The following is a 230000-nucleotide window of genomic DNA, read 5'->3' on the forward strand; positions in this document are numbered from 1 at the left end:
CTTAGGCTAATGTTCTTATTAGGGGAGGTATGGCACCTCAGACATTTCGACTCAAATATGGGTATCAAATTCGTGCTGCACTTCCAAATCCCTTTAACTTGAGCCCCATTTTGCCATGGCCGGTAAATATGAACTCTTTGGAGGGTGTTCTGCGGCTGGGGTGGCTCACGGCACTTTGCACTGAAAATACATATGAATTTCGTTCTTTATTCCCAACGGAAATTAAGTTGAATTTATGGGGTGCTTTAGGACATTCCCCAAAACACTTGGCTCCAAAATTGGATATCAAATTCGTGTTCTACTCTCAAATACCTTTCATTTGAGTCCCATATTGTCATAATGGGTCAAATAACCCATTTGACGTATCTTTAGGAGGAAAATAACGTCAAATGGAACGCAAATTTTAATGTCATATTCGTAATCTACTACCTAATACCCTTCATTTAGGTCTCATATAGTCATGGTCGGAAAATATGCCCATTTGGAGGTATTTGGGGGTGGGCGACTTCTATTACTTGGACCTAATGTTTTATGCCATATATGTCATCTACTGCATTGTCATTTGAGCCCCATATTGACATGTACTTCGAATCGGTTCTGCCGTTTTTCAGTCTATACATAACAAACAAACCGAGTCCCATATATCCGTGATTGGCTAATGTGCCCATTTGGGGGTGGGCGACCTCCTATACTTCGACATCAATTTGTATGCCTGATTCGTTATCTACTCCCACATACTTTTCATTTGATAGCCATATTGTCCCTAACGGTCCACTTTTATGTGGCCTGGTCTAGAATGTCGCTGGATAGAACGGACGTCTCAGTGACATGCTGACATACTGAAGTTTGTCAGTAACTACTTTTGCAGAAGCTGTGAGGACATCGAAAAAGAAGAGACCATAGAACACCTATTGTTTGGAAGGAGTTCTACTTTAGGTTCTCTTTTCCTTGAGAACCTGACTGATTTAGCGGATGTGAACTTTCGCAAGTTGTTGGGCTTTTTTAAGCAATCTGAATGGTTCAACGATAGGAACTACAAGGTATCTTCCTTCTTCTGTTCCTGTGGTATCACAATGGACGAAAATGTCTGAGTCTGATGGCAGAGTGCCACTTAATTCTAACCTAGCCTTACCTAACCTAATGTCAAATGCAACAATACGTTTTGTAATAAGCATAATTGCCCTTTTTATATTAAGGAGGCCACCGTAGCGCAGAGGTTAGCATGCCCACCTATGACGCTGAACGCCTGGGTTCGAATCCTGGCGAGACCATCAGAAAACATTTTCAGCGGTGGTTTTCCCCTCCTAATGCTGGCAACATTTGTGAGGTACTATGCCATGTAAAACTTCTGGCTATGAGGCTTAACACTTGGGTTCGAATCCTGGTGAGAACATCAGAAAAAAATGTCCAGCAAAGGTTATCCCCTCCAGATGATGGCGTCATTTTTCAGGTACTTTGCCTTGTAAAAACTTCTCTCCAAAGAGGTTTCGCACTGCGGCATGCCGTTCGGACTCGGCTATAAAAAGGAGGCCCCTTATCAATGAGCTCAAACTTGTATCGGAAAGCACTCATTGGTATGTGAGAAGATTGCCCCTGTTCCTTAAGAAATGTTCGTGGGCAAATTTGCATTTTTTTTTATTTTTTTTCTACGATTTCATATTAATAGAATAGTTTAGGAAAATTTGATATGTACATATGTAAATATTGTGACACATTGTGTGATAATTTTTTTGACATAGAAAATCTCACCGAAATTAGATTGTCCTCGAACAAAGTGCTTGACTTGATTTTAATAGTTAATCACCTGATTAAACTAATTTGAATTGTAAATGAGGCGAAATGGATTCAACATGCTATCCAAACAACGTTAGCACACTTCCTTCAAACGACATGACGGAATTCAACATTTAGATTCGATCATCTTCATTATAAGGAGAATAATCGATTTGAAATAAATGTCTTGTACAATGATGATCTCATAGCCGCTACTTTCGATTAGTGAATGATACATGATACTATAAAAGAAGTGTTTTAACTAAAACAAGTAAAAGCGTGCTAAGTTCGGCAGGGCCGAATCTTTGGCCCTTCTCCTAAAATTTTATAGAAAAACCAGTAGGAGCGTGCTAAGTTCGGCTGGGCCGAATCTTATATACCCTCCACCATGGATTGCATTTGTGGAGTTCTTTGCGGGGTATCTCTTTTTAGGCAAACAAAGAATAATGGAAAAAAATTGTTATGGAGGCCACCGTAGCGCAGAGGTTAGCATGTCCGCGGTGGTTTTCCCCTCCTAAGGAGGCCCCTTATAATTGCGCCCTCTAGTGGCTCAAGAAGTCAAGACCCAAGATCGGTTATTTGGCAGCTATATCCGGTTATGAACCGATTTAAACCATACAGTTGTTGGAAGTGATACCAAAACACCACGTGCAAAATCTCAGCCAAATCGGTTAAGAATGGCGTCTTCTAGATGCTCAAGAAATCAAGACCCAAGATCGGTTTATATGGTAGCTATATCAAAACATGGACCGATTACAACCATACTTAGCACAGTTGTTGGAAGTCATAACAAAACACATCATGCATAATTTCAGCCAAATCAGGTAAGACGGGCTCCCTCTAGATGCTCAAGAACTCAAGATCCAAGATCGGTTTATATGGCAGCTATATCAAAACGTGGACCGTGGACCACTTACAATCCCAACCGACCTACACTAATAAGAAGTATTTGTGCAAAATTTCAAGCGGCTAGCTTTACTGCTTCGAAAGTTAGCGTGCTTTCGACAGACGGACGGACGGACAGACGGAAGGACATGGCTAGATCGACATAAAATGTCATGACGACCAAGAATATATATAATTTATGAGGACTTCGATGCATATTTCGAGGTGTTACAAACGGAATGACGAAATTGGTATACCCCCATCCAATGGTGGAGGGTATAGTGAGATAAACAATAAGAATAAATTGCAATTTACTTTTCTTTGCAGCACATACAAAATAAGGAAAATTTTGGTTCTAGTTAAGCTAGAAGCTGGAGTTTAATATCTGAGGGTGACTTTACATCAGCGACATTTATTTGTGGCAAAAAATCTTTACAATCATAAAAAACCAAATTCCCTTTTACTTTCTTTAATAATGCTCAGTTAAGCTTACTACAAAAACGCACCTATTATACCCATAAGTTTGTCCATATTTCGTTTGTCTTGCCAGGTGTAGAGTCTAGATGATTCGATATATTGAAAATGCTCTGGTAATCTTATAAAATTTATCATCCCTATATGAATTTATTGTACAAACATTTCACACAAGTACTGTGCAAGTAGATTTTTTAAATAAATATTTGAACGATTTCGTTAATAACACTCCGCAGGTTACTGTGGCCAGACTGCAATCACTTACTTTCTCAGACATTTTTAGTTCCTTTTGTACATACCACTGAGTTACAATTCGTCAGACCAAATTCTCTGGTGGGAATCGCATGCACCACCGGACAGATGGTTGAGTCAGCCAGCAACTTTGTTGCTGAAACGCTTAATGTGAAAGATAAGTTCCTATGATTAATTGGAAAGCAAATTGCAAATTTTGCCCATGAACATTCCACTAAGGAATAGGGGCTAACTTCTCACATATCAATGAGTGTGGTCCGATTAAGGTTTAAGTTCAATGATGAGGGATCTTCTTTTTATAGCCGGGTCCGAACGGCGTGACGCAGTGCGACACCTCTTTGGAGAGAAATTTTACATGACATAGTACCTCATGTTACCAGCATTAGGAGGGGAAAACCACCGCTGAAAATGTTTTTTTCTGATGGACACTTGGGTGAGGACACAATACCACACATAAACCAATTAAGGGGCGTGGTATGGTGATTTTAGGTATAAGTATTAGGGATTTTGTAAGTAGCACGGAATTCCTGACTTAAATTTTCTTTTTCGAGGTTACTTTTTAGTATTTAGAACGCACAACAAGCCAATAACTGTCTTAGGTGTATGTCCATAGTGGTGACCTAGTCACCCATCATATTTTTCCTAGTAGTACCTATATTCCAAACTTCAGACCTGTAGCTCCAACTATAAACCAAATATACTTTGCCTACTTGTGCCTACATGTCAATTTTTAGACCTCTAGCTCAATCTGTATAGAAAGCACTAAGTGGTACCAAAATTTTCTAGTTGTGAATACATCATTTAGTCACCCATCATATATTTCCTAGTTGTACCTACATGCCAAATTTTAGACCTCTAACTCCATCTGTAAAGAAAGTACCAAGTGGTACCAATTGCGGTACTAAACGTACGTTTTCTCCCATAACCAGTACTATTTTTCCCATTGCTTTTTTCATCCTCATAATTTTGTAGCAGAGGTTAAGACAAATTCCTAAATTCTAATTTGTTGGTACTTTTTTTAGTACCTAAATGTAAAAATGTCCAAAAACTCTTCTAATCATCCAATTAAGTTTGCCATGGTGTACTTAAGTTTCAAAATTTAGAGATCTATCTCAATTTACAAAAAAAGTACCAAATATTGGGTTGCCCAAAAAGTAATTGCGGATTTTTTAAAAGAAAGTAAATGCATTTTTAATAAAACTTAGAATGAACTTTAATCAAATATACTTTTTTTTACACTTTTTTTCTAAAGCAAGCTAAAAGTAACAGCTGATAACTGACAGAAAATGAATGCAATTACAGAGTCACAAGCTGTGAAAAAAATTGTCAACGCCGACTATATGAAAAATCCGCAATTACTTTTTGGGCAACCCAATAGTACCCATTGCAGCAATAAAAGTACTATTTCTCCCTCTTCCGGTGCTATTTTGGAACGTAGAGCTTTTTAATTTGAGCCCAAAATCATTCTTCTACCACTTTCCGTTCACAATGCACAAATATGCACCATTTCGTAATATATTGGTACTTAATGAACGAAATCACCAAATCCAATCTTATTTCGCGTCTACGACCTAAGACCAACATTCGTGCAAAATTTCATAATTCTAGCTTAAACCTTTAGCGTAGAAGAGAATATTAAAATTAGTATGCATTGGATCATTTTGAGCTGAAATTGAGGCATGTTTACTGCCAAATTTTAAGAAAGGAAGAAGCAGTGAGTATCACATCTTTTGGAGCCGATAAGCAGGCATATTAAAACAATGCATATTTTGAGAAGTTATGACTGATGGTGGATTGACTCCTGAAAGAGGTTTATATAGATATGCCTACATGTTGGGAGCGATATGTGATTCCGCCACTTTGTACGCTTGACAACCTTGTCTATTAGCTGTACTTTTCCCAATGCATGTGTTTTCGTGTAATGACAGTTTTTTTGTCTGCAACAATTACACTACTTCCATGGTATGCACATTATTCTGTGCATCTATTGGAAGTTGTATTGATGGCTACGAACGATAGAAAACGGCAACGGCTCTCGCCACTGCTCCGTGCGCCCAGGTTCGAATCCCGGCCGGGCTCTGCCGAATTTTTCAATTTTCAAGTTTTTTTGCCTGTTATGACGAAGATAATTAAATTTCACATTTTTGTTTGTTTGTTTCTCTTTCGAGACGAGGTAAATGATCGGTGATTTTCTTTGGAAATTTGCGTTCCCTCTTTGGTTAGAAGACTTTTTAACCACATGGGGTGTGACGGCTTCAAAGGCTACACGCTGGAATGTTGCATTTGTATCGTATTGATTGCGAAAACGCCTCTATGATACAAATACCACATTAACCACGTTCGACAAGCCTGTCCATTACCTGTAATTTTCCGTGTAGTGACAGACTTTTTGTCTGCAACAACTACACTACTTCCATGGTATGCACATGATTATGTGCATCGTTGGAAGTTGTATTGATGGCTTTAAACGCTAGACAACGGCAAGGGTTCTCGCTGCGGCTCCGTGTGCCCAGGTTCGAATACCGATCGGGCTCTGCCGAATTTTTTCTTTTTCAAGTTTTTTGCCTGTTAGGGCAAATGAAATTTAATGATCAATTTCACATTTTTTTGAATGATCGAAGAATTTCTTTGCAAACGGAAAAGGAATGCCAGAAATCACTACACACACCAACCACTATGGGACGCGTTTCGTCTTTTTTTAGAAGACTTTTCAACCATAGTAGGTGTGACGGCTTCAAGAGCCGTACGTTGGTGTTAAATAACTTTCTTAGAAAAATAAAGTTAGCTTTAACTAGCAGAGACACAAACCCATTCATCTAGCAACGCTCTGTAACTAGCTTAGCAGAGCTATACTAACAATTTAACAGAAAAGACCTAAAAATAAAATCTAGAATAATAATGAAAAAAATCAGAAAAAATAACAAAAAGAGCGCTATCAGAACCATAAATATTTCGAAAAAAATCAAGTTACAACGTAAAAAAAGCATAACCGACAGACCTAAAACACTTATAAGTTCTAATCAAAAAGTGCAAAAATTAAATCTTATTTAAAATTTAAATGCGGGAAATTTTCCGACGAAGCTTAAATTATTTAGGAAAAGCTGGATTTGGCAGGATTAAAGATAAAGGCGTGATGGACGTCGAAAAAGCGGGACGTCACTTTAAGTATACTAGCTTCGTATTCCCGTTTGCGAACTATCGAAATGACGACATGACCTTATAAAACATTTACATACGTATATTCGTGATTGTGTTGACATCACATATCGATTAAACTATGCTCCTTCGGTCGTAGCAAGTGCATTTCTTTATTCCTTACAACGTCACTGGTGGAGGGGTATATAAGAATTACCCAACTCAAACTTAACGTGGTTGTTTAAACTTACAAGTGTTTTGTTATACCCTCCACCATAGGATGGGGGTATACTAATTTCGTCATTCTGTTTGTCCTCCTCGAAATATTCGTCTCAGACCCCATAAAGTATATATATTCTTGATCGTCATGACATTTTATGCCGATCTAGCCATGTCCGTCCGTCCGTCTGTCTGTCAAAAGCACGCTAACTTTCGAAGGAGTAAAGATAGCCGCTTGAAATTTTGCAAAAATACTTCTAATAGATGTAGGTCGGTTGGGATTGTAAATGGACCATATCGGTCCAAATTGTGATATAGCTGCCATATAAACCGATCTTGGATTTTGACTTCTTGAGCCACTACAGGGTCCGATTTGACTGAAATTTAGCATTGGGTGTTTTTTTTTTATGATTTTCAATAACTGCGCTAAGTATTGTTGATATCGGTCCATAACCTGATATGCAAATAGCAAATTTTGCCCACAATGAGTGCAGTCCGATTCAAGTTTAAGCTTAATGATAAGGGGCTTCCCTTTTATAGCCGAGTCCGAACGGCGTGCCGCAGTGCTACACCTATTCGGAGAGAAGTTTTACATGGCATAGTACCTCACAAATGTTGCCAGCATTAGGAGGGGAAAAGCCTAATGACCTGATATAGCTGTCATATAAACCGATCTGAGGTCTTGACTTCTTAAGCCTCTAGAGGGCGCAATTCCTATCCGATTTGGCTGAAATTTTGAACGAAGTGTTTCGTTATGACTTCCAACAACTGTGCCAGGTATGGTTAAAATCGGTCCATAACCTGATATAGCTGCCATATAAACCGATCTTGAATCTTGAATTCTTGAGCCACTAGAGGACGCAATTCTTATCCGATTTAGCTGAAATTTTGCATGAGGTGTTCCAACATTTGTGCCAAGTATGGGTGAAATCGATGCATAACCTGATATAGCTGTCATATAAACCGATCTGGGGTCTTGACTTCTTGAGCCTTTAGAGGGCGCAAATTCTATCCGATTTTGCTAAAATTTTTAACGATGTGTTTCGTTATGACTTTCAACAACTGTGCAAAGTATGGTTCAAATCGGTCCATAATCTGATATAGCTACCAAATAAACCGATCTGGGATCTTGACTTCTTGAGACTCTATGGGACGCAATTATCTGATTTGGGTGACATTTTGTACAACGGCTTCTCCCATGACCGTTAACATACGTATCAAATACGATCTAAATCGGGTTATAACATAATACAGCTCACCTATAAAACGATTTCCCTATTTTACTTTTTGAGCCCCTAAAGAGCGAAATCCTTATTCGATTTGGCAGAAAATTTTCACAATGACTTTTACTGCGGTCTCCAACATTCATTCCATTATGGTCCGAATAGGACCATAACTTGATATAGCTCCAATAGCATAGCAATTCTTTTCTTTTATCCTTTCCTTTCCTTTGCTTTGTTTGCCTTAAAAGGGACTCCGGGAAAAGAACTCGACAAAGGCGCTCCATGGTGGAGGGTGTATAAGATTCGGCCGAACGTAGCACGCTTTTACTTGTTTGAACCTCTATTCACTCAGAACCAGGTCGCCTATATGCATTTGCCTGTCATCAAGTTATCCATTCAAATGACATGAACACACAAAACGAGACTTACGTTTTTCCATTGGCGTAACAGCAAGGATATAGATGATGGACTTGTTATTTTATTTGGCTAAAACCTCTTTCTAGATAAATATCTTTTCCACGCTAATGCCCTTCACACTAGGAGGGAATCCGTTAGCCGAACAGGGTTTGGTTAGTCTTTTGAATTGAATAGGGAATAAATTCTTGTTGCTGCTTATGACGACAATAGATCTATTGTTGCTGTAGTTGCTGTCATTGTTGTAACTAAAACATCCTCGACATCCATTCTCAATTCTTTTTCTTCTTCTTCTTTTATCATTCTCTTAAGCGTCAATGACATTGCATTGCATTTCTTTACTTATTTTCTTATTTTCGACTGCCATTGTCTTTTATGTTTGTCGAAAAGATTGTTTTTTGCAGTTTCTTATGTGTGCATGTGTCTGTCATGAGACGAGGGAGGCTAAAAAGTGGCGGGTTGGGAAATAGAAAGAAATGAGGAAAAAACAAATAGGCAAAAGCGAAGGCGGCTATCGTCAAATGTAAGCCAATTAATGATTTGTAAACAAAAACAAAATTGAGAAGCAGAAAAATGTGTGTTGCCACATTTGTTGGAGAATGGGAAGAAGTGCCCCACCCACTGGCATTTTGACGCTACTCTTGTAAAGTGTACAACTTTAAGGTCACAACAGCTTAGCCTAGGTCTTGTCAGTGTGTCAGTCACATCATTGAAAATATGCTGGTTGTCGGGGTAAGGTTGAAAATGTGTCTGCTTAAATAGTCCAAGTTTGAATGACGTAGTTAATGCATTTGACGTAGTTAATATGTGTGTTTACATTTGACTCGTATATCGCAAGTCAGTTGAAATGCCAAAGAATATAACAAGAAGAATTTTGCTTTACTTTCAGTCAAATGTAACAACAAGGAGTTTCGTAATATATTCAATAAATGTTCAAAGGCAAAAATTGAGAGTAGTCGAAACTATGAGTTATCAAATAAGTGATGAGATGAACCTTGAGGTCGAATGAGAGGCACTGCTACCAGCGGCACAGTCTTGGATTGACGGGACCCTAGTATTGTTATCTGGGAGATTATGTTACACGGATGGATCAAAACTGGAGGACAGAGTGGGCCTGGGATCTACATGGAGAACCCAGGGACTGAGATCTGTTTAAGACTGCCTGACCATAATACGGTCCTGCAGGCGGAGATCCTGGGGATCACGGAATGCGTGAGGTGGTGCGGTGCTAGCGCGAGGACGTCGAGTATGAACATCTTTACGAACAGTAAAATTGTCATAAAGGCAATCACAAACAGGACGGTAAGATCCCGAACAGTCTTGCAGTGTAACGCCTTCTCTGAGAATGGCAAAATCCGCATCGTTTGGATGCCGGACCATAATGGAGTTAGGGGGAATGAAAGGGCAGACGATTTGGCGGTGAAGACCAGAGGACTGCCGTCAATAAACTCGGTGAACCCGAAGCCGAGTTAAGGGGTTGGGCGACATGCAACCCAGTGGAGCAGCAAAACGGTCGGTAGGACGGCAAAAATCCCTTGGGGGGGATCCAGATCGTGAGAAGACGAGACTATTACAGAAACGAATTAAGAAAGAGGTCAGTATAGTATCAGTATAGGATTACGAGCTCCCTTATGTAAAATCGGTGTGGCAAGTGATAGGGCTGACAGCAGAGTGCGGGCGAGATGCAATGCGATGCTATAATAGTTCATGCTATTTCAATGCTAATGCGGCAGAGTGCGTGCTATAGAGAGCAAAGCTTGTTGTTTGTTTACATCACCGGTTTAAGTTTTAGAGTGGTGTTTATTTACTTAAGATGGATTCAGATCAAGAATTTTTCTAGTCGCAAAATACTGTCAATGCATTTTTTAAAAGTAAGAAAAGAGTTCATGAAATAGGTAAAAGTCGAGGAAATAATGGGGAATTCCATAATTTGTGCTCTGTACTTGGAAATCACCAGGAGACATTTTTTAATAATACCAGGATTCCAGTAAATACCTTTAATTCGCTTTTCGATCGTCTCTGCAGTCAGCCTAGGGCATGCGGGAAAGATGCTTTCGCGTCTAACAGATACCGGCACTTAGGTGGGGACACTATACCAGACATTAACCAACTTAGGGGAGTGGCATGGAAAACTATTAAGGATTTGTAAGTAGCAAGGAATTCCTAACTTAGATTTTCTTTTTCGAGGTTACCTTTTTTAATACCCTCCACCATAGGATGAGGGTATACTAATTTCGTCATTCTGTTTTGTAACACTTCGAAATATGCGTCTAAGACCCCATGAAGAATATATATTTCTGATCGTCATGTCATTTTAAGTCGATCTAGCAATGTCCGTCCGTCTGTCTGTCGAAAGCACGCTAACTTCCGAAGGAGTAAAGCTAGGTGCTGGAAATTTTGCACAAATACTTTTTATTAGTGTAGGTCGGTTGGGATTGGAAATGGGCCAAATCTGTCTATGTTTTGATATATTGAGTTGCCCAAAAAGTCATTGCGGATTTTTCATATAGTCGGCGTTGACAAATTTTTTCACAGCTTGTGACTCTGTAATTGCATTCTTTCTTCCGTCAGTTATCAGCTGTTACTTTTATCTTGCTTTAGAAAAAAAGTGTAAAAAGTTATATTTGATTAAAGTTCATTCTAAGTTTTATTAAAAATGCATTTACTTTCTTTTAAAAAATCCGCAATAACTTTTTGGGCAACCCAATAGCTGGAATATAAACCGATCTTGTGTCTTGACTTCTTGAGCCGCTGGAGGGTGCACTTCTCATTCGATTTTGCAAGAAGTGTTTTGTTATGACTTCCAATAACTGTGCATCTGTACATAACCTGATATAGCTGCTATATAAACCAATCTGGGATCTTGACTTCTTAAACCTCTAAGGGACACAATTCTCATCTGATTTGGCAGAAATTTTGTACAAGGGCTTCTCCCGTGACCTTCAACATAGGTGTCCAATATGGTCTGAATCGGTCTAGAGCTTGATACAGCTCCCATGTAAACCCATATCCCGATTGTGCTTTTTGAGCTCCTACAAGGCGCAATTCTTATCCGAATGGACTGAAATATTACACAATGACTTCTACAATGTTCAGCATTCAATTCATTTATGTACGAATCGGACTTTAACTTGGTATAGCTCCAATAGCAAAGCAATTCTTACTCATTATTCTTTGTTTGCCTAAAAAGAGATACAGCGAAAAGAACTCGACAAATGCGATCCATAGAGGAGGGTATATAAGATTCGGCCCGGCCTAGTCCATATTACGCCAATACAAATTTCACAATGGTACTTCTTTTCTAACTGGAGCTGGAATCTTACTAAGACTGCTCTATTTTTGGACATTTTTCTACCCATTCAGCGTTAATGGGTTAAACAAAATTTTCTCTTTGGTAAAAAATTGACCAATGAAATTCTCAAAATTTTGATAAAAAAATTTGAAAATTTCCCAAATTAGGAAATGTTTTCAATCAGCATTTTTTGGTTCTAACATCTTCTTTGTTTTTTCTCCAAAAATTAGCAAAATGTAGGAGCAAAAGGCATATTGGTCAATAGTTGCATGCAGTTTTTACCATATCTATGCATCAGATTTTCGATTTTAATGAAACTCAAAAGAGAACTTAAGCACGTCGTGCTCACATGACGTTTTCCTCATAAAATTGGTCATATGTTGTTTTTGAAATATCCAACAATTTTATATGCTTAATGCTTTTCAGTTTATTTAGCTAGTATTTTATGGAAATAAAGCATTTAAAACCGATTGTTGAGGTCGAGACAACACCCTGTTGGAATCATATAACCAATTTGAGACAAATTAAAACTAGCGCAAAATATAAATTTTTGCAATATATAACAAAAGTAAAAAAAACGTCATCAAAATACTAGCCAGTTTGAAGAAATGTTTGACAGAATACTGAATTCCCCAATCTCACTAATAAACTATGATATGCGCACTTATATATCTAATCGGCCAGCAATGTAAAGTTTTAGCAAGCAATGCAAAGTTTAGCTCTTGTTTTAGACTAAATGTCATCGCCGATGAGTCCCATCCTGGACCATAAGCGACTATAATTTTCCATAAAAAAAACCGGAATATTTTTATCCATTTCATAGTTGCAGAAGGATTTAAAGAATTTTTCGATATCGAACCAAAGTGAGGTGGCATGTTTGCAACGTTTTGACTTTACGTTAATAGGACTCTTATATACACCGATACCCCAATTTAATACTTCGGCTTCTATAACTATTCCGTCTACAAACTTAGGTAATTTTTGTTATAAAACCATAAACTGAACTTATTGCATTTTTGTCGTGTTTTTTCAATTCAATTTAAGTTAAAGTTTTATCATTAATATTATAAAAAATTTCATATATTATTTGGAGATTTATTCGTTTTTTTTTTAAATGTTACTAATGCTCATAAAATAAAAATATTTTTTTTAATTTGTATTGTCAATTAATATTTCAATATTCTATAAAATCATAAAATTTAAATTTTTATAATATATTACAATGACTGGACCCACTGTGTAACGAATAATAATTATAATCGGGTCTATTTTCAGTTTATTTTTGGCCAAATGCAAATCAAATTTTATACGATATTCGTTTTGGTTCAACTTCACTTCCAGTATAATTTCCTTATTGGTGCACTAATTGTACCAGCGTGAATGTATGGATGTATGGATGAGTCTCATTGCATTTTTTTACCATCACCAAAGGGAACATCAATCATCAAACTTGAACATCAATTAAAATTCTTGAAGACATCAGTGCAGTTTCTAATACTTGGCAGAAATCCACTATTGTCGGAAAGACTGCAAAGGTAAATAGTGACGTGGGATACCAGGGAAAGGCGCATTACAAGCTATTACACTACGCACAAAAAGTAAGCAGCAAGGAGGAAAATAAGTTTGGTAACGCACCTTTGGATACATTGAAAAGTGAAGGTAAACACGGACCCTCCAATATTGGTAATCAACGCTAATGACTATTGCATCATGGTTTCCGATTCTGCACTTACTCTCTACAAAGAGAATATTATTCCCACTTATAGTACATCCACAAGGGCGAATTTTATTCTCTTTGTAGAGAATAAGTGCAGAATCGAAAATCATGATGCAATAGTCGTTAGCGTGGATTACCAATATTGGAGGGTCCGTGTTTACCTTCTTTGTATCCAAAGTTGCGTTAGAAAACTATAAAAGCTGACAACAACACCGAAAAATGACTCATTGTATAATAGCAGTCATGAGGCAAGACAAGAATTTGGTTGTTAATTTGTGGTAAGTCGTAGACTACACCACATCTTCTCCAGATTTCGTCCAGTGAATTAAGAAAGTAGCCAAGGCCAGAGACGAAAACGAACAGACAATGGATATATTTTACATCTAAGGGAAACCATATTGTCGACTTGGTCGTAGCATATTCATAATGCGAAAAAGTAAGAAAGTATAGATTTGTCCTACAAGGAAACGTCCTACTTGTGGTATTACAATAGACTAAAAAGGTGCAAGTGAGTCTTTTTAGAAAATAGACCAGTCCAGAATTCAATATCTTGACATTCAGATCGGTTGTCAACCAATCTAGCAATAAGAAATCAAATTGATTAGGTTGTGATCTTTGAAAAAACTTCGATTAGAGTTATTATCTTATAGCGCTTACAGATGGCGATTGCCTGAAATGAAATGGCAAGTATTGCGCATTCATGTAAAATACAACAAGTAAGGACTTGGGTATCAACGCAACGGTCGACGCAACGCTACAGGAAACAATAGAGTATAACTGCAAAATATCGTGAAAAAGGAGACGAAAAAAATTTCCCTACAGGAAATGGGGCAGGTCCCAAACCTGACACGGGATAGGTCCTCCGGTGATAGGGACCGGGACACAGTTCTCGTCCCCTTACATGGAAAAAACCTATCACTTTTATAAGGATTTGTAACTAATTCTCCAATTTAGGACTGGTTTATTTTCTGTAGGGTTATTCCGCAAGAAGTACAGAGAAATGGAGAGACGTGAGTTTAAGCGAATCAAGATTTTAAGGAATCAAAGTCAAGTTCGATAAATTCTACTAAACATTAAAACGTTGGCTTTGGTACAGGCCATGGCGATACAATTAAAGTTGGTCTCTTTTGTACAACAACCACAAATCATATGGTGCAAAACGCCATCTTGTCATCAAGCTGATCGGCGTTTTGCCAAGACACGCAAACAAATTTGTGTGCGAGTGTGTATATGTGTGTGCATGAGCAGAGAATATGCAAGAAAGAAGATAACAACAAAGAGAATGCAAACAAAAATCTGACATTTCAATACCGTCAAACCCGGCCGACTGTTAACAGCTGTTCGCGTGAGACCACCTTTTTGAATCCGCCTTGGGTACAGGCATATCCTTCAGCGAAGCCAAATAGAAAATGGGAAAAAATTTGACAGATCCCATACCTGTACAGTGTCTAGTCAGACTGAAGTCAATGTAGCAGTAGCCTAGCTAAGAACAAGGCCACAGGGGCTGATGGGTTGCCAGTTGAATTATTGGAAAACGGAGGGGACACGGTGCGCTCGTCTGCGCAATCTGGATACAAAAAAACCCATACTCGTTGATTGGAACCTCTGCATACTATGTTCCGCACACAAGAATGTCAATAAGGCAGTATGTTCAAACGTAAGAGAAATTACTATTCTTCCCATTGACTATAAGATAGTTTTAAGCGTATTGTATAAGAGATTAAAGACTAAAGTCAATGAGTTAATGGAAATTTAACAATTCGGCTTCCACATATACCTAGTAAATCCACCATATTCCAGATATTCACATAAAGCCAAATCCTGAACCCAAGATAGAAAGAGAGATCTGCACTTACCACATGTTCCTCGATTACAAAGCCCTAGTTTTTATGTCACATTTGTATTCTACCCGAAAATACACCGCATTAAGTCCCATATAGTACTGATCGACTTATATTGATATTTTGATTAAATTGAATTTTTGGGGTTAGGCGGGTAATACACAGAGGGATAGAATCGAAAAAAACAAGTACAAAATATGCCATTTGAGTAAGAATAGAGATAACTCTTTTGAAAAAATTCTAAGAAAAAAGTCAAATATTCCCGAAACCAGTTGAAATTTTTGAGCATTATCCAGCAAAATATTTCTGAAAATCAGACCACAAATGAAGATTTGACGGTCCGGAAACGTCCTACTTGTGGTATTACAATAGACTTAAATGATGGAAGTGAGTCTTTTTAGAAAATAGACCAGTACAGGATTCAATATCTTGACATTCAGATAGGTTGTCAACCAATCTAGCAAAAAGAAATCAAATTGATTAGGTTGTGATCTTTGAAAAAACATCGAGTAGAGTTATTATCTTATAGCGCTAACAGATGGCGATTGCCTAGGTGATCAACATTAGGGCCCTGCCAAGAGGCGGCCGGACTACCTGGGCCTTGAAATTTTGCACATGATCTCGATAACATCTCTGCTCCTAAATACGTTTCATCTATGTCTCACATTGTACCGATCGACCCGTTTGAACGGTTTTCGGGGCTGGGCGTTCTCTTGGCACCTCACCCCAAATTTAAATATCTAATTTGAGTTTAAGGTATAAACAAACATTCGTAAAAATCAGTTCATTGAAATCCGATATAGCGCAAAATATGGGTATCCTTCGTCTTTGGTTAAGGTTATATGTGTATATAGGTTCCTAAAAAGGCGTAGTGTGTGATATCGCCCAAATGAGTCACAAAGCCCAAAAAACGATTTTTTGGAATAACAGAAAGTCCAAATGAATGTCACAAAATCCAATTGTCGGATTTGGAGGTTTTAAGATTCCAATATGTCATAATACCCAAAAACAACTGTGTCACCAAATTTCAAATTTATTTATGGCATAACACCCAAATCGAGAAAATGGCATAACATCTAAAAAATATCCATTGAATTTTTTGGGCTTTATGAGATTTTTTGTTACCAAATTCAGAAGATATCATAACACCAAAAAAATATCCACTGAATTGCTTATTTAGAATACAATAGGCACTTTTATGTAGAAATTTTTGTCTTTAACTTACTGTTGGACCGGTCGAAGGCCGTTTAATATCCCCATCTTTAGAATGTACAGAGCACTTTTATTTAGAAAAATGTTGACTTTATTTTACTGTTGGACCTATGAGAGAGGAGACAACTTTAAGCATGGCCTAAGGCATTGGTTAAAATTTTTTCTAAACGAAAATGACCTTTACATTTCAAAGAGGAGGAAACTAACCGGTCTTCGGCTGGGCTCAATATTTTCTACTCTCTCATGTGTCCAACAGAAAAATAAAGTTGACATTCTTCTTAATAAAAATGGCTGTTGCATTCCAAAGAGGGGGAAATTAACCGGCCTTCGGGCGGGCTGAAGATTTCCTCCTTCCTTATAGGTCCAAAAGTAAAATAAAATAAAGAAAAGCCTTTTGCATTCTTAACAGGGAGATATTAAACGGCATTCGGCCGGACTCAAAATTTTGTTATGCTATTTTTGAGTTTTTTTTTAATACATTAAAAAAGTGTGGCATATGACCCACATTATATTGGGTTTATGACCCACATTATATTGGGTTTAATTTTTTCATTGGGGTTTTCTAGCATTGGGTCTCAGACATTAATAATTTTCTGTTTGGTTGGGTAATATTTCATATCTATTTTCATTAAACGTCCAAAATCATTTTCATAAAATGTCATTTTGCCCAAAAGACGGTCATATCGCCCAAAAGTGTGCAACAACAACTAACATTGGCATCGTTTGGGCGATATGACATTTGTCGTTTCGGGGGCGAAATGACGCTACGCCCCTAGAATTACGAGAGACTCGGTTAACAAATGAGAACTTTATAGCAATATTTCCCAAAATCGGACGTACATATATATATGGGAGCTAAATCTAAATCTGAACCGATTTCGAACAAACTTCTTAGATATTGTGGTAGTCGCCGAGGAAAGCGTTGTACAAATTTTTTGGCAAGATTGGTCAATAAATGAGCTTGCTATGGCTCTTGGATTGAAAATCGGGCGGTATATATACATAAGAGCTATATCTTAATCTGAACTGATTTCCATGAAATTCACCAGTAATATCGAGACTCAAGAGAAAATCCTTTCTGTGAAATTTCGGGAGAATCGGTTTACAAATGAGCACTTTATGGGAATATTTCTCAAAATCGGACGAACATATATATTGCTGTATTTCTGAAAATCGGACGAACATATATATGTGGGAGCAATATCTAAATCTGAACCGATTCTAGCAAGTCGTTGAGGAAAGCATTGTGCAAAATTTTGCCAAGATTGGTGAATAAATGCGGTTGCTGTGACTCTAGAATTTTAAATCGGGCGATATGTATATATAAGAGCATTACCTAAATCTGAACCGATTTCCATAAAAATCACCAGCAATTTCGAGAGAAAATCCTTTCTGTCAAATTTCGAGAGAATTTATTGCATTATTGCTCCAAATCGGACAAACATATATATGGGAGCTATATCCAAATCTGAATTGATTTTTCCCTATTTCAATAGGCTTCGTCACTAGGTCTCTGTACACAAATTAACATGGACAGGCGGACAGACAAACAGACGAATATAGCTAAATCGAATCAGAAAGTGATTCTGGGTCGATCGGTATACTTATCAATGGGTCTATCTCTCTTACTTCGGGGTGTTACTAAGAAATGCTCTTAGTTATAATACCCTCTAGCACAGTAGTGTTGTAGGGTATAAATACATTCAATCGGATATTGTCCGGCTTTTTTTTTAAATATTCAAGAAAGTTCATATTTTAAACAAAGCTTAATTTTAATTGCAAAAATAGAAGGTACAGATATAGTAGTTAGCCGTTATAGGCGATACTAAACAATAAAAGAAAAAAAAACACTTATGTTGCATCACCACATTGCTGGCTGGCACTGTAACAATTTGCTATGGTCTACTCATACTTTGTATGTTGCACGAGATATTCTTTGCACCCATCGTGATTTGTTGTTACAGAGACCCATAGCCAACAACGCCACTATCTTAGCAGCTCCCGAAAAAAGTGCACATTTGTGGCAGATGCAACTACACCTTCACTACAAAAAATAACATAAATATTTACATCCATCCACATTCAATCAGATACGGTCAAAGTTATAAACTTAGAAAAATTCTAAATAAAAATAAACAAATCCAAAAATACGACACAGCCTAATGAATATATTGACGCGTGAGATGAAATGTAAATATTGTACATTCGAGAGGTTTGATATAGTTTGGGTGGCGCTGATACAAAACATTTGTTTCTTTAACCGAATACTGACAATTTGTGAAAGCACTTTTGGTTCTAGACAACTCATTTCCAATTTTTAAACCAAATTGTAGTTGCAATTTAATACGCTCAACTATTTGACTTACTTATTTCCGCCTGGCCAGAATAAGGTTTGAGTAGCAGTAAACCATGCTAAAGAATAATAAAGCAACAGATGCCGATAGGTTTCCGGTTAAGTTATTTAAGATCAGGTATATGAATTAACTTGTTTCTACACTTTGGATGGAAGAAACCATAATCGATGATTGAAACCTCAACATACTGTGCGCAGCAAACAAGAAATACGTGTTACATGTTTAATCAATGTGTGTATAGAATTAAAAAATAGAATTAAAAGTGCCTTATTATTTGTGTCCATGTCACTGCTTTTTTCGGCTTCAATCAGGCTAGAACAGGATCGTAACAGGATTTTTGGAATAAATATCGCTAATACCTGATATCAACAGTTAGGTTGACAAGAGGCATCTAATATCAACTCGCCCCACATTCCACTATGGGCATTGTGATGGTAATTGTGATGTGCTCTTTAAAATATAATGTAGCCCAACCAGGCCCGCTCCGCTGCGCCTTGTTTAACTCTCTAATGTCTTTTTAGGGTGGGGACACTTCGCCCTGAATGTGGATATCGAATTCGTGCCACTGTAGCCCAAGTCCGCCTATGACGCTGAACGCCTATATTCGAATTCTGGCGAGAACATCGAAAAATAGATAAAGTGGTGGTTTTCCCCTTCTAAAGCTGGCAACATTTGTGAGGTACTATGCGATGTAAAACAAAAAAAAGGAGGCTCCTTATCATTTAGCTTAAACTTGAATAGGAAATCACTCATTGATATGTGAGAAGTTTGTGTTTGTTCCTTAGTGGAATATTCATGGGCAGAATTTGCATTTGCATTTGGTTATCACCTCTTAATGCTGGTGAAATTTGCGAGGTACTAAGCCATGCATGGTCATTTAAATTCTCCCCAATGAGGTGTCGCACTGCGGCACGTCGTTCGGAATTAGCTTTAAAAAAATGGTCCCTTATCATTGAGTTTAAACTTGAATGGGAAAGCACTTATCTTTAATAAACTCAATTTTAATCGGAAAGCACTCTTTGGTGTGTGAGAAGTTTGCCCTTGCCCGGTTCATGGGCAAAATTTTACTCTACTCCCAAATGCCTTTCTTTTGAGTCCAATATAACCACTTTGGTAAATATTTCATGTTTCATGGGGTATTTCGGGTGTGGGGTGGCCACCCAGACACTTGTTTCTTAAAGTAAATTAAAGCTTCGTGTTCCACTTTCATATACATTTTATATGAACTCCATATTGGCATGATCGGTAAAAAACTTCTGTTTGAGGGTGGAGTGGATCCCAGGGTCTTTGTTCCAAAAATGAGTATCAATTTCGTATTGCTTTAGGTGACTCTAAGAGTGCAAAAATTTCGAACGAATCGCATTACCAATCTCGAGAATTTTTTTTTTTTGAAAATTAGGGAGAAGTGCTTTTTAGGGGAGGGATGGTACCTCAGACATTTCGACTCAAATATCGATACTGTGCTTCACTCCCAAATCCCTTTACTTTAGCTTCATATTGCCATTGTCGGAAATAAAGTTCAGTTTAGGGGGTGCTTTTGGGCGTATCCCCAAACAGGCCAAACTACACAATCAATGTAAATTTTAAGAAATTCGTTTCTGCCGTTTTTGAGTCTACAGAACAAACAAACAAACCGAGTCCCATATAGTCATAATTGGTTAATATGCCTATATTGGGGTGTTTTCGGGGTTTGTGTGACCCCCTATACTTCAATCTGATTTTGTTTGTCAGATTCGTAATCTATTCCCGAATAACTTTCATTTGATATGAACAGTCAACTTTTCTGCTTGGAGGAGTTTTGGGATAAGAGCGACTTCCTCGGTACTTGGACCCAATTTTGAATACCATATTCGCATTCTTCTCTTCAATACCTTTCATTTGATACCCATATTGTCTTTATCGGTCCACTTTTGATTTTGGGTGGTGTTTTTGGGGCCACCGTAGCGCAGAGGTTAGCATGTCCGCCTATGACGCTGAACGCCTGGGTTAGAATCCTGGCGAGACCACCAGAAAAAATTTTTAGCGGTAGTTTTCCCCTCCTAATGCTGGCAACATTTGTGAGGTACTATGCCATGTAAAACTTCTCTCCAAAGAGGTGTCGCACTGCGTCACGCCGTTCGGACTCGGCTATAAAAAGAAGGCCCCTTATCATTGAGCTTAAACTTCAATCGGAGAAGTTTGCCCCTGTTGCTTAGTGGAATGTTCATGGGCAACATTTGCAATTTGGATTTGGTGTTTTTGGGGTAACGGGGGAGGGTCCGCCCCCTTCCGATATTACCAAACTATACAGCCAATCTTCCCATATTGTCATGATCGTCAAACAAACCTATTTTAGGGGTTTTGGGGTTGGGGCGGCCCCCAAGCAACTTGGACCCAATTTTTAATATGAAATTCGAAATCTATTCGATATTCGGGAGAATTTCTTTCATTTGAGTCCCATATTGTTCCGATCGCTACACTTTTATTTTCGGGTAGTACTTTTGGGCCCGCCCCCTTCCGATATCAAAAAATTATGTAGCCTATGATTCCTTCCAGACCAACCTACACAATCTGTGAAAATTTCAAGGTAATCGGTTCAGCCATTTTTGAGTCTATACGGAACAAACAAACACTAATTGATTTTTATATAATAAATGTATCCTCGAAAGGTCTGTTTCAGGAATTCCCGACTCCTCACTTAATTCTTAAAGGATTCTCCATTCAATGCTCAATAAATCTGTGACTTAAAAACTATTACATGGCAATTCAATTAAGGTAAGCATTTTAACTAAATTAGATAATAAATTCAAATACTTCAAAATTAGATCAGAGGAAAACTACTTCCAACAGGCACTATGACCGCCCAAAAATCGGACTGAAGCCCATTGGACTTTATGACCTCTTTCATAGCCACCACCATAGAATGGGGGTTACTAATCTAGTCATTCCGTTTGAAAACCCCGAAATATTCGTCTTGGACCCCAAAAAGTATATATTTTCTTGATCGTCTCGACGTTCCAGTCGATCTAGCCATGTGCGTCCCTCCGTCTGTCGAAATCACGATAGCGGTCGAACGCGAAAAGCTAGCACCTTAAAATTTTGCACAGATACTTACTAATGATGTAGGGGATTGGGGATTGCAAATGGGCCATATTGGTTCATGTTTAGAAAAACTTCCATATAAACCGATCTCCCGATTTGACTTTTTGAACCCTTTTCAAGCCTCAACTTTTGTCCGATTTGGTATGTGGTTTTGTGTTATGACTTCCAAAAACTGTGCCATGTACGGTCCTAAGGTATACAACCTGATATAGCTCCCATATAAACCGATCTCCTGATTTGACTTCTTGAGCCCCTGGAAGCCGCAATTTTTGTCCGATTTGGCTGAAATTTTGCATGCGTTGTTTGCTACGACTTCCAATAACTATGCCAAGTACGGTTCGAATCGGTCCATAACCTGATATAGCTCCCATATAATCTGGACTCTCGATTATCTCAAGTGTTACGGGCTTTCTGTCATCTTTGCTATTGGGGTTTATGTCAGCTTGCATGCAGGTCACAACGCCCGAAGAAAAATCTTATGTTCGGACCTGCTCTAAAGCGGACATTGGGCCCAACATTTTTTGGGTGTTATGTCCGTTGCGCATTATGACCGGTTACCCGAATAGAAAGCTCGGTTAGTAGCCGCTTTTCTCGAACATCAAATATCCGTTATGGTTTCCCTTTAAGAGGGTAGGAGAAACGTATATAGAAATACACCCTATTTAGATGCAAGAAACTAGAAACAATAGCAAAAAGGAAACCAACGCACAAGACAAATAAGTAGGGACCCAGTGGGACTTGGGACGAATTCTCACCGGTAAGAATATGATCCAGGCAGTCAATTTGGGTTCTACAGAACTTCAAAATGACAACAGAATTAGATGCCGGGGGGAAATGCCTGGTGCCTGCAAATGCAAATTTTCCCATGAATATTCCTCTAAGGAACCGGGGAAAACTTTTCACATATCAATGAGTGCAGTGCGATTCCAGTTTAAGCTCAATCATAAGGCGCCTCGTTTTTATAGCCGAATCCGAACGGCGTGCCATAGTGCGACACCTCTTTGGAGAGAAGTTTTTACATGGAATAGTACCTCACAAAGCATTAGAAGGGGAAAACCACCGCTGAAATTTTTTTTAATGGTCCAGCCAGGATTCGAACCCAGGCGTTTAGTGCCATAGGCGGACATGCTAACCTCTGTGCTACGGTGGTATGGTGCCCGCAACTGAGGAGTAGTATCATAAAAGGTGCTCGAACGTCTCCAACTCCTCCTTGTCATCGCACACTTTGCTGAAGTCCGCCTGTGCCCATTGCGACGTCTTAGACCTAAAGTCAGGACAGGATAAGCCATGTCATGTTTTTCGAAATTCTCGGCCACAAAGCTTTCGCAATCACGCAACTCGAAGCACCAGTCCACGCATCATTCGCGCGGACATCACAAAAAGCGTTCAACCTACCAAGAACTAGAAGCCGGCGTTGGGGAGGGCTCAATGTTTCCGTAGTACTTTAATGGCCCGAACACAGCAGGACCTGACAGCCTTCCCCATTTTCATCTTCTAACCAGTATTGACCTCATGTGGCAGGACGGTAGAGCCTTCTTTGCCGCCTGCCTTTCCAAGTATTTCGTGAAAGTCCGATGGGAACAGCATTCCCGCTCTGATATTCAGGATTGCAGAGATCTTCGACTGAAAAACGCTACCCCCATCCAGGAGCTTTATGATTCCCTGATGCCAAGGAACTCAATGAAGACTCCAGGCCTCATCATATTCAGACCCTTCCGTGTAAACAGAAGGTTCCCGGAAGGACGGGGTACCTCCAGCACAGAGACCACTTTCAGGAAAAACTACCTCCAACCCGTCCAAGAGGAAGGACCGCATTCAGCGACTTGGCAAACACTTTCTTGCCCTAGACCACAGCACCGCCGTGGTACCCTGTAACTTATCGATCATGCTATGGAGGCCAACGTCGTTCAGAGCCCAATGCCACACCGCCGTTAACATTCAGTTTCCCTGGCTTTAGAATCCAACTCCTGTCTATCGAGTTATAGGCATCGAGATCCAATTTTTTTTAACCCGGAGCGGAGCGGTTTTTAATCTCAAAATCGACTCCGTTCCCAAAAAGTAAAAATCTTTTAGATACACTTTTTTATATTAGTCACCATAGGATCGAAATAAATTTACGACCATATAAAGTAAATATATTCTTGATTGTTCTAAAACTCCAAAGCCATTTAACGATGGCCGTGTGTCTGTCCGGTCGTCTTTTCCTCTATAGTAATCGCGCTATGGCCTTCAAAAATTGTGATATTGAGATGAAATTTGGCACAAATTCGTTTTTCTTCCACACGTAGGTTCTTCCGTGGGTTCTTCTAAGCCTCCAGATATCTTTGTCAATACTTGACTCGGTTGATATTGTTATCGGACTATATTTAGCTATATAAAGTTAAGCCGATCTGTAGTTATAGGGTCTTAAGGCTATAACATGTATTAGACCAATACGAATAGGGTCCAGATGCATTATAGACCGATATGGCGATTTTATGTCTTAAACCTATAAAAGCCTTATTAGTGACCCGATTTCATTGAAATTCTGAACCCCTTAGACCCCCTAGAAGATTATGTGGTGAGAGACACCTTGGTGTCAAAGATTTTAGAATGAGCGCAGAAGATCGAGGCGTTTGAAACGCTATTCTACGTTTGGCTAGTGTAACAAATGTTCTGTCATAGCCAATTAAAGTAAAATAAGTATGTTAGACCCTTTGACAACCATGCGTAAGGGATAAGTTTGTATTGCTCCAATTATGCCAGTGAATTCGAGAATTTAGCCCACATTTCGAGTCCGCAGCCTTTCTACATACTAAACAGCATCTATGAGCCTTGCTACTACGCTCCAGTTCGGTTTATTATCCAAGATCACTGCCAAGTATTTGATCAGGACTTCCCTGAAGTTACCCCAAGTTGCCATGCCTTAACTGTAGATCTGTTTGTTCTTTCGTATTTAACATCCACTACGTCATCCCTTGTCACTTCACTTAATGGCATGCATTAGGAAAATGTGGGATTAAGTCTCTAGATTTGTTATCGTTTGACGACTTCTAAATTAGTATATATGTACGCAAATAATATTATACCTTTCGCTGATAGTGCGTCAAATTTTGAAAGTATAACTCTCATAGCAGATAAGAATTATCTAAATAAAACAAACATTTATCGAAATGGATTCACATTTGTCTAAAACAGACCAAAACGCAGAAATAGTATATAAAATGGTGTTAATTGGGCCATAACAGGCCAACATCAGACGCCTGTTAGTCTTTTGTGAGACCGATTTTGTCGAATGCCAGTCGGAGTCAATACAATAAAGATATCGTGTGCCAAACATATGTCATAATTTGACTTGGTGTGTGGGATCTTCATATCTGTGGGGAACAACAAACAAATGAACTTGCTTTGCCTCATCCCCAGCCCCAGCCCCAGCCCCAGCCCAACCCAGTCCACTTAACCCCGCATCATACCATTGCCAACTTGTCTTCCTAATCAGCTAGGAACAGCAGCAGGGAGACTGAGGCCATTATGCCAAAACCAATGAGCTGTTACAAATTGCTTAGTTTAGAGTTGGACTGTCTGCCTTGTTGACAGACAGACTGGAAAGTACATGATGTGCGTTGCTGGTGGTGTGTGCTTTGCCTTTTTATGATGAAAGTTTCGTCAAAGAAACAAAAAATACATCCTGCATATTGCCCATGAAACATTCACTCGCATACTATTGCAATACACTCAAAAAAAGAAAAAAAGAGAAGGAAAGAGAAAATTCGCTAGGATAGGCATGGCAATTTTGAAGTGAGTAGAATCATCCATGAACTCTGGACACACATAAATAGGAGATTGAGGTAATCGGAAGAACGACAATAATCCAATGAGGAAATCCGGTCCGGAACAGAACGAGGCTAATTCTGAAAGGCAGTAAGATAAAGATCACTATGGCTTTTGGTGCCATTGAAAAACACCTATGAGCACACATGAGCGTGGTAGTTTTGAAGTGAGTAGAATCATGTATCAATCAACTACTATTCAACTGGAATAGTAGTTGATCAATGAGTAAAATGGAAACTATGACATTGAGCGCCTCAGCGAAAACAAAGTCAAAACTTCCGAAGCTATTGGGTTGCCCAAAAAGTAATTGCGGATTTTTCATATAGTCGGCGTTGACAAATTTTTTCACAGCTTGTGACTCTGTAATTGCATTCTTTCTTCTGTCAGTTATCAGCTGTTACTTTTAGCTTGCTTTAGAAAAAAAGTGTAAAAAAGTATATTTGATTAAAGTTCATTCTAAGTTTTATTAAAATTGCATTTACTTTCTTTTAAAAAATCCGCAATTACTTTTTGGGCAGCCCAATAATACGAACTGGTGCCATAATAGATACTTTTCTTTTACCTATGAGTCCTATCTGATCAAAATTTAAGATCAAACTTCTTGTATATCCCGTGAAAATATTAAAAACAAACAAGCAATGGAATGACAGAAAGAAGAAACAACCGGTAAGGAACGGAAAAATTCGGGCGGAGCCGACTATGTGATACCCTACATCACCTAGTGTACGTAGTACTTGTAATATATAGAACTTTTCTCAAAATCTAGCCAATTTTTAATTTTGCATACCTATTAAAATATCAAGTACAGCCTTGTACGATTTTCTTACGCACAAGTACAAAAGTGTTAAGTTCGCCCGTGACGAACTTTGGATACCCACCACCATGGATAAATTAACCATCCTCTTTTATTACAACTCCACTACCATCATGATATGCAAAGCGGGTCGGTTCTAGATTCTATTTTTGATTGAGGTCCCAAGTCCGCTTGTTATGAGATTTAGACCCTAAATTGGCAGATCGGTTTTTTATGGCAGCTATACATAGTCCGGTTTGAACCACATTTGAGACGGATGTCGGGAGGCTTAAAAATCGGATAATAATTGCGGCCTTTAAGTGCTTAAAACCCTTAATAGGCAGATCGGTCTATATGGCAGCTATATCTTAATATAGTCCGATCTGAACCATATCTGGGTCGGATATCGGGAGGCTTAGAACAATTCACCATTTAAAATCAGCAAAATAGGGTAATAGTTGCGGCTTTAATGGGCTTAAGACCTTAAATTGGCAGATCGGTCTATATGACAGCTATATCCAAATATACTCCGATTTAGCCGACTCAAGAACTTAACCTGCGTATGGAAGAAATATGAGTGTAAAATGCGACCTGCACCTTGATCACAAGAATACATGGACAGAAAGGCGCACAAACGGGCATAGCAAGATCCAATCAGGAAGTGATTCTAAGCCTATCGGTAAACCTATCAATGGGTCTAGCTCGTCTCCTTCTAAGCGTTGCAAACAAATTTACATAGCATTTACATTTACGTACCATAGTGGTGGTGTAGGGTATAATTAACAATGGGGGTTTAAACAACACTAATACATGAGGCGCGCAATTAGTTCACAGGTTAAGAGTCCTTTATATCCACTCCTGCAATTGTGGGTGCTCTGGCACATAGGGTACTATCCGCCGTCAAAATAGCAAGTGAGGAGGAGACAAAAACATCAATTGGAAGCACAGAACAACCTAAAGTACAAAAACATTATCGCCACTAAATTGAGAGACAAATACAGCATAAATCGATTGCATTGAAGCAAGGCAAACTGAAAGATACCGGTTTGCGAGTAAAATGAAGATTTAATTTTGAGACGCCAAGTACTCAAAAGAACGATTTCAATATCTTACAAGGTAAAATACTTTGGAAGGGTTCTTGGATAGGAAACTGAACTAGAAGTGACCCATTCAAAATCGTACTGACAAGCCTCACTGATTTGTAGGCTCGAAATGGGACCTCAATTCGAAAATCGCGTTTGGGCGTAATCTTGAATAAGAAACTGAATTGAAAGTGCCCTACTCAGAAGCGTAGTGAAACAACTCATAAATGCTAAAAAAAAATGAAACCTTATTCCTAAGATAGTACTTGGGTGTTATATTGTATAGGAAACTGCACTCGATGTGCTACACTCAGGAGCGTACTAAGAAGCTTATAGGTGTCCTGAATTTGAAAAAAGGTGCGATTGAATGATTTTAACAGTTTCTCATGATTGAAAACATAAGAATTGCAATAATTTCTTATCGTAGACTAACTAGGATACTGGAGTAAATTCTGAATATCAGACCTACAGGATGAGTAGCCATTGTGTCTGTGAGATTTAAGGCGATGGAAAAGCCTACTCTAGAGGTCGCAGTTATATTCCTATTGGGCTTACAATTGCGCCATATCGGTCCATAACATGACTATATATTTGAAAAAGTCATTCAAATAACATGTCAAATGCGATCCATGGTGGAGAGTACATAAGATTCGGCTCCGCGGAATTAAAAGCGCTTTTACTTGTTTTATATATTAAATAAAAGATAAAACGTGCGACCTTGAATATTTTGCATGATCGCACCGAGACAATTTTCACGTTTACTCTCTACTCTGATGATTTATGGTGAGACACAAATACACATCTACATTGATGGACATTTTTCTTCGAGAGTATACTGAAAAAAAAAGACGCCAGCCAATAGCCCTACAAAATGAAACATACCGACGTAATGTAACGTATACGCAGCATTCATTGTTGGGGATACACGTATACTTAATTTAAAAATAGATATTTACTCGAACGTATACGTTGCGGTGAATATGCTAGGACATGTGTTCGATTAGAAAAAAAGCACCTATGGCTACTGCACAGTGTAATAGGATATGCCGAAACTGATAGGCTCGCAAAGGGAAATTTTTGTTATTTATAAGATTTTATTAAAAAACTATGTTAAAGATATTTGGATACCCACCGCCACGGTGGGTATATATTTTAACCATCTTTCGTCATTTATGAATCCATGGCAGCTATATCTAAACCATATCTACATCTCCACTATATTCAAGAAGACCAAGGGTCTAAACAAATTAATTGTACTTAATTCATCGATTAAAAAATTCATCTTTTAAGGGCCTAAGAACTTAAATCTGGAAATCGGTATATGTATATGACAGCTATGGCCAAATATAGACTGAACTAAACCATATTGCGCACGAATGTCGAAGAGCCTTACACAGCCTACTATATCAAATTTCAGCTAAATCGGTTAAAAATCGTACTATTATTGTCCCAAGAACATAAATCGGGAGATCGTTTTATACGCAGCTATGTCCAAATAAAGCTCGATCTTGACCATACTCGGTATGAACGTCGAAGGGCATTACAAAACTAATTTCACTAAATTCACTTATTATGAGCCTAAACCAAATATGGATCTGGGCGGGGACTAACACAACTCGCTATACTAAATTTCAGCGAAATCGGACAATAAATGCGCCTTTCATAGGCCCAAGACCTTAAATTGAGAGATCAGTCTATATTATATGTATATATATAAATCTGGACCGATCTGGGACGTGTTGAACAAGGATGTCAAGAAGCCTAACACAACTCACTGTTACTAATTACAGCGAAATGGGATAATAAATGTGGCTTTATGGGCCTAAGATCTTAAATCACCAGATCAGTCTATATGGCGGTTATATCAAGATATAGTCCGATATAGACCATCTTTGAACTTAACTTGCCTATGAACAAAAAAAGAATCTGTGCAAAGTTTAAGCTCAATATCCCTATTTTTTAAGACTGTAGCGTGGTTTCAACAGACAGACGGACGGACATGGCTAGATTGTCATAGATTTTGACGACTATTAATAATATAAAGGGTCATATTTTGAGAGCTATAGGAAAGTTTTTCAAAAAAAAAAACATAAAATTAAGAAAAATTCATGAAATCTTTATTTGAATCGATAGTACGGTCCATATATTGGGTTGCCCAAAAAGTAATTGCGGATTTTTTAAAATAAAGTAAATGCGTTTTTAATAAAACTTAGAATGAACTTTAATCAAATATACTTTTTTCTAAAGCAAGCTAAAAGTAACAGCTGATAACTGACAGAAGAGAAAATGCAATTACAGAGTCACAAGCTGTGAAAAAATTTGTCAACGCCGACTATATGAAAAATCCGCAATTGGGCAACCCAATAATTTAATGTTTGAAGATTATATGTATATAGTCCATCCGCTTAGTCCAATTTTGGCATACCCTTTCCAACATTTTGGCCAGTATCTCACCAATAAATGCTTCAATGTTGTCTTCCAATGCGTCAATTGAAGAGGGCTTGTCTGTAGACATGAGCTTTAACATAGCCCCACAAAAAATTGTCTAAATACGTTAAATTTCACTATCTAGGCGGCCAATTGGTCGGTCCCGAACGTAAAATAAAACGTTCACCGAACTCGCCTCTCAATAAGTCCATTGTTACGCGTGCTGTGTGGCATGTGGCACCGTCTTGTTGAAACCATTGTCAATTCATTCAAGTCAAGCTCTTGCATTTGGGCAAAAAAAGTTGGATAGGATCTCACGGTAGCGCTCGCCATTCACAGTTACGTTACGATTCGCATCTTCATGGAAGAAGTACGGTCCAATAATGCCACCAGCCCATTAACCCCACTAAACTGTGAATTTTTTGGATGCAATGGTAGTCCTTGCAATGCTTCTGGCTGATCTTAACTCCAAAATCGACAATTTTGCTTATATATGTTCCCATTGAGTCAAAAATGAGCTTCGTCGCTGAATGGAAAAAGCGCGCGATGGACTTTCTTAACAGAGCACGCAATTTGATAATAAAATGCAATAATTTGCAAGCATTGTTCGTTTGAAAGACGATTCATGGTTAAATTATAGACCAAACTGAAGATGTTTGACAGTGAGACAAAATACGAAACATGCCAGAGCTGTTTAAACCAGTGCTGCCAAAAAGATAATAGCTAAAAGATCACCATTTTGTTTCAGGTTTAGGTTCAATGATTTTGTGTACTTTATAGTGTTGGAATTGATATTTGGATGTGTTGCAGACGGAATGACATAATGAATATACCCCCATCCTTCGGTGGTGGTGGGTATAAAAAACAAGTAAAAGAGTGCTAAGTTCAGCAGGATGGAATCTTATATACCCTCCTAAGAAGTAAAATCAAGAAATAAATTTAGGATATCGGTTTATATTGGAGCTATATCATGTTATGGACCGATTCAGAACATATTTGCAACGCATGTTAAGGGTCGTAGGACAAAGTTTGTACAAAAGTTAAGCCAAATAGGATAAGAATTGCGCCCTCTAGAGCTTTAAGAGTCAAATCGGGAGATCGGTTTTTATGGGAGCTATATCAGCTTATGAACCTATTTATACCATACTTAGCATAGTTGTGGGAAGTCAAAACAAAACACTTCATGCAAAATGGAATAATCCATCCATCCATCCATTCCATCCATCAAATCGGGAGATTGATTTATATGGGAGTTATGTCAAGACATGAACCGATATGGCCCATTTACAATCCCAATCGACAAATCGATTTAGACCATACTTGGCAAAATTGTGGGAAGTCAAAATAAAACACTTCATGCAAAATAATAGCGCCCACTCAAAAAACCAAAATCCGAGATAGGTGTATATGACAGCTTTATTAGGTTATGAACTGATTTGGACCATACTTAGCATAAGTTATAACAAAACACCTCGGATAAGAATTCGACCCCTGTAGAGGCCCAAGAAGTCAAATCGGGAGATCGGTTTATATGGGAGCTATATCAAAACATGACCCAATATGACCCATTTTCAATCATAACAAAACACTTCGGATAAGAATTACTCCTTCTAGATGCTTAAGAAGTCAAATCGGAAGATCGGTTTAAATGCGAGCTACACATATCAAAACATGGACCGATATGGCCTATTTACAACATCAACCAATCTAATCCAACAGGAAGTACTTGTGCAAAATTGCAAGCGCCTAGCTTTATTCCTTCGAAAATGTGCATGCTTTCGACAGACGGACGGACATGGCTAAATAGACTTAGAATGTCAAGACGGTCAAAAATAAATATACGTTGTTAGGTCTCAGATCAATATTTCGGTGTGTTACAAACGGAATGATCCTCATACGGTGGAGGGTATAACAAATTTGTCAAACTTTATATTAATATCGTAGCCCATAGTTTAGAAAACCTTCATATAACGGTAACAAATTCGACAACAATCCGATTAAGACATTTTTGGATGGCACAATATTTGGATTTATGTGACGTATTTATGTATGTATGTAAAACGTATTTATTGCCCGATTTTAGGGAATTTTTAACCGAGAGTTGTTTTGGATCTGAAATCGTTGTTTGATATATGTATATATATCTGTTACGTTGGGTATCTACAGTTAAAATTAAAATTGTGTTTTTAATCTTTTCGACCTTTATATTTTAATACCCTTTACCTCAGAAAGCTCGCTTCGTTTGTAACATCCCGAAATATTGGTCTAGGCCCCTACAATCTGTATATATCCTTGATCGTCTTGACATTCTAATTCAATCTAGTCATATCTGTCTGTCGCGCGAAATTTTGCATAAATACTACTTGTTGATGTGGAGGCCACCGTAGCGCAGAGTGCGTAGCATGTACGCCTACGACACTGAACGCCTGGGTTCAAATCCTGGCGAGAACATCAGGAAATTTTTCAGCGGTGGTTATTTCTTTTTAATTCTGGCGACATTTGTGAGGTACTTTGCCATGTAAAAACTTCTCCACATAGACGTGTCGTGCTGCGGCACGCCGTTCGGACTCGGCTATAAAAAGGAGGTCCCTTATCATTGAATAGGACAGCACTCATTGATATGTGAGAAATTTTCCAAATAAGCAATTTTACTTCTTGTTGATGTACGTCGGGGGGGGGGTTGTAAAAAAAACAAATCGATAGCTCCCATATTAAAAGAACTCAAGATTTTCTTTCAACGACCTACCCTAATACACTCTAAAAATTTCTACGGATTTATGCATGTACGACTGTGAACAAAAACATCTCCATGTAGGTTAGTTACCCTCTTTTTTAAGCATAATAATAACTTTAAAAATTTAAATCCTAAACCTCCAAATGAAGAAATTCTCTACTAAATTATTGTGCTCACTAACGCCTTTAATATTCCGTACTAATAATAATGGATAAGTTATTTCTTTGTTTTAGTTTCTTCTCTTCTAACTCGTGCAGAGAAAAAACAACAAACAAGAGAAGAAAATAGTTTCTAAAGAAAAATTAGAAAATAAACAAATTTTAATGAAGAAAACTGTCGAATTGAAATAATTACCCCATTACCAACACTTTCGTCACATCCTCCTCCGTCATATGCAAATTTTTCTCCTGTTGAAGCTTTCCTTTAGTTATTTCGCTGCATCCCAAAAATAATCATTCTTCAAATGTGAACTATGCAGCAGATGGTGTCAATGATACTCTACGTGAGTTTGTAGCTCTAAGAACACACCTTCACTTACTCTACCATGGATGCACATGCAAGTGAATATGACAGCATCTCGTAGACGTTGGAAAATATTCATTTGTGTATTTAGTGAATGAAAAAAGTGGTTATGCACAGTGATAAAAAACTCCGCCAAAAGAAGATTTAAGGAATTAGGTACTAGGTTATATATAAACATATTAACTATGATCGTTATTAATACAGATTAATAATTAATTCATAGAAAAAAGTTTGCTGAAAATAGCAAACACTGTCCGCTGAATAATAGTAGTTAATTTTGCTGCTATTGTAGCAGTAGTTCTGCTATTACAGCAGTAGTACTGTATTTTCAGATCAGCAGGCATACTGCTGGAAAGTCTGTTGTTTGCTGAAAATGACTGCTGCTTAATTATGAAGGGGATGTTAGATGAAAGAAAAGAACACATATGTAACTATGTGTCTCAGTGAATGTTTGTAATCACCACTGAATGTATACTTTCCATAACATTTTTTCTTTAAATTTAGATCCAAAAGACCATACCAGTCATGTGCACATTAGTAGTGCAATAACAAAAAATGCGAGCTAGGTCAACCACATTTCGAAATGTATACCAATGGATGGATCAGGTAGCATCTTTACAGTAATATAGCACAAATTAAAATCATCTGGTCCAACAAAATTTCTAAAAAATGCCTAAATTAATAAAAACAAGTAACAGGCAACTATAAAAAGTAGCATAATTTTTTTTCAGCAGACTTGTGTACCCATAACAGCAGATTTTGTTAGTTGAAATAGCAAAAAGAAATGTTTGCTTATACAGCAGCCCTATGATTGCTGAATCAGCAGTAATGTCTGCTTTCCCATTTACAGCAGACAAAATCTGCTGTTTTAGCAAACAATTTTGCTGTTTTAAGTAACAAATTTGGTAGAGTGCGGTTTGAGAAGGAAGCGGTTAAATAAATGAGCAAAAATACACAGAAAAAAAAATTATTTTCAATTTTATCCAATTAATTTCTTAATTGAAACTGCTATAATCACGTCAAATATCAACAACAGATTTTGGAAAAGGTGAATGAAAAAATGCTCAATTAAAAAAAAATTGCAAATGACATTTTTATTGATCTAATTAAAAAAATTATTAAATTTTTTTAAATTTTTAATTAATTTTTTAATTGGTCCAGTTATTAAAATTTTGAAATTTCAAAAAAATTCCAATTTATTAAAAATTAAAAAAAAGATTGAATCAATTAATTTTTTGTCTAACATAAGTCACTGCATCAAATTTCAGCGAAATCGGATAATAAATGTGCTTTTTATAGGGCCAAGACTTCAAATCGAGTGTTCATTCTATATGGCATCTATAACCAAATCTGGACCGATGTGGGCCAAATTAAACAAGCATATAATAATCATCCTATTTTATTACAACTCCACTACTATATACGTAGTTATATCTTAATAGGGGCTGGTCTCGATCATATTTTATTCAGGTCCCGGGAACTCATATACAAGTAACATTTTCAGACAATAAATCTTCTTTTTATGGGATTAAGACCCTAAATTGGAAGTTTGGTCTATATGACAGCTATATCTATAAAGTCTGATCTGACCCATATTTAAATTTCTGCGAAATTGGATAACAAATAAAGCTTTTATGTGCTTCAGACCCTTTATCGGGGGATCGGTCTATATGGCAGCTACATCTAAATATAGTCCGATCTGAACCGTTTTAAGCTCGGATATCGAAAGGCTTAAAAAAATCACTGTTTCAAATTTCAGTGAAATCGGGAAAAAAATAAAGCTTTTATGGGCTCCAGACCCTTTATCGGCAGATCGTCTATATGGCAGCTATATCTAAATATAGTCCGATCTGAACCATAATTGGGTCAGATGCCGGGAAGCCTGAAATTAATCACTGTTTCAAATTTCAACATAATCGGATAAAAAAAAGCATTTATGGGCATTAGACCCATTATCGGCAGATCGGTATATATAGCAGCCATATCCAAACATAGTCAGATCTGAATTATATTGGGGTAGAATGTTGGGAGCCCTAAAACTTATCACTGTTTCAAATTTCAACGAAATTGGATAAAACATAAAGCTTTTAAGGGCTTCAGACCTTTTAACGGGAGATCGGTCTATATGGCAGCTATATCCAAAAATAGTCCGATCTAAACCATATTTAGGTCAGGTGTTGGTCAGGCTGTTTCAAAATCGGGTAATATATAAAGCTTTTATGGGCTTCAGACCCTTTATCGGGAGATCGGTCTATAGGGCAGCTATATCTAAATATAATCCGATCTGAACCACATTTGGGTCAGATGTCGAGAGGCTTAAAATTACCCAATGTTTCATATTTTAGTGAAGTCGGGTGATAAATAAAACTTTTATGGGCATCAGACCCTTTATCGGCAGATCGGTCTATATGGCACCTACATCTAAATATAGTCCGAACTGAACCATATTTAGGTTCAAAGTTGAGAGGCTTAAAATTACCCAATGTTTCAAATTTTAGCGAAGTCGGGTGATAAATAAAACTTTTATGGGCATCAGACCCTTTATTGGGAGATCGGTCTATAGGGCAGCTATATCTAAATATAATCTGATCTGCACCATATTTGGGTCAGATGTCGAGAGGCTAAAAACTACCCAATGTTTCATATTTTAGCGAAGTCGGGTGATAAATAAAACTTATATGGGCATCAGACCCTTTATCGGCAGATCGGTCTATATGGCACCTACATCTAAATATAGTCCGAACTGAACCATATTTAGGTTCAAAGTTGAGAGGCTTAAAATTACCCAATGTTTCAAATTTTAGCGAAGTCGGGTGATAAATAAAACTTTTATGGGCATCAGACCCTTTATCGGGAGATCGGTCTATAGGGCAGCTATATCTAAATATAATCCCATCTGAACCATATTTGGGTCAGATGTCGATAGGCTTAAAATTACCAAATGTTTCAAATTTTAGCGAAGTCGGGTGATAAATAAAACTTTTATAGGCATCAGACCCTTTATCGGCAGGTCGGTCTATATGGCAACTACATCAAAATATAGTCCGATCATATTTGTGTCAGATGTCGGAAAGCCTTAAACTACTCACTGTTTTGAATTTCAGCATAATCGGATAAAAAAATAAATCATTAATGGGCATTAAACCCCTTTTTGGCAGATCGGTCTATATAGCAGCTTTATCCAAATACGGTCCGATTTGGCCCGTTCAAGAACTTAATCAGCGTGCATCCAAAAGACGTATCTGTGCTAAATTTTGAAGGTTGTAGAGTAATTTCAACAGACGGATGGACAGACGTTAAATCGTCTTAGAATTTTATGACGATCTGAATAATATTTACTTTGTGGGGTCGGACGATTGTAATTGAAAAATCCATATTCAATTAAAAAATAATTGATTCAATTATTTTTGTATTGAAAATTACGATCGTAATTGAAAACAATTCAGATTTAATTAAAAAAATTATTGATTGAATTAATTTTTTAATTGAAAACGTTTTTACTTTTCACATACATTTTTAATATTTTCATCATCATATTTTTTCTGCGTAAGATTTTCTTTAGATATAAGTCGATTTTCTCATACTTATTTAAATGTTACTCAAAATGGTTCCCCTTTCGTTCGTTCCCAAATCTATTATATACATTTTAAACAGCATACCAATAAGTAAATGTGAGAAAATTAAAAACAAAAATTCTGAAAATATTTTTGCATACAATAATATTATAATTCACTAACACTGCAAATTAATGCGAATTCGAAAAAAAAGAAAAACTCAAACCATATAAGCGTAATTTTTAAGTCGTGTTTTGAGTGTTAATAAATATTTAGTTTTTTTTTTTTTGTTTTAACATATGTCATCTTCTCCATATTCCAATGTTTACTGTAAAACAATGAAGTTTTGCTTGTTTCGACAATGAAAACACATAGAATAACATCCATAAAGTTGCAAAGTCGTTTACCTTAAACCAGTATTCGAACATCATAGGCTCAGGTGTGATGCTACATGTTTGGAAGCACGCGTTACATAGTTCATGAAAGCTATAAAAATGTAATATTTTCATGTTTCTTATGTCGCTGCTGCATAAAGCTTTTTAATTTTTCAGAAAAGAAAAATTAAAACAAGTAAAAAGGCGTTAAGTTTGGCCAGGCCGAACTTTGGATACCCACCACCTCGGGTATATATGTAAACCGCCTTTCATAAAAATTCGGTGAAAATTTCATACCTTATGTCCCATATCAGTTATATCTAAATATGTTCCGATTTAGACCAAATACTAATAAGTACACTAGCTATATCTAAAAATAAACCGATCGGAACTATATACGACACGGATGTCGAAAAGCCTAACATAAGTCATTGTGTCAAATTTCAGTGAAATCGGATTATAAATGCGCCTTTTATGGGGCCATGACTTTAAATCGAGATATCGGTCTACATGGCAGCTATATCCAAATCTGGACCGATTTGGGCCAAGTTGCATAAAAATGTCGAAGAGCCTAACAGAAAGCAATAAATGCCTCTTTTATGGGCCCAAAACCTTAAATGGAAAGATCGGTCTATATGGCAGCTATATTCAAATCTGGGCCGATCTGAGCAAAATTTAAGAAGGACGTCGAAGAGCCTAACCAAACTCACTGTCTCAAATTTCAGTGACATCGGATAATAAATGCGTCTTTTATGGCCCCAAAACCTAAAACCTAGATATCGGTTTATATGGCGCTATATCCAATTCTGGACCGAACTGTACGATATTGCAGAAGTATGTCAAGGGGCTTAACTTAACTCACTGTCCCAAATTTCGGCGACATCGCACAATAAATGAGCGTTTTATGGGCCTAAAACCATAAATCAAGAAATCGGTATATATGGCAGCTATATCCAAATTTGAACCGATCTGGACCAAATTGCAGAAATATGTCGAAGGGCCTAACACAACTCACTGTCCCAAATTTCAACAAAATCGGATAGTAAATGTGGCTTTTATGGGCCTAAGACCCTAAATCGGAGGATCGGTCTATATGGCAGCTATATCCAAATCTGGACCGATCTGAGCCAAATTGATGAAGGATGTCGAAGGGCCGAACACAACTCACTGTCCCGAATTTCATCAAAATCGGATAATAAATGTGGCTTTTGTGGGCCTAGGACCCTAAACCGGAGGATCGGTCTATATGGCAGCTATATCCAAATCTGAACCGATCTGGGCCAAATTAACGAAGGAAGTCGACAGTCGAGTCGAGTTGGCCTAACACAACTCACTCTCCCAAATTTCAGCAAAATCGGTTAATAAATGTGGCTTTTATGGGCCTAAGACCCTAAATCGGAGGATCGGCCTATATGGGGACTATATCAAGATATAGTCCGATATAGCCCATCTTCGAACTTAACCTGCTTATGGACAAAAAAAGAATCAGCTCAATATCTCTATTTTTAAAGACTGTAGCGTGATTTCAACAGTCAGACGGACAGACGGACGGACATGTCTAGATCGTCTTAGATTTTTACGCTGATCAAGAATATATATACTTTATAGGGTCGGAAATGGATATTTCGATGTGTTGCAAACGGAATGACAAAATTAATATACCCCCATCCTTCGGTGGTGGGTATAAAAATAAAAGTTAAAGAGCGTTAAGCCGAGCCGAATCTTATATACCCTCCGCAATGGATCGCATGGAATAAGTACTCGTAATTACTTTTTCAAATATGTAGGAGCACCATCAAGTTTTAGACCGATGAGCCCCGTACTTGTCAAGGCTGTATGAAGTAAAAAAAAAACACGTTCAAAATTTTAGTCAAATCCGATAGTACTTGCACCCTCTAGAATCTCCAGAAGACAAACCAAGCGATAGGTTTTGCACGGGAGCTATACCAAGTTATGAAATGATTTATATCATACTTAGCGTATTTTGAAAGCATATATAATACAAATTGCGTCCCCTAGAGGCTCAAGATGACACATCGGGTAATAGACCGATTGCGAACATACTTGGCATTGTTGGCTCAAGAAGTTTCCTGATGGAGGTTGTTCCCATTAGAACTGAGGAGACTGCCCGTCGCGGTTCGAAGGGCGGCATTCTGACAAATCTGAATATTATTCCACTGCGTGTCGCCGAGCTGACGGGTCATTGCAGTGGCCGCAAGAGAAATTCTGGTAAGGGGCTTACCGCCCTCGAAACTCAGAATTTAAGCGGACAGTATGGCCGCGCTCAAGGCCTTGTTGTCGAGGATAGTGAGGTCGAGGTGCGTGGCGGATTGTTTGGAATTCCTGGATAGGTTTCGGGCCCACGATGTGACTCTGACATGGGTTCCTGGGCATTAGGGGATTACAGGAAATGAGAGGGCGGACAAGTGCGCCAGGAGGGGTTCGTCTGCGCCGGGCGGACCAGCCATCGGGCTTGCCTACGTGCCATTTGTCGAGCTACTGAACACAGTAGATGGGATGGCCACGGTAGGCGTCGGTGGCGAGGTGGGACTCGGTGGATGGTTGCCGAACTGTGAAGGCGCTATGGCCAGTCATCGACCAGAGGAGGACGAGGGAGTCGCTGGCGTTCGATAAGAGGTCGATGAGACCTTGACACTGTGTCATAGGCCGCATGTGTCCCGCCTCATCCTCGATGAGGATGAGGAGGAGACTATTGAGCCCTTGATGTGTTCCTGCCCGGGTCTGCAGAGACGTAGGCTCTACTTTCTGGGGAGCCGTTTCTTCTGTGATCTGGGTAAACTTGCGAACGTACCTCTGGTGTGTCTCCTGAGGTTTGTTGAGGGAACAGGATGGTTCCGACGGGGGGTGCCACAAGATCCAGCGTAGGTAGATCCATGCTTGCGTAGGGACGGACGGACGGATCTTCACCCCCGTTCGGGTTCTCCACTCCTCGTGTCTTTACTTTTATTCGTGTATAATCTCTAGTCCGAGATCTCACACTTTCTTTCTCTTCCCTTTCTCTCTCTAGGGTACCACAAAGGGCCAAACTGGCCTCTGAGTGACCTCACCTTTGGTGGGCAACCCATTCAACCTAACCTAAGCTCAATGATAAGGGAGCTTCTTTTTGTAGCCGCATCCGAAAGGCGTGCCGCAGAGCTACAGCTCTTTAATGAGAGAGGTTTTACAAGGGCTAATAGTTCACAAATGTCATCAGCTTTAGGTGGGGATAACAACCACTGCCGAAATTTTTTTTGGTGTTCTCGCTAGGATTCGAAACCAGGCGTTCAGCACCATCGGCGGACATGGTAGCTTCTGCCTCAGGCTGGTATCCAATGATTTTGTCGGTTAATTTTATTTAGTAACATTTCCAAAATATTGCTTATGAGAAAAAGTATATCGTCATTTGGGAATTTTCCGTTCGATTAAAATCCAAAATTGGTGAGGTAAGCCTGTATGCTGTTAAATATTACAATAAAAGATGTCATTTCTGACAGACTTTCCAAAAATTAATGTTAAGTACTTGATTAATATCAGAGTTCAGAAAAAAATATAAAACAATCGTATAAATAAAAAAATACACTTGAATTTTTGTTAATACGACATCCACGTACACATATCACTTAGGTACATATACTTACTATTTATTTATTTATCTCGTAAAGTCAAGCAAAAAACACTATTTATAAAGATGATCATCAATTATGAGAAGAGTGTTAAATTTTTTGTTTTTGATATGCGAATTTTTTTTTAGTATTCCAAAAAAAAAAAAATCGAAAGAAAAACTGCTGAACAATGACGGCGACGATGATCTGATGTGGTGTTGATTGATATGGTCGGTCGGTTGTGGTATTGAATTTAATGTTAGCTCAAATAATTGAAATCGCTCTCACAAAGATGGTATTGCGGTTGTTATAATTGTTTTCTTATTTGTTTAAACAATTACGTTTGCTCTTATTTTATTTGATTTTCATTATTTTTGGGCAATGATTAGTTCAATCACAATGCAAATTGTTTTTTTTTTCTCCAAATTTTCACACACACTGAGATTTTTGAAATATTTTAATTTGTTTTTATTGCAACACTAATTAAAACACAACATGGGAAATTGTTTTAATTTTCTGCACTATAATATTTTTTTTGGGTAGACTTTCTTGTAATTTTTTCAATTGCGCCGTACACAATTTTTGTTTTTTTTTTATTTTTTGTTTGCTTTCACTAATCACGAAATTGCCAATTTGATTTAATAAATTTTATTTTAAAGATACTATTAGACTGCTTCTGCTGGGGCTTGCTGGCTTGCTTTGGATCGCTCTGTGATGATGGTATTACTTAACAAAACGTCACATACACTAAATTATAGTTGCCCTCTTACATTTGGTTTTCTCTAAATTTTCCTTATCACTTTGTTTGTTGTTGTTGTTGGCATTTACACTATGCCCCACCGCCACTGTGTTTTTGTTGTAAAATAACCGCCAAAAATTTTATTTCTTATTTTTTTCTTTGTATTTTTTGTATGTCCTTCATTTTGGGCAAAAGATATAAAGAAAACACCATCAACTATTCTTCTTCCCTATGTTTACCGTTGTTGATGCCAGTGTTGTTGTTATTGTTTATTAAATCCTCTTATCATTGGTTTTTTTTTGTTGTCTTTTATTTTGGCAACTTTGCCACATTACAATTATACACACATATGTGTATCTTTCCCCAAATGCTTTATTATCTGCAACATATGTGTATTGCATTCGCAGTAGCAGAGAGCCAGCTGTACATGCAGCGGCAGCAGTAGAGAAACGCAGCACAGCACAGCACAGCACACAACTTAACCCCACCGCGCGCGTTTGTTTTGTTGTTGTTCAAAGAATGTTCTTTTATTTTTGGGCTCTTTCTTTTACACAACAATATGTTGTGGTTTGATGGGTGGAATTGTTGTTGTTATTAAAGCATCTGTGCCGATGTTGATGTTAATGATGATGGCATAGCAGCAAGGTATTTCTGCTTCTTGTTGTTGTTGTTATATTTTCTTCTATTTTATGTTGTTATTTACGATTCGCACATTCCTTTCGTCTAGTCGTCGTCGCGCACTATTCTCACTCGTAGCTTTTAAGATTTTCTGCTTCTTTTGCTAAAGGTTTTTAAATTAGTCACGATGTTGTTCGCTTCGCGTATTGATGAAAACTAAATTATAAAAATTTGAGAAAAACAACAATACGTGTTGCGTTTTGTATCTTCTTTTATGTACGAGACTAGCAGCAGACACTCATGCCCCAAACACACAAAGCCAACGAGGGGGAATCATTGCAAGGCCTAAAACAAGCAGGCCTTTGAATAAGCTAAAGTGCAGTTTACAAGATAAAAATGACATATATCTATTTTTTGCCCAATATTTATTATTATAGTATTTAAGGATTAAAAAAATTTTTTGCACTTTGCAAGTTAATGGGCTAAAGCCTGAATCGAACATCGTTCCCAATGTTTCTAAATTAAGGAAATTTTTGAATTCGCAAATCATTTTTTAGTTTATTTTTTTTTTCGTTTATTAAAAAAGTTATTAAAGTTGTTCAGAAATAAATGTTTTTTTTTAATTTATTATTAATTCTCTTTACATAATAAAAATTGTTTCAACTTTCCATAAATTAATACAGTTACTTAACATATACAAGGCCCTGCTGGACCTCTATTTTGTCACTGTTTATTTCATTGCTTCTCAGAGAACAAAGCGTAGTGGGTAAGAGACCTCGTAGAAAATATAAGGTAAGGCAGAATGAGCGAGAGAGTATGAGTGAGTTTTATCACACATGAGAAGCTATGAATAAATATATGTATTATTAGGTCGGACACACACGTACAGTGGGAATAATTTTTTAGACTACCTATCTCAAAAAAATTAATGAAAGTTTAAGTCTTAATGATTTGCAGACGATTTTAAAAAGAAACAAGCAACTAAAATTAGAGTAATACCTATAAGCTTAATCGTATTTTATTAATAAGGATCAGTAAAGGAACATAATTTGCGAATATGCATCTGGCATATTCGAACTCTCCACAGAGAAGACGCAGGTGCGGATGTACTAGAAGAGTATAAAACCGACATTAACGACTTACATGAAGTGCGACAACAATACACGAAATATGATTTGTGGTTAGTTGGTGACTAAAATGAATAAAAATTGGAAGAGTGAATAAATGTGGTCGGACTTATACACTATGGGCCCAATGACCCTTTATAGAGATAAAAAATACTAGGATGCAGCTGGGACACTAAAATTTTGAAACAGCAACTGTGGGACATCAAAACCAAATAAAACGTTGAGCCTCTATGATACGCTTCCTGTGCGGGATAGCTGTGAGCACCACACAGGCTGCTACCTGTGGAGGTCTATCAAAACTCACTGTTTCAAATTTCATAAAAATCGGATGAAAAATTCTCCTTTTATAGGCTCAATACTTTATATCGGGGAAATCGTTCTATATAGCAGCTATATCCAAATATGGCCCGATATGGACGATATTCGACGGGAAGGTGTAGAAGAGTACTAAAGCTTACTGTTTCAAATTTCATCGAAAACGAATAAAAAATGCTACTTTATAGGCTCAATACCCTTTATCGGCAGATCGGTCTATATGGCAGCGATATCCAAATATGATCCGATCTGCACCACAATTAACAAGAATTTGTAGGGGTCTACCAAAACTCACTGTGCGAAATTTCATCGAAATCGAATGAAAAATGCTACTCTTATGAATTCAATACCCTATATCAGAAGATCGGTCTATAAGGCAGCTATATACAAAAAATGGACCGATCTGGACGATATTCAACAAATAGGTGTAGGGGTCTAACAGAACTCAATATGCCAAACTTCATCGAAATCGGATGAAATTTTTTTATCGAAATCGGGTAATAAATGGATGTTTTATGGCCTTAATGCCCTATATCGGGAGGTCGGGCGGCCTGTCTATCGGGCAGCTGTATCCAACTATGTTCCGACCACACTTCACAGAAATGGGTAGCAAATTCCGATTTTGTTATATACGAAATCATCAAAAATTGTTTGGAAAATGTTTTTATATTTGGGTATATATGGGTAAATACACTGGTATTTACCCAATTTACTCAATTTACCGTTTAAATATCTTTTGGGTATTTACCCATCGCCCATCTCTACACATTCTTGATCGTCTCGGCATTCCATGTCGATTTTTCAAAGCCCGTATGTCGAAATCACGATATCCTAACGAATGAAGATGTATATCGTTGGGGTTGCAAACTGCAATATCGGTTCAGATTTGGACATAGCCTCCATATAAACTGATCCAAAAATTTGAGCTCTTAAGCCACTAGAAGTCTCAATATACATCCGATTTGGCTGAAATTTGGTACGCATTCACCGATACCCGGATTTAATTTTTTCTAGAAGCATCAATGATTACGCGATTTACTGCTAATGCAAATTTTCCCATGAAAATTACATTAAGGAACAGGGGTGAACTTCTCACATAGCAATGATTGCTGTCCGATTCAAGTTTTAGCTCAATGGTAAGGGGCCTCATTTTATTGGGTTGCCCAAAAAGTAATTGCGGATTTTTTAAAAGAAAGTAAATGCATTTTTAATAAAACTTAGAATGAATTTTAATTAAATATACTTTTTTTACACTTTTTTTCTAAAGCAAGCTAAAAGTAACAGCTGATAACTGACAGAAGAAAGAATGCAATTACAGAGTCACAAGCTGTGAAAAAATTTGTCAACGCCGACTATATGAAAAATCCGCAATTACTTTTTGGGCAACCCAATAATAGCCTAGTACGAACGGCGTGCCGCAGTGAGACACCTCTTTACGGAGAAATTTTTACAAAGCATAGTCGCTGACAAATGGTGCCAGCATTAGGAGTGGATAACCATGGCTGAAAATTTTTTCTCGCCAGGCGGACATGCTAACCTCTGCGCTAAGGTGGCCTCCACTCGATCTATTACTACAATATATTTAAAATAGAAACTGTTGCTGTTATTGATGTTGTTGTAGCCACATTTTCATGTCGAGGTGGCGATCCTCTTCAAGCTCCAGTAGGTGATCAACCTCTTTCCGGGCCAAAGCACCGATCGCCGCGGGAACAGGGTGGCCATTGGTTATTTAAAGGCGCCAATGACTCGCCTTGTCATTACTTAGCATTTGTGCAAGAGCCGGTGCCGTCCGGCCCCTCACTGAGACTCTCCGCTCGAAACCGCTGATTGTCCACGACTGCTATAGCAGCTACTCCGTATGGAGAATTCCAATATCCGCAACCTGTGTACGGTAGCTCGATGCTAAGCTTCTCGTGACTGCAATGAACTCCACACAGATTGGACCTCAATGTTCCAGCCTGTGTAATCCTCACAGCTATCCCGTGCCGGTTGTTGTTATTGTAGAAGTGTGGTGTACACTGATGCGGCAGTCCTCGCCGATGAAGGACTCCTTCGGGTCAATCCGGTACGTACAACCGGCTGCTATGGGATTGAATAGAAACAGTAATATTTTTTTACAGAATTTATGTGGGTATTCGGCCGTAGGAGCGAATATTGGGTACCCGGAAAGATGCCAAGGACATACTCAACTCGATTGTTTGAAGAAAGCAATATTGTCTAGAGGATAGAGCGAACAAATGGAAAACCATTGGCCACTTGATGTTAAATGACGCAAAATGTTTAGTAGCAGTCAGAAAGAAGTGCGAAAGAAGTTTTACCAAAGCCTTAAACATCAAACCAATGACTTTGAGAACAGGCATATCGTCTTATGGAGACAAAGCAGGAAATTTGGTAACAGATACAGATAGTGTGCTTAGTGTGCTGTCCGTCTAAATAACAACAAGGCAACAGAAGCCGATGGGTTTCCAGCTAAACTATTTAATGTCAGAAAGGACAGGCTCCCGAGGTAGGTGCACCAGTTCAACTGGGCAATCTGACTAAAGGAACGTATACTCAGCGATGGGAACCTCAGTATACTATGTCGTGTCCACAAGAAAGGAGAATGACAGAAGGGCTAACTACAGAGGAATAAGTTTCCTTTTTATTCCATACAAAATACTTTCGAGCGTACTATATGATGAATTGAAGTCTAAGTAAACGAGGTAATTGGACCTTATCAAATGCGACTCACAGATTCACCATAGAGCAGCATTCTCAGTGCACCGAATCCTGGACCCGGCACGGGATAGTTGCGAGCACCACACAGGCTGGAGCATTGGGCTCAAATTTTGTGGTGTTCATTGCTGTCTAGAGAAACTTAGCTGCGAGCTACCGGGTGCGTCCACAGGTAGCGGGGTAGCTGCAACGGCAGTCACGGACAATCAGCGGTATCGAGCGGGGAGTCTCAGTAAGATTCTCTTGCACAAATATGAGTGGCTATGATGCTCGATATGACAAGGTGAGTTTTTGGAGCCTTTAAATAGCCAATGGCCATCCTGTAACGAAGAACGAGCGTGCTCACCTACAGGAGCTTGACGAGGATCGCCAGCTCAACATGAAAATGTGGCTGCAATAACAACAACAACCGAATCCTAGAAGTCACACAAGAGAAACAAATCGTCACTTACGAATTTTTGTTGGCTACATAACCGCTTTCGTCATTCTAAAGGTTTTCAAGCTATGTCATCTGTTATAATTGGGACAAATAAATTACTGAAGCCCATTCATTACTTGGATTGAAAGAACTTCATTACAACAAAAATGAGTAAGAGCGTTATGAACTACTGCAAACGCTCTTACTCATTTTTGTTGTAATAAAGTTCTCTATTATTCGGGCAAATAACCTATAATTTCTTGAATTGACAGTGGTCAACAACTTACCAATAGCGGCACTGATCTTTTCTTCAAACTGTTCTAGACATTAATTCCGCTTACGCTCGTTGACCAAATTTTTGATTTCTAGATTGAGATTTGATTCTGAGCCATTGTGCACTAGGAATTTAGAGACTAAGAAGCTGCTACCTTCATAAAGCCTCAAAATTTCCTCTCAGCAAAATATGTGTGCTTTTGAGCGGGCGGGAATTCCTGGTTATCCGATAGGGCTGGAACAAAAGCCCTCATTCTTAGCTTCTCATTTTCTCGCAATACCTCTTATTTTCAGAATCTATCAATTTTGGTTTCATTTCAGCTATATTCCGTCTTTCGAATTCGAATTTTCCTTTGAATAATTTTTGAAAAACAGAAATTTGTTGCATTTTATTGAGTGAGAACAATTTAAAAATAAATTAATTTACCAAATCTTTCTATGACTAATTATCAGCGAATCGAATTCTTTTATGGGATGCTTGTATTTCAAATGTACATAATTCTTGACCTCATCCAAATTTTCAATACCCATGCAAAACATCACTTCAATTACAAGCAATTGTTCATATACTATGGGCCATTCCACTCCCAATGTGTCGGCACAAATCTCCAAAAGCCAAAAGAATCCCAAAGGGAGTTTATCCCGCAGTTGAGCTTGTTGCGTTGAGGTTAATGTCCACGTGTTACCCAATATCATCCAACAATCCATATTGGAATTGTAGAATTTAAGCACTTCCTGATCGGCAGAATTGGATTCGGGCAAAAATTCACTTTTTATGTGAATATCGTCTAAGCAATCATCTGAAGGTGTGCTTGCTCTTGATGAGTGATTTTGTGCTTTTTCCGCATCGTTTACGATGGAATCTTCTTTAGAATATAAATACTCTTCGTCTTCGATGCCAGCAAACATATCCACTATTCCTAAATTTCGTCGTGGTTTTTCTATGTCATATGCCGCCGGCAATGGATCCATGTTGGTTTCCCGAAATACATCAATGGAAATGTCAGGTAATGATTTAATGCTGCTACTTTGTTGATTTTCTGATGTTGTGTTTTTGGATGAGTTGGACACTTCGTGTTGAGTCGCAGGAAGCTTAAAGTAGGGAGTTTATAAGAGCTAAGTGAATAGAGAAATGGTTCACACATTTTATTTTTATAGAATTAAGATGCTAAAATAAGCAGTCCCCTAAGAATAAATCCTAAATTTGTAATTTTATTTTCATTTTCTTCTTCAAATTTTATTTCTATTCCTTATTGTCCCGAGAGAGGAGAAGTTTTGGAGGGGTAGCTTCCTGAGATTTTATGCTTTATTTAAGTATTATATTGGTATTATACTTTTAATTTGAGTTGCCTCGATCAGTCTACATATCTGCTTAGTTTGGTTTTTGGGTGGAGCCCCTGGGTCTTCACCCCAAAATTGTATATAAGTTTTGTATTCTACTTCAAAATATCTTTCACTTGAGTTCTATATTGCCCCGATCAGTTCACTTTTAAGTATAGGCGGTGTTTTTGGTGTAAGGGGTTGTACGTACTGGATTGACCCGATGGAGTCCTTCATCAGTAAGGGCTGTCGCTTCAACGAACAAGACACTGATACAACAACAACAACCATCTCGCCTTAGTATACAACACGTTGCTACAACAACAACAAGTATCTCTCTCAGATGTACGTAGTTGCAGAGTGAAATTTGTAGAGATTATTAATGCTGTTGTTGTAGCCAGGTGGTGGTGGCGATCCACGAAAAACTCCTGTAGGTGAGCTAGCTCTTTCCAGTCCAAAGAACCGATCGCCGCGGGAACATGGTGGTCATTGGTTGTTTAACGCCGCCAAAAACTCGATTTGACATATCGAGGATCATAGGCATTCAGTATTTAAGCAAAAGCCGGTGCCGGACCTCAAAGTTCCAGCCTGTGTGGTGTTCACAGCTATCCAGTGCCGGGATTGCTAATGTAGCAGCCAAACTCGCAGGCGGCGAAACTCGGAGCACGCGTCGCTCCAAGCTTAGTGATTTTTGGATCTGGAAACTGAATTTAAAAATCAATATTGTGGTCAACGAAAATGTGTGGAACTTATGGCAACAATATTTGAAATACTCTCTAACACCGGTAGGACCTCATTCACTTTTGGCAACGTAGCAGAGACGGATCATAATCATAGTAAAAAGCGTCCACCCTACTTTAAAGCTCGCACATGGGAGTATTCCGTAGCACGATCTGCACCCAATAGAGAGTCAATCCTGGCCAGGTTTTCGTTCCATGGTACCCCGTGATGCCCGGGACCCAGCAAAGCCGAATAGATTTCTCCATGGTCCTGGTAAGTGCCTTTTATTTTCTAAACAGTCTTGACCCAAGAACTTTTTGCGCCGCCAGATTGTCAACATATATTGTCAAAGTTCGATAGAGCAGCCGCTCCCGTATCGACTCCGCCTGAAAGACGGTACACCCGGCCAGAAGCCTATAGTCTGTTTCCAATTTAGACGCATCCGTGTATACGGAAGGTCCCAGGAAAGGCGAGTTTCCGATGCCCAGAGATGACTTTTAGGGAAAAATGACGTCCAACTCGTCAACAAGGAAGGACTCTCCTAATATAAAGTCTGTCGCGCTTCATATAGCATGCATCTAAGCAGCATCGCCATCGCCATCAGCAGAACAAAAGAATGTTGATTCGTTTGAAAGCCAATAAAAATATCTACAAAACCAGGCTAATTTTTCATTCCTACCACTCACAGTTTCCGAGATAAAGGATAATTATGTGATAGGTCATTCTTGAAGAGTCTTGTACGGATGGAGTAAGTAATTTTCGACAGCGACAGGTCTGACTCCCTCAATCTAAGTGCGTTCGTCGGTACGACACATTAACCATACAGATGTAAAGATGTAATATTGAGCATGGCATTCAGCGCGTCCATCGGGGCTCTCTTCCTTCCTCTAGAGATCAGTACCACCGCGATTCCAACTTCTAATCATCGACAATTGTGCAGAGCCCGATGTCATGCCAGATATACAGAGATATGAAGTAAACATTCAGTGCACCATCCCCGGCGTAAGCACCAAACTTTTTCCATCGAGTTGTGACAGGAGCAGAGCGCATTCAATCCCCTTTCCTCAACTTTTCTTTTTCAATTTAAATACAGGTCAAAAATCAACCCCAGGTACTCAGTCTCTGGAGAGAGTGGCAGCTCTGAGAGATCAGTACCGCCGTGGTATCCCCTACCTTCTTGAACATCGACAGTCGTACAGATCCCTATGCTATACCAGACATCCAGAGATAAGATCCGTATGAAATACCGCAGCAAACATTCAATGCACCACCCCGGCGTAATCATCAAACCCTTTCCACCATTTCCTCGAGGTTTCTTCTTCAGTTAAAACTCAGGTCAAAAATTAAGTCCAGGTACTTAATCTCTAGAGAAAGTGCCAGCTCTCAGTTGCACTTGAATCACGCAGCTTTCGCCTCCTAGTGAAAAGGACTGGCTAGGTCTTTCTGGGGTTTCTGCAAAGCCCCTTGGCCCTTGCCCACTCTGAGAGCTTTCTCAACGTTCCCATATATTGGGTTGCCCAAAAAGTAATTGCGGATTTTTTAAAAGAAAGTAAATGCATTTTTAATAAAACTTAGAATGAACTTTAATCGAATATACTTTTTTTACACTTTTTTTCTAAAGCAATCTAAAAGTAACAGCTGATAACTGACAGAAGAAAGAATGCAATTACAGAGTCACAAGCTGTAAAAAAATTTGTCAACGCCGACTATATGAAAAATCCGCAATTACTTTTTGGGCAACCCAATAGAATGGAATCGGCAGCAGTCATGCGCGTAGGTAACGAATAATAAAACTTCTCCCTGCGGAATAAAACCTCTCCCTGCGGATTTCATCAAGTCACAATTTTCCTTTTGTTGTTGTTGTTGTAATCACATGTTTGTATGCGGAGGCAGCGATCTGAGAACGGATGCGGAGTATCACGCGTTGTATTTATTAAATTTCAGCATTTGCAGCGAGAAAATACCAAATGCCCTGCACGGGATTGCTGTGAGCACCACACAGGATGGAACATTGAGGTCCGATCTGTGTGGTGTTCATCGCTGGGACGAGAAGCTTAGCAGCGAGCTACCGGGCGCGTCCACAGATTGCAGATAGTGGAATGTTCCGCCACTACGGAGTAGCTGCAACGGCAGCCGCGGACAATCAGCGGTATTGAGCGGATAGTCTTAGTGAGAGGCCGGGCGGCACCTGCTCTTGCACAAATACTGAGTGCCAGTGATGCTCGATATGACAAGGCGGTTATTGGTGCCTTTAAACAACCAACGGCCAACCTGCTCCTGCGGCGGTCGTTCTTTTGGACCGGAACGAGCTTGCTCACCTACAGGAGCTTGATGAGGATCGCCACCCCATGAAAATGTGGCTCCAACAACAACAACTCTGCAAAAAAAACCAACAATAGCGAATCGCAAAAGTACTGTATCAATTGGCTGCCATACTAAATGGTACAGTACCTCACAAATGTCATCAGCATTAGGTGATAATCACCGATTAAAATTTTCTCTGATGTTCTCGCCAGGATTCGAATTCAAACCCAGGCGTTCAGCATCATAGACGGACATGCTAAAATGTTTGAGTACACGAACACACTTCTGATCGATGCTACAAATTGCTAGAGGGAAAAAATCTACAGCAGAAATTTGCAAGTTTTCTCTCAGTTACCAAACTTTTAAAATTTTGGCTCGCTCTCAAACACTCTCTCGCTATCTTCTGCTGGCAAATAAAGTACACGAACGACCTCCAGTAAAAATTTGAATACATTTGCACAACTTCAAGTTATTGAAATCTCCTTTGATCCCGTGGTAGTCGGATTAAGCTGATGGATTTCTTCATCGGCAAGGGCTGCCGCCTCAGTGTATAAAACACTGCTACAACAACAGCAACAGAAGCTCCTTCTATGTCCACGAAGACCAAAAGTCAAGTCTTCCACCCTCAATGTTCTGCAATGTATGCAATCACATAATTAGGGGCACTATCAACCGACCCTTAGGGTAAGCATGCAAATAGCCGAATATCATTAAAGGGTCGAGTTTGTCTCTAGTCCTCGTCTAGTCATTTTCTGCCTGACCTAAAACATAAAGCATTAATTGATGGCAAAACCTATTTGCAAGTTTCAGCGAAAATTTCTGAATTTCCCGCATAACAAAGTTGGTGACAGATGACTCTGTATACAACAAATTGTTAATGAAGTATTCAGATGTCTTCTACTCTTCCTGAAATTAAAGAGGAAGATGGAATTATATCTCATTATATTGAAACGACTGGACCACCCGTTTTTGCAAAATCAAGACTCTTAGACCAAAATCGTTTTCAAATGGCCAAACAATATTTTGAGTACATGGGATTATTAGACCGTCAAGGAGTATTAGCCTGTTAAGGAGTAATTGGTTGAACCATTTTTATATGGTTCCCAAAAAATTGCTGAGTGGAGATGTCTTTTTGTGGAGATTACCGATTTTTTAAATAAAATTATGGTGCCAGATGATTATCCACAACCTTTTATCACTGAGTACTTGAAATGCTCTCTCCAGGGTCTGCAAGGCAAATGATGAGACACTGATTTGCCTCCTATTCTGGGCAGTAAGTAACTCGGTTTCCCCGCCTTTGTTATATAAATAATCTTTTTCTGTTATTCCATGCCTTTTTTGTTGTTTGTTGAATATTGTTTCGCAGTCTTGTCATAGAAAATCACTGATATTCCCGTTGTCGAAGGCGAAAATCGATAGCAGCCGTAGTCGAAGACGAATTTCACATTTCGTGGTATTCTATAACTTACTTCTCCTTAGACAGTTTGATAATAGAACACCAGTGAGGAAAGGCAAAAGTCGGGCGGTGCCGACTTTATATACCCTACACCTACCCTATAGGCACAAAGTGGTAGCTATGTCTAATTCAGAACCAATTTTGATGGACCTCGCCGGATGTTTTCAGATGGGTTATTAAGCAATCCGTATCACATTTCGAGCAAATATGTTCAAACTGTAATAACTACGGTTCACAAATGACAACATTATTGTAAATTACACAAAATTTGATAATGAGCTTTGGGCAAAATTTTGGCAAGATTGGTCCAAAAATGCTCTAGCTGTGGCTCTAGATGTGAAAATCGGAAAATCGATATACATATATGACAGCTATATCTAAATCTAAACCGATTTCTATGAAATTCATCTATAATGTCGAGACTCAAGAGAAAATCCTTCCTGCCGAGACTCAAGAGAAAATCCTGCCATATTTCGAGAGAATCGATTAACAAAAGACCATTTGATTGAAATATTACTGCAAATCGGACGAACACATATATGGGAACTATGTCTAAACCTGAACTGATTTTGAGCAATCTTTATAGACGTAGTGGAAGTCGTCGAGGAAAGCGTTGTACAAATTTTTGGGAAGATTGGTCAATAAATGCGCTTGCAGTGGCTCTACGAGTGAAAATTGGGCGACATATATATGAGCGCTATATATATAAATCTGAACCGATTTCCATGAAATTCACTAGTAATGTCGAGAGTCAAGAGACTTAAGAGAATCGGTTAACGGATGACCATTTTATTGCATTATAACTGGAAATCGAACGAACATATATATGGGAGCTATATCCAAATCTGAACCGATTTCAATGAAATTACCAGTAATATCGGGAGTCAAAGGAAAATCATTCCTGCCAAATTTCGGTTAACAAATGGAAATTTTATTGCAGTATTACTGCAAATCGGACGAACGTATATATGGGAGCTATATCCAAATCTGAACGGATTTTTTCCAATTTAATAGGCTTCGTCTCTAGTCCGAAAAACATGTCCATACCAAATTTGAAGACGATCGGATGAAAATTGCGACCTGTAGTTTGTACACAAATTAACAAATTAACGGACAGACGAACATAGCTAAATCGAATCAGAAAGTGATTCTGAGTCGATGGGTATGCTTATCAATGGGTCTATCTCTCTTCCTTTTGGGTTTTCAAACTAATTCAAACAACCATAATACAATTTTGCAAAAATTTCGACATTCGACTGAGCCATCGCCAACCGGAAGAAGGGGGAAGATTGTTTAGTTTTTTCAAAATTTTCTCCAAAATTTGGCTTAGTTTTCTTACCTTTGAATTGTTTTGTTTCTTACTCCTCATTATAGGTACACAGTCACTTGGAATACTTGCTTCCTCCAGCCCTTCTAAATCTTTGTTCCATTCCAGTTCGTCTTTGTAGTGAGACTTTTGATTTGATATTTTGTCAGTCCATTCTTTATCGGTTATATTGAAATCAGCTTTTTGTGTGTTCTTTAGCTTAACAGGATTGGTATTCCGAAAGATGCCCACATAATGTCTATTTTCCGTTGTTTCTAAGGAGCAGACTTTCAATTCTTTGTTGTTATTTCGAAAATATTCAATTAGGGGCTTGACTTCCAAGTACGACTGCATATCACGCTGCGAATGATCTGTGTGCATAAATTGGGGGATTTTTGGTATAGAGACATTTTGACCACTATTATTGTGATTGCGGTGTAAAAGAATTGTTTTGAAGTACGTCGAAGCCGGAGTGTAGGTGGGTTTAAAGTCAAATTTCGTCTCATTTATGTTAGGCTTTTCATGATTTTCCAAAAATTTCTCAAAAAATTTCCTCAAGTTATCGAAATTTTGTTGTCTTATCTGCTGCTTGGCCATGTTAGCTTGTTCATGTTCCTTGCGTTGTTCCGTCTCATCGGCCATACCTTGCAAAATTTGCTCGATACTTTCGCTCTGATGAAATTGCTTGCAAAATGCTAAATTGTAGTGCGACACTATGATCTTGCGCATTTCAATGTATCTCTGCCAACCATCCCACACAAATAGTAAGGGGCGATTCTCATTGTTTCTGTGATTTAGTTCTAGGATTTTGAGATTTAGTTTCTTTGCAGTCTTCGATATGCGATGCTCTTTGTATCCATCAAGACCAAACAGTAATTTCATTATAAAAATGATATAGGCCATGGCACGAGCCTCGTAAGCTGGATAGAAAAGTGCCGTACGTATTTCAAAGCGTGGTGGAAGAAAGTTGATAAGCCTTTCCACATAAATACAGATTTCCGGCGGCAGACATAACTCGGTAACATATCTCTTCACCAAGTCCATCATATTAGGTGTGGTAAACCTACGTATGCCTATATGTTTGGCAAACACACCGACATGTGTGCGAAATCCCTACAAGTTGTGCAAACAAAAGTTCTTTTTATCTATAATCAAATTGAAAGCATTTGGTAGGCGATCGGTCATACCTTTTCTAAAATTTTTTCGGGTTGTATATAGAAACCGATCTTCTGCAATATTTCTGTAGCATTGCCTGCAATATTCTCCGGAAAATATTGCAAAATATTCTTCCATCCTATATGGCCCTCATTTATAAAACGCACCATATCGGTTAGTTGCATATTGTCGCCGATTAAGTTTAAAGCTATGGCCAAAACTGTGTAGACTTGTTTCAGACCCATATTCATGAAACTGTAATCGCCAAAACTTAGCTCTCTAACCGTTGGCATCTTATGGCATTGCAATTCGCCTTCGAAGTCCATTTCGTGACGCAGCAAATGCTTGGCTGGCATTCTCTTTTTCAGAATTTTTCTGGCCTTCATATTGAATGTGAGTTTGATGGCTTTATTGGAATTCACTGTTGTTGATGTGGCTGAGGTCATCGATGAGTACAAGGACTCGTTTAATTGGCGCTACAAAATAAAAAGAAGTAGGAGGTTAGTAAACTGCTATTGTGATAGGTTAACATAAACAAGTAAAAGAACAGGGGGTAAACTTTTCACACATTACTACGTATTGTCCGATTCAAGATTAAGCTCAACGATAATTTTAAAATGACATATTTTTTGGGGAAAGTTTTCACTAACTGGGTCTCATAACTGTAGTCATCATGCAAAATGTCAAGCGAATGGGATAAGAATTATGCTGAGTTTTCTAAGTCAAATTGGGAGATGGGTTTATGTGGGAGCTATATCAGGTTATAGACCAATTTGGATTATACACCACATTAGTGTTGGATGTTATAACAGAAGTCATTTGCAAAATTTAAACGAAATCGAAAAACGTATGGAGCCCTCTAGAGGCGTCACAGAGGTCAAATGAGAGATCAGTTTATATAAGAGTTTGTAGACCGATAGACATACCATAGCTGTTGAAACCAGGGACGAGATAACTATGAGCATCACACAGGCTGGAACTTTGAGCTGCAATTTGTGTGGTGTTCTTTTTTAGGGCGTGAAACTTACCGGGCGCGTCCACAGGTTGCGGATAGTGGAATGCTTCATATGGAGTAGCTGCAACTGCAATCGCAAACAATTAGGGGTATCGAGTGGAGATTCTCAGAGAGTGGCACCGACTCTTGCTTAAATACTTAGTGCCTATGATAATCGATATGACAAGGCGAATGGGCAAAAAATTAATTTTTGTCTTTCATGTTCTCGCAGCGATCGGTCCTAGGGATCGGAACGAGCTTGCTGACCTATAGAGCTTGGCGAGGATCACTACCTCCACTACCACTAATGACTACCACTTCCACACGCAAGTATCAAGGCTCACGTGAAAATCAAAACTATAACGAAAAACTAATAAGAATATACCAACTCACGAGAAACCCAGGAATTAAGACACTCACGAAAAACAAGGCCTAGACCACTTTGCAAATTGCAAATTTTGCCCATGAACATTCCACAAAGGAACAGGGGCAAACTTCTCACATATCAATGAGAGCTGTTGAGATTCATGTTTAAGCTCAATGATAAAGGGCGTCCTTTTTATAGCCGAGAACGAACGGCGTGACGCAATGTGACACCTTTTTGGAGAGAAGTTTTTACATGGCATAGTACCTCACATATGTTGGCAGCATTAGGAGGGGAAAACCACCGCAGAAAATTTTTTTCTGATGGTCGCGCCTGGATTCGAACCCAGGCGTTCAGTATCATAGGCGGACATGCTTACCTCTGCGCTACGGTGGCCTCGAATAATTGGCACCTTTAAATAACCAATGGAGGCCACCGTGGCGCAGAGGCTAGTATGTCCGCCTATGACGCCGAACGCCTGGGTTCAAATCCCGGCGTGAACATCAGAAAAATTTTCAGTGGTGGTTTTCCCCTTACTAATGCTGGCAATATTTGAAAGATATCCTGCCATGTTAAATCTTCTCTACCAAGTGGTGTCGCTATGCTGCACGCCGTTCGGACTCGGCATAAAAAAGTAGGCCCCTTATCATTGAGATTAAACTTTAATCGGACTGTACTCATTGATATGACAAAATTATCCCCTGTTCCTTAATGGAATGTTCATGGGAAATTTAGTAGTTTAGTAAATAACGAATGGGGGAATAAATAAACAAATAAAAAGAAATATATGTCCATCATGTTCTCGCGGTGGTCGGTCTTATGGACCGAAACGAGCCTGCTGACCTACGGAGCTTGACGAGGATAACTACCTCCACATGCAAATATGTGGCTACTACACTACTACTGGAACCCCGGCACGGAATTGGAACTTTGAGATCCGAACTGTGTGGTGTTCGTTGCTATCACGAGAAGATTGCGGATAGTGGAATGCTCCACATGGAGTAGCTGCAACGGCGGACAACGCGGACAATTAGCGTTATCGAGGGGAGAGTGAGAAGCCGGGCGTCACCGGCTCTTGCACAAATACTGAGTGCCTATAATGCTCTATATAACAAGGCGGGTTATTGGCGCCTTTCAATAACCAATTGCCACCCTGTTCTCGCGGCGATTGGTCATTTGGACCAGAACGAGCTTGCTCACCTACAGGAGCTTAAAGAGGATCGCCACCTTCACATGAAAATGTGGTTACAACGACAACAACAACTACTACTACTACAACTAAAACAACAGAGAACTCCAACCTAAGGAACTTCCTGCTTAACTCTATGGGTGGTCAGTTCTATGTACTGGATCGATACGAACCCCTTCAAAGCTGTCTAATGATTACAACTTTCACATGCAAGTATCAAAATTGAGACCCTCATGGAAAAAAGTTACGACTCAAGGGATAACCAGTGCTCACGTGAAAATCTTAACTAATGAAAAACTCATGAGAAAATACCCACTCATGAGAAATCCAGGAATCAAGAGACTCACGACTACTTTATTTTAATTGGTCATTACGGAAAATGTATTCCCCTAGCCGAACGTAGAATAGATGCCCAAGCGCCTAGATCTTCCGACATCCTCTCTCTTGGGTTTCTTGCCTTCCCGATGTTCGTGCGTTTGCTCAGTCAATTAACCTCTTTTTGTTATAGAACTTTCCCTTGTAGAGACTCAATTTTGAGACAGACAGACAGATTAAAGATATTTTCTCTACCTACTTTTTTATGGAATCTAGATTTATGTTTGGTCATTGCTGGGGCCCTGGCCAAAAGGGCTAGAAATGAGATTTTTAAGTTTGATCAAACATCATATTTGGAATAATTTTGAGAAAATTATTCATTTGTGACTCCATTAGCTTAATTTATAAATTACTTCTCGTTTATTTTAAAATTTTAGGTTGTTTTTACTTCACACCTATGCTTATAAGACTGCTGGAATGAATATTACTTACATTGGATATGTAACTATCAAAACATTGTTCCTACCTTAACCTTGACAAGTGATTGATGAGTGGTAGCCTCATTACTATTACGATTTTTTGCAAAACAAAAACAAAACTGGCGTGTTTCTCCGCTTTAAGTGATAAGAAAATGTTTTAAGGTTAACTAAGATTTAGTATAAAATACCTGCTTTGAGACTATAACTTAATTACATTCAATCTACAACTTCAGTAAACAACTCTTTTTCAGATACAAAGAGCTTTAACTAGAAATGCGTTCTCTAGTTTTTGTGTTATTAGTAGCAATGTGCTATTTGGCAATTAGCATAAATGCTGCAGCTTTGCCAGAGGATTCAAATTTTCCCAGTGATGATTTTTACCCATCTGAAGATGTCTCAAACGATGGCAAGTAGGATTTTATTTGGTTCAAAACATGTTTGTACGTCACTTTTTTTTATTTTTACAGACTTGGAACAAGTTGACCCAACTACCCAGAGTGGTAAGGTTGTACCACAGGCTCGCACTACATTCTTGTTGTTGCCTCTTTTGTTCCCCGATCAGTTCTCTTTTAATTGAATTTCTAATAAAATTTCTTAAAAATATGTAATAAAATAAAGAAACAGTTGGCTGTATGCAGTATGAAAGAGTCAAGTTAATGGCTATAAGCATTGAGTAAGTACCCTACGTGGAAATGGGACAGGTCCCAAACCTGTCATGGGATAGGTCCTATGCTGATAGGGTCCGGTCCCAGTTTTCGTCCCCTTACATGGTAAAAACCTATCACCTTTATAAGGGTTTGTCGCTCGAGTTGACGAATTACCATCATTCTAACACCGTAGGATAGGTCCCGGGACAGTTCGAAAAGGATGAGTATACTTTGCAAGCATTTTTAAGGGAAATAACATTAGTAAGCAAATTTTGTAGATTTTGTACGATTAAAAAAAAACATACGTTACGTCTTTTCCTTGTAAGGTTAACTTTACGATACAGTGCCCCACATAAGCTAGTTTCTCAATTTGACTTCTTCAGCTTACGTTTATTACTTTCAATGAATTGATATATTACCCTACGAGGAGTTTAAGCTCCTCCCCTTTTTATTATTTACCTTTGTCTTGCGCCAGCTTCTTGAACTCATTTCTTCACCACCGCTTGTACCACTGGTATTTGTATTTGTACTTTTGCGTCGCTGCCGCTTCTTCTTAGTGTGGTTAAAGATGGTTTCTGCATCGCTAAAGGATTACAATTTTATTTTATTAAAAGCAATTTGTTTGTTATTATTTATGAAACTTATTTACTTTTGTGTATAACGTGCACCAAGTCTAGGCAATTCTGCGTGTTTCTTGCTAAAGAATGCCACTTCATTGCGTCGCAAATAAGCTGCCCATACTTGTAGGGCCATAAGTTTAAGTTCTTCTTTGGCACCAAATGCAAGAAGTTCCTCAACATAGCCGCGTAAAATGTAATTGTAACACTCCCATGAAGTAATTTGGGCTAAAAAGTATATAGAAAAGAGAAAATCTAAATACATTTTTGAAAGTGACGAAAGGGTGTAAAATGTGAGATAGGTTTTGTTCGGTTTGCCAGAAGCGTCTCCATCATCTAACCGTGTTGGTGAGGTTTAACCGGTACATAGAGTGGGTGCATTTCCGATCTTACTCTGGCCTTACATCACTACAGGAGTATAGTCGCACTGAATATGTTGCAAGGTGTTGTGCAAACATAGACAGCAGTGGGTTACAAGCGTCGTCGCCTTCGGTGTCCTCCTTGTGTTGTTGTTGTAGCAAAATGTTCATGTGAAGGTGGCGATCCTCGTCAAGCTCTGGTGTGAGCAAGCTCGTTCCGGAAAACGGACCCATCGCCGCGGGAACGAGATGGTCATTGGTAATTTAAAGGCGCCAATGTCATATCGAGCATCATAGACAATCAGTATTTGTGCAAGAGCCGGTGCCAACCGGCCACTCACTGAGACTTTCCACTCAATACCGCTGATTGTCCGCGACTGCCGTTGCAGCTACTCCGTATGGAGCATTCCACTACCCGCAACCTGTAGACGCACCTGGCTTCAATCAGCCCAGGCCATGTGATAGGACGGTCCTCGTGGTACTGGACCTATCGAAGGCATTCGACACGGTCAGCCATGCCAAATTATTTGAGGACATCGCCAACACGTCCCTCCAGCCAGGACTGAAACCTTGGGTCGCGAATTATCTGTGTGGTCGCCAGTCATTTGTGTAATTTATGGATAAGAAGTCGAAGCACCGTAGAGTGAAACAGGGAGTTCCCCAAGGTGGGGTGATATCTCCGGCACTGTTTAACCTCTACCTATCCTCCATCCACTCCCTCCAGACGGCATAGACAACTGTATGATCATGGCATCAGGCCCTCCACCCATTGTTAACATCTGCGATAGGTTGAACGACTACCTCAACGAACTTGCTTCATATTTCGCTGTAAAAAATCTGAAAATATCTGCCACTAAATCTTCAGCCACATTGTTCACTGCAAACACGCGTGAGGTGATGAAGAAATGAGTCCGACCATCAAGTGCAACGCCAATGTGGTCTCCTCAGCTCTTTGACACGCAGCGGAATAATATTCAGGTCTGCCGAACTGCGACAGGCTGTCTCCTCAGTTCTCATGTGGCCAACCTCCATCAGGAGACAAAGATCCTAACAGTGCGAAGACATAACTATGTGCTGTTTAAGCAATACCTTATGAGCTGTTATAGCAGGGACCATCCAAATCATCATCTTTTGAATAGGTAGCCTTAAAGTGAACCTACACGATCTAGAGCGTGAGGTTCAGCGCTACAAGAGAGAACCTCTAGATCAAGCGGGTCAAGAGAACATTCATGCAGACACGGTAGCAGATGTGTATCCCGATTGTGACCTGGGACCACACGTCACCTGTTTGACCCACTCGAGATGCTCAGCTGCGAGCTACCGGCGTTCACAGGTTGCAGATAGTCGAATGCTTTATACGGAGTAGCTGCAATGACAGTCTCGGACAATCAGCGGTGTTGAGCGGAAAGTCTTAGTGAGAGTTCAGGCGGCACTGGCTATTTCAAATCTACTGAATGCCTATGATGCTCGATATGACAAGGCGAGTTATTGGCGGCTTTAAATAACCAATAACCACCCCTTTTTACATGAAATTGTCGCTAGAACAACAACAACAACCAATAAATCGCCTTCATCGCCATCGAGCATCATAGGCAGTCAATAATTGTGCAAAAGCAGGAGCCACCAGACCGCTCACTGAGACTCTCCACTCGGTACCACCGATTATGCGCGACTGGAGTTACAGCTACTCCCGATGGAGCATTCCACTATCCGCAACCTGTGGACGGGCCCGGTAGCTCGCTTCTAGCTTCTCGTGACAGCAATCTACACCACACAGATCGGTCCTCAATTTTCCAGCTTGTGTAGTGCAGAAATCCCATGCTGGGATGAGGTGCTGGTTCTTTTGTTACAGTGCTTTAAGTGTTCCAGCTGACCACCACATTTATATTCTTATTCAGTTTTCTGATACGCAGCTTGATATAGAACAGCGATGGGCATATACACACACACTGTTGCAATTTATTGTGTACATATGGAACATTACACGACATAGATATAGGTTCCGACAAACGACACAAAAGCACCGCACCGATCTGTATCACAGGCAGTTGAAATTAGAGGATATATCTACCTAACACCCTTAATACCGTGGCGACAACCGGATATATAAAACAGTCACCCAAGCCTTATATATATATAAAGTGATATGCTTCTCCCAGTTTGAAAATATTTACGAACATTGGCAACAATCCGGTATATAGGCAGCCCTTGCCGATGAATGAATTCATCGGGTCAATCCGTCTGCTATGGGATTGCGATCGCTTTTGAAGGCTATCATTTTTATACCCTCCACCATAGGATGGGTGTATACTAATTTCGTATAAGTATGTATGTCGATCTAGCTATGTCCGTCCACCCGTCTGTCTGTCGAAAGCACGCTAACTTTCGAAGGGGTAAAGCTAGGCGCTTGAAATATTACACAAATACTTCTTATAATTGTAGGTCGGTTGGGATCGTAAATGGGCTAAATCGGTCGATGTATTTATGTAGCTCCCATATAAACCGATCTTGGGTCTTGATTTTTTGAGCCTCTAGAGGGCGCAATTCTTATCCGATGTGGCTGAAATTTTGCACTTCCAACAACTGTGCTAAGTATGGTTTAAATCGGTTTATAGTGTTGTAGCAGTTTGTTGTTTTCTATCTTTCGTCTGCTTGATTCAGTTGAGTGTGAGGAGCAATTCTTAACCGATTTGGCTGAAATTTTGCACATGTCTTCCAACAACTGTGCCAAGTATGGTCTAAATCAGTCCATAGCCTGATATGGCGGCCATATAAGCTGATCTCCCGATTAGACTTCTTAAGAGCGCAATTCAACATAAAGTTGAAGAATGATTTCCAACAATTGTGCCAAGTATGGTCCAAATCAGTCTATAACCTGATATAGCCGCCAAACAAACCGATCTCCCGACTGGACTTCTTAAGCTTCTAGAGAGCGCAAGTTTTATCCAATTTGGTTGCATATGTCGTTTTGGTATGACTTCCAACTACTGTGCCAAGTATTGTCTAAATCGGTTAATAATTTGATATAACTGCCATATAAACCGATCTCCCAATTTGACACTCGGAGCCACTGGAGGATGCAATTTTTACTCGATTTGCCCGAGATTTTGAAGGTGGTATTTTTCTATGACTTCTAACAGCCATATCGGTTAATAACTTGATGTAGCTCATATATATATTGAAAAAGTCATTCAAAGAACTTGCCCAATGCGATCCATGGTGGAGGGTATATAAGATTCAGCTCGGCCGACCTTAGCACGCTTTTACTTGTTGTTAGTGAAACTATTCTATTCTTTTCTCGGTGGTAAGAGCATGTCCTAGTTTTCCTTGTATAAATTAAGCTCTTTTCATGGCATATACATATGTACATACATACAATACTTACGTTTTTCTGCTTTAGCAACACTGATTTTCATAGTCTTTGAATGCTTAGTTCCTGTGGTCTCATTGAATGCATCATCCTCATTTTCTACCTCCACTTGGCGTACCTGTTCTTGTTTGGTGCCACATTCTAGGCAATAATAAAAGCCTTCACGTTGTTCAAAGTCAGTTTCTCCGCAAACTCCACATGTAATATTTGGTATAATCTCATCCTCCATAATTTACCAAATGCTATTAATTCAGAAAAGCCCAATTAAGCTAACAATTAAAAAATAGCGTCTGCCGGCCAAAAAAAAAATAATAAAATTGTCATCAAGCAACAAGTCAGCTGTTGGTGTTAAATTTCTAACACAGTGGCAACACTAGTTTGAATTCATGCAGCTATTTGCCGCTAGAGGCCGTATGACATCAGAACCCAGGGTTGCATTTGCTATTAGCGGCGAGTACATTTGAAATAGGATTCAAATTAAATTGCTTGGGGAGGTGGATAATAAAATAGAACAAAGATTACATTGTACTACTAGAAAAAGATAAAGAGGGAAGGAAAACAACATAAAACAATGGCCATTAAGAATTAGATAGATTTTTTATACACACCACCATAGCTTTAAGGGTATACCAATCCAGTTATTCCGTTTGTAACCCCGATTTAGTGTTTTTTTTTTATCGTTTTACCATCCAGTACTTACCTCGTTTATTAATGAATTTTTTTTTTCGTTGTTATTTTTGAAAATACTCATATCCATCTGTTTTAAGATTTTATTAAACATTTGTTTACATTTTTCTTTTCTTATGTTTTGGTTTGATTTTATTTTATTTTTTTTTTAGCTTACTCTCTTTTGCTGACGTGTACATTCGTTTTGGGGTTCGGGGGGTTTCTTACATTTTAAATCCTATTTACAATACTTTAAAATTAGACTAGTAAAAAGTAAACATTTATGGGGGAATCTTTCTTGCTTTCTAAACATGGGTGATGATAACAACATTGATTTGAAATATACGTTCATAGACATACGAGTACTTTTTTTTCGTTAGTATATGCAAATTCATTGATACTTTAAAGCAATTTCGGGTTTAGTTAGTTTTCTTTTGTTAGGGGGTGCCAGTCTCCTTATACTGTTTAGTTAGGGTTTTTTTTCTCTTTTTTGGTAACTTAATCTATATTTTTGGAGTTTAACTTACAATTTGACGTTCACACATTCATTATACACACACACATAATAAACATTTACGCTCATAATTATGAAGTTTAATCAAGAAATTAAAAAAAAAACATAATGGCTTAACAAACAGTGACTTTCATTAGAATATCTTTTAATAGATTTAGATTCATGATTGCTTAAATTATTTTTTTTTAGTTTTTTTAACCGTATGAAATATGCTTGTATGAATAGTTTTTTATTTTAATCTTTGCTTTTGTTTAAACGACAATTCCATTTAAGTTTTCTTTTTGTATCTTTTGATAATTAACAATTGCATTTTGTAAAATCACTTCTTTTCATAAGTTCATATATATTATTTAAGTTAGTTTTTCTTTTTGGTGAATAAAATTATATGGAAAAAATATACTCTACAATTATGCAAAATATAAAGATGTGTGCATGTTTGTTTAATGTCTCTGTGTAAGTTTGTATATTCACTATGGGACGGAGATGTTTTTGAATAATAGTTTAATTTTTATTTTATTTTTTATTTTTATGTAAGATTTCAAATAAATTTGACCAATTTTTTCGTTGTTATTGTTCTTTTATCGTAACTTCATACACAAAATGAAAATCAGCGTAGAAAACTGGAAAGCAGTTGGGAAAATCATAGAGGATTGTGACTCACTTTTCTACAATGGCAAGGCGAGAACCTTTATGCAGTCGTACGCACACGAATGAGGCATGAACATGCGTATGAACATTTTATTAAGGAACAGCGAGGATACTTTCCTCACATCCATGAGTGCTGTGCAATTGGCAGTTTAAGCTCACTGATTAAGGACCAATCCCATGGCAGCCGATTGTACGTACCGGATTGACCTGATGGGGTTCTTCATCGGCAAGGGCTGCCGCCTCAGTGTTTAACATACTGCTACAACAACAACAACTGATTACGGACCTAATTTTTTATCCACGAATTCGTACGCAGAGCGACACCTAGTAGAGAAGTTTTACAACTTTGAATACTCATAAATATCGCCGGCATTTGCGAGGGACTTACAACCGCTAGGATTCCAACCCAGGAATATAAGTCATAGGGGGACATGCTAACTAGCGATGTGCGAGTGAGTGATTTTCCACTCACGCTTACGAGAAAAAAATTTACTTAAGCAAAACATTTTGATGTGGACTCACGTACTCGGACGCTCACGAGACGAAAATTTTTGTCACGCACGACTCACGACTCAGATGTTCTACTATGAGCATCAAAAGTGAGGCAATATCCAACGAAATTTAGTTATTGTAAGATTGTTGAAGATATATTTGTATATATATATATTTTAAATAATTAAGGAAAGTTTGTATTCTCAATATTCTTGCAAACAATACAATATTTAAACAAGTAAAAAATCGTTAAGTACTTTGGATACCCACCACCTCGGGTATATATGCAAACCATCTTTCGTCAAAATCCGGTGAAAAATGCATACCTTATGGCCCATAGCAACAATAACGAAATATGTTCCGATTTGGACCAAAAACTTATAAGTACAACTCATTGTTCAATTGTCTATAACAAAATATTGGTCTTCTAAGAAGCTATATCTAAAAATAAACCGATCTGAATCATATACGACACGGATATCGAAAAACCTAACATAAGTCAGTGTGTCAAATTTCAGTAAAATCGGATTATAAATGCGCCTTTTATGGGGCCAAGACTTTAGATCGAGATATCGGTCTATATGGCAGCTATATAAAAATCTGGACCGATTTAGGCTAAATTTAAGAATAATGTCGAAGGGCTTAACCTAACTCAATGTCCCAAATTTCGGCGGCATCGGACAATAAATGCGCCTTTTATGGGCTCAATACCTTAAATCGAGAAATCGATCTATATGGCAGCTATATTCAAATCTGGACCGATCTGAGCCAAATTGAAGAAGGATGTCGAAGGGCTTAACCTTACTCACTGTCCCAAATTTCGGCGACATCGGACAATAAATGCGCTTTTTATGGGCCTAAATCCTTAAATCGAGAAATCGGTCTATATGGCAGCTATATCTAAATCTTGACCGATTTGGGCCAAATTGCAGAAGGACATCGAAGGGCCTAAGACAACTCACTGTCTCAAAGTTCAGCAAAATCGGATAATAAATGTGGCTTTAATGGGCCTAAGACCCTAAATAGTCGGATCGGTCTATATGGGGGCTATATCAAGATAGTGTCCGATATAGCCCGTCTTCGAACTTAACCTGCTTAAGGACCAAAAAAAGAATCTGTGCAAAATTTCAGCTCAATATCTCTATTTTTAAAGACTGTAGCGTGATTTTAATAGACAGACGGACGGACATGCCTAGATCGTCTTGGATTTTTACGCTGATCAAGAATATATATACTTTATAGGGTCGGAAATGGATATTTCGATGTGTTGCAAACGGAATGACAAAATGAATATACCCCCATCCTTCGGTGGTGGGTATAAAAATTGCTTTGTGCTATATATATGCTTGCGATAATTTTACAAAAGCCAACAATTTCACAGATGTTGACACATTTTTGACTCTCACTGTACATAAGCATGCACTGGTTATTTATTCAGAACTTCAATGTACGGCACATATGTTATTTCTATACACTTTTCGCTACACTGTATAGTACTAAAATAAAACAGGGCTATTATCATTTGAAGTGTGAAAATTTTGCATAATGCTTTTTTTTTGATATAGCATTTTTTTTTTATTTTAAAAGTGTGTGAAGTTTTATTATGATTTTTTGGTTTTTGTTATGATTTATTATTAAAGCATTTGGTTTGGTTTAAAACTATAGTATATAGTTGTAATATGTTTAGTTTATATATATATTTTTTTTAGTTTTTTCTTGGTTCATATCTGAAATTAATTGATTTCTTTTTAAATATGTTTTTCTATCATAAGAATCAACGTTTTTAAAAAATGTGAAAAAAACAAAGGCAAACATTTTGAAAAAATGAATAATGAAAGCGGATATAAATGATCTTGAGTCTTAAAGAGAGTCATGCAAATTCATGCTCATTCAAGATCGCATGATAAGTTCAATAGATTAGGAGAGTCGTCAAAACGCCACCGCGTTGTATTATAGCCGCTATGATACGAGATATGGGTTTGGGTTTTTGGGTAGTCGGAGACTTAATCAGTTTGTTTCATGATTCACTCCGGAGTATGAGAGACTAGCCTCAATCCGTATAAAAGCCAAATTCTTTTACATCAGACTTATTTCTGCCCAGACATATAAATAAATCGCAATTCTTATCCGATATGGCTGAAATTTTGCACAACGACTTCTACTATGATCTCAAACAGCCAAACCAATCGGTTCAATCCAATGACAGCAATTCTTATCCATTTTCCTTTTTTATACCCACCACCCTAGGATAGAGGGTATATTCATTTTGTCATTTCGTTTGCAATACATCGAAATATCAATTTCCGACCCTACATTTCGGATTGTCGGAAAATTCTAAGACAATTTAACGATGTCCGTGTGTGTGTGCGTCCGTCTGTTGTAATCACTCTACAGCCTTAAAAAAATGAGATATTGAGCTGAAATTTGGCACAAATACGTCTTTTTGAAGCATGCTGGTTAAGTTCTTGAACGGGCCAATCCGGACCATATTTGGATATAGCTGCTGTATAGACCGATCTGCCTATAAATGGTCTAATGGCCATAAATGCTTTATTTTTTATCCAAATTCGCTGAAATTTAAAACAGTGAATAGTTTAAGGCTTTCCGACATCTGACCCAAATATGATCGGACTATATTTAGATATAGCTGCCATATAGAACGATCTCCCGATTAAGGGTCTGACGCCCAGTGGGCTATTTTAAGCCTCCTGACATCTGACCTAAATATGGTTCAGACCGAACTGTATTTAGATTTAGCTGCCATAAAGACCGATCTCCAGATAAAGGGTCTGAAGCCCAAAAAAATTGATTTTTTAACCGACTTCGCTGAAATTTGAAACAGTGGGCTATTTTAAGCTTCCTGACATCTGACCTAAATATGGTTCAGATCGGACTATATTTAGATATAGCTGCCATATAGACCGATCTCCCGATTAAGGGTCTGAAGCCCATAAAAGCTTTATTTTTTAACCGACTTCGCTGAAATTTGAAACAGTGGGCTATTTTAAGCCTCCTGACATCTGACCTAAATATGGTTCAGATCGAACTATATTAAGATATAGCTGCCATACAGATCGATTTCCAGATAGAGGGTCTGAAGCCCAAAAAAATTGATTTTTTAAACGATTTCGCTCAAGTTTAAAACAGTGAGTCGTTTTACGCCTCCCAAAATAGGACCCAAATATGGTTCAGATCGGACTATATTTAGATATAGCTGCTATACAGACCGATCTCCAGATAAAGGGTCTGGAGCCCATAAAAGCTTTATTTTTTAACCGATTTCGCTCAAGTTTGAAACAGTGAGTCGTTTTACGCCTCCCAAAATAGGACTCAAATATGGTTCAGATCGGACTATATTTAGATATAGCTGCCATACAGACCGGTCTCCTGATAAAAGGTCTGAAGCCCATAAAAGCATTATTTTTTAACCGATTTCGCTCAAGTTTGAAACAGTGAGTCGTTTTACGCCTCCCAAAATAGGGCTCAAATATGGTTCGGATCGGACTGTATTTAGATATAGCTGTTATAAAGACCGATATGCCGGTTAAGGGTCCTTGCCGAATTTGGGTGCATAAGTTATCAAATTTTATCGGATTGTGACGAAAGGGGATTTACCGAGGTGGTGGGTATCCAAAGTTCGGCCCGGCCGAACTTAATGGCTTTTTAGTTGTTTGCCTATAAAGAGATACCGGGCAAAGAACTTGACAAACGCGATGCAGGAGGGTATTTAAAATGCGACACTTTTACTTGCTAATCGTAAATAAATATTGGTATTTAAGTTCACTTGTACTTCCTTTTACTACGAACTTAGCACTTTCTCTACAACCGCAGCAAGGTGAGCAACGCCCACATATCCATCTCTCCCCCTCTTTCTCTCTCTAACAAACATAACCCCTATACTCTGTATATTCAAAACAAAAATCTTACCATTTGTCAATTTGTCATTGGACTTATTATTCCTCTAGAGACAAGGTAGTATTCCTTGTTGCATAGCAGCATGCATATTCACGACCTAGTCGGCTGCATAGAGGGTTCTCTTGCTGTAAAGGAATATACACTGGCAGCATTTCTTGACATTGAAGGTGCTTTCAATAATGTAAAACCAACGTCAATCATGAAGGAGTTGGAATTTCTAGGCATCAACTCTACCGTAAGAAAGTTTATTTTAATAGCTTACTTACTAAAATATGCATTACGGCAGGCTTGGGATCTGTGGGTTTAAAAAGATGGGTCAGCAGAGGAACACCTCAAGGGGGTGTACTGTCTCCTCTACTTTGAAATATAGCCACCACTTTTACATCTTTTTCTCTGAAAGAAAAAGATGTAAAAGTGGACGATTTTTGCTGATTAAACGCTTGGAAGATATAAAAAAGGATTTAAATTTTCTAGCTTTAAGTTTACTTTTGCAAAACACTAATCATTCACTCTAAAATATGATTTTTTTGATACTGAGAGAATTAAAAATACTTTAAGAGAGTAATACACACATACAGTCACATTTTCTAAGGTGTTTGAGAGAAAGATTCTTCGTACAATGTAAGGACCAATCTGCGTTAATGAAGAATTCGGCGTCGTACGAATAACAAGTTTTATCAGCTAGCTTTTACATGGCAGAAGAACTTACAAAATAAATCTAGCATAGGAACGGAGAGGGAAAACACCGCTGTGAAATGGTTTGGTTTCGTCACAGGAAGCCTTACTACGAATTCGAAACTTAACTTAAAAGGAAACTTAATTGGAAGTGTCACATTCAGGAGCGTACTGAGAAGGCTCACAGATGTTGGGCACTATGTAGACGGGCCGTGGGCTCGTAATGGGGCATGGATCCGAGAATAGTCCCCTGGCTCTACAGGAGGGTAATTAGACCAATACTTACTTGCGCCTCAGTATTTTGGTGGACTGGTGTGGAGAAAAAGTGCAACATAAGGACCATACAACAGGTTCAGATAATATGTTGTCTTGGCATAGGCGATGCGTTGAGTACCGCGCCCACTAGGGCGCTGGAGACTATTCTACATATCCGACCCCTTGACATACAGATTAAGTGTTAGGCAGCCACAGCGGTTATGAGACTTAAGGCGATGGGTGAATGGATTGAGGATTGGAGCAGCTCATACCATCGCGGACTGCCGTCAATAAACTTGGTTAACCCGAAGCCTTTCGGGTCGACGCAATCCAAGTTAAGGGAGTGGGCGACGAATGCGCATGCAACATTGTGGAACAGCGAAACGGTCGGTAGGACGGCGAAAATCCTATGGGGGGATCCAGATCGTGAGAAGACGAGGCTATTACTGAAAGGAAGCAAGAAGGTATCATAGCGGGGTACATAGGACTACGAGCTCAACCTAACCTACAAGACTACCCATGTTGTAATACAGTTCCGATGCATAGCTATTTGTGAAAGCAGGCGAGATACTTCTAAAGTGTTTGAAAGAAAGATTCTTCGTACAATGTAAGGAATGCGTTGATGGAGAATATCGGCGTCTTAAGAATAACGAGCTTTAAGAGCTAACGTTTATATGGCAGAACAACTTACAAAATAAAGCTAGGAGGGAGAGGGAAAACACCGCTGGGAAATGCTTTGGTTTCGTCACCGGAAGCCTTACTACAAATTCGGAGTTAGGATAACAATCAGCAACAAGTTAAACGTCGAAAATTATTATGAATTTGAAACAAATGTCAATAAAAGTATTATTTTGTAAAAAGCTTTTTTATTTGAAACAAAAAAAAAAATATGGTGATAATACTACTAATAAAATCTATATCATTGATTGTTTATAAATAAAAAACAAAATTTGAATGACCATAATAACAACAACAAACACTAGGGTTAATGCCAACATTAAACTTAAGACAAAAATCATAATGGATGGAAGGCATTGAAGAAAAAAATGTATATGTACCTTCAAAAACATGAGTGATTAAATGACAAAATGAAATGATGATCAAACATAGTGCTTGTGTGCAAATAATCCAAGGTGAGTGTTGCAAAAAGCAACAAGAAAAAAATCTTAAAAAATAATATCATTATGAATAGAGATAATTGCCACTTAAAAAATGTTTAAAACTAAAGGTGAAATAATAGAAGAAGAACTATTATTAGAAAGCTGAATTGGATTGGATTCTCATATTTCTTAAAGAAATTGCAAAAAAAAAAGAATTTAAAAAATATTTTTTTTTTCTTATATATGATATACAATACACATCTAATCAATACATTAAAAATATATACTTTCTTTTAATTTTTAGCGATCACTTTTAAAATTAATACATAAATAGTATTTTCTTTTTTTCAATGGTTTTTTTTTTTTTTTTTCTTTTTTTACTCAAATACATGCTACGACATCTAGTGGACAAAATTTATAAAGTGCTAAAAATCATTGAAATGATTTTCCATTTTAGTTTTTTTTCTGATTTTGTTTTGTTTTTAATATTAAAGTATACATTTAGAAAAAAATGTATGTATGTTTGCTTTATATTTGCTATGCTAATTAATACATAATGTAATATTGTTGTTTAACATAAAATATAATCATCTTATTTTTCCATATAGCTAACATTCATCTGGCATATATACTTATGTATTTATAACATACATACATACATATGAATAATTTAATTCATATTAAAATGTCCTTATTATTACTTGCATGCATTTTCTTTGTTTTCTTTTTATTTTTTATTCATATAGTTTGTAATGCCTTTTTTGCTTTTATTCTTCAACTTATACTTCTTCGGTATCTCTATCTCTCCTAAAGCATAAATTCCTTTAAAACTCAGTCTAAATTATGAAATTGGTCATTGACTACTAATTCTTGGTTTTTTTTGTTTTTGCATAAAATCGAAAGATTGGTTCATAAATGTTTGCGGTTTCTTCATTTCTTTTTGTTTATATAAATTAATGGTCATTTGTTCGTTTTGCAAAATAAGTTGAACTTCTTTATAAAGCTTTTCATGGTGATTATTTCTTAATTTTTTCAATATTGAATAATGTGGAGAACTTTTAGCATAAAGTGTTTGGTTTTTTGGGGGGAAGATTAAATGATAGATAATAGATTTTCTTTAAAACAAATTTATATCTTTTGAGTTTTAAAATTCCAGAAAACCGATCAATGATTTCCATGATATATCATCATATCATTTGTTGATATTCTCATTAAAAAACAAGCAGAAGTTTATGTGATTAATTGAAATGTCCCTTAAATCATAATTATAAAGTGTTAAAGCTCATATAGTCCGGTCTAACTAAGTCAACTTAAGTGTTTAATGTTTAAAAGTCTGGTTTGGAAATGGATCGATCACATTGAAAAGATGAATCGACAAAAGTTCAAAATTCTTGCATTTTTGTTATACGTTAAGGCAAATGGTTTTGGACCATCCTGCCCAATTAAAATGTATTAATGACATAATTTTTTTCTTTGGCAATTACACTTCTTCCGTAGAACACATGATTTTGTGCATCTGTTGGAAGTTGGGAAAAGTACAGCTAATGGACAGGGTTATCGAGCGTGGTTAATGTGGTAATTGTATCATAGATGTGTTTTCGCTATTAATACGATTCCAATACAACATATCAATGCACGGCTCTTGAAGCCAAATGCAAAATTTTGCTCATGAACATCCCACTAAGGAACAGAGGCAAACTTCTCATATATCAATGAGTGCAGTCTGATTTAAGTTTTTTAAGCTCAATGATAAGGAGCCTCCTGCCGAATCCGAACGAGAAGTTTTACATGGCATAGTACCTCACAAATGTTGCCAGCATAAGGAGGGGAAAACCATCGCTGAAAATTTTTTTCTGACATCAGAAAAAGTATTTCGAACCCAGGCGTTCAGCGTCATAGGCGGACATGCTAACCTCTGCGCTACGGTGGCCTCCATTGTTTCAAGTCCTTGAAGCCATCACACCTAATATGGTTGAAAAGTCTTCTAACCAAAGACGAAACGCGTCCCATAGTGGCTGGTGTGTGTTGCTATCTTTAGCTTTCCTTTTCCATTTGCAAAATCCGACCATTGAGCTCGTCTCAAAAGAGAAACAAAAAAAATTATACATTTTAATGACCTTTGCCCTAACAGGCAAAAATCTTGAAAAATTAATAAAATGTATTAAAATGAATTGTACTAAATTGAATTGTAATAAACTGAATTAAATTGAAATGTACTTTATATACTCTTGCTTAATTGAATGAATTGTAATTTCCAACCCTGTATAATTTGTAAAAGAATTGTCTAACAAATGTGTTTTTTTACTAAGGAAATGAAATTGAATTGAGACACTCAATGCTAAGTTGCCTTTGTACAAAATTACGATAGACCACTTATTCGCCAGCACTCGATCGGTAAGGTCCTTCTTCTTTTTATTTATCTCATTTCACTTACTCTCACTCCAGCTCTAATCAACTTTAACTTCAACTCCATCATGGATCGCATTTGTCGAGTATTATGCGCAGTATCTCTTTTTAGGGAAACAGAGAATATTGAATGAGAACTCTTATGCTTTTGGAGCTATATCAAGTTATAGTCCGATTCGGACCATAAATAAATGCTGAATATAGCAGAAGTCATTGTGTAATATTTCAGTTCATTCGGATAAGAATTGCGCCTTGGAGCTCCCACAAGGGAAGAAGAAGCATAATCGGGAGATCGGTTTATATGGGAGCTATATAAACCTATTGATCGATTCAGACCATATTAGACACGTTCGTTGAAGGTCATGAGAGAAGCTGTTGTACAAAATTTCTTCCAAATCAGATGTGAATTGCGCCCTCTAGAGGCTCAAGAAGTCAAGATGAAGCATAATCGGGAGATCGGTTTATATGGGAGCTATATCAACCTATTGATCGATTCAGACCATATTGACACGTACGTTGAAGGTCATGAGAGAAGCCGTTGTACAAAATTTCTTCCAAATCGGATGAGAATTGCGCCCTCTAGAGGCTTAAGAAGATAAGATCCCAGATCGGTTTATATAGCAGCTATATCAGGTTATGTACCGATTGGCGCCATACTTAGCACAGTTATTGGAACTCATAGTAAAACACCTCATGCGAAATTTCAGCCAAATCGGATGAGAATTGCGCGCTCTATTGGCTTAAGACGTCAAGATCCAAGATCGGTGACAGCTATACCAAATTATGAACCGATTTGAATCATACTAAACACAGTTGTTGGAAGTCACACCAAAACACTACATACAATTTCAATCAAATCGGACGAGAATTGCGCCCTCTAGAGGCTCAAGAAGTCAATACTCAAGATCGGTTTATATGGCAGCTATACCAAATTGTAAACCGATTTGAATTATATTAAACACAGTTGTTGGAAGTAATACCAAAACACTACGTGCAAAATTTCAATCAAATCGGATAAGAATTGCGCCTTCTAAAAGCTCAAGAAGTCAAGACCCAATATCGGCTTATATGGCAGGTATATCAGATTATGAACATATTTCACTACAAGAAATCTGATGATATCCGCCACCAAATCTTCAGCCACATTGTTCACTACAGATACGCGTGAGGAGAACTAAGCTGACTGCGATGGTCGACGGAGAAATGATTTCGACCACCCACCAAGTGTCCCAAAATCCTTGGCGTCACATTTGACAGCTCTTACACATTCTCCCTACATGCCACAGCAATCTGCGATAGAGTCAAAAGTAGAAACAAGGTCCTCAAGTCACTTGCTGGCAGCACTTGGGTTTTCGGACACAGAAACCTTGTCGACCATGTACAAAGCAATTGGCCGGTCTGTGGTAAGTTATTTTGTGACACGCAGTGGAATAATATTCAGATCTGTCAGAATGCCGCCCTCCGATGCGCGACTGGTTGTCTCCTCAGCTCTCAGGTGGACCACCTCCTTCAGGAGACAAAGATCCTATCAGTGCGAAGACATAACTACATGCTGTTTAAGCTATACCTTATGGGCTGTTATCGCAGAGACCATCCAAATCATCATCTTGTGGATAGATATCCACCGCCCAGAAGCCTTAAGGTAGATCTACATGATCTAGAGCGTGAGGTTCAGCGGTACAAGAGAGAACCTCTGGATCAAGCGGCATACCAAGCAGGTCTAAACAACACAGACACGGTAGCAGATGCGGTAATTGGCTATCGGGTGAATGCAGTCCTTGGAGAACGACCGTCTCCCAATGCACCTGAAGAACTCGACCTCCCCCGGCAAACTAGAGTAGTTCTGGCTCAATTACGTTCCGGCAGATGCAGCCGCCTCAATTCCCACAGAGGATTGATGCCGACGGGCAAGATGTATGTCCCGATTGTAACCAGGGATCGCACAATACACGTCACCTGTTTAACTGCCCGGCCAGATCCACTCGACTCAGACCCAGATCCCTGTGGACGCACCCCAATTTAGTGGCAGAGTTCTTGGGTCTTGACACTCAACAGAATCAAGCAGACGAAAGATAGAACACAATAAACTACTATAACAACAACATGAACCGGTTGTTGTTGGAAGTGATATCAAAACACTACGTGCAAAATTTCAGTCAAATTGGACGAGAATTGCGCCCTCTAGAGGCTCAAGAAGTCAAGACCAAAGATCGGTTTATATGGCAGCCGATTTGGCTCATTTACAATCCCAACAGACCTACACTAATAAGAAGTAGTTGTGCAAAATTTCAAGCGGCTAGCTTTACTCCTTTAAAAGTTAGCGTGCTTTCGACAGACAGACGGACGTACATGGCTAGTTCGACTTAATATGTTACGACGATCAAGAAAATATATACTTTATGGGGTCATAGACGTATATTTCGAGGTGTTACAAACAGAATGACGAAATTAGTAGACCCCCATCCTATGGTGGAGGGTATAAAAATGGCTTACTCTATAAAAAAGGTTTTTACATTCAAAATTTGAAGAATTGAACTTTCCGAAAAAATGTTCTAGTCTTGCTATGAGTAGTTCAAAGGCTCAGTTCCTATATGGTCAGAGCATTAGTATCGCTGTTATAAATCTGCAGCTATATCTCAAGACTTTGAACAAGATTTCAGTTTATACAAAAAAATTATAGTTAAATGTGATCGATTCATACCTTTTCTGATTTCCAAGCTTCATGGAGTGAATTTTGAATTTTTGAAAATTTTGTCACCCTGTTTCTTGCTAGGAAGATTTCAACTCTCTCTGTAGATCTGAGGCTTTTATGTTTCTGATTCATATCTTACTGCTTGTTTCAAAATTGGACTTGACTGCAAAACACTTGTAAGTCCGAGGGGAAAAATTGCTTTAAATTAAACCTATTGAGCCCAATAACATTGCTTTAAAGCTTCACAACTAAATGCCTTTGTGAGTCCACTTGGTAATGTTGAAGTTTTTCCTTTTTTTTTTAACTATTTCGCTTTGTGTACTTGTCAGTAACTTAAATCAAATGGGATTTACGATTGGAATGTTCTATGGCTGCCAGTAGTTCATGCTTTTGTCGCACATACAGTCTACCCTTCTTCCAGGGATTTTGTAAGAGCAATGGTTTGAAATCGTCTCGCAAACATCGTTCCCTGGCTCCAATGACGGCTACCAAACAGAAATTATCCAAAACATCTGCAGAGTAGATGGGGCCATTGCTGCCCTTGAGGACGGCAGCCATGTTCAGTTGCTTCACCACCAGATTGATGACCTCGCGAGCTGAAGTTTTAGCGGTAACATGCAGCTTCAGGCTAGTGCCCGAAGCCAGACCTGTGTTATACGCGGTATAGACCTGTATAATGCCCGAGGGAGTGTTGGCAACACCTTCCGTGGCGCCCTCTGAAGCCAGACTGGGACAACTACTGGCTGTGTATTCCTCCTGGCTATTTAGCCTTTGCATATGTTTGCTGGTTGAAGCTTTGCCAGGTGCTATATTCTCATCCAGACTGGAGGAAGTCGAAGCTTTCATTTCCGTTTGCAATGCACTCAGTGAAGATTTCAGATATAAGCCATTGTCTCTTAGATTGGCGCTGGAGGCTGACTTCACCTTCTCTGCCGTTTTGATTTGTTTGCTCTCATACTCCCCATTGTAGTTGACCTTCAACGATTGACTTGAACCCAATGAGGAGGGATCGGTGACCAAATATGGAGCCGAGCTGGAGGAGTGTACAGTGATCATAGGTGTTACGGGTGTGGAGGAGGTGGGTGTTATATTCGAACTGGTTCGCTTACGTTGTAAACCCTGAATTTGTTTTTGATTTTGTTTCGCCGTCTCGCTGAGTGTATCATCGGATCTCGAGGGAGGTACACTAAACATTTGGCCAAAATCACTGGTGCTGGTAAGCACCGAATCATTGGCCGAATAAAAGCTGTGCGTTGTGCAATGGGATGTCACCGAGTCACCGGAGTTCTTTCTTAACGACGATATATCCGAAGTCATAAAATCACCTTGTACCTGCAGTAGATTGGCTGTCGAGGGCGTGGCCAAGGTGGAAGTCGTTACGGTTAAAGGTTGACTCTGCGTTTGCTTTTGATAAGTCATCGATGAGGCGGATGATGTGGTTGGAGCGGAGGAAGCGGTCGGTGTTGTAGCTGCTGATAAACCTAAATTTTGCTCTGACTTAGAATGTTCTGGTCCCAGATTGGGGCTGGTATGGCTAGAGCCTGGTCCCGGCCAGCTACCTCTACCCGATCCGGTTTTGCTGAACTTCATGTCCCCTCGTCCAGGCGGTTGTAGCAGCTGTGGATTTACCCCAGAGCCCTGCTCTGAGCTTTGAGCAAATTCCAATATATCCTTCATTGCGGCCGAGGGAGGGGCATTTTTATCGCGAGCAAAGGCTACCACATCCATTAGCCAACGCACTGACTTCCATACAGCATTCAGGCTGGCCGTCAATTCCTGCAGTTTGGCCAGTCGCTCTTTTGCGGTCTGCAGTTCGCTGGTGGAGAAGGCCTCCCTCTGCGAATGATTGGCCAAGGTGGTGTCCAGCTCCAGGATACACGAAAGACGGGCATATTTTTGTATTATACCCGGTTGATAGGTGGACAGGTGTATCATTTCGAAGGCCTGTATACTCAGACTGGCCAAGTCCTCACGCTGTAGCAGCAATTCCGATTGTCCCGGCACCGCACAACTCAGTTCCACCGAGGGGCATATTATCAGAAAACTTATATCCTTGCTATGCTCTATGACCTCAACATCAAAGAGGCGGTGGGTGAAAGCATCCTGAGGCTTGATGTTCATATAGGCAAAGAGTTTATTGGTGGCCGTGGTCAGGTCATAGAGAAACAGTCTCTGCACTTCTGTGGTAGCCTCAGTATTGGTATTGAAATCTAGGCCCAACCTCAAGGGACTGGAGCTGCGTGGAACATCTTCTCCTTTACCATCGGCAGAATTGCCGCCCTTCTTCAGCACCTGCCATTCTTCGGCAGATATGTGACTGTTATCGCGTACCTTACAATGCGGCAATACATTGGGCGTTTTCGCGGGTACAACCACCTGAATCTGATCCATTGAGCATTGCATCTTTAAATAGCCCAAATATAGGCCAGGACTCAAACGATGATGGGCCATTTGATGGTATTGCAATTGATCCGTTAGTGATGATATTAAAATTTCATTGATATTGTACTCTTCGTGTAATGCTCCTATCTTCTTTTGTAGCTTATTCACAGGCAACCAGCGGGAATTGAGTATGGAGACTTGCTTTTGACTTTTAACCGCTTGTATGCAGGTTAGCACCACCGTACCATGGTTATCCTTGAGTGGTTTGTAATACAATTGACCGAGATCATTGAAACCCAGTGCCGATTGCATTTGACATACGGCCGAGAGTAATTTGGTGCGAAAATGATTGGCGGAGGTAAGATTGCGTTCCATATCGGTGCGTAACGATTTCACATCATCCCATGTACAGGCGACCTGAAAAGAGGAGAAAAATTTGATTAGGTTAGTTAAGTGCCTTAGGTTAGAAAAGGTGAGTTCACTTGGGGTCCAGTTTCAGTTCATTATCACAAGAGACCAAAACTGATCTTAAATAGAAAAAAGTGTAAGAAATAACATAAAAATCCTTTACTCAGACGAAAGAGAAGATAAGTCTAGGGAGCAAAATGCATATTCAATACGCCCACATCTATGTTCATGGTCAGAAGATGCCCTATCCCACACCCACCTAAGTGTCCATTGTAAGTATGTGCCAACCTGTAACCATTGGACGTTCACACCAGGGCTGTGGAGTCGAAAGTTTGAAGCTTCAATAGAGGTTTCAAAGCAGAAGTCTACGTCGGTGGACGCTCAGCACCCATTGCTGATATCGAGAAAACCTGCTCAGAAGGACCAGAACTACTTTGGTCCAACTGAGAATTGTGTGAGAGACAGAATTAAGGGCGATCAAGATTGGACGATATTATCCCTAAGCCTGAGTGTTAAGGTTAATTATTCCTTTCGTGGAGCGCCAGTGGCTCAGCACCCATTGCTGATATCGATAAATACCTGCCCAGGAGGACCAGAACTACTTGGCCCAACTGAGAATTGTGTGACAGACAGAACTCAGGTTGCTCAAGATTGGACGATACCAACAATAATATCTGGCCTGAATGCAATACTGGACAATATGACCCATTAGATGCCCGGCGAAGCCATTGAATCTGACTGCAGACGAACTATGAACCGCTCCAAATGAAGTGGCTACATATTTAGAGCTGGATCTGGGGACCATTGCCGGGACAGAATGATCTCAGAGAGAGAGAGAGAGAGAGAGAGAGAGACAGAGAGAGAGACAGAGAGAGCGAAGAAAAGACTAATACGACAGAAGAAGCACGGAGTTCCTGACTTAGATTTTCTTTTTCGAGTTTTCTTTTTATACCCACCACCATAGGATGGGGGTATACTAACCTAGTCATTCCGTTTTTAAATGCAAATTTTGCCCATGAAATTCCACTTAGGAACAGGGGCAAACTTCTCACATATCAATGAGTGCAGTTCGATTCAAGTTTAAGCTAAATGGTAAGGGGTCTTCTTTTTATAGCCGAGTTCGAACGGCGTGCCGCAGTGCGACACCTCTTTGGAGAGAATTTTACATGGCATAGTACCTCACAAATTTTGCCAGCATTAGGAGGGGAAAACCACCGCTGAAAATTATTCCTGATGGTCTCGCCAGGATTCGAACCTAGGCGTTCAGCGTCATAGGCGGACATGCTAACCTCTGTGCTACGGTGGCCTCCGTTGTTAACATCTCGAAATATTGATCTAGGACCCTACAAAGTATATATAGATCGTCTCGACATTCTGAGTCGAACTAGCCCTGTCCGTCCGTCTGTCGAAATCACGATAGCGGTCGAACGCGTAAAGCTAGCCACTCGAAATTTTGCACAGATACTTAATATTGATGTGGGTTGTTGGGGATTGCAAATGGGCCATATCGGTTTAGATTTAGATATAGCTCCCATATAAACCGATCTCCCGATTTGACTTCTGGAGCCCCTGGAAGCCACAATTTTTGCACGATTTGGCTAAAATTTTGCACATGGTGTTCTGTTATGACTTTCAACAACTGTGTCAAGTTCAGTTTAAATCGGTCAAGAACCTGATATAGCTCTCATATAAACCGATCTCTCGATTTTACTTCTTGAGCCCCTGGAAGCCTCAATATTTATCCGATTTGACTGCAATTTTGCACATCGTGTTCTGTTGTGACTTGGAACAAATGTGCCAAGTTCAGATTAAATCGGGCAAAAACATGATATAGCTCCCATATAAACCGATCTCCCGATTTTTCTTCTTGAGCCCTTGGAAGCCTTAATTTTTGTTCGATTTGATTAAAATTTTGCACATGGTATTTTGTTGTGAATTCGAATAAATGTGCCTAGTTCAGTTTAAATCTGTCAAGAACCTGATAAAGCTCCCATATAAACCGATCTCCCGATTTTACTTCTTGAGCCCTAGGAAGCCTCAATTTTCATCCGATTTGGCTGAAATTTTGCACATAGTGTGCTGTTGTGACTTCTAACAACTGTGCTATGTACGGCCCAAATCGGTCCATAACCTGATATAGCTCTCATATAAACCTATCTTCCGACTTGACTTCTTGAGCCCTAGGAAGCCTCAATTTTCATCCGATTTGGCTGAAATGTTGCGCATAGTATTATGTTATGATTTTCAACAACTGTACCAAGTACGGTCCAAATCGGTCTATAAACTGATATAGCTCCCATATAAAGCGATCTCCCGATTTGACTTCTTGAGCCCTTACAAGCCTCAATTATTGTCCGATTTGGCTGAAATATTACACATTGTATTCTGTTGTGACTTCCAACAACTGTGCCAAGTACGGTCCAAATCGGTCTACAACCTGATATAGCTCCCATATATACCTATCTCCCGATTTGACTTCTTGAGCCCTAGGAAGCCTCAATTTTCATCCGATTTGGCTGAAATGTTGCGCATAGTATTATTTTATGATTTTCAACAACTGTACCAAGTACGGTCCAAATCGGTCTATAAACTGATATAGCTCCCATATAAAGCGATCTCCCAATTTGTCTTCTTGAGCCTCTGGAAGCCTCAATTTCCATCCGATTTGGCTGAAATTTCGCACATAGTGTTCTGTTGTGACTTCCAAGAACTGTGCCAAGTTCCATTTAAATTGGTCAAGAACCTGATATAGTTCCCATATAAACTGACTTCCCGATTTGGCTTCTTGAGCCCTTAGAAGCCGCGAATTATATCCGATTTGGCTGAAATTTTGCATATAGTGTTCTGTTATGGCTCTCAACAACTGTGCCAAGCGCGGACCACATCGGTCTATAACCAGATATAGCTCCCATATTATAGCAGAATCTATGGTGGTGGGTTCCCAAGATTCAGCCCGGCTGAACTTATCCCCCTTTTACTTGTTTTAAATTGAATTCAAAAATCTATCAATTAAAATTAATAATTTAAATGACCATTTTGTTTTATTAATGAAAAACTTGTTTGCTTTGCTAATTTTTAACGAATTTTAAAAATGGTTTCAAATAAAAATTTTATGGAAAATGTTTAAAATTTTAATTAAAAATTTAATTAATTGAATCGATATTGTAATCAAATCAATTAAAAAAATAATTGACAAAATCAATCGTCAAACTGATTTAATTGTGAATTAAGAGTTCCCTGCTCATCTTACCTTCATCAACCAGTGATAGTCGCTATTCAAAGTACTTGGAAATGATTCATCGATTTCAATGACCGGTAGAAAATCCTCGCTAGTCACCAATATTTTATCCTCACAATAAACAATGCTGGCCAAATAAATGCCCCTGCAAATGAGAAAAAAAATTGATTAAATTTTTTCATCTAACAAAAAAATGAATCTCAAACTTGCCTTCTCAAATGCTTTTGGAATTTGGAAGCCACCGAAAATAATTGTTTAATTGTAGTCTTCTTTTTTGGATTTCTTCGTTGTTGGCTATTGGTATCCAAAGTCAATTCGGAGACATCGGCTGGTCGGGCCAAACGAACAGCGGTAAATAAATTGTCCAACATTCGTTGTCGGCCTATGTAACGATCTTCACGGCTATTTAAATCACGCCAGCCTAGAAAGGAAACGGAAAATTAATTACAAAAGAAAGAATTTTAAATACAAAATAAACTAAAGGAAATTGAGTCGGAATATCAACTACAGTTTATAAAACTTATCTATTTTTATTTGTTATTTTTTTTTATTAAATTTCCTTCACTCTACTAAATCGACCTTTAGATAAACTATATAAAAGAATATTAGAAAACCAAATATCTTTTAATGCACACTCACTTGATGGTATAACACTGGCCGGCACCGAACACTTGTAGGGACCCCAGCCTTTGACATTGCCACTGGCGGCCCTTAGAAAATAACGTCGACCCTGTGTCAGACCCGTAATGTGACACTGAGTACCCATGGTACCGTGAAAGCTACGCCAATCCATTAATTCACGTTCACCCACCACATTGCTGAAATCTGCACGCGTTGACCATTGCACTGTAAGGAGAGAAAAGAAAAACAACAACAAGAAGAGAAAGTTTATTAATCGACACCAAGGACATGGGAATGTGGATAAGACAATAATGGTATTGTTAAAGGACACCTGTTGTGTCAACAATGATGAAGAAAAACAAAATCACCAACATTGTATAATCATATATGGGGATATATATTTAACCAGGTGGCTGGACTCTGGTCATTCTGTGAATGGACGGGCTCCATTGTTTACACATAGAGTAAAGAGTAAACAACCAGAGAGCGATGTGTAAATAAATCCAAATTATGAAATTTAATATCACCTTTGTAGCCAACTACTGGCATTCGGTTCATCCCAATCAACACCCACACCATAAGGCATTATTCGTACTAGGAGGAGGCGAAGCGGAGAGGATTTGTTGTGGTCTCACCGTTTTCACAATATGCCAAGGTAAACAATGGAATTGTATGATTGCTATAAAATCAAATTACTCGTTGTTGTCGTTGTCGTCGTCGTCCTGGCCGCCTATAGTCCTAGTGAAATTGGAAATGAATATTCATTATCTTTTCATCGTTATGTTGCGACTGCGGCTGCCGCTGCTGCTATTGCTTTACGGTCATGGTCATTTCTCACTTCAACTCTTTTGTTTCGTTTTTGTGGCAAAATGAAATTTTTTGTGGTCCTTCAGTTTTACCCGATTCAATGACAATTAACAAACTTTTATTTCAATGAGATTTGTCGTGAGTATTCAAAGACATATATTTATACAGGGTGGCTGATGAAAGCCGCTACCAAAAAAAAATGTAATAACTTTTTTTCTATTTAATAATAATAATTTAATAATTAATTTAATTAATTAATTAATTAATTTAATTAATAATAATTTAATAATTAATTTAATAATTTAATTTAACATGAATAAAAGAAAAATGTATTCCATACACCGAAAAAAAAATGTAGCAATATTCATCATTGTAGCAATATTCATCAGCCACCCTGTATATACGGCCTAGTAAGGTCACCTTATGTATCTAAATATAAACAGAAATTTTTAAATAAATTTGCCATAAAACAAAATTTTCATAAAATTTTCTATAGAAAGACAAAATTTTGTCGTAATTTTTCGAACATCTTCCGAGATCATATTCTATGTTTTATATTCAAAGAATAGCATTGCAAAGAACTTATAAAAGTTGAGCAAGTGTGTGTTATTATTCAGACACTTTACTTACAAAATCCTTAATTGTTTTCCAAGCCACGCCCTTAAGTTTGTTCATGCCTGGTATTGTGTGCCCACTTAAGCGCCGGTACCTGTTAGCCGCGAAAGCCGGGCAAAGACAAAGGACATGCTCCAACGTCTCATCTTCCCCTCATGACCTAAAAATGCTATCACTAGTCGCTCCGATTTTACATAAGTGAGCTCGTAGTCCTACACTGACCTCCTTCTTACTTCCTTTCAGTAAGTCTCGTCTTCTCACGTTCTGGATCTCCCTATAGGATTTTCGCTGTCGTACCGACCGTAGTCCACGTTCTTAACTCGGACTGCATCGACCCAAAAGGCTTTGGGTTAACCAAGTTTATTGACGGCAGTTCTCTGGCCTTCACTGCCAAATCATCTGTCCTTTCCCCGTACTCCGTTATGGCCCGGTACTCAAACGATGCGGATTGTGCCATTCTCAGAGAAGGCGTTAATCTCCTACTTACACTGCAAGACTGTTCGTGATGTTATCGTCCTGGTTTACATTGCTCTTATGGCCGTAAAGATGTTCATACTCAGAGAAGGCGTTAATCTCCTACTTACACTGCAAGACTTTTCGTGATGATACCATCCTGGTTGTTATTGCCCTAATGGCCGTTAAGATGTTCATCCTCCATGTCTTTGCATTAACACCACACCACCTCACGGATTCCGTGATCGCCCGGAACGTATAATGGTCTGCAGGACCGTATTATGGTCGGGCAGTCTAAAACATATCTCATTCGTTGGGTTCTCAATGTAGACTCTCAGGCCCACTCTGTCCTCTAGCTTTGATCCATCTGTGTAACATGATCTTCGAGCTCCGTCAGTAAAAGACTGTGCCGCTGGCAACAGTGGCTCGCACTCGATCTCATTTATGCGATCGGAAATCTCTTCCATTCCCTCCAGGTTTCCTATCGTCGCCTCGATTATACCACGATGATATGAGCTGCTCCCATCCTCAGTCCCTTCTGCCATCGACTTAAGTCTCATTGCCGCAGTGGCAGCCTCACACTTAATCTGTATGTCATTGGGTCGGATATCTAGAATAATCTCCAATGCCGCAGTGGGCGTGGTCCTCATCGCCAAGACAAAATGTTCTCTGAACCTGTTGTATTATCCTTACGTTGCACTATTTCTCCATCGCAGTCCACCAAACTACTGAGGCGTAAGTAAGTATCGGTCTAATCACGCTCCTGTAGAGTTAGTGGACTATCCTCGGATTCAGATCCCATTTTGAGTATACATCTGTGAGCCTTTGCGATACACTCCTGACTGTGACACTTCCAATTCAGTTTCCTGTTCAAGATCACAACTAAGTATTTGACCTTTTCAGATATCGAAATAGGAAACATGGTGCGTTAAATTGGCCCATCTTCGTCTTTCTCGTGAACAGGCAGATTTCATTCTTCTCTGGGTTAACATTGAGACCCCTGGGTCTAGTCCAGTTTTACGCCATCTGCAGGTCCCTTTCGGTCCTTCTCCATAGCTGTTTGGGATCCTTATCTCTTAGAAGTATTATAAAATTGTTTGCATAGCATACGGGATCAAATCCCTCCTCAGTCAGCATCCGTAATAGGTCCACACCCACAGGAGTGGCGATAAAATGCCCCCCTGTGGCGTGCCTTGTGCCACTTTCTCCCTGATACTCATGTCATGGGACACACAATTTATCCACCTGTTGCTTAGCATATGGTTTATCCAGTCTCTAAGGTCCTGGCTCACCCGATACTGGTATAAGAATTGGATCAGTGTGTCGGTCCGCACATAGTTAAAAGCCCCCTCAATGTCAATGCATACTGCCAGTGTGTATGTTTTGGCATCGAAGGATTCTTCTATTTTATGCACAACCTCATGTAGCGCAGGCTCCACCGACCTTCAATTGGCATAGGCATGCTGCTTGTACCTGAGCAGTTCGCTGGATGTCCTACTCTTCAACATGGCGTCCACAATACGTTTTATGGTTTTGAGTAGAAAGAATGTTAGACTTATAGTCCTGTAGGCCTTTGGTGTCGCATAACTTGTCTTGCCGGGCGTGGGTATTAATACCACCCTTACCTCCTGACAGGCTTTCGGAGTATATGCAAGTTTCCAGCACGTTGTGAAAATATTGGCCAGGTGGGGCGCTAGATAATCTGCCTTCTTCTGTAGTAATATTCCATCAGGTTCGTGTAACTTAAATGGTTTGAAAATCCTCAAGGATTCCTTCACCATAAGTTCTGTAATGATAAACCTTCGATCAACATCATTATTCCAAGATCCGGTGCCTCCGTGGGTCCTGTGGTATCATGTAGAAAATTTCATCAAAAGCCTCTACATAGTCTCTGCACTCACTCGCCTGTCGCCTACTAACGTTTCAGTTTCGACATGGGTTTTTCAGAAAAACTTTTACATCTTGGCGGCGTCATTAACGCTATCGACCTGTTCGCAGAAAAGCTTCCAAGAGGCTAACGTGCCGCTCTGGAATTTTATTGTAATCCTTGAGCCATGTGTAATACACATCCTAATATACTTCCGCCTTTTTACGACGTGCTATTTTAAAATGTTGTTAAAATAGGGTACTTCATTTTTTGATATCTGAAGTGTGGCGGACCCTCTCTCTCCCTATACTTATTTTCAAAATAAGTATAGGTCTCGAAGAAGTGTAGTGGGATTCAAACGAAATGTTATTTTCACCCTTATAGAGGCCAAAAAACAAAAATTTGGTATTCAAATTTAGGATGGGGTACCTGTGAGGACCGCTCCACACCTAAAACCCGCAAACGGCATATATATACCAATCATGACAATGTGAGACTCAAATGAAAGGTATTTGAAAGTAGAAAATAAATCTGATTTTCAATTTTTGGACTAAGTGTGCCCCACCCACGAAACCCTCCAAAAACGGACAATTTTACCGACCATGACAATGTGGTGTTCAAATGAAAGATATTTTGAAGTAGAGCACGAATCTTTTATCCATTTTCGCGACCAAGTGTTTCGTCCCCATAACACCCTCCATATAGGAACTGTTTTCTAAGCATAGCGCTATGGGGCTCAAATAAAAGGTATTTGTGAGTAGAACACGAATCTTATATTCATTTCAAATCGGACTAGTGTGGTTTCCAGAGGCTCAAGAAGTCAAATCGGGAGATCGATTTATATGGGAGCTACAATATATCAGGTTGAACCGTACTTGGTACAGTTGTTGAAAGTCATTATAAAAATCGGACAAAAATTGGGTTTATATGACATCTATATCCAAATCTGAACCCATATGACCCATTTGCAATCCCTAATGACCTACATCAATTCTAAGTATCTGTGTAAAATATTGGGTTGCCCAAAAAGTAATTGCGGATTTTTTAAAAGAAAGTAAATGCAGTTTAATAAAACTTAGAATGAACTTTAATCAAATATACTTTTTTTACACTTTTTTTCTAAAGCAAGCTAAAAGTTACAGCTGATAACTGACAGAAGAAAGAATGCAATTACAGAGTCACAAGCTGTGAAAAAATTTGTCAACGCCGACTATATGAAAAATCCGCAATTACTTTTTGGGCAACCCAATATCAAGCAGCTACCTTTACGCGTTCGACCGCTTTCGTGAATTCGACAGACGGACGGATATGGCTAGATCGGCCATAAAAAACTCAGAAGATTTTCTATAAAAATAAAATTTTCACAAAAATTTTTACAAATATATGTCACAAAATCTCATATAAAGGGTGATTTTTTAGCTGTTATCTTTTTGGTAACACTGGTTGAAACAGCACACGCACGCACGTTTCGTGTTTTGTTTCACTGGCAAACATCTTCAGTTTGGTCTATAATTTAACCATGAATCGTCTTACAAACGAACAGCGCTTGCAAATTATTGAATTTTATTATCAAAATGCGTGCTCTGTTAAGAAAGATAGCCGCGCGCGACGAAGCTCATTTCTGGCCCAATGGGTACGTGGGTACATGGGTAAATAAGCAGAAGTGTCAATTTTGGAGTGAAGATCAGCCAGAAACATTGCAAGAGCTACCAATGCATCCTGAAAAAATCACAGTTTGCTGCGGTTTATGGGCTGGTGGCATCATTGGACCGTACTTCTTCAAAGGTGATGCGAATCGTAACGTAACTGTGAATGGTGGGCGCTACCGTGAGATGATATCCAGTCTTGGTTTCAACAAGACTGTGCCACATGCCACATAGAACGCATAACAATGGGCTTATTGAGAGGCGAGTTCGGCGAACATTTTATTTTACGTTCGGGACACACTTTGAGACTATTTTTTGTGGGGCTATGTTAAAGCTAATGTCGAAGACAATCATGGAAGACAACATTGAAGCATTTATTCGTGAGATACCGGCTGAAATGTTGGATAGAGTATGCCAAAATTGGACTACGCGGATGGACCATTTGAGGGCCAGTCATGGTCAACATTTCCATGAAATAATCTTGAAACATTTAATTATATGGACCGTTCTATCGATTCAAGATTTCGTGCATTTTTCCGAATTTCCCTTTTTGGAAAAAATTTTCTTAGCTCTCAAAAAATTACCCTTTAAATACTTTATGGGGTCGCAGATCAATATTTCGAGGTGTTACAAACGGAATGACTAGTTCAGAATACCCCCATGCTATGGTGGTGGGTATAATAAGAATGAGCACGAATGTATTCAGACTATAGTACCTGGGTGGCCGCTCCAATCCAGACAACCCCCAACCGAGGTTTTTATAAAAATTTTTGGTTTGATTGGAAAAGCAACTAGCTTGTCTTACAGATTTTATGCTTACAACAACACAATTTTGAAATCAATTTAAAACTAACCATTATACGAACAAGGCATATTTACACAAGTCATTCATTCGTCTATTGAATATATCAAAATTCAACATAAAATCTTCAAATTTGTTGTAGTTTTTTAGATTTAATTTTATATAACACACATTTTAATATTTTTATGTATTTTTGGGGAATGGATTTGAACTAAAAACACTTGTTATTGCATTTAATTCTAGTCCTGTTACTTGAACTCTAAAATCAGACATTCTTTTGTTTAAGTTTCACAAAAACATTCCAGATGAATATGATGTTGATGCTATAGTAACCAGATAAATACTGCCCATGGTTTATAGGGACAGATGTCACAAATAGTATAAATAGCTTACGATTAACAAATAAAAATAGATATGTGGTTAAAAAACAAATTGTGAAATGTAGTATATACTCTAGACTTAAATAATGGGATAAGTTGTATCCATTATCGTTACAAGTTCTACTATAGTAACAAAATGTTGACAAATATTAAAAAATATATTTCTTAACGAAAATGAATTCTATTTTAAAACTTATGTAGGAGCGTTAAATAAATAATAATACAGACGAAATCGCATAAGTGAAACGCTAACAATACCGCAATTTGGTGTCACTTATTCGTAATTTCCAGTTTAATGTAGTCCGGAGAAGTAAAACTGCAAGAGAATTTTCACGTCAACGTGCTAATTATTTATGAAATAACTTGAGTTGAAAACAAGTAAAAAAGTTTGGAAACCCACCACCTCGGGTATATACGTAAACCACCTTTCGTCTTTTATGGGGCCAAGTTGCAGAAAAATGCCGAAAAGCCTAACACAACCCACTGTCCCAAATTTCGCGACATCGGACAAGAAATGCGCTTTTTATGGACCCAAAACCTTAAATCGAGAGTTCAGTCTATATGGCAGCTATATCCAAATCTGGACCGATCTCGGCCAAATTGAAGAAGGATATCGAAGATCCTAATACAACTCACTGTCCCAAATTTCGGCGACATCGGACAATAAATGCGCCTTTTATGGGCCCAAAACCTTAAATCGAGAGATCGGTCTATATGGCAGCTATATCCATATCTGGACCGATTCAGGCCAAATTGAAGGAGATGCCGAGTGGCATCACACAACTCACTGCCCCAAATTTCAGCCAAATCGGATAATAAATGTGGCTTTTATGGGCCTAAGACCCTAAATCGGCAGATCGGTCTATATGACAGCTATATCCAAATCTAAACCGAAGAAATTGAAGAAGGATGTCGAAGAGCCTAACACAACTCACTGTCCCAAATTTCAGCAAAATCGGATGATAAATATGGCTTTTATGGGCCTAAGACCCTAAATCGGCGGATTGGTCTAGATGGGGGCTATATCAAGATAAAGTCCGATATAGCCCATCTTCGAACTCAACCTGCTTATGGACAAAATAAGAGTCTGTGCAAAGTTTCAGCTCAATATCCCTATTTTTAAAGACTGTAGTGTGATTTCCACAGACAGATGGATGGACATCGCTAGATCGTGTTAGATTTTTACGCTGATCAAGAATATATATACTTTATAGGGTCGGAAATGGATATGTATTGCAAACGGAATGACAAAATGAATATACCCTCATCCTTCGGTGGTGGGTATAAAAAGCAATGCTGAGTAGAACTCTTTAAACGCCAAAGCAATCATAAGGGATATATCAAAATATGTTTCTGCGATGTGATTGATGACGCTATTTTTCCAAGTCCTGATACATGCCCGTAGAAACAACTTTTTCACTTGAGCGATTTAAGTTTCATATAAAACGGAATTGAGCGGTATTTTCAGTTAAGCGAGCGGTTTTATCAAATTTCACTTTACATCAAGTTTCACTTAAGCGGAATTTTTCACTAAACCGCATAACTGGTTTCGACTGTATACAAAGAGAGTCCCACACCCAGAACCACTCAAGCGTTTAGACCTAACAGGGTCAAAACCTATGAATCTCAAAATGTTTTCAAGAGCGGAGAATGAGTAGAGTAACATACCCCTGTCAAAATCCCAGTACATAATGTTCAGGAAAATAAGGAACTGAAATAAAAGGTTACTTAAGAGTGGACTACGAACATCCATAAGGGCGTATAGGATTTATGGTCGCGGAAGGACCTATGAATCCCAGGACATAATGTTCAAGAAAATAAGGAACTCAAATAAAAGGTAACTTAAGAGTAGACTACGAACATCCATAAGGGATTATAGGATTGTGGTCGCGGAAGGACCTATGAATCCTTGAGAGTGGTCATCTTCTATAATTTATTGTATGGAATTTATCAAATTTACCATAATCATAATAAGGAACTTATTTTGCATTAATTATTGGTGCGTTCCAGTGCTGCAAACACCTCCCAGAGAGTTCTATAAAAAGCCCTCATATAAACCGATACTCCGTTTAGGTTTCTTAAGCCCATAGGTGCTACATATTTTTTTTATCGACTACGATTAAAAATAGCCAACCGTCAATATATCCCACACATCAACTTAACTAAATTGTATATATTTTCGTTGGAATCCATGGCGATAGTTGGTAAAGTTTCGTCTTGACCGCACGGTGATTTCCTTGTAAAATTTAATAAAAAGAATTCCGAAGAATTTTAAAGATTTTTTTATGCCCTTTTTAGGTCGTAATTTATCCTTTCTATTCTTGTGTTCAAAAGAAACCCCATTGCAGGCCAAGAGGATAAATTGACAAAACTGCAAAGTGTCCATCATAAGCCATGAATTTAGACCATTCTGAATCACTCACTCACTTTTATTGATATAACAATTTTATTTTCTTATGGCTTGGGTGTAGGAATGTCCTTATTGAAGGGATATTAAAGTGGGTATCATAAAGTTCTATTAGAATAATAGAACCAACCAACCAACTTTCATTTGTTGATTGAGCCCTGGGCCTAAGACCTTAAATCGAGAGATAGGTCTATATGGCAGCTATATCCAACTCTGAACCGATCTGTGCCAAATTGTCGAAGGATGTCGACTGGCCTAACACAACTCTCTGTCTCATATTTCAGCAAAATCGGATAATAAATGTGGCTTTTATGGGCCTAAGACCCTAAATCCGTGGATCGGTTTATATGGGGCTATATCAAGATATTGTCCGATATGGCCTATTTTCAAACTTAACCTGTTTATGTACAAAAAAAAAAAAAAGAATCTGTGAAAAGTTTCAGTTCAATATCTCTATTTTAAAGACTGTAGCGTGATTTCAACAGACAGACGGACGGACTAGATCGTCTTGGATTTTTACGCTGATCAAGAATATATATACTTTATAGGATCGGAAATGAATATTTCGATATGTTGCAAACGAAATGACAAAATTAATATATCCCCATCCTTCGGTGGTGGGTATAAAACATAATTGAACATTTCAAAAATTTTAATCATGTTTTTAATTGAATATGCAATCTTTATACCCTCTACCATAGGATGGGGGTATACTCATTTCGTCATTCTGTTTGTAACTCCTCGAAATATTCGTCACAGACCCCATAAAGTATATATATTCCCGATCGTCATGACATTTTATGCCGATCTAGCCATGTTCGTCCGTCCGTCTGTCGAAAGCACGCTAACTTTCGAAGGAGTAAAGCTAGGCGCTTGAAATTTTGCACAAATACTTCTTATTAGTGTAGGTCGTTGGTTGGGATTGTAAATGGACCAAATCGGTCCACGTTTGGATATAGCTGCCATATAAACCGATCTTGGGTCTTGACTTATTGAGCTTCTAGAGTGTGCAATTATTTTCCGATATGGCTGAAATTTTGCATGTAGGGTTCTGGTATGACTCCCAACAAATGTGCCAAATATGGTCAAAATCAGTTCATAACCTGATATAGCCGCCATATAAACCGATCTTCCGATTAAACTTCTTTGGGTTCTAGAGGGCGCAATTCTTATCCAATATGATTGAAATTTTGCGTATGCCATTTTAGTATGACTTCCAACAACTGTTCCAAGTATGGTCTTAATCGGTGTATAACCTGATATAGCTGCCAAATAAACCGATCTCCCAGTTTGACTTTTTGAGCCTCTGAAGGGCACAATTATTACTCGATTTGCCTAAAATTTTGGAGGTGGTGTTTTTCTAGGACTGGTGTTTTTCTATTCGAAAAAGTCATTCAAAGAACTTGGCAAATGCGATCCATGGTGAAGGGTATAAAAGATTCATTTAAAAAGAATCCACAATATGTCCTGTTTATAAGAAAAAGTCATGCACAAAAGTCGTGCACAAAAATGACTTCGCAAATTGCAAAATACGAAGCTAATCTCGGCCAAAATATCAACAAACAAAAACTAAAACTCGTGTATCCCCGAAATAGTGTATACCTCGGCATTTTTGAGCACTATCTAGCAAAAAAGAACTTTGAAAATCGGAACACAAATGAACGAACAATTTTTCGAAATGCCCAGGTGACAAACTTTTGGAGCCTGCACAGAGGCGCCCGGACCACCTAGGGCCTTGAAATTTTGCATACGATCTCGATAACACCTCTCTAGGAGATATATCTACCCGTTCTCACACGGCATATTTTTTATTAGTTTTTTTCGATTTTTCCCAATGTGTGTGATCGGGAGATATTGAATAGGCTGTATCATCAACTGATTTTAAGCTGGGTAAATGGACATAATGATACTACAGAGACCGAGAATGCTGACATTGTATTGAGTATATTTGATATCGATTTTATCTGTACTCCGTCCCAGAGAACGAAGCAGGGGCTTTTCGTCGACGACTTGGCCAAAATCTTGATCGTCAGCGGCGGCTCTTCGGCTGAGTCCATTCAAAACGGCGGCTGTATAAATAAACCTTTTTTTTGATAATTTATCGTTCAATTTTGTTGGACGAAAAATATTCACAGAAAGAAAAAGAGACATGTGAGAAAAATGTCAAGATTTTAATACTATTATTTTGGCTCAGCCGATTTGTTTACCTTTTTCTCTATTACCCAAGTGACGAAAGAAAGAACTAGGATGTTATCATTTGAGTGAAAACTTTATATTGTGAGTATATTGAAAAATTTACGCTTTTCCTCTTTCCAAACACACCTACCAATTTATTGTTCTATATATTGTTTAGATTTATTGACGAAGATCTAATTCGTTTTTAACGATATCTCAAGATCATATTTTAGTACAACCCCATCTGATGTTGTCAAAGTTTTAATGTTCTTTTATGACAAGCTTTGTTGAGTACCTTTAAATGTTACAAACTCTCACACTCAACACTTGGGTCTTATTGACATTCAGAGTGTTTTCCTTCAGAGCTTCTTATTTACACAAGTTATTAGCATTATCCTATGCCGTATAGCCCATATAAAAAGAACTCCTTTCGTCTGATGTAGTCAATGTCTCTCATTCTCTCGCACTTATCCAAGGGACAACAATCCAATCGACCTGCTGACCATTTGCTTCAATCAAGTAAATCTTTGGTTTATTTTGCTGTCAAAGGCATGATGATAATAAAATACAGTCAGTCCGTTAGTCGGTCATACGGTCATTTGGCCGGTGATGACGGGTCCGAAGTAAAGACCAGAATTTAAAATACCCAATAAACCAGGCCCCATAAGCCATACAAACTTGCAGCAGCACATATAACGAGAATTCCAGGACACAATATGTTACTAGCCTTGTTTACAGGTCATGACGCACACACACACACACAGACATTCCTATCATGACCATAAGAACAATGATATCCTTGTGCTATCACAATAACATAGCACCATGAAGCATTTATTGTCTTTACACAGTAAACCGATTGCTGACCTGTTTTCAGTATTCAAGTTATTGACTAAATTGTATGTTGCCTTGGCATGATGTGGTAGGTGTGAGTGGGTGGTGAAGATATATGGGGCAGTCCACAATTAATAAGAGAATTTTAGTAAGAAATTGTTACAAATCAAAAAACAAAACAAAAATTTTAAAAAAATTAAAAAAAACTGTAAAAAGTTTAAAGAATTTAGTTTTCTTTTCTCAATTTTTATATGTCATGGAATCACCCATATAAACATTGTACATGTAAACTGTTGGTATGTTTTTGTATCTGTGTGAGAATATTTACCTTTGAATTTAGTACCGATTGCTCCTTCGAATGGCTCAAGTATTTGCACTTGTATCGAATTATCACCCGTAACATCAACTGTAACCGATGCTGGGGCATCTGGTGGCCGTGCCTGATCCCAACCAAGCAACAAACGACGTAAACCCTTGACACGTCTCTCCCAAATGCCAATTTGCTTATCGACCTCATTGCCGGTACATCCTGTAACCGAGGAACCAGTGTTGCCTGCAAATGAACAATAAATAAATAAATACACAATCAATACGAGAACGGTGTGAACTTTAATACCACAAGAGTTTAGTTAATTTCCAAAGTGTTACAGGGAAGGTCATGAATTTCAATTAGGTGTTTATGAATGGGTGTTTTTGAAACAAACTCTGATATGAGATGTTTTAAAGATAATTGGGATATAAAACAGTGATGGCGGGGACTAACTATCCCAAACAATTATTGACAAAAAATTTCAATTAAAATTTTGTTTTGAGAACAATTTCAGAATATTTCATCGAAATTTGGTCTTTCGAGAAAATTTCTTGGAAAATTATCCTTAAGAGAAAATTTCATGGAAATATTTGTAATAAGACAAAATTTCGTGGACATTTAGTCTTCAGAGAAAATTGTCTTTAGAGAAAATTTTATGGACATTTTGTCTTCAGAGAAAATTTTGTGGACATTTTGTCTTCAGAAAAATTTCATGGAAATTTTGTCTTTAGAGAAAATTTCATGGAAATTTTGTCTTTAGAGAAAATTTCATGGAAATTTTGTCTTTCGAGAAAATTTCATGGAAATTTTGTCTTTAGAGAAAATTTCATGGAAATTTTGTCTTTAGAGAAAATTTCATGGAAATTTTGTCTTTAGAGAAAATTTCATGGAAATTTTGTCTTTAGAGAAAATTTCATGGAAATTTTGTCTTTAGAGAAAATTTCATGGAAATTTTGTCTTTAGAGAAAATTTCATGGAAATTTTGTCTTTAGAGAAAATTTCATGGAAATTTTATCTTTAGAGAAAATTTCATGGAAATTTTATATTTAGAGAAAATTTCATGGAAATATTATCCTTAGAGAAAATTTCATGGAAATTTTGTCTTTAGAGAAAATTTCATGGAAATTTTGTCTTTAGAGAAAATTTCGTGGAAATTTTGTCTTTAGAGAAAATTTCATGGAAATTTTGTCTTTAGAGAAAATTTCATGAAAATTTTGTCTTTAGAGAAAATTTCATGGAAATTTTGTCTTTAGAGAAAATTTCATGGAAATTTTGTCTTTAGAGAAAATTTCATGGAAATTTTGTCTTTAGAGAAAATTTCATGGAAATTTTGTCTTTAGAGAAAATTTCATGGAAATTTAACTTTATGAAAATTTAGGTTAGGTTAGGTAGATTAGATTGAAAAGACGGTGCGGATATTTATCCGCCCCATGCCTCTGTGGACATACACTTAAGCCAGTAATAGGTTTGTTGTGCGCTCTAAAAACTAAAAAGTAACTTAGAGAAAGAAAATTTAAGTCAGGATTTCCGTGCTATTTACAAAATCCTTAATTGTTTTCCATACCACGCCTTTAGTTGGTTTATATATGGTATTGTGTCCCCACCTAAGAGCAGGTATGTGTTAGCCGCGAAAACCGGGCAATGACATAAGAAATGCTCCAATGTCTCATCATCTTCCCCGCATGCCCTACAAATGCTATCACTTGCCGTAGTTCTATGTGTCCTGTTATGATACCGAAAACTTTATTGACCTCCTGCTTGCTTCCTTTCTTCTCACAATCCAGATCTCCTCATAGGCTTTCGTCGTCTCGTCGACCTTTTCGCTGTTCCATGGGCGTTCGTAGCCCACGATCTTAAATCGGACTGCGTCGACCCTAAAGCCTTCGGGTTGACCAAGTCTGCTGACGGCAGTCCTCTGGCCTTCACTGCCAAATCGTCTACTTTTTCATCCCCCCTTACTCCGGTGTGGCCCGGCCCAAACGATGCGGATCGTACCATCCTTAGAGAAGGCGGTAATCTCCTTCTTACGCTCAGGCAGTCTAAAACAGATATCAGACCCTCGGTTCTCCATGTAGACCTCCAGGCTTTGATCCATCCGTGTAACATGATCTTCCTGATGGCAATAATAGGGTTCCGTCAGTCCAAGACTGTGACAGCAGCAGTGCCTCGCACTCGACCTCAAGTTTCATGTCAGGTATCCGATCGGGAGCCTCTTCCCTCCCTTCCTTCCTATCGCCGCCACGATTATACCGCGATAGTATGAGCTGCACTCATCCTTAATCCATTCTCCCATAGCCTTAAGTCTCGCAGAGGAAGCCTCACATTTAATCTGTATGACAATGGGTCGTATGTCTAGAATAGTCTCCAGTGCCCTGATGAGCGTGGTCCTCATCGCTACGCCTATGCAAAGACCACATGTTCTCTGAACCAGTTGTATGGTCCTTATATTGAACTTTTTCTCCATAGCAGTCCATTATTGGTCCAATTACGCTCCGGTAGAGCCTGTGGACTATCCTCGAATTCAGGCCCCATTAAGCGCCCTACATCTGCGAGCCTTCTCAGTACGCTCCTGAATGTGGCACTTCCAACTCAGTATCCTGTACAAGATCACACCTAAGTATTTTACCTTCTTTCCTCTCCATGAACAGCCATATTTCAGTCTTCTCTTTGCTAACACTGAGACCTCTGGGTCTAGCCCAGTTATATGCCTTATGCAAGACCCTTTCGGCCCTTCTGCATAGCTGGTTTAGATCCTTACCCCTAAGAAGTGTTATAACAGCGTCTGCATAGCAGACGGATTCAAGTCCCTCCTCAGTCAGCATCCGTAATAGGACATTTATAGCGTTCACCCATAGGAGTGGCGTGCCCTGTCCCACTTTCTCCCTTATATTTATACCATGGGACACACAATTTATCCACCTATTCCTTGGCATATGGTTTATCCAGTCTCCAAGGACCAAGTCCACCCGGAACTGGTCTAAGGATTGGATCAGTGTGACGGTCCGCACATTGTTAAAAGGGGGCTTTTGTCAATGCATACCGCCAGGGTGTACGTTTTGGCATCGAAGAATTCTCCCATTTTATGCATAATCTCGTGCAGGGCAGTCTCCACCGACCTTCCCTTGAAATAGGCATGCTATTTGAGCAGTTCGCTGGATGTCCTACTCTTTATCATTGTGTCCACGATACGTTCCATGGTTTTGAGTAGAAGGGACGTAAGGCTTATAGGTCTGTAGGCCTTTGGTGTCGCATAATTTGCCTTGCCGGGATTGGGTATAAATTCCACCCTTGCCTCCTGCCAGGCTTTGGGAGTATATATAAGTCCTAGCCACGCTGTGAAAATTCCGATTTTTTTTACGACGTGCTCTGTTAAAAAGACTGCGGACCTCTTTCCCAATATTCCGAATCTCCCCGGTCATCCAGGGTTTTTCTTAGGCTGATTTCCTTTATCTTTGAAGGACCCCACCAGTGCAGTCGTAATCCTGTTGCCATTTCCGTCAACGTCTTCTATGCTTAGACAATCTAAAGTGTCTTGCCCAAGACTTATTCTGAGTAGTCTTCCGAGTTTAATCCATTTGGTTTTCAACTTATTCCGGAAGCTTATCGGATTCGACGCTGGCATTGCTATTCTAAACCTTATGTAGCGATGGTCAGAGAAAGCGTGTTCCATGAAAACCCTCCAATCATGAACTTCATCGATTAGACTTTGCGAACACATTGTCACACCTAATACCTCCTCCCTAATCCTACTGACAAAGGTAGCGGTGTTACCAATATTAAGTGTTATTAGGTCGTTAGTATTTAAGAACTCTGCCGGGGCTTGGCCCCGCTTATTAGTGTTGGTACTAACCCACGAAATGTGGTGTGAGTTCGCATTGCACCCTATTAGTACCTCGTTTCTTGTCTGTTTTGCTTGCCGTTGCAGCTCCGTGGTGGGTGGCGGTGTCAGAGATTCGAAAGGCAGATAAAGTGATGTCAGGTATGCTCCATCGTCTCCCTGTCTCATCACTGTTGCATCCGTCGTTGACAACTCTGGCCCTCATTGGTCCTCCAGTAGATGGGCATCTTGGAGGTAGGTGATGATCTCATCGTCTGCTCCCTGTTCTTTAGACTGCATTGACTTTTCTGTCACTGGTTCTTTGCCTATCCTAGTCTTTCGACTCTTTATAAAGTCGGTAATGGTTCCATCATTGGGTCCCTGTTCATTTGGCTGCATTGAGTTTTCATTTCCTGCCTGATGCTTCAATACTAGGATCTTTGCCTATCTTAGTCTCATGTAATTGGGCTTCTTGGGAGTAGGTTAGGCTGCATTGAGACTCCTGTCGCTGCGCTGCCTAATGTTTCAATATTAGGAACTTTACCTATTCTAGTCTTCCGAATCTTGAAGTCGGTAATAGGTCCGTCGTCGGATCCCTGTTTGTTAGGCTGGGTTAAGTCTCACGCCACTGCACTGCCTGATATTTAAGTATTAGGATCTTTGCATATCCTAGTCTTTACAATAGTGTGAGAGGCCGTGATTGTCTCGTCGTCAGCCCCCTTTTTGTTGGGCGGTATTGAGTCAACTTCCAATGCACGGCCTGATGTCTCAATATGAGGATTTCTGCCTATCCTAGTCCTCCCAATCTTGAAAAAGACAGTCTTGCTCCCGTAGTGCGCTATGCCTTTAGTCTTAGCCATACTCGGAGATTTGATCAATGACAACTACAAGGAGAGTTCCATCCTCCTTCTCCTTCCTGTGGAAGACCTTCCACTTCTCTACGACCAAACCTTGGTTTTGCTTGCTCAAGAATCCCAACATGCGTTCCGTCGCAAACTTACTGCTCCGTCCCTTGATGAAGACCGTCACCTTTGTAGGCTGGGGATGTTCATCTTTTTCACCAGGTTGAGCTTTGCACCCTCCTAGGGAGCGTGGATACCTCTGACGAGCTGTTTGACGGTATCAATACATTCCGCCTACGCAAAACGCAGCGTAAAGATGACCCCTCTATACTGGCAGCCCGTCATTTGTATGGGTGAACCCTCTACAGAGTTCCACACATGTTCCGATAGTTAACCAGATCCTCCACTTGGCACCAATGATCTGGTGGAATTCATTGGATACACTGCCGACATTGATAACTGCATAAGTCAGACCATTATTGTTTCAAGAAATTAAATCAGCTATATCCAAATATAGCCCGATCTTGACCATACTCGGTACGAATGTCGAAGGGCTTTACAGAACTCATTGTGCCAAATTTCAGCAATCGGTTAAAAAATGCACGTTTTATGGGCCATAACCTTAAATTTGGAAGTTATATATTATTGGTTTAAATCTGGACCAATCTAAGCCAAATTCAACAAGAATGTCGAGAGGCCTAACATAACTTACTGTCCCAAATTTCAACGAAATCGGACAATAAATGCGCCTTTTATGGGCCCAAGATCTCAAATCGAGAGAACGGTCTATATGACAACTATATCCAAATATGGGCCGATCAGGTCCGTATTAAAAAAGGATGTTGGGAGGCTTAATACAACGCATTGTCCCAATTTCAGCGAAATCGGATAATAAATGAGGTTTTAATGGGCCTAATTACTGTTGACCACTTCGAATGAGTATACTAAACGTCTCCACATTCAATGCGGAATTCATTCAATTAAATGCGTTGAAGTTTTCACAAATTGTCTTCACCAACTAAGCTGCCCAATGAAGACCTTAATACTAAATTGAATGAAGATTCATTTCATTTATACAGTAATTTTTCTTCGTTTACTCCCATCTAAAGTTTGAATGTAAGTACGAGTACTACAATAAAGTAGGCCGAAGACACTCGAAAAAAATGTGGCTACGCAATTCTGAAGTAAATGTAATGAAATTGGGGTTAATGTGGGAGACTTCATGGTAAAATAGATATATAAACTTATGTTATTGTGTATGAAGTAGGTTTGACGATTTATATTCTACAATGTACTTACCTATAATAATACTCGAAATTGAAGGACGTGATGAAAATGAGGGCTGGCATGTTCCATCTAGACCACTTAAATCATGAATACGAATTTCAGCATCTTTCAGTAGACCATTCAGTTTTGTACCAATGCTATCCACGGAGACTGTATGGGGAAGGAATACAACAAAATGCAATTAGACCCTAAGGCGAATGTTTAAAATTACACAAATATTGAAGATTAAACTTTTCACAATTTTCTTTTATCCTTTAAGAAGCTAGCTAATGTTTTGCACAAGGCAATGAAACCTATATTGATAAGAATAAACACTTGGCAAGTTCTGCAGCTTTGGTTCATTAAGCCCATGAAACATGCATTTGCTTTTATTTCATTAGAAATCTTGATTTACATAAGAATTGACCTGCAACAAGACAAGACATTGTACATATGTATATGGCCAAAGTTACGGATTCTTGTAGAAGATAGGCTTAACTATTGAGGATAATTAAATATTGAAATGTATACAAATAACATACTTGTACAACTTGAGAGGATGATAGGAGAGGAGAGCAGAAATCGTATTAAAGTTTTACAAATTCCATGTACTATGTCGTATAAAACGATAATGACTTATTAGACTTCACACAAAAGCGGTGATTGTAGTGCTGGAGAAGAGGAACCTTTATAAAATATGCGAATATGGATCAAGGCGTTAGAGAAGAATATAATCGTCATGTGAACTACGAGCTGCATTATCTGTACGCCATCATTGAAAAGTTGCCTAGGTTTACAGGTGTAAAGGATTGAAAAGGAATCAGCACGGAGAAGGCGTTTGTATCGATACGCTTTATAGTTTATTCAATGAAGATGGAAACTTTCATTGAAAGATCAAGGTCAGGAAGACATCTCGAAATCTGGTGGAGAAGGAGCGCATCAGATTGAAGTTCTCGAAAAAATCAACTTTTTTCTGCAATGAAGCATAAATTGTGTCATTGGTCCTCTATGCTTGCAAGTAAGTAAAGGTAAACATATAATTTGTGATTGCAAATTGAAATTTGCCCATGACCATTTCATTAAGGAACAGGGGCAAACTTCTCCCATATAAATGAGTGCTGTTCGATTTATATTTTTAAGCTCAATGATAAGGGACCTCCAATTTATAGCCGAGTCCGAACGGCTAGCCACAGTGCGACACCATACACATACCAAATGGTACAGTACTTCCCAAATGTCGCCAGCATTAGGAGGGAATAACCATCGCTGAAAATTTTCACGATGTTCTCGTGAGGATTCGAACCCAGGCGTTTAGTGTCATAGGCGAACATGCTAATCTCTGCGCTACGGTGGCCTCCATAATTTTTGATTATACACGGGATAACTGTGAGCACAACACAGGCTGGAAATTTGAGCTCCTACTTGTGTGGTGTCCATCGTTACCACGGGAAGCATAGCTGAAAGCTACAGGTCTCGTCCACAGGTTACGGATAATGGAAAGCTCCGTTTTTAATGCGGAGTAGCGGCAAAAGAGGCCGCCGGCAGTCAGCGATTTTCGAGAGGAGACTCTCAGTGAGGGGTCAGGTGGCAGTGGCTCTTAAGTAAATACTGAGTGCCAATGATACTCGAGTTGACAAGGCGAGTTATTGGCACCTTCAAATAACCAATGACCAACATCAGCGTCTGTTCTCAAGTTAGGGGCGGCTGGAGGCGAGCGTCTAATCTTGGAGCAAGCGGCTTGCCACAACGAGGGATACATTAGCAATCCCAATAAACCCATGCGGTTGGGGCGCTGGGCCAGTAAAACGCCCCCGGAAAACTATGAAAAACAAAGGAATAGTAAAAACGGATCCCCCAACGTTGACGACCCACGCAAACGAAAAAAGAACCATAATTTGCGGATCTGCGCCTGGAATATCCGCATTCTCTACAAAGAAGGTGCAGTATACGCGCTGGCGGAGTACAATACAGATATTAATGCCTTACAGGAAGTGCGATGGACTGGGAATGGCATCATTGCAACAACAAACGGTGACCAACTATACTATAGCTGCCATAACATGAGGCATAAATATGGCTGTGTTTGAGGTTAATCGGAGACTGAATCACTTTGTCCTTAGCTTAGCACCGGTGCATGAGAAGCCAGCCACAATCCGCATAAAAGCCCAATTCTTCAACATCAGACTTATTTGTGCCCATGCCCCGACGGAAGACAAGGATGAGCAGACCGAGGATATTTTCTATGAGCGCCTAGAGAGAGAATATGACCGCTGACTCGCCCATGACATTAAAATCGTTCTGGGAGATTTTAATGTGAAGATGGGGAAGGAAGACACCTTTGGTCCAACAATCGGAAAGTTTAGCCTCCACGAGATAAGCCTCATGATACGACCAAGAGTGTTGAGATGCTACTGAAGCCAAGAATGCGGCATATAGAGCAACTTTGCAATCAGTAGCAACGCGCCAGATGAAGGAGAGGTATCGGCAGAAAAAGAGCGGAAAAACGTCTATTCCGCAGAAAGAAAATGGAAAGACGTGAGTGTGAGCGAATTGAGATGTACAGGAGTCAGAATGAAGTCTAGAAATTGTACCAAAGAATTAAACATCAAATGGTTTTGGTGCAGAGACATAGAAGGAAATCTGGTAACTTTCACAGATTGCATGCTGAGGATATGGAGAGAACATTTTACCCAACTGCTAGTGTTCGACGTTGGCGGCGTAGAGGATACCTCAGAACCAATTCCTGATGATAGTATAGAATGTTTACCTCCTAGTCAGAATGAGGTAAAAGTAGCAGTGACCCGACTGAAGAACAACAAGGCAGCAGGAGCCGATGGGCTACCCGCTGAACTATTTAAGACCGGAAGCGACACGCTGATAAGGCGTATGCATCAGCTTATCTGCGCAATCTGGCTAGAAGAACGCATACCGCATGATTGGAACCTCAGCATACTATGTCCCGTACACAAGAAAGGAGACAAGACAGAAGGTGCCAACTACAGAGGAATAAGTCTCCTCTCCATCGCATACAAGATACTCTCGAGCGTACTGTGCGAAAGATTAAAACTTTAAGTCAATGAGATCATTTGCGGCTTTAGACCTGGTAAATCCACCCTAGACCAGATATTCACACTGCGCCAAATCCTGGAAAAGACCCGAGAAGGACAAATCAACACCTACCATCTCTTTGTTGACTACCAAGCCGCCTTCGCTACTCCTTTGCGCTCAAAGGTATTTCAAGCCATATCTGAGTTTGGTTTTCCTGCAAAATTAATAAGACTCTGCAGGATGACACTTGCTGATAAGCGTTCCTCAGTAAGAATAGGAAAGAATCTCTCCGAACCATTCAATACCAAACGAAGTTTCAGACAAGGAGGCAGCCTATCGTGTGATCTCTTTAATATCCTGCTGGAGAAGATTATACGAGATGCAGATGTGAATAGATATGGCACATTAATCACAATGCTACTCGGCATCATAGGTCGGTCACCGGAAGTAGTAACTGCTGCCTTTGAAAGAATCGAAAGAGAGTCAGTGAAAATGGGTCTGGCAGTAAATGGAGATAAGACGAAATGGATGGTTTCATCTCCCAAAACGCCTTGAACAACCTAGCAGATAAAGAAAATGGAGAAAGTTGGGAACCACAACTTTGAGATAGTTAGCAACTTTATTTACCTCGGCACCACCGTAACCGAAACGAATGACACCAGTTTTGAGATATAGCGAAGAATAATTTGGACTAAGTAAGCAGATTGGAAACAAGGCCACCTCTCGACAGACGAAGATTACACTATACAAGCCACTGATACTACCCGTGTTGTTATATGGTTCTGAGGCATGGGTACTTGTGAAAGTAGATGAGACAGTGCTTATAGTATTTGAGAGAAAGATTCTTCGTAAGATTCTTCAGTTTGCGTTAATGGAGAATATAGGAGACGTATGAACTACGAGCTGTATGACGATGACAGCATGGTCATACGTATTAAAATACAACTGTTGCGTTGCCTAGGTCAGGTTGTGAGAATGGATGAAGAAGCTCCAGCAAAGAAGTCTTTTGAAGGCAAACACGGTGGTATACGCAAACCGGGAAGATCATAAGCCCGATGGCAAGATCAAGTGGTGGGAGACACCTCGAAATTTTGTGTAAGAGATTTAAGAATGAACGCAAAAGATCGAGGCGCTTGGAACGCTATTCTACGTTCGGCCCTTGGAACAAAAGTTCTGTCATAACCAATTAAATTAAAAGGATTTATTCTTATTTGTATGTATCCAACGTAAGCTCTCTGAATTAAAAAAAAAAAAAACTTTAAATACTTACATTGCGATCCCTCCAAAGCTCCATGTTGTAGTAACATTTTAGTCATCGAACGATTATTGCTCAATACCGCCACATCCAAAGGTGATAGACCATCGGTGTTAATGCTAACAAAGAAAGGAAGACAAACATAATTCACAATTAGTTCAAACATATCGAAAGCTTAAATCCTTGCATGTATGTATGTTTGTCTGTCTGTCTGTTTGGTTTGGTTATGCCCCATCATGCTTGAGTTCACTTACCTGTTGACATCAACATCTGTCGATTCCAGTATGGTACGAGCCTTATCCAAATGGCCATGTTCGACTGCCGAAAATAAAGCTGCAAAATGTTGACACAACAAACAAACAGAGAACGAAAGACAGAGGGTGGGTTAATAGATTTTAATTGAAATGACCGCAGAGTAAACAAAAATGATTGTAAATACATTAAACGAAGATTTTAATTAAAGTCCATTTGCCGCTGTGTATGTGCATTTGGAAAGTTGTCAAAGTTCTTAGTTGAAGGTTTTCCTTTAGGGGCTCTCTCAGTGCTGTTTGTTGTTCATAGAATGTGGAGGTGGCCAAGAATTACGTGGATGCCATGGGTAAACATTACACCCGTAACTAGGTTAGTGGTTGTGCAAAATAATTGATGGCAATAGTTTAAGTTTTTTTCTTTTTGAGATGTGGTATGTGGGGAAAAATATGTGAGATAAACCCAGAGGTGTGGTTTTTAGTTCAAAATGTTTGCTGACTTTAAGAAAACATCGAATAATTTGTAAAATGCTGATTTAGGTTGCCACATCAAAGGTAACCCCTACAGAAAATGTTATGAAGAATAATGAGCGGCTTGATAAAAACCAATGGTCCAATTTGTCCAAATTAAGTTAAATCAGGCGCTCTTTTTTGAAAAAGGGAAAATAATCGATAATTCGTATTCATTGAATCTAGTTTCTTCTTTTGAGATGTGGTTTGTGGAGAAAAATATTGAAGATAAAGTCAGACATGCTTTTAGTTCGAAATGTAAGGTGACTTTAATAAAAAATCGAATAATTTGTGACATGTTGATTGAGGTTACCACATCAAAAGTAACCCCTGCAGAAAATATTATGAAGATTAATGAGCGGCTTGATGAAAATCAGTAGTCTAATTTGTCCAAATAAATGGATAAAATAAGATTAAATAAGGTTTCAAATAAGGTCTTGAGCCTTAAGTATAAATTTTAACATTCCGCCAGATTGAAAGTGAGTTTTGCATGCTTTTAGTATATGAACTGTAGACTTAAGTGGGCCTTTATCGATAATAATCGTAATTAGTACTAGATAAGCCATTTAGGTTTTGCCTTGCATAACTCTCCATAAAAACCGAGAAAAAGGTAATACTCGGTTTTCTTTACGTGTTATCGAAAGTAAGAGCTATGTAAAAATTGCAAATTTTTTGCCCATGAACATTCCACTAAGGAACAGGGGCAGGGGAATGTTAAACTCACATTCCGCCAGATTGAAAGTGAGTTTAACATGTTTTTAGTATATGAACTATAGACTAAAGTGGACATTTATCGATAATAATCGAAATTGGTATTAGAGAAGCTATTTAGGTTTTGTCTTACTAAACTCTCCATAAACACCGAGAAAAGGGTAATACTTGGTTTTCTTTGCGTATTATCGAAAGTTATCGAAATTAACACAATGAAGCAAATCTATTCAAAAAATATCCAATTATTAAATTGATTATGTATAGGGATTTTTGCAGAAGTGGAAAAAGTTTCAAAGTTTTTGCCTCGATAACAGCTGTTAAAAAATAATTATCATAATCAGTTTTTATCGATACCATATGACAACAGTACATATATACAATATTCTGCAAACAAACACTATTTCAGGATTCATTAAATAGGTTAAAGCATTTCGATAAAACTTCATTTCGATAACAAACTGCATTTGGATAACATATCGAATTTCGATAACAAACTTCATTTCGTTAACAAATTACATTTCGCAAACTAAATACATTTCCATAACAAATTGAGTTTCGTTTGGATAACCAATAGCATTTCGATAACAAACAGCATTCAGATAACAAATTGCATTTCGATAACAAATAAAATAAAACGTTAAAAAACTAAACGTTATCGATATCGAAAATATTTAGAGCACGTACAAAGTATTTTACAGTTAAAATAACGAGTAAAAGTACTTGATGTTACAATAGCTAAAATGTTATAGTCAGTTAATACAAGCTATTGTATTTCAAGCTTAATGTGATTATAAAATAGATTAGGTAAGCAGCTTTCGACAACTCAAACTTATCGAAATATCTGTTTTTACGTGCAATATATTGAAAAATTTAGAGTTTTCACAAAAACTTAATTTTGATAACAAATGCACTGTCGATGACAAAGTGCATTTCGATAACAAATTACATTTCCATAACAAATTGCATATTGATAAAAAATTACATTTCGATAAAAACTTCATTTCGAAAACAAATTGCATTTTGAATACAAATTTCATTTCGATAACTTTGTGGGAACTGCCACTTTATATTGTACTCTTATGTGACGTTCGGATATATGCATGCCATTAGACAATGTATGACTAATACTTATCGTAAAATATTCTCATAATTCCCAGAATATTAACTTTCGATAAAGTGTTGTTTTTGTTGTGTTGTTTTTTATCGTATTTACGACATTGTTGTTCATAGACCAATTTTACGACACTAAAATTTCGATAACATAGACTCATCGAAGTATTGTATGGGAATACACTAGGGTGTTCTTTTATTATTACTTTTGAATTATTCGATCAATCGCCTATTTGTAAATTAAGGTGCAATGATTAATCGAGCGTACACCCTAGATAACACTGATTTTATGTGAAAGATCTGTAAAAATAAATTTTTTTGCCTTTTAATGAAGCGTTCATGCTTAAAATTCCGACAATACCTCGAAAATTCAAACGTTGAAAGGTCGCGAATATCGATTAATCGAATAACAATTAATCGAGTGTACACCCTAGATCTATAAAAATAATTTCGTCAATAAAAATTTTTTCGAAGTGAAACTGCCATTGTTTCCCTTTAAAATATTCCGACAATATATCAAAAGTTCAAACGTCGATAACAATTTCGATAAGAAAAAATCTGTAGATTGCATAACTCACACCCCACTTCTTCGCAGAAGTTTACATGCCATTTCTGGCAATCTTTATAATTAAGATTATTACCATGTAGATGTAGGTTGCATTGTGTCAATTTATCCAACTGAGCCTGGGCCAATTTCAATTGTTTTTTGGACATTTTCGAACGATGGGGGGTATTGCCACCCTTGTTGTTGTTAGTGGTGTGGGTGCTGTGCGTACGGGTGGTGGCAGGTTGTCGATAAACTGCCAAATTCTGATGATTACCGGCATTATTCTCATCAACAAAGGTGTTGGAAATAGCTCCCACATTGACTTTCTTGGCTTGCTGCTGCTGTTGATGATGGTGTGTTGACGATTTATTGTTGTGTAGGTGGAGATTATGAGTATGTTGATGTTGTTGCTGCTGCTGCTGTTGTGCAGGATAATGATGATGATTCAAGTGGTTGTGATGGGATGATGTATGTTGTTGTTGTTGTTGCTGCTGCAGTAATTTAAAATTTTTGTTATTGTGACCATTTTGTGAGTGACGTGAAATGCTTAGGCTATTGTTATTGACCATCGATGCGTTCCCACCATTAGCCAAGGACGATGATGAGGTTGAGGCCGATAATTCAGCCAACATTTTCCCACTATTCGTCGAGGATAGTGAGGATGTCGATGAAATTGACAGGGACGAGGATGAAGGCAACTTTAAATGCTGCTGCTGTGATTGAGGCAATAAATATTCCATTTCTTTGAGATCCTGTGACGTACAAGAGATGGCCGAACGAATTTTGGCTACAGACACCACGTTTTGGGTCAATTGCTCGGACCAGCGAAATGGTGAGCCAGAATTCTCACGGCCCTCTAATGTGGGTGGGTGGTGCTGTAAAGACAAATGATGATGCGGGTGCTCAAAGTATGTGCGTGCCGTTTCTTGAGAATCTCCACTGTCTGGTCGATGTTGTTGCTGTTGACCACCGTATGTGGTAAATGGAGTGGGCTCATTTAAAAGCAGCTCTTCATAATCATTATTGTAATCGTGTGTATTTAAATTATGAAAATTTTTTGTAGCATTCGATAAATGCTGGTGGTGGTGGTCAATGGTTGTTGTGGATATTGTAGTCGATGTAGAGACCGTTGTTGTTGCTGATGACGATGATGATGATGGCGGCCGTCTGCGTAATATCACTAAATGTTCGTCATCATCGGTGCTGGGACTAATATTGCTCTGATTTTTGTGTATATTATATTTATGGGAATTGTTACTAGATGATGAGCGATCTGATCGCAATGTTGCACTTTTAGTAGGACTTAAACTACAGGGTAGTATATTATCTTGAAATGAAAAGAAAAAACAAAATAATTGAAATTAAAATTTTAACGAAAAATAAAGGGTAGCAAATAAAAATCAAAGTAAAAAAGTGGTATAATAATTTGCAAAATAATAAACAATAATAAGCTAAATTTATAATTTTCTATAGAAATTTTAGAAAAAAATGCTGCGAAGAGCTACGAAGTTTTTTGTTTCTATAAGTATCTATAGTATCGATTTAATAACGAATCAGTTTTCTGCGATGATAGAAAAATGTCGTTAAAATAAGTATTTTATGTTTATAGAAAATAATACAATAATAAAACGACTTAATATAACGAAAATAAGCTTTCCAAAAATATAGATAATAAAATACAAATTAATATTGAAGAACATCGCATTTGGATATAAATATGTAATCGGAAACGTGTTGTCGATAATATGTTGATGCAAAATATGATAACTTTAATATACGTATTATCGAAAATATAATTTATATATTGTCGAGAAATATTTGTAGATATCGATAAATATCGATATTTTATTATCGTAGTATGATACCTTATATATCGGTTTTAAGATAATTTAGCTTTCAATAAATCCATTCTTTTGTTTACAGTTGCCGTGTTTTATTTTAGCTCTGTCCAGTGTAAGACAAATGTTCTGCATAAAATATTAGTGCAAAGTTGTACTGGCAAGTTATCGATAACAAATAATAACAGACAAAAGGAAACAAATAATCGAGATTTGCACTATATAGTATTAAAATAAAATACAGCAGATATAAACCAACATTTTTGCTCTCTTTCAATATAAAATAAAATTTATCGATAACACAAATTAAAAAAAAATCATGAAACATTTTATCATTGGATGTTTTTGGTCATTTCTGAATTTTATATCGATAATATTTTATCCAAAAATATCGATATTTTACAAATTTTATAAATATTTATATAATATAATATAAAAAATATCGATAAAGTGATATCGTTTAATCCATATAATTGGTAATCCGTTATCGAAAATGGGGAAAATCATAATTTTTTAAATTATATTCATTTAAAAAAAATATAGTTATAAAAAAACATTTTCGATTAGAAACTATTGGAAACTGGAAACACAGAGAACAAAATTTGAATTAATACGAAACAAGTTATTAAGAAAGGTTTTGATTTATCGAAAATCTACACAATATTAGTTTTTGAGAGCAAAATATTGTAACTAAACTATAGAAATTGATTGAAAACATGTTTTCGAATATATGTTACTATGTTACAAAAAAAAAAAAAATTGAATGAGTGGATAATAAATTTATATATGTTTTAGGAAATGTTATCGACTGCGTATTTCGTATTAACTTTACAAAACTGAGAATATGGCTTTTCGATAATAATAAAAAATTGCCATTATCGAAAATGTATATTCAATAAGTTCGCGAAATGAGACTATGGCTTATCGATATTAACAAAAAATTGCCAATATCGAAAATTTATATTCATGAAAAATTAAAGTAGGATAATATGTTATTAATATCGAAATTATGTTATCGATTAATATCGAAATTTTGTTATCGATACATATCGAAATTATGCTATCGATAAATAACGAAAATATGTCATCGTTAATACCAAAAATATGTTATCAGTATATATCAAAGAAGTGGTCGAAAAAATAATAGCGATAAATATAAAACTATTTCGATAACACAAAGAACAAACTTTGAATTAACATAAAGATAAATATTAAGAAAGGTTTGGTTTTATTGAAAATGTACATTCTACTAATTTTTGACAGCAAAATATTACAAATATGTTAAAGAAATTTATCGAAAACATGTTATCGAAAATATGTAGCTGTAAAAAATAGAATCTGTGGATAAAAATATGTGGATATTTTTTAGACAATATTATCGACTGCGTATTTCATATTTACTTTAAAATTGAAATGAGGCTTTGGCTTATCGATATTATTTAAAGGTTGTCATTATCAAAAATTTGTATTTAAGTAAAATTAAAGTAGAAAAATATGCTATCGATTACTACCGAAATTATGTTATCGATAAATAATGAGAAAATTTTATCAATACATCTCGAAAAAATGTCATCAATAAATATCGAAATTATGTCAACGGTAATATCTAAAATATTTTATCGGTAAATATCAAATAAGTCGTCGAAAATATGACAGCAATAACACAAAGAATTAACTTTGAATTAACACAAAAATAAATATTAAAAAAGGCTTGGTTTGATTGAATGTACATTAATTTTTTACAGCAATATATTATAAATATGCTACAGAAATTTATCGAAAAAAGTTATCGAAAATATGTAACAGTAAAAAATAGAATCTGTGGATAATTAAATATTATATTAGACAATATTATCGACTGCATATTTCATATTTACCTTACAATTTAAATGAGACTATGCCTTATGGATATTAATAGAAGATTTGCATTTTCAAAAATGTATTCAAGTAAAATTAAAGTAGGAAAATATGCTATCGATTAATATTGAAATTATGTTATCGATAAATAACAAAAAATTATCGATAAATATCGAAAATGTGTCATCGCTAATTATCGATATTAATAAAAGATTTGCATTATCGAAAATGTGTATTCTATTGGGTTGCCCAAAAAGTAATTGCGGATTTTTGCGACTATATGAAAAATCCGCAATTACTTTTTGGGCAACCCAATAGTAAAATAAAAACAGGACGATAGCATACTATCGATAAATAACGAAAAATTTTATCAATAAATAATGAAAATATGTCATCAATAAATATCGAAAATATGTCATCGCTAATATCAAAAATATGTTATCGATAATTATCAAAAAAGTCGTCGAAAAGTTGATAGCGAGATATATAAAACTTTTTATCTGAAGATAGCAAAAACATGTTATCGATAAAATATAATAGATATCTACAATAAAAATATGTAAATAATTTTCGATGTTGTTATGAAAATATTTTTTTATAAGAAAAATTTTACACATTTTTTGGTAATTATTTAAAAACTAGATTTTTAATAACTATTTTTATATCGATCACCACAAAAAAAAAATTAAAATGATAACATTTAAAACTTTTTACCAAATTTATTATACCACTTTTTTATTAATTCATAAAAATATATAGAACTTGTGTGTATGTAAATAATAAACAAAAAATGGTAAAATGCATATACCGCAAAACCTCAACCATAATTTTATCATAAATAAATGTAATTCTTTATTTATCTATAAATGACCATACACAATAAAATGTCAAAAATATTGCCCTTTCCCCTTTTTTTGTAAGTTGTGGTCGTTCAGCGAACGCCGATGTTTTTGTTTGTCGCTATCTATGGCCCTTTTCCAACTTTAAAAACAATAAAAAGCAGATGTTCGTTATATGAATTGGTTAAGAACCATCAGTAAAGTGGGTTAATATATACATATTTGTCAGAGAGAAAAAAAAAACAACAACAAAACTACCATAAAAAAGGTCACAATGGTTTTATGGGTTATTCGTTTAGCAATGGCGTTGGTGGTGGAGGTGATGGTGATGAAGGCGGTTTGTTTGGCTGAGACAAGCTTTTATTTTATGGCTTTGTTGTTTAAGATTAAATTCTTGTATGGTAGTATGTGTGGTTTTGGGTGATTTTGGCTTAAGGGTTGGCCCATTTTCCTAAAAGACTATTTCGTTTTATTTAAGGGAGTTAATTAAAGCTTTTGCATGAGTAGTGATGAGGAGCGTATTGATATTCAGCAACTGCAGCCTGGTAGTTTAAAGCCAGCATTTAGTTATAAGGTGGTTAAAAATTCTAAGCTCTTTAGTAGGCACTGATTTTCTTTTTATTTAAAAGGTCAGAGTGTGTGCTTTGAACTCTTATATAAGGTCCTGTTAACTCATCATCAGCTTACCATCAACTGCAGTGGCATGACGTCTTTGTTGTTGTGTATGTTGGGTATTTCTAAATTGGCAAAATTTGGTCAACTCATTTAGGGTATGAAACGATTTTTGCCTTATTAATGCACCCGGAGATCGTAAACAGCTGCCAAGAGGCAACAAATTTTTGGTAGGTGTTTTCGGGTCATTATTGCCATAGCACCTGGAAAAGTTTGTGTGGGTTGTTTTGGTTTTCGTATAATAAAAATAATGACAATAATATGAACAGCAAATATACGTTACAATGTGAGGTCATATTGTATGTGATTATGTAAAGGTGGAAACAAGGGTATATGTGTATGCTTTGTGACATGATGTTCTGTATAGATATGAGCTATTCCAAAATAAAGGAGACTAATAGCTGGTTACACATTTTCAATTCGCTAGTAAACTTGAGAAACCATATGAAATCAGATTTTTAAGTTTTTGGCACATTTATAGATATACGGCCTTATTGACAAAATTTTTGAAGCCTTGAATCGCTTTAATAAAGGCAATATGTCAAATAAAACTATTTCAAATCTAGGTAACGTTTTGTGAATAAGGCCTATAATCTCGAAATTAGAGATATAATAGATATTATTTTCGATATATACATATATCGAAATAATTATTGATAAAAACACTGCAATAACTTTCGATAAATATGCGTCAATAGTTTTGATAAAATGTTATATCGAAATATATTTCGATACAAATGTTAAGTGGATTTTTTCATAAAGCAACAATATTTTTATTAAATTTTGGCACATTTTTCGATAATTTTGCTAAGTATAGTGAAATGATTTTAGATGTGTCCATTGAATAAATATCAGAAATATGTAAAGTTTTCGATATTAATAAACTTTTGCTCACAATTTCGTTATAGTATATAAATAAACTTCGATAAAAATATCAAAAATTTCCGATAAATATATCGAAATAATATTCGGTAAATATATATCGAAATAATTTTCGATAAATGTTCGATATACATTTATCGAAAATTATTTCGATAATAATATACCGCAATTATTTACGAATATATATATTGAAATAATTTGCAGTAAGTTTACCGTCAAAAGTATCGATAAAATTTCGAAATTATTTTTGATAATTTTATCGAAATAAATGTATATAAATATTATAAAGAAATTTGTTTTTTATCGACATAACTGTAAATAAAAGGATGCATCGAAACATATTTTCGATGTAAATATTGAAGTGAAGTGAAGTGAAAAGTGTTTTTAAGGTCCAAGATCAAATTATATGGGAGCTATATGAAGTTATGAACCGATTTAGACCATACTTGGCACAGTTGTTGATGGTCAAAGCAAAACACTTACCAAATTACCTAATTTCAGCCAAATCGGATGATAATTGGGCCCTCTAGAAGTCAAGATGCGATATCGATTTATATGGGAGCTATATCAGGTTTTTAACCGATTTGGACCAGAATTGGCATAGTTCCAGATGGTCAACCCAAAACACATAATGCGAAATTTCAGCCAAATCGGAAGATAATTGCGCGGATCAAGAAGTCACGATCCAGGATCGGTTTATATGCCAGCTATGGACCGATGTAGCCTTTTTACAATACCAAACGACTCACACTAATGGAAGTATTCGTGCAAAATTTCAAGCGCCTAGCTTTATTCCTTTGAAAGTTAGCATGCTTTCGGCAGAATCGTCTTACAAACTAACAACGCTTGTAAATTATTAAAGTATTTAGCGAAGAAGCTCATTTTTGGTTCAATGGATACGTAAATGAGCAGAATTGTCGATTTTGGAGTGAAGAACAGCCAAAAGCATTGCAAGGGTTATAAATGTATCCAGAAAAAATCACAGTTTGGTGTAGCTAAAGGGCTGGTGGCATCATTGGACCGTACTTCTTCAAAGATGGGCGAATCGTAACTGTGAATGGTGACCGCTACCGTGATATTCAAGTTTTTTTTTGCCCAAAATGCAAGAGTTTGACTTGCATGAAATTTGGTTTCAACAAGACTGTGTCACAGGTCACACAGCACGCGTAACAATGGACTCATTGAGAGGCGAGTTCGGTGAACAATTTATTTCATGTTCGGGGCCGGTTAATAAGCCGGCAGTATCGTGCGATTTAACGCCTTTTGACTATATTTTGTGGGGTTATGTTAAAGCTCATGTCTATACAGACAAGCCCGCTTCAATTGACGTATTGGAAGACAACATTCGTGAAATACCGACCGAAATGTTGGAAATAGTATGCCAAAATTGGACTAAGCGGATGGACCATTTGAGGCGCAGTCACGTTCAACATTTGCATGAAATAATCTTCAAACATTAAATTATATGGACCGTACTATCGATTCAAATAAAGATTTGATGCATAATTATAAATTTTATGTGTTTTTTTTTTGAAAATCTTTCCTATAGCTCTTAAAAAATCACCCATTATATTTGAAAAAGTCATTGAAATTGATTGAGGATGGTATATTAAATCGGCCCGGCCAAATAAAATATTGCTGTTTTAAGCTATTTCAGAGAATAAACGCTACTGTAGCTAAGTTTGTAGTATGTTTTGGAGCAGCAGTGCGGATATCGTAGTTCAATTCTCACGTAATGCTTTGGTATGTCGCTTCGGAATAAAAGCTTATTATCTCAAAGAACTAAAACTGAACTCCTGGGTTCGAATCCTGGCGAGAACATCGGACAAATTTTCAGCGGTGGTTGTCCCCTCCTAATACTGGCGATATTTGTGTGTTATGCATGGAAGCCATGTGAAAATTTCTCCTCAAAGAGGAGTCGTATCATTGAGCTTAAGTTTGAAGCGAACAGCACTCATTGATATGTGAGAAGTTTGACAATGTTCCTTAATGGAATGTTCATGGGCAAAATTTGCAAAGTACACTTGTATTATATAGCATACATATCCTAGGCAGGAGAAAATCTCCGATTTGGAGGTAATCTCCGATTTGAAGGTAATCTCCGATTTGGAGGTAATCTCCGATTTGGTAATTCGGTTTCTAGAAACCTCATTTTTGCGCTAAATACTAAATTTCCCAACAACATTCCATTACGGAACAGGGGATACTTCTCTCATATCAATGAGTGTAGTTAGATTACAGTTTTTAAGCTCATTGATGAAGGACCTCCTTTTTAATGCCGAAGCATACCTCACAAATGTGGCCAGCATAAGTGGATAAACACAGCTGAAAATTATTGTGATGTTCACGCTGCGGTTTGAACCCAGGCGTTCGGCGTCAAAGGCGGACATGCCAAGTTCCACGGTGGCCTATGGCTTTCTGCGCTGATTGACTGAAATTTCCAAATAAAAGCCTTACTTCGATGCGATTTACTCTTATGACTGATAACAAATAAAAAAATAAATGGAAATTTTGCCCATGAACATTCCACTAAGGAACAGGGGCAAACTTCTCACCTATCAATGAGTGCAGTCCGATTCAAGTTTAAGCTCAATCATAAGGGCCTCCTTTTTATAGCTTACTTGTTATTAATTATTTACTTAATTCTTTACTTGTTATTAATTGAATGAAATTTAATATCTTTTTAAGACAACCTTTTAATTGACCTAACTACAGCTTTTGCTGATCATGGAATTGCCCATTGCTTTCAGTCGGGTTACTGTATAACTACATATAATTGTTTCCTCTATATGTGGACTTGGGTACAATACAAAAAAAATGTACAATAAAAGAATGTGTTCATTTGTTCGTTCATTCATTTCGTGAACTCAGATTTAATTACTTTTGACTGGAATTCTATGAATTACGTATATTGTTATATGATTTGATATACGTTTATGAATATGGGAATGTGTGTGAGTGTAGGTTACAGAAGAATGTTATTATATTAAATGAGATTCTGAGAATTTCTTCCAAGCATAACTCCCCAGCTGAAATGGAAGAAAAGAACAGTTTTTCTTTCTATCTTCGACTAAATCGTCATTATGCATAACCTGCACACAATTAACTAAATGAGCTGTAAACCATCATATCTAGCTTAGCGTTTCAGATATTCTTTTTTTCACAAATGCCATTTGTTGGACTTATAATAGAACGAAAAAGTCCCACCATGGCTAATGAAATGTTTCTGGCTTTGATTTGCTATTTTGTACGACAAACAATCAAACAAAACCCCCCCTTGAACGAAAAAAAAAACGACAAAAGTTAAGAAAGACTTTTTTTATGTCGCTTTTTTCTCTTCTCGAATGTACAATCCAAGAAATACCTAACGATTAATCATTGCATGACCAAATGTAGATATGCGAGAGAAAAACAAACCAAATGGCCAAAGAAACGAGAAGTGACATACGGGTCATGTTTTTTCTGTAATGACCAAAACTGTCCACAATTTATTGAGATTTATACGCCTGATTTCTCCCTAAAACAGCAAATTGAAGCGTGCTAAACTGGTTAATGCTTTGACACTTTGCTACAAAAGCAATCACTGAGCCGAGGAAGGTGGGAGGGAGCATTCATATTGCTTATGGCTAAACATCATATTTTATGGATTTTATTGTTTAAAGAACTTCCACGAATAATTTTTGGCCAAAAAACAACAAAAGGAAATTACAATAAATATTAAAAAAGATTTCAAGGAAAATCGTTTTATAAAATTTATTAAAAATTTTGAAGAAAGCCCACATGGTTACTCCATAATGTGATTGATTCAGCAGCATCATTAAAATCGATAATAAACCGCAGACATAAAGCCTGCAAAAGAAGTCCCACGCTGTTCGATAAAGGAAAGATTGGAAAAAGGCTTTAAATTTTCAAAGCCGGTATTCGCTGAATCGCCTTTGGGGAAGAATAATGTGCATTGAATACAATTTCTTTATATACAACTAGCTGAACAGGGCCCGCTCCGCTGCGCCTTCTCTTACTTTACATGGAACAAAATTATTCTTTGAATATTAATTTTCGTCAATTCAAGAGCTTTAAGTGAATATAGCATGCTACAAAAATAGTAAATGTATATCGCTTGACTCACAGTAGAAGACTATAAATGGCTTAATCTAATCCCATATGATCTTTATTGGTCTACGAAATCGCTCGAAAGTTTGAGGGTCATTTGAGTTTGGATGTTAGATGTACTCCACTCTTAAAGGACTTTATTTGAGCACGATATTCCCATGGGATTTTTGGAAGTGGGAAGGCCCCAGGATGGTGGTTGGTGGGTTTAGGGGGTAGTGTTGACCCCCAGTGTGGACTCCCGAAAGTGGGTATGAATTTCGTGCTCTACTCCCAAATACCTCTCACTTGAGCCCCATATTGCCATGATCGGTAAATATGTATGTCCGAATAAGGGGTGTTTTCGGGGATGAGGTGGCCCCTAGACTATTAGCCCTGAAAAATATATAAGCAGCGAGCTCTACTTTCAAATACCATTTATTTAAACCCCATATTGCCATTGGTTTAAGGGGAGTTTAAGGGATTAGGCGTCCCCCCAAACACTTGGCTCCAAAATTGGTTATCAAATTCGTTTTCTAATCTCAAATACCTTTTATTTGAGCCTCATATTGTCATGGTCGGTAAATTTGTACTCTTTTGGAGGTGGTTTGGGGAAGGGGAGATGCCCCAAATACATGTTCCCACATTTGGATATCAGATTCTGGATATCGTATTCTACTCCCAACTACCTTTGATTTTATAATTGCTGTTTGTGGGTGTTTTGGGAAAGGGGTAAAACCATTGAAAATTGGTTCGTGCCCCAATACCTTTCATTTTAGCCACTGTAGCGCAGAGGTTAGCATGTCCGCCTATGACGCTGAACGCCTGGTGAGACCATCGGAAAAAAATTTTTAGTGATGGCTTTCCCCTCCTAATGCCGTCAACATTTGTGAGGTAATATGCCATGTACAACTTCTCTCCGAAGAGGAGTCACAATGCGGCACGCCGTTCGGACTCGGGTATAAAAAGGAGGCCCCCTATCATTGAGCTTAAACTTGAATCGGACTGCACTCATTGATAGGTGAGAAGTTTGCCCCTGATCTTTAGTGGAATGTTCATGGGCAAAATTTGCATTGCACATTGACACAGTCGATAAATATGTCCGATTTAGGGAGCGGGGTGGTCTGCCAAACACTTGGCACTGGAAATAAATCAGCATCATGCTCTACTTTCAAATATCATTTATTTGAACCCCATATTGGCATTGTCCTCAAACTGCACTCATTGATGGGTGAGAAGTTTGCCCCTGTTCCTTAGTGGAATGTTCATGGGCAAAATTTGCATTGCACATTGACATGGTCGGTAATTATGTCCGATTTAGGGAGCGGTGAGGTCCGCCAAACACTTGGCTCTGAAAATAGATCAGCATCATGCTACTACTTTCAAATATCATTTATTTGAACCTCATATTGGCATTGTCCTCAAAATTGGATATCATATTCGTTTTCTAATCTCAAATACCTTTCATTTAAACCCCTTACTGCAAAAGACAGCAAATATATCCGGTTTGGGGTATGGGCCCCAACAACTATCAATATCAAGCTCCAATCTCTTTAAGATGCATATTGTTATGGTGAGCAAATGTGTCCCACTTTGGAGGTTTTTATGGGGGTGGGATGTCCTTTAGACAGTTGGTCCCGAATGTTGAAATCACATTCCTGGTCTACTCCCAAATACTTTTCATTTGAGCCCCATATTTCCATAGTCGGCAAACATGTCCAGTTTGGAGGGTGTTTTGGGGGATGAGGCGCCCACTCATATCACATGGGGGCTCTGAAATTATATCTCAGATTCTTGTTATACCATAAAATGACTCTTTTTTGAGCCCCATATTGAAATGGTAAGTAAATACATCCTCTTTGGGTGGTGTAATGGGGGTGGGGTGGCCCCATAGACACTTTTTCTGAAAATTTATATAAGATTCGTGCTTTACTCCCAAAGACCTTTCATTTGAGTACCATATTGCGTATATTTGTCCTCTTGAGGGGTGTTTTTGGGGGGGGGAGGCCCCACAAACACTTGGTCCTACATTTGATATCAGATTCGTATTCTTCTCTCAAGTACCTTTTATTTGAGCTCCACATTACCATGGTCGTATTTGGGGGTGTTTTGGAGAAGGAATGGACCCCCAGAAACTTGGTCCCACATTTGAATATCAGATTCGTATTCTACTCGCAAATACATTTAATTTGAGTCCCATATTGCCATGGTGGGTAAAAAATATGCCCGATTTAGGGGGGTTTTGGGGGTTGGGGTGGTCCCCCAAACACTTGGTCCGAAAATTTTTTTTCTTATCATAAATACCTTACATTTAAGTCCCATATTGTAGTGATGGGTCAATATATATATTTGTTAGGTTTTTGGGGTGGGGCGGTCCCCCTAGGTACCCCATCTGGACACACAATTTTTGTTTTTAGGTTACTATAAGAGAGCACCCAAAATTTCGCTAAATTCGCACCACCCATTTCCGAAATCTGGCATTTCTGAAAATTAGGGTTAGGGGGAGGGTCCGCTCCCCTTCAGATATCAAAAAAAGAAGTACCCTATTTTCCCCACGGGTCTATAGAGCACCATCTGTGAAATATTCAAGAAAATCGGATCAGCCGTTTTTGAGTCTATACGGAACATGCATACAAACAAACGCAAATTCATTTTTATATATAAGAAGAAGAAAAGGAAGATAAAATTTAGTAAAATGTAAAATTAGAAGCACTCTGACAGCTAAATTGGTATCAAGCTCGTATTACCTGTACAGCAGTCGATAGTTCCTTTCCCACAAGAGGCATATGGCTTCCACCATTATGGTATCACAATGCATCAAAATTTTCTATGTCAGACATCCACTATAACCTAACTCCCTTAAAATTAAGTCATTGCAGAACATAATATGCCTGAATATATTCAAATATTTCCACTAAACTCTTAAAAAATGCATACTATTCCAATTTTATCTTTTCATATAAAGCTCCATAGACAACTCCTGTCACCATTAACAACGATTTACCTATAAAAGACAACCAAAATCGATTAGAAGATCCCAAAATGTTGTATCTAAAACAACCAATACCACTTAAAGCTTAAGTCCCACAAACATTCCTTATAATCACTTTATGAAAAACTCAAAATATGGCAAATATTCATGACCCACACAGACACTCTTTGTTATTGAGACAAACAAACATAAACGTCGACACACACACACACACATACTCATTCATAAAGGCAGTGAAATGATATTATCCTTTTGTGACAAGGTTTCCAAACACAAATCGCTTCGAAAAGCTTAAGAAAAAGACTCAGCATATTATCCTGGACTTAGAATAAATACAGAGAAGAATGTTTGGGCTCTAAGACACAAATAAATACACACTTTTACACAGAGAAAAATTATGATGAAATAATCAACGTTATTTATCTCTCATATCAATAAGTGCAGTTCTATTCAAGTTTAGGCTCAATGATATAGGGCCTCCTTTTTTATGTCGAGCTCAAATGACGTGCCGCTTAGAGACACCACTTGGCAGAGAAATTTTAACATCGCTGGAAACCTTACAAATGCCCCCAGCATTTTGTAAGGAGATAACCATCGCTGAAAAATGTTTTCTATTGTACACGCCGTGATTTGAACTCGGGCGTTCGGCGTCATAGGAGGACATCCTAACCTCTGCGCCACCGTGATTGCAAACACTCCTTAGCCCTTTGATATAGCGGCACAATGCAAAACCAAAACTGACAAATCCGTTCCTAAATACCCGAAACCTACCCCAAGAGGCCCATGGTACGACCAAGGGTGTCGAAACGTTACGGATTCCAAGTATACAGTATACATAGCCACCCTGCAGTCAGTGGCAACGCACTAAGCGAAGGAGAAATAACGGGAGAGAAACGTTTGGAGAAACGTCTATTTCGCAGATAAGGAGACAAATGGGAAATCATGAAAGTCGGATTGAAGTCCACAAATTCTAACAAAAACAGTAAGAAAAGGCAAAAGTCGGGCGGTACCGACTTTAAAATACCCTACACTTACCCTATAAGTACAAAGTGGCTGCTATATCCAAATCTGAACCAATTTTGTTGGACCTTGGTGGATGTTTTCAGATGAGTTATTAAACAATCCGTATCAAATTTCTAGCAAATATGTTCACACTGCAATAACTACGGTTGACAAATGACAACATTATTGAAAATTGCCCAAAATCTGACGAACAGGTATATGGGAGCTATATCTAAATCTGAGCCGATTTCGACCAAAATTCTTAGATATTTTGGTAAACCTCGAGGAACGCGTTGTACAAAATTTTGGCAAGATTGATCAATAAATGCGCTTGCATTGGCTCTAGAAGTGAAAATCGGGCAATACACATATATGGCAGCTATATATAAATCTGAACTGATTTCTATAAAAATTCACCGGTAATTTTAAGAGTCATAAGAATATCCTTCTTGCCAAATTTCGAGCGAATCGGTTAAAAAAATGAGCACTTTATTACAATATTTCTCAAAATCGTATGAACATATATATGGAAGCTATATCTAAATCTGAACCGATTTCGAGAAAACTTCTAAGATGTTGTGGTAGTCGTCGAAGAAAGCGTTGGGCAAAATTTTAAGAAGATTGGTCAAAAATACGCTTGCAGTGGCTCTAGGAGTGAAAATCGGGCGATATATATGTATGAGAGTTATATCTCCCCGATTTCTATGAAACTCCCCAGTAATGTCGAGAGTCATAAGAAAATCCCTCCTGCCAAATTTCTATAGATTCTGTTAACAAATACCCACATTATCGCAATATTAGTCAAAATCGTGCGAACACATACATAGATAGATATTGGGTTTCCCAAAAAGTAATTGCGGGTTTTTTAAAAGAAAGTAAATGCATTTTTAACAAAACTAAGAATGAACTTTAATCAAATATACTTTTTTACACTTTTTTTCTAAAGCAAGCTAAAAGTAACAGCTGATAACTGACAGAAGAAAGAATGCAATTACAGAGTCACAAGCTGTGAAAAAATTTGTCAACGCCGACTATATGAAAAATTCGCAATTACTTTTTAGGCAACCATAGATTCGGACTCGGCTATAAAAAGGAGGACCCTTATTATTGAGCCTAAAATTGCGTTGGACAGCACTCATTGATATTTGAGAAGTTGGCCCCCAGTTGCTTTTTGGCTCATGAGCAAATTTATATTTGCAATATTTGAAGCGGCGATTTATAAGAAATTCTCCAATGTCTGTCTATCTATCGTTCAAAGGCTTGGGTTAATTTTTATCCGATTTGTCTGGAATTTCGAATTTGTTCAGTTCTATTACGATGATCTACCACGTGTACCAAATATTATTGAAATCGGTCCATGTTTAGATACAGCTTCTGGAGCCGCAAAAGAAAATCATTTTTCTTGTCATGTCCTTATATGACCAGATTTGGATAGCTTGTTTTTATATTCATGATTTTTCTTATTTTTTATTTTTATTTTTATTATTTATTTTTTTGACTTTTATATTCTTTACACTATTTATTTTACTTGATATTTCTCTTAGTGTCTCTCTGCGAAAAAAAAACAAAACCAAACAACCTTTGTTTGCCCAAAGGCAATCAACACCTGGGAACGATTTTTTTTTTATAAATTTACCATTAAGATGTTGCTAAAGACATGCAAAAGAAGAAGAAGAAGAAAAGGACACCTACTACTATTCAGGTACGGCATGGGTTTGCGTATTGTTGCCGTTCGATGGCGTGTGGTGCCGTAAATGCCTTGGCTTATACTCTTCGATAAATCTGCGTAGATTTCGTGATTCCTAAGCGATTTGCCTTCCCCAATGGGATCATGCAAGGATTTGTTAAGATGCTTAGATTGTATTTGTTGTTGCTGCTGCTGCTGATGTTGTTGTTGTTTTTGTTCCTTTAAATATTTGGCACAATACGTTTCGGGAATTTGTAATAATTTGCATGCTTTACGCGGTACCGGCAATGTGGACATCAAGTCCTCAATGGTATTATCACCACAAGGTATTATCAGATCCATGCCATAGGCTGGTCTTGTCTTTAAATATTTCTCACAGGCAAATGGAGTTTTCTGTAATTCAATCGTATCCAATTCATCATCGGATTCCTCTTTAGCGACAGAAAATTTGTGATAATGTTTTTCGCGATTATGGACGGCTAAATTGAATTTAAATGGTGACTGCACTATACCCGGATGATTAAGACGCACTTTAAGTTTTCGTATGGATTCGCGCATTGAACGTGATCTATGTAAATTTGTACCCGATACCGCACTACGCGTATCCTTGTTGCCGGTCACTAGTTTGACATATGAGCTACGATTTGTTTTACGACGTTCCATTTCGACTTGAAAGTCGTAAACGATTTCTGGGAGGGGGGAAATATACGATAAACTTCCACGACTCTTGTAAGCGTTCCAATTTACACTTTCACACATTCACACAGCAGGAGAGGGGGTTGTTGGGCTGCTTTCCCGAAAGGGTTAATTTACATAAATTTGACTAGGATTAATGTTTTCCGTATACACTGCATTTCATCTTTAAGATGTGCGTTTATGGTTTTGAGCATGGGGGCATTTCTCTTGTTCTATTGTACTTGTTTGTGTTGAACTTTTTCACGTTTTTAATTTTCACACTCATTCGTTGAATTTTGTTTCGGTTTTATTTTTTTTTTTCTTCGATTTTATTACGTTTTATATTGCCGCGATGTCGGTAGTCTGTAGCATTTCCATCGTCATTCCCCGTAACACAACAAAATTCAACTGATTTCCAGTGTTAAACGTGATTGTTTACTTTCCACCCCATGAATGTGACCGAGCGAATGTTTTTTGTTTTTTCTTCCTCTTTGTTAGTGTGTGTGATTGCCCGATGCCTGGCGGCATTAACACGGACACACTCATTGCAATCTCTACTAAAAACACATACCATTGCAAAGGAATCATTATCCTAACCTACCCCTCGGTGCTTGATCAATGTTTATGTTCTCTCACTCTCTTTCTCTCTATGGTTAGAGCATTTCAAAAAGGCCGGCCGGCTGGCTGTACGTGCCTATTCATATATTTTCCATGCATCAGAGATATTGTAATTGTAGTCAGGTCGAAGATGTTGATTTGTGAGAAAAAGGCCTTTCAGAAGGCCTTCTCAACTTATTCCAGTAGAAAAAATTTTCAAAATTTTATATTCGTTCAATTTTTATTATACCAACCATCATAGGATGGGGGTATACTAATCTAGTCAATCCGTTTGTAACACCTCGAAATAAGTCATCCAAGACGCCATAAGGTATATATATTCTTGATTGTCTCCTTGTTCTGAATCGATCTAGCCACGTCCGTCCGTTCGTCTGTCGAAATCACGATAGAGGTCGAACGCGTAAAGCTACCCGCTTGAAATTTTGCACAGACACTTAATACCGATGTAGATCGTTGGGGATTGCAAATGGACTATATCGGTTCAGATTTATATATAGCTCCCATATAAACCGATCTCCAGATTTGATTCTTGAGCACCTGGAAACCGCAATTTCGGATACCAAATTTTTGTTTGTAGGTTACTATAAGAGGGCACACAAAATTTCGCTTAAATCACAACACCCATCTCCGAGATCTGGGGTTTCTGAAAATTAGGGTAAAGGGGAGAGTCCGCTCCCCCTTCCGATACCAAAAAATGTATTGGGTTGCCCAAAAAGTAATTGCGGATTTTTAAAAAGAAAGTAAATGCATTTTTAATAAAACTTAGAATGAACTTTAATCGAATATACTTTTTTTTACACTTTTTTTCCAAAGCGAGCTAAAAGTAACAGCTGATAACTGACTTCTGAAAGAATGCAATTACAGAGTCACAAGCTGTGAAAAAATTTGTCAACGCCGACTATATGAAAAATCCGCAATTACTTTTTGGGCAACCCAATAGTAACCTATATGCTTTATCTGTGAAAATTTAAAAAAAAAATCGGTTCAGCCGTTTTTGAGTCTATACTGAAAATTTTGTCAAAAATAAAATTTTTATAAAAATTTTTTGTCAAAATTTTATTTTTATAAACATTTTTTGTCAAAATGTTATTTTTATAGAACTTTTTTTTATTTTTATAAAAAATTTTGTCAAAATGTTATTTTTATAGAAAATTTTGTCAAAATTTTATTTTTATAGAAAGCTGGTTGTACCCACCCCACTCTGCTGCGCCTTCATTAGCACCATGCGAAAAATAAGTTTCTTACCTACTGCCGTATGTATATTCCCAGTACAATTTGTTTATCTACTTCCAAATAGCTTTCATTGAACCCAATATAGCCATGATTGACAAATGTTCACTTTTTGGGAGGTTTTTTGAGAGATAGGCAACCTCCTATCGCTTGAACCTCATTTTTAATACGATATTCATAATCCACTCCCGAACACCTTTTATTTGAGTCCTATATGGTAATGATCGTCTAATATGCCTACTTGGGACGGTTTTGGGGCGGCCCCCTTAGTAATTACATCCAATTTTAAATATTCGATAATCATATTCGTACTCTACTCTCGAATACCTTTCATTGGAGTCCCATATAGTCCCGATCGCTCTACTTTTGATTTTTGGCGGTACTTTTGGTGCGGTTTTGGGCTGGAGCGGCACCCTAGGTACTTGGATTCAGTTTTTGATATCATATTTGTATTCTACTTCCGAATACCTTTCTTTTGATTCCCATATTGTCCCGATCGGTCCACTTTGAGGGCTCCCTAGATACTTGGATCCAATTTTTAATATCATATTCATACTCTACTACCGAATACCTTTAATTGGAGTCCCATATTGTCCCGATCGGTGCACTTTGGTTTTGGGCGGAACTCTTGGGGCGACGCCCTAGGTACATGGATCCAATTTTTGAAATCATATTCTTATTCTACTCCCGAATACGTTTCATTTGATTCCCATACTGCCCCGATCAGTCCACTTTTTATTTTGGGCGATACTTTTGGGTGGTTTTGTGTTTGGGACGGCTCCCTAGATACTTGGATCCAATTTTTAATATCATATTTATACTCTACTCCCGAATACCTATCATTGGAGTCTTATACTGTCCCGATCGATCTACTTTTTATTTTGGACGGTACTCTAGGGGCGACGCCCTAGGTACATGGATCCAATTTTTTAAACCATATTTTACTCTCGAAAACGGTTCATTTGAGTCTCATATTGTCCCGATCGGTCCACTTTCATTTTTGGCGGTACTTTTGGGGCGGTTTTGGGTTTGGGACGGCTCCCTAGATATTTCGATCCAATTTTTAATATCATATTCGTATTCTACTCCCGAATACCTTTCATTGGAGTCCCGATCGGTCTACTATTTATTTTGGACGGTACTCTTGGGGCGACTCCCTTGGTATATGGATCCAATTTTTGAAACCATATTCGTATTTTACTCCCGAAAACTTTTCATTTGATATTGTTCGATCGGTTCACTTTGATTTTTGGCGTTACTTTGCTGGCGGTTTTAGCCTTGGGGCGGCTCCCTAGACCCAATTTTTAATATCATATTTGTATTAAACTCTTAAATACCTTTTATATGAGTCCATATTGTCTCAATCATTTGATACCCATATTGCCAAAAGCGATAAAAGTGTCACGTGGTGTGGTGTTTTTGGGGGTGGGGAGGAACCCCAGTGACACTTAGGGTGCCATTTTTATGGCAAGTTAGCACTCTGCTCTTAAATACCTTTCATTTGATACCCATATTGTTTCAATCGGTAAACATGTCCGTTCGGGTGGGTTTTATGAAGGAGCGTCCCCCAGGTTTTTGACCCCAAAATTTTATACCAATTTCGTGTTTTTGGGATTCCAATAGGTGTCGTATAAAATTTCGCTTAAATCGGTGCACCCATCTCTGAGATGTGGCGTTTTTGAAAATGGTGGTAAGGGGGAGGTCGGCTTTATTTCTGTAGAATATTTTGTCAAAATTTTATTTATATAAAAAATTTTATTTTTTTACAAAATTTTATTTTTATACAAAATTTTGCTTTATAAAAAATTTTATCAAAAATTTATTTTTGGAAAGTTTCTAAAAATTTTATTTCTAGAAAATGTAAAAATTTTGTTTAAATTTATGTTTATCTCAAAAACCCTGTATAAATGTTTCATATACTGCAAAGGCCTCTTTTTACCATCCACCTTTAACACCCCTGCCTTAATTGTTAGTCCTGATGCATAAATGTTTTTTTGTTTTTCTTTGCAGATGGATAACAACACAAAATTGCCCCTGAATTTGTGTACAGATACAGATAGGATCCCTCAACAAAACTTAGGTTAGCATCTCCGTATTGAGTATGTGTTTGTGCTACACATCATAGATGGTAGGCAGATTGGTAGAATAATTGTCTGGTTGGATGACTGAATGTACACGAACAAATTTTTGAATTTCACATATAATTTATAAACAAACATCAACAACGACAACCATGCCAAGGATAACAATCCTTGTTGTTTTAGTCTTTTTTTTTTTTTTTTGGTGGAATATGTTGGCATTGTTGGCAATGGGCTTGAGCCCCAAAACGAACCAAATGTACCAAAATAAAAGTGTCAATAGAAAAAGATTTATTTCGATAACAATGAAAAAGGTAAACAAACGTGGTAGCGAAGATTCTTTTCAATACAAATCGGTAAAAAAAATTTAATTTGCAGGTTAAAATTAACAAAGAGAAATCAATACCCTTCTCAAAAACGAAAGGTCATTAGCAATGAATTGATATATGAGAATGTAATTTATTTTAGATTGAAAGTCAAGGGCGTAACAAACACATGTAAATGTGTCTTAGAGGTTGATGTTAGGTCAGGAGCAAAATTTGAGCGAATTGAGATGTTCGTTAATCAGAAAAACGTCCGGAAATAAACCGATGGTTTTGGTACAGGCATATCTTCTGCAGAAGCTAGAGGGAAATCTGGTAACAGATACAGATAGTGTGGTTAGAATTTGGTACGAACATTTTGCCAGCTGCTAGTATCAGATAGTACGGGAGAGGATATCGTAAAACCAATGCCTGGTGAGGGTAAACTGTAAACCGCCTAGTCAGAATGAGGTCTAACTTCTAGTAATCCAAGGCAGCAGGAGCCGATGGGTTGCCGACTGAACTATTTTCGACTGGAGGCTATACGCTGATGAGGTGTACATATGTATATACTCGTCCGCTCAATGTAGCCAGTAGAACGCATATTGATTCTTGGATTTTTAGCATACTATATCCCGCATAAAAGGAAGGAAACAAGATAGAATGTGCCAAGTACAGAGGAATAAATCTCCTTCCCATCGCATACAAAATACTTTTGAACGTACTTTGTGATAGATAATTTTAAACGTACTGTGTGATAGAATAAATCTACAAGAGATAATAGGGCCCCATCGATGCAGCTGGTAAATCCACCATAGATTAGATATTAATTCTACGGCAAACCCAGAAAAAGGCAAAAAACTTCACTATAAGAAACATTGATTTTACTAACATGCGGCTTATATTGAGCTGCCGATCTCAGCAAAAAACCAACTGAGTCCAAACAAGTAAAAGCATGCTAAGTTCGACCGGACCGAATGTTGGGTTTCGACATTCTGAGTCGATCAAGCCATGTTCGTCTGTCTGTCTGTCGAAATCGCGATAGCGGTCGAAAGCTTAAAGCTAGCCGCTTGAAATTTTGCACAGATACTTCTTACAGATGTAGGTTGTTGGGGATTGCAAATGGGCTATATTGGTTTAGATTTGGATATAGCCCCAATATAAACCGATCCCCCGATTTGACTTCTTAAGCCTCAATTTACATTCGATTTGGCTAAAATTTGGAACAAAGACTTGATTTACAATTTTCAACATCCATGCCAAGTATGATCCGAATCGGTCTATAAACAGATAGCCGATCCCCGGATTTGACTTCTTGAACAGTTAGAAGTCTTAAATTTCATTCGATTAAACTAAAACGGATGCCCCTTATCATTGAGCTTAAACTTGAATCGGACTGCTCTCATTGATATGTGAGAAGTTTGGACCAGATCCTTAGAGGAATGTTCATGGGGAAAATTTGCATTTTTTAACGACCGTTTCGCTGTTCCACAGTGTTACATGCTCGTTTGTTGCCCACGCCCTTAAATTGGACTGCGTCGATCCGAAAGGCTTCGTGTTAACCAAGTTTATTGACGGCAGTTCTCTGGACTTCACTGTTAAAACGTCTGCCTTTTCATTCCCCCTTATTCCCTTATGGCTCGGAGCCCAAACGATGCAGATTGTGCCATCCTCAAGAAGGCATTAATCTCCTTCTTACACTGCAAGACTGTTCGTGACCTTACCCTCCTGGTTGTTATTGCCCTTAGGGGCATTTTACGGTCAGTAAAGACTTTTGCACTCTTCGTTCTCGCGTTAGTACCACACCACGCATTCTGTGATCGCCCGTTTTTTCGCCTGCATGACCGTATTATGGTCAGTCAGTCTAAAACAGATCTCAGTCCCTGGCTTCTCAGTGTAGACCCCCAGGCCCACTCTGTCCTCAAGCTTTGATCCATTCGTGTAACTTGATCTTCCAAATGGCAATACAAGGGTTCCGTCAGTCCAAGACTGTGCCGCTGGCAGCAGTGCCTCGCACTCAACCTCAAGTGTCGTCTCAGGTATTTGATCGGAAACCTCTTCCCTTCCTTCCAGGTGTCCTATCGCCGCCTCGATTATACCGCGATGGTATGAGCTGCTCCCATCCTCAATCCATTCTCCCATCGCCTTAAGTCTCATAGTCGCAGTGGCTGCCTCACACTTAATCTGTATGTCAATGGTTTGAATATCTAAAATAGTCTCTAGTGCCCTAATGGGCGTGGTCCTCTGGTTCCGCCTATGCCAAGACAACATATTCTCTGAACCTGTTGTATGGTCCTTATGTTGCACATTTTCTCCATAGCAGTCCACCAAACTACTGAGGGATAAGAAAGTATTGGTCTAATCACGCTCCTGTAGAGCCAGTGGTCTATCCTCGGATTCAGGCCCCATATCGAGCTTACGGCCCGTCTACATAGAGCCCAACATCTGTGAACTTTCTCAGTACGCTCCTGAATGTGACACTTCCAATTATGTTACCCATCCAAGATCACTCCTAAATAATATCGAAATCGTTTTGTTGAGGAAACATGGCGCGTCAAATTGGCCCACCATCATCTTCCTCGTGAACAGGCATATTTCTGTCTTCTCTGGGTAAATATTGAGACCCCTGGCTCTAGCCCAGTCATATGCCATCAACAAGACCGTTTCGGCCCTTCTGCAAAGCTGGTTCCTATCCTTACCCCTCAGAAGTATTATAACATCGCCTGCATAGCAGACGGTCAAAAATCCCTCCTCAGTCACCATCCGTAATAGGTCATTAATGGTGGTCACCCAAAGGAGTGGCGATAATATGCCCCCCTGTATCATGGGACCTGCAATTTATCCACCTGTTCCTAAGCATATGGTTTATTCAGTCTTTAAGGACCCAGTCCACCCGGTAATGGTCTAAGTATTGGATCAATGTGTCGGTGCGCACATTATTAAACCCCCCTTTGATGTCAATGCAAACCGCCAGTGTAAACGTCTTGGCATTGAAGGATTCTTCTATTTTATGCAGTCTCTACTGACCTTCCCTTGACATCCAGAATATATATACTTTATGGGGTAGCAGATCAATATTTCGGGGTTTTTGCAAATGGAATGACTAGATTAGTATACCCCCATCCTATGGTGGTGGGTATAAAATAATGTCGAAGGGCCTAAAACAACTCACTGTTCCAAATTTCGGCGAAATCGGACAATTTATGCACATTTTAGGGGCCCAAGACTTTAAATCAAAAGATCGATCTGCATGGCAGCTATATCCAAATCTAAGCCGATCTCGGCTAATAGAAGAAAGATGTTGAGTGGCCTTACACAACTCACTGTCCTAAATTTCGGCAAAATCGGACAATAAATGTGGTTTTTGTGAGCCTAAGTCCTTAAATCGGCAGATCGGTCTATATGGGGGCTAAATCCAAATCTGAAACGATCATAACCAAACTGAAGAGGAATATAGAGTGGCCTAACACAACTCACCGTCCCAAATTTCGCCAAAAAGGGGTTAATAAATGTGGCTTCTATTGGCATAAGACCTTAAATCGGCAGATCGGTCTATATAGGGTCTATATAAAGATATAGTCCGACGGGTCCAACCTACGAACTTTACCTGCTTATGGGTAAAAAAAGAATCTGTGCAAAGTTTGAGCTAAATATCTCAATTTTTAAAGACTGTAGATTGAGTTCAACAGATAGACGGACGGACGGACATGGCTAGATCGTCTTAGATTTTTACGACAATCATGAATATATATACTTTATTAGCTGAACCGGGCCCGCTTCGCTGCGCCTTCTTTAGCTCTCTAATGTCTTTTTAGGGTGGGAACACTTCGCTCGAAAGCGGTGGTTATCCCCTCTTAATGCTGGCGACATTTGTGAGGTACCATATAAATTCTGTTTGTATTTAAGCAGTTCGCTGGATGTCCTACTCTTTATCATGGTATCCACAATATGTTCCATGGTTATGAGTAGAAAGGACGTAGGGCTTATAGGCCTGTAGGCCTTTGGTGTGGCATAGCTTGCCTTGCCGGGCTTGGGTATAAACACCATCATTGGCTCAATGCCCTTACAAAAAAATTAGATTTTCAAAAAATTTTGGTATAAGAGATACATTTTGACAAAATTTTAAGGGAAAATCCACATTAGATCTCCAGATTATCTAAAAATCTATACATATGATATAAGGAGTTTATATAATACATAAGGATTGATCGAATATTTCGTATTCATTTTTATATGTTTTCACATATCCTGTAACCACAATACCATGGTTAGCAAGAACAAAACCATAAAATTTAAATTTGTACAAAATTATGCATGATTAGAAGGCTGCAATATGTTAATCCGAGCATATTTGAAATGAATAAGTCCTTATGCCTGTTAACCACTTAAAAAGGCTACATTGAGTGAAAAAGGACTATAGGGGAAAAACCCCGAAGTGTTAATTGTGGTTTTATCCCAGTTGGGAGCCCTTTTTTAGCCACACAATCCTCTCAACCATGGAATAACAAAATGACACACACACACCCAAGAAACAAGGCAATGTTTACATAGTACCTATGTCCTTGAAGGAAAACTTCACTTCAAGTACTCATCTGTGAATAATGTGTTACTTTAATTTATTTTGGTTTTGTTGTAGCATTAACACTCTATCTCTATTTCTCCCTCTGTACTAGCAGGCATCCTTGGTATTTGAATTACTTTTGGCAATTACTATTAGATTTATATGTCCTGTATACCTAGGGACTTTCAGCTATGCGTTCGAGTGTATGTGTGTACCTTTGTACTTGTAAAGACAAACTAGACTAATAATAAAACAACAAAGGAAAGACAGACAGATAGACGTATAGATACATGGATAGACAAGCCGGCAAACGTTTGACGACAGCTTAGTCCTCCAGGATGCATCAAGTCGTAAAATCATTAACGGCTTCTTCACAGCAGTGTTTGCCCGTCACCATGCTTATCCCCTGCCTCCCTCCCACGCTCCCTACCAGTTAGTCATAAAACAAAACAAAAACAATTTGTTATTCTGTTTTAGTAATTCTTAGTGCGGTTGTTGTTGTTGTTGTTGCTGATGTATCTTATTAATAGTCCTGGTGTTTATCTTTCTAGTGGTGCTGTGTATGGTGGTGTTGGTTTTTGTCTAATTTAATCCTTGTCATGGTTAAGTCCTTCGTTTATGGTGTGTTATTTACTACCTACCTACAGGAATTTAACACATTAAGGGATTTCTAAGAAGCTGCGGTGTCTGGCATAGGATACCAGCAAGGATACTCTCTCTCTCTCTTCCTCTCCCTCTTGTTCTCTCTCGCTTTGTGTGTGCTTGGGAATGAAATGTTCTATGGAAATTTTTGGTTTCATATTTGAAAATGCCTTAACTTCTGTTTGGGAGAGGTAGAGATGGAGAATTTTACCACTTTGACTTTTTGCTTTATTTATTTAGTACACTGCCTGTGTGTTCATTTTTTGTAATACAAATGGTTTGTGTATCCGCTGAATTGCTTTCAATTATAGATTCTAATAAGAGTCCAATTAGAGTTGTTTTGTGTTGTTTCCAAAAAAAATATCCCTACATTGCCAATGACCTAAATGTCCTCTGTCTGTTGGCTCACATTTGAATAATGGTAAGAAGGGTGGTATATTAAGTAAGTGAGAGTTTATATTCTGGGTCAAGTACATACACAAGTATCTCCAAAAAGACATTCCATTATAGGAGAACATTTCCCATTTAAAAGAGTGCTGTACGATTTAAGCCAAATGATGATGAAGTTGTGTGCCAAATCAACAATTGTTGTATAGAATTTTAAATTTCATAACTTAAATATTCAACAGTGAAATAAAATGCCAGAAATGGAGGCCACCGTGGAGCAGAGGTTAAAATGTCTGCCTATAACGCTGAACACCTGGGCTCGAATCCTGGCGAGAATAACAGAAAATCATTTTCAGGAGTGGTTAATCCCCTCCTAATTCGCGCGACATTCGTAAGGTACTATGCCATGCATAGAAGCCATGTAAAAACTTCTCCCTAAAGAGGTGTTGCACTACGGTTCGCCGTTCGAACTCGGCTATAAAAGGAAGGTCCCTTATCATTGACATTGATATGTGAGAAGTTTGTCCCTGCTCTTTAATGGGCAATTACTGCACAGTTATAAGTGTTCCAAATTAAATTAAAAACAACAAGTAAAAGCGTTCGGCCGGGCCGAATATTATATACCCTCCACCATGGATCGCATTTGTCGAGTTCTTTTCCCGGCATCTCTTCTTAGGCAAAAAAGGATATAAGAAAAGATTTGCTCTGCTATTAGTGCGATATCAAGATATGGTCCGGTTTGGACCACAATTAAATTATATGTTGGAGACCTGTGTAAAATGTCAGGGAATTCGAATAAGAATTGCGCCCTTTGGCGGCTCAAGAAGTAAAATATAGGGATCGATTTATATGGGAGCTGTATCGGGCTATAGACCGATTCAGACTATAATAAACACGTATGTTGATGGTCATGAGAGGATCCGTCGTACAAAATTTCAGGCAAATCGGATAATAATTTCGACCTCTGGAGGCTTAAAAAGTCAAGAACCCAGATCGGTTTATATGACAGCTATATCAGGTTATGGACCGATTTGAATTATTCTTGTCACAGTTGTTGAAAGTCATAATAAACCACGTCATGCAAAATGTCAGCCAAATCGGATAGGAATTGCGCCCTCTAGAAGCTCAAGAAGTCAAGTCCCCAGATCTGTTTATATGACAGCTATATCAGGTTATGAACCGATTTGAACCATACCTGGCACAACTGTTCGATATCATAACAAAATACTTCGTGCAAAATTTCATTCAAATCGGATAAGAATTGCGCACTCTAGAGGCTCAAGAAGTCAAGACCCAAGATCGGTTTATATGGCAGCTATATCAAAACATGGACCGATATGGCCCATTTAGAATACCAACTGACCTACACTAATAAGAAGTATGTGTGCAAAAATTTCAAGCGGCTAGTTAGCGTGCTTTCGACAGACAGACGGACGGACATGGCTAGATCGGCATAAAATGTCACGACGATCAAGAATATATATACTTTATGGGGTCTCAGACGAATATTTCGAATAGTTACAAACAGAATGACGAAATTAGTATACCCCCCATCCTATGGTGGATGGTATAAAAAGTAAGAATCACTTTAAAACATTTTTTTAATACAAAATAAATATTTTTTATGCCGAATTTTCTAAAAAAAAGTTTAAAGAAAACAAATATAATTTTTTTTGACCGACCGGGGGATTCGAACAAGAGAACAGCAGCAAGCCACTTTAAAAACAAGTGCACATGGTAGACATGCAGCGAATGGCAAGCTCACACTTTATACCAGCAAGAAGCGCGAGCCGAACAAAGAAAATAAAAACAGCACCATACCGAAGCTGTGCGTGCAGCAAAGCACATGGTGCTGGTTAAATGTTTTTTTAGTCTTGCTTTTGGATATATTGTTGTTGTTGTTCTTATATGTTGGCCTACAAAAATTGCCTTTCAACAACGAATTTGTACTTTAGGTCGCTGCGATTTAAAATAAATTGTTGCAGGAAAATTAACAAATTTCGTCGTCGTTTTTTCGACCATAGTTGTTGTTTTTCGAAATTATTTTTATCTGTGCGGTTGGGAATGGGCCAAATCCGTTTATGCTTGGTAACTTTCTTGAGAATCTAGATGGCGCACTTCTAATCAGAATTGACTGAAATCTTGTATGAGGTGTTTTGTTATGACTTCCAACTACTGTGCGAAAAAGGCAACCACCATGGAAAAGGGCATAAAGGATTTGGCCTAGTCGAACTTAGCACGCTCTCACTTGTTTTCTTAAGCTTTTTGGCAGTTGTTCGGTCTAAAAGTCGATGTCAATACTAGGCTTTAGGCGGCGATGATATTCTCGTCACCATGGTGATCTTTTATAGTGAGAAGTCAGAAAATATTATGACCGTTTTTAAATCACTTTAAGCCGATGGGAGAATGGATAGAGGATAGGAGCAGCTCACACTATCGTGGGATAACGGAGGCGACAATAGGAAACCTGGATGGAATGGAAAATGTTTCCCATCAGATACCCGAGACGACACTTGAGGTCGAGTTTGAGCCAATGCTGCCAGCGATACGGTATTGAATTGACGTAACTTCGGCATTGCCATCTGGAAGTTCATGCTACACGGATAGATCAAGGCAAATGGACTAAGTCGAGCTGGGGTCTACATTGAGAACACAGCAACTGAGATCTGTTTCCAACTATCTGACCATAATACGATCTTGCAGGGGCAGATTCGTGCAATCACGTGGATAAGTGTTTATAGTTTAAGCTCAATGAAAAGGGACCTCGTTTTTATGACGAGTCCGAACGGCGTGCCGGATAGCGATACCACTTGGTATAGAAGTGGCAGCATACCCCACAAATGTAACCAGCATTAGTAAGGGGGTACCCACCGCCGAACATTTTTCTGAGGTTCACGCCGGGGTTTGAAACAGGCGCTCGGCGTCATAGACGAACATGCTCTACGCAACGGTGGCCTCCATAGCGGGAAAGTGAAAAAACAGACGATTTGGCAGTGAAGGCCAGCAGACTGCCGTCAATAAACTTGGACCCATTCGGGTAGATGAATGCGCGAGTAACATTGTGGAACAGCGATCTGGTCGATAGGACGACGAAAACCGTATGGGAGATCTGGATCATGAGAAGATTAGGCTTTTAATTAGAGGAGGTAGGAAGGAGATTAGATGGTTTTTGTATCATTACTGGTCACTTGGGACTATTGTCACACCTCAGCAAAATAGATGCAGAAAGTGACTGCGTAATGAGCGCATGTGAGCAAGATGATCAGACATTGGAACATTATCTACAGTGACACATAAAAGTCTACATACCTTTTCATAAATAACAGATACGTAAACTGTCAATCGAGATATTGGTCTATATGGGGGCTATACCCAAAAAATGGTCTGATCCAAACCATACTTAAAATGGACGTCAAAGGACTGAACACAGCTAAATTCATTATATTTCAGCAAAATCGGGCTATTATTGGCCTGAGACCTTAAATCAGTAGATCGGTCTATATGGAGGCGAAATTTATATATAGGCCGAATTAAACCATATTCGGCATGGAAGTAGAGGATCTTAACACAAACCATTGTGCCAAATCGGGCAATAAAGGCACCTTTTATAATCCTAAGACCGGGAGATCGGTCTATAGGGGGCGGGGCTATATAAACATATAGACAGATTTGGATCATATACAGCGCGGTGCCAGATTTTAGCGAAATCGGTTAACAAGTGTGACTTTTATTTGTTTAGGACCTTAAATCGGGAAATCGGTCTATACGGGGCCTATATTAAGTTAATGAGCAATTTGGACCATATTCGGTACAGGGGTCTTTACATTTCGCCAAATTTAAGCACAGCTTTCTTAAGCCTTATAATCTATATATTCCGATATAGGACATCTTTGAATTTAACCTACTTGGACAGCTCGAACATCATTTTTCAGCGGTGGTTATCCCCTTACTAATGCTGGCTACATTTGTAAGATATCCTGAAAACTTCTCAAACAAATGGGGTAACTATGCGGCACGCCGTTCGGACTTGGCATAAAAAAGGAGGCCCCTTATCATTGAGCTTAAACATTAATCGGACTGCACTCATTGATATGAGAGACGTATCCATACCATGGATTTTTTATATATTTCCATAAAGAGTTTCCTCCTTTAGGTACTTAAGGAGTCAAAATGAGATATAAAAAGGTTTACATGGGAGCTATATCAAGTTATTGGCTTTGGGGTGTACGCTAAAGATCTAGAACTGGTCATATCCTTGCAATTAAAGAAGTGGTGGAAAGGCTGAGACATAATTTCATAGCGACAATTGGCATAAATATCGGACAGCCGGACAGCCATTAAATTCCTAGAGAACATGTTTCTGAACACAAGAATCCCCCTCGTCTATCACAGATCTCTCAACGAGATGGCTGAAAAGATCAAAATTCACCTGTTCTGGGTGCCGGGTCACAGAGATATCCCAGGGAATTGTGAAACGGACGAGCTTGCGAGACTAGGAACTACCCTTCACATTCCCGGGATACTGGAATCTGTGGATGTGCCTCTAGCTTCATGTACGCAAAGTTTTCAGGACAACGAAAAGTTGTCCTTTGGGCCTGTGATAGGTGGTCACAAAGAGGGGGCTGTGAGGATTCCAAAATTATGTGGCCTAATCCAGACTTGAAGAGGTCTAGCGCTTTACTCTCACTGGCTAGAACAGACATCTCAGTCATTGCGTCCGTCATAACAGGTCACTGTCTGATCGGAAAACATGCTGACAGACTGAAGATTGCCAGTAACGACTTTTGCAGAAGCTGTGAGGACATCGAAGAAGAAGAGACTATAGAACATCTTCTGTGTGTGTGTCCCGCACTGGCAGTCAGCAGGAGTTTCACTTTAGGTTCTCATATCTTTGAGAACCTGTCCGATTTAGCGGATGTGGACGTTCGCAAGTTGTTGGGCCTTTTTAAAGTGATCTGGATGGTTCAACGGTAGAAACCAGAAGTCATCTTCCTTTTTCTGTTCCTGTGATATCACAATGGACGAAAACGTGTGAGGTACTATGCCATGTAAAACTTCTCTCCAAAGATATGTCGCACTGCGGCACGCCGTTCGGACTCGGCTATAAAAAGGAGGCCCCTTATCATTGAGCTTAAACTTTTATCGGAGTGCACTCATTGATATGTGAGAAGTTTGCCCCTGTTCCTTAGTGGAATGTTCATGAACAAAATTTTCATTTTGCTTATTGGGTTCAGAAGGAAAAAATATAGGGTATACATTTCAAAACCAATACTTTTGCCCTTTGAGACACCCTAATGTACATACATACATAAATGTATCTAGTTTGTAAACGTATTTTTTTTATATTTTAGTGCCTATCCAAGAAACACTTATTCAACATGACAAAAATAAATTTCCGTGAAACCTAGCCTATTAATTATTAATCGCACACATCTAAAATTCCCTACATTTGGTTTTTGCTTACAAAAACAAAAATTGACCCTGAATTGTAAAGGAAAACAGAAATACCAGCACAAGAAAAAAATTTGGTATGAAATTGACATTGATTTAAGTAAATCCTAAATTAGTCTCATTCAAGAAAAACGAAGGCCGAAAGAAAACGGAATAGAAAAGAAATACTTCAAATCCCACAAAAAAAGGTATTTCCTAAGCGGCTCAAGCAACAACAAAAAGCGGAGAGAAACGAACGAATATCAGAATGGAATTAGTGACATAATGCCCCAACATCCTTCGCATACTTTCGTCATTGCTTCATAGCCATAGTAGTAACAGACCTTGTGGCTGTTACAATTAGACATCGGGCCTTAAGGACAGCAAGTGCAATTTACTCGCACTTCTGCTGGTCTTGCCTCCACTTGCCATGCCATGTGTCACATGCCACCTAGGAATTGTAAACATTTTTCCAGTATGCATAGTACGAGTATGGCATTGGTATTCCATTCACTTGATTTAGGTTAAATCTTGACTAAATCTTTGTAATCGTCAGTGTTCGTCTAACCTCTCCTTATCACATCACAAGCAGACGTGTACACAAACCTATTTGGGGGCTCATGTGTCTCCTATGGTAAGTGCCAGGAAAAAATGTCACCAAATCCTTTTTGACTTCTTTCCATCACATTTTCTTGTCCAGAAGGTTAGGGACGTCAAAGCTTCTATGGGTGCTTCTTTGTCATTTCTTGTGTGTGTGTGTGTACTTCTTATCGTGTCGAAGTTAATCAGTCAACATGGGTTGTGAGGAACGAGCCTCCATTGCTGTCCTGTTTGACAGTTGGGCTGTTTGTGTTTGTGTTTCTTCAGTACTAAAGTAATCTAAAATGCTGATGTCATTTGCATAATTGAAATGTTGAGGGCAAAAGTGAGTTAAATCGAGAAATGAAAAAAGATCAATAATGCAATTTTTGCCCATGAAAATTCCCCTAAGGTACAGAGGGAAACTTCTCACAGGAGGAAAGGATGTAGTGTTTATTGACATTTGTCTTAAATCTTTGGATGTCATAGTGGGTGGAAAAAACATAACCGGAAGTCGATTCCACATACGAACGGTTCGGGGGAAATAAGATTTCTTTCTATAATGCATTGTGGGGTCCGCTGGCCAACCAATTACAAACGGGTGTGAGTTCCTGGAATGTCTAGTATCCCTGACAAATATCCTTACATCAGGAATAAGAAGACGAATATCAGACGAACACATGCCATGAAAGTACCGATAGAACAGCGCAATTGAGTTGGATACCATACTGTCCCCAATCAACACCATCGTTCTCCTCTGTACACGGTCCAGTAGCTACAGAGATGATTTTGAAGCTCCAGCCCATACATGCGAGTCGTACTCCATTTTCGGCCTTATGAAAGTAGAAGATCAGAAGGAGTTAAGTAATTCTTACACCGTTTAAGGAAGCCTAAGCACTTGAATGCTTCTTTCGACATTTCAAATACATGTTAAGCCCAACGGACATCACTTTGTATTTTCATGCCCACAACATCAAGAGCTTCTGATTGCTCAACATCTATACCGTTAATAGCCAAAGATGATCGTAATCGGTCAGCGAATCGTTTGTGTGACAACAAACAGCCTTGAGTCTTCTGTACATTAAAATCAACTCGATTCATTCGACCCCACTCAGAAATGGCCAGCAATTCCTGATAGAGTGTATCATGCATAACCTGCATCTTGTCCTCAATCTCTCGAAGACTCGGCCTACGGTCATGACTACGAATGGTAGAGATTACTGTCATCCGCAAATGAATAAAATCTACTCGATTCATTCGACCCCACTCAGAAATGGCCAGCAAATCCTGATAGAATGTATCATTCATAACCCGCCTCTTGTCCTCAATCTCTCGAAGACTCGGCCTATGGTCGAATGAGTACGAATGACAGAGATTAATGAATAGATCAAATTCGATATCTGACTCAACTGATCGTTGATGAAAATTGGAAAAAGAGAAGGAGAGAGAACAGAGCCCTGGGGTACACCTGCGGTCAATTTATGCTCATTGGATGAGAACCCTTCTAAAACGACTCGTATAGTGCGATCTCTGAGAAAGCTCGAAATAAATCGAACGAAGCCATTACCTACACCAAAGGCGACAAGCTTTGATAGTAGTGCACCGTGGCAAACCCTATCAAATGCCTAGGAGATAACCAGAGCCAAAACCTTACTCTCACCAAACTGGTCGATTGAGTGACCCCAACGTTTCGACAGAATTGCCATGAGGTCGCCCGTAGAGCGATTTCGGCGGAACCCATACTGTTGGTCGCTAAGAAGGCCATTAGACTCTAAATACCTCACAAGATGATGATAAACCACTCTCTCCATAACCTTGAAGAGAGCGGAGCATATCGCAATTAGCCGATAATTCGCAGGGTTGTTTGCCTCACCCTTCTTGGTTATTGGCTGAACTTTCGGAACCTTCCAACGCGCCGGGAAGACTTCCGCTCGGTAGGCAAGGTTGAAAAGATTGTGTAATGGACGAGCAAGCGCCGAAGAACACCAGCGCAAGACAAATGTTGGTATGACATCCGGCCCTGGGGATTTATTTACGTCTAGATTCTTAAGAACCCTTTTAACTCCACGAGTTCGAAAAAATATCTGGACGCCAGATACATTTTCGATTGAGGGGAGTGGCTGATTGCTATCCGGCAGGGAAGAGTTCTTCTTTTATCCTTTGTTGGCATGAAATGGGATAACGGGAAAATATCTATCAGATACATTTTCGATTTAGGGGAGTGGTTGATTGCTATCCGGCAGGAAAGAGTTCTTCTTTTATCCTTTGTTGGCCTGAAATGAGATACCGGGAAAAAATTTCGACCAATGCGATCCATGGTGGAGGGTATATAAAATTCGGTCTGGCCGAACTTAGCACGCTTTTACTTGTTTTCTTCAACAGGATACTGTCCAACTCTATACTTTAAAGTTTCTTGCTTGCTTCATAGGCTTTTGCAAAATAAAGCACACGCAAAACTAGACCCACTAATAGCGATAATAATGGTTTTTAAATTATTTACTCAGATTTAACCCATAATTCTACTCAACACTGTAATTTACGGCTCATTTGGCATTTTTCACTTGAGGACATGTCAGCCTGCCTGCTTGCCTACCTGCTCTTGGCTCATGCATACCTTCATGGAAAATTTCCTAAGACTTTATGTTGTACATACTACTCGTACATGCATGCTTGTACGATATGATACCCATCCAAAAGGAACGAACGAGCAATCCAGCCACCATATACAACAAAATACTGATGAGGAAGCGATTAACACAAAATGTCGACAAATCTTATTTTCTGCCAAAAGCGTATGGAAGCAAACAATCTTTGTTGCCTAAGTAAGTTATTAAATGTAAGAGGGCGTAGCAAAAAACGTCTCTTCCTTTTCAACTTTCCTGTCGGTGGTGTTGTTTTAAAGATTTAAACATATATTGGAATATGATGATGTCTAGGATGTGAGTTTATTTGTGTTTAAGGATTTGAAAATGTCTGGAAGTAGGTGGAACTAAACAAAATTTAAACCAGTAAAAACGTGCTAAATTAGGCTGGGTCGAATCTTGGGTACGCACCATGGATTCTGCTAAAAATTTGGCCCTATTATCTCAATTTGGTTAGAGGTTCAAAAAGTCAAATTCGGTGATCAGTTTATGTTACATCAGTATATAGATCGAATAGGATCATACTTGACACTTATATTGAAGGTCAGAACAGAAATCTTTGTGCCAAGTTTCAGCCAAAACAAGTGAAAATTGAGGCTTCTAGGGGATCAAGAAGTCAAATCCGGGGATCGCTATATCAGTTTTATGAGGGCTATATCAGTTTTTAGACCTATTCAGATCATACTTGCCACAGATTGGAAGTCATAATAGTAGTCCTTGTGCCAAATTTCAGTCAAATCGGATGAAAATTGAGGCTTCTAGGGGCTCAAAATATCAAATCCGGGGATCCATTTATATGGGGGTTATATCAAAATCTGAACCGATATGGCCCATTTGCAATTCCTACATCCTATTTCAAAAACAAGTATCTGTCCAAAATTTCTAGCGACTTACTCTGAACGTGCGACCGCTATTGTGATTGCGACAGACGGAGGGACGGATCGGCATGGCTAAACCGACTCAGAATGTCGAAACGATCAAGAATCTATATACTTTATATGGTAGCAGATCAATATTACGATATGTTGCAAACGGAGTAGTATACCCCCATCCTGTGGAGGTTGGTATGAAAAGTTTGTCTTTTAATGATGTTTTGTTAAATCTTTAAAGAATAAGAATATTTAAAAAAGACGTTTAGAGGTCCGCGGAACTTCTATCATGCCAAATACAGTATCCGTCATTCCGTTTGTAACACCTCGAAATATTTGTCTAAGATCCCATACACTAAATATATTCCTGATCATCTCGACGTCCTGAGTCGATCTGAGCAATGTCCGTCCGTATATCAAAATCATGATAGCGGTCGAACGCGTAAAGCTAGACGCTTGAAATTTAGCACAAATACTTAATACAGATGTAGGTCGTTGGGGATTGCAAATGTGCAAAATCGGTTCAGATTAAGATATAGCTCCCATATAAACCGATCTCTCGATTTGACTTAACCTGCTGCACTCAGGTTAAGTTCTTGAACGGGCCATATCGGACCATATTTGGATAATGCTACTATATAGACCGATCTGTCGATAAAGGATCTGAAGCCCATAAAAGCTTTATTTATTGAAACAGGGAGTTATTTCAAGCCCCCCAATATCCCACGCAAATAAGGTTCAGGTCGGACAATATTTAGATATAGCTGTCATATAGACCGATCTGCCGGTTAAGGATCTAAGGCCCATAACAGCTGTATATATTACCCTATTTCGCTGAAATTTGAAGCAGTGAGTTGCTATAAGCCTCCCGATGTTCGACCGCAATATGGATCAGATCGGACCATATTTAGATATAGCTGCCATATAGTCCGATCTCTCGATTAAAGGACTTGGGCCCATAAAAGAAGCATTTATTGTCCGATATCGACGAAATTTAGGACAGTGAGTTGTGTTAGGGCCTTCGGCATTCGTCTTCAATTGAGCCCAGATCGGTGCAGATTTGGATAAAGCTACCATATAGACCGATCTCTCGATTTAAATTCTTGGGCCAATAAAAGAAGTATTTTTTATTTTTTATTCGATTTCGCCAAAATTTGGAACAGTGAATTGCGTAAGACCCCTCGACATTTATCTGCTATTTGGCCCAGATCGGACTATATCTTGATATAGCCCCCATATAGACCGATTTCTCGATTTAGGGTCGTGGGCCCATAAAAGACGCATTTATTGTCCGATTTCGCCGAAATTTGGGACAGTGAGTTGTGTTAGGTCCTCCGACATCACTCTTTAATTTGGCCCAGATCGGTACAGATTTGGATATAGCTGCCATATAGACCGATCTCTTTTGGGCCCATAAAAGACACATTTATTGTCCGATTTCGCCGAAATTTAGGACAGTGAGTTGTTTTAGGCCCTCCGACACCCCTCCTCAATTTGGCTCAGATCGGTTCAGATTTGGATATAGCTGCCATATAGACCGATCTCTTTTGGGTCCATAAAAGACGCATTTATTGTCCGATGTCGCTGAAATTTTGAACAGTGAATTATGTTAGGCCCTTTGACATTTTTCTTCTATTTGGCCCAGATCAGATTATATCTTGATATAGCCCCCATATAGACCGATTTCTCGATTTAGGGTCTTGGGCCCATAAAAGACGCATTTATTGTCCGATTTCGCCGAAATTTAGGACAGTGAGTTGTGTTAGGCCCTCCGACACCCCTCTTCAATTTGGCTCAGATCGGTTGGGTCTAGTTGCCATATAAATAGGCAACTATAATAGGAGCATTGATAATCTGATTTGGGTGAAATTTGACACATTGTCTTATGCTAGGCTTTTTGACATCCGTGTCATATATGGTTCAGTTCGGTCTATATTTATGTAGATACCAAAAAGACCAATATTTTGTTCTACAAAATTGAAAAATGACTTGTACTTATTAGACCAATAAATGTCCGTGCCGAATTTGTTCCAAATCGGATCATATTTCGATATAGCTGCTATGGGGGCACAAATTATGTAATTTTCATCGGATTATTACGAAATTTGGTGGGTATCCAAAGTTCCACCCGGCCGAATTTAACGCCTTATTACTTGTTTTTGAAATTATGTGTTAATTTCTCTTTCGAGATGTGCTTAATGATCGAACGTTTTATGCGATCGAAAATACACCACACCCACCATGATTTGACACATTTCCAAGCCATCAACACAACTTCGAGATGATGCACAAAACCATTTGTATACCCCGAAAGCAATTGTAGGTGCGTGGAAAAAAAATCCATTGCTACAAGAAACACACATGCATTGGAAAAAAAGACACAGCTAGTAGGACAAAGTAACGAGTGTTGTATGCATTCCATATAAGTGTTTTGGACGCCACCTAGCGCACAGGGGATAGCATGTCTGCCTATGACGCTGAACACTTGGATTCGAATCCTGGCGAGACCATCAGAAAAAATATCAGGGGTGGATTTCCTCTCCCAATGGTGGCAACATTTGTGGGTTACTATGCCGTGTAAAAACTTCTCCCCAAACTTCTACCATGGAATGATCATGGGTAAAATTTGCAATATGCAACAAGTATGACACAGAGGTAACAGAGGTTAGTATGTCCGCCTTTGATGCTGAACGCTTGGGTTCGAATCCTGACGAAAAGATCATGGAAAATGTTCAGCGGTGGTTATCCTCTCCTAATGCGGGCGACATTTGTGAGGTATTATGCCATGTAAAAACTTCTCCGCAATGAGGTATCGCCCCTTATTATTGAGCTTAAACTTGGGTGGGACTGTACTCATTGATATGTGAGAAGTTTACCCCGGTTCCTTAGTGGAATGTTCATGGACAAAATTAGAATTGGGTTTTCGCAATTTCGTTGAGATAAATACAAACTACTCCACACCTAAAGATTTTTGAAGATGACCCCTTTACCAAGAAGTGGAAACTGGTCAAGTCATGGTTTTCCATTTCATAAAATTTTCGATAAAATTCATAAAAATCCATAAAATTTCGGATAAGCTTATCTCGAAAGATTAAGTTTTTTTGCTTCACATCACTGTCGAATGTTCTTCTATTTAGATGACTCTCAGATGACATAAACCATTTCCTTAATGTAATTAAACAAACAGACTTTTAAGCAGTCAGCCTGCTGTTCTGAAATTGCGAACATTTTGCTATAACAGCAAAACTACTATAGTTCTATTGGGTTTTCCTTATCGTTATGGATGTGACAATATTTCTCCTAATGAGATAGAAGTTGCAATACAATTTAACGAAATTTCAAACTTCAACCTTACTTTTTTAATTTCTAACTTTTTTGCGGGAGTCCTAATGTTTCTCCCCAGTTGAGACGTTTCCCGTTGGTCATGTTTTTTCCCGAAAGCATTATTTTTTCCCACTGATGTGATTTTTTCTAATTTGCGACTTTCCAAAAACATCCTCATTAAAGCCTTCAATTCACAAATAGACGAACTGTCAATGACAAATTTCTCTAGCTTAGAGAAAATATTTATTTATGTAGCCCTTGCCTTTGGCCACAGACCATTGCAAAAAACATTCAACTCTTTTTCTTGTTTTTTGAATATTCTTGGCCAGCGGGGGCCTTAATACTTTCCCTTTTCGTTTTGTTTATTTTGGTCTATTTGCTGACATACAATTTGTTGCCCTTTTATGGGATTTTATTTTGTTTTTCTTTGTCTTGCAACAACAAAAAAAAAAAAACGAAAAATAGAACAAGTAAAAACGTGCTAAGTTTGGCGGGGTCGAATCTTATATACCCTCCACCATGGATCGCATTTGTCAAGTTCTTTGAATGACTTTTTCAAACAGAACAAGTAGAAAGGCGGGCCGAACTTTGGATACCCACTACCTCGGGTACATATGTAAACCATCTTTCGTCATAAACCGGTGAAAAACGCATAATTTGGGGACATCCCCATAGCAGCTTTATCGAAATATGATCCAATTTGGACCAAACTCGACATGGATATTGCGAGGTCGAATAAGTACAAGTCATTGTGCTTATTAGACAAAATATTGGTCTTTTTGGTATCTAAATATAGACCGATCTAAACCATATACGACACGGATGTTAAAAAGCTTAACATTTCAGCAAAATCGGTTTATAAATGTGCTTTTTATGAGGTAAAGACTTTAAACCGAGAGATCGGTCTATATGGCAACTATATCCAAATCTGAACCGATCTGGGTCAAATTAAAGAAGGGCATAATACAACTCACTGTCCCAAATTTCGGCGAAATCGCATAATTAATGCGCCTTTTATGGGTCCAAATCTTAAATCGAGAGATCGGTCTTTATGACAGCTATATCCAAATCTGAACCAATCTGAGCCGAATTGCAGAAAGTTATTGAAGAGCCTAACGCAACTCACTGCCAAAATTTCGGCGAAATCGGACAATAATTGCGCTTTTATGGGCCCAAAACATTATATCGAGAGATCGGACTATATGGCCAAGACTTTAAATCGAGAGATCGGTCTATATGGCAGCTATATCCAAATCTGAACTGATCTGGGCCAAATTAAAGAAGTTCATAACACAACTCACTGTCCCAAATTTCGGCGAAATCGGACAATTAATGCGCCTTTTATGCGTCCAAAACCTTAAATCAAGAGACCGGTCTATATGACAGATATATCCAAATCTAGACCGATCTTAGCCAAATTGAAGAATGTTGAAGAGTCTAACAGAGCTCACTGTTCCAAATTCCGGCGAAATCGGACAATAAATGTCCTTTTATGGGCCCAAGACCTTAAATCGAGAGATCGGTCTATAAGGCAGCTATATCCAAATCTGAACCGATCTGGAGAAGGATGTCGACTGGCCTAACACAACTCACTGTCCCAAATTTCAGCATAATCGGATAATATATGTGGCTTTTATGGGCCTAAGACCCTTAATCGGCGGGTCGGTCTATATGGGGGCTTTATCAAGATATAGTCCGATATAGACCATCTTCGAACTAAACCTGCTTATGGACAAGACGGACAGACGGACGGACATGGCTAGATCGTCTTAGATTTATACGCGGATCAATAATATATATACTTTATAGGGTCGGAAATGTATATTTCGATGTGTTGCCACGTAATGGCACAAAAATACCAGTCATAGAAAAACACCACCTCCAAAATTTCAGGCAAATCGAGTAATAATTCCGCCCTCCTGAGGCTCCAAACTGAGAGATCGGTTTATATGGGAGCTATATCAGGTTATATACCGATTTAGACCATACTTGGAACAGTTGTTGGAAATTAAAGCAAAACGACATATGCAAAATTCCAACCATATTGGATAGGAATTGCGCCCTCTAGAAGCCCAAAAAGTCTAATCAGGAGATCGGTTTATATGGCGGCTATATCAGATTATAGACTGGTTTAGACAATACTTGACCGCAAGTTGTTGGGAGTCATACTACAACACAAGGTGCAAAATTTCAACCAAATCGGATAAGATTTACGCCCTCTAGAAGCTCTAGAAGTCAAGACCCCAGATCGGTTTATATGACAGCTATATCAGGTTATGGACCGATTTGGATCATACTTAGCACAATTGTTGGAAGTGATACCTAAACACCACATGGAAAATTTCAGCCAAATCGGATAAGAATTGCGCCCTCTAGAAGCTCAAGAAATCAAGACCCAAGATCCGTATATATGGCAACTATATCAAATCATGGACCAATTTGGCCCATTTACAATCCCAACCGACCTACACTAATAAGAAGTATTTGTGCAAAATTCCAAGCACCTAGCTTTGCACATTCGAAAGATGGACGGACATGGCTAGATTTGAAGATCCTAGATGGCTAGATCCTAGCTACAGGCCTAAGAAGTCAAGATTCCATATCGGTTTATATGGCAGCTATAGCAGGTTATCAACCGATTTGGACCATACTTAGCACAGTTGTTGGAAGTGATACCAAATCGGATAAGAATTGCGCCCTCTAGATGCTCAAGAAGTGAAGACCCAAAATCGACTTGGACCGATCTGGCCCATTTACAATCTCAACCGACCTACACTAGTAAGAATTATTTGTGCAAAATTTCAAATGCCTAGCTTTACTTCTTCGAAAGTTAGCATGCTTCGACAGACAGACGGACGGACGGACTTGGCTAGGTTAGGTTAGGTAAGAGTGGCAGTCCTTTACAAACTCACTTAGACAATTTTAAGTCCATTGTAATACCACAGTAGTGTCAGACCAAGACTTCTGGCGGGAATCGAACCCACGACTCCTGCACTGGTTATCCAAGCATGCTACCAACTCGACTACCAGAGCGCCCACGGACATGGCTAGATCGACTTAAAATATCATTACGATGAAGAATATTTTATGGGGTCTAAGACGAATATTTCGAGGTGTAACAAACGGAATGATGAAATTAGTATACCCCCCCTCCTATGGTGGAGGGTATAATAAAAATACTTATATAGGAAAAAAATGAAGAAATATTCACAAAATGTATCCAACCCTACACTTTGTAGTTGTAAGGAAAGGAGTATGTTTTGATCAGCGACGCCACCATTGGCAGACGACATCTACATCGGCATCATCATCATCATCAAAGTAACCACGAGCCAGTAAAAAGATTTCCAAATATGCCCCTTAGTATTTAGTGGCAACCATTTGATTTTAAGTGTCCCTTAAAAGGTCCTTTTTGTGCCAAATATGCGATAAATGTATACAAAAAATAAAAGAAACATCACAGAAAAAAAAGAAAACAAAATAAAGGACAAAAAATCAAAGGAAATTTACATAGCATTTGTATGTGATTCAGCATTATGGGCTTTTTGGGCCACCACTGGCAGGGGTGGAGAACAAGAGCCACTGCTTTATCCCAGCCCCCCCTTTTGCTAGAAGGGGGCAAAAAAAGCCTTGTAAGATAAAAGAAGGTTTTCACAATGTTACAACATTGGTATTAAATGTTATTGATAAATTATGATAACAAAGAAAAGTTTGGGGTAAAGAAAGCCATGAAGGAGACAGACAAACCCCCCTTTTACGCCTCTCTTATTGGGGGACTCAAGAAAAGGAGTGGCTTTCAACAAAGCAGGGGGTAACATAAAATTCTTCAGTGTGGGGTCGTTTACTAGCAAATACTTAGTCCAGCACCTCCCTGCTGTTCACGTCTCACACTATGACACCATGCTTGCGTTATGTCTTGGGAAATTTCGAAAACCAAAACAGTTTATGGGGAACCCAAGCGATTATTTCACAAACCCCAACCAACCATTAGCCTACTCACTCATCCAGACACCCATCCACCCATCTGCCATGTTAAGCTAAAATGAAAATTTGCATAAAATTTCATGTAATCACAAAATAATACTCAATATTCGTAATGACTGAAATATTTTGTTTTGGCGTCAGTCCAATTTTGAAGTTTCAAACGCGCACAAACTTTTTGTCTGTAGGGGGTTCAAGGGGTTGGTAATGTCTTAGTTTGGGTGTTGTTGTGGAGCTTCGTGATTGAAGACACTCTACCCAGCAAAAGTATTCAAGGTTTTTTTTTTTTTATTTTTGCAAAAGCTAATATTAATTAAGTGATTTGATGAAGAGTAGATCTACTCAACTGTTAGGACGATTGGTGGAATATAAAATCGTTTTGAAGGGGGAAAATGTTTTAATTAATTTAAACACCTTATGAATTAGTCATTATTCACACCTTCCAAAAAAATTCCTCATGATAATTGTATTCATGAATGATTTTTAGCATTGAAAATGTTCATAGGTTTGAGGGGTAAGGAAATCATTTTCAAAGGAGTAGGATGAGTATCATGGTTGGAATTTAAGCATTTCTATTGTTGAAAAAGTTGTTTGAATCTTCATCTGTCACAAATTTCAGCGAATTTTTGATAAACACGCATACGTACGCATAAGTATTACGCGTGGTATGCCACTCAATCATTAGACTAATATTTCGAGGCAATAGGTCAGTGTTATTGTTGTTCTTGCAGTCGTAAATCTCTTATAAGTAAGCAAGCTCGTTCCCTTCCATGAACTGATTGCCGCGGAAACGTTGTGGCCTTTGATTATTTAAAGGCGCCAATAACTCGCCTTCTCATATCGATCATCATAGGCACTCAGTATTTTAGCAAGAACTGGTGCCGCCCGGCCTATCACTGGGGCTCTCCACTCGATGCCGCCGATTGTCCGAGACTGCATTTTCAACTACTCCGTACAGAGCATTTCGCTATACGCAACCTGTGGGCGCGCCCGATAGCTCTCAGCTGAGCTTTTTGTGATAACGGATTTTTTTAGCGGACGTTTTGTTGTTTCGCTCCGCAAGAATTTTCCTGTTACTCGTAATAGGTCATTATTTTTGGAAGAAAATTTTAATTCACTCAAGGATAGCTGCGAAAGAGGTATCCATTAGGCGGTTGATGATCTGCGGTTGATAATCTAGAGCCCGGGTGTATGCTAAGATAGGACTCCAAAGACCCAACAGCTGCGGTGGTGGTACCAGGCCGTAGCATGTTGTCTGGTACTGAAACCTCGATTGCTGGAGCTGCTGCTCCAGGCTCCATTAGCCGACAGACGACTGGTCAGTAGGGGCTTTTACCTATTCTTTCTTTGCATGCCTATAATTTGCCTAGGCCATAGGCCTTCCCTGGCAAACCAACACGCTCTTTAAGACGTTGGAATAATAGAAGACTCATCGCTCTCAGGTTTATTGAGAAGTGCGAATGATCCTAGGAATCTCACTGTCAGCCAAAAGGCAGTGGTCACCTGGACGGCATCCCATGCCTAAAAGAACTAGAGCGAACAACAGTAGGATTGGTCCAAGAACCTTTGCTAATGTCGCTAGGGAGAGTTTGGTGACGGCAGTTGTCCACAAGGGAGAAGAACAGGGCCGCATAGCTAGGAATAATTGGAGTGGAATAGTCAATGGACTGTCATCAGTACACCCCGATGCCATTGTGGAACTACCTGGGCCTCCTCCAGTCTGAGAAAATGTAGGATGGTATCGGCGCCGATACAAGCTAATTGCCTTCGGAGTTCAACGCTCAAATGAGATGTATCGTTGCACCCTAAAAAAGATTGGTGATATCTGGCCAGGTGCCGCATTAGATTTAGTCAAGAAGGAAGATATTCCTTCTCAACCAATGGCGCATGCTTGGAAGACTAAGGGAATGTAATCCCAATCCTTCAACCATCAACAGGAAGCTTGGAAGAGGCTGATGGTGACCGGAGACATGTAGTATTCGTACTAAACTCCGGCTGTCCGAATACAACAAGTTGAAACTGAAGGTCTATAGAAGCGGTGGGGTTGGGGAATCAGGAGACGTCTCAGCTGTTGTTGCTGAACACTTGCCTGAGGAACTATCGACCATATCGCTTACGTCTGGCAGATTACAGGAGACTGAAAATCCCCCTGCCACAATCGAGACAGAAGGGTATGGCATAGAAACGGGACTCGACAATCCCTGTGTGGGTGGGTCATCCGGTTGGATTTCGCTCAAGGTGTGCGCCAGCGGAGAAATACAGAAGGTACTTCGACAGCAGCAGCTAGTGAAACATCTAAGGAGGAATCGTCCACAACGCAAGTGTCCGGTGTCCTGAGAAAGAGTGGTTCCACCGCTTTCTTAACCGCCCCTAGATGCGTAGGAAAGCTCATCATGACAAGATCTAACGAATCTTGTGAAGATGAACGCCTGGCGGACTCAGAAGACGAGGCTAACGCAACAGTGGTGGAAATTCTGAATCCTGACTATGGTCCGGTTTCTGCAGATAAATCTCCACTATTGTAAGATCGCTTCGGCGGCACTAAAATACCTTCTGCTGGCAGGAGGATTTGAAGTGTTGTTGGTTGAAGCCGCTTTCGCGGGGAAAAAGAGCCTCATTGTAGGAAGTGATGCTAATGCACATCACCAGATATGGGGAAGTTCGGATGTCAAAGGGGTGAGCTGCTTATCGAATAAAGTATAAGCTGCAATTAGGGAATTAGCAATAAAGGGAATAAGGCGACCAGGAACATGCAGCAGGTACTAGATATGACCTTTGTATCGGAAGATCCAAGCGGAAGGATATGCGACTGGGAAGTGTGAGATGACCACAACTTAGGCGATCATCGTTATATCAGTTCAAGCCTTGTAAAAAAATACTGCAGAAGTGGTCTCTCGGCTAAAGAGAAGAAAGGGGGATTGGGATAGATTTCGGCACACAGACCAGAAAAGGCTAGCTTGTGCCAGCATGTCCTAGTGCCAAGCTAAGAGGCGAACAGCGGCCGCCATGGTGGACCCCAGAACTGTTTGGTCTATGGAAGGACTGTAGAAAACTCTGCAACAGAGCGAAAGCCACAAGGGCACCATACGATTGAGACTTCCAAAAGGCTGAGCTGAGAAAGGCTCAAAACAAATCCTGGGTGGAATTCTGTAGCTCCGTGGAGGATACATCTGAGGCCTCTAAGTAAAGGAAGATCATATTCTCGAGATCTATTACGGTGGGATATATTCAGAAGTCAGAGAATGCATGGACAATGTCTGATGAAGAAACACTAGAACTACTCGTTGGCACACATTTCACGGGAAACTCTCCAACGGACAATGTAATTTCTACATGATCGAAACTTTTATCATTCAACTAGTGCTGTCCTATTTAATGTTTTAATGATGAGGAAAGAAACGTCGCTCAACGCCAATTATTAAGATAATAGACACCACTTACAAATTATCTTATGTTTTCTGCAGGATTCATCAATAAAAGAAGACAAAGTAACCAATACGACACGGTGGCCTCACTACAAAGAGTATAAGTGCTACTCTCCAACTGTCATGTTATAACTATTGGGTTGCCCAAAAAGTAATTGCGGATTTTTTAAAAGAAAGTAAATGCATTTTTAATAAAACTTAGAATGAACTTTAATCAAATATACTTTTTTACACTTTTTTTTCTAAAGCAAGCTAAAAATAACAGCTGATAACTGACAGAAGAAAGAATGCAATTACAGAGTCACAAAATGTGAAAAAATTTATCAATCATTATCATTTTATTTATAATGGGCAACCCAATAGTCATTACTCTATATGTTTTACTCCTGTGAGCAATATTATAGCATAGCTTATCATAAACACATTTCAAACGTTGTATTTTCAGCTTGTATGGAAATATTTCAGATATAGAACTTTTCAAATAATTTATCTACAACTACTCTACTCGCAAAGTAATGGAACCAATGCAATTTCAACTTCATTGTCAGCATTCCACAGCTTTTGCTTGGCACCTGATAAGATATGCAAAAAATAAGCTAAGGTTTGAACTCATGTGTAGCACGTTATACGAACATTTGACTACCTATGTAGCATATTGCAATAAATATTTGTAGTTTTTTTTCGCATTTTTCACTCAACAAAATGTAAAGAAAAGAAAACGTAACGTGTCGTTTGTACTTAAACTCAATTGGTGTTTCCGTTTGTTATACTTTTAAATAAGACTAACTAAGTAACTGCCAGTCGCTCATCCATGCCCACCTTTGTGCCGCCCCCTAAGCACAGTGCACAAGAGAGCTTAAAACATTAACAGGGTTATGACGCCTGAAAAGCATACACCCACCTCTTGCCCTCTTTGGGACGGCGACATTAGGGAGGGCTTATTGTAGCTGCTCTGCCCCTACCTCTGTCCGTCTGTCCGTCCATTTGTCTGTCTGTTGTAGGTTGCTCTATCAGATTTGCGGGCGATATCAGTTCATCTATTTAAACTGACATAAGCAATAAAGCATGTACGATGACAACGCCAACAACTTGAATAACTACAACAACATCATTGACGAAACGAATGAACGAACGAACGAACGACAAAGACTTAAGACGGTAATGTAATGTCAAATGTAGTATTTTACAAGTACAACAATATAAATGCGCCGCTTTCACACCCCCTCTACAACACTGATGAACATTTGGATATGTAAAGCATGGCTACAATGGCATGTATTTTACTGCATAGAGAAAAAGCAAGAGGCAGGGAGAAAGCCCGTACAATCAAGTACGTGGTCTTAAAATGTGTTTTACATAAGACCTCTCAACATTCGCTGAATATCCGCAAAGACACTTTTCACTCGATTTCATTTTGGTGTTCACACTTTGTGAATGAATGTCAGTCGTTAAGGCGAATTGTAGCACAAGTTCTTTCAAGAAGAATACAAGAATATTAGAGTGGGTTTAAGGGATTTAATGGATAATATGGCAGACATATATGAAAAATCTCATGCTCCTGTCGAGACAGAAGAACATTTGAAACAGATACAGAGAGTATGTTTAGAATATGGAAAGAAAATATGGTATCCGATAGTATCGACATCGAAGTGACCACAGAATACATCCCTGGTATATAGAATGTAATATATGCGTAAGTAAACAGAATGAAGGACAAGGCAGCAGCAACCTATGGGTAACATGCTGAAGAACTGTTTACAACCCGAAAAACTCTTTAAAACCGGAAGAATACTTCGCATTTGCGAAATCTGGATAGAAGAATGATTGGAAACTCATCACACTATGTCGCATACATAAAAAAACAGACAGACCGTGCGTGTCAACTCCAGAGTAATAACCCAACAAACCAATTTGTTAGAATTCAGAACGAAATCTATACGAACTTCGGATGCTACATCCGACTTCGGATCCGAATTCAGAACGAAATCTACACGAACTTCGGATGCTACATCCGACTTCGGATCCGAATTCAGAACGAAATCTATACGAACTTCGGATGCAACATCCGACTTCGGATCCGAAATCATAACGAAATCGTTACGAAAGTCATATGTAGGGGATGACATGATCTCGGAACGATAGGTCGAAGTTTCGGAGAAAACTCGGGACGAATTCGTTCCGATGACGGTATTGAATGTAATGTATGGGAAAGTTAACCGAATAAAGAACAAGGCAGCAGCAGCCTATGGAAATATGGATTGAAGAATGATTGAAAACTCATCACAATATGTCGCATACACAAAAAATAGACAGACCGTTCGTGTCAACTCCAGAGTAATAACCAATCGTTACGAAATCTATACGAACTTCAGATGGTACATCCGACTTCGGATCCGAAATTATAACGAAATCGTTACCAAAGTCATGTGGAGTGGTTGACATGATCTCGGAACGAAACGTTGAAGTTTCGGAGAAAAATCGGGACGAATTCGTTCCGATTTCGTAACAAAATCTGCAGAAAAACCTTGGGAATTTCGGAAGGGGACATTTTTTGCCGAAACTTCGTAAAAAATTCTGATCGATTTTGGAAGTCATTTCGAATTGAAATCGGATGTGTAAATAGGCATCCCATGTGTCAAAGTGTTTAGGACATATTTACATCGCACGTGTAACATCAATAACACAAATCATATTTACCAAGCCCGAAACTGAATAACTATGAGCATCACACAGGCTGGAACTTTGGGCTCCAATTTGTGTGGTGTTCCTCGTTATCACAAAAAGCTTAGCTGGGAGCTACCGGGCGCGTCCACAGGTTACGGATAATGGAATGCTCCATACGGAGTAGCTGCAATTGGAGTCGCGGGCAATCAGCGGTATCGAGTGGAGAGTCTCAATGAGAGGCCGGGTGGCACTCGCTCTTGCTTAAATGCTGAATGCCTATGATGCTCGATACGACAGGGCGAGTTATTGGCGCCTTTAAATAACCAATGGCCATCATGTTACCGCGGCGATTGGCCGTATAGACCGAAACGAACTTGCTCACCCATAATAGCTTGACGAGGATCGCCATCTCCACGCGCAATATTACCATATTGACCGATTCGAATAAAACTTGGCACTGATGTTGTAAGTCATAAGATATGTTATAGGGTAAAATTTCATTCAAATCAGGCGAAAATTTAGGCTTCTAGGGAAGTCAAAACCGGGGATCAGTTAATATGGAGTTTTATCTGTTTATGGACCGATTCGGATTATGCTTGGGATGGATGTTGGAAGTCATAATACAAGTCTTTGTTACAAGTTTCAACCAAATCTGACGAAAATGGAGGCTTTTTTGGGCTCAAGAAGTCAAAGCCGGGGATCGATTTGTATGGGGGTTACATCGGTTTATGAACCGATTCGGATCATGCTTAGCACGGATGTTGGAAGTCGTATTACAAGTTTTTGTTTCAAATTTCAGCAAAGTCGGATGAAATTTGAGGCTTCTATACGATCAAGAAGTCAAAACCGGAGATCGGTTTATATGGGGGCTATATCAGTTTATAGACCGAGTAGGATCGTACTCACCATAGATGTTGGAAGTCCTAATACAAGTCTTTGTTCCAAATATCAGACAGATCTAACGAAAATTGTGGCTTCTAGGGGCACAAGAAGACAAAACCGGGGATCGGTTTATAAGAGCTATATCTGTTTCTAGACCGATTGGGATCATGCTTGGCATGAATGTTTGAAGTCATATTACAAGTCTCTGTTCCAAATTTCAGACAAATCGGATGAAAATTGCGGCTTTTAAGGGATCAAGAACTCAAATCCTGGGATCCGTTTATATGGAGGATATATCAGTTTATAGACCGACTAAGATCGCACTTAGCATGGATGTTGGAAGACGTAACACAAGTTTTTGTTCCAAATTTCAACCAAATCTGACGAAAATTGAGGCAGCTAGGGGCACAAGAAATCAAAACCGGGGATTGGTTTATATGGACCGATTCAGATCATGCTTGGCACGGATGCTGGAAGTCATAACACCAGTCTTTGTTCCAAAGTTCACGCATATCGGATGAAAATTGAGGCTCCTAGGGGTTCAAGAAGCCAAATCGGGAGACCAGTGTATATAGGGATTATATCGAAATCTGAACGGATATGACCCCTTTGCAGTTCCCAACGATCTACATTAATAAGAAGTATCTGTGCAAATTTTCAAGCGGCTAGCTATACGTGTTCGACCTCTATCGTGATTTCGATAGACGGACGGACATGGCTAGATCGACTCAACATGTCGAGACGATCCAGAATATAAATATTTTATGGGGTCGCCGATCAATATCTCGAGGTGTTACAAACGGACTATTTTTCCTCAATAAGACGATTTCGATATCTGATAAGGTCAAAATACTTAAGTGTGATCTTGGACAGGAAACCGAATTGGAAGTATCACATTGAGGAGCGTACTGAAAAGGCTTACAGATGTTGGGCACTGTGTAGACGGGCCGTTGGATTGAAATGGGGCCTGAATCAGAGGATAGTCCACTGACTCTAGTTTGGGATCATGCTTAGAAGTCTAGTTTGGGATCATGCTTAGTAGTTTGGTGGACTGCTATGGAGAAAAAGTGCAACATAAGGACCATACAACAGGTTCAGAGAACATGTTGACTTGGCATAGGCGGAGTGATGAGGACCACGCACACTAGGGCAATGGAGACTATTCTAGATATCCGACCCATTGACATACAGATTAATTGTGCGACAGCCACTGCGGCTATGAGACTTAAGGCGATGGGAGAATGGATTGAGGATGAGAGTAGCTCACACCATCGCGGTATAATCGAGGTGACGATAGGAAACCTGGAAGGAAGGGAAGAGGTTTTCGATCAGATACCTGAGATAAACCTTCAGGTCGAGTGCGAGGCACTGTTGCAAGCGGCACAGTCTTGGATTGACGGAACCCTGGTATTACCGTTTAGAAAATCATGTTACACGGATGGATCAAAGCTAGAGGACAGAGTGGGCCTGGATGTCTACATTCAGAACCCAGGGACTGAGATCTGTTTTAGACTTACTTACTATAATACGGTCCTAAAGGCGGTGATACGAGTGAGGTGGTGTGGTGCTTAGGCGAGAATGTCGAGTGTAAACATCTTTACGGTTAGTTAGCTGGCCATAAGGACAATAACAACCAGGACGGTAAATTAACGAACAGTCTTGCAGTGTAAGAAGGAGATTAACGCCTTCTATAAGGATGACAAAATCCGTATCGGTTGGGTGCCGGTCCATAGCGGAGTAAGGGAGAATTAAAGGGCAGGCGATTTGGCAGAGAAGACCAGAGGACTGCCGTCAATAAACTTAGTTAATCCGAAGCCTTTCGGGTCGACGCAGTCCGAGTTAAGGGTGTGAGCGATGAATACGTATGCAACACTGTGGAATAACGAAACAGTCGATAGAACGGTGAAAATCCTATGGAGGGAGCCAGATCGTGAGAAGACAGGGCTTTACCGAAAGGATGTAAGAAGGAGGTCAGTATAGCTCTCGGTATCATAACGGGACACATAGGACTACGAGCTGACTTATGCCACATCGGTGCGCCAAGTGATAGCATGTGTAGAGCATGTGGGGAAGATGATGAGACGTTGGAGTATTTTCTATGTCATTGCCCGGCTTTTGAATCTAACAGATATCGGCACTTAGGTGGGGACACTATACCAGACATGAACCAACTTAGGGGAGTTGCGAAGAAAACAATTAAGGATTTTGTAAGTAGCACGGAATTCCTAACTTAGATTTTCTTTTTCGAGGTTGCTTTGTTGTATTTAAAGCGCACAACAAGCCGATTACTGGCTTAAGTGTATGTCCATAGTGGCATAGGGCGGATTAATATCTGCACCCTCTTTTCAACCTAACCTACCAACAGAATGACTATACCCTATACCCCCAGCCTATGGCGGTAGTTATAAAAACCCACAAGACAAGCAGGAGAGAAACAAAATTAAATCATAACAAAACCGGTAAGAAAGGGCAAACGTCGACCGGAGCCCACTGTATAATACCCTTCACCTACCCTATAAATACACTGTGGGAGCTATATTCAATTCTGAACCAATTTTGATGGACTTTGGTGGATGTTTTCAAATGGGTTATTAAACAATCCCTATCAAATTTCGAGAAAATTTGTTCAAACTGTAATATCTACGATTGACAAATTCCAACATTATTGCAAATTACTCAAAAACTGACGAACATATACGAGCGAGTTATATCTAAATCTGAACCGATTTCGAGCAAACTTCCCAGATATTGTGATAGGAATGCCGAGCAAAGTGTTGGGCAAAATTTTGACAAGATTGGTCAATAAATGCGCTTTAAGTGGCTCTTGGAGTGAAAATCGGGCGATATATATATATATGAGAGCTATATGCAAATCTGAACCGATTATCATGAAATTCACCAGTAATCCTTCCTGCCACATTTCGAACATATATATGGGAGCTATATCCAATCTGAACCGATTTTTTTCAATTTCAATAGGCTTCGTCTCTAGGCCGAAAAACATGCCCGTACCAAATTTTAATAAAATTGGATGAAAACTGCGACCTGTACTTTGTACACAAATTAACATGGACGGACGGACAGACAGACGGACATAGCTAAATCGAATCAGAAAGTGGTTCTGTATCGATTGGTATACTTATCAATGGGTCTATCTATCTTCCTTCTGGGTTTTACAAACAAATGCACTAAGTTATTATACTCTGTGCCACTGTAGTGGTGTAGGGTATGAATATCTCTTTTAATGTAGAGAAATGGGTGAAAATATCACCCTGACAAGTCGGACAGAAATCGGTACGAAGATTTTTCAGACGTGTCAGCTATCCGACATTTGGTTTGCTGGGAAGTCTCCTGATTTCCATCGCAATTAAGCGTAATTAATGAGGGATAAAAGTCAACGAGATATCAATGCGGGTTTGGAAGCCACCGTAGCGCAGACGAAAAAACCGGAGCAATAAACACTTACCGTCTTTTCAAAAGTGTTTTAGGCCAATGCCTATGAGTTTGTTATTCGTAAATCGATATGACTTTGCAGGTTGACGATAGCTGTACTCGTTCCTCAGTTAAAGGAAATCCAAGAGCTTGGAAGTCTATCCTGAGTTCGTCTAATGAATCAAACGGTCTGTGACAGGCACCTACATAAGCAAAGTAATAAGCCAATATAACCAAATCTAGGCCTTACCCTACCCACTCTAATAACATCAAAATGAATAAACTTAAATATTAGTTCCTTTTTAAAATTTGCCTCCTACTTGTATTTTTATCTATAATCCAATGACCATTACTGAAAGTTAAATTTTCTTAGGCAACGCTCACTAATGGCCTTTTCACTGGTTGCCTTAGTGACTTTTGCTATTTAGCATAAGGAAATTGCAATTAACTTAAATAAATACAATACGCTCATACACTTCTGCACATTAAGAATAAAAAGAAAAGGAAACGAAGATGTATTTGTCGGAGGAACTTGGGCTAAATTGAACTTAAATGGCATATTTCTTGCAGAAAATAATTGTTGGCCACAGCTAAAGTTGATGTTGAAGTCACATTTTGTTCTTTCTTTGTAGTTCTTCTATCTTCCTGAGAAGCCTTTACGCTTTAATTATGACTTCAATGAATGACACTAAAGGAAAAGAAGCGATAATTAAGCGTATAATTCTAGAGAGTTTTTCACACCATTCATCGCAGTAACAACAAAGCGTGGGATACGCTGATATTAATTAAAAACATTTTTATTTGGTTTCGCAGATAATTGCACGCAACCAATGAAAGAAGGAAGAAAAAAAAAAAGGATGATCTAGATCTAGAAATTTATTACTCTAACACTTTGTGTTTAATGGCTTTTGTTTGCAAAGTGGTGGGCTCATAAATATTTAAATGTTCCATAAAATAATGATAATAAAAATGAATATTGAAAATTAAAACAAGAGGCTAATTAAACTCAAGAGATTTGTTTTTTTTTCGAGATTTAAACAAAGCAAAAAAGAAGAAAAAATTTTCTAAAAAATTTACAACTTATAAACTTGAATTAAATTTATATTTGGGAAAAGAACTAAGTGTTTGTTTGCGAAAATTAGCCCAAATTTTTCACACGATAATTTTACATGCGAAAATCTCTTTAGTTCAGATGTTAACGACCTTTATTACTAGGAACAGGCAAGAGGTACTGGATGTTACATTTGTAACGGAGAACATTTGCGGAAGGGTGTGTGAGCGGAAAGTCTTGGGTGAACAACAGCTTCTGGCTGATCGCTCGTCTAAACAGAAAAAAGGACGAATCGGGATTCCAGGTCAATGTCGTCCGCACTTACTTTTCAGGTCTACAAGACATAGCAGTGCTGAATGTGTGCCGCAAAATTCTGCTTGGCTATCCCTTGTAGACATGAAAAGGAGGTGAGGAGGACATTAATATGATGGATGAAAGATATGCATGGAAGCTAAAGGCCATACAATGATGAATAGTATATATGGGAGATATATCTGAATCTGGCCTGATTTTTTGCAGACGTATTGGAATATCAAATAAAACACCTCGTTCAAAGTTTTGTTAAGATCGAACCAAAATTATGGCTTCTATAGCCTTAAAAGACCATATCGGTTGAAAGATATATATGGGAGCTATATCTTAATCTGTTCCGATTCGGACGAAATTTTGCGCACATATGAGGACGTTAAATGCATGCCAAATTTTGTAAAGATCGGACCACAATTGTGGCTGCTAAAGCCTTAAAAGAAGGATATACATGGAAGCTATATCTAAATCTGAACCGATTTGCATGAAATTTGGCACAAGTATTGGGATGTCAAATAAAACACCTCGTGCAAAATTTTTTAAAGATCGGACCAAAATTGTGGATTCTACGCCCTTAAAAGACCATATCGGTTGAAAGATATATATGGGAGCTATACCCAAATCTGAACCGATTTTGTTGAAATTCTTTGCATATAGTGTGACGTTAAATAAAACACCTCATGAAAAATTTTGTAAAGATCGGATCAAAATTGTGGCTACTAAAGCCTTAAAAGGCCATATCGGATGAAAGATATACATGGGAGCTATATCGAAATCTGGCCCAATTTTGACGACATTTTGCACGCGTATGGGGACGTTAAATAAAACACCTCATGAAAAATTTTGTAAAGATCGGATCAAAATTGTGGCTACTAAAGCCTTAAAAGGCCATATCGGATGAAAGATATACACGGGAGCCATATCTAAATCTGAACCGATTTGTATGAAATATTGCACATGTACTGGGACGTCAAACAAAACTATTCGTGAAAAATCTTGTTTAGATCGGACTAAAATTGGGTCTTCCACAGCCTTAAAAGGCCATATCGGATGAAAGATATATATGGGAGCTATATCGAAATTTGGCCCTATTTTCATGAAATTTTGCACACATATGAGGACGTCAAGTAAAACACCTCATGCAAAATTTTGTAAAGATCAGGGAATTGTAGAGCAGATTGCAGTATAAGCAACTAACTTATCCATCCGGTGGTTAGACTGCGCCTCGCAATAAAGACGATTTTTTGACAAATAAGGAAAAGCATACTCTATTTTTACACCCACCACCATAGGATGGGGGTATACTAATCTAAACATTCCGTTTGTAACACTGCGAAATATTGATCTAGGACCACATAAAGTATATATATTCTTGATCGTCTCGACGTCCTGGGTCGATTTGGCCTCGTCCGTCTGTCCGTCTGTGGAAATCACGATAGCGGTCGAACGGGTAATGCTAACCGCTTGAAATTTTCCACAGATACTTAATATTGATGTATGTAGGTCGTTGGGTCCTTGCAAATGGGCAATATCGGTTCAGATTTGGATATAGCTCCCATATAAACCAATCCCCCGATTTGATGTCTTGAGCCACTAGAAGCAGGAATTTTTGTCTGATTTTGGTGGAATTTTGCACATAGTGGGGTACTAGGGGGCCGCCCCACCCTCAAAAACTACCAAATATATTTATAGACCAATCACGACAATATGGGATTCAAATGAAAGATATTAAAGAGTGGGAAACAAATCTGATATTCAAATATGGAGTCAAGTGGTTAAGGGCCGCCCTACCTCTAATTCGGACATATTTACCGACCATGGCAATATGGGGCTCAAATTAAAGGTATTGGGGAGTAGAGCACGAAATTGATACCAACTTTCAGGACCAAGTTTCTAAGAGTCCACTACTTCCCCAAAATACCCTCCAAATAGGACTTTTTTACTGACCATGGTAATATGGGGCTCAAATAAATGGTATTTGAGAGTAGAATACGAATCTGATAACCAAATGTGTGAGGGCTTCCCCTCCCCCAAAGAGGACAAATTCTCCAACCATAGCAATATGTGACTTATATGTAAAAATACATGCATTGGGAAAAAGTACAGCTAATAGACATGGCTGTCGAGCGTGGTTATTGTAGTAATTGCATCGTTTTCTCTATTAATACGATTCAAATGCAACATACCAACGCACGGCCCTTGCAGCCATCACACCTAATATGGTTGAAAAGTCTTCTAACCAAAGACGAAACCCGCCCTTTAGTGGTTGGTGTGTGTTGCTATCTTTGACTTTCCTTTCACATTTGCATCTCCGATCATTGAGCTCGTCTCGAAAGAGAAACAAACAAAAATTTTAACATTTAATGATCTTCACCCTAACAGGCAAAAAATTTGAAAAATGAATAAAATTCAATAATTTGCAGGCGTTGTTCGTTTTTTAGACGATTCATGGTTAAATTATAGATCAAACTGAAGACGTTTGACAGTGAAACAAAACATGAAAAAACACGCGTGAGCTGTTTAAACCAGTGTTGACAGAAAGTTTATAGGTAAAAAAATCACCCTTTATATTACTTCTGCTGCGTATCTGTCCTACATTGACAAGTAGAAGGAGTTCAACTGTAAATTCTCATTTCCATGAGGACTTTTCTAAAATAGCGGAGGTGAACATTCGCAAGTTGTTGGACTTTTCAAAGCAATCTGGATGGTTCTATGTTAAGAGCTATAAGGAATCTTTCTTTTTCTGTTCTTGTGGTATCGCAATGGACTAAATTTCTAAGTGAGCCTGCTGGCAGACTGTCACTAAAACCTAACCTAGCCCAAGGAAGTGGTATATGCGTTAGTCCGTGGAACACTGAATTTGTTCCTTTCTGCAGGAGATATAGAGTATACACGGTGTAAACATTTTTTTTTATTTTGATTTCCACTAACCATCACTGGCCATTTTGTTGGCTTTAACACAATTTCCTCATGCTAGAATCTATTGTATTGTCTGCGAATAAGAAATTCCTTAATTGCTGTACACATTCAACTAAGCGTAATACTCATAACTTGCCAAAAGTTTCTCAAGCTTTAAAATTGCGATTTAAAGGAAAAATGTAAATTTATTCAAAATTCCATAACAAATCCATTTTCCCTTGTCTAAAACATCATCATCTCTGCCACACAACATTTGAAGATAGACAAAAGTTTTTGCAGTGTGGTAAAATATTTCAAAATGTTTTGTTCATTTTGGTAATTTAAGGTTGTTTACCGCTGAACATAGTAATCTCTTAGTAGTATTACTTTCAAAGGTTGGTGTATTTAGTTAGTCAGACCATTGGTATGATGGAAGAGTATTAACATGATATGAAAATATTTCAAAGTTTGAAATTGTTTTGTTTTTTTTTTTTTTATTTAGACGATAAAAATGTTTGCAACGAAACTACAAACTTCCTGTTAGTAATATATAAGTGTGATACTATAATTTTTGTTGGCTTCTCAGCTAAAACTTACAACCAAGTTATCACTGCACTACACTACTACACAAAAACCCCATAACAAACAGCATGATAATGCCATTTTTCTAATCAACATGATTTGTGTTTCATATGAAAGAGTGTGTTGGATGGGATATCAGCAAAACGAGCAGTGTTTTTATATATAATAATTATTCTTAATAATGAATATTTATATTTAATTATTTGGAACAAATTTTCATTGCTATAAGAACTACCTTAACTTGCCCAACTTCAAACATTTTAAGGCAACATTTCCATTATAGAAAGAATTTATACTTGGCATTAAGTAATTTTTGTCTTAAATAGTAGTATAAGAAATCCTTAACATTGCGACTTATTTAAAAGACAAAAATCTTAAAATTAAGGTCAAAATATCATCAAACTAAGTATAATAGTCATAACCTTCCTAAAGTTGAAAAAAACTTTGGAAAAAGACAACATTCTCCTTAAATATTTACATTTTAAAAGTAAGGAGGTTAATTGGAAGCCATATGAAGTAATATAAGAGTCAGCGATAGAAATTTGAAGGGAAAGTTGATGTTCGTTAGTATATAGCGACTTAAAATTAAAAAAATCCCACCTCTATTTTGAAGTCTTTCTTCTTTTACTCGAAATTATTACCAAAAGCCTTCGATAAAAAAAAAATATTTCAACTTTTAGTCCTCTGCATTTATGTGAAGGTACTACAAATGTCATTCTAATAATGCTATATGGTATTTTGTTCTGGTGGACGGTCCCTTAAAAATTCACTGATTCTTCAATTTTCGTTCAAATCCACAGAATAACTTGTCGAACATTACAGCCCCACTAAAATACTTACGACTATTATAAAAGTCTATCTCAACATTGTAGCGCCATGCTTATTTCCCTATTACCCCCCCCCCCCCCCTCCCCCTCCCCCTCCACTACAGCTAATATTAGCCACAATTTCACAAGAAGGCCTGCTAAATGTAACATCTGTTCTTCATGGGATCATCATGTTGGTTATGCCAAAAACCATTTCGCTAACCAACCACAATTGATGCATAGACGCGTGACTTTCAAATATTTTTCAAAACATTTTTCGTAGACGTAGCGGTAAGAGCAACTCCAACAACGACAACAGCACTAGGAAAGTCATAGGAAACAAAGATTAATAAACCTTTTCTTTCCAAAGATTAGAAAACATAAAATTGTGACAAGAGTTACGTAGCTTTTGTTTGGTTTGGTTTTCGCTTTAGTTCAGTGGGTGGTTTGGGTGTTTCGAGGTGTTAGATAATCTGCAACCGATGGTTGTTGGCAGCAACATTGTGCATGGCTCATGGTAGAAAAAACTAAGTGTGGGAGTGAAATGAAAAGCATACCATCTGATTCCCAGCAAATGATACGAGAAACCGTTTAACCTTCACCAGCATGCTACTGGAGCCAACATCAACCACTACAGCGGCAAAGTAAGTAATCATCTGAAGAAGAAGAAGAAGAAGCAAGAAAGGAAAATGGTAAACGGTAATGTTCAACGAACATAACTGCACAGTGTTTGGAGAAGGGAATTTAGGCATTTGTATACCCCACAGTAGCCGAGTTGGTAGCGTGCTTGGATTATCAGTCCAGGAGTCGTGGGTTTGATTCCCGCCAGAAAGGTCTATCGCTACTGTGGTATCACAATGGACTTTAAATTGTCTAAGTGAGTCTGTAAAGGACTGCCACTCTTACCTAAGCTAACCATACCCCACATCACCACTGTGGTAGAAGGTTTTATAACATTGAGCATTTGTTTGCAACACTAAGAAGGAGAAGAGCTAGACCATTGATAAGTATACCGATGGACTTAGGATCACTTCCTGATTTGATTTAGCCATGTCCATGCATTCTTGTAATCAAGCTCGCATTTGTTGTCCGATTGTCAGAAAATTTTGCAAAAGTCACTTTTTTGGTCCAAGGATGAACGCTATTGATTTTGAAAAAAAATCGGTCCAGATTTAGATATAAGTCTCACATATACCTTGCTTCCGATATGCTCTTTTTAAGCTGTGAAATGCTTTTTTGACGTCCCAATATGTGTTCAGAACTTCATCCAAATCGGATCAGATTTAGAAATAGAAGAAAAGAACCAACATCTGCGGTGGTGGCATCGGACCGTAGTATGTTGTTGTCCCCTCCTATAGTTGTGGGTGCCTTGGCACTTGTAGTCGAGAGTAATGCTTCAAAAGCACAATCATTCCTCAGACTTAAAAATTAGTAAGAGACAGAAAACCAGAGGGATGTGCAATTCGTCCCCAGATTCAGACAGCGACAGTGTCAATGAAACAGTCATCGCAGCCGAATCGAGAGACGATGACAGTGAGATGACGGCAGTAGTGAGCGGGGGCTTTGCTAAGCTTACAAGAAACCCAAAAAAGCAATTCGGGGCACAACGAAGGAGGCTGAGGTGTATGCACTTGCAGCGCAATTGGGAAAAATGAGCTCCCCGCTTTCAACTACTCTGAGAAAACCGAAAGTGTCCTGCAGAGAGAGAGAGAGACAAAATCGAAACACGAACGAAGGAAGCGCGCAAGCCCCCTGATTCTTCATGGAGGACTGTGACTTTCAAAAGGTCGTCACACACATCACGGAAGGAGAAGATGGTCGGTGAAAAAGGTAAGGAACCGCCCTCGCACGCCAGAGTTCCCAGGTAGCACAAAAGAGATGAGTTGATTTAAGCAGTCATCGATATCGGCTGTGCATACGTTAGGATTCCACCAGCTCATCGGTCCCAAGTAGAGGATCTGGTTAACGAACGGATTTTCGAATATGTGTGGAACTCTGAAGAGCGTCCACCCATACAAATGATAAGCTGTGAGTATAGAGGGGACATCTTTAAGCTGCGCTTTGTGTCAGTAGAATGTATTATTCCGTCATAAAGCTCATCGAAAGTATCCATACTGCCTGGGGCGCAAAGCTCGACCTGATGAGAAAGATGGACATCCCCCAGCTCACAAAGGTGAAGGTCTTCATCAAGGGATGGGGCAGCAAATTCGCTGCGGAACATGCTAGGATTCCTAGGCAAGCAAAAGCAAGGTTTGGTCCCGGAGAAATGGAAGGTCTTCCACAGGGAGGGGGAAGGAACCCTCCTTGTGTTGGACATTGATCATGTCTCCGTGACAAGTTTGGCTAAGACTAAAGGCATGGCGTTCTACGGGGGCAAGGCTGTCTTTTTCTAGATTGGCAAATTGGAAGGATAGGCAAGGATCGTCATATTGAGACGTCGAACAGGGGGCAAACGACGAGACCACCACCGACTCTCTTAATATTGGGCATACTAGGATAAGCAAAGATCCTTATATTAAAACAACAGGCCATGCAGAGACGGGAAACTCAATACAGCCTAACGAAAATGGACCCGACGATGAAACCATCAACGACTCTTTTAGCATAAGCTGAAGACCAGCATAAGCAAAGATCCTAATATTGAAACATCAGGCAATGCAGTGACAGGCAATACAATGCAGCCTAAACAACAGGAAGCACACGATGAGGCCATCACCCACTCCCAAAGCACATTTACTCAAAATTTGTAAGACTAGGATAGGCAAAGATCTTAACATTGAACCATCAGGCAGTGCAGAGACGTGAAACTTAATACAGCCTAACTAAAAGGGAGCCAACGACTAGACCACCACCGACGTTCTAGATATTGAGAAGAGTATAAACAGCAAAGATTCTAATATTAAAATATCAGGCAGTGTTGGGGCGTGAAACTCAATACAGCCTAACAAAAGGGGACCCGAGGTGGAACCATCACCGACTCTTTCAGGATTCGGAAGACTACGATATGCAAAGATCCTAATATTGAAAAACTAGGCAGTGCAGTGGCGGGAAACTCAACAGGGAGCAAACGATGTGACCATCACCCACTCCCGAGAAGCCAATTACTCAAGATTTGGAAGACCAGGATAGACAAAGATCCTAATATTGGAACTTCATGCAGTGCAGGGACGGGCAACTCAATGCAGTCTAAGGAATGCGACTCGACGAAAGAACCATCACCGACACTCTCAAAATTTGGAAGGCCATGATAGGCAAAGACGAAAGATAGAAGAGAAACAGAACATCAGGAAACTCAATGCAGCCTTAAAACAAGAAGCAGACGATGTCACCCACCCCAAAGAAACCCATTTACTGAGGGACCAATGATTGCGGTTATTCAGATAAATCTCCACCGGAGCGAGACAGCTACACACGCTCTGATGAAGCTAACATGGCCTTTACTTTGCGACTTATTGTTATTATTTGCAAGATTCTTTAAATTAAGTTAAAAATATCGTTGAAGTAAAGAAAATTTACTTTGGAATAAGGGCAATGTTATACTTTAGTTAAAAACGAGGAAACGCCGTATAAAAAGGAGCGTCTTTAAATGTTTAAGTTTTAAAAGTTAAGATACTAAGTTCAATAATTGGTTGTGTCCCTTAGAATATAGCTACTTAAATTTAAGGCTAGCAATCATTTTCATAGGCCTTCAACCAAGGAAAAAGTCTTTAATTATCCATATAAGTTTATGAGTGGTACAGTGCAGACCTAGGTCAATTTTCTAACATCCAGGGATATTTTTACCTTCGTTAAAAGACTCCAATTTGCATGTTGTAAACTACCGTTTAGGAAAATTTTTCTCAAAAATAATAAAAAAAATCTTTCACGCAAGGACAATTTGTCTTAAAAAGCAGGACATTTGGGCATCTTTAAGTTAAGTCCTTTATTTTTGATTCAAATCTTTAAAAGTAAGACAAAAACTTGTAGTGCAATTGTGGAATTTTTACAGTAAAAATAAAGGATCCCAAAATTAAATGACTTTTTAAACTACCTATGAAGAAAAAATTTCTTAATATTAAGTAAAAAATCTTTTACCTAAAGAATTTTTTTATTAAAATAAGGAAAGTTGGAAATCGTTAAATTAAGTGCTTTAGTTCAAATCTCAATTTTGTTCTTTTTTTCATAGTCTATTTTAGATTGAATTATGAAAATTTCACTTCATTCTTTAAGCTTCTGCGACAGGTATTAAATTTTGTCCTCAAAGCTTTTTTTTTATTTTTGTGCATTTGTACCCACTGTTCCCAGATTGCTTGTTATTACCCACTACCGGTATTTGACGTTAAACCATCCGTGAAATAAGCAATTCGCAAAAAGCAAAAAAAACCCAAACAACAAGAAACTGAAACGCATATAAACCACATTCACGCACACAAAAATGTCTTCTATACCTTCTTCTGCATCTTTTTCGTTGTACGCACGATTAATGAAATATTTATACTTTTTTCTACTCTGATAAAAAAAAGAAAAGAATTTTCGATGAAAATTCGAAAATCACGTTCAAACAACACACAGATGTGTTGATGCAGCAATAACAGCCGTAAGGTAAAACCAGAATTTAAAACTGCCGTAGAAGAAAAAATGATTGGCCCAATTCAGACTTTTAAGAATTGGTAGAGTAGAGTGGGTTTAAAGATAACCAAAAGATAAATTAAAAAATTGCTGAAGAAGATATACCAAGTTCTAGTCGATATCGTTTGTATATGAAGACAATGTTTATTAGTCTTCTTATGTGCTCAAGTAAAAAGTTTTGCCTTAAACTTTACCACATATTGGCCTTCAATATAAGGGGGAGGGGGGTGGTGGGAAAAGAAAGATTTTTAATTTGAACTCATAAATTGTCTGCTTTATTAGCCTAAAAACAAAAATTGCAACTCATAACAAATTAAAATAAACTCTGAGACAAAAAAGGTTGAAGGTTAACCACTAAAAGTTGTTTGAATGGTTTTCAGTTACAAAAATTGGGAACTCTCTCAAAAAAGCAAACAAACTTCATCTAAACAATATTGCCTTAACAAGAAAACAAAGTTTCTTAGATTCTTAGCTGTTTGGGAGCGTATACAAGTGGGAAAAGTTAGAAACGCTTAAGAGAAATGATTGAAAGCAATTAAAGCAGATATTACTTTTAGAAAAAAATCTAATCTAGAAACGATTCTTCATTAAATTGCCGAAGTAACGAAAATCAAATGCCGAAATGTTCGACTAAGAATGCGCCAATAACCCTAAATCAAAATCTTAAACAAATTTTCTATGAAAATTAAATTTTGAGAAGTTATCCAAGCAAATTCAATTTTAGCAAAATTATTAATGCTAAGGTGGGCTATAACATTACAAAACTGTCTAAAATACCTCAAAAGTTGATCATAGCACAACAAAAGTATTGTAGCTGAGGAGCTTGGAGAAAGTTCCGGATGTTTACAAGGAGATAAGGGATACTTTCATAACTTCTGTGGAAGCAGATGAGGGCATTAGGTCTTCTAAGGAAAAGAATGATGCGGAACTTCCTAAGAAGAAAACGATTCTCCCGATTTCAAGAACATAGGTAAGACCGAGTCAAACCCGTCACCTCAGAAGGCACAGAGTCATGTGGCGCCATTGTGGATTCTAACATATCACGTATTCTGAAGAGATGTACAATGTTGAAACCCCAAAACCCCGCTTTGAAGTACAATGGCAAGACCAACTTAAGCCCGTAACAACGGAGGCACACTAAATCGAAAAATGTAAGAAGAAAACACGACCAAATCCAGAATTTTCCACCTAAAATATCTGGCGCTTTATATATCTGGTCCTCTGAGGAGACAAACACCGCAAAAGGATGTCCTCCCTTTAAAAATTACCTCTCAAAACCCTGTTAACATCGGAGGGAGACAAAAACTGAAGAAAGGGGTTTTCCGGAATCTTTCGATACGAACGCCCACATGTGCAGATCTTGAGATACGAGGGAAAAGCCTGCCAAAGAGCAGTTCCGAAGAAGGATATTTCAAAGGGAGCTTATTCGGAAAGGATTCAAAGGAAGAGCATTTGACCCAAAGGCTTTCAAGCCAAGTAAGGATACCAAGAGAATGTCACAGCCATCTTAAAAAGAAGAAGAAAGTCGCTGATATATGTAAAGAGTCACCCTTTTATACCCAAAATCCAGGAGACCCAATAGAGAAGAGTTGACTTAAAACATCAACAAGGCACCTGGTAAAACCCCTCTAGGTCATCACTCTGTGGTCGAGGATTTAGTCAATGCGAATATTTTGTAACAAGAACAACATATACCGATCATAAGATACGAACTTATGCTTTGAAATTCTCCCGAAGCTCTATAAATATATCTCTCGTCTTTGGGGAGGCGCAAAGTTCAACAAGCGGAACACGACAGCATGAGACCAACACTGCAAAATCGCTGAGAAATATCTACCCGTGTTCAAGTAGCTTGAGAAGGCCTAGTTAAGCCCGCCAAATTTAAAACCCCAAAAAGGATTCTTCGGGGGGATACACAATAGGAATGAGTACAAAGAAAGAAATTCGAGCTCAGGGCCTTTTCGAACGACTACAGTTATCAAGAGAATGCTACAGCCATCTTAAAAAGAAAAAGGAAGTCGCCGATAAATGTAAAGAGCATACCTTTTATACCTGAAAAGTCCGGGAGGCACAAAGAAAGAAAACCGAGCCCAGGACCTTTTCGAACGACTACAGTTACCAAGAGAATGCTACAGCCATCTTAAAAAGAAAAAGGAAGTCGCTGATATACGTAAAGCGCCACCCATTTATGCCAAAATAAAAAAGTGCAGGAGACACAATAGAGAAGAGCTTACTTTTGCAGTTATTAACATCAACAATGCATCTGGTAAAGACCCTTCAGACCATCACTTCGCGATGGAGGATTTAGTGATTGAGCAAATTTTATAATTAGCTGCAATCTTATGGTTTGATATTCTCAAGAAACTCTTTAAATGTAACTCCATTGGCTCAATAACCACAAAGTTCCGCCTAGGAATTGCCAATAAGGAAAAGGAGTATACCCAGCTTACATGGAACATCTAAATCAAACAATGGAGAAGCAAGTTTGCACTGGAAGGTATGCTGGAATTCTTGGGCAAGCAAACCAAGGCGTCCTTGAAGTCGTCCGGAATTACAGAATGGGAAGAATACCGCAAAATCGTTGAAAAGGATGTAACCAGTTTCGAATAGATTGGGAAGGCTAAGTCAAGCCCGCCACATGGAAAACTCCAAGAAGGATCCTTGGGACAGAGACAAATCAAAAGTGGTGGATGTGGTGGAGAACCCAAAGCCATCTCAAACAACTATGGTTACCTAGAGAATGCCACAGTCATCTCAGAGAAGAAAGAAGGTAGCTGATTAAGATAAGGAACCATTCATTCTCTCATGTCAAAGCAGCAGAAAACTCAATTGAGTCGTGCAGTTATCATCATCATCATCTGGCAAAATCGCCAAGTTGTGGAGTATTCGGTCAATAAACATACCTTGGAAAAAGTGGTGAAACTTCAGAAAGGGCCCCACCATAAATTCATGTTGGAGGATTTGATCAATGAAAAAATCTTGAAAAAAGTGTTAAACCCTTAACAAGGGCCGCATATGCAGACCTTGAGCTGTATTTATACAGGAGACTTCTTGAGGCTTGATTCATAACAGCGTAATTCATTCATATCCTTTGGATACTTGTTGCAAATATATTTCCACTTGTTGGGTAGGCGCAATATCAAGAAGGTGCGGAATCACAACCAAGGCTTTATCGTGAAAAAATGGTAAAACAAATCTCCTTGTAGAGAGCCTCTACGAGGAGATTTGTTTAAATTTAATAAATTTGAGATTTGATAAATTTTGCCAAAATTAAAGGTATGGCGTTCCATGTGTCTAAGGCCGTCTTTTTCAAAACTTCTACGACATAGATTGGCGTCGAACCTATTCAAGCAACAACATCAGACATTGTAGGTGAAATTCCGCACCGGAATCGGAATGTATGCTGAAATCTTAAACAAGCAAAACCAAGGTTTGCAAATTTAGAACAGGGGCAAACTTTTCACATATCACTTAGTAGAGATGTGAGCGTAAGTGATTATCCACTGATTATCCACGACATTTTTATGTCGACTCAAGCACGACTTTTTTATGTCGACTCAAGCACGACATTTTTATGTCGACTCAGGTGCACGCACTCTCACGAGACGAAAATTTTACTCACGCAACACTCACAACTTACTCACGAAAAAATAAAGTGAGTGTCTCGTGAGTCGTGCGTGAGTTAAATTTTTGTCTCGCGAGAGTGCGTACACGTGAGTCAACATAAAAATGTCGTGCTTGAGTCGACTTAAAAATGTCGTGCGTAAGTAAAATTCGTGATATCTCGTGATTTGTGAGTATCTCGTGATTCGTGAGTATCTCGTAAATCGCGAGTATCTCGTAAGTATTTGATGAGTCGTGAGTATCTCGTGAGTCTTGAGTGAGTATCTCGTGAGTCATGATTTTCTTGTGAGTCTTGAGCATGATTTTAATCACTAACGCTCACGCACGAAGAGTTTTACTTCAATCACGATCACGTGATCGGATTTGGATCTCACTCTCACGACAACTCACGACTCAAGTGCACACCTCTATCCTTTAGTGCTGTCCAAAATTCGTAATATCACGTGATTCGTGAATATCTCGTGAGTATTTGGTGAGTCGAGAGTGTCTCGTGAGTCTTGAATGTCTCTTGAGTCGTGAGTGTCGCGAGTCATGATTTTCTCGTGAGTCTTGAGCATGATTTCAATCACGAAGAATTTTATTTCAATCACGATCACGTACAATTACGTGATCGGATTTGGATCTCACTCAAGAATCACGTGACTCACGCATGATTCACGGGTAACACAACTACTCACGACTCAAGTGAACACCTCTATCACTTAGTGCTGTCCGATTCAAGTTTAAGCTTTATGACTAGGGACCTCCTTTTTAAACTTTTGTTCCATATAAAGTAAAAGAAGGCGCAGCGGAGCGGGCCCGGGTCAGCTAGTTTTTTTATAAAAATGTGTATGTTTATCGATCTCTTGTATTTCCATCCCAACTATTAATAAATTTCATATGCGTAAATTTTAAAATTTTACTTCCCCCCTTCGGAAAAATTCATAACCCTCACAAATAAAATAAATTAAAAAACAGAGTTTAAATCTACAAAAAAAAAGAGAAAACCCTGCGTTAAAACTGTAATTAAATGAAAATTGTGGAAAATGGGAAAAATGGAGGATTTGAAAATGAAAAATTCAATGTGAAATGTGTGTTGATGGTCTATGGTTTTTACTGCTGCTGCTGCTGCACTTCACCACTGACTTACCTGTTCATGTTGCTCGCTTGGTCAAACGTAATGGAATGGATGAATAACAGCAAGGGGGCCCAAGTCCCGTGAATTAAACGATGGATGGTCGCTTGGTTGTTTGGCTGATTGCTGGTTGAAAGTATCTCCCAATAAAAAAAAAAACTTGCAGTTACTTGGTTACAGCTGAACGTAATGGACTCTGGAGATCCCTAACGCAACTCAAAGCGGACAGTGGGTGCGGAGAGGATGAGAGGTTTCCTATTAATTTGCGGTTTTTCGATGGACAAAGAAAAACCAAGTTGCAATATATTGCAACAGTCGTTTTAAGGTGGAAATTATACCACACTCCCATACAAACGCAGCTCATGAAGAAAGTGCAATGGAACAATTAGTTTTTCCATTTGTTTTTTGTAGCATGTTTTGTTGTAGCTATCTTCTTTTTTTTTCTGTTGTTTAGCAATTTGTATATGCTCGTTGTTGTTGTTGTTACTTTTTTGTGGTACAGCTTCGGGCGGTTTTTTAGCCAAGTTAATTACTTTGTGTTGGCATTTGCTTAATAAACCCCATGCCACTACATAATCAGCGCGCATCACACGGTACAGAGGAATTTTTTTTTTTTTGCTGTTGGTCTTTGGAAAACAACTTTTATTTTTTCTTACACTTTATATACATCTTCATTTAAGCTCTGTGTATGTAACACACAAAAGTTATGTTGACATTTCACTGCATCTGCTTTTTTTATTTTTTTTGGTAAGGGAAAATTTGCACAAAAAAAATGTCTTTGTTAACTTTTTGTTTTGTTTTCATTACGGAAAATTTTCCATTTTTCTTAAAATACTGTGACGTGATAAACAAAGAAAAAGCGAGAGAGAGAAGGGAAGCGCTAAGGGAAGAAATTACCCCGAGTGTAATGAGGGTTATACGCTTCCACTTTTAAGTTTTCCTTATTTATGAACAAAAGAAATGAAAACAAATTTTACTTTCATCTCGTAGGTGAGAAGTAAACAAACAAACATAGATGGAAAAATCCAAAGAAAATCAGTTTTGCGTTGAATCACACAAAAAGGTTTTTACTTTGCACATGAACAACTCAACTTTAGTTGGCTATATCGTATTTGCACAGTGTAAACAGAATAGAAATTTCAAAACAAAAAAAAAATTAAACAATTTTTTTTGGGAGAAAATTTTGCATGAATTTTTTTTTCTCAAAAAGTTTGGTAAAAATGTCAAGAAATTTTTTCCATGAGAAATTTTGCCAAAATTTCATTTCTATAGGAAACTAGACGAAAAGGGCCCCCCACCGCAGCGATCTTTTTAACATTCTTATACATTTTATTTAAGCCCTATATTGCAATGGGTGATATAAAGGGTAATTTTTTAAGAGCTATAGCAAAGTTTTTTAAAAAGCACATAAAGTTCAGATTTCAGAAATTTGAAGATTATTTCATGCGCCTCAAATGGTCCATCCTCTTAGTCCAATTTTGGCATACTCTTTCAAACATTTCGGCCGGTAGCTCACGAATAAATGCTTCAATGTTGTCTTCAGACATGAACTTTAACATAACCCCACAGAAAATAGTCCAAAGGCGTTAAATCGCACGATCTAGGCGGCCAGTTGACCGGTTCCGAACGTGAAATAAAATGTTCACCAAATACGCCTCTCAAAGAAGTCCATTGTTACGCGTGCTGTGTGGCATCGTCTTGTTGAAACCACATGTCATGCATGTCAAGCTCTTGTATTTTGGTCAAAAAAGTTGGATATCATCTCACTGTAGCGCCCCCCTTTCACATTTACGTTACGATACGCATCATCTTTGAAGAAGTACGGTCCAGTGATGCCACCAGCCCATAAACCCCACAAAACTGTGACTTTTTCTGGATGCATTGGTAGCTTGGACCCAATTTTTTAAGTATAATTCGTACTCTACTCTTGAATACCTTTCATTTGAGTCCCATATTATCCCGATCTGTACACTTTAATTTTTGGGTAGTACTTTGGGCCCCCTCTCCGATAACAAAAAATTATATCGCCTAAGTTTCCTTCCAGACCAACCTACACAATCTGTAAAAATTTTAAGCTAATCGGTTCAGCACTAATACTTATTATCCGTATAGGTCAGTTGGGATTGGGAAATGGGCCATATCGGTCCATGTTTTCATATAGCTGCCATATAAAACGATCTTCGATCTTGACTTCTTAAGCCACTAGAGGGCACAATTCCTACCCGATTTGACTGAAATTCTGCACTAAGTGTTCTGTCATGACTTCCAACAACAGTGCTTAGTATGGTTCAAATCGGTGTGGAACTTGATATAGCTGCTATATAAACCGATCAGGGATCTTGACTTCTTAGGCCTCTACAGGGCCCGAGTTTCATCCGATTTGGCTGAAATTTTGCATTAAGTGTTTTATTTTGACTTCCAACAACTGTGCTTAGTATGGTATAAATCGGTACATAACCTGATATAGCTGCCATATAAACTGATGTTGGATTTTGACTTCTTGAGCCACTGGAGGGTGTTATTCTTATCCGATTTGGCTAAAATGCATTGTTTTGTTATGACTTCCAGTAACTGTGCTAAATATGGTGAAAATCGGTATATAACCTGATATAGCTGTCATATAAACCAATCTGGGATCTTGACTTCTTAAGCCTCTAGATGGCATTTGGCTGAAATTTTGTGCAACGGCTTCTTCCATGACCTTCAACATATGTGTCCAATATGGTCAAGGGTGAGCTAAAATAGGCCCAGAACAAATGTGCGATGGCATTCTGCAGTTTCCTGGAGGATACATTTGGGGCCTATAGGCTTAGGAAGATTCTTTCCTCAAAGCCTATAAGTAGGATACATTCAGAAGTCAGAGAACGTATGGTCAATGTCCAATGAGGAACACTAGAACCACTCGTTGATACCCAATTTCCGGGAAACTCTCAAGGGACAAAATTTTTCTATTTTTCTTCTGTAGTCATTTCTATTGTTCGATATTATATCCAAATCTCATTTCTACAGGATTTTGTTGAAAATTTGTTTTCAATTGTAATTTTGTAGAAAACTTAAATTGTCTGCTTTCATTTACTTTTATTTTTGCCACTATTATTAAATTTTACCATTAAAGTTGCAAAAGAGAAAACTTAAGCAAAATTTGAATGGAAAATCGTAATCCCCAAAAAGCTGTCAAGCATAACAATTTTGTTGTGCAAAATTTCACTTTAAAAAAACAAAACAAAAATGTTAATAAATGAAAACTGAAAGCAAAACTATTGATACAATGGATTCAAATTTCATGACACATCATAAAGATTTGATAAATTCATCATTTAAACGTTTTGTTTAGCTTTCAATGTCACAAGAAGACAAACAAAATGGATCAGTATTGTGACATGTTGAAAGTAATTTTTTAGACAAAACAAAAAAACAGATTGGCATAAACAAAAATCAAAATCAGCAACCAAAACGACAATGCAGCATTTTGCAGTTGGCAAAAAAACCCCATATTGTAACAGTTCGTAAATCGGATGATTTAAAACCTACAAATAAACAAATGAGCGCTTTTGTGTTAATTTATATAAGAAGCGTTGTGGCAGCTAAGGACAAGTTTTACATTGTTCGATTATACAGAAAACCCAATATCCTCATTATTCATACACTAAACTAAAAAAAGTAAATGCGTGCTAAGTTCGGCCGGGCCGAATATTGGGAACCCACCACCATGGATTTTGCTAAAAATTTATATAAAATAAATTCAGTTGAAGGACACTTGACACAATTGTTGGAAGTCACAACAGAACACTATGTGCAAAATTTCAGCCAAATCGATTGAAAATTGAGGTTCCCTGGGTCTCAAGAAGTCAAATCGGGAGATCGGTTTCTATGGGAGCTATATCGGGTTCTTGACCGATTTGGACCGAATTCAGCACAGTTGTTAGAAGTCGTGGCAGAATACTATGAGCAAAATTTCAGCCAATTAGGATGAAAATTGAGGCTTTCAGGGGCTCAAGAAGTCAAATTGGTAATCGGTTTATATGGGAGCTATATCAGGTTCTTGACCGATTTGGACCGTAGTTGTTTGTAATCTTAATAAAATACGATGAGCAAAATTTGAGCCAAATCGGATGAAAATTGAGGCTTCCATGGACTCAAGAAGTCAAATCGGGAGATCGGTTTATATGGGAGCTATATTATGTTCTTGACCGATGTGGACCGTACTTGGTACAGCTATTGAGAGTCATAACAGAACACTAAGTGTAAAATTTCTGCCAAATCGGATGAAAATTAAGGCTTCCAGGGGCTGAATTAGTCAAATCCGGAGACCGGTTTATATGGAAGCCATATCATGTTCTTGACCGATGTGGACCGTACTTGGTACAGCTATTGAGAGTCATAACAGAACACTATGTTCAAAATTCCAGACAAATCAGATGAAAATTGGTGCTTCCGGGGGCTCAAGAAGTCGAATCGGGAGATCGGTTTATATGGGAGCTATATCAGGTTCTTGGCCGTACTTGGCACAGTTGATGGAAGTCATAACACAACACTATGTGCAATATTTCAGCTAAATCGGATGAAAATTGAGGCTTCCAGGGGCTCAAGAAGTCAAATCAGGAGATCGGTTAATAAGGGAGCAATACCAGGTTTTTGATCGATTTGGACCTTACTTGACACAGTTGTTGGAAGTCATAATAGAACACTACATACAAAATTTCAACCAAATCGGACAAAAATTGCGGAGCTACATTATGTTCTTGACCTATGTGGACCGTACTTGGTACAGCTATTGAGAGTCATAACAGAATACTACGTGCACTCGGTTTATATGGGAGCTATATCCAAATCTAAACCGATATGGCCCATTTTCAATCCCCAATGACCTACAGCAATACAAAATATCTTTGCACAATTTCAAGCGGTTAGCTTTACGCGTTCGGCCGCTGGCTAGATCGACTCCGGATGCCGAGGCTAGATCAACTCAGGATGTCGAGACGATCAAGAATATATATACTTTATGGGATCCTAAATCAACATTTCGAGATGTTAAAAACGGAATGACTAGACAAGTATACCCCCATCCAATGGTAGTGAGTATAAAAACTACTAAACTAAAATTCCCATGAATATTCCATTAAGGACCAGGGGACCCTTCTCTCATATAATTGATGATAGGTTAGGTTGAAAAGAGGCTGCAGATATTAATCCGCCCCATGCCACTATGGACATACACCTAAGCCAGTAATCGGCTTGTTATGAGCTCTAAAAACTATAAAGTAACCTCTAAAAAGAAAATTTTAAGTTAGAAATTCCGCGCTACTTACAAAATCCTCAATTGTTTTCAATACCACTCCCCTAAGTTGACCCATGTCTGGTATTGTGTCTCCACCTAAGTGCCGGTATCTGTTAGACGCGAAAACCGGGCAACGACAAAGGAAATGCTCCAACGTCTCATCATCTTCCCCGCATGCCCTACACATGCTATCACTTGCCGCACCGAGTTTACATAAGTGAGCTCGTAGTCCTATGTGCCCCGTTATGATACCAATAGCTATACTGACCTCCTTCGTGCTTTCTTTCAGTTATAGCCTCGTCTTCTCACGATCTGGATCCCCCCGTCGGATATTCGCCTTCCTACCGACCGTTTCGCTGTTCCACAATGTTGCATGCGCATTTGTCGCCCACTCCCTTAACTCGAACTGCGTCGACCCGAAAGACTTCGATTAACCAAGTCTATTGTCGGCAGTCCTCTGGCCTTCACTGCCAAATGGTCTGCCCTTTCATTTCCCCTTTGCTCCGTTATGAGCCGGCACCCAAACAATGCGGATTTTGCCATCCTCAGAGAAGGTGTAAATCTCCTACACACACTGCAAGACTGTTCATGACTTTGCCGTCCTGGTTGTTGTTGCCCTTATGGCAATTTTACTGTCGGTAAAGATGTTCACACTCGACGTCCGCGCGTTAGCACCACATCACTTCACGCATTCCGTGATAGCCCGGATCTCCGCCTGCAGGACCGTATTATGGTCAGGCAGTCTAAAACAGATCTCAGTCCCTGGGTTCTCAATGTAGACCCCCAGGCCAACTCTGTCCTCGAGCTTTGATCCATCCATGTTACATAATCTTCCAGATGGCAATACTAGGGTTCCGACAATCCAAGACTGTGCCGATGGCAGCAGTGCCTCGCACTCGACTTCATCTGAGAAACCTCTTCCCTTCCTTCCAGGTTTCCTATCGTTGCCTTGATTATACCGCGATGGTATGAGCTGCTCCCATCCTCAGTTCATTTTCCTATCGCTTTAACTTTCATAGCCGCAGTGGCTGCCTCACGCTTAATCTGTATGTCAATGGGTCGGATATATAGCAACACACAACACACTTCACGCATTCCGTGATCGCCCGTATCTCCGCTTGCAGGACCGTATTATGGTCAGGCAGTCTAAAACAGATCTCAGTCCTGGGTTCTTAATGTAAACCCCAAGGCCCATTCTGTCCTCTAGCTTTGATCCATCCGTGTAACATAATCTCCCAGATGGCAATACTAGGGTTTAGACAATCCAAGACTGTGCCAATGGCAGCAGTGCCTCGCACTCGACTTGAAGGTTCATCTAGTCTCCAGTGCCCTAGTGGGCGTGGTCCTTATCGCTCTGCATATGCCAAGACAACATGTTCTCTGATCCTGTTGTATGGTCCACCAAACTACTGAGGCGTATGTAAGTATTGGTCTAATCACGCTCCTGTAGAGCCTGTAGGACTATCCTCGAATTCAGGCCCCATTTCAAGCCTATGGCCCGTCTACATAGTGCCCAACATCTGTGAGCCTTGTCAATACGCTCCTGAATGTGACACTTCCAATTTTGTTTCCTGTCCAAGATCACACCTAAGTATTTGCCCTTGTCAGATATCGAAATCGTCTTATTGAGGAAACGTGGAACGTTAAATTGCCCCACCTTCGTCTTCCTCGTGAACGAGCATATTTCAGTCTTCTCTGGGTTAACATTGTGACCTCTGGGTCTAGCCCTGCCATATGCATGACCCTTTCGGCCCTTCTGAATAGCTCGTTTGGATTCTTATCCCTTAGAAGTATTATAACATTGTCTGCATAGCAGACGGGTTCAAATCCCTGCTCAGTCAGCATCCGTAATAGATCATAGGAGTGGTGGTAAAATGCCCCCCTTTTGGCGTGCCCTGTGCTACTTTCTCTCTTATATTTTTGCCATGGGACACACAATTTATCCACCTGATAAGGGGTGGCTTTTTTTGTGCCGAGTCCGAACGGCGTATTGCACAACAACTCCCCTTGGTAAAGGAGTTTTACATTTTTTTATAGTTTTTAGAGCGCACAAAAAGCCGATTACTGGGTAGGTGTATGTCCATAGTGGCAAGGGGTGGATTAATATCTAAACCCTCTTTTCAACCTAACCTAACCTCAAAAATGTGACCTTCATTAGTAAGGGGATAACTACTAATGGAAGGGAATTTAACCCAGGCTTTCGGTGTCATAGGCGAATATGCTGACCTTTGTGCCGCATTATCCATAAACTAATTCTTTAAAAGTTATTGACAGAAGATAAATTTTAAACATTTCAGCCATTTTTTGTTGGTTTTACAGTATGCCCAGCAGATCAAAGACCTCAGATGTCTATGACTCTGAACGCAACTTTGAAGCGGATAGGGTTAAAAAGGGAGGCCTAACTACAATAGATTATGTGAGATGAAGAACCTTAAGTATGCTTTGCATATCAAATTTAAGTCTAATCAGGCAAATGTGTAGGGTTTTAAAAAATCTCCATTTCTGAGTACCTAAACTTACTAACCCTCTACCCCACATTCCTCCACAAACCACGGTATGCATCAATTAACTATAATGACGACGGCGAACAACAGTAACAATTTACTAAGGTTACAACCAACGGAGGGAGAAGATAATGTTACTTACTCGCACTTCACTTTGCTTCGGTTGACGGTTTACGGTTGACGCTTGACTGAGATGCATTGTGTATGCTGCTGCTCGTACATTCATTAATTGGGCTCTCCGTAATTACATTGTCGCCGAGTGGAGGTATGAGGCAGCCCCCCAACTTCATACAATACAACGTTTAGATCATTTTATAAAGAGACTGACTATACGCATAAGTGTAGGTGGAGGAAGGCCAAAGGGTATTTGAGGGGGAGTATGGGGTCAAATTACACCGCCAAAAGTGGCAAAATGTTAGAAGTGATACTCGATTCTCACATTGGGACGACAAATAATAAAAATACGCTCATATGACAAAAATTTTAATAACAGAAACGGCAGCTACAACAACAACCAAAACAATGACAACAACATCAAATGGATATTATAATAAAAATAATACATAATAAGAAGCTGAGACTGTTTGCGGTTTTGAAAGATTTTTTGTTTTAGAATCATTTTTTTTGTTTCAATTGTCGTTTTGTATTTCTTTCTCCCTTCAGTGATAAAAGTTTGTTTGATGCAATGATGATGATGATGGGTTGCCACAAGAAAAATTTGACAAAATTTGTTTAGAGAAAATTTAGACATATTTTAGCAAATATTTTTCATAAAAAATTTTAGCAAAAATTTTTTATAAAAAATTTTAACAAAAATTTCATTTTTTTAGGAAATTTTGTCAAAATTTAATTTTATGAGAAATTTTGTCAAAATTGCATTTTTATGGGAAATTTTGTCAGCAATGAATTTAATCAAGAAGAAAAAAATTCCTTCTTTACCAATGGCCCACGCATGGATATCAAGGATACCCTCAAATCCTGATTCCACACTTGGATGGCAAAGGGAACGAAATCCCAATCTTTCAACTCCTGACTGGATTAGTTTCATTCCTATAAGAAATTTCGTCAAAATTTCATGTCTATAGGAATTTTTTTTCTAAATTTAATTTTTAAAGGAATTTTTTGTAATATAATTTTTATACCCATCACCTAAGGATGGGGTTATATTTGCAGCACATTGAAATATCCACTTCCGACCCTATAAAGTATATCCATATTCTTGATCGTCGTAAAAATCTAAGACGATCTAGCCATTACCGTGCGTTTGCCCCTCCGTCTGTACGTCCATCCGTCTGTCTGTTGAAATCACATTGCACATTGCAAATTTTGCCCATGAACTAAGGAACAGGAGCAAACTTCTCACATATCAATGAGTGCAGTCCGATTCAAGTTTAAGCTCAATGATAAGGGGCCTCCTTTTTATATCCGAATCCGAACGGCGTGCCGCAATGCGACATCTTTTTGGAGAAGTTTTACATGGCATAGTAAATCACAAATCTTGTCAGCATTAGGAGGGGAAAAGCACCGCATTTTTTCTGATGGTCTCGACGGGATACGAACCTAGGCGTTCAGCGTCATAGGCGGAGATGCTAACCTCTGGAATCACATTACAGTCTTTTAAAATAGAGATATTGAGCTGAAACTTTGCACAGATTCTTTTTTGTCCATAGGCAGGTTAAGTTCGAAGGTGGGCTATATAGGACCATATCTTGATACAGCCCCCATATAAACCGATCTGCCGATTGAAGGTTTTAGGCCCATAAAAGCCACATTTATTATCCGATTTTGCTGAAATTTGAGACATTGACTTGTGTTAGCCCCCTCAAAATCCTTCTTAAGTTCGGCCCAGATCGGTCCAGATATTGGATATAGATTGGATATAGGTGCCATATAGTGCGATCTCTCGATTTAAGGTCTTGGGCCCAAAAAAGGCGCATTTATTGTCCAATTTTGCTGAAATTTGAGACATTGACTTGTGTTAGGCCATTAAAAATCTTTCTTCAGTGTGGCCCAGATCGGTCCAGACTTGGATATAGCTGCCATATAGTACGATCTATCGATTTAGGGTCTTGGGCCCATAAAAGGCGCACTTATTATCCAATTTCACTGAAATTTGTGACAGTGACTTGTGATAGGCCACTCGACATCCTTCTTCAGTTCGGCCCAGATCGGTCCAGATTTGTATATAGCTGTCATATAGACCGATCTCTCGATTTAAGATCCTGACCCAAAAAAGGCGAATGTTTTGTCCGATTTTGTTAAAATTTGAGACAGTGACTTGTGTTAGTCTACTGGATATCCTTCTTCAGTTTAGCCCAGTTCGGTCCAGATTTGGATATAGTTGCCACATAGACATCTCTGGATTTAAGGTGTTGTAAAATGCGCATTTATTTTCCGCTGCGCCGAAATTTTGAACAGTGCGTTGTAATTTGGAACAGTGAGTTGTCGTAATTTCTGTGCAATTTGGCCTAGATCGGTCCAGATTCGAATATAGCTGCCATATAGACCGATCTCTCGATTTAAATTTTTGGCCCCATAAAACGCGCATTTATAATACTACTCCGCTGAAATTTGACACAGGAACTTATGTTAGGCTTTTCGACATCCGTGTCGTGTATGCTTCAGATCGGTCTATATTTGGATATAGCTGCCACAAAGACCAATATTGAACCAAAATTAAACAGTGACTTGTATTTATTAGACCACTCAATGTCCGTACTGAATTTGGTCCAAATCGGACCATAAGATAGCTGCTTTGGAGGCATTAATTATGCATTTCTACAGGACTATGACGAAAGATGGTTTACATATATACCCGAGGTGGTGGCTATCCAAAGTTCGTTGAGAGATCTGCGACAGTCGAGGGTGGGTTTTGTGTTCAGAAATACGTTCTCCAGGGATTTAATGGCTGCCCGACTGTCTGAGAAGATATTTATGCCAATCGTCTTTATGACATTATATCTTAGCCTTTCCAGCATTTCTTTAATTGCAAGGATCTCCGCTTGATACACACTGCGAGTAACCTTTTCGATATGACCAGTTCTAGATTTTAAGAGTACACCCAAAGTTACACCTGTTTTGGAACCACCCGTAAAGAAATCTATGTAACTTCTGTTACTGTTATTGTAGCTCCAATCGGTTCTATCAGGAATAGTGGCTCAGGTAGGGTGTAATCTCCGCTGCCTGGAATATCGGCCATTGTAACGAGGACAACACAGTGTCCGTAGGCGCCACATGATCAAAGAGAAAACTCCCTTAGTCTCACGGCAGTGGTCGCAAGAATTTGTCTAGCCACAATGTCCGAGGCATTAGATGTAGCATTAAATTCAGTGCATCGGATGGTATCATCCTTAGTGCGGCTGTAATCCACAAACAAGCCATCCTTTGGATTTGGCTGAGTATTGAACAGCTGGTGGACTTTTGAAGTGCTGTCCACCCGACCACAGCACCATATAGCATTATAGATTGGACAACTGCAGTATATAGACAATGCATGTTAAAATGCTTACATTTTGAAATGGCAACTCTTCAACTGACTACAGCATCTTATCATAAGTGCTTCTTTTTGAAACAACAATTGGAGGTCGCTGCATTTGGAAGATCTTCAAACAAATCTGTGTAGTTTTTTCTGTTTGAAGAAAACGAGATATGTCGATTCTGCCCAACTATTCTTTCATGCCCAGCACATCCGCATGCAGAGAATTCAAACTTTAATCTTTGAAATAACGACTGCATTTAACAGCAGTGTGCCAAGAAGTAACGCCGCACTAGCTCACAGATAAACATTTTCGAAGCCAGTAAGAAAGAAACAGACAGACGGACAGAAAGATGGACGGAAACAATATTGGGGTTTCCGATTTCACGTTTCATGTTCGTTTAGTGGGTCGTATAAATCGTTTTCAAATAGACTTCTTACATTTGTTTTTTGTTTATTTAACTATTTGTTTAGAATAAATCTTAGTCAAGCTTTGGCGGTAGATCATCAATTCAGTGTTTTGTGTAGCACCATTCAAGGGTAGATATCACATGTTTTTTTTTATGAGAAGATGAGAATTATGAGTAATGGGGCATAATACATAGAGTCCAAGTATTACACAATGAAGAACGTCATGTATTGACAATAGATGTGTGTGAATTTAATTCAATTTACTTTTAACAAAAGGCACATTAAATAGACTCAACGATTGCTGGTGTGGGAATTGAAGCTTATTAGCACACTTCGAAGAAAATCATTTAGCGGGAACTTTAAAAGGAACAAGTAAAAGCGTGTTAAGTTTGGCCGGGCCGAATATTGGGAACCCACCACCATGGATTCTGCTAAAATATGGGAGCTATATCATGTTCTAGACCGATTTGGACCGAATTTGGCACAGTTGTTGAGAGTCATAACAGAACACTAGATGCAAAATTTCAGCTTAATCGGAAAAAAACTCACGGCTTGTTAGGACTCGAGAAGTTAAATCGGGAGATTGGTTCATATAGGAGCTATATCATGTTCTTGACCGATTTGGACCGAATTTGGCACAGTTGTTGGAAGTCATAATATAACACCATGTGCAGAATTTCAGTCAAATCGGACAAAAATTGCGACTTCCAGGGACTCAGGAAGTCAAATCTGGAGATCGGTTTATATGGGAGCTATATAAAGTTCTTGACCGATTTGGACCTTAGTTGACACAGTTGTTGGCAGTCACGACAGAATACTATGAGCACAATTTCAGTCAAATCGGAAAAATATTGCGGCTTCCAGGGGCTCAGGAAGTCAAATCTGGAGATCGGTTTATATGGAATCTACATCCAAATCTATAGAAAATCTTTAATTCAGCCTGGCTGAATAAGGTTTTCTATAGAAAATCTTTAATTCAGCCTGGCTGAATAAGGTTTTCTATAGAAAATCTTTAATTCAGCCTGGCTGAATAAGGTTTTCTATAGAAAATCTTTAATTCAGCCTGGCTGAATAAGGTTTTCTATAGAAAATCTTTAATTCAGCCTGGCTGAATAAGGTTTTCTATAGAAAATCTTTAATTCAGCCTGGCTGAATAAGGTTTTCTATAGAAAATCTTTAATTCAGCCTGGCTGAATAAGGTTTTCTATAGAAAATCTTTAATTCAGCCTGGCTGAATAAGGTTTTCTATAGAAAATCTTTAATTCAGCCTGGCTGAATAAGGTTTTCTATAGAAAATCTTTAATTCAGCCTGGCTGAATAAGGTTTTCTATAGAAAATCTTTAATTCAGCCTGGCTGAATAAGGTTTTCTATAGAAAATCTTTAATTCAGCCTGGCTGAATAAGGTTTTCTATAGAAAATCTTTAATTCAGCCTGGCTGAATAAGGTTTTCTATAGAAAATCTTTAATTCAGCCTGGCTGAATAAGGTTTTCTATAGAAAATCTTTAATTCAGCCTGGCTGAATAAGGTTTTCTATAGAAAATCTTTAATTCAGCCTGGCTGAATAAGGTTTTCTATAGAAAATCTTTAATTCATCCTGGCTGAATAAGGTTTTCTATAGAAAATCTTTAATTCAGCCTGGCTGAATAAGGTTTTCTATAGAAAATCTTTAATTCAGCCTGGCTGAATAAGGTTTTCTATAGAAAATCTTTAATTCAGCCTGGCTGAATAAGGTTTTCTATAGAAAATCTTTAATTCAGCCTGGCTGAATAAGGTTTTCTATAGAAAATCTTTAATTCAGCCTGGCTGAATAAGGTTTTCTATAGAAAATCTTTAATTCAGCCTGGCTGAATAAGGTTTTCTATAGAAAATCTTTAATTCAGCCTGGCTGAATAAGGTTTTCTATAGAAAATCTTTAATTCAGCCTGGCTGAATAAGATTAAAGATTTTCTTATTCAGCCATTTTCTTATTCAGCCTTTTTAATCTTATTCAGCCAGGCTGAATTAAAGATTTTCTATAGAAAACCTTATTCAGCCAGGCTGAATTAAAGATTTTCTATAGAAAACCTTATTCAGCCAGGCTGAATTAAAGATTTTCTATAGAAAATCTTTAAAAAGATTCTATAGAAAATCTTTAATTCAGCCTGGCTGAATAAGGTTTTCTATAGAAAATCTTTAATTCAGCCTGGCTGAATAAGGTTTTCTATAGAAAATCTTTAATTCAGCCTGGCTGAATAAGGTTTTCTATAGAAAATCTTTAATTCAGCCTGGCTGAATAAGGTTTTCTATAGAAAATCTTTAATTCAGCCTGGCTGAATAAGGTTTTCTATAGAAAATCTTTAATTCAGCCTGGCTGAATAAGGTTTTCTATAGAAAATCTTTAATTCAGCCTGGCTGAATAAGGGTTTCTATAGAAAATCTTTAATTCAGCCTGGCTAAATAAGGTTTTCTAAAGAAAATCTTTAATTCAGCCTGACTAAATAAGGTTTTCTATAGAAAATCTTTAATTCAGCCTGGCTGAATAAGGTTTTCCATAGAAAATCTTTAATTCAGCCTGGCCCATTTAGCCACTTCTTCAAAATTACTTGAATCTTTGTTAAGTTCTGACAAAACTTGATTTTCGTTTTCAATAGTCTTAATGTTTGTTAATGTATCATAAAAAGATTTCCATGCAGAAATTGATTGACCTTTTTACAAGTTAATAACCGGTTAAATTTTGGCATACCGTTATAAAGGGTACTAAAGAAATCGCTATTTCCAAACCTTAAGCAACAGACTGCCTGTACTTGTTGCCTTAAAATGCTGCTGCCTTCTTTTGTCACAAACCAAGTTTTCAAATCGTTTATTTATTTTTCTTTCCAAAAGGGCACTCTCTCTTCATCGTAATTTGCGAGGATCTCTTCTGCTGCTATGGAGGGAGAGAAGCCTCTCTCTTCAGCATACACTCATATTTAATTGAATTTATTTGGTGTTTTTGTTAATTGAATTAATTGATACTCTCCGCTCTTTGACACTCTCTCTCTCTCTCTTGCACTCTGTTTTCACACACATATACAAGTTGAGTTACTCTCTCCAATTGGCTATTGTTATGTTTTTCTATTTTGGCTTTTGTTGTTTGGCTTGCCACTTCGTTTCACTTTTTTTTGTTTTGTATCTTACAAATATTCACATTGGCACTCAAAAATACTCGCTCACAAACACAGTCTCACACAAAGCCAGTGCGCGAACAGGTAAAACCACACTTCTACATTGGCAGTTAAATTCAAACAGGTAGCCACTACCAATCGGACAGACAGACAGGCAGCCGTAGCATTTTCATACACAAAAACAAGATCGCCATCACAACAACAAACTTCAAAACTATAACCAAGAAGAAGAGGAAGAAAACTACGAAATATTTTACCCAAAAGATTGCAATTTCATGGTTGGCTATTAAATATGTGTAATTCGTGGGTATATGAAAATAATAAACACATTATTATTGTTTTTAATTTAAACAACGTTTAACACAGGCGCTAAGATTTTTTTCACTAGGTATTTATAACTAATTTTTTGCTCAATTCTTGGAATTTGGTCAAGCGCTTTCGTTTAGTTATTGATGAACTTTTTCTTTCGTATTTTGTTTTTTTTTAGCACAATTGTTATTGTATTCCAATTTTCAATTTCATTTTTACATTTTTTTTTCTTATTGTTGTTGTTATCCAATTGAATTTTCTCTAAAATCCGTTTTCTTGACGCACCAAAAAGGAAAACAGTTTGTTGTTGTTGCGGGTAGCAACATATTTCGTCAACTGACTTTTGGTTTTGCGCGATCGACCATAGTTAGTGAGTGAGTGGAGGAGCAGCAGTTGATGTCCGATACCAACGTAACTGCTGCCGTTTCGTTATTCAGCCGACGTCTGCGTTGCAGTGGCACAGTGGGGGAAATAGTTGATCATGCGGAACAAATGCTGACATTATTGGTTACTTGTATTTATTAATAGCAAGCAATCGCGCGTAAAGTTCGACTTGGTCGACTCTTAAGATATTTGGTTAAGAAGTGCCGCAAGAAGTCAAACGGTTTATAAAGCAGCTGTGTAAGGTTAGGAACCGGCTTGGACCATACTTGGCATGGACATTGGAAGTTATAACAGAAGTCGTCGTGAGAGATCGCTTAGGAATTGTACTCTGTAAACGGATCTCCCGATTTACCTCAAATGAAATCAAAGTAATAAACCTATTCAGACTAGATTTGAGTATTGGAAGTCCGAATTTTATTTTGAAAATAAAAACCATGGGACTTAGGTGAAAATCGAGCTTCCGCCGCTTAACTGTGGAAGCAGTGTGTTGTACACTGAGGCGCAGCCCTTGCCGATGAAGGACTTCAGCGGGTCAATCCGGTAAGTACATGAGCTGCCAGTCCCCGCACTGGTAATCCGAGCTAGCAACTCGTCTACTGGGCGTCATAGACTTCGAACTTACTCGAAGAAATAGGAGAGGCTCCTGCTAAATTTCCCATGAACATTCAACTAAGGAACAGTGGTTACTTCTCTCATATCAATGAGTGCAGTCCGATTAAAGTTTAAGTTCAATGAAAAGGGCCTCCTATTTTGTGCCGAGTCGGGACGGAGTGCCGCAAGCGACAACACTTGGTAGAAAAGTTTTAACATGGAAGGATACCTCACAAATGTAGCCAGTATTAGTAAGGGGATAACCACCGCTTAAGATTTTTCGTTATAGGCGGACATGCTTACCTCTGCGTCACGGTCGCCTACGCCTTTGGAATAGAAACTAAAAGCTCAGAGGCTAGTGTGACGCAGAGGTTGGAATGTATGCCTACGACTTCCATCGTCATAGAATCGAATCATGGCTAAAACAAGAGAAAAATGTTAAATCGTGCTTAGTTCGGCCTGGCCGAATCTTATATATCCTTTATATCCTTCACCATGGATCGCGTTTGTCAAGTTCTTTGCCCGGTATCTCTTTATACGAAAACAAAGGATAATGGATAAGAATTGCTTTGCTATTGGAGCTGTATCAGGTTATAACCCGATGCGGGCCATACTTCTTTTGGATGTTGGAAACCGTAGAAGAAGTCGTTGTGCAAAATTGAGTCCCTTTACGGACTCAAGAAGTACATACGGGAAATCGTTTTATATGGGAGCTATATCGAATTTTAAACCCAAACAAGCCATACTTGGCACGTATATCAGTTGTCATAGAAAAAGTTACTGTGCACAACTTCAACCAAATAGGAAAAGAATTACTCCCTCTAGAGGCTCAAGAAGTAAAATCGGGAGATAAATTTATATAGGAGCTTTATCAGATTATGGACCGATTCAGACCATATTTGGCATGTATGTTGAAGGTCATAGAAGAAGTCATTATGCAAAGTTTAAAATTCCAAATCAGACAAGAGCTGCGCCCTCTAGGGGCTCAAGAAGTGCTATGGATAAGAATTACTCCCTCTAGAGGCTCGAAAAGTAAAATCGGGCGATCTTTTTATATGCAACCGATTCAGATCATATTTGGCACGTAATTCGAAGGTAATAGAAATAGTCAATGCGCAAAATTTCATCCAAATAGAAAAAGTAATAGGCTCAAGAAGTAAAATCAAGAGATTGGTTTATATGGGAGACTAGCTGGCTTGGTGCGCCTTGCTCCCCCATAAATTGGCTTTTTAAGAATGGATTTTTCTTTAAGCATTTTTAAGCTGGTTGTCAAGACATTCAGTGCCACGGGTCTCGTTCAGATCCATACTAATCATTTTTTTTTTTTGTATCGGTTATCTACTTCCAAAATCATATTTTAAAGCTTCCACTTAGTATAGCACATTTTTAAGATCCGCAGATCGTTCCTATGTCTTTCCCAATCCCAATGTGAGAGCGAAAAGAGTACTCTACTACCAAAGATCTCTCTCCTGATCGGCCTTCATATTTTATTTTTAATTCCATTTTGTTTTGGGTAGGATGCTGGAGGGGGATTGCCCTCTGACACGTCCGTTTAATTTGTGTACAATATGTTCTCAGTCGTCCTACATGACAGTTTGGTGTTGTTTATATTAGGAGGAAAGGGTCGGTCCCTCCGACGCTAGGACCCAAAAGACCATTTATTTGAGTCCTTTATTGTCGCGATCTATATGTCCTGCTAAACGGCAGGATGTCACCCAGATACTTGGATCTTTATATCAACATTAGATTAGTGGGCCGGTCTCAAACTCTGCCAAATGTGTATATCAGATTTGTAGTCAACTCCCAAAGAACTTTCAATTCATACCCATTTTGTGATGTTGACATGGACACCTTGGACCAAATTCTTACAATAGATGTGTTATAAACTTCCAAATACCTTTCATTTGTATCTATATTGTCCCAATCGGTAAATATGTCCTGTTGAGGGATTTTGGGGGGATGGGGAACCCCCTCAGACAGCTAGGAATAAATTTTTATATCAGATTCTTACTCTGCTTTTAAATAACTTTCATTTGACATTCATATTGTCCCAATTGGTAAATATGGCCTGCAATGACGTTGTGTGGGGATGGGTTTTTGGGTGTAGGGGACCCCCCGAACACTTATGGTGGCATTTGTATACAAAGTTCGTAATCTACTCTTAAATACATTTCATTTGATACCCATTCTGTCTCAAATAGTAAACATGTCCGTTCGGAAAGGTTTCGGGATGGGGCGTCCCCCCAGGTTGTTTGACCCCAACATGTTATACAAATTTCTTGTTTTTGGGGTACCGTAAGGTGACACACAAAATTTCGCTTAAATCGGTACAATCATCTCTGCGAGGCTATCATCTCCGAAAATTTCATACAAATCGGTTCAGCCGTTTTTCAAGCGCCTAGCTTTAGCCCTTTGAAATTTTGTGTGCTTTCCACAGACGGACATCAAGAATATATATACTTTATAGGGTCTTAGACCAATATTTCGATGTGTTACAAACGAAATGACGATGTAAGCATACCCCATCCTATGGTGGAGAGTATAAAAATGTTCAGTGGTGGTTATACCAGTGTAATGCTGTCATCAATCAAGCGATGTAACCCTCTTATGAGTCACTTATTTCACCCTCACCCACTTTTGGTAAAAGTATGTCCGCCTGTGAACTAAGCCATTATTCTCAACTTGCCTTATACGATTAGATCTCCCATAAATTCGTACTAGCACCCTGACTACCAAAATTATATGGTAATTTTCTTACAAAGAAAACTTCATGCAAATTTCGAATAAAGTGCAGGTAAAATCACCAAAAAATTCTAATTTTTTGTATCTATATCCCCCAAAAATGAACCCAGGAACATGAATATGACCTTCGTTTTTCAGGTCCGGACCTCGGGACCGCGAAACGCCCCTTTTCCCCATCTAAGTGAAATGACGCCAAATACCTATTGCCAATATGGTACTCCAATAAAGTAATTTTGAGTAGAACACGAATAAGAATAGTGAACTTCCTGGTGTGAGAGAAGGGGACGTAGGGAAATTGAAGCCTATTTCGGAAGAAAAAAAAATAAAAATCCGTGAACTGGATTTTTGGCATAATTTTTTATAGAAACAAACAAAATGTCTTGAAAATCCTTCAATATAAAATTCGTATTTTTCCAAATTTCATCAGTTTCTTTTAAAGTTTTCTGAAAATTTCTTAAATTTTTGCCAAGGTTTCATTTTTGCAAAGGTATTAATTATGTTTCTCTATGCAATGCCATTTCGTACACTGTGCCTTGCTGCCACACTCTCTCACACATAACAACAGTCAGTTCTACGATCGTTGAACGATGACGAGTCAACCGAAACTCAATTACTCTACTCTCTACTCTACACAGTTGGTTTACAAAAACAACAACAATACGTGAACTGTGTAAAAATTCATGCTTCGCTTTTGTAGTTATGACCGATGATTTTGGCGTTAAGCGACTGTGGCTCTGCTAAAGCACTGCCCATTCAACGTCGACGTAGGCGTTGCAGAGTTTAGTGACAATTGTTTGCGATAGGGGCACTTGCTTTAGTGCTCTGCGGCTAATTTTTTGCTTTCATAATTTAAGAAGGTATCATTCATTTACTTAGTTATTTTTTATTGGTGGTGTCATTTTGCTTGGTGATCGCTTATTTTCATATCTTGCACTATGGGACCTGAACATGATGGTTGTGTATGTTATGTATGTTTGTAGCCAGCTGAGACATATGGCTAAAATGCCTATTGCTATGTTTATGGTAATGTTGGCCGGTAAACTGGTTTTATTTTGGGGAATTGAAAGCGAACACACAGTGGTCTAAATGTGTTTAAATGGGAAAATGCTTAGAGGCAAAAAAAAAACTTAAATAGGAGTTAACCAAAAAAGAAGTAGGTAGGCTTCATAGGCGGAGATGCTAACTTCTGCGCTACGGTGGCCTCCATTAAAAATGTATACAAAATAAATTTAGTTGAAGGGCATAATTTTATTTTACATAACAAACTTCTGTCAAACCAGCAAAAATTACAGCTTCTAGGAACCGAACAAGGATGATCGAGAGACCGGTTTACATGGGAGCTATATTAGGTTACAGACTGGTTTGGACCTTATTTGGCGCATTTGTTTGAAGTAGTAACAGAACACCGCATGCCAAATTTCAGCTAAATCGGACAAAAGTTGCAGCTTGTAAGGAGTCAAGAAGTCAAATCGGGTGATCGGTTTATATGGGAGCTATATCAGGTTATTCACCGATTTGGACCGTAATTGGCACAGTTGTTTAAAATCATAACAGAACACTACATGGTAAATTTCAGTCAAATCGGACAAAAATTGCAGCTTATAAGGGCCTAAGAATTCAAATCGGGAGATCGGTTTATATGGGAGCTATATCAGGTTAAAGACCGATTTGGACCGTACTTGGCACGGTTATTGGAAGTCATAACAGAACACATCCGCCAAATCGGACAAAAATTGGGGCTTCCAGGGCTCATGAAACAAATCGGGAGATCGGTTTATATGGGAGTTATGTCTAAATATGAACCGATATGACCCATTTGCTTTCCCCAACGCCCTACATCAATATTAAGAGTCTGTGCAACATTTCAAGGGGCTAGCTTTACGCGTTCGATCGCTATCATGATGTCGACAGATGGACGGACGAACATGGCCAAATCAAGCAAAAATTTAAACTTCTAGGAGCCAAAGAAGACATACCGGGAGTAAGTTTATATGGGAGCTAAACTGACTTGAACCGTGCTTAGCAGGGTTGTCATTATGAAACACCATGTGCAAACTTTCAGTCAAATCGGATTGCCGCTTCCGAGTGTTCAAGATGTCAAACCGACCGGTTTATATGGGACCTATATGTACGTGGAACATTGGAAGTCATTACAAATCTCTAAATGAAAAATTTAAAGAAATCAGAAATTAACTGCGCCCTCCATGGGCTCAAGAAGTCCAATCACGTCGAGGAACACAAGTCAAATCGCGATAGCCTTCAATGAACATTCTACAAAGGAACAGGAGCAAACTTCTCACATATCAATGAGTGCAGTCCGATTCAAGTTAAAGCTTAATGATAAGGGACCTCCTTTTTATAGCCGACTCCGAACGGCTTTCCGAAGAGCGACAACTCTTTGGAGAGAAGTTTTTAATGGCATAGTACCTCACAAATGTTGCCAGCATTAAGAGGGGAAAACCACCGCTGAAAAGTTTTTCTGATGAACTCGCCAGGATTCGAACACAGGCGTTCAGCGTCATAGGCGGACATGCTAACCTCTGCGCTACGGTGGCCTGGACAACAGATACCGGATCCAAAACGGTGTGTAGACCATTTTGGCAGACAATTTGTCGAGCACCGAACGAGGAAAGTCGAAGAGAAGGCAAGACAAGGGAGTTCCCAGTGGAGGCAGAGCCTTCGAAAATTAAAGCTGATACTCAAATTTATAGTTGAGGTGGGATATTGTCAATATCCCTACCCTAGAAATTCCGAAATATCAAAATATGTCTGGTGCTCCCTGTTCTTAAGCCGAGTAAATTCGCGGACCAATGGAAGGCATATACGCCCATTTCTCTCCTAAACCCGGTCGTTAAGACACTTGAGGCGCTACTTCTACATGGCTTCATTATCAGCCCTGCTTTTAGCAGATCTACAACGCGGAATCCGTAATATGCACAGCACTTACCGCAGTCACCAGTCATTTCATCCGCGGTCTGAAAAGTAAAAGACTCTGTAAACAAATTGTCCTCTTGGTCTGTGAACGTGTAGTGACTGGTTAACTCAATACCGCCTAATGAACAGAGACCAACGACAAGACCATTACCGACTCTCTCAATATTGGGAAGGCTAGGATAAGCAAAGATTACAAAATTAAAACATCCGGCAGTGTAGGGACGAGAGACTCAATAGAGCTAATGAACGGGGACCCAACGATGAAAACCATGACTCTCTCAGGATTCGGAAGACTGGGATGTGCAAAGTTCCTAATATTAAAACAACAGGCAGTGCAGTGACGGGAAACCCAATGCAGCCTAGAGAACAGGGAGCAGACGATGAGACCATCACCCACTCCCAAAAAGCCCATTTACTCAAGATTTGGAAAACTATTATAGGCAAAGATCGTATTATTGGGTTGCCCAAAAAGTAATTGCGGATTTTTTAAAAGAAAGTAAATGCATTTTTAATAAAACTTAGAATATACTTTAATCAAATATACTTTTTTTACACTTTTTTTCTAAAGCAAGCTAAAAGTAACAGCTGATAACTGACAGAAGAAAGAATGCAATTACAGAGTCACAAGCTGTGAAAAAATTTGTCAACGCCGACTATATGAAAAATCCGCAATTACTTTTTGGGCAACCCAATTTATACTCAATATAGCCTATCGAAAAGGGAACCGACGATTGAACCATCACCAACTCTCTCAAGACTCGGTAGACTGGGATGTGCAAGGATTCTCGGGCAGTGCTGTGACGGGAAGCTCAATACAGCTTAAAGAACAGGGAGCAAACGATGAGACCATCACCCACACCCAAGAAGCCTATTTACTGGAGGACAAAGGATTGAGGATAATAGGAAAACTGGAAGGAATGGAAGAGGTTTCCGATTGGATACCTGAGGCGACACTTGAGGTGGAGTGCGAGGCACTGCTGCCAGCGGCACAGACTTGGTTTGACGGAACATTGATTTTGCCATCTGGAAGATCATGCTACAAAAATGGATCAAAGCCAGCCGACAGAGCGGGTCTGGGGGTATACATTGAGAACGTATGCACTGAGATCTGTTTTCGACTGCCTAGTCATAATACGATCACGGAATGCGTAAGGTGGTGTGCTGTTAACCAGAGGACGTCCAGTGTTAACATCTTTACGGACAGTAGTAAACTGAGCACCAAGGAGAAACCAACCAGGACAGTAAGGTCACAAACAGTCTTTGAGTGTAAGAAGGAGATTAACGTCTTCTCTGAGGATGGCACGATCCGCATCATTTCAGTTAAGGGACATTTTTTCAGATTTCTTCGCTAGGATTCGAAGCCGGAGATTGAGATTAATACGCAGACAAGTAACTGTTCCACGGAGGCCTCCAACGTAGTACATATTGTGATTTCCTTCATAGGCGGGGTAATTTCGAAGAAAGGTTACATCGGAGAATATATATTTATGTATCTTCCTTATAAACTGATCTGCCAATTCGATTTCTGAAGGGCGCACATAATCATTTTCCACTCGGCACTCAAATGCCGAATACAGAAAAATTTAATTTTTATGGTCCCTAAAGGTGATATCGAATAAAAAATACAAACAGAAGTGCCGACTACTAGTACATGCCGCTTAGGAGCACTTACCTATAAATGACAAAAAGTTTGGCGACCACCGAGGTCCTTTCCCTAACAGCTTTAGAATCAAATACCGCCAACCAAAGCATGAACACGCCAACGGTACGAAGAAACTAGCCGCTTACGACTGTTTTAACATCATTTCATTGAGCTTCACTAATCTTCTGTTTGGTCCCGCAATTAAGGGATGCAGGCAACCTTTTCAGCAGAGAGAACTAAGCCGCCGTAATCTACCGCACTTAAGGTTCTATATAAGCAAAAATTTACTAAAAATGGTATATGCGAATTTTAATGAAATAGATGAAATAATTCTTGGCAAACAACACAAACATTGAACAGAAAAAAGCTTTAGGTTGGCAGACAGACTGCCAACCCATACAGAGCAGGAGATTGAGTGTTGTTACCCTGCTCAATTGTATGATCACTTTGACAAGGGGAGAACAACAACAAATGGCAAGGGGTTTACGCACAGGCAACAAACAAAGCAAATGAATGACGAAGCAATCAAAGCAGGAACCATACTCAAACTTCAAAGTTTCTTTTGTTTTGTTGTTGTTGCTCGTTTTTTCGTGGCGCAGGCATTAATAGTGGCGTTGATTATGGTGGTGGGAAAAAAGCTCAGCCTGTTTTGAAAGCTGATTAGAAGTGAGACATTTTCATAAATTCTATGCACTGGGGAACGAGGAGCAATAAGGCACAGGGATGAAAAATACAAATTTTGAAATGGTACTAAAAAGGAAATTTTTGGGCCAAAAGAGTACTTTTCAGGTGTTTATAAAGATTTTGAAAATATTCTAGTTGATAAATCGAGCCTTTGTTAAGATTGAAATTATTTCACGTAAAATCGAAAAAAATGTTAAGGACACCACAATACCGTTATTATACCCACCACCATAGGATGGGGATATACTAATCTAGTCAATCTGTTTGTATTGTATCGAAATATTGATCTGCGTATCCCATAAAGTATATATAGTCTGGATCGTCTCGACATTTTGAGTCTTACTAGCCATGTCCGTCCGTTCGTCTGTCGAAATCAGGATAGCGGTCGAACGCATAAAGCTAGCCGCTTGAAATTTTGCACATATACTTAATATTGATGTAGGTCGTTGGGGATTGAAAATATCGGTTCATATTTGGAGGCAGCCCCCATATTAACCGATCCCCTGATTTGAATTCTTGAGCCCTTAGAAGCTTCAATTTTCATCCGATTTCGCAGAGTTATGACTTCCAACATATATGCTAAGTATAATCCGAATCGGTTTATAAACAGGTATAGCCCCCACATAAACCGATTACCGGATTTGATTTGTTGGGCCCTTAGAAGCCTCATCATTTCACTTGATATAGCTGAATATTGGAACAAAGACTTGGGATATGTTTTTCAACATTCATGCCAAGTATGATCCGAATCGATTTATAAACAGCTTTAGCCCCCTATAAACTGATTCCCGTAATTGACTTCTTAAGCCACAAGATTTAGAAGCCATAAATTTCATCCGATTTGGCCGACGTTTAGAACAAAGACTTCTGTAATGACTCCCAACATCCGTGCCGAGTATGAATCGAATCGGTGTATATAGATATAGCCCCCATATAAACCTATCTACGGATTTGACTTCTTAAGTCCCAAGAAGACTCAACTTGCATTCGAATTGACAATTTTAAATTTGGAACAAAATTTTTTTTGGATTTTTCATCCGATTTGAAACAAATACTTGATTTATGACTTCCAACATCCATGCCAAGCCCCCATATAAACCGATCCCCGTACTTTGACTTCTTAAGCCCTTAGAAGCCTAAATTTTCACTGAATTGGTTGAAATTTGGCCCAAACCCCCATCTGACGACTTAAAACATCAGTGCCAAGTTTTATCCCAATCGGTCAATATGGTGAAATAGGCCCCCTAAGTACCAATAACCCGTTGTGACTTCTTGACACCTAAATATATAAAATACTAACTCAGTTAATACGAAAAGGGTACATTGCGGTAGTCATGGTGGTGGGTACCCAAGATTCGGCCCGGCAGAAATTAACACGTTTTTACTTGTCTTTTGACTTTAGAGTTCTTTACTATTTTCAGTGAATTGATTAAAATATAAGCCTTCTTCTTGCTCCATCGGTATCCTATTGAGGATGAATGTGGGAAGGCACCAAAATACTTTGCGTTGCCAATTTCTATGGAAATTTCGATAACAGTTAAGCTTTATATAGGATCAATAAGTCTTATAAGTTGACCCATGTATATTGGATCTATATCTAGACTGCTATGAAGAAAAAGTGCAAAATAAGGACCATACAAAAGGTTCAAAGAATATGTTGTCTTGCCATAGGCGGGGCGATGAGGACCACGCCCACTAGGGTACTGGAGACTATTCTAGATATCCGACCCATTGACATACAGATTAAGTGTGAGACAGCCACTGCGGCTATGAGACTTAAGGCGATGGGAGAATGGATTGAAAATGGGAGGAGCTTATGCCATCGCGGAATAATCGAGGCGACGATAGGAAACCTGGAAGGAAGGGAAAAGGTTTCCGAACCTGATACCTGAGATGAACCTTGAAGTCGAGTGCAAGGCACTGTTGCAATCGGCACAGTCTTGGATTGACGGAACCCTAGTATTGCCATCTGGAAGATCATGTTACACGGATGGAACACAGCTAGAGGACTGAGTGGGCCTGGGGGTTTACATTAAGAACCCAGAGACTGAAATCTGTTTTAGACTGCCTGACCATAATACGGTCCTGCAGGCGAAGATCCGGGCGATCACGGAATGTGTGAAGTGGTGTGGGGCTATCGCGAGGACGTCGAGTGTGAACATCTTTACAGACAGTAAAATTGCCATAAAGGCGATAACAACCGGGACGGTAAGGTCACGAACAGTCTTGCAGTGTAAGAAGGAGATTAACATCTTCTCTGAGGATGGCAAAATCCGCATCGTTTGGGTGCCGGGTCGTAACGGAGTAAGGGAAAATGGTAGGGTAGACGATTTGGCGGTGAAGGCCAGAGGACTGCCGTCAATAGACTTGGTTAACTCGAAGCCTTTCGGGTCGACGCAGTCCGAGTTAAGGGAGTGGGCGACGAATGCGCATGCAACATTGTGGAACAGCAAAATGGTCGGTAGGATCCAGATTGTGAGAAGTCGAGGCTATTACTGAAAGGAAGCAAGAAGGAGATCTGTATAGCTTTTGATATCATAACGGGACACATAGGACTACAAGCTCACTTATGTAAAATCGGTGCGGCAAGTGATAGCATGTGTAGGGCATGCGGGGAAGATGATGAGACGTTGGAGCATTTCCTTTGCCATTGCCCGGCTTCGCGTCTAACAGATACCGGCACTTAGGTGGAGACACAATACCAGACATGAATCAACTTAGGAGAGTGGTATTGAAAACAAATAAGGATTTTGTAATTAGCACGGAATTCTTAACTTAAATTTTTCCTTTTAGAGGTTACTTTATAGTTTTTAGAGCTCACAACAAGCCGATTGCTGGCTTAGGTGTCGCGAAAAACATGTGTTTTCGACTGTGAAAAATGAATAGATGAAAAGGCATGAAAAACATCTAAATTGTACAAATAATTCTTTGGGCTTAAAAAAGTACTAAATCGGTCACGGGGGTACTACGGTACTCCTCGCGTCTAAAAAGTACTGAAAAAAGTACTACAGTACTGACTTTTCCATCACTGATGTGGCACATGGATATTTAACTAAATTTTATTTAATTTTTTTATTGAAATTTATATTAAACATCAAGATTTTTCATACAATTAAATAGAAAATAGGTATAACAATTAAATTCTTTAAAACTAAAGAAAATTTATAACAAATTATTTGCCCTTATTAGACATTCATTCATAATGCTAAGGACACTTGAGCTTAGTAGTTGGCACAACTCTAGAGACCCAGGTTCGAAACCCAGGAGAGCTGAAAATATTTTTTTTTTAATTTTCAATGCATACCTATTATATATTTTTTTTTTTTAAATTTTTTTCTTGATTTCTATATTTAAAATAATAAAAAATTAAATTTCCCACAAAAAAAATCCTTTGACTTAAAATTTCCCAAAATACAATCCTATCCAGCCACTTGGCACTTAAAGTACATAAGCACATGAGCCCCATATAGACATGATCGGTAAATATGTAAGTTCAGTTTGAGTGTGGGGTGGACCCCCGCCTAGTAATATCTTAAAAGGGACTGGTCTCGATCATATTTTATTCAGGTCCCGAGAACTCATATACAAGTAACAATTTCAGACAATAAATCTGCTTTTTATGGAATTAAGACCCAAAATTGGAAGATCGGTTTATATGACAGCTATATCTATATAGTTTGATCTGACCCATATTTAGGGCGGATGTCGGGAGGCTAAAAACAACTCACTCTTTCAAATTTCAGCGAAATCGGGTCTGGGTCCGAAGCCCATAAAAGCTTAATTTATTAGCTTTTATGGGCTTCGGACCCTTTATCGGCAGATTGGTCTATATGACAGCTATATCTAAATATAGTTCGATCTGAACCATATTTGGGTCAGATGTCGGGAGGCTTAAAAAAATCACTGTTTTAAATTTCAGCGAAATAATAAATAAAGCTTTTATGGGCTTCAGACCCCTTATCGGCAGATTGGTCTTTATGACAGCTATATCTAAATATAGTTCGATCTGAACCATATTTGGGTCAGATGTCGGGAGGCTTAAAATAACGCACGCACTAAATAAAGCTTTATGGACATCAGACCCTTTATCGGCAGTTCGGTCTATATGGCAGCTATATCTAAATATAGTCCGATCTGAACCATTTGGGTCAGATGTCGGGAAGCCGTAAATTCTTCAGCCTTCGATCTGAACTACATTTAAGTCGGATGTCGAAAGGCTTAAAAAAAGTTCACTGTTTCAAATTTCAGCAAAATCGGATAAAAACTAAAGCATTTATGCGCATTAGACCCTTTATCGACAGATCGGTCTATATGGCAGCTATATCCAAATATGGTCCGATTTGGCCCGTTGAAGAACTTAACCAGCGTGCATTAAAAAGATGTATCTGTGCCAAATTTCAGCTCAATACCTTAATTGTTGAAGGCTGTAGAGTGATTACAATAGACGGACGGACAGACGCACGGACATCGCTAAATCGTCGTAGAATTTTATGACGATCCGATATATAAATACTTTGTAGGGTCGGAAATTGATATTTTGATGTGTTGCAAACGGAATGACTAAATGAATATACCCCCTATCCTAGGGTGGTGGGTATAAAAACGTCGATATAACGTAAATCGCCATGTCTAGCAGCCCTGCTGACGGGTAGAAAAATCTTCCCCCAGAAATAATTATCATGTTACTTCTTATTGTTAGTGTTAATGGCAACTCTATTGGGATTTTTGTATTCAATAAAAAAAAGCTTTACCCAAAGCTTTTCCTAATAAATCTTGAGCAGGCTGAGCATGTGTGTTAAGCAACAAACAACAGGGCTGGCAAATTCAACTGAACTCAGTTCGAGTCTATTTATAGCTGTTTACTGATTGGCAGAGGTGCCGTAACAAATACATTTTTTTTCTCAAAATCAAAACATTGTTGTCGCCGAAAATTTTAAATTTAGTTTGTTAGATGTGGCAATATTTATTTCACCTTCTGTTTTGGAGATAGAACTTTTGTAGGCATAGGTTCAGACCAATTTTGTATTGTCGGGGGATACTAATTTCGTCATTCTGTTTGTAACACCTCGAAATATGCGTCTGAGTCTGAGAAAGTATACATATTCTTGATCGTCATGCCATTTTAAGTCGATCTAGCCATGTCCGTCCTTCTGTCCGTCTGTCTGTCGAAAGCACGCTAACTTTCGAAGGAGTAAAGCTAGCCGCTTGAAATTTTGCACAAATACTTTTTATTAGTGTAGGTCGGTTGGGATTGTAAATGGGCCAAATCAGTCCATGTTTTGATATAGCTGCCATATAAACCGATCTTGGGTCTCGACTTCTTGAGCCTCTAGAGGGCGCAATTCTCGTCCGATTTGACTGAAATTTTGCAAGCGGTGTTTTGGTATCACTTCCAACAACTTTGATAAATATGATTCAAACCGGTTAATAATCTGGTATAGCTGTTATATAAACCGATCTTGGATCTTGACTTCTTGAGCCAATAGAGCGCGCAATTCTCATCCGATTTGGCTGAAATTTTGCATAAGGTGTTTTGTTATGTCTTCCAATAACCGTGCTAAGTATGACGCAAATCAGAACATAACCTGATATAGCTGCCATATAAACCGATCTGGGATCTTGACTTGACTTCTCTTCCGATTTGGCTGAAATTTTGTACAACGGCTTCTCTCATGACCTTCAACATACGTGTCTAATATCTATCTATCTTGCGATTTTCCTTCTTGCAATTCTTATCCGAATGAACTGAAATATTACACATTGACTTCTATGGGTTGCCCAAAAAGTAATTGCGGATTTTTTAAAAGAAAATAAATGCATTTTTAATAAAACTTAGAATGCACTTTAATCAAATATACTTTTTTTACACTTTTTTTCTAAAGCAAGCTAAAAGTAACAGCTGATAACTGACAGAAGAAAGAATGCAATTACAGAGTCACAAGCTGTGAAAAAATTTGTCAACGCCGACTATATGAAAAATCCGCAATTACTTTTTGGGCAACCCAATATAATGTTCAGCATTCATTTATGGTCCGAATCGCCCGAATTGCCCATCACATGGGCAAGTGAGCCAAACTTTTTAATTCAACCCAGGATGCACTAACAAGGCCAGATTGTGCGAACAGCTGAGTACAATTTTTATACCCTCCACCATAGAATGAGGGTATACTAATCTCGTCATTCTGTTTGCAACGCATCGTCGTAAAACATCTTGATCGTCGTAAAAATCTAAGACGAACTAGCCGTGTCCGTCCGTTTGTTTGTTGAAATCACTCGTACTTTACCTATTTTAATTGGCTATGACAGAACATTTGTTCCTCTAGCCGAACGTAGAATAGCGTTCCAAGCGCCTCGATATTCTGCGCTTAATTTATAATCTCTAACACCAAGTTTCGAGGTGTCTCCCACCACTTGATCTTTCCATCGGGCTTTTGGTCTTCCCGGATTGCGTGTACCACTGTGTTGGCCTTCAAAAGACTTCTTTGCTGGAGCTTCTTCATCCTTTCTAGCCAACGCAGCCGTTGTATTTTGATGCGTGTAACTATGTTATCGTCGTCATACAGCTCATTCAGCTCGTGGTTCATACGATGCCTATATTCTCCATTAACGCAAACTGGTCCATATATTTTACGGAGAATCTTTCTCCCGAACACTCCAAGCACTACCTCGTCTGCTTTCACAAGTACGCATGCCTCAGAACCATATAACAACACGGGTAGTATCAGTGTCTTGTAAAGTGTAATCTTCGTCTGTCGAGAGGTGGCCTTGTTCCTAAACCGCTTACTTAGTCCAAAGTAGCATCTGTGTGCCAGTATTATTCTTCGCTTAATCTCAAAACTGATGCCATTCGTTTCGGTTACAGCGGTGCTGAGGTAGATAAAGTTACTGACTGTCTCAAAGTTGTGCTTCCCAATTTTCTCCATTTTCTAGTGTGAATTGGAGGCCACCGTAGCGCAGATGTTAGCAAGTCCGCCTATGACTCTGATCAATATTTTTTTTTGGTGCATTAGGGGGTGAATAATCAGTAACGGTTTGGTACTAAAACCAATAACAGATTGGTATTAAAACCAATACCAGTTTGGTAATAAGGCTAGTACCAAACGGTACTAATCATTTTATGGTTCATCCATTGTTTTTGTACCATACGGTGTTGCTTTACTATCAATACCTTATGATTCTGAAATGAGCACGTTTGGCATCAACTTTTCTCTGGGTGTACCTTTACAAATAGTAATTCGGTCATTAGGGCTATAACAATTAGGACGGTAAGGTCGCGGAATGCCTCGAAGTGTTAGTAGGAGATTGAAGCCTTCTCTTGGGTACCGGTCCTTACCGTTCGGATGCCGGGCCTTACCGGAGTGAGAAAGAATAAGAGACGATTTCGCTGTAAGAGCCGCACATGACTCTATGAACTTGATGAATGCTAAGCCTTTTAGGGTTATGTAGTCTGAGTTAAACCAAGCCGGACAAGGGCTTGTAAAGCAATGTGGATTAGTGAAACTGTCGAAAGGACAACGAAAATCTTATGGGGGACTACGCATCGTGAGAAGATGAAGCTTTTGCTGTGAGAAAGTGGGAAGGAGATCAGTATGGTATAGGGGCACATAGGAATACGGGCGCACTTGACAGCTTGTGGGCAATATGATGATAAGTTGGCACAATCAGTATATCAATGCTTGGCTTTTTCGGCTAACAGACTCCGGTGCGCACAATCAGTAGCAAACCAGCTAAGGGGAATAGAATGGAGAATAATAAGAGATTTTGGGAAAAAAACTTAAATTCTGATATGGATTTCATCCGGACTATTTTTCGGTATTTAGAGCTCACAACAAGCTTTAAAGTGACATTGGGGCGGTTAATAGTCCGAACCCTATTCATCCACCTAACATCATCCATAGCCTTCATAATTTGTCCCGAATATGGTCCAGATCTGATCACATTCGAATATAGCTGACATGTAGGCCTTTTCGCCCTGTAGTAACCACAATTAAGATCATACCGTAAGAAAATCTTGCAAGGTTCTATTCAATATTTCAATAGGGGTGCAAACTAAAAGTCTGACTAGATTTCAACATAGGTTCCATGTGTTAAAAGTAGTACGTAGACTCGATGGTGTAGGGTATTATATAGTCGGCTCCGCCCGACTTTCCTTACTGGTTTTCATATTTCGTCATCTGCTATCTCTCCTTCGGATGGGAGTGGGGGATTCGTACAGCATCATCATATTTTTCATATAGCCTTCCTTTTCATACCCTCCACCATAGGATGGGCGTATACTAATTTCGTCATTCCGTTTGTAACACATCGAAATATTGATCTGAAAACCAACACACTTGACATTCCAGTTCGATTTAGCCGTGTCTGTGCTCCTGGCGAAAGCATGCTTACTTTGGCAGGAATAATGCTAGGCGCTCTAAATTTTGCATGAATGCTTCCTTAAAGTGTAGGTGTTTTGGGATTGCAAATGGCCATATCGGTCCATGTTTTCATGTGGCTGCCATATAAATCGATCCTGGCTTCTTGAACCTCTAGGGGGTGAAATTTTTATTCGATTTGGCTGAAACTTTGCATGAGTTGTTCTGTTATGTTTTCCAACAACTGTGCTTAGTATGTTCAAAATCGGTTCACAGCCTACATATAGTAGGCAACCAATCTTGGATCTTGATTTCTTCAGCTCCTAGAGTGCGCAATAATTATCGGATATGGCTGAAACTTCGCATGAGGTGTTTTGTTTTAACTTCCAACAACTATGCTAAGTATGGTCTAAATCGCCTCATAAGCTGATATAGCTCCTATATAAACCGATCTTGGATCTTGACTTCTTGAGCCTATAGAAGGCGCAATTCTTATCCAATTAGGCTGAAATTTTGTACAACAACTTCTCCTATGATCTTCAATATACATGCCAAATATAGTCTGAATCGGCCCATAACAATATGATGTAGCTCCCATATCAAACGATTTCCCGATTTTACTTCTTCAGCTCATAAACTGATATAGCTCCAATATTCATTATCCTTTGTTTGCTTATAAAGAGATCCCCGGCAAAGCACTTGACCAATCCCGATTTAAGCTATTGAGCCCTAAAAGGCAATTTTTCTCCGATTGATACTAAAGGCCACCGTGGCGCAGAAGTTAGCATGTCCGCCTATGACGCCGAGCGCCAGGATTCAAATCTCCTGTCCTGATTTCAGATCTTGAGCCCATAAGGTCCACTTTTTTTACCCAATTGCGAGAAAAACGTAGAGCATTGAGTTGTTTCGCACCACTCGATATCCTTGCCCGATTTATTATATACTATGATTTTTCAAAACTCAATGGCTATGACTATTGACATTCTTTCACACAGTCAGTCACCTTACCACAAAGTGGTGTTTTCGCACCCTCCACTCCCTTGATTTTTCACAACACTGCATCATCATCATCAAGTGATGGCCAATAAAAGTTGTTGTTGACCAATAAAAACTAAAGTTATGAAAGTGTATCAATATTGAGAGTTTATATTAACATTGAGTGTATTGAATTATTCATAAATTATGATTTGAGAAAGATGGGGGGAGAAAAGAAAAAATATTTTATTTTTTATACGCATAAATGGACCAAGCTTCAACTAGTGTATCATCGAAAAACACACAACTCATACCTTCTGATCAGTTCATAACACTGAACTTTTTTGCCCCCCCTCACAAGTAGTAACTTGGCATAACTGTGGCACATCATAAAACCCTCATTGGGGTTCATCCCTCCACTGACGTATTTGAGAACTTACTTTGACAACTTTCCTTATTTTGACATAGATTTTAACATATCAAGATGCGACGTTGTTGATGTTGCTGTTGTTCCTGCTGGTGCTTCTTCGATTTCACTAAGTTTGTTGTCCCCTAATAATTTTTGTACAATGATGTGGCGAAAAACACTGAGCTAATAACAGTATGGGGCAAAAGTGTGCAAACATTTGGTAACTGAAGGTTTATTTAACTACCATAGCTGAAAAGCTGGAAATTGCTACAAAACCTCGATAGGAGAAAATAAGGGGTCGGGAGGGAAAAAGTGTGTATGGGCCACTTTAGAAAGTGATAGATTCCATTCCTTAACCAAGCGTGCCCCAATTAACCTAAACATTTTACACAGAAAGTTAGGACATACACTGCAAACAGTATGATCCGACTTTGTCTAATGTCCGACATGCCTGCACATACTCGGACGAAAGATCTGAGAGAATTTCCGACCGATTCGTCAACAAAATCGTTCGAATTATGTAAGACATTCGTCTAGAAGCGGCCCGAACTCGTCTACGTATTCGGTACGATGTAAAATTTCCCATCCGAATTTCCCTGGAATTTTGCTGCGGTCCGATGTTGTGGTAAATACATCAGATTTCGCTCACCCGTGTCGTTCCTACAACATGTCAACAGCTTCTTTCGTTTTTAGTTACGATGTCGGTAAGACACCGGATCCGATATCGGATGATTTATCCGATTGTCGGAGCAAATTGGAAAATTTTGTTAGCTGGGATCTTACCCACATGCCCTATACACGCTGTAACTTTCCGCAGCTATGTTGTATAAGGGTGTTTTCTCACGATTCGTATTCCATCGTAGGATTTGCGTCTTCCTTCCTATCTTTTCACTTATCCATAGTGCGTTATGCGCCCTGGTGGTAGGACTGTGCTAAGGCTATTACCTGGGTCACCCGGTGGCGCAAGGTTGGAAACCCTATAGAACAGCTGTGAAGAATAAACGGCCCTCGACCACGAGCGGCGAAGGCCGAGTAGATGCTACGAAAAGTCATATATACTCGAAAACGTCTTCGCGACATGGCAAACGGATGCCTCCAATTTGGGAAGTGATGCACCCGTGGACTGCCCAATCGAAGGAACCTCGGCTTGTAAGGAGTCAAATCGGAAGATCGGTTTACATGGGAGCAATATCAAGTTAAAGATCGATATGAACCGTACTTGGCACAGTTGTTGGAAGTCTTAACGGAACACCGCCTGCACATTTCGAACCGAACACTGATTTTGGTAATAAAATTCAATGATTTGCAAGCGTTGCTCGTTAGTAAGTCTATTCATGATGAAATGTCAAAGCATACTGAGCATCTTTCTCTTTGACACCATGTCTGAAATCCCACGTGATCTGTCAAATACTAATGCATGAAAATCCTAACCTCAAAAAAATCACCCTTTATATATATTTGGGGTCCTAGTTCAATATTTGGAGGTGTTACAAACGGAATGACTAGATTAGTATACCCCCATCCTATGGTGGTGGGTACAAAAAGGGCCAAAATTTACTTAAATCAATTCATTAAATTCCAACATATACTCTAAAATGTGATAGGGATGTCACTTTTGATGTACCATGTAAATTGCCCATAAGGAAAACCAAAGTTTCTATGCATAAAGTTTAAGGGATATGGGCTCGAATCCCAAACTGACAAACTTTTTTTAAAAAAAATTATTTTTTTTCAGACAACGCCTAGATTTGGTTATCAATATTAGGAAAAGTTTAGCTATTGCGCAGGGCACCAGGTTCGAACCCTGGGTAGCACAAAAATTTTTATGAATATTTTTTGTTCTATAACTATTATTTTTGAATAAAAATTCCGTAGTTTGGAGTTTTAGGAAAAGTGGAGTAACTGTGTACAATATTAAGGGGAACAGGGTTCGAATCCCGGCTGTGAAAAAAAAAAAAAAATTTAAATGATTTTTTTTATAAAAACTCTTTTTGTAGGATAAAGTCGAGATTTAGTTTTGTATATTAAAGAACATTGAATTACAATGCAAAGAGTTTAGGGCATGGGGGTTCAAATCTAAGGCTGGAAAAACAGTGGTTATAGATTTGTTTTATAAAAAGTGGTATGTTATGACATTCGAATTTTCAAAAAAAAAAATTCAATTTTTAGTGAAAAACTTTTGATTTTTCAAAGAAAAATTTGTATGCAAATATTTTTAATTTTCTGTTTTACGAATATTGAAAAAAAAAATTTCCTAAAGGAGTACCTATAAGCAATTTATAACGTTTAAATGCATACACTTTTGTTCCACTCTGTTATTATCCCTGTTTACAAAACCCCACATTTCATCAGAATCCAAAAAGAGAAGACAAACTTTCCTCACAGCTGCAGCAAGGAACTAAATACAGCCAACAACAACAACTTCAACAAAAGAAAAACAAATAAAAGTTCATAAGAAATTCATTGATTTAATACATCGCTCGATCTATGTACGTATCTCTTATCCACTTACCGTTTATAATTCTTGTCAGCTTATTACGACGGGTGGACGATGGACTTAATAGACTCTCACGTCGATTATTGGCACTCGTTGTTATTCCGACCAGACTAGTGACACCGCCAACACCGCTGCCACCACTGCCCATACCCACACCTCCTGTATGGCCACCAACGCCACCAAGACTGCCCAGGCCACCAATGACACCCGCAGCTCCAAGGCCTGCTCCTCCTCCGATATTGACATACAATTCATTAATATTCAATTGGGCACTTTGTGAGGAGGTACTGCAATTGCTGTACAAACTACTCGCCGAGGGTCTTTTGCTAAAGGGGGCCACCACCGGTCGTGGAATATCCAGTGATGGTCGCGGTGAATCACTCCATACCACTTCAGCAAATGAATCTATGCTAGCGGAACGTTGTAGTGCACTGCTATCCTTACGCCTGCAATGGAAAAGATAGTTGGATGTTTAAGGTGAGTTGATAAGTAATTCGATGAGGGTTAAGTAATAATGCATTATGTTATTGAAAGAAGGTGACGACACTGTGTGATAATAATTTACTTTAGTCTTGATTAAGAAGAGTTATTGATATGTTTGTAGTAGGAGTGGAGAGTGCAATGATTTGAAGAAAAATCTTGAGACTTAATTTCAATAAAATAATCTCAAAATTTCCCCTAAAAAGAAAATGTCAATGGGATTTTCTTCAGGTCGTAGCTCAGACGGAAAGTTTATATAAGATGGTGCATTGAGAGATAGGTTTATAAGGGAGCTATATCAGCTTATGGACCGATTCACACAATATTTGGCACAGATGCTGAACATCCAAAATTTCAGTCAAATCGGACGAAAATTGCGACTTGAACGTCTCGAGAAGTCAAATCGGGCGATCGGCTTATATAGGAGCTACACCAGGTTATAGACCGATTTGGACCGTAGTGTTCTTGTACGTCATAAAAAAACACTACATGCAAAAATTCAGCCAAATCGGACAAAAATTACGGCTTTCAGAGGCTCAATAAATCAAATCGGGAGATCGGTTTATATGGGAGCTATATCAAGTTATAGAAAAATTTCAGCCAAATCGGACAAAAATTGCGGCTTGTGAGGGCTGAAGAAGTCAAATCGGGAGACCGGTTAATATGGAAGCTATATCAGGTTATTGAACGATTTGGACCGAACTTAGCACGGTTCTTGGAAGTCATAACAAAACACAACATACAAAATTTCGGTCAAATCGGACGAAAATTGCGACTTGTAATGGTTCGGGAAGCAATACCGGCTCGGGAGCAATGCCAGGTTATAGACCGATTTAGATCGTACGTGCTAAATTTCAGTCAAATCGAACGGCTTCCAGTGACTCAGGAAATCAAATCGGGAGATCGGTTTATATGGTAGCTATACCAGGTTATAGACCGATTTGAATCATACTTGGCACAGTTGTTGAAAGTCATAAAATAACGTCAAGTGCAAAATTTCAGCCAAATCAAACAAAAATTGCGGCTTCCAGGGGCTCAGTAAGTCAAATCGGGAGATTGGTTTATATGGGAGCTATATCAGGTTATAGACCGATTAGAACCGTACTTGACACAGTAGTTGAAAGTCGTAACGGAACACCACGTGCAAAATTTCAGCCAAATCGGACAAAAATTGCGGCTTGTAAGGGCTCAAGAAGTCAAATCGGGAGATCGGTTTATATGGGAGCTATATCAGGTTATAGACCGATTCGAACCGTACCTTACACAATTGTTGAAAGTCATAGCAAAGCTCCGCATGCAAAATTTCAGCCAAATTGTAAAAAAATTGCGGCTTCCAGGGGCTCAAGAAATCAAATCGGGAGATCGGTTTATATGGGAGCTATATCTAAATCTGAACCGATATGGCCGATTTGCCATCCCCAACGATTTACATCGATTTTAAGTATCTGTGCATAATTCCAAGCCGCTAGCTCTACGCGTTCGATCGCTATCGTGATTTTAACAGACGATCGGACGGACATGGCTAGATCGCCTCAGAGCGTCGAAACTATCAAGAATATATACACTTTATAGGGTCTTAGACGAATATTTCGAGGTGTTACAAACGGAATGACTAGATTAGTATATCCCTACCCTATGGTGGTGGGTATAAAAAATTTAAAAATTTTTTGTTGTGGTTTTTAATGTAGCTAATCTATCAACCTATCAACCCAATCAACAAAAAAAATAAGCAACAAAAAAATTCCCCTAAGCGCCACAAGTTTTGAAGCGCTAAATCGGTTATTTCACCCATAGTGCACCGGTTGGTTGTTGTGTCGCAATTAATGGCCAAGTTTACAGGCTTATTGGCCTACTGTCTGGCCATAATCGCCTGTTTCTAGGAGACTTTAATGAGCATTACATTTCATGGCATTTTCCCCTAGCTAAGGACCAGAGGGGCATAGCTTTGGCAGCGCAGATTGAAGGGTCCTCGTTTTGCACGATAAATGAGGTAATGCCTCCACTAGGATTACGAGGGGATGCAGCATCTCACCAGACATTTCAATTGCATCCCCTGATTTCCTGGGTGACGTACCCTGGCAAGCCGTCATTTCTTTGGAATTAGAACACCTTTCCATTATTCTCACCATCAACACACCACCTGACTTTAAATCCTCTCAGCGCCGGACGTGAAGCGAAAATGGCCGATTGGGCCTGCTTCAGAGAGTACACTAATCGACGTTTCGGTGATCTGGTACCCCCCTCAAATGTGTTTGATGCAGAGAGGAAATTCCTAGACATCATTAACGCAGCAGTCGCTCGCTTTGAACCAGACAATCAAATATCCCAAATAATGCAAATTTGACCATGAACATTCCAGGGGCAAATTTCTCGCATATCAATCTGTCCGATTCAAGTTTAAGCTCAATGATCAGTAGCCTCCTTTTTATGGCCGAGTCCGAAGAAGAAGTTTTTTTTGGAGAGAGTTTTTGGGAGAAGTTTTTACATGTCAAAATACCTCACAAATGTCCCAAGGAGATATCAACCCCTCTCGTCAGGATTCGAATCCAGGTATTCAGGGATATAGGCGGTCATGCTACCTATGCGCTGAGGTTGCCCCTAAGTGCGGCCCCAGCGCAAGCAGTGGTACTCGCAGATGAGCGTGATGGGATTTTTTGCTCGGACCCCCCTTACCACAGAATTAGTGAGCTGAATCTGGAAATTAATAAGTTATCATAGAATATAAGCAGAATTTGTGGCTGGTAGACTTGGAGCAATGCAACTTAGATATCGGCTTAGGTTAAGTCACTCTCGAACCCCGGTAGGAGGGTTGATAGGACCTCGGTTACTTTTGGTGACGTAACAGTAACTGATCCCAAGGTATGCGCCTGGTTATTCAACAGTCAATTTATTGTGTATCCCGAGGATGACAGGCAAGGAGAAGATCCGTCATATCTATGGTCTCCTAGCTGATGGGTGGCTATCAGCGAGCTTAGCTGTGGTCTACGGTTAAGTCACTCTCGAACCCCGGTAGGAGGGTTGATAGGACCTCGGTCACTTTTGGCGACGTAACAATAACTGATCCCAAGGTATGCGCCTGGTTATTCAACAGTCAATTTATTGTGTATCCCGAGGATGACAGGCAAGGAGAAGATCCGTCATATCTATGGTCTCCTAGCTGATGGGCGGCTATACGCGAGCTGAATCTGGAAATTTACAGGGTAGTCAACGAACATAAGCGGAATTTGTGGCTGGAACACTTGGAGTAATGCAACTTCGGTATCGGTTTAGGCAAGCTGCGGTCTACTGTTAAGTCACTCTCGATCCCCGATAGAAGGGTTGACAGGCTCTAGGTCACTTTTGGCGACGTAATTGTGATTGAACTGAAGGGATTCGCCAGATTGTTCAACAGTCAATTTATTGTGTATCCCGAGGATGACAGGCAAGGAGAAGATGCGTCACATCTGTGGTCTCCGAGCCGATGGAGAGTCATCACAATTTACAGTGGACGAAGTTAAGAATGTCATCCGTTGCGCCAAATCATCGAAAGCGTTGGGCCTCGAATGAATTTCTACACTGATGCTGAATTCAGATTCATCTCCCTGGAGCGGAGGACCTTACAACTGTCCTCAACATGTCTTTGAACACTCTTCTAGTACCATATGTCTGGAAGATGGGCAGAGTGATCCCGGTACTGAAGCCTGAAGAGGCCTCGAGTTAGGGATAGTCGTACAGACCGATCTAACTGCTCTCATCAGTAGCCAAGATGCTTGATGTTCAGAATGAGGTCCAAGTAGCAGTGACCCGACTAAAGAACAACAAGGCAGCAGGAGCCGACGGGTTACTCGCTGAACTATTTACGACCGAAGGCGACATGCTGATAAGGCGTATCCATCAACTTATCTGCGCAATCTGGATAGAAAAACGCATACCCGATGATTGGAACCTCAGCATACACAAGAAAGGAGACAAGGCGGAATGTGCCAACTACAGAGGAATAAGTCTCCTCCCCATCGCATACAAGATACTCTCGAGCGTACTGCGTGGAAGATTAAAACCTAAAGTCAATGGGATAACTGGGCCCTATCAATGCGGCTTTAGACCTGGTAAATCCACCCTGGACCAAATATTCACACTGCCCCAGATACTGAAAAAGACCCGAGAAGGACAAATCTACACCTACCATCTCATTGTTGACTACAAAGCCGTTTTCGATACTCCTTTATGTTCAAAGGTATCTCAAGCCATGTCTGAGTTTGGTATCCCTGCAAAGTTAATAAGACTCTTCAGAATGACACTTGCTGATACGCGTTCCTCTGTAAGAATAGGAAAGAATCTCTCCGAACCATTTAATACCAAACGTGGTTTCAGACAAGACACAGCCTATCGAAAGAAAGTTGGGAACCACAACTTTGAGACTGTCAGCAACTTTATCTACCTCGGCACCGCCGTAACCGAAACGATTGACACCAGTTTAGAGATTAAGCGAAGATTAATACGGGCAAACAGATGCTACTTTGGACTAAGTAAGCAGTTTAGAAACAAGGCCACCTCTCGACAGACGATGATTACACTATACAAGACACTGATACTACCCGTGCTGTTATATGGATCTGATGCATGGGTGCTTGTGAAGGCAGATGAGGCAGTGTTTGGAGTGTTTGAGAGAAAGATTCTTCGTAAAACAAATATGGAAATTTTCCCATGCACAATTATATAATTAATTTAGTTAAGTTTTCTTTTATTTCGGATCATTTATTTATGGAATTGTTGTTTTTTTTTGAAAATACAAATTAAAATGGCAAAAAAATTCCTTGCCTTTATTGTGCAGAACACATTTGATGACAAAATACCACAGGTCATTAGCCTTTAACTTCTCTTAGTACACACCGAGCGCACCGGTGCAATGAATTTTTTATCTCTGTTGGGAATTTTTTTTTCCTGTTTCGCTTAAGCCAAGCCAATGTGTATTTTGTTGGGGTATAAAAATTAACAATTCGTTGCTTTTAGCAAAATTTACATTTTCCCCAAAAAGCACAACCAAAGCTAAGAACAAAAAGTAAGTCACACAATAATGCGTGACTCCTCTCTGTTTTCCTAAGTGCATATCAAACAGTCATAAAAGAAAATAAGAGCGCAATACAACCCAAAAGAACCATAAAGTACTCTACTGCGTCAAGTGAAAAGATGTTCGTTCTTCGTTCATGTTGAGCATTTATTTGGGAAAACTGTATTTTCAGTGGTAATGTGGTTGTATATAAGGGTGTAACGAAATGCGGTAAATTGGTGAAAAACTTCCCTGCAAACCGATCTACCAAACTCACTTTTTCAGTAGCTTGAGAGCTCAACTAAAGGGTGATTTTTTAGCTATTATCTTTTTGGCATCACGGGTTTAAACAGCTCACGCATCATTCGAGTTTTGTTTCACAGTCAAACATTTCAGTTTGGTTAATAATTTAACCATGAATCGTCTTACAAACGAACAACGCTTTCAAATTATTGGATTTAATGGTCAAAATGCGAGCTCTGTTAAGAAAGTTCATCCATTTTACGACGAAGCTTATTTTTGGCTCAATGGGTACGTAAATAAGCAGAATTGTCAATTTTGGAGTGAAGACCAGCCAGAAGCATTGCAAGAGCTACCAACGCATCCAGAAAAACCTCACAGTTTGATGCGGTTTATGGGCTGGTGGCGTCATTGGACCGTACTTCTTCAAAGATGTACGCTATCGTGAAATGATATCGACCTTTTTTGTCCAAAATGCAAGAGCATCCAGAAAAACCTCACAGTTTGGTGTGGTTTATGGGCTGGTAACATCATTGGACCGTACTTCTTCAAAGATGATACGAATCGTAACGTAACTGCGAATGGTGACCGCTATCGTGAGATATCGATTCAAATATAGATTTCATGCATTTTTATACCCATCATCATAGGATAGGGGTATCTACTAATCTAGCCATTCTGTTTGTAACACATCGAAACATTGATCTAGGACCCCTTAAAGTATATTTACTCTTGATCGTCCCGACATTCTGAGACGATCTAGCCATGTCCGTCCGTCCGACTGTCCTTCTGTCTGTGGAAATCACGGTAGCGTTCGACTGCGTAAAGCTAGCCGCTTGAAATTTTGCACTGATACTTAATATTGATGTAGTGATCGGTTCAGACTTAGATATAGCTCCCATATAAACCGATCTTCCGAATTGACTTGTTGAGGCCTTACCCGCCGCAATTTTTGTCCGATTTGGCTGAAATTTTGCAAGTATTGTTCTGTTCTAGGATTTCCAAAAACGGTTCCAAGTACGGTCCAAATCGGTTTATAAACCCATCTCCCGATTTGACTTCTTGAGCCCTTGTGGCATGATTTGGCTGAAATTTTCCATGTGTCGTTCTGTTTTGACTTTCACCGTGTTTAGTACGGTCCAAATCGGTCTATAAGCTGATATAGCTCCCTTTATACCGATCTCCCAATTTGACTTCTTGAGTCCTTACAAGTCACAATTCTTGTCCGATTTGGCTGAAACTTTGCATGTGATGTTCTGTTTTGATTCCAATACCTGTGCCAAGTACAGTTCAAATCGGCCTATAACCTGATATAGCTCCCATATAAACCGATCTCCCGAAATGACTCATTGAGCCCCTGGAGGCGTCAATTTTCATCCGATTTGACTGAAATTTTGCACATAGTGTTATTTTATGTCTTACAACAACTGTCTTTAGTACGGTTCAAATCCGTCTATAGCCTGATGTAGCTCCCATATAGACTGATCTCCCGATTTGACTTCATAAGCTCCTGGAAGCCTCAAATTTCATCCGATTTGGCTAAAATTTTTCACATAGTGTTATGTTATGACTTCCAACAACTGTGCTTAGTACGATCCAATTCGGTTCAAAACCTGATATAGGTTCCATATAAACCGATCTCCCGATTTGACATCTTGAGCCCCTGGAAGCCTCAATTTTCATTGGATTTGGCTGAAATTTTGCCCATAGTGTTATGTTATGACTTCCAACAACTATGTTCAGTACGGTTCAAATCGCTCTATAACCTGATATAGCTCCCATATAAACCGATCTCCCGATTTGACTTCTTGAGCCCTTATCAGCCGCTATTTTTATCTGATTTGCCAGATTTTTTTTCACATAGTGTTCTGTAATGTCTCTCAATATCTGTGCCAAGTACGGTTCAAATCGGTGAAAACATGATATAGCTCCCATATAAACCGATCTCCCGATTTGACTTTTTGAGCCCTTACCAGCCGCTATTTTCATCCGATTTGCCAGATTTTTTGGAGCTGATTTAAGGCTCTGTTTTAGTTCCTACCGTTCAGCGGTTCATGTAGGATTTGTAAGCTCAATACCTATTAAAACCTGACCTAACCCCCTCTTCGATTCGTTACACCCCATTACAAAGACAGTGTAACCCAGGCATAATAGATGTAGGAACATCCTTTTGTTTCCATTTCCAAGTGTCTGTCTGTCTGTCGTCCATCTCTCCACGTGGTTGCTATTTTTTTTTTTCTATTGGCCAACACATTTGTCAGCGGAAGAGTCCATTTCGTTAAATGCCGCCAACTACTGTTGGCCAGTGGAATTGACTGACTTCATGTTTTTATGGGGAGCTAGCTGGCCCGTTTGCTGGTTTCTGGTACCATCAGTGAGTGAGTGGCACGTGGTGTTTGAAAGCGACAGCTGCTCTGAAAAGTGAACACCTGTCGTCCATAAAAAAAATGTACGCCACATTTGTTTATAGTTTTAGTACATAGTAACTCTAGTAACATGAAGAGGGTAGGTCAGGGATTCCCCTCTACCAACACACCAGCACACCAAAGTCAAATAGACAAATAAATATAGTCCAGGGGAGTGCGAAGAAGATACAACTTTGTGTGTATGTTGTAAATTCTAACAACAATATTTGTAGAAGTCAAACATTTTGAATAAACAGTCCCTAGGCAAATATGGTTGGGGATTGAAAAAATATTTACTTTTATTCTAGAACGTTGGTTGTTGCTGTTGCTGTGGCCTTTTGACTTTTATTCTAAGCGGTTTTATTAGTTAGCAAACAAGGTGGTTTGGATGGGGAAACAGTTTTTCTTGGTGAGGAAATGGTTTCCGGTAAGCTGTCTTAATATGGTTTGGATGCCATAGCCATAAAATTGGCCAATAAATTTCGTAAACAAAAGGGAACCCCAAAATCAACAGACATAAATAATTAATCTGCTAATATATTTCATAATTTGCTCAACATTTCGTTGTTATACCCTCCACCATAGGATGGGGGTATACTAATTTCGTCATTCTGTTTGTAACTACTCGAAATATTCGTCTGAGACCCCATAAAGTATATATATTTTTGATCGTCGTGACATTTTATGTCGATCTAGCCATGTCCGTCCATCCGTCTGCCTGTCGAAAGCACGCTAACTTTCGAAGGAGTAAAGCTAGCCGTTTGAAATTTTGCACAAATACTTCTTATTAGGTCGGTTGGGATTGTAAATGGGCCATATCGGTCCATGTTTTGATATAGCTGCCATATAAACCGATCTTGGGTCTTGACTTCTTGAGCCTCTAGAGGGCGCAATTCTTATTCGATTGGAATGAAATTTTGCACGACGAGTTTCGCTATGACTTCCAACAACTTTGCCAAGTATAGTTCAAATCGGTCTTTAAACTGATATAGCTGTCATATAAACCGATCTTGGGTCTTGACTTCTTGAGCCTTTAGAGGGCGCAATTCTTATCCGATTGGAATGAAATTTTGCACGACGTGTTTCGCTATGACTTCCAACAACTGTGCCAAGTATGGTTCAAATCGGTCTATAACCTGATATAGCTGTCATATAAACCGATCTTGGGTCTTGAGCCTCTAGAGGGCGAAATTCTTATCCGATTGGAATGAAATTTTGCACGACGTGTTTCGCTATGACTTCCAACAACTGTGCCAAGTATGGTTCAAATCGGTCCATAGCCTGACATAGCTGTCATATAAACCGGTCTTGGGTCATGGCTTCTTGAGCCTCTAGAGGGCGCAATTCTTTTCCGATTGGAATGAAATTTTGCACGACGTGTTTTGTTATGTTATCCAACAACTGTGCCAAGTATGGTTCAAATCGGTTCATAACCTGCTATAGCTGCCATGTACCCTCCCCCTTACCCTAATTTTCAGAAACGCCAGATCTCAATTTTGTGTGCGATTTTAAAGTGACCTAAAATTAAAATTTGGTATCCAAATTTCGGATGGGGTACCTAGGGGGCAGCCCCACCCCAAAACCTACCAAAGATATTTATATCAATCATGACAATATGCGACTCAAATAAAAGGTATTTAAGAGTAGAAAACGTATCTGTCATCCAATTGTCGGACTTAGTGTTTGGGGGACCAACCGAAACTCCCAAAACTCCCCCTAAATCTGACATATTTACCGACCATGGCAATATGGGACTCAAATGGGAGGTGTTTGCGAGTAGAATACGAATTTGGTATCCAAATGTGGACCAAGTTTCTAGGGGTGCACCCCCTCCGAAAACACCCCCCAAACAGGACTTAATTTCTGATCATGACAATATTGCTCTCAAATAAAAGGTATTTAAGTGTAGAATACAAATCTGATATCCAAATGTTGGACCAAGTGTATGGGGGGCGTCCCCTTCCAAAAACAACCTCCAAAGAGGACAAATTTACTACAATAGAAATTTGGGGCTCAAATGAAAGGTCTTTGGGAGTAAAGCACGAATCTGATATCAATATTCAGGAAAAAGAGTGTATAGGATCACCCCACCCCCAAAACACCACCCATATAGGACGTATTTGCTGACCATTCCAATATGGGGCTATAATAAGATGTATTTTAGAGTAGAAGAGGAATCTGATATATATTTTCAAGGCCAAGGGGGCCAACATCCCCCAAAACACCCCCATCCCCCAAAACACCCCCATTCCCCAAAACACCTCCATCCCCCAAAACACCCCTATCCCCCAAAACACCCCCACCCCCCAAAACACCCCCATCCCCCAAAACACCTCCATCCCCAAAAACACCCCCATCCCCCAAAACACCCACATTCCTCAAAACACCACGAAACATGTTTGTCGACTATAGAAATATGGGGCTCAAATGAAAGGAATTTGGGAGTTGACCACGAATCTGATATCAACATTCGGTACGAACTGCCTAGGGGACGTCCCACCCCCATAACAATGTCCAAATAGGACGTATTTGCTCACCATAACAATTTTGGGTCTTAAAGGGAGTGAATCTCGATATTAATAGGTTTTAGGGCCCATACCCTAAATCGGACTTATTTGCTGAGTTTTGCAATAAGGGGTTCAAATGAAAGGTTTTTGAGACTAGAAAACGAATTTGATATCCCATTTTGAGGCCAATGGCAATATGGGGCTCAAATAAATGGTATTTGAGAGTAGAGCACGATGCTGATATATTTTCAGGGCCAAGTGTTTGGGGAACTACCCCACTCCCCAAAACACCCCTAAATCAGGCATATTTACCAACCACGTCAATGAGAGGCTCAAATGAAAGGTATTGGGGGTCTTCGACTTTGAAAGTCAAAATTTCAACCAAATAGGATAAGGATTGTGCCTTCTAATGGGTCAAGAAGTCATGTCCAAGATCGGTTTATGTGGCGGCTATATCAAAACATAGACCGAAATGGCCCATGAACAATCCCAACCGATCTACACTGATAACAAGTATTTGTGCAAAATTTCAAGCGCCTAGCATTACTTCTTTGAAATTTAGCGTGCTTTCGACAGACGCCAGGTAAGGTGCATAATTGAAGCCGCAAGTAGGTTGATGATTCCGATTTTTATCAAAATATTTTTCATTTAAATAAAATTTCCTCAAAAAATGGCGATCACTGTTTTTCCAGCCCCTTTGAATTTTGGAACGTTTTCAAATTTTGCCTAATCTCATTTTCAAATCAATTAAGGCGCACAATTTTGAATTTGAGAAGGAATTTTTGATTTTCTTGTGTGTGTGTGTTTCAGGAATCAGAAGGCAATGACAAGATGACATGAACGATAGACAAGGAGATAGAGAGTGGGAGAGAGGGTGAAGAATTATTTTAACATTCTTTTTTTTTGCATTTAACCAGAGTGTTTTTGTGTATTTTTGAGTGTTCTGAATAGTGTTTTTTGTTAGAGTGTGAGAGTGTGTGTGAGAGAGTTTGAGGTGATTTTGGTGAAATTTGAGAAGAATTTTGGTTTTATTTTTTTGATTTAAATTCGCGGCTCATTTATTAAATGTCGTAAAGACCCATTTTTTGGCATATATTTTTGGAGATAGATAGAGAGAAGTTTTATGTTCAGGAGTAGAATGGAATGAATGAATGAATTGGGAAGATCTACAATTGAAGTTCCGGCCGAGAGGAAGGACGGACACACAGGGCAGCACACAGACCGATGTGTGGCCCCCTTGTCAATTGTGCAAGTATTTTTCTTAGTACGAACGCAATTGGGAAGGGGATGCGAGCAACCCTTTCGTGAAGAGGCTTTCGAACCGCCGATAGCAAGAGTGCCAAAAGTTCTATTTAAGCTAAAGTTGAAGAGAAAAATGAATATGCGAAGTAGTTTTATAAAGAAAAGTTTCTTTTTTTTGAAAATACTTGCCATTGCTAAAACCTAAAAATAAATAAAAACCCTTTTGCCAGGTAAGGGTTGCAAAATTTATCAAAAATCCATTATGTTATAGGGTGCAGGACTAATTGCTTTTAGGGGTTGCATAGCATGTCGACGGATGGTGGCATGTCCTTACGATGTATGACAAATTGTCTTGCCGCCACTTCAATGGACATCATAAAGTAAGGACAACATCTATTTTTAACACAATTCGCAAAAGCTCTTGCCCTTGAAACATATGTCCATAGCTAGCAGGGGTTTTTTTAAGCAAGAAACACTTCCACTTCCACATACATTGCAAAATTGATCGGTTAAAGTTAATGACCTTGGGAATTGGGATAATTATATCAGCGTTGCATGAGTTTGCAGTTTCAGTGTTTATTAAAAACTCAACAGGGTCCTTCGGTTACAAACTCCAAAAAGGGAAACGTTAGGAAAGTGCGATTTAAAAAATAAAATTTTATAAAAATATTGGGTTGCCCAAAAAGTAATTGCGGATTTTTTAAAAGAAAGTAAATGCATTTTTAATAAAACTTAGAATGAACTTTAATCAAATATACTTTTTTACACTTTTTTTCTAAAGCAAGCTAAAATTAACAGCTGATAACTGACAGAAGAAAGAATGCAATTACAGAGTCACAAGCTGTGAAAAAATTTGTCAAAAAATTGGGCAACCCAATACCAACATTGAATTGAGTTAAACTTTTGAGATTTTAGATGGCAGATTCTAATCTTACACTCAAATATCTTTCATTTAAAACCTTTGTTGAACTTTTGAGTTTCGGACAAAAATTGAGGCTTGTAAGGACTCAAGAAGTCAAATCGGCAGATCGGTTTATATGGGAGATCTACCAGTTTATAGACCGATTTGGTCTTTACTTGGCAAAGTTGTTTAAAGTCAGAACAGAACACTACATGCAAAAATTTCCGCCAAATCAGACAAAAACTGCGGCTTGTCAGGGCTCAAGGAGTCACATCGGGAGATCGGTTTATATGGGAGCTATAGCAGCTTATAGGCCGATTTAAACTTCTTGAGCCCTAGAGTACCTATCATTAAATTTGTTTATATAGTAGACTTGCTAAACTGGGTGATAAATGCCTTTATCTGAATCCCATATGAACTTTACTGGTCTATGGATTCGCTCGGAGAATTGAGGGTCATTAACGTTTGGGTGTCTACTCCCTAATAGCTTTATTTGAACCTCATATTGCGAGGGTCAGTAAATAATTGTTGTTTGTAGGGTGTTTTAGGGAAGGAATAGAACCCCAATACCTTTCATTTAAGCCCCACATTAACGTGGTTGGTAAATATGCCCGATTTAGGGGTGTTTTGGGGAGTGAGTGGTCCCTCAAACACTTAGCCCTGAAAATATATCAGCGTCGTGCTCTACTCTCAAATATCATTTATTTGAACCCCATATTGCCATTGGCCTTAAAAATGGACATCAAGTTCGTTTTCAAATTTCAAATACCTTTAATTTGAAACCCTTATTGCAAAAGTCAGCAAATATGTCCTGTATAGGGTATGGGCCCTAAAAACAATCAATATTGAGATCCACTCCCTTTAAGACCCAAAATTGTCATGGTGAACAAATACGTCCTATTTGCGCGTTGTTATGGGGGTGGGCCTTCCCCTAGGCAGTTGGTCCCGAATGTTGATATAAGATTCGTTGTCTACTCCCAAATAAGTTTCATTTGAGCCCCATATTGCTATTGAGGTAAATTTGTCCTCTCTGGGTGTTGTTTTTGGAAGGGGCGGCCCCCCATACACTTAGTCCTACATTTGAATATTAGTTTCGTGGTCTACTTCCAAATACCTTTCATTTGAGCCCCATATTGCCATGATCAGTAAATAAGTCCTGTTTGGGGGTGTTTTGCGTAAGGGGTGCACCCCCAGAAAAGTGGTCCAACATTTGGATACCAAATTCGTATTCTACTCTCAAATACCTCTCATTTGAGTCCCATATTGCCAAGGTCTGTAAATATATCCGATTTAGGGGTCGGGGTGGCCCCCCAAACACTTAGTCCAATAATTGGATAGCGGATACGTTTTCTACTCTACCTTTCATTTGAGTCCCATATTGTCATGAGTGGTCTATGTATATATTGGTAGGTTTTGAGGGTGGGCCTGTTCATCTAGATACCCCATCCGAAATTTGGATACCAATTTTTTATTTTTAGGTTACTTCAAGAGAGCAGACAAAATTTCGCTTAAATCGCACCACCCATCGCCAAGATCTGACGTTTCTGAAAATTAGGGTAAGGGGAGTGTACGCAGCTATGTATATGGCAGCTATCTAGATCTAAGCCAAATTGAAAAAGGATGTCTAAAGTCCTAACACAACTCACTATCTCATACTTCGGCGACATTGGACAATAAATGCGCCTTTTATGGGCCCAAAACCTTTAAATCGAGTGATCGGTCTATATGGCAGCTATATTCAAATCTGGATCAAATTGAAGAAGGGTGTCGAAGGTGCTAACACAACTCATTGTCTCAAATTTCGGCGCCTTCGGACAATAAATGCGCCTTTTATGGATCCAAGACCTTAAATCGAGAGATCGGTTCATATGGCAGTTATATCCAAATCAGAACTAATCTAGGCCAAATTGACGAAGGATGCTGAAGGTCCTAACATAACTCATTGTCCCAAATTTCGGCGACATTGGACAATAAATGCGCCTTTTATGGGTTCAAAACCTTAAATCGAGAGATCGGTCTATATGGCAGGTGTATTCAAATCTGGACCGATATGTGCCACATTGCAGAAATATGTCGAGGGGCTTGACACAACTCACTTCAAAAATTTCACCAAAATCGGATAATAAATGTGGATTTTATGGGCCTAAGACACTAAATCAGCGGATCGGTCTATATGGTAGCTATATCCAAATCTGAACCGATCTGGGCCAAATTGAAGAAGGATGTCAAAGGGTCTAACACATCTCACTGTCCCAAATTTCAGCAAAAATCGGATAATAAATGTGGCTTTTATGAGCCTAAGACCCTAAATCGGCGGATCGGTCTATATGGGGGCTATATCAAGATATAGTCCGTTATAGCCCATCTTCGAACTTAACCTGCCATAGAAAAAGAAAGAATCTGTGCAAAGTTTCAGCTTAATATCTCTATTTTTAAAGACTGTTGCGTGATTTCAACAGACAGACGGACATGGCTAGATCGTCTTAGATTTTTACGCTGATCAAGAAAATATATACTTTATAGGGTCGGAAATGGATATTTCGATGTGTTGCAAACGGAATGACAAAATGAATGGGGGGTTATTCATCGGTGGTGGGTATAAAAATGAAATAAAGCCGCAACAAAAGGAAAAACTCCCCAAAATTAAATGAAATAAGGCCCCACATTTTGGGACACTATTTCATATGAAATAAGGTCCACATGAAATAATGCCTCAAATAGTGGGCGTTTGACTTATGACGATTAAATTTCTCGATATGTACTGCTTTATGTTGTGGGGTGATTTTTTTTTTTTTTCATTTCCAAATTTTGGGGTTTTGTTCCGTTCAAAATTATGCTCTAATTTTTAAAATTAAATATAGCGCCAAAAAAACGAAATAAAGCCCCAAAAAATGAAATAAAGTTTCATGTTTAAAGTTTAAATAATTCGCCATTCATCCGTCGCAAGCAAAAGTGTGTTTGTACTTTTGTGCTTTTCTGATTCGAAAGTTGTCAACGTCAAAAAAGTTAAATCAAAATCAAATTTGTCAATTTTGATTTGCGAAGATGGTGATGGGGGTGTTCTGTGT

General features: G+C 38.8%; 2 protein-coding genes across 5 annotated transcripts; both read right to left on the reverse strand.

Moving 5' to 3' along the window:
- Positions 1 to 47333: 47333 nt before the first annotated feature.
- On the reverse strand, positions 47334 to 63821 carry LOC106080724 (TATA box-binding protein-associated factor RNA polymerase I subunit B). The gene is made up of 6 exons (XM_059361843.1): positions 63586 to 63821; positions 59874 to 60069; positions 59684 to 59807; positions 55269 to 55712; positions 54115 to 55194; positions 47334 to 48067 (listed from the first exon to the last, which is right to left on the reverse strand). The coding sequence occupies exons 1-6, from the start codon at positions 63797 to 63799 to the stop codon at positions 47399 to 47401; spliced, it is 2727 nt and encodes a 908-aa protein (XP_059217826.1). The 5' UTR covers positions 63800 to 63821; the 3' UTR covers positions 47334 to 47398.
- A 12716-nt stretch (positions 63822 to 76537) lies between these two features.
- LOC106080825 (uncharacterized) lies at positions 76538 to 193250 on the reverse strand. 4 transcript variants are annotated; one of them, XM_059361841.1, is made up of 12 exons: positions 192868 to 193250; positions 177813 to 178523; positions 114454 to 114641; positions 109327 to 110559; positions 106361 to 106439; positions 106122 to 106225; positions 101837 to 101974; positions 95897 to 96121; positions 83601 to 83807; positions 83172 to 83382; positions 82974 to 83106; positions 76538 to 79732 (listed from the first exon to the last, which is right to left on the reverse strand). In XM_059361841.1, the coding sequence occupies exons 2-12, from the start codon at positions 177818 to 177820 to the stop codon at positions 77267 to 77269; spliced, it is 4992 nt and encodes a 1663-aa protein (XP_059217824.1). In that variant the 5' UTR covers positions 177821 to 178523; positions 192868 to 193250; the 3' UTR covers positions 76538 to 77266. The 4 variants fall into 4 exon arrangements, with proteins under 4 accessions (XP_059217824.1, XP_059217823.1, XP_059217825.1 ...); XM_059361840.1 differs by having other exon boundaries at positions 177813 to 178526; XM_059361842.1 differs by lacking the exon at positions 192868 to 193250 and adding an exon at positions 192190 to 192859 and having other exon boundaries at positions 177813 to 178526.
- Positions 193251 to 230000: the final 36750 nt, after the last annotated feature.

Source organism: Stomoxys calcitrans, chromosome 2, assembly GCF_963082655.1.
Source record: "Stomoxys calcitrans chromosome 2, idStoCalc2.1, whole genome shotgun sequence".
NCBI lineage: Eukaryota > Metazoa > Arthropoda > Insecta > Diptera > Muscidae > Stomoxys > Stomoxys calcitrans.

Coding starts and splice junctions, on each gene's coding strand:
- LOC106080724 (XM_059361843.1), bottom strand. CDS start 63,799: ATGGAGGATGAGATTATACCAAATATTACATGTGGAGTTTGCGGAGAA. Junction 55,713..59,683: donor GAAGCTGGCGCAAGACAAAG/GTAAATAATAAA, acceptor TTTATTTTGTAG/CGCCAATTAAACGAGTCCTT. Junction 48,068..54,114: donor AGAAACAAAACAATTCAAAG/GTAAGAAAACTA, acceptor CCCTACTTTAAG/CTTCCTGCGACTCAACACGA.
- LOC106080825 (XM_059361839.1), bottom strand. CDS start 125,846: ATGTGTGAAAGTGTAAATTGGAACGCTTACAAGAGTCGTGGAAGTTTA. Junction 106,440..109,326: donor ATGCAACCTACATCTACATG/GTAATAATCTTA, acceptor AACATTTTGCAG/CTTTATTTTCGGCAGTCGAA. Junction 96,122..101,836: donor AATTTCGAGTATTATTATAG/GTAAGTACATTG, acceptor GTTCATTTGCAG/GCAACACTGGTTCCTCGGTT.